We start from the raw sequence: 244,635 nt of genomic DNA, 5'->3' as shown, positions 1-244,635 counted from the left end.
ATAATCTGCTAATACACCTCTGCTGGTTTCAGCACAGTCCTTCTACAAGTGTCTGGTCTTCACTCGTTACTCTGGCTCAGGAGTTTACTCTGTTTCTCTCTGCCATCCACCTCACATCACCTTTCTTCTGTTTGACAGCCATCCATTGGCCACTTTCACTGATGAAATTCCTCTTAATTTCAGGAACTCTCCAGTATGCGACACCCTTAGTGACACAGACATCAACTTCTTCTTCTTCCAGCTTTTATCTCACCCGATCCCTAGCATCCTCTTCTGTCACACCAACTCTCTGCATGTCCTCCTTTCCTACGTTTCATGAACCTCCTTTGTGGTCTTCCTCTTCTCCTCCTTCAGCACCCTTTGTCCAAATATATCCACCATCCCATGAAACTGCACAACCAGAGGTGTTCCTCTGATATATTCATTTCTTGTACCTCACAATGAAAATCTTAATCTGCAGCTCAACCTCCTGTCTTTTTTTTACTGTACTTCAGGTCAATATTATAATCCTTGATGGCAAACATTTGAATACCAAGCTGATGTCATTTTCCGTTTACATCATTTGAGTTTCAAGCTGATGACTGAACTTGTTCCTCCTCTCTCTTGACATTTATGAGACTCCCTTCTTATCCCAGTTCTCCACTGTTTGGCCTGTTTGCGCCCGCATCTCCGTGTTTATGCCCCATGTGCAGTTGCCTAACACAGAACATGAAGCTGAATGTTCCAGGAATGTAACCTCGAGTCTTTGCCAACTTGTTGTAGCCTCTGACGGAGACAATCTTGCTTCTGTGACACTGACAACTAATGACAAGCTCGTACTGTACTGCTGCCTGCCTGGCATATGTTGATGTTTGTGTGATTATTTTACAAGCTCACTGGAAGTGAAGCTCCATGCCGTCCTGTTGTGCTTTAATACGAAATATGAAAAACTTGCTAAATTCTGAGAAAGGAGTGGGAGACATGTACAGAGATAAAATTACCAGAGAATGTCTAATTGATAGGTTTGTAGCTTGAACCCATCCGCTGGAACGTTGAAGACAATATAATTACACTGCAAAGCAAGACACAAGTAGGCAAGCTTCTTCATGTTTCTCGTGCACGGGAGAGAACCGGACAGGCACCGTTCCTTCGCTTGACCCCAGTTGCTCTCGTCCGTTCTCCCGTACCACTGTTCTTGTCATGCGGCGGCTGTGTGAAGGCAAGAGAGGACCCAAATGCACGGCTCTAGACACACGGGGATGAACTCAAAGGCCGGTCTTTATTAACAGGAACATAAGAAGTCATATAAAACTATACTGGGAGCAACTAAAAGCTGAGGCGCTGGGAAGACACGGAAAATGCACACAACCTAGAGGGACGACGCAACACAGAACAAAGGGACACTCTGACATAAATACACAGAAGGTAACGAGGGGAGTGGGAACACACGGGGAACACAGCTGAAGACAATTACTCATGGCCGAGCAGGGAGGACACGAAACTGACGATACTGACACCAAGATGTGGACCTTAAACACAACACAGTACACAGAGATGAGCACGGAGAGAGAGAGGCAGAGAGAGAGGCAGAGAAGAAGGATGAATACGAGGGGATGAGGAGAACACAGAACACATAGGGTGGGAACACGGTACCAGAGCAAACACCACAATAAAAACATGGACACAGAGGGAATCCAAATACCAAACCAAACAATCCAATGGACATAAGAAACAAAATACAAAACTACAGAAAAACTAAGAACACTGGGTCAAAATGACCCAGGACCATGACAGTTCTTTTATTGAGGTTACATGAATATGCATAAGTTCATTAACATATGACGTCTACATACACACAAAGAGTACCTTGCCTGTGTGTGTGTGTGTGTGTGTGTGTGTGTGTGTGTGTGTGTGTGTGTGTGTGTGTGTGGACTGCTGATCAAAGGGTCAAACATCCTTGGTCAGGAAGAGGGTAGCCTCCCCCTCACCCTAGATGGTTCATCCTAGATAACACGGTGAGGAAGTCCTGCAGTTCATCTAAACAAAGAGCACTTAGACTAGAACAGACGCAACTACGTTAATCCTACCATAAAACAATAAGACACGGTATGACCTCTCATGCTCCCAAAGTGCTGTCTAATACACACAAAGTTTGCAGACTATCAAGGATCAAAACCTCTACCAATCTACAACTAATTACAAAACTCTAAGCATATATAAGTAAATATTTCTAAGCATAAATGACAATCAACAATACAAATCTAACACTAATAATGGCCTAAAATAATACTGACAAAGACACCAAATTATCCTGAACCATGAACTCTTTCCTCCGTCTCAAATCCCTGTTGAGACCTGTGAAAGGCTTGTGTTACACTTACAGGAACAAGATCAGATGAACAGATAACAAACATAAGAGAGCTGAGGAGCACTGCTGATGCTGCTGCCCACATTGTTTGCCCCCTGAACTCTTCTCTGCTCCAAACACAATAAAACTCTTCCTTTGGACCAACCTACCCGATCTTGATGGAACAAATATTTGTGCTGCATACGTGTCATTCTGTGAGTCTTGCAATTCGAAAGCTTTTCACCAAAATTTTAGTCCTTGTAAAAGGTATTTTCTGACTTTTTGACAATTTGTAGGGCTACATTTAGTAATCAAGAAACATTACTACTCACAAATTTGTGTTACTTTTTTCCTGCTCCTTGCAGGGTTTATTCTCATAGACTGTTACTTTGTTTCCAAGACTGTCATTAATAAAGCAACAAATCACAGCAACGGTCATTCCAAAGGACTTTGTTTTGTACTCTATAGTATTTTAGAGAAAACCCCAAGAATGAAGTGACCTTGTATGAGCAGGCACTTTGAGACGGTGGGAAGGAAAAACTCTCTTTTAACAGGAAGAAACCTCCGGCAAAACCAGGCTCAGGGATGGACAGCCATGTGCCGCAACCAGTTGGGGTGAGAGAAAAGAAGAAAGACAAGACAAAAAAAAGAGCATAGAAAAGGACAGAACAAAACACTGACTAAGGGAAGAAGAGGAAGAGTTAATGATTGCTACAGTGGTATATAAACATGTGGGGAGTGACAAGAGGTGAGTGGGGACGAGATGCTTGATGCATCGCAATGAATCAGAGGAAGTCCCGCAGCTGTCAGGGTTACCTGATATAGCTCTAACTATAGACTTTATCAGAAACAAAAGTTTTAAAGGTTAATCATAAAAGTAGAGGAAGTGTAAACACACAGAACCAAGGCTGGTAGCAAAGTTTTGGTTAATTCACAGAAAATGTCCTATTTTCTCTTTTTTTCCTGCTTTTTTTCACTGTGGATCCACTAAAATAGAAATTTCTAAAGTAAAAACTATTTGTTTTCTATTTTCCAGTGGGGTGCATTAGAGTCTTTGGTGGGCCCATTCTGGCCCTGGGCCTGTTAGGATAGCCTGTAGCAGCTGGGTTCAAACAGGAGGCTTGAGGCAAAAATGTAGCCCAGTGGTGTTACTTGTTTCCAGCAACAGCCTCTGATGTTAACTGGCGGCCCTTTATAAACTGCTGCTATCTGGCCCTGAAGACATACCACTATCTGGGGTTATATACTGAACTAAACTGCACACATGTTGCTTACCTAATAAACTATATTAATATCAAATCAATATTCCAGACAACCATGATAACATCCATTAAATATTGCCCACTTGGCCCAATGACAACAATCCACAATCTTAGTTTAGTAGTTAGTTTATTGTACAATCAACATTAAACTAATGTAGCTGTTCAATCCCTTCTTCACCATTAAGAGCAAACACAGGTAAGATAATCTTATTCAAAAGGTAAGTGTTAAAGTGCTGGCTTCCACCAACTTAACCAAACTCTTCGTACTAATGGAAATTTTCTTTCCTAGGCAGACATTAAACAGTACTAGCTGGAAGACTGCCCACAAGGAAAACCTATAGCCAAATAAGCAAAAAAACAAAAAAACAAAACAAAAAACCCCACAAACTTTTATATGAGTGCCCTTTTCTTTAATATAAATATTAAAATCACTCATGTTTATCTGACTAAGTAATAAAGACGACCTTCTTTACAGGCCTTATGTTTAACACTGGTGCTGTAGAGGCTCTTGGGTAAATAACAGACAGCATTAAATGGGGTGGGGTGAGTTTTAAAGTGCTTTTCAGTGACAGCTGCCGCTGTAGGTAGGCTTAAGTACCCCTAAACACTTCTTCTTTGCGTGCTTTCAGTTTGGTTTGTGATAATTTGGTTTGTGTGAATTTAAGTGTCAAAGTAAAAATGTATTTTGGGCCGGTGAGTGAAGCTACAAACTGAAGTAATTCAAAGGGGATATTGTTTAAAAGCTGGAATTTTCAAAGAGGTCCAGAGAGCAGCCCTGGGATGTATTCTCCATTAGTAGAGATGACTGCCTTCAGATGGATGAACACAGGGATGGGTGACAGGTATTGAGCGAGGGTCAGTCCCTGTGGAGATGCATAGATGGAATATGGCTGGGGGAGGGTTTGGAGGAGAAGGGTGTATAAAGGTCCACCTGAGGCCTCCCTTTTTCTTTTTAAACACCAAAGATGACATCATCAACAAGGGAAAGGGGTGTGTATTCGAGGGTGCGTTTCCTCTCTACTCACAGCGGACACAGATCTATCCAGCTCCTCCTTCGCTATCCCCTGTTTTTTTCCTTACTTTGGTAGGAAAAAAAATCAGTTTTTATTACATAAGATGTAGCGCTTGCAATACAATGTAACCAATTAATCCATGATATCTGAAAAGCTCCATGAAAACACTTCTCATGCATCAGGACTAATAAAAAGGAAATAAAACGACAAGCCCCTGCATGCAGCCTGCAGTCACCTCCACCTTTTCATGTGGCAAGAAAAATGAAGGAGATTTTTATTTGATTATACAGAAACACCTCGAGGCTACGACTTTGTTCCATAATATGTAACTGTTGGCCCTGAACGCATTTAAAGTGACTGCAGGTCCAGATCTGTCCCATATTTAAGCAGGAAATGTTTGATTCAATAATCTTTTTTTGTTAGCATGTGAACAGTTTCATGATTTTCATGAATCATGATGCATGAGCCACACATTTTCTTGCACTTTGTTCTATAGAAAAGTGATTATCACCGCTGAAATTCTGCTAGACTTGCTTATTCCAGGACATAAAGACATATGCAGTCACTGCTGAATTGTATTAAGCAGAAGTTACTCTGCTGACATTAAAAGAGCTTCTAGATTTTCAGCAGTTTAGTTTTTAGTCTAACTGAATGATTCAGAATCTCTCAATCTCAGTCAGCAATAATCAATATGGAAGTCAGTGTTTTCACAATCAATATGAATCAGAGGTGACAGACATGTGAGGGTAACAGACAGGCTGAACTTTACATCCTTCTGTCGTGCCAGCGGGGGGGTCGCTCCGTTTTTCCTGACTGTGAGTCTGAACAGCTATTTGATTTGATATGATTTGTTTTTTCCAGATATCTGTGGTTCTCCTAATTTGGAGACATTTCTTGGTAGCTATCAGATATATTACCAAGAAATTTAGGACAGTGAACAAATTTTATTGGGAAGTTTCTCATTCCCCTCAGGAGAAATTTTTGAGCTGATTGTAAAACTTATATTTACCTCCATTTGTGGAGAAATTATTCTAATTTTAAAAATCTCTGGAAAGAGCTCCTCAGGTAACTCTTAATATGAGTTTTTTTTAAAGGGCTTCATATTTGAGTCAAATCAATCTAGTAATGGGAACATGAACAATAGTTGCTGTTCATTTAAAGTCAATCGTTTTCACATCCTCTTTCCACAGTTTCCACAGTTAAAAACTTAAATGTCAGTAAATGTCTTCCTTTTTCACCCTTGTTGCTCCAACACCAGCTGACCGTGAGCCAGTGTTTTAGTGCAAATGGAGATATAGATCCCTCCAGATCTGTTTTACACGAGCAGGAATCTGAGACTGAAAGTGACCCGAACCAGTAGAATCATAATCTTCAAGCTCTGTAAGATACGTAGCCACCGAACAAAGATACGTCCAATGCTCCCTGTGCAGCTGCAGAGAAGAACAAACAGTACAGTGAAATTCTTCCAAGCGTCTGTGCTTCTCATCAACACTGACATGTGGGTGATTTTTCCATACACCTACGACTAACTGCCTCAAAAACACCCAGAGACACTGCTGACACACTCTGTACTTCGCTGATGTGTGCTGCCAGCACGCCCATTCTTGTTTACTATCAACCACATGTCCTGCTCCTTCCTGGAACAGGAAATGCTCCAGAGAAATGGAGATGGATACATGTCCACTCCTTCGCAGGGTCAGAAGTGCAGACCTCCACCCCGACACAGTGCAGCTGGTATATCTGGCCTTGCTGCGTAGTGTCATGGGAGGATTATGAGGCAAAGCTCAAGAGGGGGATTGTTCCTCAGGATGAGCATGTGTGCATGCGTCTGTGACTGGCTGCTGTCATGCGCCTGTCAGCTCCAGCATCATTGATTCTTCCTGAAGGTTCTTGTCAGGAAAATACAGAGCAAATCGCTCAAAATGCACGCACAACTCCTTTTTGTGAGTGCGTGTTTGATTGTGTGTGTCAGCATGTGTGCAAACGTGCTGCTTTCCCCTTGACTGCGCGCTCTGACAGCTCCGTGAGTATGTATAGCCTCTATTGTTAACACGTGTGGCCTCAGCCTCCACAGTTCAGTCTATTTTCGGGAAATGACCTCACAAACAGAGGCACTGCTGATCGGTTTAGGGTTGCTTTTTTCTGCTTCTTCCTCTGACAGATTATGTGTCACGGTTAAACATCTAGAGGTCTTCTTAAGGCCTGAGTCACTGCAGTCTGGGTCAGGCCTTTGTGTTAAATGTACACGCGTACACGAGGCTTGCAACACACCACCTACAGATCTTGTGAAATACATTTCCAACAACAACCGTCCAAGATGATTTAGTATCCTCGCCTTCACTGATGAATCACACGCAAGCTTCCTCATCTATTGATGCCTGACTCAGGGGTCTTATTTTCAGGGAGGTCCACACACACACACACACACACACACACACACACACACACACACACACACACCTTCTCTTGGAGATTGCTACAGTCAAGCTTTTGTATGCTACTCTGCAGCTACCAATATGTGTGCAAAACAGCATTCCTTGCATGTTAGCGCCAATGAGTCAGTCATCACTAAAAGGCAAACAGCATGTACAGTAAAGAGGTATGATAATGACTGAGAAGGCGATGACTGTGAAACAGAGGTATACATCGCTCTGAGCACCTTTCTTCAGAAGGTATGAGGTTGTGTAAGAGATGTTATAGCTATAATTACCGAGTTGTCTGGAAAGCAGAAGCAGAACGGCCTCATCTTTGCTCACATCAGTGACAGAAGCCGTCTGAAAGCTTTTCAGATATGATGTGTAATTTAGAGAAGCCGCTTTGAATCTTGGGGATGACTGGCACAGGCTGGACAAAAGACTATGGCGTGCGCATAGACACGCTCCAATCAGGAAGTAAAGGCTGACAAAAATCTCTGAAGTCAGTAAAAAATGTTTTTCAAAGAAACTGTAAAAGCCACGTTTGGCTCACATTCAAAGATGCCCCAAGCTATTTTTCAAAATGCAACATGAATTGCTTTGTTTTAGTGGTGATTAACTTTGTGTTTTATTGCTTTCTAAATTCTTAATTTTTCTTATGACTATAAATGTTAATTTGCCAAGTGAGGTAATCCTACAGCATATTATGTAATAAAGAAAACCATCCCAGTGGGCTTTCTGCTGAGGCTTACCCGGATCATTTTTTTAATTAAATTATTTAAATTAGACAGTAATCACTTTTCTCTACAGTCTAATGTAATAATAATAATAATAATAATAATTTGTTTTAGTAAACCAGTTAATATTTATATTGAGAGAGGATTAGCTTATTTGTCTTATGAAACAGTTATTAAATTATGCTGAAGTTTCCCTTTGGACTGATTATTTGATTAAGTTAACTGTTGCAGCTCAGCAGCTAACCAGTGATGAGTCTAGAGCCCTTTTGGCCATCTAGGCAAAAGTTTACAGTGGCCCCTCGGACCAGCATTCACCACATTTATTTAGTAAGTAACCTGATGCAAACATTACCAAAAACAAGAAGAGTCTTATGAAAAAACATGTAAAAAGTACACTGTAAATGGCAGAGACCATTTATTCTTTATTTTGGTAATAATAATAATAACTTTATTCGTATGGCACTATTAAAAATCATATAGTTACAGTGTTTCACAGTTTGAATAAGACCACAGATTTAACATGTTCCAGCTTGCAGACACACATACAGCCTCACATTCATTCCAACACTCCTCCGTACACGCGAGCGTCTCTCCTCCACAGTAAAGGCTAAACTAGCAGCATTTAGTTATCTAACCTTAAATTTAATCATTATTGTCTCCTTCGCTCGCCTCTGTCTTGCTTTTCTCTCCTCTTCCTCTGTTGACCCTCTTTCTTTCTCACTCCCAGATGGATCACTCCTCTTCATTTTCACTGAATAGCTTTTGTTTTTGTCATTGGGTTTGTGTAAACAGAATCGCACATGCCACTTGCAGCTGGAATGACCTCCTTAGGGAGGTCAGGGCTCTCCTATTGTCACAGAAAACTTTACACATGCCACTGCTGTACTTTTAACTCAAATTTTAAATCATGCTTTTTATTTGTTCTTGTTTCTAATGTCTCTGTAAAGCACTTTGAATCACCTTGTTGTTGAATTGTGCTATACAAATAAACTTGCCTTGCCTTGCCTTTTAATTATATCAGTCCCAAACCCTTCAAAAATGGCCTGGAGCCCTAAGTAGTTACCTGCTTCATCTGGCAGCAAGCAGCGCCTCTGTAGCTAACAGGCATCATCATCATCATCATCATCATCATTATTATATTATATATTATATTAGTAGTTGTTATTTTACTAATAGAAGGTTCTTTGATTTATCTTTTCTTACTTACTTAATAAATGGGAAACGATTGTATGTTTTATGAATATTTTTAAGTAATAAAGCAATGTTTTCATTTGTTTTTCTAAATATTCAATAATAAATGTATGCAAAGCAAAGCATAGCCTTTGTGTGTTCAGTGTTTTCTTTCATTTTCTGGGGAAGCCTCACCCACCCTGTCCAACACCATGTGGTGTCACAGTTATTGATTCAGCTTTTAGCTTATTGATCAGCCCAAAAGTGGTCAGCTGGGTCTTTCTGGGCCACAGCAACACTTCAGTAAAACCTTATTCAGTCTTCTTCTGCAGAAGCATTTATGTCATTTATGTACTTTCATAAACTTAAGGAAAGCGGACTTTCAGCACACTGGTTACCAAATATAGAAGAGGGTTAAACATTTGACAGCTGATATTCTCTGTCATTCGCTCACTGCAGCTGTGTAATGTGTCCTGTTTGTGTTCACTGCTCAGGAAACCACACAATATTAAGATTTAAGAAAATAAAGTCAAACTTTGTGTAGACATGAACTTCATTTGTTTAATAAATCAAATTCCTTCACTGAAATGATTTTGTTTGGAAAGGGGGAGATGTTACACAACAAGAGGCTGATGATACAAACAGATTCATCATCTTACAAAAAAACATCCGCAATATTTCTCACATTCCGACAATGCGTACCAAAACCGCATCTCCAGAGACTCCTCTGTAACTTTCTAGAAGATGGGAGGTTTCTCTCTGGCTCCTCCATAATTTCGTGGCTGATAGGTGGAGCTACTCAACCTGCGGCCGCTAGGGGGCGTGCAATGGCGTCCACCTCAAGTGGATTTGGCCCTGTGTGGGGATTGGGGAAAAGTCGCAGATAAAGAAGGGGGAAGTCATGGCTACTGATAGCGACAGTGGGAAGAAAATATGAGAGAAGCAGTGACGTGAACAGAGAGCCAGTTCACTATACAGGCTCCAGTCTGATAAGAAGAGGAAAAGCACGCAGAGATAGTCAACCTGTGGAAGTCACAGGGAAAGGCGTGCGTGAATGTGAGCTGCTGAGGGAGAGGCAGTGAAGCAGGGGACAAGCCAGAGGCTGGAGGGGGGAGTGGTTACGCTTGCTTGTTGCCTGTATATAGAGAAGACCGAGACTGACAGAGCAGATCCTGTGAGAGAGTTTGGAACAGAGAAAAGGAGCCTGACCTTTTACCTAAACTCTCTCTACCTGTGAGGGACTTCCTGAGCAGCACACCAGCAGTAAATAAGCTGTTTCTTACTGGATTACAAAACCAGGATTTCTCTCTAAACTCAAGGTAACAGCAGTTTCTGTTTCTCTGCACTTTTCAGCAGCAGCTCTCAGGCAGGTGCAGCCTGAGCGTCATAGTCTGGCTTACACTATTATCAAGTTACTTTAAACAGAAGAAGAGGAAACTTTTAAGCTCTCTTTCAGAGGATTGTCATCACCTTCCATGTTTTTAGTCTTTCTCTGTATAATTATTTAGATGTATTGTAGAGCATTGGTTAGTCAAGCCTTTGCTGTTACGACATATGTATCTTAAGGGTGTGTTGGGCACATTAGAGCTACATTAATATCAACGGAAGGCTGTTTTGTCTTTTTTTTTTTAATGGAGGGTTGTTGGGTTCAGGTGGAGTGGCCGCTCCAGACACCAGTAATCTCTTCACTCACCTGCTGAGGTGCAGTCCTCACTGGACACCTGTAAGGTGTTATACATGATCCAACCCACTCCCCCTTAAAAATCGAGCTTAATGTTTTTTAGTTTGAGAGAATAGTCAGGACTGTGTAACACAGGAAAAATGGTGCTGAGAGGGCTTTTATAGAGACGCACTGAAGAATGAATTATCTGCTGGGTGTTGCAACAATGTGTCAAAGTTCAGTCTTGGGAAGGAAAGTGATCAAGTCACGTGTGTAAGCAGCTAAAAGTTTGGTTCACCTTAATTACAGTTCAAGATTTGGCCCTTGTTTTTATGTTTTTGTTGTTGTTGTGGGGTTTTTTTGTGTGGGTTTTTTCTTAAAAAATATTTCTAGCCTTGGATGTTCTTTTGCTTCGCTACTGAAAAGGTTGTATGAGTTACTTTAACCACAAATCACTGGATGATAGGTTTTAATTTCTTGTTCATTAGCAGTGAAGCATAAAAATGAAAAGTACGTTGATGCATTAATGTATTTGTGGTTTATAATGTTCCCATTTAAAAAAAAAAAAAAAAAAAGTGCTGCCGTGCAATGAAATACTGCTCAGATTTATGAACTCACTGTTCATAACTGTGGTCCTGAAGCTGCTGACACTGACTCCGCATGTCTCATCTGCCACTGTGTTATGTGTCCATGCGCTATAGTGTGTGTGTTAGAAAGTGAGCGGGTAACCCTTACTGAGGGTTCATCTGTCCTGTAGCTGAAGTGGAGGATCAGTAGCTTGGCTACAGCTGTCTGGAGCCCTGATGGACCATATGCCATCTGTGACATTACTGAAAGCTTTAAGATCTTTTTCTCAGGATCGTATGATTGAAATATTGGGTGTTAACAGGATATTTTACACAGTAATATGGACTAAATCTATAAATACTGTCTCATTTAAGTAAGCAATTGAGCAAAATACTTTCTTATCGCTTAACAATCTAATCTAATATGTGAAAAGAAGCTACAGATGATAAAGAAGAGCCTCTGAAGACAACTGCATTATGATCTCTGCAGAAGTGGGTTTTTTTAGCTTTAGATTGACCTAAAGACATCACCAGCATGATGAGCACACTGGCTGGTGTTTTATTGCACTGCTGCTCAAAGTCTGACACAACAAAACACTTGTGTAAAGGACAAGACCTGCCCATCCTGTGTGTGTGTGTGTGTGTGTGTGTGTGTGTGTGTGTGTGTGTGTGTGTGTGTGTGTGTGTGTGTGTGTGTGTGTGTGTGTGTGTGTGTGTGTGCACCAAGTAAAGGCACAGTCATGCAGAAAACAGCAGAGCAAAGGCCTTTTCCAGAGCTGTGCTTTATGTGCACAGGGTCCATTGTGCCGAGAGATCTGATTGGATAATTAATGATGCTGTTTATGTAAGCAGCGGGGGCGAGCCCTCCTCTTGGTCCGACCCTGCAGAGACTCCCCTATCCAGTGACCTGAGACCAACACAAACAAAAAAACAATGCGTGGGATTGTTTGACCTTTAATAATCCCGAGACCTTGAGCAGGGACAAACAAACTAAACGTGGGCATTGAGGATATTACATGTGCATATAGACATGTCAGAGAACCTGCCCATCATGCACCGTTCAACATATTTGATAACATAACTTTTGCCACTGAGACGATGTTCTCCATCACGCTGTGTGTATTTTCATATTTAGCTGCTGTTAGTCTTGGCGGTTTAAAAGGAAAGTTGAGGAAATAAATAGACAATCTCCAAGGATCACATGGGTTTCTATTTAAACCATGTGCTGCCAAGTCTGTTTAAACTTATCTGGTGTGTGTGTGTGTGTGTGTGTGTGTGTGTGTGTGTGTGTGTGTGTGTGTGTGTGTGTGTGTGTGTGTGTGTGTGTGTGTGTGTGTGTGTGTGTGTGTGTGTGTGTGTGTGTGTGTGTGTGTGTGTGTGTGTGTGTGTCTCATTGTTTATATGAACTGCTCAGAAGTTGGCAGCAGTAATGCCCAATTCCTCTGCTACACTCTGCTGCTCTTCCCCCTGCAGAGTGGAGCATTTTAAGTGTGTCTTCTTGAGCATCATACAGAGGTATGCCTTGGATAACACTGGCTTTATCCACAACTCTTAAATGTTTAATTTCTGTCGCCTCCCTGTCGCAGGTTTATCATGAAGCTCATCCTGTTGACTGTGACCGTGCTACTCCTGGTGGTGGGAGAAGGCACTGCAGACAGAATCCTTTCCAGAAGGACCAAGAGGGAGCTTGCCAGTCCACTTCATGTTGGCGGCATCAGAGACCCATTCGGCTCCTACTGCCAGAGACGAGGAGGCTGCTGTCCTGGCAGGGACGACCTGTGCACCGTGCCGTACCTGGACACGATCTGCTACTGTGACCTGTTCTGCAACCGCACGGTGTCCGACTGCTGCCCCGACTTCTGGGGTCACTGTCTTGGCGTGCAGCCGCCTTTCATTGGTATGTGAAGGTACAAATGTGTTTTGGGGGGCATCAGAAAGTGTTGCAGCCATGTGTGTGAGCGTGTGGGCATGTCTTTGTTAGTTAAACTCTGTCAGAGAGCTGCAGGAAACCCCACTGACAAGCTCCACGCTGGGCCACGATGGAAAGCAGCGTGACGCCCCTAATATGCTGAAAATGGATTAGAATTGCATACCTGCTTTTAAAAGCTTCAGCTTGTTACTGCATTTATATGAAGTGATCATACCAATGTTTCTTACTTGGACAGAAACCTTTGATCTTTCTAATGTCTCTTTGATTTCTTCTGTGTGATTAATCACAGAGTTACAGGGTAAACGACAGTATTAATATAATGGATTTAATAATAATAATAATAATAATAATAATAGAAAGTCAAACTATATTTCAGCATACATAATGATTATCTGTATGTTCCCTGTCCCTTAAATCATCTACATATAGCATCTGATTGTATTGCAGATTAAACTCCTGTTCGTTCACCTGTGTTACTGGTTGGTTGACTACATTTGGACTCCCTCACAGTTCTAGCACCATCCTCTCTGCCGAAGTGTGAAATGTGCCAGCAAAGGCAAAGGGCTACCTGAGAGCAGCGTAGGGAACAGTAGGCTTCTTATTAACCGAGACGGTGGGAGGAGGGGTGTGTAGAGGGATGAATGGAGGTCAGGAGAAAGAATGTGGGGTATGCGGCCAGACAATGGGTACAGGACTACAAAGTTAGAGAGGTCGATGCAGGTATGTGGGCCGTGCTCGATAAGGTTTGGCACTCAGGAGGTCTGACGTACAAGCATGTGCACGCAAGCATGTTTGATCACACAGTCAGCGGAGGGAAGCCACTGAAAGACAGCTTGTTATGATAGGTCTTTCCTCTTAACTGCTACTGTTTTTTCACTCGGTCTGCGCTGAAGGAATGCTATACAAAAAATGTCACGGTAACCATTGCATATGTTCAGTCTGCACACATTCCTTCTGTATTAATGTGTAACTTGCCACTTGCCGAAGCTCTGCAGTAATTTGAATTACGATAGACCGGGCGAGACAGCTGTGAGAGCATCAGTCATAGATCACACTGTCAGCACGGGGCCTCACACCAGAGGCCGGGAAAACCTGCTCACACTGTAAATTCTCAGCCAGATTATGCCTTAAATTCCACATGGAGTCCCCTCTGACAGCATCTTCCACTTTACGTAAGCTTGTCACCAAAACACCAACGTTTTAACAGTCGAGTAAGATGGGCCACTTTTGGGGTCGTGACAGCGCAGGGTGTGCAACTCACAAATTTTGTAAAATTTTTGATGTTTAATTATAGATGGAAGTGGGGGCTTTCCATGCTATCTCAGTAGAGTTGGTGCAGTGGGGCGTAAGCTGGTTAAAGCATGACGAGAGCCCGGGAAGCCTGGGAAGGCAGGAAAGAAGCTAACGCCACATTCCTACACAGGATTACTGGCTTAGAGCTCCTTAGACCTCACATATTCTGTGTGTTAATACTAAGACTAGTTGCTGTTAACTTTTACTGTGGTTGCAAGTGAAGGAATGTGGTTACTGTGTTATTAATATCAAGTGTGTATGTGTGCTTTTAAGCCTCCGTGTACAGCATGTGTCTCATTTGTGTCTCAGTGATTGAGACTGTGCGTAGCTTTTGTTGAGATTAGCGATAGGATCTTTATTGTTTAGCCACATCAAACCTGCGTATATTAAATTGCCACTCTTTGTCTTTTCTCAGGCACCTGTGAAAGAAATGGAAACACGTTCTTGACGGGGCAAACATACAAAGAAAATTGCAATTTATGGTATGTACACCCCGCCTTTTCCATGCATTCTTTCTGCCTTTTAAATCAAGGGTTTTCCCTTTAATTTCCCCCTGAAGTATCTTTAAGTTCGAACATTTTCAGGTTCCCAGTTTGTTTTTTTTACCTGTGTAAACACTAAGCATTATATAAATATGCATGTAATATTTTTTTATAATTTGGAGGGGAATTTTTTTTTATGGATTTGGCTTTACAAAAGCTGAAAAATCTGTTTTTACCATCAAGTTTCTCTGACTCCCTCTCTGACGTACAGCGCTTGGTATTCCTAAAAGCTGTGGGGATTTGCACAGTTTAAAATGAAGCTGTAGGTTGCAAAATGTGCCTTTGCACAGCATGTGTTTCTAACTATGCTGGTGGCTTTGTGGAGTAATGTTCATTATTCATTTTTATATCCTTGTTTTGAGTGAAAATCTTTCGCTGATCACATGATCCTTACTCACATATGAGCTTTAGTCACCTGCACCTGAAACTCTGTCTGCCTCCTTCTGCCCAGCTCTGCGTGCATAATTTTGTTGAGTTTTTTAAATGCCTGTAAGAAATGTGCAGGTATAGATAAGATAAGATGACAGATAAGCCGTGTTAGTTTGTCCAAATAGGAGAAATGACTTTAGGCCTGAAAAATAAAATATCTCAGCTCATTATGATATTTTGTTTAGAGATCATTTCCACTTTAGGATTCCTTGTAATAACTTCTGGTGATTCTCCATCACACCTCCATCATAAACTGTATATAAAAGATGGCTGTAGCCTCTGGGGCTGAAATGTGAATCTGTGTTTTAATGCTGCATTCTGTCTAATGGCCAGCAGGGGGTGACTGCTCTGGCTGCAAATCCGGTTGTTCAGTGATGACGCGACGAATCCTACTTCCGGGTCTAAAGTAGTCTGCGTTTAATATGGCTTTTGTGTTGTTAACATGTTTAATGTTATGTATTTTCTTCTATTTGATCTCAAAAAGCTCCTAAAACAGTCAGTGATCCCTGTTGACCTCCCTCGGCTTTTATTACCACTAATCATTTATTTAAGCTCAGTTTTTAAAACCTTAGGATGTAACTACAGCCCAGCCCATGCAACAGTATATGAATGACTAACCTCGTATTGTGGATGGATTATCTCAGTTGTTCTCCTGGCTGAAGTTTGGTCCTTTTACAGCATCCTGCCATGTGATTACATTTGTTTCTGACCACCGAGAACACTCACGTTAACTTTTATCCAGTGGAAAAAAGTTAGCTTGTTTATATTATGCTAACATAGCTGTGTCGCTAGCGGTCACGTAGCACATCATTATATACCAGCTAGCCCAACTTCAGTAACCCTACAAGCGTCACTGCTGTTTAGTTTTCTGTCTTCATTTATGCTGGAAGTGATAACAGAGCTGTACGTTTTAATTTGTTTCCAAAACCCCGCAGTCAGGACATGCTATATTGTATTTAGATAGAAGCTAGCGAGCTAACTCCCTGCTAACTTCTAACTCCGTTAAATGTCATAAATTCCGTTTTCATGGATGCCTGGATGTTAAACTCAATTGTTACACCTGGTAGAGCAGAACGCTGATCATTTTATTAAAGATGAAAGACTTTAGACAGTTTTTCAACTCTCAGTAATGCCATAGTGATCGTTTGATATATGGACCTGCAGCGGAGTTTAGACCCAGACACGGCTAGTGACGTCAGACTGAACAACCGGATAGAAGCCCAGTTGTAGAGATGTCTGTCTTGTTGTTCAACTTCAGATTTTACTCTCAATCCCTCGCTTAAAGTGTTACTTGATACCAAAAGCAGTTTATTTTGTAAATTTTGGTCCCATCTGGTGGAAAATAGTAGAAAAAGCAGGGTATTTTTAGGCTACTTGGTCTATTGACACCTCTCAGTCAAACCAAAGGATTTCATGGTGTTCATCTTTTGTATATAGTCTACAAACCACACCTGCTAAGCACTCTGTTACACACTCAGAAATGTATTTATGCCCCAAAATGCTGACTTTAAATAATTTGATAACATGTAAATTTCCCATGTAATTTTGTACGTGAGCACAAAAGATAATTAACTCGATTGCTGTAGCTGAGTGTATACCAAGCATTTTTTCCCTTAATGATTAATTATTTGAATAAATACACCTTTGATTTTATATATTTGAGTTGCATTTTACTCAAAATCATTGCTTTATGTCATGTTTTTGAGGTGTAGATCCTTGTTCTCAAACTTTCTACTGCCTGTCCTCCAAAGGCTTTTCTGTTATTATAAATTATAGGATAGCCTAGTGGTAAGCTTAGACAGCCCTTATGCGAATTATTTTTCTCCCTAGGGAAGAAGAGAGGTTTGCATTTGCCTTTCTACGTGACTTGATAGACTGAATCTGAACTGAAACAGTTTTCCAGTTGAGTTTGAGTCTACTTCAATAGAGATAGAAAACCACTCTGCTTGAATACATTATAATAAGTCTGTACACTGTAATACAGCTCTCTGTAATTGACTCCTTGAGTAAATCTCCTTGGCAGTCCTGCATTATTTTTCCAATTCAGTGTGTTTCTAATTCACTTTACTACCGTGACATGAAGTCAAGAGCTTCTACAAAGAGCATTGTGGATTAACTCTAAGTGACAGGAAAGTATCTCTGTCTCAGTGATTTTCAGCACCCTGAGGGGAACAGAGCCCGTGTGCGACGGCTGCCATTTTTCTGCATGACATAAGCTGCAGTCAAGGAGCTGTGTAGTAGTTCCCAAGAGTCTGGAGGGAGGTTAAGTGAGTGAAAGCAGGAGCAGCGGAAATTGAATTCCGCATCTGTCCTCCACGCTGGTTTCTCACGTCTGTGTCAATTGTTGCTCTTTAAAGTAAGTGTGTGTGTGTGTGTGTGTGTGTGTGTGTGTGTGTGTGTGTGTGTGTGTGTGTGTGTGTGTGTGTGTGTCACTCAGTCTTATCACGGGAGCAATTAAGAAAGGAATACAGTTGATGGAAGTTGATAAAAGGCGGGGGTCCTATTTTTATCTTGAGGAAAGACTTGTGGAGGTTGTTTAAAAATAGCCTCTGGTGTTCCAGTTCCTAAAAACCAACAATAATGTGCTAACTCCCCCGTTCGCTCTGAAAACAAGAGAGTCTCGGTATCACGTGCTCTCACATGTGCTTATCAAACCAATACACACAGGAGTTTGAAAATTTGCGCCACAACTTAGGCTCGGACGGATACACGCGGACATGCTTCTCCTACTCCCACTCCCTCCACTTATTAATTTCCCAAATGCGTGTCCTCCCAGCTCTTTCAGAAATCGGCTCTCGCCCTTTTCCCCCTCCCGAGGCTCTCATTAGCAGCACCCCTGCACTCTCTTATCTGTACCGCCTATGTTTCTTTACTGATTTGAACAGGAAAGGGAAACTGTTCTAATGACTAACTGGTTTAACAGCTGCACTTAATGCACTTTGACATCAGCACCACAATCAGTATAAACGTCATCTGTCTGTGCAGCACAAAATTAATCATCCGCAGATTGGTTTTTAGAACAGACTAAGTGTCGTGTATTCAGCCTACGCTTATATTTACTGTTGTGAGTGTTAACGTGTAATACAGTATGTGTCAGCTTTTTGTCTTGTTAATGGGATTTCTAGCTAATTTGGTTATTTACAGATCTGCTGCCATCCCGATAACATGTTATCTGTCCCGAAAGATCTGAACCTCGGCGACTTCTCCTTTCAAAGATGGTCTCTGGGGTAGCAGTCTGAAGGAACAGTTGATCTCTAATTTGATTTGGCAGCTGCTTTCGTCTGTTGGCTCGTTATGTCAGATGGGACAACAGCCAATGCCAGCATAGACTTTCTAAGTTTATTTATTTGCTCAGATATTGTAGATGCGCCGTATCTTCAGACACACACACACACAAACATGGCTCTGCTCCGACTGATCTGGAAGCATCAATGGCCAGATATGGTGAGATACTACACCTTGTGTTGTCTAGCTGTTATCCATGCTCTCTCAGGCGAGTAGATCTTAAATTGGGACTGTGACGGGGAATGTTAAATATGTCCTCACATCCCTTATATTTTATATTCAGTCCCACTCTGTCCCTCAATCGCCATAAATCAAGCCTATCCCTGTGTGTTTATCGCAGACCTACTGGCACTGTGCTGCTGCATGCCTGTATTCCTGCTGGAGGGTGGAAGAGGTGAAAGGTCACAGTTGCTTTGAACCAATCAAAAGCCATCAGATGGTCCCTGTAGGATGCTGAGCAGAAACACACTGGTGTAACCTTTTAATGTAACATGAACGTGGCACATGTGTCCCAGCAGGAAAGTGAGCCATTTGAGAGGGGAATACCGTCCATGGGTTTCTGTGTGACTGAAGAGGTCAAATTCCTCTTCAGTCACACACATCGCATTTGTTTAGTGATGGTCCTGGGTAGTAAAACATTTCATGCACAATTCATGCTAGCTACATAATTATCTGAGAAACACCCCTGTTATTGTTTGGCTCACATCCTCAACACTGCTGCTGATCATGTGACTGTTAAAAACAAAAATATAGTCACTTTATACACAAACTCATTCTTCTTTCTGTTTCAATTTGACTTTAAGATCACATTGTTTCACTTCTGTTGGCTTTACTTACATCCCTCTGTCTTGTTTCACTGTGTCTTATCACCTAATTACCTGTCTGTCTCATACGCTTCCGCTGTTCCCTGCCAGACTAGCAGTTGAACTTTAGCTGCTTTAGCTTTATGTTCCTGGTTTTGTTTTAATGTATATGTCACCTAGGTTTAAATTAAGTATCTAGATTTTACCGTCTACTCATGTGTGGATCCGTCTGTTTAAAATTGCACAGGCAGTTTATAGTTTTAGCACATTTGATGTATTTTTAAAACTGAGTTTGTCACAAGAACAAAAAAACGAGTAAGCTCAATGTGTTGTATGCTACACAGAGCTATTTATAGCATGTATAAAACAAGGTTTGCACAAAACAGGCAATGGTTCTAAGACATATAAAGTGTGTTTAATATTAATAAGTAGCAATAATACATTTATCATTGAAAATCTGCAATACATTTGAGAATGCGTTTCTTTTTTGTGCTTTTCTATGTTTCATAGGGAAATGTGAAGTTGTTTTCTCCGTTTCATTTATGCAGGATTTGTGCGGGGGTTTTCTGTTTAAAATAATAATCTGAAACATGTCATGTGCATGAAAATATATTAGAAATAACTAAAACACCCACTGGTGCATACTGGATGTACAAGTAAAAAGATAATGCAGAGTGGATCTGTTTAGTGTTATCTCAGCTTTGAGGCAAGTGATTGAAGCGATAACCCAGTGAGAAATACTGCTGACTGAGGTATGATTGGGGTGGAGGGGAGCACACATACAGGAGGGCTACCTGTGCATTGCAAATTGTCAACTATAATACGCGTGATAGCGATGGGGACTGCTTGTGTATATATATGTGTGTTTGTTTTTTTTTGTTTTTTTTAAAGCCTTTCCATTCTGATGTTGTATTACCACACACACAAACACACAAAGGCACTCTTCTCGGCAGTGAGTCATCAGAAAGTAAATCCTCTGTTTCTGAGCATCTCCAAAGTAAACATCTGTGTGTCATCGTTAATATCCTGCTCACTTATTTTCCGTTTTGCCGAATAAAAACGGATCTGCATTCTGCAGCCTTAAAAGGCTGAATAATCTAAGCTTTTTATTTTTAACCATCCCACTCCATAATTTCTCCAGCCTTTTCCGGCTGCTAACATTCTTCTTTCAATTTATGTCTTATTTGGGAAATCCACTCAGCCTCTGCTCACTTGCCTTTGTTTAATAGACTTTAGTGACTGTAGCATAAAAATACACATTTTTTCAGGCACTTGTAGTTTCTTTGAATGTCCCCTACTAACTTTTTTCTCTCTCTCCTGTAGCACATGTGGGACTTCTGGACGTTGGGAGTGTGAGCAGAACGCCTGTCTCATTGAGCCGGACATTATCCAAGCTGTCAACAGAGGAAACTATGGGTAAGAAACAAATAAATATAGACACGTACTTACAATACTCTGTTTGTAGTTAAAAACACATATGATTTCTGCCTCTTTCATATTGTTTTTAGGTGGAGGGCAGCTAACCACAGTGAGTTGTATGGCATGACTTTAAACGAAGGCATCCGCTACCGACTGGGCACACAAAGACCATCAAGAACAGTCATGAACATGAATGAGATTCAGGTACAGGACTCTTCGTTCATTGAATCATCAAATCATCGTTAGAAAATAAATATATGGGTGAACTTTCTAAAGGCTTAGATACAAAACTTCACTGATTGGACTCCTTATTTAAATCTCTCACCTGTAGTCTGGCTCTTGTCCTGCCTCTCTCTGCCCTTTCTTCTTTTTCCTCTCTCCTCCAATTAGTTGCAGCAGATTTCCTGGTTCTGCCAGAGGTTTCTTCCTGTTAAAAGGGAGTTTTTCCTTCCCACTTTCACCAGATGCTTGCTCATAGAAGGTTGTGTGATTGCTAGGATTTCTTTCTAATATTGTAGGATCTTTACTTTGCAATATAAAACACATTGAGCTGTTGGCTGAGTTTTACATAAAATTAAATTAAATTCACTTAGGTGCCCTTGATATATCCATACAGGAAGTGTAAGAATATAACTGTACTGGTCGCCACTAGGTGTAACTTCTTAAACTCTGTTTCCACTTAAAAACGACAAAAGGCATAACATACGGATAACATATCATTCATCTCCTGTTTCCACTAATACTACAACTATGGAGAGAAAACCAAAATGATGTCTTTAGATATTTTCAGAATTGTACGATGGAGTGATTTGATAACCAAGTGGTTGGCGTGCATACTCAGGTTCCCTGAGCAGTGACTCGTTGGATTACCGGTTGGCTGGACCATCATGTCTTTCTTCACTCATGAATAGCAGGAAAAAAGTAACATAGAGATTTACATTCATGGGAAATAATATTCAACAGAAATCATTGGTATTGTATACATCTGCTTTTGCTTATTTTTGTATTTAAATACAGACATTTGAAATATTACATAGAAATAGTTTTTAAAATCAGAGTATATGAAATTTGATCAACGCTGAATTTAAAGAACTATTGTTTCTATTCTGTAGTCACGATAGGAACATATGCTGAATTAGTCACAAACTGTTTCCCACTTGTGTGAGTGTATGACATAAAGAGGAGAGATGTGGGTGGAAGCAGGAAGTTTTACAGACAGGTGAGAATAAAAAGAAAAAGTTACTCATATCTTTACTTTTCAACTTTTCTTTTTTTACAAGCTCTTGCACGCTTGAAACCTATTACAAACAAGTGAGCACTGATCAAAACCTGCTTCACTTAATTATGGTGGCCTGCTGGTATGTAACGGCCTCTCTGTTTGGAGACCTCAGCCTGCTCTGTCTTTGTTTACATTTTTACCCCAGAAAGATTACATAAGACGCAACCAAAACATCACATAGAGAAGACGGAAAGGATGGTGGCGGCTTTGAGAATAAAGACAAGACTTCCTCTTGGGTCTGCGCATCCCCACTTTGCCCTGCGTGCATTCATTCCACCTCGAAATTTTGTAACACCCCCTACTCCTTCCGCCGTCAGCGTGTCCCTGCCTGTGCCACAAATCAGATCACAGCCCATTCACAAAACTCTCAGTCTCTCCCCTTTCCTGTTGTTTCTGCAGACTCGTGTCAAATGCACTTAATGCAACATTTTAGATGCCTTTTGGATCAGGTGCTTTTTTTGCACTTTGACCTGCCAGAGCTCCAAATCTCTGAGCAGCAGCACATTCCTTAGTGATGTATCAGGTGGCCGTCTGTGCTCTGAATGCTTCACTATTAAGCAGTGGAATGCACCGCGGGCAGCCAGAGTCTTTGTCAGAGAGAGAGAGATGAAGCTATCTGTAGTGTATGTTCATCACATAATACCAGGAGATATGAATAGAGTATCCGACAATAGCTGGCGATTAAATGATGGAGCACGTCTGAGTGAAAGCGCTCTATCAGGGAGACAGTTACACTCTATAACAGAAGTTTACCATCATGATGAAACCCTAATATAACCAAAGAGACTTGTTGTTTCACAAAGAGGAGTGGCTTCAGAGGGTCCTGTCTATTCTGCAACGTTAGAAATGGATTCTGGTTCAAATGGTTGTAAAGAAATCCTCTTTTTTTTTTTTTTTCTTTTTTTTAAATGTGGCCTTTGATTAGTAGACTTATGTAATCTGCCCATGATCCAAGCTTGTATTACGAAGCTGCCCACAAGTATTTTAATTGCACCCTTCAGTTTGTGTTCTGCTGTGGCCAAACAGTTGCACTACACTACCTGACACCACATTCAAGCAACCCGTGCTGCTGCACGTAAATGTTAGCCTGTTTTTAAATACCGTTTCCTTTCTTTTCCCTATAAATTCATGTCACACATCTTGGACTGTCAGTTGGTAATAATGACTGTTTTTACTGAGAACTATAAATGTTTTCTTCGTGGGTTGCTGCAAAAGATGGAGTTGAAGCAAGAACGAACAAACTTCTTTCCCTCTTGCAGATGAACATGGATCCTCAGACCGACAATCTGCCGCCCTACTTCAATTCAGCAGAGAAGTGGCCGGGGAAGATTCATGAACCGCTGGATCAGGGCAACTGCGCTGCTTCCTGGGCCTTCTCAACAGCAGGTGCTGTGTTAGGGAAAATGACATCTGTAGGGCTAATGGGGGAACTGTAGGGAAATATCCTTAAAATGTGTCACATGCAAACGTGCATGAACTCTAGGAAATAGAAGTTCTTTAGTTCTCAAGTTTCTTCTTGAAGTGAAGCTTCCACCATGAAATTTTAGTTACGTGTTTATGCGTTTGCTTTGTTGCCACCAGCTGTGGCATCAGACAGAATCTCCATCCAGTCTATGGGCCACATGACTCCTCGGCTGTCTCCCCAAAATCTTATTTCCTGTGACACACGCAACCAGGGAGGCTGTGCCGGAGGACGCATAGATGGAGCCTGGTGGTATCTTCGGCGTAGGGGGTAAGCCCCCCTTCATCTCAGACAAAGTTATTACTGCTCGTGAATGAATGATGGGTGACTTACATCTTCCCATCCCTCCCGACAGAGTTGTGACAGAAGACTGTTACCCATATCAACCTCCGCAGCAAACGCCGGCAGAGGTGGGTCGCTGCATGATGCAGAGCCGCTCGGTTGGACGGGGGAAGAGGCAAGCCACGCAGCGATGTCCCAACACGCAAAACTACCACAACGACATCTACCAGTCCACGCCGCCCTACAGGCTCTCATCCAATGCAAGTGAAAGAAAGCTGCACAAGTGTACACAAAAACGTCCACTCTCGCTCACAAAACTACACTGATCAGCCATGGTGTGCCTGGCTCACCTGGGAATGAGTCTGAGATTGTAGAAGGGCAGTGGGATGTGCTTTTTTTTTTTTGTTTTGTTTTTTACCCACTTGTTTTCCATATCTCAGGAGGTAGGATTCAGGACTGAGGAGTTAGCTTTGTGTATAAAACTAAATTATAAACTATTCTAGTACGATGACTTAGAAAGGCTGTCTTTGAGAAACACCGCAGTGAGTGAATTACACCAATTTAAAGACAACACTCATTGTCTGCTATCATTTCAGGACCAGCGGGTTAATCCGAAATGAGATTTCCTCCTCATATTAGTGTTTCTACTTTCTGCTCAGAGACAGAAGTGAGTTACATAAGCCCTCATCCTTCAATCGAACAATAAAAACCGTAAAATATCTCTATTTTGGTTGCTAATATGGGTGGATGAATCTAAATGACTTCATGGAGACATTATCTCCGCCCTCTCTGCAATCCATGCACTAGTATCATGTAACATTTGCACAAACTGCCTCCCGAAGCGGTGTCTCCACGCTGCTGCATGGATCTTCTGCAAATCAGACAACCGCTGAGCAGCAGCCAACATGTGGTTTCACCAGAAGCTATCCGTCAGGGCTAAGTGACGGCTAATGCTTCTCAAAATCATTACAGCCTGTTGTTCCTGTCTCTTGATAGCCTGTGAAGTCAATAAGCCAGGCATTAAGACCAAGGGGCCCTGCTGAACTCAATCTTGTTATCTGGCTTTTAACTTCCAGGGGGTTGTTTTCATCCTCTCCGTTTCACTGACATGTAACGATCATTCTGTCTGTCTCACTCTCCTTTGCCTATAAATCGTTCTCTCTATCGTCTCACTTAGGAAAAGGAGATTATGAAGGAGATTATGGATAATGGCCCCGTGCAAGGTAACGCAATGCCTTTCTGTGTGTGTATGTCTTCCTTAAATATGCTTGTATTTTATTGTCAACATTGCTCCCACGTGGGTGTGACTTTTCACGAATTAAAACACACACAGCTTGAAGTATCTGACCTAGACTGATGTCATATTTAACCTTTTCATCTGAATGGGTTTTAACCAGAGTTTTAACTCTGACCCCAGTCACCCTGTCAGAAATGAGCGGCCTCCGCGGCTTGCTAGGGTTGATCTAACTTTGCTATATTAGCGCGGCTAGCTGCCTGGAGCCCATCTGGAATGCCTTCAAGTACACTTGAATAAAAGAGTCACATGTCGAAGGATGTGTGCATGTGTGTATGGGAGCGTGTGCCAACTTATTGTTCAACAGTCCAGGGAGGAAGAGTTTTGAGAAAGTCGTGGAGAGCTGCATGAGTGTGTGTGGTCCTTTGTGTGTGTGTCTGCTGAAGAGATTCTAATAAGAGTGAAAGTTTGCATTATATTCTCAACCAGGGAACACTGCATCTAGTGCTGATACAGCTTTAAAAACTTCTTCTATCCATAAACAGCTGCTGGAAAAACAAAGTCACACATAGCTTAGATGTGCAGCTTACACTGACACACGCACACAAACCTGCTCTGATGTTTGGGTGTGTGACTCAGGGGGGAAATCAGAATTTGTTTGGTGAAATTGCTTAATAGTTTTGGGAAATGGCTAATCAAAGTGTGTGTGTGCGTGCGCGTGTACTCATGCAGGTTATTTCCACCTTCTAATTTTCCGTGCTTGTTTGTTCTTGCAGCTATTATGGAGGTCCACGAGGACTTCTTTGTCTATAAGACTGGGATCTACAAACACACAGATGCCAGTTTCACTAAACCACCGCAATACCGTAAACATGGCACACACTCAGTCAGGATCACCGGGTAAGTTACCAGAATACCGAGACAATCCAAAACAGTTCATATTTTTGCCCCCATTTAGTGAACCAACATGCTTTGTCACAACGTGGCTCGGAGACATGCATATACAGACCTGATTGGGCTTAAAATAAACTCACCAGGTTTTAATTTTCTTTAACCCGAGTGTGTCTGGTTTAACTGTTGCTACATGCTTAGCAGTGGCCCTATCTCTTCAGAAGTTGTTTAATAAGGATGAATCAGGGTTTTAATTGAGTCCTTGTTGGTACTGGGTTTGATTCAAAGCTCCACTTGCACGTGTGTTTGCACACAGCCAGCTGTCTGCTTGTGAATAAGCGTTCCCTCCCTTCCAGACTATTGCTCTCGGAGACACACCTTGGCTCCACTCCTTCATCTGCCCCAGACAGTCCCCCCTGCCCCCCCATCTAGTCACTTTAACAACCGCAAATATGCAGGCAGGTAGACGGCTGACGCACCTGGATTGCCTGCCCACACCCACTGCCGTGCGTTTCTCTGGCTCTGTGATGTCTCCATCATCACTCTTCATCTGGCCGTCAGACTGTCCCACTTCCTTTCTTTTACTCCTCTTAACATTTAAGCCAAAATATTCCTCTTATCATTTTAGACTCCAGACAGACTGATACTGTTTTATGGTTTGTTTGTTTTTTTTGTTTTTTTTAAAATATTCTGACCTTTAAGATGAATAAACCGCTCTTTGCTTTTAAATATTTTACAGGCTGTAGTTCATCCAGCTCCCTTTGACATATGTCACTGATATATTTGGCTCAGTTTACATTTTTAAACTGTGACAGTGGTTCTGAGTAATTGGTATTTGGTAACATTTGACTGTCAGAGATGGGTAGTAATTGGAACGTTGTCTGATCGATCCCCGGCTCCTCCAGTTTTTATGTGAGATAATAAAACCCCAATTACCGGCTAATTCATCCAATGACGTGTGGGTTTGTGTCATACTGTAGGTAAACATTTACCTGAGTGTCAAAAAACAGCAAACATGCAAGTCCTGCATTATGACAGAAGCAACTTCTCTGCTTTTATCTGATAAGGATAAAACACAAATCTCTTTATTCGAAGCTTTCACTGTCTGTAGTTTTTCTTTCATGCATAAGCACATGTAGGATAAAAAGCAAACAAACAAACAAAAAAACCCCAAACACTTCTCATCCTCCAACCTGTACTTGGCTTATTTAAATCCTATACAGTTTTCTCAGTTTTCTTCAAGTGCATTCGTGTTTGCTTATCACGCTCGTGTTAGAACCACACCCTCTGGAGTGTAATTACTTCTCTGCAGCTTCATTGTCAGTAAACTGTGGAGGTATGCACAGTGTGAGATGATGGTGAGGATGAAGATGCAGCCTCCTTCTACAACTACTGTGATTTCTGACTGCTTTGGATGTGGTTTGGCTGGATGGAGGCTTTAGCTGCGGTGCAGGTTTAGAGATGGATGGAGGCTGTGAAAGGCACTGTTTTGAGCTCCAAACCTGCCAGCCACAGGCTTCAGTATGTTTACATAGGCTAAATCCCATAGCTGTGTATTCATTTAAGCCCAGGGCCTGGGAAAGTTTGTGGAGATAGCATTGAGGTCCACTGTGGCGGAAAGAGCATTGTCTGGGGTGCTGATCCTGACTGCACTGGACAGAGAGAGGGGGATCAGTGCCCGAGAGGAGAGGTCAGAGCTGGGATGAGGGGCGCTGGGCAAGGGCGGGGGTACATGGGCACAGGGGCATGTCCATCATTGTCCCCAAGTGAGCAAGTGAGTTGATTGGAAGACCGATAAGAGATCAGCAGTGGTCCGATTCTGTCTGCCTGTCTCTATACCAATAAATATGCACACAAGTAAACACGGGGTCACACACTTGTATACAGGTGTGAACAATGCTCACAAACACCAGCCAGGGTCTACTTTAGACGCTGGCTGGGATGTTGTATTTACACAGCTGCTTTTAATGTGTCTGCTCCTGGTCAATGTGACGTTATAATCCACTTGGGAGAGTAGTGGCCTAATAAAGTCACTCGCTGAATGAAGCCTGGCACAGTTTGCCAGTGTTTTGGTGGCAGGCTACTGAGTTGGCAGGGCCTGAGGCCGTCCAGTGTATTTCCCAGCATTCCTTTACTTTATAAAAGATAACAACCGATTGCGGACCGGGAGTCTCTTTGGAAATGAAAGGCCGGGTGTGGAAAAACAGGATGGGAATTGGCTTTAGGTCTGTTTTGATCATGACGAGCAGAAACTGCAGGGGTTGGCAGCAGCTATGCTAAGACCAAAGTGTATGGCATGGTGGGAATTTATGGACCTTTGCCAGGGTTTCCTGAGAACAAAGCCACAGCCAGCAGAGAAGGTAAAGATAAAGTTCAGTGTCCCTGTGGGCTGCTCGTTTTTTGCAGTGTTGGTGCTCTGACGAAGCTGAGGTGCTGTTCCTCTTCCCTGTGACCTACGCCCGATGAAGAGGGGAACTCCGTGTTTCTTTGTATTGGAATGCAAAAGTGCAACAAAATGATGTCCAGCTATAAATACTCAGGATGTTGTTAACAAGGGGAAAGTTGTTTTTTTTTTTTTTTTTTTTTAAACATTTGAACCCTGCATATCTGCTTTTCACTGAGCACATCTGAGGCAAAGTAATGCATTACATGTCTTAAATTATTTTTACAGCTCTAATAAGACGTAGCTATACTTTAATTTTTATGCGCTTTAATTCACTATCATCTCTGATCTGTGCACTAGGTGGGGAGAAGAGAGAAATGTTGATGGAACATCAAGAAAATATTGGGTAAGTTTTCACTTTACACCTTCTTTACCAGTAGTTCAAGGTGGCCTATTATGCTTATTTCCAGTTCCTTATTTTTGTTTTTTAGACTTAAAATAGGGCAGCACGGTGGCACGGTGGTTAGCACTGTTGCCGCACAGCAAGAAGGTCCTGAGTTCAATTCCAACATCAGGCCGGGGTCTTTCTGTGTGGAGTTTGCATGTTCTCCCCGTGCTTGCGTGGGTTCCCTCCGGGTACTCCGGCTTCCTCCCACTGTCCAAAGACATGCAGCTTGTGGGGATAGGTTAATTGGATAATCCAAATTGTCACTAGGTGTGAATGTGCGAATGAATGTGAGTGCGAATGGTTGTCTGTCCCTGTGTGTTGGCCCTGCGACAGACTGGCGACCTGTCCAGGGTGTACCCCGCCTCTCGCCCTATGACAGCTGGGATAGGCTCCAGCGCCCCCCGCGACCCTGAAAAGGACAAGCGGAAGCGAATGGATGGATGGATGGATGGACTTAAAATAAAAATGACTACTTTTAAATCTACTCTCTATCCTCCCACTCTAAAAGGCCGCTGTTTTCTGATTGGCTGCCCCTCTCGTGGCTTCCACAAATTGAGTTCTTATAGTGTTTGCAAGTCCTCATCCCAGCTTGAAATGATCATATAAGGATGTCTGTTTCAGGCTGATGTCAGCTCGACACAAGAGTAGAAAATGAGTTTCAAACTGAGCAGCAGAAAATAAGGAAAAGTGTAATAGGTCCCTTTTAAAAAGATTGACTGAAAAACCCTGCTGCTGTAGCACAGGCAATATGTTTTAACGATTAAACAGTTAAAGCTTCTTTTCAATATGATTAAATTTTAAAAACAGTATCTTAATTACTATAAGTGATTATTCGATATTAAAATAAAAAGTCTGTTGTAAAAAGCTGTTTTTTTCCCCCCCTGATTGGTGAGGTGTAGGGGAAAGTAAATAAAACCTTGTCATCTTTAAGTCTTATTGTATTTTACAGTTAGTGTGATCTTATTTCCCCCAGATTGCTGCCAACTCCTGGGGAAAGAACTGGGGTGAAAACGGCTACTTCCGGATCGCTCGTGGGGAAAACGAGTGTGAGATTGAAACATTTGTGATCGGCGCGTGGGGCAGAATCTCAATGGAAGACATGCACAACCACCATCACCACCATCACCGCAGGCACATTTAAAGACACTGCAGATCTTAAAACCCTATTAAAACCTGTATTATTGTCCAAACTACAGTTGGTCTTTCTATGCAGCTGCGTCGCAGGCCATCGCATCCCCTCTACTGGCCATAAAGTGAGCCCTAGTCCTCTTTTTTTACACTTTAGTTTATTCTGGGGATCGATACAGAACCTTGTTCTCCACCCTCTGTAGCCTTTTAATAGAACGACTGTGTATCTCAAGATTCATGGCACCAAAAACTAAGACAAACTAAGCTAAAGTTCTTTCACTTTGCCTTGCAATCAGGCAACTCAGGTACCTACTGCTCCAAAGACCACACATCCCAGAATCCCCAGTATAATATCTGGTGATCATGTCATATCATGTCTGGCGACGAAGGATGTGATCTTTTTATTCTTCGGTTTTTTTCTAACTCAAAACCTGTATTAACCAGACAGGCTTGGAAAAGAGGGAATCTGAGAGCTAAAATACCAGATGTCAAGACACACCCTTCTAAACCATGTAACTCAATAATATATCACTGATGACCTTACTGATATTTACCTGTCAGCTAAACAGAGGTGTAGCTTGACCCGTTCTCTTGTTTTCAGAGAGGGCACTTGTAAAGAGTTAGTAGCTGGAGGCTGTAGGGTTTCTCACACATTCCAGTAAAAAGGTAGAATCTGACACTGGAAACACAAGGTGACTTAAAAGTGTAAGATTACAAGGAAAGTCACAGTTCCTCCTAAAACTATGAAATCTTTTAAAGAAATATCAATGAAACGGGCACAATCCTGGCTCTTTAGTACGCTACTAGCAAGTGCTTAATTCATCATTTATATATTTTTACTCCTCCTTATTATGTCATTTATAAATACAGATGTGTTAACACCATGCACAGACACTGGTAATAAGCATAATTATACTAATGGTCATATCATATATATCTATTATATTTACTATATAAATGGTGAATCAAGCACTTTCTAATACCTTCTTAATCCTGAATAGTGTAACATTATTAAAAAGCGTGACCAAAATGGCAAGTTTTTGAGTTTTGAGCTACTAAGTCAAACTTTGTGGATAATTTGTCTTTTGGGGTTTTTTTTTTTTTGTGTGGCAGAGATAAAATTAGGTTAAGTCTCTGTGACAGTTATTAAGATTTAAAAAGCCATGCTGCTTTCCCCAGTCCTAATATTTTACTAAATTAAAAACTGATGTCTGCAGAGTTTAAAGATTGTATTACTTAAAAAAAACAAACAAAAAAAAACAAAACAGACACAAAAATAAAACAGAGTTGATCACTGCAGAAGAAAATAGGAAGTATGTATAATGTTCTTAATGTACTCTGTTCTGTGTACACTGTTACAGTTTGAGCTAAAGATGTCTTTATTCTTTTGCGGCAGTTACATTTACATTTTTTAACTACTTGTTTTACAATGTACTGTATGTAGAAATTCTCTTAACCCCCTCATGACTCTGTTGCTTTTCTTCTTCTGCATTCTTGAAACTGAACACGGTGAGTAGCTTGAGCGATGTGCGATAATGCTGCTAAAGGCCAGTCTGCGCTGCGCTGTTTGTGTTTAGCTTCGTGCATCTGATAGGTAATAAACATATGAAGCCACTTCAGAGTAACACTGTAACACGGATTCAAAGCTGTATGACTTTATGTTCTCATTATTTGTTGTGACTTTTTTTTTTTTTTTTTTTTTTTTTTATTGTTTTCTGCTGGAACTGTAAGATCAAACTGAGCTAGCTCCATTTGAAATATGTTTTTCTTTTCAGTTTCATTGTTATCATAGGCTCACTTGAAAAGCAAAGCACAGCGTGTTATTACCGCATGCCTGAAATTACACCCTGGTTTGCTTCAGTAACAATTTCAAAAGGATTTTTCATTTTTTACATCGTCACGTCTTGTGATCTTTAAGGCCTTTCCGTTGATTCCTTCAGGCGTGAACTGGCGGATGAATATAAAAGCAAAGAGAAATGTCTGGATGCTCAAGCAATGTGCAATGTGGTGGAGAGGGTAGAGATTAGCAGTCAATTGCGTGTTCCTCGTTCATTGTAAAAAAACAACAAAACAATCCCCCCACAAAGAATCGTTGCTTTCCAGAAAGGATCAAGAGACATGAGCTGCACAGGAGGTTGACAGTAAATAAAAATACACCAAAAACAGTATGAAACTGGGCTTCTTGTCCTGGGGTGGAAGTGATTATGTCATTAACACAAAGAAGGATCAATCAAGTCTACATTTTTGCTTGTGGACAAATCCTTTACACGGGAGGAAGGATTGATTTAATAAAAGCCGCTAGCTGCTAAATTGTTATATATAGGTGTGTTGTAGTCCTCGCTACCTGTCAGTAACAGGTCTCAGTGTGAAAAGGTGCATATCAGTGGCTTGATTTTAAAAAAAGAAACAAAAAAGCAGAGAGAGCAGTGGAATTTGACCAAAGCTGGATTTTTTTTTTTCTTTTTCTGTTGACCAGAAACCTGTCGTCATGCTCGTTTTCCTGCATTACTTTCACTTAGTGGTTCTTTGGATTAGTTGTTAGCTTTAACCAAAATGCAATAGATGACACTGAATATATAGAAAACATAAAATATTAAAAACCCTCTTATCACATGAAGATGTTCAAAACGTTAACGTTGTGATTTTGTTGATATATTATCAAGGTTCATGTGGGACCAATTACAGTTGCAGAAGGTTCACTGCAAACTCCAAATGTGTGCCACAGAAACTGATCCTACTTTTAACCAAAATGCTTTCTCCAATTACACGAGCAGCAGACTTTCACTCAGAAAATGTGTATTTAGTGTAAAATGAACCATTTCATATTCACTGCTGTGTAGACTTTTATTTATACAAGTTGTTTAAATTATATAGTTTTTTCTTCTTTATTTGCCTGTGAAATGTTTCATTATTTCTTTGTCTCGTGTTGTGTCTGCTAAGTAAAATGCCACATTAGTGTTCACTTACATAATAAAGTCTTTCTAAAACCATGTCCATGTAACTTGCCCCTGAAATATCACAGTGTAATAAAAATAGATGCATTCAGGGACCGAGAAGCGATCAAAAACACGTCTCGTTTCATACTTACTGTGCACGCGTGACTATAAGCTGATGGTGAAAGTAATGAGTGAGCAGCAATAGCAGGAACCTGGCACAGGGTGTTTAGGATGAATCTCCACACGATGTGCCGGGGTGGGACGAGGACAGTTTTTATAAGGTCGCGCTGTGTCAGCGTACTCTTCCATCTCCGAGGGCAATAACTAATCAGTCGGTGGACGACCCGGGCAAAGAGACGTTTGGCTCTTGCTCATATGCTCCATCTTGTTTAATTTGAAGCCAAAATCCACAGAACATTAAAAAAAAAAAATTCAGAATAATATATGACTGTGTATTTTAATGTTTTGGTTTTTTTGTTATCTAAAAAGCTTTTTTGTCAAATGGCCCAATAAAAACCGGAATGTCTGTTTATACTACATTTGTTTCACATGTTAATATAAAGTTTTACTGTTGGTTAGACAATTGCCATCATTAAAGAGACATGACCATTAATGAATCAATGTTTCTGATCCAATAATCTAATGGATAAGATTTTGCATTAAACCTACATACATTTTGGGTACATATAAAGTACATTTTGATCTTGACCTTCATGCTATATATATATTTTTTTAAGTATTATGACTTTTAGTTAAGTGGAGGGTCTGAATACTTCTTTCACCACTTAAAAAAATGATGATTCAGTACAAATAGACATTTCAAGCTCTTGTGTAGCATCACTTTTCATGTAATGTGGCTAGACATTAATTTACAAATGTGCTCACTATTTTGCATGCCACTTTTCTGCACTGCTTTTTTTTAAAATCAAATATTCTGATTACCTGTTGGACCCCCTTGCCTTGTTCTTGATACCTCTTTGTGCCAAAACCAAAAAAAAGTCTTCAAAATCCCCCAACAGACTGACAGCACAAGGATGGCGTGTTTGATGTGAGAAAAATAACACGTCTGCAAAGTCAGATTTACTAGAGATGTTGTCACATAAATCATCAGGTTGTGTCAGTGAAACCTAAAACCTTCCAGGTGCTCTCAGTGACAGCAGCAAACATTTATGAGCAGACCTCTTAGAAGGGCGACCTCCCCTGCATTTTTGTGTTTCCACCGTGTGTAGTTGCCAGTTAATAACCTTTTCATTTGATAATAAACCTCTCTTGATTCTGGTTACAAATCAAAAACAAAACACTAATGTTAACCTTAAATCTTAAATGTGTGTACAGATAGATGAATAAAAATATGTCAGTACCCTTTACTCTGTTACTTTGTTTCACTCTGCTGCTATAAAAATGTCTTATTGCAGGACTGTATTAAGTCCTTAAAATAAAAACAAAATTGAAAAAATTGCCAAGTCATACCACAGACTGTAAACCCAGACTCTGGTGAAAGGTTCACAGAGGGTTATGAAAGAATCTGGAGAAAAGCACACAATATTACAAAGCTTCTCTCTCTACAGCAGCCACGGGTGACCAAGTATGGAAACTTGGACCAAGGGACCTGTCCACCGACTGTTTACATTTCTCCCATTGTTTCTGCGTCATTGAGTAGCCAAGCATTCATTACCTGAACAGCTCCTGCTCTCTTCCTTTCAGCTGATTCGAGAAGTGGATGAGTACCAAGAAAAAGACGGAAGCAGTTAGTAAAGATAAAGGCAGTAAAACAATCGCTTGCTGTGGACCCTGCCCTGATGTGTGCCCCGGTCTGGGAGCTTGGCGTTCCTCTCAAAATCTATTCTGCTGTTTGTAGCCTGTTTGACACACAAACACAAACAATCTCCCTCTAGTTTTCCATGAGCTGTCAAGCCTTAAGGGGATGTCAAAAATCAAAGGCAAAGCTCTGCCTTTAAACAACAGCCCAAAAAAGATCATATATTTTTCTATTACTTTGGGGAAATCTTTGTCAGCTGTATTGAATCTGATAGCTTCAGGGGGAACCCCGAGACAAGAATATTCCCCACAGAGGTTTGATGTGCTGTTCTTTGCTTTGTGGATTAATATTTTTGCATTACATACATTCCTCCAGTAGAGTTTGCTTATTAATAAAAAGTATTTCCATTAGTCTGCGGTGCTGAAAGTTAAAGGAGTGACTGTATAAAAATCTGATCTACAAAAACGACAACCTTACCAGGTATTTAATCCCTGATTTGATGTTTAATATAGTGGCCCTACATTCCTCATCAAATCTGACTAAGATAGGACTTCCGTGGTGTTTTAGTGCTGCCATCTCCTGGTGAGATTTCCACACAAAACTTAAGCCAGTAACAAATTACACTAGTAAAAACAGCATCAGTCATGTTATAGCTTTATTAGTTTCGTTTGTCCTCTATATTGTTACTGTGACTAAAAGAAAGTCTGTACTGCAGTGACTTTTTAAAAACATGCTAAACAGACCATCAAAGACCTCCAGCATCGGTATAAGACATAATCTCTTCAGTAGATCAGTCAAGGCCACCTTTCTGCCTTTCGTGTATTCGAAGAGGCAGCATGTCTTTATTTTCTCAAACAAGCTGCCTGTCTCGCTCTAGCGTGGTCCGGTTCCTCTCCTGCATTCACACATTCTGTAGGCACATATGTAGAAAATACCTGCAACAGGCCGAGATGAGGCTTTGATCATCAAATATATTCAAATGGTCGGATTTTAGGTATTTAATGGTAACTTAAGCAGTTATTGACTTTTGCAACTGGATGTCCTTTCTCACCTGCAAAGAAGGTCATGAGCATCGCCACCCAGCCGAGTATATATGACCAAGAGAAACGCCAGTCACCGAATCGCTTTCCCAGGAAGTTGATTGTCACCCCAGTGTAGATGGCCATCGCCAGGAGAACAAAGAAAGCTGAGAGGGCGATTGGGATGCACATGTCAGTGATTCTAGTGCCATTATTACTGTTTCTGTTGGTGTGTTTTTGCCGACTCAAAAGAAAGACAACTCACTTGAGACAAAAAACATGATTCCTGCGGCAAAGGAGCGGTTGAACCTTTCAAAGGAGGAAAAGTGCGCAAAGGACATGATGCCAGCAATGATGCCTGCAAAGCACGACATCCCTGAAAGGATCATGAAGGCCCTGGTGGCATTCCAGTAAGCTGGGTGAAAACAGACAGAAATGAACAAGGCATGTATGACAGGATTGTTTTGATTGTTGAGCCAAAGAAATTCAATTGATTTTATTTCACAGCCATGTCAATATCCAAAAATGAAAAACAGACATATAAATGTACACACTCCTTTGATTTGTTACAAATACTGTGGTGGTCCAATGGGCTGAAGACACCCTGGATCTCTTACCTATGCTGTCGGTCTGCATGTAGCACTTGTTGGACATGCAGTACCTCCAGAGACCCTGGTGGGCATAATTTCCAGAGAGTCGATACTGCATCCAGTAGTCCGTGGCAGTGGAGACCACTAACAGGATATTACCCACTATGGCACAGAACAGACCCCCTCCCATGAAGCTGTACATTTTGAGCAGAGATAATGGGGCCGCTGTAGAGCACCTGTAAAAACAGAAAACGATAGACATTTTTCTTACACTGTAAAAGCCCGTTTGATCAAAACCTGCAAAGAAAAGGTTAAATATGTCACAGCTGAAACAAACACCTGCAGTGTGTTTCTGCCTTTGCTCTGTGCATATGTGATAGTAGAACATTACCCAACCTAAAATACGTTAAACAGAAAATTAAATGTTCACGATCATTCAAATTATCCCAAAACTACACAAAGGCGACAGGAAAAAAAGGGGAAAGGGAGCTAATTATGAATTTTTTAGCCCAGTTTGAAAACAGCACATAAAGCCAACCAATCCACAACAAGTACACTGGAACAACATGAATCTGATTGAAAATATTACTCTATATACAATCTTAGAACAATCACATTTTTAGCTGTCTTTTACAGAAATCCAGCATTTGATTAGCAGTTAACATTACCTGTTCTTTAGAGGAAACATTACTGTGACTTGAACAAGCAAAATATGTGTAACAGCTACTCTGTGTGATGCCGCAGTTTGTTTCTCATGTTACGCCGGTTCTTCTTCAGCAGTAAGTGACCATGAACGCAAACGTGACACTGGAGGATAAACACTCAAAAATAGCAGTTAAATCTGATCCCTTACCTCGTTTCTGGAAATGCACCTTTCTCTACTGCCCGCCTTCCAGAGGTAGATAGAGTAAATACGAACAGGCAGAGGGGGAGAAGAGAGAGCAGGCTGGAAAGAGAGCGAGAGAGTCAGAGACAATACTACAACTGTAAAGTTGTCCCCTCTGATTTTTTGTTGAGGAAAGCAAAATCTTTTGCTGCCATGAGTCTCGCTCAGTGAGATACACTTGAATGAAACACCACAGGGGCCACGGTGCAAATGACACGCGTGTGTGTGTGTGTTTGTGCGTGTGTGTGTGCGCAGTCTCTGGCATTCGTGTGCCCTTAGAGAAGGGGTGTTCCTTTTGGGGGTTTTTGTTTGTTTGTAAATGGCTTGCTCTAGAACTGGGGATGTGCATAGGTATGCAGGACTGTCAGTGTCAATGCAACATGCTGAAGCAAACACTTTTCTTTCAGCTCTTACCCCCTGTGGCAGCATGTACAGACACATATAGAGGCAGCGCTCTATACAAGCCGTATCTCTGTCACAATTTAAACCTGATACAGTATATGTTCAGATCACGAGCTCTACCCTGCAGACAAGGTTATAAAGGAGATTTTTAACTAGTCTGAAACATTTTAAAAACAACTTATATGGTTCACAAAATGAAATAGGAAAAAACACACCACACACTTGGATGTTTGGTCACTGTGAAAATACTCACTGACGTAGGGAATTTCTGTACTCTCACTATAAACCTTATCACACCCACACACCCTTATCCTAAACCTACCTATGACGAACCTATGATGCTTTTTAGAAAATCTGTCCACTTTTTCTAGATACAGTTACATGTATATTGGAAAAGGGGTACATACATGAAAATCATCTATGCTTAGTCGATTGAGATTCAGATCACTTTATTAATGCCAAAAAAGGACTATTTGTTTGCATCTTACGGACGCAACCTGCTCACACAACCTAGTCCTTAAACACAAACACTGTTGCATGTCAAGGCAGAGATCAACAAAGAATGAGGTCATGGGAAAAGAATTAAAATAAATACATTAAACATAAAATAAATAAACAGGACAAGTATCTAAAAATGAACAATCATAGAAAAAAATAATCTAAATGGACCCTGTCAGTGTTGAGTAATCTAATAGCCGCGGGAGTGAAGGATTTAAAGTATACATTTGATCCACTCTGGGGTACACAGAAATGGTGACCTAGGAGGAACTTCCTGAAATCAGATGAAAAATATGTTAATAATTTTTATTGCCTGCTTCATTATCTGATTTCCCAAAGAGTGAGCACAGATGTCTCTGCTTGGCCCCTGTGACTTTGAAGCAGGTGTTAACAATACTGCTGACAGAGTTCATATCCTTAATAGACAAAACACTAAACCAACAGATAAAGGAAATGTTAAAGGACTTTACCTAAAATAAATAAATAAAAAACACTGCATAAAGGTTCATCACAAGGGTTAATTAATTAACAAAAACCTATAGTACTGTGCAAAAGTATCGATCGTGTCTTTATATTTTGCTTCCAGAGAGCCAGACCTTCCTGTAAATTTATAAGTGGTCTTGAGCAATAATTCTACAGGCTTTCTGGAGGCCTTTCTAACTTATTCTTTGAACGTTGATGGTTTTTTCTCTCATTTTCAGTCCAGCCATAGTGCCTGGCCATTTTTTAAGCCACCTAACACTGACCTATGAATCATTAAAGCTTAAAGAGGCACCTAAACTCACGAGAGTAATCGCTGTTTTGTCTACACTTAATAGATACCTTACATATTATTTTAGGCACAGGCTATCACAAAAACACATGATTGTTTTACATTTCTATAGCTGAATCTGTGAAAAGGGCCAAAGATGACACAATTTGATCGGCATAAGACAGCAGTTTTGCAATAAAAAGTTGATTACCAAAGAGCTAAACTGCTGAAAACACAGCAGATGATGGATGAAAGTCACGTCCTTAAGGGACAGGAAAAAATCCAGTAAAGCCCTGATACAGAACCTGAGAGATGCATCTGGACCTTCACTTGATTTGTTTACTATTACTTTTCCTATTTACAAAGTTTGTTTTTTTCCGTATATATTGTATTTCCATGGACGAATATGGCTCAGCACTGTACTTTTAAAAACAGAACGTTTTGTTTCTACATGCTTTAAGTTTAAATAAATTTTGTTTTGTTTTTGTAAAGTTTGAATAGAGAAAATCGATAAATGTATGAAAGCTTGGGTGGCTTATCTCTCACCTAATACCTAAATAAATAAATAAGAATACGCCGGTCTAAAATAAAGAATGTATGTAAGATACCCGATGTGCTGCCAAAAGCCTGATTATAGTGCAGACATGTTTTAGAAAATCATTTCCGATTTTGTTTATTTGGGGGGTGGGGATGTTAATCACACGTGTGAAACATCCGTTTCCTCTGGTGATACATGTGATGACCAATGATGACCAGGCAGAGACAGCGTACATACGGGAGCTTGTGAAATTCGTTCTGGAAAGAGGTTTTGACCTCTCATGATCCGGAAGCCGACGCCAAGACCCGAGCTGTTCCATCGGCGGAGTAAAGATGGCTGACCAAGGCGCCGCAGATCCTGGTAATAACAACAATAATAAACCTGAAGCCTCCGAGGGAACTATTATAAAGGTCACAGTGAAAACTCCTAAAGACAAAGAAGAAATCGCCATCGCAGAAGATGCCTCTGTTACTCAGGTTGGTTGGGTTTTGCTGGTGGGGAGCTAGCTGCTGCGCCTCTAACGTCATGCCTCTGCCCACAAGTTCAGCTAGGAAGCTAACGAGCTAGCCCTGTTAGCATTTGTCGTCACTCTAGCCGGCAACCAGGGGCTTTGTGAAATTAAAGGGGCTGTGTGTAGCGGAAATGTTGCCGCTTAGGGTAACAAATGTTCGGTGATATTAACGTTGGTGACATCCAATCGAGGAATATGACCACACAATAGATGAAATTGCGAACCGGTTAGCCTGCTAAGTGTTAGCACTTAGCAAGTTAGCCAGCCAACTTGCTAGCAGAGCCATTAGCTAACTATGTAGCCAAACAAGTGTCAGCTGACGCTTTAGTTATGCCACTACCACAAGTAGGAACCGATATAACCGATAGTTGATGTAACCACGACAGGGGTTTCGGATTTACAACATACTTTAATTTTCTGTTTCAGCCCGACGGCTTTAGCGAAAGCTAAACTTTGCTTTCCCTCTAGAACATTCTCAGTGCTGCCCCTGAGTCATTGGGCTTTCTTGGGAATATACAGTTTCTCAGTGTTACTGTTGGCTTGGCGACGTGGGGCACTGAAAGCATAACGCAGTCTTTTTAATCACAATAAAAGGATAATCTCTTCAGATGTGTTTGTTATGGCTGCGTTGCCACTGAATGGTTGTGGTTTCACTGTTCATACATGCTAGCCATGTTCTTTAATCTGTTCATGCACACGGGCCTGTGTTTGTTTGGTGTACATAACATTTAGTGCAATGACCAGGTTACATGTATAAGTATTAAATTGTTTAAGTTGCATTGTATAATCATGCGTATTTACTTGTGTAGATTCTGTGCTGCTTTTACACAGAGGTTGCTAGGCCCCTGTGAACGAAACGATAGTAGTCAACAATTCTGGGCCATTATTAAACCATGGTACTGATTCCTTTTTTAAATTCTTCTTTTACAGAAAGCGGTCTTAAAGCTTTTCATGTTTTATCAAACAGAGTAAAGTTGATGAAAAGTAACAGGTAGACATTGACCATTCTGATTTTCTAAAGGGCTGATTGCAGTCAGGAAGGCCGATTATAGGGTGCTAGTGATTTCTTTTTCCTTTGTCCTTAAAATACTCATCAAAAGTGTACTTTATCAATGTAATTTTCACAAAGTGTTGAAAGACTAGTGGTAATCTGATAGATTTAGAGTGCATGGTCCCAGATAATGGGATATTTAGAAATGGCATCTGTAATGCCAGAGGTTTGCATCAAAACAGAACCAGATAATAGCAGCATGTCACGTGAGTAATCATCTCTTCCTTTATATTGTAATTTTCATTTCCAGTTTCTGTCTCCATCTCTTCTCTTTTTGTAAGACATTTTCTGGTTCACTTCTTATGTTTTTACTTTTTTCTTGTCTTTTAGTTTAAAGAAGAGATCTCGAGGCGATTCAAAGCCAAACAGGACCAGCTGGTTCTGATTTTTGCAGGGAAAATCTTAAAAGATGGCGACAGCCTCAGCCAACATGGCATCAAAGATGGCCTGACAGTGCACTTGGTCATAAAAACAGCACACAAGTAAGTCAACAAACATGCTGATTCAACCAAATGCTTCGTGTCTGTCTTCAAAAAGGATTCATTAGATTTACAGTTCAGTCTTTTTTGTGCATTTGGATTCATGTTTCTCTTCAAAGCACAAGGCGTTCACAGCATTACTAAGTTTGTCTTTTCCCCCCCAAAAAATCATCTCTGTAGGGCGGCAGATGGTGGTAGCACATCAGCCTCTAGCTCAACATCCACCCAAGCAGGCAGTACCTCCACTTCAAATCCAGGCACCAACCCCTCAACCACAACAGGTTCTACTGGCTCAGCCCCACCACCCACACAGACGCCCAACATACTGAGTAAGTGCAACTTTGTGTAATTTTATACAGGCAAACACCTTTCACTGTTTGAGAAATGCGGTGTGTTTAACCAGCACTCTCCAATCTTTCCTCCTTCAGCTGGCTTCGGTGACCTGGGTGGTCTAGCTGGACTGGGCATGGGCTCGGCTAACTTCATGGAGCTGCAGCAGCAGATGCAGAGGCAGCTTATGTCCAATCCAGAGATGCTTTCTCAAATTATGGAGAACCCGCTGGTGCAGAACATGATGTCAAACCCAGACTTGATGAGACAGATGATTATGGCTAATCCTCAGATGCAACAGTTGATGGAACGCAACCCTGAGATCTCCCACATGCTCAACAACCCTGAGCTTATGAGACAGGTAAACAGAACTAAGAAGGGCTGAATGTGTCATTCAGGTAGCACAATATTAGATTCCCACTATATTATCTGCCTTTTTTAAAAGGATTTTACAAGCTCTGTTTAAAATGATACCTTGATTCAGTTGTTTCCTTTCCTGTTCTTATAACACCTCACAGACCATGGAGCTGGCCAGGAACCCAGCCATGATGCAAGAAATGATGCGCAACCAGGACCGGGCTTTGAGCAACTTGGAGAGCATCCCAGGAGGATACAATGCTTTGCGGAGGATGTACACAGACATCCAGGAGCCCATGTTTAGCGCTGCCAGAGAACAGGTATCTGTGAGGAATACTTGCTGACAAATGTTTTGTTTTTGTGCACTGTTGGTGCTTGTTGAACTTCTCACTCATTCTGTAGTATTTGTTGTCTCTTTTTTGTCAGCATTGCATAGCTAGTAGTATTCTGACAGTTGTGTTTCCAAATGTGCCTCCTTGTAGTTTGGTAGCAACCCATTCTCAGCTCTGGGAGGGAGCTCCGAGTCTGGTGCCCAGCCATCACGGACAGAGAACCGAGAGCCCCTACCAAATCCATGGGGGCCACCAACTTCTTCTAACCCTTCTGAAAGTGGAGGGGGCAGCACGGGGAGCAGTAGTACCACCGCAGGCACCACCCCAAGTGTGTCGAACCCTCTGGGCATCAATCCTGGCAGTCTGGGAAATGGTAAGCCAGAGCGAGCCTGAATTCCTTAAATTTAATATTATCTAACTATCAAATTATTTATTTGTAAATAATACTTTGATATAGTGAATTATGTATACATTACTTTTTTTTAATTTCTTGTCTATATTTTCTATTGTTTTATTTTTATTGTAGGCATGTTTAACAGCCCAGGCATGCAGAGTCTACTGCAGCAGATCTCTGAAAACCCTCAGCTGATGCAGAACATGCTGTCTGCTCCCTACATGCGCAGCATGATGCAGTCACTGGCTCAAAACCCAGAGTTGGCCTCCCAGGTAAGCTTAAAGATGGATACACACACACATTTAAACATACATATAATGCACAACCATGCAGAAAACAATTAGATTAAAATATTTTTCTGTTCAGAATGTGCATCAGACAGGTGCACATGTTTATACATAGACAAGTGGATCATAATGAACAACTCGGTTTAAATGTACTGTCAGTATCAGGTTAGCCACTGGCATTAAGACAATACAGAGATTGTCTTTTAAGCTCATATTTAGACCAGAGCAGCTTCATGATAAAGTGCTGCTGAGTGATACTAAAGACATATTGATTAGGTTACAGCATCAGTTTGAAAGCTGTGGTGAGGTGCTAAAATGAATTTACTTAAATCTTTCTATTATTTTAGTGAGTAAGCAGCATAGCCTGATGTGGAATGATCATTTTGCTTGACTGTATTTCCCTTTTTCTCTACCAGGTTTTGATGAATAACCCCTTGTTTGCTGGAAACCAACAACTGCAGGAACAGTTCAGAGCTCAGCTGCCTATCTTTCTGCAGCAGGTACAGCATATTTGTTTAGTTTAGTACCGCAGTTCTAGATTTGCATGTTTTCTATAAAAGACTGTAACAAAGAATGGAGCTGATTAGATCTGCAGGGTGGCATAATGAGCCTCAGTCTATGTATCTGCCGAGGGTACATGATGAATTATATCATTAAATAATATCTATTTAATACCTGATTTAGAAGTTAAAATACATTAAACACATTGAAATATGAGGAAATTACGTGTTTCATTTTTAATTAGAAGTGAATTTGGCAGTAGTATATCAAATGATCACCCAGAAGGGTGGAAGTGACTATCGGTTTCATAGTTAACAGACTCCATCTGGGCAACCAAACCACAAGACAACAGCACACAAACGGCTCCCTCACAGGTGCTGCTGCGCTCACTTAGAGCAGTGCTGGCAAATGTCCCAGGTTCTTTAAATAAAACTGAAATCTGAATATTAGAAGAATCTCCTGAATAGTTGTTATTTGTTAGTTGAGTCGCTTTCCCACTTGAGTCAGTTTTTGGATAATTGCATCAATACAGTTTCTACTGTTCTTCTTTCTCACATGTACCACACAACATGTCACAAATTTACAGCAAAGTGTCAGCTTTCAAACTATTGGCAGTACTTCACAGGGTTCACTTGAGGGAACTACTGGATCTAGCATGCAGGAAATATTTGCTAACAGTAAATGTAGCAGAATATTACCTGTGGTGCTGACACAGCAGCACCATTTGACATAGCATGAACTTTGTACTAGGTAGCTGGAAAATGTTTGATGTAATTGCGTCTGACTTTTAGTCTGTGAAGGTTCTCAGTCATCCAGGTCATCGTAGTCAAAGGGGCTTGCAAAGAAAAGCGTCTGGACTTCTTTAAGTTGCTTGAAGACATTTCACCTGTCATCCGAGAAGCTTCTTCAGTTCTAAGGTCAAATGGTGGGGAGTCCCAGATTTAAACCTAGTGGGAGAATATCCCCCCACAGAGGAACAAAAGGACCCCCTGATGATCCTCTAATCGCCTGAGCTACATCTATGTCCACTGTGAGCGACCATCTTTGAACAGAGGCAGTGGTTTACGACACCAACTGTCTGCCATCTATAATCCAGCTTTGAGTTCCCTCCCCAGACGCCTGAACGCCCACTCACATCCTGGGCCATCTGACCTCTGGAATTCGCATGATAAGGTGGGGCCAGGTTTCACAAAGAGCTCACCCGAAACTCTGGCTGATTGGGACCCACACCCATTTTCACACCTTGGCTCAGGCGATTAGAGGATCATCAGGGGTCCTTTTGTCCCTCTGTGGGGGGTTACTCCCACTGGGTTTAAATCTGGGACTCCCCACCATTTGACCTTAGAACTGAAGAAGCTTCTCGGATGAGAGGTGAAACGTCTTCAAGCAACAAGAAGTCCAGACGCTTTTCTTTGCAAGCTCCTTTGAGTCTGACTTTTAGGTTGTCCAATGCACCTCTGTCAGCTGAACAAACCTGCAGTGCATGTGTGAAAACAGCTGTAACACTCACACAATTTAGACTGCTAATCCTGTGACAATTTCAATGAACTGTTGGGTTGCAGATGCAGAACCCAGAAGCTCTGTCAGTGATGACCAATCCACGGGCCATGCAAGCTCTGATGCAGATCCAGCAGGGCCTACAGACACTGCAGACAGAAGCACCAGGCCTCATGCCCAGGTATGCTAACACACATTTAAACATCGTTCATTTTTGAGGTGGATATACTCTCTGCTGTTAATTTTTCTTTCATCCTAGTTTGATGCCAGGTGGAATTCCTGGAATACCCACAGGAGGGGCCATGCCCACAGAGAACCCTGCATCCTCACCCAGCAGTGCTGGAACAAACACTGCCCAGCAGCAGCTGATGCACCAGATGCTCCAGATGTTTGCTGGAGGAGGAGGTGGAGGCGGAAGCGCAACGGTACACATGCATAGGAATTACAGTACTGTGTCTTGAGCCACATTTCTTTTTATATTTTGGTGGTAAAATAGGACATAGTTCCAGTGTTTTATTGAAACATGGAAAAGTATAAAAACTGAGGTTTTTTTTTCAGTTTTAACAAGGTTTAAAGTCAACATTTGGGTTCACTATCTTTATTCTTCAACATAGTCTGAACTCTCTTAGGCAGCTGTTTTGTCATGTCTTCGGGAATAGATCTCTAGGCTTCTTGAAGGACATTTAAAGCTCTTCTATGGATGTTTGCTGCCTTTTGTTCCATCCTCTGTCAAGATCATCTCACACTGGATTTTGACATACCTCAGCCTTTTCTCACTGTTTGTCCTCCTTATGAAATGGCTTCTTGACAGCCGCCTTCCGTTTAGACCATATATGATGAGACTTCAGTGAGCGATCCACTGAAGGACCAGATGTACCTTGCTGGTCCTGTGTCAGGTCTTTGCTGGAGTTTTTCCTTTGTCTTAAAGGTAAAGTCTGTAAAATATCACTAGATGTCAGTAGATTGCAAATTGCAGTTAACTGAATTCAATTTTTCTTACCCCTCTTAATTCAAGTGTGTAATCATAGGTACAGTGAGCACTGGGGTACACACTACACTTTAAAATATTTGAATAATGTCAACACTTAGAAATGAATAACGAATAAACTTTGTAAAAGGTGTCCACAGCGTGGTGATGAGTCGCTGAAGCGTACTTCTGGCAAATGACAGCAATAGTGTGATGAGTTGAGGATATCCTGAACTTTTTTGTCATCAAGTGCTGCTTTGTTTCACTGGTCTCTAGCTCTCTAGTCACATACATAAACATAACTAGGTGGAACACTTGAGTTAGGTTGTTATCTTTGGGTGGATGATTTATCAGCCTGTGTTAAGTGGTCAAATAACATTCCTGTGAAAATGGTCAGGTAAAAGGACTGGACTGAAATGAGTGGAAAATCAGCCAAAGAAAAACATTGAAAGGCCTTCAAAAAGCCTTCTTGAGGACGCTTTTTAAAAGGACAGAAAAGTGGCTAAGCAAAATATAAAGAAATGGTGGCTCAAGACTCTTGCACAATACTGTACAATTTATGAACATGTGTGCTCTCAGATGAAATGACTGCTTTACAGAAAAAAAGGGGGGGGAATGGACATGGTCACAGTATGGTACTAGTATAATTTGTCTCGCATCTCATTTTGTCGTTGTAGACCCAGACCCCAGAGGTTCGGTTCCAGTCCCAGCTGGACCAGCTTAATGCTATGGGCTTCATCAACCGCGAGGCCAACCTGCAGGCGCTCATAGCTACTGGAGGAGACATCAATGCTGCAATCGAGAGACTTCTGGGCTCACAGCCCTCGTAAAGACATACAGTACCTAGTGATACACAGACATGCGCATACATACCTAACTCACAAAAACACCCAGCATCTACAGAGAACCAAAATAAATTTCAGTGTATTGTCCCCAACTTAACGGAACGAACGTGGGCAGGATCTATAAGACCTTCACTCTACATCTGTTCTCAGATCATGCCCCATTTCCCATACTTTCACTCTTTGCCACCATCCAACCAGATCTCTGTCAAGAGTGCTGCCGTAGAGTTGGACTGAACCACTCTTACCGTAAAGGGTATTCTGGTGCAGAGAATAAGAGTGAAAATCTCTCCTGGAAAGGGATTCCCTACCATTTTCACTATATATTGTTTTCTTCATGTAAAACTGGAGTAGAGTGCTACAGGTTAACATTTTCATGATACAAATTGAACCCACGTGATGTGATTGGCATCTGGCTCTTTTTCCTACATGGCTACTGTGAGGTTTGCTGGTATTTAACTAGCAAATTGATAAATGAAGATTTTCTGATTACAGGTGGCAAACCTGAGTGTTAGCAGGAAGGTAGCTTGTCCACGCAGATGATCCACCTTATTTCCTCCTTTCCTTGTTCTAAAGATTCTACTTAAATGGCTGTCGTTCCCCAACAGCTTTCACTATTTATTGCAAGCTCTTAATAACATGACATAATACGTCATTCAAGATAAAAGTGCCCACTCACAGGTGCAGTGGCTTTTCCCCACTGAGGCACCATTGCTGTGCCTGCTGTCTTCCACTGCCCTATCATCAGTGAATTGCCTCACTCAGTGGGTTATTGAGGACCCTGCCCCAACTAAGAAAATTTCACGCACCATCCAGAACTTTAGCCATAATCAGATATCACATCGCAGTGTCTCTGAAGCAGAGGGCGCAGTTAGAATGAATAAGAATGAAACAAGTTTTCCTTTCGTTTTAATCTTATTCTTCATTTTAATTTCTCTTTCAAGGTGCAGTTAGTACCTAGAGGTGATTTGTCTCATCAAAATAAAATGGAAATCAAATGATTAACGAAAAATGAACGATGGAATGGCTTTACAAACAACTCTGGTACAGTGGCATCATAAATTTCTCAAATCAAGCCTAGGTTGTTTTATTTTATTTTTTTCCTTTTGAAATTCTCAGCAATGTAGTTGTGGTAACCTTGGCAACTGCTGCTATAGCTTTGCTTTGTCTGTTGACCTCAGCTGGAAAAAAAGAAAATCCATCTCCGAATTGAACATGTTGGAACTAACTTTTAACAGTACTGTACTAAAAAAATAAAACATGATTTAAAAACAGCCCACACATGTGTCAGTTGATTATGAAAGTTAATTTGTATGAAGTCATTGAACTTTGTTTCTGTTTTTTTGTTAAATGTGAAATGTTGAAATCTGTAAGATTAAATCTACTTTTGGAGGGTTTTTTTATTTTTTATTTTTTTTGTTTTTAAACACAGTTGGCCATCCTTTAAGGTTTTAGTTTGGTACCACTAATTGGATGATATTTTAAATATTTTAATTTTAAATACCTTGGAAGCTTGCAGAAAAGTACACAGATTACTATTAATGATGCTTAAAAGTTCCAGGAAGTGTTTTCATCTCTGATATTAATTTAGTCAGTTAAAATCAATATTTTCACTATTTGTAAGGAAATGTCTTGTCAAAAATGAACTTACTGTATATTATTTTTATCTTTTCTATTGATTCAAATATTGTATTTCTTACAAAAATACCGTGGTAATTCAGATTTTATACAGTCACAAATAGTCTGTAAGACAAACATGTCACTATAACAATAACACGCTATCTTCTTAGAGTGCTGAGTTATGAATTACTGTGTGAGCCTGAACTGTGTTTCCTGGTTTGTATTCATATAGGATCGATTGTAGCTGTGTTCTGCTAATCACGATAATTAAAATATACTTTAAAAAAACGTAAAGGAACATTTTGAACACATCAGATCTATGAAGAAAAAAAAGGAAATGCTTGATATCTACATTGATATAGACTGGGTAATTGGTTAGGAATGAAAGGATGCCAGATATTTTAAAGGAAATAGTAATTATTAGCCTACAGGTGGCTAAATTTAAAGACACAAGTGAAAAAAAGATGTGGCAGACTAGTCAATTTGACCAAAGCTTCAGTTTATCAGGTATGCATACTGCAAATGCAATGTCAGGGTAGGCTCCTAATGAGACTGGATGGTCTCCTCTCGGATCTAGATCTGGGCATCCATGATCTGGAGAATGAGGTGCAACCTGATGGTGTCAGACGGACTGAAATAATAATAATAATGATGATAATAATGTCCAAGAGGTGTTTTATTGGATTTGGGTCAAGAAAATGTGGGTGGGGTCACTGATACCAGTTCATACATCCCAGAGGCGATTGTGGCTCAAGAGTTGGGAGTTCGCCTTGTAATTGGAAGGTTGCCGGTTCGAGCCCCGGCTCGGTCGTTGTGTCCTTGGGCAAGACTTCACCTACCGCCTACTGGTGTTGGCCAGAAGGGCCGATGGCGCGATATGGCAGCCTCGCTTCTGTCAGTCTGCCCCAGGGCAGCTGTGGCTACAACTGTAGCTGCCTCCATCAGTGTGTGAATGGGTGGATGACTGGGTGTGTAAAGCGCTTTGGGGTCCCTAGGCGGGACTAGTAAAAAGTGCTATACAAATACAGGCCATTTCCCATTTCCTGTGTACTCTCGCCACATGAGGCCAAGTATTGTGCACCAGGAGAAATCCAGGACCCACTGCATCAGTGTAGGGTCAGATGGCAGGTCCAAGGACTTTCTCCTGATACCTAATGGCAGTCAGCCTTTGTCCCTCCATGAATATGCCTCCCTAGAACATCACTGACCCACCACCAAACTGGTCGTGCTAAACATTGTTACAGGAAACAAAGTTTGTCACAGCTTCTCCAGCTGGTCTGTCAGGGTGAACCTGCTCTGATCTGTGATGAGCACAATTCACGAGTGGTGTACTTGGCAATTCTGGTTTTCTACACTAAATGCCAGCTGGGCTCCGGCTCCGCAGTCCATAGAGAACCCTCAGTCACCCTCATGAAGTCTGTTTCTGATCGTTCGGTCAGAGATATTTACACTGTCAAATGCAAAACTAGATGAGGGACAACTGTCACTGTTGCCTCTCTAGTGCATCTGTTGTTAATCTCATCAACACTAAAGCAGCTGAAACTGAATAACAATCCCCGCTGCTACTTAACTGATCAGTTAAATATCCCAGAAGTTTAACTGACTTATTGCTATATGCTTATTAAATTCTGTTTAAGCAGTGTGTTACATAATAGTTAGTACACTATAAAGCACTCTTAACTCCAAGTTTAATGATCAGAAAGGTGGGGAATGATGACGTGTGTTTGCACACAGAAACCACCTTTTAAGTGAGGTCACACCACAAATGATCAGAATCAGTGCGTGAATAGAGCAGCAGAGGGTGGAGACGCTTCATGACTACCTGCCAGTGGTTCTACCTGTTCCACCTGCTCTCCTCCCTCCAGCCCTCCTTTGGGTGTCAGCTGATGAGAGCTCAGGACTGCCTGCCCTCACTCTGAGCAAGCGGCTCAACCAGTTCCCTTTTTTCTTTCCATTCTTTTCTTCACCTTTGCTCTCTCTCCACATCGGAGAGAGAGACTCAGGACTGAGGCTGGATTTTTTTTCTTTCTTTCTGTTTTTCTTTCTTTTTTAAACTCTACTTTGGGAGCTAATATTTAAAGTGCCTTCAGGATATTTACTTAGCAAAGCAGGAACCGTTCGCCTCTGAGTGCAGCATGGGGTCTGATGATTCGTACAATTTTGTCTTTAAAGGTGAGTCATGTTTGCTTAAGCTGTGATTGTGTAGGAAGACATGAATGTCTTTTTCTCTGTGTATTATTGCGTATTTGTAGACAATGAAGCTGGCAGGTACAACTCCGGCTGTAGCTGCCTGCTGCTATTTCCAAGGAAGTGAATAGAGCAGGGAAAGTAGGAAGTGATCGCTCTGTATCCATTCGGCTGTAAACCATTTAACCTTTGACCTATTGTAGAAACATATAATCTACACGTTATAATCTTACAAAGAGCCTCATGAGCATGTGCATGTTCCTTATTAAAATAAACTTCCATCCATTCCAAAGTGAAATCAGCCCCAGGGGAGATGTGCCACGTCTGTGTGGTGTCATAGTGTCTAGTATCTTTTGAGGGTGACAGAAAGTCTGGATATAAAAGAATATGTTTCAGCAAGTTACCATGAGATAGGTTTATCCTTGATTTGTTCTAATACTCAGTGTTATTGGTATCTAGTTTTTTAATCAAATAAAGGATTAAGAGCCATTTCAATACCTGTTGTGTGTGTTTGTTTAGTGGTTTTGATCGGAGAGTCTGGCGTAGGAAAGAGCAACCTTCTGTCTCGCTTCACCAAGAATGAGTTCGCCCATGACAGCCGTACCACCATCGGTGTCGAGTTCAGCACACGGACCGTACAGATTGATAACCTCACCATCAAAGCTCAAATCTGGGACACGGCTGGCCTGGAGCGCTACAGAGCTATCACTTCAGCGTGGGTACACACACATAAGCACACACACCATTTACGAATGAGTAACAGACACAATTGAGGTGGGAATTATGAGATTATCAGTGTTGGCTCACACATGTTTGCCAGTTTAAGTAACACTGATTGCACTGTGTTTAATTAACGGTCACACCTCTTTCATGCACAACACCTACTTAAAGGAATTGTTTCCTGTTTGAATGTAACACCCAGCCCATGTGTGTTCCTCCTCAGGTATTACAGGGGAGCAGTTGGAGCGCTGCTGGTCTATGACATTAGCAAGCACTTGACCTATGAGAGCGCAGAGAGATGGCTGAAGGAGCTGTACGACCACGCAGACCCTCATATTGTGGTCATGCTGGTGGGAAACAAAAGCGATCTGGACACTCTCAGGACTGTACCCACAGATGAGGCCAGAGACTTTGCAGGTAAGTTAAGTAGTGTTGTATAGTTATTTCTTTAATGTTGTTTTGGAATATTTCTAATATATGAGACTGATTTTATTTCTATGTTTTGCAAAAATTCTCATAAATGGTGTTTTCACTGCTAAATACATTTTGCTCTGTATTAATGTTTTTTTGTTTTTCAAACCCCGGTGCGATTCAGAAAAGAAAGGTCTGATGTTCATGGAGACATCAGCGTTGGGCTCCACCAATGTTGAAGCAGCTTTCAGTGAAGTTCTCACAGGTAAAGGTGCCCAGAAAGAGCATTCACACCCTCACTTGGACTTGTGTCTGTGTTGATTGCCAATCTTCTTCGTCTCCGTTTTCTCCAGCGATCCATAAGAAGGTGGCCAGCAGAGAGGTGACCCGTGGCTCCATCAGTGCTGTGACCCTCTCCAGCCCCCTTGGGCCAAGCAGCGAGGCACAGGAGGAGCGCAAAGGCTGCTGCAGGAGCTAATAACAGACTGCGGAACCTCCCCAGAAAGATCTGCTGTGTACATACTGAAGCATCACCATGCTTGACTGTCATTCAAGCGAGGCTTCTGCTTGACACTGAGCTCTCAGTGTTCAGGCGTCTTTAAGTATACCATCTGTACAGTATCTAATTTACTGAATAAGTGTTGCAAATGGTAATTCACTTTCATGTTTTATACATATTTCTTTTGATGGCTGACGGGCAATTTCTGCATTAGATGACATTTTTTCCTTTATGTTTCTAGAAATACTTTGTAATTTTTTATTGCTTTTATAAAGGAATCCAGAGGGAACGTCTTGGAATAAGTTATTTATGCTTCTTCTATTTGCTTGTACTTGCAACAAAAAGTCATGAAACATCTCCATGAGACTCGAGCTATGTGGAAATAGGAGATAAAAGGAGGTGAAATAAATAAAGTTATAGTGTTAACACACTAGCTGAATAAGACTGGTCCAGTTTGAATCAATTCATATGCTGTTAGATAAGTTAATCTTTAAAAAATTGTATTGGTGGAGTTAAATGAGGGATCAGTGAGACCGATGGTATTCCTACATCATCATAGTTAATGCTATTTTAGGACCAATCACATGTGTTGTCAGATATATGACTTTTGGGGGGTGGGACTGAAGTGGGGTAAGTTTGTCTTCACTGCTTTCTGACAAACACTGAAGTAGAAGTAAGGTAATAAAAAGAGCATCAAAATCAATGTAAGGAGCAGGTTGTTCTACTTGAAACCAAAAGTCACTGTTGATTTGTTCAATAAACTGGTGTGAGATGATTAGAGTTTTGTGACATGGTGCATTATCCTGCTGGAGGAAGGCGTCAGACGATGGGTAAGCTGTGGTCATGAAGGGGTGGGCATGGTCAGGAACAGTACTCCTGCAGGCTGTGGTGTTTAAACAATGCTCAGTTGGTGATAAGGGTCTCAAAGTGTGCCAAGAGAATATCCCCCACACCAGAGTTATTAAAGTTTTGTGTTTTCTAAGTAGTTTTATTTAATTTTTTGTTGTTTATTTTAGTTTCAGCTAGGTTACAGAGTGTACTTTCTTGTTTCAGTTTAGATTTTATTGTTGGAAAAGATTTAGTTTTAGTTTAGTTTTCATTAGTTTCAGTGTTAGTTTTAGTCTTTTATGGTTATTATTGTCTGAGGCAAGATATTGGTATTCCAATAACAACACAATGCTTTGAAAGCAGATGACTAACAGTCTTGTAAACATCTCACAAGTCTCAATAAACACATTTATCATGTGTCATCAGGCAGGTTAATAATACATTTTTGCTTAATTAACAGGTACCAAAGGTAAGAACATTTCCTTTCTCTATATATGTGTTATTTTAGTTAGTTAGTTTTCCCAGGTCACAAAATGTTTCAGTTTTTAGCCTATTTTAAATTAACTTTAATAACCTTGCACCACAACATTGCAGGATGGAGCCATGCAAATTTTGATCCTACCATCTGACTGACGCAGCAGAAATCAAGACTTGTCAGATCAGGCAAGGTTTTTCAATTTTCTGTTGTCTAATTTTTGTCTGTGTGAGTTTTAGGCTCAGTTTCCTGTTCTTAGTTGACAGAAGTGGCACCAAGTGTGGTCTTCTGCTGCTGTAGCCCATCTGCTTCAATGTTTTATGCATTTCTGCTTGGTTGTAATGAGTGGTTATTTGAGTTACTATTACATCCTATCAGCTTGAAGCAGTCTGGCCATTCTTCTCTGCCATCAACAAGACATTTGCACCCAGAGACCTGCTGCTCACTGGATATTTTCTCGCTGTAATTCCATTTTCTGTGAATCCTAGAAATGGTTGTGTAGGAAAATCCAGTAGATCAGCATTTTCAGAAATAGACCAGTATGAATTATGTCCATTGATTTTCTAATCATTTCAGGGTGCTCTAGATTATATTAGTTGTCACGAAGCAAGAGGCAGGGTACACCTTGGACAATCTGTCAGCCTGTCCCAGGGTAATGCAGAGATATAGATAAAATAATTCACTCTCACGTTCTATGGTTAATTTAGGACCCCCGGTTAACCTAAACTCATGGATGTCTTTGGACTGCAGGAGGAACCTGGAGTGCTTGGCGAGATTAATATAATATACAAAACTCCAGGTTTGAGGTATAGGTCAAGTAGTAGTTTTTCCCCAAGTGGCAGAGAGATGGTGTCACACCAGCACGATTGGTTTTCAGATCTTGCCCAATGATAGTCCTGAGATGGTCTTTGAAGGTGCTATGTCTCCTCTCAACCTGTAGATGGCACTGCCGATGTTACAAGTTGAAACCACAGCCCGAGGGTACTATAGTGAAATACATTTGTTCCCCCTCTCATTCATTTAGTAACGCCTACATGTCTCATACTCCTGTCTCATCTCTTACTATGCATCACATTTACGTTCATTATATTAAGTTAGCAACCTTTGCTGCCTATGATGTGGGGTATTAATTTACATTTTCCCCAGACTTGGTAATTTTATGTCAATGTGTCCACTCGCAGAAGATCTCCAGACTATGGATGTAATTGTACAAGCTCATATGGCACAACTGAGTGAATATAAATCTACAGCGGTGGTAGTTAATGACATTCTGGACAGATAGTGCTCTATCTCTGGTTCACAGATGTGCATGAGGAGCCTTTGCTGTGGTATGAGCGTGCGTGTGTGCTGCGTGCATGCTGTGTCCCCAAGCAAGACTTCTCTGCCGGAGATGATTTTGCTACAGTGAAATGACCACAAATGCTTTTATTAAGCTTCTCTCGTGAAAATATGATAGGAAGGCTCTGCACCAGGCAGTAAATGTTTAATTATACCTTGTGAATGGGGATATTTTATAGGCTGAGGAAAGACATCTGGTGTAATAATCCACACAGGCTGAGCAAGCTGCACAGGTTGAAAGCCTGGTCACCAAACCTGTAAATTTTGCTTCATCCCATGCCTATAAGGAAGGTTTATACTTACTAAATCTCTTTTAAAAAAGAAATAAAAAAAAAAAAATACAGGTTCCTTTATTTTTTCTGAATGAAGAGGGCTGAACAGTGAAGCAGCATTTCCTTCTGCTGATTGTTCCAATTTTTTCCTAGTGTGTCAGTGTGTTTCTGACCCAACCTTGAAAGTAAGGCTCTCATCATGGTTGGAAAGAAATGGATTTAGCACAAACATGTGGTGGCTATTACTCGCATGCTACTAGACATGTGTAAGTTGTAAAAAGTGTGTCTTAAACCAGGACTCGTATATATGCTAAAGTGATAAGTGCAATGGCACCTCTGACCCCAACATGGATCTGTTTATCTCCGGCTTACGATGCCCCCCTCTCCATCCCTGCAGCACTTTGTTTCGCAGGGAAATCTTGGAGTTTTAAGTCGGAGCATCAAATCTGTACGGTTTGGGTTGTAAACTATGTTTTTCTTATGACCTTTAACTCTCATTTCTGTTGCCTTGCAGTTTCTCTTCTGCTCTCCAAATCCCGCTTTCGCAAATTGTGTCTCTCACTTGGTTTCTGCCTGTCCAGAGCTCATTTTCACTTGTTTATATCCGCTTCCTGTATTTGTTTGTTTATACGCATGATCAGCAGTGATATAAGTCCTACAATCATAACACAATCCCACTCATATTTACATTTCATCTAAAGAGAAAACAAAACAGAACAAAAACCCCCAGCTGTCCTCTGTAGCCATTTTTAAAAATGGATTTTTTTCACTTCCTCACATCTAAAGTACTCCAAACACACACACGCATGCACATGACTTGAAAAATAAATTGTCAGCTTTTGAATCAAGAAAAGCAGCAATGCTTGCAGTAGAGTGACAGCAGTTTTTTTTTTAATGTTTATTCAGCAGGATGTTTAGACTCATTAAGGAAGACTTTTAGTTATCTTTGGGGGGGAGATTCAAATACAGAAATGCATGCTAGTTTGCTGTTGTGCAGGTGGCAGACAAGGTCATGCACTAATCAGAGGTTTAGCCCTTTAGTGCCTCCACATGTACAAGTGCCATTCAGCAAGACTGAACCTGAATGAGCAAAAGAAGAGATAAAGTGGTTTGAATGCATGTCACCCACTTACATGCTTTTCACTGAATAGCAGCATCATGTGGGCATGCTTAAAAACGCATTAAATACATAACTTGCACCTGTTGCAGATTTTTTTTCGCGCCTTACTGTGTGGGTTCACAGCTACAAATGTGCACGACGTGAAAACAACGTCTGGGCGTGAGTGTGTGTGACGGCCTACATTCCTGCATCATCCCGCATCTGTCAGCAAAGAGCACACACTGATATTTCCACATCAGCTGACATCATCGCATAAATAGAATCCAAGTCAATGCCGCTGATTGCCATGGTGATGTTGTTATGGCGACCAATCAAAAAGAGAGGTGAGCTGATGGGTGCCTGTGTGTGCTCTCAAAAAAATATAAAATAAAAAGGCGCAGTGGAGGAAAAGAAAGCTGAAAATGGGCAGAGAGGTGGGTTACTGCCTCGAGTTCATCGCAAGCAAACTGTTAAAGAGTGCTTTCATCGATCTCTGTTGAAGACCGGAGGTGTTTTAGTCTCGGCTCGGCTTATCGTGGAATTAAAATGTCCTATAATTCAGTTCTCTAGATTAGTGTTGGCACATTTGTCTGCCCCCTCGTGCTTGGCTGTATCGCCTCCCCATATACTCGAGTCAATTAACTCCTTTAAAAGCCTCTAATTTCATAACGGAGCCCGTTGTGCTTGGCTGTCTGTGCTCAAGGCCCAGCTGGGGTCACAAGATTCCTTTCCAGCATGCAATTAAACAGGTTGACAGCCACAAACGAGGCTGAAAGCCTCAGCATCGGTCCACTTAACATAATATTACATACCTCAGTTGCCATGACAGCCTCAGTGTTTGTCTGTGAGTCAGTGATGCTAAACAGCTGCAGGTGTAAAGCTATTATTTCTATTATTAATTATTTATCGATCTGCTATTTGTGGGCTGCTTCGAGCTGAGTCCAGAAACAAAGTAAAGTAGGAGTGCCATTAACAGATTAGCTCTGCTGTCACAGGTGAGCTTTCTGCCTGCTCTCAAGTTTGAATTTTTGCTTTAAGTGATGACATCTGGAGAGTGGGAAGCAGGCAAGGCTGTTCTGGCACATTAGCACAATAAAGTCTTCTATCCTCAGTCATAACACCTGACTTTTGTGTAGTTTTGCTGCTCTGACCACAGCTCCACTGATCCATTTTCTTCAAGGTGGCCTGACAAAAGTTTGGCGCCAATATTTCAGAGGTGATTTCTCACCCTGGCACCACTCCTACACTGGAGGAGAAGAAGCCACGTGGCTAAAACTAGAATGTGAAACCACGGGCTTCCAAATGTGTGACACTGAGATGAAGCAAAACTTTTCAGCCATCTCCAGCAAAAGAATGGGACAGGCAATAACAGCTAGCGCACATAGCCCCCTAAAAGCCCTCGGCTCTTTCTCAGGGGAGCACAAAACGCCTGGCAGCGCGGCGAGTGACAAAAGGGGCGTGAAATTGAGTTTATGAGTAGATGTTTCCATGTCTGTATTTTCCTCCTCCTCAGCTTTTGTTCCATGTGGCTCATGAATGGAGGCGCAGTCCACATGAAATGGCTCAGGCTGGAGATACGCCCCGAGTGTAAAGACACCGCATTTATTTGCGAACAAGCACATCACACACTATTTTGTTCCACTGAATAAACACTACTGAATGACTCCGAGTGAGGCCTGTTGCGTGCCACGCTTTTGTATTATTTATGTTCACTTAATGCCTGGTTTGTGTGGCTTCTTTTTGCTTCACTTGTTAATCACACATTTGTGTGTGCCTGTCTGTTTATTACCAATTAAAATAGCCTGTGAGCACACAAAGTCTCTCTCTCTCTCTCTCTCTGTGTGTGTGTGTGTGTGTAGTTTCAGGACAGCACTTGTTGAACTGACAGCCTTCCTGAGATAAGTCTCCCTAGAGTTTTTGGATTGTGGGAAAACACATGTTGTTGTCCACTTTATTGGCACAGGGAGAAAACATGTTTGGGCTCGAGGACAAGAAAGTCAGTCTGCCAAAAGATACAGTACATCTGAGCTCTCCAAGCATTTGCGGGTGCATGCAAGTCAGAAAGACAGACAGGAGCGATCCATGTTCTTTTTAAGGATGAATGATTATAGAATTTGCAAGCTCACATTAAAGTGTGCTTGCACGTATGTGTGGCAGACTGTGATGTTTTCACCTACTGTATGTGTCCGTGTGCAGTTTCCTCTCTATGGAGCGAAAGGATGCATCTAAAAATACCATAGGCCCGAGAGGAAAAGGAGGATGGGAAAGCACTTACCAAAGCAATAAGTGGAACACAGGTCTCTCCTTTCCTTTCCCGTGCGCACCTTTCCCATGCACTTTTATTGTGGATGTGTCAACTAGAAGTTCAAATTAAACCTAAATAATTTCTGTTGTTCCAACGAGTTAAAAATGTGCCTGTTGGTTTGTGGATGCTGGCACTGAGGGTGCAGTGGTGTGTGTGGGGGTTACACAAATCCTGGGTGGTAATGTGTACCAATTAAGGTAATTTCCGGGTATTTGCCAAATTAAAACCAGACTTCTGGGAGATGTAGATACACGGACAGATTTCTACACGGATTGTGTAAAGATGAGGAGGAGGGGTGAGTAGTTGAGGAGGAGGAGGAGGAGGAGGGAATCCAGATGGGAAGGAGCAGCATCGGCGCCGCAGGAAAGAAGGAGAGAGAGGGAGAGAGACTGGAGCAGAAGACACGAAGCCTCATCTCTGCTCGGAGATGAAAGACACTTTTATCACACACTGAACAATCGGATCTCACTTGGTGCCGCAATGTATTTTGGTATGTAAACGAAGCTTTTTATTATTATTGTTGTTGTTTTACATTAGTTTTTTAATAGGCTGGTAATAAGCGGAGTCACCTGTTGCTATGTTGGATTGGACGTGAGCTTCGTGAAGTCAGTCACCTGCACAGCGGTATAGACAGAGGGACTCAGCGCACAGGTTATATCACGGTGTTTTTGACTTTAAAGTCCGTTTACGCAAAAATAAGTATCGAAAATATTAGTCTATGCATAAAAGAGATGCAAAAATATAGTAACAGCATGCTGAGAGAAGACAGAAGCTACTTTACTGCGTTTCTTAGATTTCATAACTTGCATTTTAAACGGGTTTCACGATTGGGCTGTTTGATTGCTTTTGATCGTTGCCTGCAAGTTATTGATTGTCACTCCGCTGCTCTTAACAGACTGCAGTCTGTCACGTGTTTCTCAAAGGCATAATAACTTCTTTAAAGTAATCCATCCCAAAAGCAAATCAGATCAATCGCGCAACGTTGCGTGCGCGCACTCACACGTGCACCCTACAAGACTTTAGTCAGTTAATCAGAGTAATGGCAGAGCGGATGGGTGTGTTATGATTGTGATTGCGATGATTACACACGGTCCTAAATCAAACTGTAATCAAGCTGAGAGAACATGCAAACTATAGAAAATAAGGCTCTATAATCACTCAGCACAACAAACAAGACCCTTATCAGCCATGGCCTCAACATACTCGTGCACTGTTTTTCAGGTTGCATGTGCACTTATGTACGTGCTTGGCATATATTTGAGTTTGTTTTTGATTAGACCCCCCCGTCACCAAAAAGTGTTTTGAAAGGGCTGATTGCTTGCTCGTATGTGTAAAAAAAACCCTCTAAAATGATTTATTTGAGTAAATAATTTTAAAAGCAAAAGAACAAAAAAAAAAAACCAAAAAAAAAAAACAATGACAAAGAAAAATGAAACTGGGAAGGTTGTCAAGAAAATAATAGGCCGCATTTGTACCCAGCATAATTACAGCATACAATGCATCCCCCCAGCAAGAGGTAGAAGAATCCTGCATAGCCTTTATTTAGTCAAAGAAGAAAAGTATGAAAAGTACAGTTTTACTCAAATTCTGCAGTTTTCTCTCTCTCTCTCTTTTTAAATTTCTTTTTGCTACCCAAATTTAAGGCAAGTATCTCAAAATTTTGAATAAGTTAGATAAAGTTAATTTCTCAGTTTTGAGTTCTTTTCTTCAGATGGTTAGTTCTTGAAAATTTGAGCTAAATGAGCTAAATTTTTCACTTATGGATGACAAAAACAAAACATGTACAAGGGTTCAGTATCTTACACAAGGACACTTTGACATCCATTTCAATTCAATCTAGCACTAAATCACAACAACAGTTGCCTCAAAGCACATTTCATTGTCAGGAGCCAACCATAATACAGAGAAAACTCCAGCAATCAGACCACCCTCTGTGAGCAAGCACTTGGTAACAGTGGGAAGGAAAAACTCCCTTTTAACAGGAAGAAACCTCCGGCAGAACCAGGTTCAGGGACGGGTGGCCATCTGCTGTTGCTAGAATGGAGATACTGACCACTGAGCCACTCTAAGAACTTAGGAAGTTGTACTTGATTACAGTTTACAGCAAAGTGGGTGTTTCAAAGCAACATAAGATGATTTATAGCTGTTCAGACAGAAGCTGTGCCTATTTAAGTAATTTCCAGGATCTGTGAGTGAGAGAAGACCACTAGGATCAAATATTGGTATATTTTTTTCCAGTTAGAAAGCCCATGAAAGCAAATTTCATGTTTTGGGCTACAATATAGCTGGACTGATCCCAAATGCACTCAAATTGTCTCAACATCTTATTTGAATTGAAAACATTAACACAAATGATGAAAAGCATTTTATGTAATAAGGTTTAAATTCAAATAAGACAAGACAAAGATGTAAGAAAGCATAAAAAATGTATCAAAACACTGCAACCAGAGAAGTTTTTGAGCACAGAATGGTTCGCTCTGGTCTATTAGCTTTTATCATCATCATCATCATCATCTCAAAGGTACCACCTCATCGCCATCGAGTCATTGCTCCATATGTTTATCTATCTGCCTGTCTCCTTCCTCCTGTGATGTCTCTCAGGTAATGTGTGCCACAGCACTCTGCCGCCGCTGGCTCGTCCCACGCTGGGCAGGACCCAGCCCTCTCCTGACCCGAAAGCCCTCCTCCCCCTCCACCTGCTGCCTGGATTCACTGACGTGAGTACTGTCAGTCATCGTAGCTGTCATGGCAACAAAGCTCTCACCACCTGCACTCTCATGCCTTTTATTATTATTATTATTATTATTATCAAAAGCAAAATTGTTCATTTTACCATACCAATGTTTTGCCTCAAGCGGAGGAGTTAATTTCGTGGAATAGTCTGCCTGCATGAAGTAAAATTTCAATGCACAGATGTATGAGCACGCTGCCTACACCTTTCCAAATATATCATCCCTAATGCAGAGAGCTGTGACATTTCCACACAACCTGGGGGGTGTGGAGCTGAATCCTTGGTATTCCTCCTGCAGAGCTTTTCTTAGAGCTGTCTGCCCCGGTGTTTGTGAAAGGTGAAGGTGGAGAGAACCAAGGCAGGCCAAGTCTAAGCCCAGAGGACTGTAGATGTGTCAGGCTGAGGGTTGATGTATGGTTTACACGGAAATCGTGTGATATCTCTTCGTATAATCCAAGGTGTTAAATGCCTTGGCTGTGTCTATAAGAGTATGCTCATAACTCCATTGAGTCTGACCAAATAACTGCTCGGAAGCAGAGCTGACAATTGTGCTTTTGTTCCTCCCTTGTCTTTACTCTTCTTTCCCATGATATGCTGTCAGATGTTTGGAAGATGTCTCAGAAGAGACACGTGAGGGTTCAAAAAGAGTGTATTTGTCTGCCTTTTGTGGCCTCTCACAGTGTAGCAGTTATTTTGCATGTGTGAGGGATTGTGTGTAGCGTCCGTCTCTTTGTCAAAAAGCCCATCTGCCACCCAGGGAGACACTGCTCTACACTGTAAAAAAAAATCTGTCAAATTTACGGTAAAATACCGGCAGCTGTGGTTGCCAGGAATATACCGTGTAAAAAATGTGGAATCTGTAAAAGACAATACGGTATACTGGTTTTGTAACCCTAATTTTTAAGGTAGACAACGTATTATTTTACCAAAATCATGATAGAAAAAAACAAATATATTTGTCAATTATACAGCAATTTAATGTAAAAAATGCAACTTTCCATAGCTTTTTACGGATATTTGCAGTAAAAAAAAAAGTTATAATATAATAATATTTACCGTAATTTGTTGTTAATTTAACAGTAATAGGATAGACCCTATTATTGTAAATAACTGTAAAAATAACAGAAATATGTTAAACCTTATTAAAACCTTTGACAGTAAAAAACACAGTGAAATTGTATAACAAATTACAGCATTTTATTTTGACCAGATACATTTTACGGTAAATTCCTGGCAACCACAGCTGCCGGTATTTTACCGCTAAAAATACAGTACAATATGAGGAACATAAATGGTTTACCGTACATTTTACATTTGCAACCGCTAAATATAGAAAAATCTAAAGATGCTCATATACAACCAAGGTAGAGAATATTACTGATAAACAATGAGAAAATTTGACATACCATTTGAAAACAGACTAAACATATCATTTTCTCTATTCCTACAAAACAGCATAGATCTTGAGAATACAGCATGTGTCCATATATATGGCTGGTAATCCATGGAGGAATGAATAAACATGAAACAAAATATTACCTGCCCCTGACCTATCAACAGTAATGAGTCACTGGGTCCTGCCTTGGTGAAGGAAAGGACTCGGTGGAGTTTCTAATGCGCATGGCGTTGAAGATACAAGCTCTGCAGGAGTACTTCAATGTCCATCAGGAGTTCACTTTGGAGTGGCAGGATCCCCTCTGCAGCAAAAAAAATGGACAAAGTTTGATCAGTGCTTGAGCAAAATGCACAGAAATGAACAAAACGTGCTGCCAAAAACAGATCTAATGATAAATGATTTCTTAAGTGTAAAATATACAGTTCTTAAAGGATAGCTATTGTCAAAATGCAACCTGGGCTGTTTTTTTCAGTTTTTTTTTTTTTTTACTGTAAACGAGACAAACATATATCTAAAAGCATAATTACGACAAACGAGCCGTTTTTGAGATTGACCGTGATTTTATTTTGTGGTCAATAGCCAGTGAATGGGAATACTAGGGGGCCGGGGCATAAATTTGAGCACATCAAAATCGATACAGTAAAAAAAAAAAAAAAAAAAAAAAAAAAAAAAAAACACACAGCCCAGGTTGCGTTTTGGCAATAGTTATACTTTAAATCTTGAAGTTAATGGCTGAATGCATGGTGATGAGACCTATCATTCAATCTACATTTTATAGCGTATGAAACTGCTCACCTGGACATGAACCTGAGCTCGGCTGATTAAGATTAGTGTCTCCTGTCCATCTTTCTTTAGCAAAACTTGAATAATACCACTGCTTACCTCTCATTGAATCTTTGGGTGCAGACTTAATTGAAGAGCCTCGTATAAACAGGCAGGGTGTGATGTTTAGGGAAACCAAAGAATACAGCCGCCATCATTTCTGCCAGAAGACTCATGGGGTGCAACGAAGCTTTCATTGTGGACTGGCTAGATACCTTCTGCATTCAGAAAGAAAACAAGAAGGGCATACACCATAAACAATAATAACTGACAAAAATAATGAGACAAGAAATTAAAGTAACAAAATAAGTGCAAATCAAGTTTCCCTGTGTTACAGTGTAGCTGAATGTTTTTCAACAATTTGATTTACGGTAAAACAAATACCAAATATTTCCAGCCAAGGTTTGTTTCAATCTTCAGCATTTTTTTCCTGCCATTGTCTTGAAACTGTTTCATCGGTCCCTCTCATTTGATGCCGTTTACAAAAACAAAACAGCAATATTGTAAAGGGGAAAAGGAAAATTAATTTAATGGGAAAAAAAAAAAAAGATTATGACCTGAAATCTCACCATTTCCTGAGAGTCACAGGTCCTTTGAGTATCCTTATGGTTTCTGCTCAAATTCAGTGTCTGAAAAGGGCAGGAACAAAACAAACCTTTTTAATCATAATAAAGACAAAATAAGATTTAGAGACAGACGACAAAGAAATGTGTAAAATATCTTCTTGAATCTGTTTACTTTACTAACCTTGAAAGAGACTCTTGGGTCTTAGCTGTGCCACCACCCTTAAACCTTAAAACAGATGGAGACGATATGCTGGCCTGGCTTGAAATTTCCATATTTGGTGCTGTAAAACAATATCACAAACAATAGATTAATTGTACTTTTTGGACCTTGGCCAAAGCATAATCGAAAAAACAGAAAGCCCTTCATGGCTATTGTGCAATGAAATCATAATACTTACTGGTTTGTTTCTCAGATGTCTCCACTCCTAATGATTGTAGTGCCTCCAGTACAATTTCAAGGATTGAGGCAGACAGGTCCGGCAGCACCTTAGTAATGGAACTCCTTATGCTGTCCCCCATTTCCAAGATGTCTGATAAAAGAATGTGAATAAAGGTCAATTTACACCAAGTGGTACCTTTGGTCTTAAAATATGAAGCTGATCTTGCTTGATACTACACTTTTATACAGTGTTTCGTAAGTACCAAACTAACAGCACCATTATTGTGACAGCACACTGTGTTTCAATGGAACCATTTGGTACCCATACTTCATGTAAGATGTTAATGGATAGAAATCAATTAAGTCAGTGGGTTTTGACCAAAAAAATCATTTTATTTAAAACAGCTTACTATCACTTATGTCACACAGAACATCAGCAGGAGGCTCAGTAGAGGGCTCTTCTGATTTCTGCCACAGATCAGACTCTAGCAGACATCTCAAAGTCTCTCTTAAAGGCACATAATAGGCAAACCTATCTTTTCTGTTTTCATCTCTCCCTAAAAATATTTTCTTTGGTTCCGCATAGTTGAAGGCTTTTTTAAAGATCTGAGCTCTGGAGTGCACTGTCCTCAATGGCCCGGTATGACATGCAGAAAAAAGATCATAGCTTTTGACAGACTCACAGACTTTGTTGATGTCCTCCTCTGATAATGATGTGTCATCTTTTAACAGTGATGCAAGTTTACCCAAACTGTATGTCTGTCCCAACTCATGCATGTTCTGCATTTCCTCTACAATGTTCTGTATGGTTGAAGCAGGCAGTAGAAACTGACCCTGCAATTTTAAGTAGAATAGTGAAACGTTTCTCAGAAAAAGATCACAGAATTCAGGGGGCATTTCCATGTTATCTTCATCTGTAATAGACTGTGCAGCAGGCTCGGAAATCAAGGGTACAAAGTCATCTGATGTGGTTGGAACAGATGATGATTGACATGCAGACTCTCTATATAAATCACCAATGCTGCTGTCTGAAAACTCTGTGTTTACGTGACATGTGAGCAGCAAAAGATGATTTAACTCTAAAGGTATTTGTGCATCCTCTTACTGGACAAGTGACCACGTGTCCTTCCACAATATGGCTCTTCAGATGAGCTATTAACTCTTTAGAGTTCTGACACTGACGTTCACACATCGCCATTGCACATGTAAACGAAGAAACCACCACCACACCAGTGACATGGGTGGGGGCAGAGTGTCTTCGGTAAAAATGAGCCTTAAACGCGCCATACCTGGTGTATGTCTGCTTGCAGCCTGCTTCAATACACCGAAAGAAACAACGTGGCTCATTCCGATGCAGTTTACAATGAAGCACGCAGCCCCTTGATGACTGAACTACCTTACCACAGAAATTACAGGTTAACATAACTCCATGTACTTTGGTAATTCCTCCCTAGCGAATTAAGCACGCCATATACAGAAACTAATCCAGAGCAATGCTTCCCTCGCAACAGTAATGCTAACTCAACTCACAAATGCTAACTAAATTCACAACCTCACTCATAAAAAACGAACTGCTAAAATTATCTATAAACGCTGGGCTGGTGGATTTTTATAACAGAGATAACTTGAAGTTGCATGTACTCACCTCACCTCGAACTAATTGTAAGCTGCCAGGATGTCTACAAATTCCGAAGATGCTGTGGTCCAAGCAGCAATAAATGGCGCTAATATACGAGTTCAAAACTGTGTCCGTTAGCGAAGCCAACTTGAGTCTCCTGCATGAAAAAAAGAGCGGTTGGCACACAGCTCAGCAGCGCGCCACACTATTGGTCATTTTCAGGTGACGTCATCCCGCAATGTAACGTCGCTCTTTGTTTCTTTAGGAGGTTCGAATTTGATCAGAAGTCACGTCTGCAGACCGCTGCAGCCACGTCTTGCCTTGCTTCCCCCTTTTTTGGTGAAATGGTTCGCTCATACTGCACAATGTTGCTACCAGATTTTTTTTCTCTGCAATTCGAACGTAAAACGTCTGTACACACAGTTTACCAGCAGTTTAGCTACCAATCAACAGCGATCACACAAATTCAAAATTTAAGGCCGACCCACTTAAGGTGGTCTGATAATATGGCGTGAAACACAACAACATAAAGTTGTTTTAAAATAATGATTAAAAAAGATTATTGAAATCAATTTTATTCACAACCATAAACTTTATTTTTAACATCTTCTTTTGCTGTTGATTTTTTTATCAGAAGGTTAACAATGATATACTGCAGGCCTAACTTTTAATCTGTATATCAGTATCTGAATTTAAAAAATAAATAAAAATACTATCAGTTTTATTGTCTTTCACTGCTGATATTTGCTTTTTTTTAATGGTATGTACTGGTTGTATTATTACGGTGGACCCTATTTTTTAACATCTTGTTTCTGTAAAAATGAATGTTTTTGTTTGCTTAAAAATCTACAGCTTTATACTGTGAATTCCAATGTGCACAACCCCAAAAGATGTAGTTTTACTCAAATAATACCGTAAAATCTAAGTTTTTCAGACATTTTCAACATTACAATATGTAATTGTAAAATGTATGCATATTTATTTGTTTTCACAGAAAATATTTATAATTTCAACATTTTATTACAGTAAAAAACAAAGTTTTATCCAGTCTCACAATTAACGGTTATTCAATCTATTTAATACAGTAAAAGGAGGTTTTTGGTTTTATGCTCCATTACCGTTGGAATTTGACGGTGTTTTGCTGTATATTTTACTGACTTTTTTTACAGTGTAGGTCTCGGCCCTCTTGCCTCCCATTTCACCTCGCTTTCATCCACCCCTTCCACTTTCTGTGTTGCTTGTGCTCCGACGCCCTCTTCACTTCAGCTCTCTCTTCATATGTATTTTCCACTTTGTCCCCTGCTGTCATCTTTCCTCTCGCTCATCCTCTTGTGCGCTTTTTCTCCCTTTTGCAGCTTTCAGATCCACTTCACCTTCCTTTGAACTCCTCTGTTCACTACTAAATGTAAGGCACATAATAAGAAACTTAATATTACAATATTTGTTGCTATTGCTGGGTGACCTTAATATAGCACGGACAGAAAAATGTTTTTAAATATCTCACTCATACTCTCCCTGCTGTCTTTTCCCTGTTTGTCTCTTTCTGTCATTTCTTTGATTTTACCCCATGTTCAACACATCTCCCAGTTGGCAGCCACAGAAATAGTGTAACACCTGTAAAAAGTGACTGAGCGCTACATTGTTCACTACTCTTAATGCTGAATGAGTAATGTTGGAGATTTAACTCCTTTTTTGGAAAACAAGGTTAGAGAAAGAGTATTGCCTAAAAACTTAAAATCCAGCATATCTCCACACTAAAAGCCCTCTTTGCCACCTCTGTAAACTTGAAATCTGCAATTAGCTACAGGCTATTATCTCAGTTAATTGCTAATCATTATCTCTGTAAAGTTAAAGAAAATAGTGACAGTGTCAAAAACCCACATATAGTAATTTTACTGTCAGAAATGACGAGGAAAGCAGTGAATGCCCTCACTGATGATAAGAGAATTTGATATGTGGTTAAAATATTAGCTTCTCATTACATTTTAGCATTTACATTAGCTAATTAGCTTGCCATTATGTCAACAGTTCAGTCATAACTGGCAGCCAATGTTTTTAATCGCTAATCTATTTAACAGATATTAATAGTGCTTAGTGATGTTTTGACAAAACTCTTGCTTGTTTCTTCGTCCTTGTTTCGCTTATAATTTCAACTGTTTAGCTATTTTTTTAGCTTATAATTGATAACTTTTGATTCATAATGTTAGCTAGCTCCTCAACTGTTTAACTTTTCATTTTGTTTATTCCACTAACAGTTTATTATGTTATGCATTTTTTAATCTATACTGTTAAGTTACTAGAAACATTAAAAGAGAGTAGAAGTTGAGGGACTGTAGTTAGTAGCTAGTAGCTTCAATAGTTCATCCATATTGTGCGCTAACAGTTTCCAGAGTGAGGTCCTTTAAACAAATGTTTTGTTCGTTAGAAATATTTTTCAGACTCATCTATTCTTAATGTAACCATTCACACCGACCATGTAATTTCACTGGATGTTTTGTAGCATTTATTTTTCCAAATCTGACCAATCACTGCATTTGGCAATATGTGCGCTCATAACTCAAATTAATACCAGTACTGAATGTATTTGAGATGGAAATATTAAAATATTCTATTATACCACAGACACACTGCTAGATGCTGCTCCAGGTCAATCATTCTCTGAAATTATTTCTCTCCTTCCTCAAACTCTGCCCCAACTCTGCCAACAAGAGCTCAAATGGCCCCACTGAGATCCTGAAATATGTACGAAAGCAGTCGTGGTAAAGCTTCAACTCCTGGATCAAACCATAAAATTCTCCCTGCTGCTGTCTTTTTGTGAGAATTAGATGAACCCAGAATCTTAGTTTCTTACTTTCCTTGTTTAGAAACATCATGACCAATTCATCATTGCTTGATGGTCACTTCATTTTTTTCACTGTTTTTCGAGGCTGAATTGTGAGTATACGTTACACGGCTTGGATTGGAATTTTGGATTGGAAAATTTTAGCTTTAATTTTAGCTACCTCTACAATCTATTATCATTTGTTATGGAAGCTTGTTTCTGCCACTGGGGAAAAAAATAATTGACATACAGAGATAATTTTAAATTTCTGAATATCTCAAAATTTCAACTTGCTCACTATCTCAAAATGTAACAAAAATCGAGATGTTAAGTTGAAATTCGAAGGTACAAACCTTAAATTTTGACTTTGGACAACAAACTAAAATTTTCTTCAGTGGCAGAAACAAACTAACATAATTTATAAATGAAGTTTGGATATCTTTTTCTAATACTTATGTGTTAATTTTAGTTTTTCTTCTCAAATCTGTTCAGATGTACTTTAAAAAAAAAAATTCAGAGCATTTTAATTTCTCTTTTGTCATTTTAGTTGAACTAATCCTGCTGTACTCCCTTTGGGTTATGCAGACATAATCTCATTTGTGAATCGCTGAACTCTTTCGGTTTTGCTGTCTTTATTAAATAAATTAAACCTCTGAGGTCCCCATATCCTTCAGTTGCTTTTGAGTGTTTGGAATGAGCTGAACGAAAATAAAATATCGTCTAGAACGTATTTTGTCAGAGAATTGTCTTGCTCCTCTGAATCGAACCTGTGGGTGTGAAGTAAGTGGGCACGCAGCTGAACCCTGACGGCCTGTGTTTTCGTCTGAAATGTGTCTCTTTATGTGTGGGTTCTTCGTGTGTGTGTATTTGTGTGTAAGCAGTGCATTCACTTGTGTGCTTTGGCCTCCATTAAACTCTGCACAGGAGTTTGTTTGGTGCCCACATGTGCGTTGTCATGACTACAGGGTTGCAGGCATGTGTGCGGATGCTTGTCGTGATTCAGGGACCTCTGCTTTTAAAACTTGGACTTCAGAAGCTTGGTTGGCTCGCATTCTTTTTATTTCTTTCGTTTTGGAAACAAAAAAACCCAGATATTGTTTCCAAGAATAAAATAATTGAAATGACAAAGAGCCCAAAAGCAGCAGCTCATTCGTCAGAACTCACTCCCTTTAGGTGTTTGACGTCAGACATTCACACATACCTGTCATGCTGGTACACAGTGTAAATCCAGGAGCATTCATCATTATAAAGTTAGAAGTCTGCTTTACTTCACTTGGCCATATGTTTCAGCCATAACTGACTCCCTGGAGCAGAGCATGTCTGACATGCTGACACCCTGTGTGCGAGGAGGTTTCTGGAGGGAATATGCTGGATATAATTGATGCTGTGTGGTGGATGTGATGCCTTTATTTAGTGTACAATCCACTGAATGTACTGCTTTCCTTTCTCTTCATGAGCTCACAGTGGCAGATTTGTTTCTGCATGTGATATATGTATTTGTGCGAGTGTTTGTGCAAAACAAAACTGAAGAGGCAATGAGTAAGAAGGGCAAACTGACTTTGCTGCAGGTGCTAGTCCATCGTAGTGCCGAGTGGGAGTGGAGGGTAAGAGGGTGACTCCACGGGGAGCCGGGAAGGTGACTTTGATCAGACGCAGGCGAAGGGAGAGGGTTCAGAGGTAAGCAGATGGAGGGGTGAAGTGAGGAACGTGTGATGGAAGGTCAGGAGGAGATACAGGAACCTTGGGGCTGTGGAGCAAGGAGGGAGCGAGCGGGCTGTTAGCTGATGTTAAACTGTTCGATCTCATTCACAGAAACATAAAAAAGATGTCAAAAAATACTCTCACATAAAGATGTTTGTCACACGTTACATGACAGATTTAGTCCTTTGCTTTGTTTCTTAAATTTCTACGACTTTTTGCATTTTACACATGATACACGTGATATATGTTTGTTTTTATGTAAGGTTGCTGGAGTTTTCTATAGACAAACAGCTGCAGGGAAACAGGGAGATAAGAGACTTGCGACTGCACAGATACATTCCAGTGTAGCAGCCCAGAGTGATGATCAAAGAAAAGTAGTGAGAACACACACACACAGACACGCACACCCAATGTTGAGTTTTTCACTTTTGAAGAACGTGTTCAGGTTTGGCTCTAAAGAAACAAGGTACATCTCCACTGCAGTGCTATACTGAGGGTTCTCTGGGGTTAGAGGACTAGCTGGCTGACCCATAAGAATGCATAAATTTTTACTTTTACCACTAACCAGATTTCCATAAAACCCCCACTCCACACTCCCCACTCCTCGCCCACTTTGGCTGCTTATATGGCCTCCTACATTTCATCTCAGGTAATAGTCTTGTTTTGCTCCACAAAGGCCAGTTGGGTTTTATTACACTGAGTAGTTTTGCTCATTACAGTTTCCAGCAATGTCCAGCAGTGCACAGTGTTGTGTGGTCAGATAATGGTATTGTGTTCACGCATATATGCAAAGGCATGGACAGGTTTACTGCCTCTCTCTTACACGCATAAATAAAAGTAGTCTGGGGGGGTGAAAAAGTCTGAAACTTCATTAGCTGATCTGCAGTACGAGGCAACACAAACATGATTATGCTGCACGCAATTTAAAGCTATTTAACTTAGTTTTCTTAATATGGTAATGGTTTCTCGCTGTTCAGTTGGAAAGACCATTTGCACGTTTGGTGTTATGAAGTCTTCCTGGAACAGGGCTGTGTGAGTAAAACTCTCACCCCTGCAGGTTTTAAAGGTGCCTGTAAAAGGTTTTGTGTTTTCTCTGTTATGGATAGCAAAGGCTGTGGCACATGGCGTCAAGGTGGTCTGAGTGGACTGCAACAGTGATGTGCAGAAAGAAGGGCAGGGCCATTTTACCACTGTGCAGCATCCCTTTTTATTTTAACAGTCTGTAAATGTCTGGGAACTGAGGAGAGTAGCTGCTGTTCAACAGTCCTCTGTGGGGTTTTTTTGTCCATCCATCCATCCATCCATCCATCCATCCATCCATCCATCCTCCCTCCACTTCAGAAATTGTACAGAGATTTCTTCAGATTCTCTGAATCTTTTGATGATATTGTGCAATGTAGATAATGTGGTATTCAATCCCTTCACAATTTTACGTTGAGTAACACTGTTCTGAAATTACTCCTCAATTTGTAGACACATCTTTCAGCAGGTTGGTGCACCGCAGCCCAGTTTTAGAGATTAGAAACTTTGCATCACTAAGATATCTCATGTTACTGCCTTATTGCCAGTTAACCCAATTACTAGCAAAAAGTTCCTCCAGCTGTTTCATTTTAGCACCACCTACTTTTCCAGCCTTTTCTTGCTCCTGTGCCAACTGTTTTGAGATCTGTTGCTATATTTTTCATGAAATACCAAATGTCTCAGTTTAACATTTGATGTGTTTTCTATATTGTGGTGTGAATAAAATACGTTAAACACAGTGCACTGAATTTTTCAGGATTGGCTTTGCTCTTCAGAGTGCTTATGGCCACAAGGGCAAAAAGCTTTACCACACGTGACCATTTGGAACATGTGGAGAAAACCTGTGGGCAGCAGACAAGTGCGTTATGCTGCAGAGTGGTGTGACAGGTTTCATATAAACATTTTGAATCCTGTTCTATCCCATGAAAACAGTTCAGTGTCAGTGTAATTAATCCCAGCTGAAATGACCAAACAGACAGCACTGTGAAAGCTTTTCTAAGTCACGTTACATCATGTCAGTCAAGATGATATGTTGGTATTTGTCTCGGGCAAGCCGAGGCAGCAGAGAGCACGTGGTTTGCTGTGTTGTTGATTTCACTGATAGATGTGTGAACATCAATATTGTTATGTTTATGGGCACCAACACCCTTAGTAGGTCCTAAAAGATAAAATTACCTGCTGATAGCATGACATTTAAAGAGGAGATCACTTTTTACTACCTAACTCAGTCAAGTCTGTTAGAGCATAATCCAAAACCAGTTCAGACATAACTTTTCACTTTTCCTTGTTGCAGATGGATCATATACATAAAGCTCTGATTGGCCCAGGCTTCGGGCTAACGTCACACTTAATAAGAAAGCCCAGTTCCTGCGGCGTCTGTCGTCTTAGATTCAACTCTGAGGTGGGCGATGCTGTGTGGGAAACACATGCTTTGTCAGTAGTTTTTTGTCTTTCAAGGTGCGCTTGTTTTTCTCACACACACCCTTACATGACAGTTGAACCACAGAGAAGACCTGCCCTTACACATGGCTGTCTTACTGGTTTTGAAGGTTTAAAGCTTTCTTACTTAATTACTGGGTCAAATGTGAACTCCCCTGATATTTGATCTTGGTAGAAAATTCTGTATCATTTTGTATTATTTGTGCCATAGCATGACTCATAAGAAAGCAACTCAACAACTGCAAAGTACTGTCATGTATTGTACGGAAATCTTTGTAAAAATGTGGAAAAAGTGCACATAGTGCTGCACTTATTTACTTTAACGACTTACCACTTGATTACTTACTACACTGGCAAAAGTAAGCAAGTCAGAGAATGATAGCTTTCTGCAGTTTTTCCATTCATATTCAAGTCATGCATTGTTGTGTAAAGTAAAGATAGCCACTTTACTGCATGAAGCAAAATCTTTTTTTTTTCTTTTGCTGTTGGGCATCAAGGCTCAGGCGTCCTCCCATTATACCGGCACGAAGCATGCGAAAAAGCTGTTAGCTCTGGACGCCCCAGATTCAAAGATCAGGACCTGTGAACCGGTCTCCAAGGAAACTGCAGTCCTGTTGTCATCGTGCTCACGGCCCTCCAGCTCTGACACAACATCAGGAGGTGAGTGCATTTCTGCAACCATGCATGCACACATGTGCACAGACATCACGCGCATGACACCGTTAGCCATATGAATGCACGGCTCAGACCTTCTTTTTCTAGTCACGACCTTAACTCTTTGATGTGATAAACCACCTGCTGCTTTGGGTTGCACGGTGAAGTGATTCAAGGTTGGGCATTATCCTCTGCTTCTTCTTCGTGTCTACATTTTCTGACCTCATTCAGTGGTCTCCTGAGATCAAAAGAGCATTGAAAATGCGTTGAATATGATCTGTGGGTAGCTCTCCTCCACTATGTATGAGTGTACGTTTGCTCAAGGGCCTTGGGCACATGTGCGTCTGCAGGCATGCAAGTGTGGCGGCGTGTCAAAGCACAGACTGCTTTCCAGCATTTGTTTATATTTGTGCCAGTGCTGATGTGCTACTTTTGCACATGCGTGGGCGTTTAAGGATTGAAAATAATGCATTTTGCCACAGCTAAAGAAGAAAGAGGTTGAAGAAATATTCTTGACAACGCCGACAGGAGAGTTTGTTTTCGAGAAAGTGAGAGGGTGAATGATCATTTCAAGAGTTTCGAGGAAGTGGATGAGAAGCAGGAGCGCTCTCTGAAGATTACTTTAGTGAGAGAGTGGGGAATCAGTGGTAACAAACAGACACCCACTCAGTGAGGCAGAGCTAATAATCATTGTTATTAACAGAGAGTGAATCCTTAAATCTGCACACGCTCCTCTGTGGGAAAGTGGGCACCACAAAAGATAACAGAGTCAAATCATCTCTATACAAAAGTGTCCGTTTAAGTGCCGCGAGGCAGAAACTCAGGAGAAATCACTGATTATTAGTGTGATTAGAGAGGTTGATGGAGCTCATAATCATGTGTAGCCTGCTGAGCTTTTATCTTTCTCTTATCATAAAGAATTCAGGAATTTCATAGAAGTGGAAAAATCTTCACGTTTGTCTTCCTTAGTGCTCATTCTTGCCAACAGGATTTTCCCTAATGCATTTTTTTTGGGGGGGGCTTTGAAGCTTCAGCAGTAATCAACAGAAAAAATTCAAAGTTTCCCATCTGAATTTAATACCCCAACACTGTCTGACAAAATCACCACACGCGTAAGTTTAAAAGCTTTAAGGTGCTGCTGCGCTGTGCCGCTCTGTGAACAGAGCACAGAGCGAGGGAGAGCGAGCCGTGGAGAGCAAGACCTCGTAGACTGAGATTCTTCACTGGCCATAAAAGTTGATAAATGTGTACTAAATCTAGAAATTATGTTGCTAAGATGGCTACAGTGTCTTAACTAAATCACCACAAATCCATTTATTTCTTCAGTCTACAGAAAAAAAATACACATTCCAGCAAGCACATTCAAATATCACAGTTAAGAACTGAATATCTACCCAGACGATGAATATCCAAACAGTCAAATATTAAAGTATAACCTTACTTTCCCCTCCTTTGTTTTAGAGCCTTCATCGCTGAACCCTACCTCAGAAATGGCACCATCAACCAGTGGCTCCACTGAAACTGTGAAAGCACCTTCTGACCCTTCCTTGTCACCCATTTCAAGGACAACAGAGAAAGAGGCACCAAAAGATGGAGAGGCAGAAGCTCCAGGAGAGGAGACCGAAGAAGCAAAAGCTATTCGTCTTCTGTACTGCTCTCTCTGCAAGGTGGCTGTCAACTCAGCCTCCCAGCTTCAGGCCCACAACAGTGGTGAGAGGCAGTCGCTGCCACGGCCAGACTTTGCCCACATGAAGCGTGTTTCTATACTTTGTTGATCTGACTTTATATCTGCTCAGGCACCAAGCACAAGACCATGCTCGAGGCCAGAAGTGGCGATGGAGCCATCAAATCCTTCCCCAGGATGGGGGTCAAAGGCAAGATGGCTGCACCATCTGAGTCATCGACAGGACTCCAGAATAAAACTTTCCACTGTGAGATCTGCGACGTGCACGTCAACTCTGAGACTCAGCTCAAACAGGTGATCCGTGCAATAAGTTTTTTATTTCATATTTATATCCTGTTCATAGCCTGTACATAGCTTGTACTCACTACAGCCTGTACATACTTATAGTTATAGAATATTCATAACATACTTCATACCGTGTACATTATAACATACCATAATAGACCTATTTCTGTAATATACTTACATATCTATATTATTGCTAATATATATTGTAATATATCTATATCATGGCTAAAGCACTTCTGTGTTTGACATTATATAGAATCTTAAAATGTTTTACCATGAAAGGTGGTTTATAGATTTTTAATACAAACATCAATTAATTACAATTACAACATGATTAATACAAAAAACTTTGTATATATATGTTAATATTCCGCTGCATTTGCTTTTACCTAAAAAAGAAAAAACAGAGATGCTTCATGAAAAACTACTCACATGATGAGAAATATACATGCACTTTGCTAGGTACTCCTTGCTAGTACCAGATTAGACTCGCTTTGTGTTTGGACCTGAATTGAATCTTCATGGCATAGATTCATAAAGCTGCAGGAAGCATTTTGGTCGGGTGCATAGTTGCTGCAGATTTTTCAGCTACACATCCATGATGCTAATTTCCCTTTCTACCACATCCCAAAAGTGTGCTTTTAGATTTTGATCTGGTGACTGTGGAGGTTGTTTGAGTACATTAAACTCTTGTCATGTCCAAGAAACCAGTTTGAGATGATTTGAGCTCCGCATACCTAAATGCACTCAGTTGCTGCCATGCGATTGGCTGATTAGATATTTATCTTAACGCACATTGCAATGCACAAGTGTCTGGTGGTCATTACAGGAATCACATGATATAATGTACAGCAAAACTTCAATTGTATGGTTTGAGGAAGAAAGCAAATTTATTTAATTAGATTTATCCAAGAAGTGATCCCTTGTTTTTCGCAGTCACACCATTTATTGCACACTGATTGCCAGTAGTTGTTTTGTTCCTGCCCTCGGGGAGTGACCAATGGAAGGTAACATAAGAAAACTGACTGTTGCACTAACTTACTGGTTAGTTCCTCTTGTGCATGTAAAGTTATTAAAAGGTCAGCTGTCACACAGATTTGCTATTCAAAGAGTTCAGGAAGTACAAAGCCACCGCGATCCATCGTCACTTTATCCATCATGCATTAAAGACGGGAAACTCAGGGCCATGCAAATTTTATTCTCAATCACAGTGTGAACGGCTCACACCTGTCGCTGCAGGTGAGTTAAAATCACAGATCCCTCAAGATAAAGAGCACAAAGCTACTAAGCCTTTGCTATTTCACTGAGCATTTGAATATGATGTTAGCATCTCTGTTCGTGATGTGAATGCATAGCGTTGGTCTTCACCGCCGACTGTTTAAAAGTTAACTTTGGCCAGGTGCTCATGAATATTTAGCAGCTTGCTGCTGATTGTGTGGCGCGTTGGCCACAGCCATCTGTTTGTGCTTGTCAGTCAAATTTTAAAAGATTTCCTAACCCGCCCCTCATAAATATTTGGAGTCTCAAATTCAGAGTCAACAAAATACAAACAGTCTGCCTGAATTGCCAAAAATAGGAGCTTTGATTCCTGCTTGCCTTTAATTTCTTTTTCACATTATTCAGATTACCAAGCATCATCTTCTTCTTTCACCCATGCCATCTTTCTGCTGCAGCCCGTGTCTGTGTGGGTTTATTTTGCTGCGTGCTTATCTACGTGTCTCTTTCCTCGACTCCAGCACATCAGCAGCAGGAGACACAAGGATAGAGCGGCAGGTAAACCAGCCAAGCCTAAATTCAGCCCCTACACCCTCACCCAGCGTCACCAGAGTTTCCAGGCAGTGAGTACCATGTTATTGCTTGACTTACTTTCACCCCCTCATCATTGTGTTTGTGTACATGAGTTGATCCTCATGGGCTTCTTCCAGGAAGCTCCACTCCCTACTGCCAGTGAAACAAATAGTCAGCAATAGCTCAAGGATAATAAATTTTCTGAATTCTAACCCCTTGACATGATGAGTTGGACAAAAGGGCAGGATTTCACTGGAACAGAGAGTGGATTATTAATAAAAATGCCTGGTGATAAATGGAACAGCTTGTACTTTCCTACTTTAAACTGTTTCATTTCCCAGGAAAAACAATCAACTTGATACTACTTTGTCTGCCTGTCTTTCATCCTCAGATAAGGCTGACTTTACAAAAGAACCAAGATCTGACCAAGCCTCTGGCGTCTTGTGTCCTCCAGCGTCAGCTCTCTGTTGCCGCCGCTGCTGCCATGGCATCTTTGCCCCCATTCCCTCTCCCACCTGCATCAAACTCGAACCCCGCCCTGTTTCACAGTCAATCCCTCCCCCAGGCCCTGCTTCATCCGGCACCCGGACCCATCTGCACAACGCACACATCTGTTCTGTTTTCCCCCTACTGACCCGGCCGATGTCTCTATTGCTTCTGAACTACAGCTAAAAGCAGACATGAGGCCCGAACAAGATGTGATATAAGCCAGTGCCCTTTGTACTTCACATGCCAACAGACACCATGGGTGTCACGGACCAGAGTGGGTCAGATTGAGGTAGCAGATGGGTGAAAACAGAGTATTTTGAAATGTGAGAGAGTGTGTGAATGCTACCGGGTGCGTGGACAGACGTATTCATCACAGAAGTGCAAGTTTTTGCTTTATATTGTAGCACTTTTGCTAATAATCTTTGACGCATTAAAGAAATTCCCTCTCTCGAAATATATATATATATATGTGTGTGTGTATATATATATATATAAAACAAAGATGCAGGATAGCGAACTTCCATGATGAATATATCTGTGTGTGTTTGTACGTGCACACGAATGCTATTCAGAGCATGCTTAATTATTACTTTCCAATTTAATAAAAAATTCCTGGGGACGCTCACATCAATTGCACAATGTTCCTACTTTTCTTTCTGTCTGAGGCTTAATGCATTCTCACGAGGTTATTGTGAAAATGCTCCAAAAATGTGCAATTTATCAAATAAATAAGTGCAATAACGATTCAAGTTCATGTCTTTGTCGGATGGAAATTTTAAGCATCAAAAAGATGAGAGCGTACCCAAGACAAAAAACATTTGACTTTCTCATTTCAACTCCTTGTGTACGTGTCTCCGTGTATGTGCCGGAATTGTTGACGCAGCCAGGTGTCGCCTCCTCTCCAGATCATAAATCTCAGTATCTGACTACGACTTAAGCTCAGTTAATCTCCTTTGATACTTAGCAGCACACAGAAAATTTTTCCTAGGTTTTTTTTTGTTTCAGGTAAAAAGGACACATCCATGGCAGGATGTCTCCGAAGGCCCCTCCACATATCCTCCAGCTTCAATCTCTGAGATAAATCAGTGCAGGAATGTTACCGATGTTATTGTCTGTCTTTCTGATAAGGTTTACTACACTGCAGCTGCAAGCAATGTGGTCAGTTTGGTGCACTTAGTATGGATACAGTGAGTGTGTGTGTGTGTGCTGCAAGAGTACCCCTCGTCATATTTTCTTTCATCAGACACCAAACTGGATTAATTTGTTGGATGTTTTACTTCTGTCTCCTGCAGTTGCTCCAAAGCAAATAACCTTACCGGCCAGTTCGGAGAGTTATCATCCAATATGTCACTGCCTCCTGATTCTTCCCATTGTCACGGCAGTTAATATTATTATAAATTGTCTGGGTGATGACTGTGAACATCTGTGTGGGGGATGCTCAATTCTCCACACGCTATTGGAATTCAGACCTCCACTGGCCCCCTAACTGCCTGGCTCACTCCCTGGCCAGCCTTCACCGCCTTTTCTCCTTCACCTTTTGCCATCTTTCTTTGGTTATCTCACATGTTCACGTCTATGTTCTCCACCAGCTTTCTGGCAGGTGCACGTGCACACATAAACATATGTCAACAGTACAAAAGCCTGACTTGGCATCCAGGGAATTTTTTATTCTGTGCTACCTGGAACGACTACAAAAGTACAATGCAGAGCTATGCATGCCATGTGAAGGCTGCTTGCTGTTCACGTTCATAAAAAGGCTATAATAAGCTCTTGGCGTGTGAACGCAACCTTTTGACACATTTCAACTCAGTTCAAATAAGTAAGAACAAAGGAGGTTGTGTATACAATGAGTATGAGTGACAGGAATCACCATTCAAGCTTAAAATACTTACGTTTTTCTTATTATTGTATTAGACCAGAGTTTGTTGAAAGAAGAGAAGCATACCTTGGTAAATTCACTGATTTGCTTCATAGCCTTTGAATCATAGAAGAAGACCAATCCTACTCTCATCTCTGTATGGAGGTGCCAGTATAGTTGTGTCTCCATCACACAATTCACCATTTTATGGGGTTATCGTGGATGTTTATCAGGACTCTGTGAAGGGAAATGTCTCACTTGGCAACAAAAACACACCTTGCACACAACACCTATTAAACAAAGTGCAGTTTTGACGCTTGAGCTTTTGCAACTCATTAAACAACTGAGACCAACAAATGGGCTAATTGGTGAAGTTTAGAGACACAAGGATTTATTTGTGTAACAAAACCAACCGCACAGTCTACATGAAAGTGGACCTGTTGTTCTCGTTTCTAGCGCCGTATTTCAATTCTTGCATTCAACCAGAGAAACTTTGATCAAAAAAAATAAAAAATAAAAAATCCTGATTTGTGTTGTAAAAGCTCTGGATGCACACACCTCATTCACCTGCTATGTCAAACAAAACTTTTTAAGTTCTTATTACTTTAAGGCCACAGTTTTAATTGATTGGCTGCCCCTCTCAGTCAGAAGATTTAAACAGCAGGTGAGTGTGGTCTCTCTACTCAGAGGGTTAGTTAGCAGCCCTTCTCTATGACATCATGTAGTGCCAAGAGTAAAACAAGAGATTTAGGGGTGTTGCAGGGAATACTTACACACACATTGATCACATTATTTAAAAGACTGACCCTGTAACACTACAGATATGACTGGCCCACTTGAACATGGCATTTTCAGGGATCTGAATTTTCTTTTTTTCACCTATTATAAAAAAAAGAATTACGACAGGCCTGTTCAGAGACCTCATGGTATTTGACCAGGTGGTTAACAGCAATCTGTGGGCTTTAAATCCAGTCAAAGTATTGCACATCTAAAGGCTGGCACTCCTACACCACAAGACCTTTGCAAGCTGCCCTGTGGGAGCAATGTCTCTCCAGCTCGAGTGGGCAGACAAAAGGTGAGCAGGCTGAGAGGGCGCTGCAGCATAAGCACCATCTGTCTGGGTCAGCATACCTCCATGGCAATCTAGTGAGCACAAGTTAAAAGTTCAGATAAAGCCTTCAATTTGGCCTCTTGCTTAAGATGCATCTGTGGCTGTTGCAGCCCCAGACAGGATATGTTAGGTCCCTGCAAGGCTTTCCGGTCCTGTGGAGGCAGTGCAGCAGTATGGCATGGCGCAGCAGATCAGTAAAGGGAACAGATGTTGGCTGTGAAGTTAATGTCTCGGCAGGGTGTTCAAGAGCAGGCTGTAAGGCATAATGGCCAAGGTGCAACCCACTGAGAGCTGATTGTGTGTCTGGGGCCCGGTCCTGCTGTCGTCTGTGTTCAATGGGATGTGAGTGTGAAGGAGTGCTGCTGCAGTTATGTTTGTTAGTAGTGCAGCAGCTGGTTTTGCATCCATAGAAGGAAAACTGCTGGAATCCTTCTGCATTGCTGAAAGAAAGAAAGAAAGAAAGAAAGAAAGAAAGAAAGAAAGAAAGAAAGAAAGAAAGAAAGAAAGAAAGAAAGAAAGAAAGAAAGAGGCCACCTACTCCACCAGTATCGGATCAGTCTGAGGCCTATAAAACAACCTCTACTAAACCTCTACAAAGTTTAATTTTAGGCTTTGATTACACAACCTATGTTATGATTTCATTACCATAAATTGTGATTATGGCACCATAAGCACATTTTCCATATTAAAAAATGGGACTTTGTATTTTTGGCCCCAGTAGAGGCGAGCTCACAGATTAGAGTTAATACTTTTCATCTGGTAGAAAGGCAGATGATGGTTTCATTGGCCAGTCAGGATGTCTGGACACGGATGTAGGAGCTAGAGATCTGAGTGGACAGAGATGAGTTTATGATCTCTTTATAACCGTATTACGTCACAAAAGGTTGACAGACTCCTACTGGCTACTGTTATACTAAAAAAGGCAACCTATTCGTGTGTGTTGATGTCTCGTCTTGCTTTTTATTATCTTTATTGTACCCTAATTTCACAGTCAGCCACAGCACTCACTCTATTTTTATTTTAATCACTTCCTCCTATCCCTTTTCCTCTACCTGTGATAATAAATTTCTCTCCAGGCAGCTGACATGCGGGTAGCGAGGAGCTGCATGAAAAGACTGTGTGATGGATTTGTCCATTAAAGCAAGCTGAGCTAAAACCCGCGGAGTCCCTCTGGCTGTCTATCCGTCTGACTTTATACGTTTCTCTCTCTTTTTCTTTTGCTCTTTAATGCAGTCAGACTCTCTAAAAAAACACACACACGCACAAACACCACTGAGTATTTCCCCTGCTGTGAGGCAACAGCTGTAACATTTGCTTTCTTTTAGCAAGAATAATACACCTTTTAAGTAAACACCAATGAGTCACCACAGGACTGTAAGGCTTACACACACTCACTCAGTTCCACCCCAACACTAAAATGGCATCAGCTACATTCTTTCAAAATAAGTGTAATTTATTTTGTTTGTAATTAAACTTGATTGCTACATGTCCTCATGCAGGTAATGTTGAAATAATCCCGCTTAGAATTCACAAAGAACCAAACATTTGTGAGAAAGGTCAGCTAAACGGAGGACTGTTAATGATCCATGGTCTTGTCCAATATCAGGTGCCTGTTTACAGCTGAGCCAACTTTTCTGAAGTCATTTTTTTTAGTGGGTGACAGTGACAACACCCAAACCTTACCAAACCTTCGCTCTAGTCTCGGTTTGCTTGGCTGGCATCCTCCTCACTTGCAGAAGGTCCAAATGAATTAGCTGCAGTGCAATGCCAGAAAGGTCCAGGTTTCCTCCCCATCCCATGCCAAGCAAGACATCCCCTGTGTGGCTTGGAAAATTAAATCAGCTCATGACTATGTAATACCAAGTAATCCAGTATTTATGGAACATTTATTGAGCAAAACCTGGGTTAATGATGGGTACTTATGGGTGCAGGGTGACTGTGAGAGAGGCAGATCTCTATGTGTGCATGTGTGTGTGAGAGAGAGACAGTGTGCATAAAGGTATGCACTTATTATGGGCCTCATGTCACAGAGAAGAAGACAGGAGTCTATACTGGAAGAGACTGTCAAAAGACCTGCTAGCTCAATAAAAAAAATACATTGATCTAATCATTGACTGTCTTTCTTAGCTGCTGTACAATCGTACACTGAAAAAGCCACCGCAGTTTCAGGAAAAACTCAAAATAATATGACTCAAACACTGCTTGCCAGAGGGTTTAGGATGAACACAGTTATCAGCTCCATCCACATGCAGCTGAGCACTCTACTGAGCTCTGAATGCTCTTATCTTCAGCAGTCAATTAGGCTATAAATGCTCATTTTGGTTGAATGAGCCTGATCCTTAATGGGTCTTAATCTAATTCCTACTTGTGAAAAAAACAGACGTTTACTATGGCTCTATTTCCCAGTTGTGGATGTTTTTTTTCTTTGCTTTGTTTCCAGCTGACAGGGATGATATGGGTGAAAAGGGACAGCTTGAAGCGGCAGGGATTATAATTAGATAATTGTACTTGTGTGCGGTAGTCTCCTGTTTAGTCTCAATGGAGCAGAATATGCAGACGAATAATGAATACTAAATAAATTACGTCTCCTCTGCGAGGAAACGCGGTTTGTTTTCTATTATACATTAGCGCCATCTAGCGGACGGCCGTTTCATGCGGAGGAAGTGACGTCGTCTGAAATTCTTACCAATCAGCAGTCGAAGTTCTCAATTCGAACGGCAACTCTCGGAGGACGGAGGCTGCGATTAAAAAAATTATTATTTTGTTTCCTCATTTTAAGCGCTAAATGTGTTTTTTTGCTCGAGTGGTATCATATAAACGGATTGTGTTGGTGATTTAAATATTTATTCCGGTAGGTTTCATTTGGTGCTGTTTTCGAATACAATGCCAGACTGCAGTTAGTGAAAAGTGCGTTGACAAACGTTAACGGCTAGCTCGCACATTAGCTTCCTCGTTTGTTTTGCTCCGATATACCGTTTTGCTACTGCGTTAAGCTTTTGAACTGCACACTGAACTTCGCCGTAATAACCGATCCCGAGTCATGGTGAGAGAACGGACCCAGAAGAAGTCCTTCCAGCAAAGTCTGGAGGACATCAAGGAGAAAATGAAGGAGAAGAGGAACAAACGTCTGGCCAGTGCCTCAGCCCCCAGCGGGGGCCGGTCAAGGATGATGAACAAAACAAGTGGTAAGTAAATAATCTTTTGTCAATTCTGCCCACCCCCAAATAAAGTTACCTAATAGAATAGAAAAAATTTGTTGTTATTGAAATAACGAGATTGGGAATGCCTCTCCAGTTTGCTGCATCCATGTTAAACCCACATTCTTGCATTTACTAATCCATGAAGTTACTGAAACACACTATAAGATTGTTTAAAAAAAGGTAGTTGGAACATAAAGCTCCTGGGTCAGCTGATTTCCAATCTGCAGGTGAAGATTTCTGGCATGGGGGATAAGTATAATAAATAAACAGAATGTAAATATAAATTAATTGTGGTAATAGAAATAGAATCTGTGAAACCCAAGTTTTTAATGAGTGTCTGCCTGAGGGGCTGCAACTCAAACAGATTGTGGCCAGGCTGAGAGCTGTCGTTTACAGCTGTGTTAATGGCCTTCAGTAGAGCTTTTTTGTCAGCAGCTGAGCAGCCAGCATACCACACTGTGAGACGGTGTGTTAATATTCTGATAATGATGCTGACATTTACTGGATTCCGTTTTTCTTTTCTCAGGAAGTACCTCCACGCACACCATCCTGATGGGTGTGCAGGTGAACAACAAGGCGCTGGCTGTGGCCTTGCAGGCTGAAAAGGAGAAAGTGAGGCAGGCTAATGCAGTGATCCTGCAGCTGAAAAGAGAGCAGCAGGCACTCTTCCTTCACCTGCTTCTGCTCAAGAGAAAGCTGAAAGAACAGGAGGCTCTGCAGGCGAATGCTTCAGAGGTACGCACTGTCAGATTTTTTTTAATTTTATTTTTTAAATTAGGAATGTCCTAAGTTATTAGTAGACCATATGAATTATTTTGAGACACTGCACTTTGAATGTAAAAGAAAATGTATGAATTATTTATTTGCTTCGTTTAGACTAAACCTTCTACTGATGCCAAGCACAACATGCATTCAGTTAGGTAAGGTTTTAAAACTTAATGACTTACATAAAAAATGTTATATGCCTTAAACTGAGTGAAATATTGAGATTTGCTTCCTCTTAAATTACAGAAGAAAGCGGACCAGCCAGAACCTGGACCACATCATCTGTGAATCTTCACCAGTTTGTGCAGGTATGCATAAAAATACTTCAATATCCCAGATTTTTTGTTATGTATTATCCATGACTGTTAACTTATTAACCAAATATATTACTTATTGGAGGTCTTTCTTTTAATATAGTAACTTTGGACATTGTCTCAATCTTATTCTTCTGACATTTGCATCTATCTTAATCCTACAGTCAAGACATTGAAATTATTTAATGTGTGTGTGCGTGTTCGTTTGTTTCTTCATAGACCCTCAGCTCTCTAACAAGAATGGGGATCCTCAGTGTGAAAAACAGGTGACCTTGCCATCTACAGTAGGAGTGCGGCGTCAGCGTACAGATAAAAACAGGAGGAGGTCTGAACGTTTGCAAGAACAGAGGATTCTGGGTGAGGAAGGTCCAGTTCCTGGCTTTGGGTCTTGGATCCCAAGTCCTATTCGCAGTGACAGTGAAAATCTCAGTCAAATGCAAAAATTAGAAGAACAAGAGATGGCAGATCCAGGTTTCGCTGAGGAGTTACAGCACTCTACTCCTGAACCAGTGCCACCCAAAAAAAGCAGACAACAGGTCGCCAGGAAGCAGACACAGCAACAGCAGCTGTCCTCCAAACCAGAACAGGTTTCAAGAAAACCCGAGAGAGGGCGCAAACCAGAGCGTGCCCCATTAAAGAAACCATGGGAGAATACCAAACCCAGAACCAGGTCAAAGAGTCGGGACCGATCAGCCACACGGGCCAAAACGGCACCTCCAGCACAGGGCAATAAACTCAACACTTCACTGGGATTTAATGACACATTTGACTTTGACTGTGAAGAGACCGTCCACATCACGCCATTCAGGGCCAAGGCTGAGGATAATCAGCGAATTACACCCTTGAGTGAGGAGGCTCAAGAAACAGGACAGGCCCAGGCTGAAACTTCACCTGTGATTTCCAAGCACAGTGAATCCAGCTCTTCATCTCCATCTTCTGAATCAGAAGACAGCCTTTATGTTCCTCACAAGACCAGACAGAGACCAGCTTCCCCTAACAAGACCAAGGGCATCACCACTCGAAGAGGCCGGCTCTCCAGCGCAGTCAGAAAGACGGAAAACATCCCTCCGAAACCAGAGATCACTGGTAAGCATTTAGATTTGTTTTTAATCTCAGCTTTTGTTTAATTTTTTATTTGTTGTTGGTCTCTTTTTTTCTTTAACATTTGATAATTGAAGACGTTCTGGTATTTTATTGAATTTTGTTTTTTGTAGTCTTCAGAGATGAAGAGGCAAGTCCCAAGACTACAGGCTCTGAAGAGGCAGCAGGTCGCCTCGATCAGTCACCTGATTTTAGCTATTCTAACAGCCCTGACCCTGTAAAGATAGAACATGATAATTATCAAGGTAGGTGTTTAATTTGTGCCATTAAAAAACGAATTAAACAAAAAACATAATAAACATAAACAAAAAAGTATGAAATGGTAATTAAACTGTGTGTGTGTGTGTGTGTGTTTGTTTGTTTGTTCTGGTGCTTCAGAGGCTCGTGGAGAAGGAATGGAGAATGATTGTTTGCTTCCTGTCAGCCCTCTGATTGAAGCTGAGATGATGAGAATAGACAATGTCCTGTCCAATTTTGGAGATTCCTCCGGTGAAGCTCCACCACTTTTACCCCACCAAACTCCAAAGAGGCTCAAATCATGCAAGAAACGTAAGCTGTTACAGGATTCAATCCAAAACTGCATGTCCAGTTTACACATCACTGTGAAAGTGTTCTCTTTCTGATAAATAACCTTTTGTTGCCAACATCTTTGAGCACAAGGGGCTGGCTGATTCACCTTTTTGTTGTGTTGCACTGGTGTATGCGTGTGAATTTACCCGTTTCCTTTTTCCTCTTTCTCACGGGTCACGTTTTCCTTCACGTTCCTGCAGGTGGGCTTGGTGTAAGGCCAGCAGGGCGGGGCTTGAGTCTGTGTGATGTGACCAATCTGTCCCCTGCAGCCTATCGTAAATTTTCCTGTGGAGGCTCGTCTGATTCTCGATGCTCCACCCCCGTTCCTATCCGCAAGCGGCGCTGCACCATGGCGGTCAACTACAAGGAGCCCTCGTTGCACGCGTAAGCTCACAAACGCTCTCTACTGCACGTGGTTTACTGTGTTTTTATTTTCTTTGTTACTGCAAGAAAACTCAACATTTCTCCTCAATAGGAAACTTCGGCGGGGAGATAAGTTCACAGATGTGCAGTTCCTCCGCTCTCCAATTTTCAAGCAGAAGCCTGGCAGGAGGTCTGTGCAGAATCCAAGGAATTCAAGGAGCGTGCATCAGCCGTTTGAAAAGTACAATGAGTCTTTTGTTGGGTGTCGCTGAAAGTTGTTGCCTGACTTTGAAGTGATTTTTAATTTAGTTTTTTTTTCTTGTATTACTGTCAGTGAGATTTCTTTGTGATAAAGAACAACTGTGATAATTTTTATATATTTCTTTATGTTTATGTCTCTTAAGCTTTCATTTCTGTTATTTGTCTTTAGGTGAATGTAGTATTAGCCTTCTCAGATTTCCTAATTTTGCCATTTCCCAATTTTAAATTGTTTATTATGAATTCTTTAAGAAGTTTGTTTGTAATTCTGCTTATGTTTCTTCTACTGTATGATAATAAACTTCATATAAGCGTTTACACATCATTGTGACAGGTTAATATCTGAACACAACAAATTTGGGCTTAACTCAATGAGGTCTGGACATCAGTTTTAGTGTTGTGTAGTTGCAAAGGAACACTGGCCATGCAAACCATTTATAGTCTGGTTCTCATCAAAGCCCTGTTTCGTTTTTTTGGGCCTGAGAAGCTCAGCTGTGTTTGCAGCTGAACCCAATTAAGGCTAGCAAGGTCTTTGTGTAGGAAAAAGTGCACACACGCAATTAGCCTCACTTCTGTTTTATTCAGTCTATAAAATAGGCTAATGCTATGTCACTGTAGAAAGCATGAAATTATCTCTCCAGACATTACAAAAGGTATTTTTTTTTCTAAAGCTTGAAAAGTACAAACACCTTTTTTACAAAACAGTAAAAGTACATAGTATTGCACAATCTTTTCGTTTATCTCCAAAGTATAAAGTTATCAATCTCCATCTGCCGGACAAAAATAAGAAATAATAAATTAAGAACTTGCCTTAAGTATCATTCTTCTAAATTACAGCACATAAATAAGAATATACTCTAGATAATTAAATTAGTCCTTAGTCAACAGTGTAATTTCTATGTAAAACAAATTCTAAAGGAAAGGAGATGCTCTCATTCATGTTAACTAATACTTGGAAAAATAAAAGTGCATTTTGATAGTCAAATTGCCCTACGTGACACGATAAAAGCAAAAGATTGGGTTTTTTTTGTTGTCCTTTTTCAGTTCTGGGAAAGAAAATATATGTTATATACACATTTAAAATGTACAGTGGGGTATAAGTGCATTAAAATCTGTACAAATTTAAAGTATGTATTCCTCTTTTGGCAGGATGAACTCTTCACAGACAAACTTTGACTTCATTAACGTCATGCGTGCTCACAAGAGTAGAGTTTTACAGACAGGAAAACTTGGACTCTCAGTCCCTTTTCTCACAGGTAACACTAATCTACCGCGCATGCGGCAATTCCTCATGACATCTCTACCTGAGTCAACTGAGAGGAGGAGGCAGACACAGAAAAGGCAGTATGAAAACAAAGATTAAGTAAGATGGGTGGTTAATCTCTGATCAGCTGTCATGATACAGTGCTTTCAGCACACAAACAACACCTGCTCTGCTTAATGTTTTACTACTGCTCTTCTTTTCTTTCCATGGGCCTCTGAGACACATGGTCAAATACAAAAACTACAATGCTTTTGTCTGGAAACGGAAACAGTCTTACAGTTCTTAAATGAGGCCTTCCCCTTGTGACCCATCTTTCAGGGTATTCTAAGCTACTGATTTATGGTCTAGGCCAGCAAGCATCAAACATTACAAAAGTGTTCATCCAAGACCCGTTTGCACCTTTTACATTAAGATATGTTTCTGAAACCTATCTACTCCAGAATCAGTAGTCGTGTCCTTTGCTTTGCTTGTCTTTTGCATTGTCTAAAACAATAGTTCATTGTCCCAGGACACCCTCATCCTTGTGCAGGTGAAGACAAATCTCTTCCTCTGGTTTACTTCTCAATTAGGCCCGCCTCTTTGATCTTAGTGTAGAAGAACTTCTCCAGTAGGTTCGCACACTTGTAGTACTCGCTCTCTGGAGGGTTGTATTCACGACAGTTTGTGAAAATTCGCTGCATGTCGGCCATAAAAAGCTTCCGTGTCGTGTAGTACCGGCTCTTTAGACGCTCGCTCATTGTCTTGAGGTCTGTAAAAATGTGAAATTTCAATTATGATACCTTTCAGTGGTTGGATGAGTATAGCATTTAACAAATAAACCCCACTTAGTTCATGCTTTAATGCCAGCTGAATAACAACAGTAAAAGATGTGGACTTTAATTAGAAATGATCTGCTGTCGTACCGCAAAACAATGTACAACTATGCAATGACTAGTGCAGACAATTAGTAATACACAAACTGTAACTCATCTCCTCCCCTTTAAGACAACTGTGCTTGTTAACACACGTACCCATGGGGAAGCGTATGACTTGGTAGTACCCAGGTGCTTCTGTTTTTTTCACAGGCTCCATAAAAGGCCAGGCATTCTGGTGACTCTAAAACACATAAAGCAGTCCTTTAAGAAAACTGTTTGTCTGTGTATGTGTGTGTCAGATGTAGACCACATTATACGTGTCTATCCCTCACCTTCACATGTTGGAGGATAGTTTTCAGAGTGCTATACAGTTGATCGGGGTCTTTCAGTTCTTTCCTGAAGAGTGAAAAATGGTAGAAAAAACGATATAAAACTGAGGCTAGCGAAGTGCTATTTCCAGATGTGCATGCGTGTTATTATTGCCTGCAAATTTTTGTCATAAATGAAGGCCAGAGACAATGTCTGACTGTATCATTGTTGACAAAAATGATCAAATATATAATGTGAATACATTAGCCAAATCATTAGTGGAGCATCTTACCCTTTGCCCACAGGCTTCCAGCCAGTTTCACCTGTTGATATAAATAAACTAATATTACACTCATACACCAGAATGGAGTCATTCTCTAGTCACTAGAGGAAGAATAGGTCAGCAACTTCCGTGTAACCACAAAAAAATGCTGGCTGGCGAATGATTGTGCAGAATTTTTTTTGGAAGTAGTTGGATGACCAATTAGTTACGCAGAGGTTGAGCGTGTTGCACTCTAAACCTGGCAAAAGTCTGCAACGAATTCCCATTTAATTGGAAAAAAGATAGACTCTAAACAACTTGCAGTCAGTCTTTGCAATAGCAGACATGATGCTGACTCAGTCTTATTGCTGATTTCTCACTGTCCTGACACACCAATGTTTCTATAGAGATGTTAGCTGACTGGAAGTGGTTTACAATCTGGTTCCCTTCTTCAAAGCAACCACTTCAAAGGCAGGCACATAGCGAGCTGAGTGCAATAATTTTGGTTGCCCTGCAGTCTCCAACCACTGTTTTTCTTGTGTGACATTGCAATTACTGCTTGTCTTGTTGCCACAAAACAAATTCAAAAAAATTCATCATAATTCTTGCATTCACGTGCAACCTGCTCTAGTCCTTGGCTGGTAGCCATACATACGGAAAATAACCACCCATCCAGATTTCATAGAGAACAGCCTTTAAATCCGAAAAGTATTTGATTAATTAGCTTTTAGTTCTGCCTAACCTGTCACTCCGAGGAAATTAACAAGGTTGATGGTGATTATAGAGGTAGATGTACGATAAAGCCCATAAAAACCCAGTAGATAATATAACCAATAAGTTGGACAGCTTAATTGCACAGGATGTATGTGGTAAGTGGCCTACTTTCCTCAGCATTAATGCTGTAATGGCAATCATTACTTTTTAATGCCAATAATCTTGTAATGTATCAAGCTACTTTTAAAAGCCAAGGTTACCCAACACTGAAAAAGAATAACATACGTATGCCAGGAATGCTCTCAATGGGAATCTGCCGGACTCCATCCTTAAAACAGGACAGCCCTGGATAGACTTTTCTGATCTGAGCCTGTTTCCTCTCAATCAGCTTCTTGATTATCTGAAGGCAACAAATGAGAAAAAAATCTTAGTTGAGGGGACAGAAAGAAGCATTTAGATCAATAAAATATTAAAGAGTTCATTTAAAAGTCACCCACACACCTCTTTCTGCTTCTTGATGATGACAGAGAACTCTGTGTAGGGGATGCTGGGGTTGAGCTCACAGCCCATGAGTGTGGCTCCTTCATAATCCTTGATGTAGCCCACATACTTGGACTTGGGAACCTTTATGTCTTTTGAGAAACCCTGATAAGGAGGAAGTAATAATTTATCCTGGAGCTGCCACGCACTGCCTCTATTTATTATATTATTGTTACTAATGGCCGTTATTAATGTTACCTGTTTCTTAAAGTACCCAATGGCGTATTCATCAGCGTAAGTGAGAAAATTGAGGATTTCATGCTTTATGTGATATTCTTTCAGGTGGTTCATCAAATGTGTTCCATAACCCTGCAACCACACAGTCAGACCAGGAAAGGGTTAGAGCCGGCCATCCAGATATCACTGAATACCCACCAAGCTGAGAAATAAAGCTGGGCACGCTCTCACCTTGACCTGCTCATTGGAGGTGACGGCACAGAAGACAATCTCTGTGAAGCCTTGCGATGGAAACATCCGGAAACAGATCCCTCCGATCACTCTCCCGTCCTTGATCAGGGACAGCGTTTTGTGTTTCCTACCAGAAAAAAAGATGAATTTTACAGAGGGAATCTGCTTCTCTATAACCCTCTGAACTTAAGGTGGGACGATGAGGCAGAGTTACACTCACGGATCGAACACCAGCCGCGTGATGTACTCCTTGGGCATGCGGGGAAGCTGATGGGAGAACACGTTCTGAAGGCCGACGAGCCACATCAAGATCCTCTTGTTGGGCTTCTGGTTTAGGGAGTTCCCAATGACGTGGAATTCAATCACGCCCCTGCGCTCCTCCAGGCGGGCGGCTTCGTCACGTGCAGAGTGAGCTGATAGCAGGCTAGTCTGCACAGACAGGAAGGTATCAAATAAATCATGGTCCAAAATTTGCTGTGATGTGCAGAGGACTTGAACATTTTGTGCAGGGACAATTAACCTACGACTAAAAAAAATAAATGAAGTGCTATACAGACACATTATGGCAGCTTGGAAGGAGATTAAGACCAATTACCATGAGATCTGACACTGACAGGAAAATGATTAGGCTGGAAGGATGAGAAGATTTACAATTATCTAATGACTTTAATTCTTTTTACTCTTGTTATAAAGTGTCAGCCTGGAAAATCTGATAGAGGCTGTGGGTCTGGATGGTATCTGTGAAGATTACATAACTGCCCTTTGCAAATCTGCAGTGCCTTCTTATTTCTCTTAAAAATCCAAGACTTGAGTCAGATTGAAAAGCATCGCAGGTGATGCCAGTTTCAAAATAAACTAGGAGTAACCCCAAAACAACTGAAGAAGAGAGCACGGGCCATTTCCGTTTATCTTCACTTGATTTACAGATGTGAGACGTCTTGACTGACAGAAAGGTTTCAAGAAAACAGCTGTGTATCAGAAGCTGGAGTGATATGCGCTGGTGTGTCTTCTCACTTTTACTTTTTGTCACATACAGCAACAGTGTAAAAAGGGCCGTTATCTTATCCCACTCATAGATGACACCGCGCCGCAGTGATTGGCTCAGATTTCATATGAAGCTCGCGATTAAGTTTTCGACATGGCAAAGATAACATAACAGGGAGCGTTATACAAGAAGAGGAAGTGGAAATCATCAGGCCTCACAAGCACTCGGATACAGTTTCTGACAAACAGCTTATAAGTGGGCTATAATTATAGAAATGATAGAATTTTAGCCCAAATTACTACTTATCATACTTATCATATGAAGATTAAATTCCCTTCCAACTAATTGGGCTCCATGCTGTGACTAAACAATAATGGGTTACCTCTGGAATGGCAGCAGGATCAGCGATAGTCGCCATGACTTCATTGATGAGGTCCATGGGGATGTCACCAACCACCCTGGGTCTCTTGTTTTCCTCATGGGAAAGGGGCTCAGAAGGTTTACGCTTTTCTCCAGCTGGGGAGTGTACACAGAGGAAAGCTCTCATTACTCAAGGGGCTTTATGTTGTAAGGTAAAAACAATATTAGAGAAAAAACCCCAACAATCAGACGACCCCCTCTGAGCAAGCACTTGGCAACAGTGGGATAGAAAAACTCCCTTTTAGCAGGAAGAAAGCTCCAACAGAACCAGGCTGTGGGAGAGGCAGCCATCTGTTGTTACTGGCGTTAGAGGGAAAAAGAAGAAAGCAGGTGGAGACAGAAATCCTGGAAACTGGTTCTACAGAATGAGATGTTTGAAAGCTGAAGCCTCTGCCTCCCATTCTACTTTTAAATATCCTAGGACCCACAAGTTAATCTGCAGTCTGAGAGCAAAGTGCTCTGTTGGGGTGATGTGGTACTGTTGGTATGGTTGGTAAACAAGTGACGGACATCTGAAGTCTACTATCTTCAGTCTTCATTTTAAACCTATATGTACTTTGTTTGTTAGAAGCAGCTCTGGGGTTTACTTCACCTTCATGTGATGACAGATCTTAGAGGCAGCATTTAAAACAGGGTTACACTAAAAGCATAAAAATCTCCAAAACTAGAAACGATCTTAAAGGACGGCTGACTTGAGTCATTTCGCTGTAAAGTAGAAACCGTTCCACTTTTAAATGTGTAAAACAAGGCTGACTTTACTCAGGTCCACACTTTTTGTTGTTGTACTGTTACGCAATAAGTTGGCTTAACTGAAACCTCGTGAGTAATAACAGGCTTGTCAGCAATACCTGGGTTTGGCTCCAGTACAGAAGCTGCCTTCCTGGCAGGACTGACACTGCCGCAGGTGGACGGGTCCACTGACACGGGACTGGTGCTGTAGTACAGCGGCCTGGCCACTGAAGCAGCACTTATAACTACACAAAAAAAAAAAAAAAAAAAAAACCACAGAGGAAATTGAATTTATTCAGTCATAGGCTTTAACCTTTTCATAAAAAAAACAAGTGTCATCTTGAGAGGCGTTTCGGCGAGGGTGTGTGGGAGGGCGTGTCACCTGTGTGGATAGGAATCTGCCCTCCCGCTGCCCCTGCCAAGAAGTCTTGGCTCCAGATTGGAGAGTTATGACTGTAAACCTCCTCCTCCAGCATTGACAAGAACCTGAGCAGAGAAATCACAACAACTACTTAACTATATTAAAACAAGCAGTCAACTTTACATAAGTGGCTACGGTCTGGTTTCATACTGAGGATGTGAAGCACATCCCAGAGTGTAGCTACTTGAAGGCCTGTGTGGCTAACTGCATGTGAGCCTTCTGTATCTCTTACTTGGGAAAGTGTGTAAGAATGAGTGTGCGTTTCTCAGGAGGGAGCTTGTCCTTCTCCTGTCTGGCCTGCTCCAGCAGCTGTTTCCTCATCACAGTGAAGACAGAACGCAAAAGCGTCCGCCCAAAGATCTGAGTGGTCTCGTAGCGGGGCAGGCTGTCACAGAACTGAGGAACATTGCAGTAGCAGAGCCATCTGGAACAAGCATATCCCATAATTATCTTACAGCTTGTAACTGTACTGGTGCAGGAAAGGCAGGCACAAGATATCTGTCTACTCTGCTACCTAGTGTAGTTGACTTTGTATCCAGCTGCGTCGTCATTGGGCACCCTTTGGCGTCTTTGAGAGGGCGTTTCCAACTGCCAGTAGTTGATCTGGTTGAGAAACATCTTAGCCAGCTCCATAATGGTTTGGCGTTCTTTAGATGGCAGGTGGCTGAATTTGTACTGGACAAAATTGTTCACCCCCTATTTCAGAAACGTGGAGTAAAAGAAAGAACAAATACATCAAAAGTAAGATAAAGATCAGAGGATGAAAGAGTCTGTGCAGTGGAGACTTATTTCTCTACCTGCTCGATGCTGGGCTTTTCAAACGGCGGACTCTCCTGTGCTTCTAACATTGGTTTACCCATCTGTAGGATGGACTTCCTCAGCAGCTGACAATGGAAAAAGATGGCGTTTGTTTAAAGCGAGCGAGATCTGAAAACTCTACCTTGCTTCAAATCGAGTGTAAAGCAATAAAATTACTTTGAAGAGGGAAAAGTAGACTTGTTTAGTGTCAGCATCCTCCTCTTTGTGAATGCACGTGTACAGATACTCCACATCCAGAACAATACCAAGAAGCCTGTTCATTTCCTCCTCTGAAACATTTTCTAGATGGGTCACATGATCACCTGGAAAGAAGAAATAAGCCAATGAAATTCATCTAGCTTACCCTTCTTGGTATTATTTTCTGATGCAGCTTCTCTGGTGGGCATGCCGACTTACCCAAAGTGTGAGAGCAGCTCCGACAGGGCTCCTGGAGGTTGACTGCGTTGGACTGCTGCTCTGTTTGAGGAGGTGTAGGAGGGGGGTTCTGACTTTTCCAGCCATTACACTTACAGGCTCCTTCAGCCTGCGATAAATAGAGGTTAAATGAGTACAAGCAGGCACAAAGACGATATTAAAAGCAGCAAATGAGCAATAAATGGGGGCAGATTACATAGAACAATTAAGGAAAACCATTCAACTTGTTAAGTTTTGCTTTTTTATTACATAAATATCTTAAAAGCTTTTCCAGGCTCTCTCAGGTTAAACGAGAGATGTTATGCCCGACTTTCTACAGTAACAGGGGGCGGGGACATGATCAGCTGAAGGTGCTGTTCTGAGCATGCGCCCTGAAACAACAACAAACTCCGCCCCCGCCAGCAGCTGTCACCCTGTCAAAACAAAGACCCCGTCCCTCTCTGCGGATCATACGCTGCATAAGCCCAATAAACTCCTCTCTGTTTACCCCCCCTGCTATGACGGTCTCGTGCACGACCACACACACGCACACAAACACACACGCGTATCCAGACCTTGTGCACACAGCCAGCTACTCCCAAAACCAGCGTCAAGCCAATGTTTACGTTCACCAACCCCCCACCTTGACAGAAGCAGTAACACTGTAACAGGCTGCAGCTGCAAGGCCCCTGCTGAAAAGTCCAGATGTTAAAAAAGCCCCTCCAAAACACTTAATGTGTCAGGATTTTATTTTTTTAGTATTACCTCTTTAGTAACTGGTTCATGCATGCAAAAGAAAAAACACAAGAAACTCAAGTGCGGCAATGGCTTCCTTTGCTGTGCTTGCATTTTGAAAACTATTGCAACCAAGCCCAGGAAATGCAGCACACTTTAAGTATGAGCCCCGAAAACTACCCCGCTTTAAAGCCCTGCTTTTGCAGATGTGGCATACTTTGCAGGATGAATACACTCCGAGTTTTTCCAGTTTCTTGGGCCGAGGCGAGGAGCGTAGTTGTGCCTTCTTCACGGCGATACGTGCGGATCCTCTAGCGGCGCCTGAGCCCTCCGTGCCTCCGGCTCCAGGAGCGGCCGGAACCAGGCCCGCGGCTCCGATGGCCGGCGAACCTTGCTGAATCCCAGCGCTGTCGGCCATGATTCCCACCGAAACCCGAAGGGACCGCCAGCTCGGGGAATATTCGCTGCGCCGTCCGCTCTATTCCACAAACGGAGGATCAGACATGGCGCTCATCCTTATTTTCAATTTCTCGCTGTAGGCCCATTTTCCTCCGCTAGGGGACCTTCATGGGATAGGCCAACTCCACAACAATTCAAAGAGGAGAGGTCACAAAATGCAACCATTTATAGCAAAATTTCAAGGTCAAACGTGGTGGGAGCGGAAAAAAAAAGCGGATCCATACTTTCAGTCAGGCACAGGTGACTTCCAAGACTATACTGAAAAATTACTGAAATTAATAGCAACACCATTTAGAAATATATTTATAGACCCTTAAAAATATTTTCACATCATATCAGTGAACATGTGGAAATGTCTTAAGTATGCTCACCCAAACAACAACAATAAAAAAAAGGTTAAAGTTCAGGATTGATGATGATTAGAAGCTTTCATCAGTTTCATGATGAGTATGAGGGAAGTAAAAGTGTGGGTCATAACCTCCAGAGGACAAAACAAACATATAGAGTAGTAGACAAAAAGTAAAAAAAATAAAATAAAAAAAGCTATTGAGGCCCAGAGGTAATAAAGGCACGCACACACATGCACACCGCCTGATTACAATAATAAATGATCAAATTTATTTCAGTATTTATTTGGTCATTACATAACAGTACTGTAAAATGCTTGCATTTAAATGTTTCTGGCTGCAAATAAGTGTTCACTGCAAAACAAAAAAAATAAAAAAAAAATTACAATTTGCATCCTTATTATGTGTTAAATCATCTATTCATAAACCGCCATTGTGCCAGCTGATAGTTGTTTTACTGTTCCTACAATTATCGTCACAATGTTAGCGAGATGTAGTAGGACAGACAGAGGAAAGCTCAAAAACTGTGCAGCGTGGTGTCCGACTCCTCTGGAGTTTTACAACCTGTGCCTCTGAAAGCTCACGTCTACTTACAGGGAGGAGTAGGACGAGGAATAGTTCTGGACAAGGCATAGACAAGAAAAAAATGGAGAAGTGTAAAGTAAAGAGATAATCTTAAAAAACAAAAAAACAAAACATGTTTGGATATATTTTTTATGACAGAAATATACAAGACAGATGACTAAATAAATGCAATTTCATTTTTTTGTTGTTGTTAATAAACACTAGATACATTTATAAAGACCACCACTGATTATAATTTAACCATTTATATGTGTAAAAAAAAAAAAAAAAAAGACAAAGAAAAAAAGGAACAGCAACAAAACTCCAAACCCAGATTGTAGCTGTTTTTTTTCCCCTTCCTGCTAACTGTACACTTTTTTATGATTATCTAGACAACTCCCTAGCAAGCATTAGTCCTGTCACTGGTAAATTGAAAAAGGTAGACTACACTGCAACACCTTATTTACAGTATATTATTTATATATTTATATTTATATATTTATATATATATATATATATTTATATATCACACTGGCTGAAATCATGACAAGATATATTCATGAACATCATTAGTGCAAGGCATGAGTAAGACAGACCTGTAAAAAGAGTTATTTACTAAAAGTACTCTGTATGTGTGTGTGCAGGTGTGTGTAACAATTAGGGGGGTTGTGTGTCGGTGGGACAGAGTGTGTGCTTGACAAAGGTGTGGATGATGTGTAACAGACTGTGTGTATGTTCATGTACAGTGATGTTTAGGTCTTACAGGGAATAGGGGAAGGTGGGGAGGGAGACGACAAGTCAGTGGCGTGTGTGTGTTTAATTGTGGAAATGTGTGTTAAAAAAAAAAAGCCAAAAACAACAAAACACACGGATAAATGCGTGTGAATAAGTCGAAGGATGTAATCTGTCACCAGACAGCAAACCCGGGCCGGGCTTTGTACAGAATGACACACCGCCGTGTCTAAAGCACTTTCTAATCAAGAGAAGATGTCAAACATTTATGATTCCGATATTAATTAAGAAGCAACTTTACATATTGCAACTCCCCACTCACTGCTATCACCTTCGATTTACCCCCAGTGCAAACCCAGCAGTCGAGCAACATTGACACAATGGAAAAAGTAACCGCACAAGAATAAATCGTTGAAAAACAGAAACCCAAGAGACCGCAGTATGACAACAAAAGGGTGGTCTACACAAGGTTTATGGACGGACACATCATGAAGTGGGCAGTTGGTGACACTGACGTGTACCGTAGAGGCCTCTGCGCTGTGTTTATAGACACAAGGGGATTTGCTGCGCAGCACTGGTCCTTGCAGACAACTCACAGAGTAAATACTGTGAAACATTGCACAATGCCACGAAGGACAGCTAGGAGCAGGCACGGGCCCAGAATGGAGACAAGGTGGTGTGAGAAGCTATGCACTAGTGCTACGTTGGGTTTAATGGAGGGAGTGGGGTTATAAGGACCAACTATTCTCCCCCCCCTCCCAGCTACGAGATAAAGGGCCCTAGAAACAACAAGAGAGACAGAATCTACAATTTCTCTCTGCCCCCTCCACCTTTCCTCTTTCTGAGATTAACAAGAACACACTCCTCCAACCAACTTTTTCTGCTCTACTGCAGATTGAATGTGTAACTCTTTAACTTTTAGGCCGCCTAAATATGCTAGCATGTGCATCCACAAGTTTGACAAAATTACAGTAAACAATAATCAACAAAGTTATAAAAAAATTGAACAAAAACAGAAGACTGGTATTAGAAATGCAACATTAAAGACTTAAGCTATCCCAGAAAAGAGAAGTGATCACTTCCTCCAGATGAAACTCATGTCTACACGGTGTAAAGATGATGACAACGCAAGGAAGGGTGCTCTAATGTTTCTAATACCTGCGATCACTGATCTATCAATAATACGATAGATGTAACAAGCTCGATGGCAGAAAGTAAGACAAAGTGGTTAGGAGGCTTCCCCGGGTAGCAGCAGAACCATAATGGAGGAAAAGAGGCAGAACCGCAAAGAAAGATCAGTGTGATGGCAATGAATTTGTTAAAAGTGGACGAGTGGGGTGGCGAGTGCAGGGCATATTTTCTTGTTTCAGAGAGTAGGTGACACATTGCATTAGTAACTGCAGTGGCATTTGGGGCATTGACCACATTAGTTACTGCCATACAGGTTGGTAGGGAGGAGGGTGTTCTTCATGTTAGTTACTGCAGCATGGAGCCTTGGCTGGCTGGGCAGCTTCTGTCAGGTCCACTCCCCGGCTGCGCCCAGTGTTTGCTCCTGCAGTCTGAGGCTCATTTTTTGGCAATCTCTTTGCTGGAAGAAATCAAAACAAACAAACAAACAAACAAATAAATAATACAACGATTTTCAGAAAAGAGAAGCTACAAATGATAAAAAAAAAAATCATTAACAAACACATCAATCATGCTAGTTTGACCTTGTCCTCCAGTTAATTTTTAACTTGCATTTTAAGCAGGAACTGAAACCTCTTAGGAATTTGTGATTGTCCAAGCCTAACAGCAGCTTTGTAAACCTTGTGTACTTTTCAGCAGAAGAAAACTGGAGCTACAGTAGAAAGCCCAGGGTAGCAGAGAACATGCAAACTCCACACAGAAGGAGCCCTAAACTGGGCTTCAAGCCATCACCTTCTTGCTATGAGGGAACAGTTCTAACTCCGAATAATAGAAATATGCAGAAAAACAAATATCTACAAATTGAGTCCTAAAAGTTACCCACCAATGGCCATAAATATCTCATTCACATTCATAGACGTCTTGGCCGATGTCTCCATGAAAAGTAAGCTGTTGTCATCTGCGTATGATTGGGCGTCCTGTTGACACAGTGTAAACAAACGAATTTTTAATACATCCTCCAACACGCATTTCTTCAGGCATAAGAGAAACACAATTAGGGGATAATTAAAAACGGAAGTCATGGCTCTAGAATACAGCGTCTGCTAGGAACGTGATCACCCATCCACCTATTTTCCTCCCCTCATCCAACTCAGTTTTGCGGTGGGATTGGAGACGGGTTGCCAACCTGTCGCAGGGCTAACAGAGAGGTACAGACAGCCATTCACACCATAGTCACACCTATGAGAGATTTAGAATCACCAATTAAATAACTGTACTAACTACATGTGCTCGGACTGTGGGAGGAAGCTGGAGTACACGGAGATAAACCACGCAGACACAGGGAGAACATGCAAACTCCACACATAAAGGTCACAGAAAAATTAGATTAAAAAATAATAATAATAATTGTAAAATCATGAAAGCCTAAGACACAGTCTAAGGTTTGTCTAGACTGACCTGGAAGTCCACAGCTCTTTTGTTAGCCAGGTCAGCTTTGTTTCCTGACAGAGCGATGACTATATTAGGGCTAGCTTGTCGTTGTAGCTCCTTCACCCAGTTCTTGGCCCGTGCAAAGGACTCCTGAAATAAAAATGAAGACACGGTACCACTTGTCAACATCTAATGCTACTTTCATGTTTTAACTTGCTCTACAAGTGCTCTGGAAGGCCTGGGTCTTAGTCGAGGATGAACGTGCCTCGTTTGTGATGTCGTAGACCACAATGGCAGCTTGTGCTCCTCTGTAATACATTGGTGCCAAACTGTGGTAACGCTCCTGGCCTGCAGTGTCCCAGATTTCAAATTTCACTGTTGTATCATCAAGACACACTGTTTGGGTTAGGAAGGCCGCTGTGGAGATAGGAAGAGACGAGTCATTTTTGCGTGATCATTAACGACACCAAAACTATATCTTTACGAGGTCATATAAACAGCTGATAAATGTGTCAACACAAAAGCATCAGTATTCTGAATGGGGACTTCTCAGGAAAACAAACTAACAAAACAAACAACAACAACAAAAAAAAAACCAACAGAACTGCCAGGTTGTCAGAAACATCCTGATTTGATGACATGACCTTACCTCCTATTGTGCTTTCCTGGAATTCATGGAACTGGCCCTTGACAAAGCGAAGCACTAAGCTGGACTTCCCCACAGCCGATTCACCCAACAGCACCAGCTTAAACTGACAGATCTTATTCCCTGCATTTGGTCCATTGGGTCTCGTAGCTCCTCCTCGATTGGCCATGACCTAGTCAGATCCCAGGTGTCCTGTGTGCCGAACCTCACTGTCGGGACTTCTGCTGCAGGAAGCACGAGAACAAACATGTTCACAGAGTAAAAACAGATATTAAACTCTAAGAGATTTGTAATTTCTTTTCCCTTCAAATGCAGTTTAACAAGTCATAACAGGAACGGAACAGTTATTTTTGTATAGATTACAGTCTGACATTTAAGACAAATGAGCATTACTCATATATTCAAATCATGCAACAAATTTATAAATATAAGATCAGCTTCCTCTGAAAATCATTATAAAATTACAAATCTTGTGAAAACTAGAATCCGACTAATGAATAGGCTACTAGAAAAAAGTAACTAAATTAGGCAATCTTTTGACATTTTGACTGGGACATAAAGGTCAATGAAAGTTCCTCAGAGCAGACTACATACAAAAAATGATACATCTCTTACTCATACTTGCACACATCAAAGTCAAGCATGCACCCACTGGTATCACTTCAATTTGTTGTGAATTAAGAAGGTTTTCACACACAGAGTGTTTCAAAGAAACAGGTGGTTTTCACACTGCAGTTTAGGCAACATGAAGAAATTTATGTGATCAATAAATTCAAATATAATTCATATACAGTGCATTGAAAATGATAGCCTGTATCAATTAGCTATCTTTTTTATCTGCAAATTATGGCTGTAAATGCAATTTTAGAACGCTAATAACTGAATTATTCTGTGAACATTTCAAGTCAGTAAAAATAACATGCGAGCATTTCAAACACACAAAGGCCTGTTCTGAATGCATGTGCAATTTTTGACAGGGGATGCAGAAATTTCAGACACTTCTTCATGAATGTAACTTACAGTAACACCAGGAAAAGGAAGCCTTGTCATGAACTACAACAGTGATTCATGGCAAACTCGAAAGAGAGCCGGGGAAAGACCCACCCACATTACACAAGTGTGGTACAACTGCGAGAACCATTGCATGCATGCATACCATGCGTGCATGTAGTGCTTACTAACTTATTTGGGAATGAACAGCTCAGAATTTCTAAAAAACACAGACGGCTGTTGTAAGGAGATAATCACGGCTTATGTCTGGCCTCACAGGGTGAATTTAGTGGAATCTTGTGCCTGACCAAAAACTGGCCTTTCGCCTCGCATCAAACTCACATATATGGTGCAGTGCAATAACGCACAAAGCAACCTTTGTTAACCACACAAGTCACACTCTGTTGAGGAGAGGCATTAATCTGTGGTGGCTGTAGCCTCAATGGCAGTTTATGAAGATGTTGTACTGAATTATAGTATACTGTAAGGTAGCAGTACGTAATAGCATACGACACATTTGAGTGTCTGTGGCTGTGGCTTGAAAGGTTGATGGATAGATTCCCCGGCTACTCTAGACTGCATGCTGAAGTATCCTTGGGGAAAGCACTGAACCCTGAGTCGCCTGCAATCCATGCATTGTGAGCTAGAGTGCATGCAAATGATAGAAAAGGCGCTATGGTAAAGAAAAAAAAGCACTTGTATGCATTTATGTGTGATGGGATGAACGAGTAGTAGTAGCTGTGACTGCTCCAAGAAGAAAAGTGCTACTTAATTATATAAGTTAAGAGTTAACATGTGCTTATAATCTGCAAGATAACTAAGAGGATACAGCTATGAATGTACTCTGAACAAAATTGCAAAAATAGGCAAGTCAGTCTATAAAGTAACTGTGCCAGGACTGCTTAAATGCAAATGCAACAGAGCAAATAAAAAAAAATGTCTGCCATTACAAATGTGCGATTCACTTTTTATCTCCATATTTTTGCCTCCAAATCACTGTCATCATCACCCTAACTTCTTCTTTCAGTGTCCCCTTCTTGCCTAAAAACTACAGTCGACTGGGACTTTGTGGTTATTGCCCCTAAGCGCATGGGGACTGGTTCAACAACTGATGATTTTAGATCAGCTCTAATGACATACCTGTTTTAGCTGCTTTTAGTTTAGCCTCAGGTCCGTCAGTGTTTGGTCAAACACACTGTAAATGTTTTGTACTACTGTTTTACTTGACTGTTTAGCATTGGTAGAATGCAGCTGTTTTCTGATTTCTTTTCTTAAATATTATATTTTATTATGTTCCCTGTTTATGTAAGCTCCATGTTTGTAATTGGGTTCTTGAGACGTGGATTACAAAATGAGTGTGCCTGTACTGCACTTATGGTCAACTCCAGTCATTTCAAAATGAGCTCTATAAATAGCATTTACTTTTTTCACACACACTATAAACCTGTGCGTCACTAGCCCACATCTGTGGCAAACCGTTCTTACTTGTGTCGCAACACTAAAGGCTGAAGGCATTCATATAACAGAGTTTATTAAGGTAAAGATAACAGCCACCAGATTTCTGGGTCTATTTCAAATAAAGAGCTTTGGGGAAACGAGTCAATAAATTGACCGGCGAGGTCATGCCAAAACATTTCAACCTTATCTCAATCGACTTATCCTTGAGACGAAGTCTTGAAGACGCGCAGCAAGAAAACAAACAAGCTCCAGGAACTGGAATGAGAACAGTGACTGTATTTACCCACACTCATGACACGATTTGTCAACAAACGCTGCGCATTACATGACTACGACGTGCATATTTGGCTTGAACCCTCGATACTTAGTTGACTATAAACACACTCGCTCTATGTTAGCAGTGGCTATCGGTCTGTTTTGATGTTAGAGGGGGCCGCCATTTTCCCCAAAGTGTTTTTGTTCTCTAGCTTGTTAGCGTTTATGCTGTTAGCAAAGCTTAGCATTCCTAGCTGTCTGGTGTCATTAGTCTCCCGACTGCTGTAAGGACATAAAAACAACACGACAGCTATCTGCATAAAACTAACGCCATTGTTTTTTTCTTTCGAATTGAAACCCTGATTGCCGGTGCTGTTTAGCTAATGTTGATTCAAGGGGAATAGCTGAGCCCCTCAATTAACAAACACTAACGTTAGCTTGCTGTCACTGTTAGCATTACACCCACTGAACCCAGTCCACCTATTAGCAAAGTCACTGTAAGCCTGCCATGCTACCTGCTATACAAGACATTATAAGCTTTTTGCTATTGGTATACAAGAGAACAAGCGGACTCGACAGGACAAAGGCCCGCATTTCTGCATCCCCCATGCCACCAAACACCATCGACATTAGCTGCACTTAGCTAGCGACATAGCTAGCTAACGAAGTCACCGATGACAACTAAACAAACGGCGGCGTCATGTCACCGAGCCAGCTGCAAACCACAACTCGTAGATTCGTGACAAGTACGTTACCCGAGAGCCAGGCGATGTACAACTTTAAATAGCACCGCTGCAGTTCGCACACAGAACCCGGGACACTGTGATGAGCTGGTGTCAGGGGAGGGGGGGGACCGAGAAAACAATTTCAACAATCCTGTCACGTCTCCTCCTTTCTTTCTTCTCGCAACTTCCCCTTAGAACCAAAACACAAACAAGCTCTTCCGCTCCCCGTGCCACGTCACACGACACGCCCGCTAACAGGCAAAATTTGATTGACTGTATATTATGATCAGCTCTCGATATCTGTTTTTAATGAGATACAAATAAAATCAGACATTAATAATAATAAAAATTACAAATAATATTTTCATGCGTATTGGATCATACTGGATAATTTAACAAAAGGAAATCAGACACAGCTGATATTTAGATAGACAGACTCGGTACAATATAGATACCTTTTTCTATGGGTTAAAGATGACCTTGTCACGAGGACAAAGGCATTTAAATAGTCACATACATTTTTTCCCCTTTAATTTGAAATTAATATTTACAGACAAGTATTGTTATACCCTTTTGAAAAGAAGCATGCAATCTATTTTAAACCCACTGGATCTTCTTGGCGTTTCTTCTTCTTTCATCTGCTCCCTTTAGTAGATCATCTGCCTCCATTTCACCCTACTTCTAGCATCCTCCTCTGTCACAAAGGCCCTCTGTATTCACTCCTTCACTGCATCCACAAATGTCCTTTCAGGTCTTCCTCTTCTCCTCCCTCCCGGTAGGTCCACATACCTTGTTCAGTATAACCACAAACCCTCATATTCAAAATATTTGTTTTCTTTCTGTCTCAGAGGGTTATTGTTATTCCCCAGGTTGCAAACCAGTGGTAAAGATCTAAAAACAAGATACGAAGAAAGAGGAAACACTTTTTCCTGTCCACTCTTAGATGAAGATGAGATTAAATGAACACGACGTGTCTAGAAAATATATTTATTTAAAATATATTTAATAAAATGTATTAAAATAAAGAACGTAGTCCCGAGACAGCCTGGAAATGTAGTACACAACATACCGAGAGGTGGCGGTATAGAGACAATCTCGGAGTTTATCTTTGGCGAAGAAGAAGAAGCCCCACCCTCTCTTCCGGATAAGGCCATATCAGCACGTTTTATTTATCGTTCACTGTATTTGTGTGCTTTTATCTTGTGCTAATGATGAGCTACATTTTATAACAAGTCATTAATAACACATATGGTAGTCAGGTTCATGTACCTCGTAAGCACTGTTAGTGGTTGACCTTAACAGCAGCATCCAGTCATGGAGGAGGTGGAGACACCAGAGGAGCTCCTGGCAAAGCAGCACCGCAAGGAGAAGAAGGATCTGCAGGGTAGCTACTTTTAACAGTGCTCTTTTGTTTGGTGGGCTAACATCTCAGCCTTTGCTGGTAGCTGGTTAGCGTGCCCGTGTGTTGTTTATGTGTCGGAGTGTTTAGTCTTACTTTAGCCGCTATTAAGTGACCATCAAGTAAATAAATAATGGTCACCGCAGACGTTTCTGTGGTTACTATTGTGAGGCAACTGCCAGCCTTATCGCGTGGTTTGTTTTGCTTTTAGAGTAATAAACCTCTAATACACAGATCACTGTTGGGAGAAACGTTTAAGGATTTGATGACTTTAGCCCAGGGGGTGTCCAACATAAGGCACGAGGGCCGGATTCGGTCTGACAAACACACCAATCCGGCCCCACCGGCTTTGGAAAATGTGATTTGTATTTTAATAAGCTTTATAGTTTTTCCGAATGAAAAAGATCTTCACCATGGCATTTCATACTACATCCAAGTAATTAGGTAATAGATAAGTAATTAAACAACAGAAAAGAAATAAAAATAGAATTTTGTCAATTAACAAAGCTTTCTGTTTTAAAGGAAAAGTCTTGCAAGTTAGCCACCAGAAATGCTTCTGTAATTTTACACCTTTGTTTCCTACGGTTTAAACCCAAAGAGTCATTTTGAAAGATTTATTTCATTTGCTACTGCAGTATTTCTTTATCATGTAGAAAAACTGAGATATTTTTTGAAATTGCACTTCTTTGTCTTATTTTTAGATGTCTCAAGGATTCAATTTATGGTTTAACTGCTTTACACTGGCTGAAAGAAGGTGTTTCACTGGTCTGGCTCACTTACTATGAAAGTTGGTTGTATGTAGCTCATGATGTAAAATGAGTTGCTGCTTTAGCTGACCACTGATATCAAAACATTTCTTTCACATGCCACATGTTGCAAAATAATTAATAATGTCTGATAATGTAAAATCAGCTGTTTGTGCAGTTGGTGTAGACAGGTGCAGAAACATTTTAATCTTTTTTTTTAGGTGCATTAGTGCTATCTATGACAGTGTATCCTTCACTATGTTGGCAGTTTTGTGCATGTATAACTTTTCTAACCAGTATGCAGCATCATCTGTATTGTTGTGTTGTACTGTTTTGTTTGATGGTCTGCTTTGTGTCATTTTCAGCTAAAGTCCAGGGCATGAAAAATGCAGTCCCCAAAAATGACAAGAAGAGGAGGAAACAGCTGACAGAGGAGATCTCCAAACTTGAGGCTGACCTGAGTCAGAAACATGAGGAGGAATTCAGGCAGCTCAAAGCAACAGCTGACACAAAGGTGACTTATTATGTTTACATGGTCGACAAATCGGGTAGAGTTTGATTAGTAATTAATGTAGAAGCACTCTTTCATAATGGGGTAACAAGTGTAAGATGGAAAGGGAAAGAACACAGCTGTTAAAAGGTTTTTGTATGTGTTCAGTATACATTCAGTATGTAAATGATTCTAGTCTTTGTGCTGTATCAGCTGCAGTTTACAATAGGGCTGGGTATCGTCACTGATTTCTAGGTCAGTGACGATATTGATTCGATCCACGATTCGATTCAATTCGATTTAAATCTGGGAAGTTTTGCCTCAGACAGTTAGAAATATTATAATTCAGATCAGTACATTTACATATTTTTTACATATTTTTGTATCTATATAAAGGAAGCTGACACACGCAAGACTTTATCAAAGGTGTAAACATCACAGCAGATGCCTTTGTGTCAAAGTAGCTGAAGATAAAACACAGAAAAACATGAAGGTGGTTTTGCTGGCCTGGGATTTTATAAAAATATTCTGCAGTACATCAAAAACGAAAGAAAACCATTAATCAACATATGACAGCGGTTTTATTAGAGACACGGCTAAACGTTTTGCATTTTGCACAATTTAAAAAAGTTTACATTTGTTCAGAAGTCTGTTGAACAGCAGAAATGAGGCTTTCTTTTCGGAAGTAAGTAAAAGGAAAAAAAACAGCGGCCAACAGCGCTGTAAACAACGGTAGACTTGTGCGTAACAAGCAAGCGAATAATGCAGAAAACAGATTTTTAGATGGGAAACTGTTCTTGAAGTATACAGAGAGAGTGAGAGTTGTGCATGAAGTGTGATTTTTATCGTGGTGGAAGCAAAACAGCAAAAGTCAGAGGGAATTCATGACGATGTTTATGTGGAGCTTAGTTTGGATCTTCTTTTGCTGCTGGTTCGGTCAATATTGTTTGGAGAGAGATAAAACTAACAGCTTTAGAATCAGCCCAAAAAGGGCGTAAACACAAAGCGTGGACCCGCCGAAACATCGGAATCAGCGAGCTGTCGGCTTTCAGCCCCGACCATGTCCGTGCCGTCGGGTGAGAAAGGCGACATCTCACTGATTCTGATCTGCGGGTCCGCGCTTTGTTTTTACGTCTTTGTGCAGAATCCATGTTCCTGCTCTCATTTACTGTTTTAAATGTTTGGTGGTTGTTGAAATTTTGTGAGGTTTAACCTGAGATTCTGGCGTTTCTGGAAAAAAAAATTAATATAAAAAAATTGATTCAGGATTTTAATGAATCGATATCACGTTATCCAAGCCAGAATCGATTTTAATCGATAAATCGATTATCAAAACCCAACCCTAGTTTACGACATAACCATTTCTCTCTTTACTCAATATTAGAAGGTGGAAGAGGTCATAAATGGAGTGGAGACTGTAAAGGTGGAAGATGGAGAACAAGAGGAGGCGAAACAGCCGCGAGTAACCAAAGCCCAGAAGAGAAGGGTGAGGTGCAACTTTAAAGACTTGTGTGTTGTCGAACCTTTATGCATTTACATTTTAGGTTTTCCTGAAGAAGAACACTTAGAACTCATAGTCAATCGTCCTTGTTTACCACAGTTCACATTCATGATGTCTCTGCTTTAGAGAGGTCTCTGATGATCAGTTCTGCCTGCTAGATATAAGTTGGAGTCTAATAAATCACCCGTATTTACCTGCTTTTGACCTTTAAATGATTTCGTATAGGACAAAAGGGCTGCACAGGAGAAGGAGAGGGAGATCAGGATAGCAGAGGCTGAGGTGCAGAACCTGCAGGGTGTGAGACATCAGGAGGGTTTAAAGCTGGTCCAAAAACTCGCCCAGCAAAAGCTTCAGATCAAGGAGATCTCCTCTGATGGCCACTGCATGTACCGTGCTATTGAAGATCAGCTGACACGGCGATCAAAGGTACATGTTGTTATAGAGGCATCTTCCGCAGCATGTCTTTTGTCCTGTCGTCCTTCTCTCACCCAACTGGTCATGGCAGATGGTCGCCCTTCCTGAGCCCTGGCCCTCTAAAGCCTGGAGGTTTCTTCCTGTTAAAATGGAATTTTTCCTTCCCACTGTCGCCAAAGTGCTTGTTCATAGGGAGTCATATGATTGTTGGGTTCTTCTCTGTATGCGTTATTGTAGGGTCCACCTTACAATATCAATTGTCTTGAGGCGACTGTTGTTGTGATTTGGTGCTGTATAAACAAAATTGAATTGAAATAATAACTGTAGCTGTAGTTTATATACTGAGTCAGGAATTACATAAGAAATTGAGCATTGCTGACAATCTTTGACACCTTCCGTGTTTGGAGTCTGTACAGCTTGTCATACAGAAAATGACTCAATGAGAAACTGTCAAGTTTAGACACACAGAACACATTTTCTACTGCATTCTGTTCTGTTTTAGCTCCAATTACCCACAAGTGTGAAGGAACTGCGATCCCGCACTGCCGAGCACATGAGAGGCCATCCTGACGACTTCCTGCCTTTCCTCACCAACCCAAGCACAGGTGACATGTACACAACAGGTGAGACCATCTGTGTTTTTGGTAATGAAAGTAAAACTTTCACTGCTATATTTGTTAATATTCAATTGACATGTTTGTCTTTTGCTTCCAGATGAGTTTGAGAAATACTGCAGTGATGTGGAGCACACATCAGCTTGGGGTGGACAACTGGAAGTGAGTTCCTCCTTAACTGTCATATACTGTACTATACACAGTGAAGTGTTTTGTTGTACTTTTCAATTCATTTTAATAATGGATTTTTTTTAATTTTTCAAATTTTGCAGCTTCGAGCTTTGACGCAAGTTCTTCATTTGCCGATCGAGGTGATCCAGGCGGACTCTCCTACCATAAAAATTGGGGAGGAATATGACGGCGAACCCATCACACTTGTGTAAGAATGTTTCCAAATATGTTTTTTGCTCAGAGTACAACACTGTCAGTAAAAATGTGCAAATGAATGTAGTTGTAGTAAACATTTAAACATTTTAAATTTGCAATCACAAATTTACAAACACATTTTTCACTACTGCCAGTCTAAATCCAATCTGACTGTTTGGATTTTCGTGTAACTGCATGTCAAAGCTAGGAAACTGATATACTGCGTTATTTTTTCCTCCTATACAATAACCTTTTCTCTGTCTCTTTGCTTGTAGCTATATGCGGCATGCTTATGGTCTAGGAGAGCACTACAATTCTGTGGAACAGCTAAAGGACCCAGTCAATGCTGAGGACAGCTGAGAGAGAGTTAACATAAGGCTGTTGGCGTAATGCAGAGAGTGTTCAAACTTCTAACACAAAGCACCCTAAAATATGACATATTTGAAGGGAGACCCCTGGTCAAGCGAGACATTGCTGAGCTCAACAGAGAATGCTTCTGTTTTCACATCGGTTAAATGTCTGTGTTGAAGTCAGATACGGAGAGTGAAACCTAAATGAATACATAACTTCTAATGTATAAACGATAACATTGTGTTAATCATGATAATGATAATAAAAAAACACAATTGAACAGAATGTGTGAAAAGATTTTACATGGGTCACCCCTGGCTAATCCTAATGATTACAGGGTTACCTTTTAGCTCATTTTCAGAGGCATCGCTGAATCTTTTTTTTTTTTTAAAGAAAAAAAATACAGTTCCACTCATGCAGTTGAGGATTCAGGAGCTGCTTATCATGTGTGACTACCAACCAAATGTGGACAACGAGTGGTTGTTTTCAGTGTTGTTTGGCTGAAATGAGCTGTTAAACGTGTAAATGATACCAAGTTACATAAATGCATACAATACCATGAGTGTGTGTGTGTGTCACAGCTTTATTCTGAATGTTTCTAATGAGCATCCTTGTATTCCTCATAGGCACCACAATTTATATACCATGCATTAAAAATGAAAAACCCTCACTGTCATGGTAAAACTGGCCATTATAATCAATCCACCCATATTTAACAGTTTAATATCCAGCTGTGTCCACCAGAGGTCGCAGCTGCTCCGGATCAGATCTTTGACTTGTCAAAGAGCGTGCTGTTGCCACGGTAACTCCACAGAACGTTACGATAGGCGTAAAGAAATGGCTAAAAGGGAATCGGCGGCTAGAAAGTGGGTGATAAGGGTTTTATATGCCGGAGCAGCCTCTTTAAATTTAAGCTCGACGCACATAAAGGAAGTTCCCAAGTGCGTTTCCAGACTCACAAACCTGTCAGTCCTCCTGTTAAACAACAACTCCATCACAGGCCTTCCCACTGAGCTGCTCTCCTTACATCAAGTGAGTCTTCTCGCTTCGTTTGTTTGCTCGCAGCTTATCTATTTGCTGGAAAATTGCCAAGGTGCCACTTGAAATGTTTTACACATCACGCAGATTTGTGATTAAATACTTTTCCTCCTGCAACGCCCGAAAGCTGGCTGAGCTGAATTTAGGAAATAATGCCTTGAAGGAGTTTCCCGCTGTTCTGGGCCATCTGGAGTCCTTGAAAAAGCGGTACCTGTTCAGAAACCAAATTACTGTAGTGCCACCTGATGTGATAGGTAGGCTCTTACTGGTTTTGTATGATTAATACAAAGCTCCAGTCATCTGTGTGTGTGTGTGTGTGTGTGTCTGTGCAATATTCATGTTTTACAGGTGGCTTCAAGAACCTTGTCCTCAATCTGAACCACAACCAGATTCACAGACAGGGATTAAAAGGTGCGTTATGACTCCCTATATCTGCAATTATAGGTTCTGAAGTCAACAAATCATTTAATGACAGTTTAATTCTGATACACGTGTGCACACATTGTGAAAATGCTGCATGTAAACCCCCCCTCCTCTCAAATTCAAGTCTGACTATGCTTGAACACCTCAGCGTGCTGGACAATAAGCTGGAGGAAGTTCCTGCAAAGCTTGGTCATCTCACTCGCTTGTCTGAGATAAACCTAAACTTCAACAAGCTGTCCTGGCTTCCTCGGCAGCTGTACCAGTGCAAAGAGCTGACAAAGCTGTTTTTGCAGCCAGAAACTACTTGACCAGCCTACCAGAGGAGGGTTCTCATAAAATCCCACACCAGTTACCTGTTGAGTTTTCCATGTTTTTTCTTTTCTTTTCTTTTCTTTTCTTTTCTTTTCTTTTCTTTTCTTGTTTTAGTCAGCCAATCAAGAGTTTTAGGAAAATCAGTAATTTGATTGGCCACTCACACGATCTAAATTTCCCTGAAGTTAATTTTTGACTGAAAATAGTGTTCCTATACTGATAAGGTAGCTTTTAAGATATTTGTGTCAAGCTGTATCTCTGCTTCTACTTTTGTACTGTGAAATAACTTGGCCGTAACGGAACTGCACTGTGAAGGGAACAGGTTTGTGCAGTGTGAGCTCATGACTTCGGTGCAGTATGCTGAAGTACTTATATTAAAGGTAAATGTCAGTCTTTTAAAAAAAATAGATATTTTGCTCCTTTAATGCTGGCTTTGTTTCCATATCACTGTTTCCTTTTGTACCAGTAGGAAGTGGTTGTTAGGTTTGTATTGCGGGAGGACAGAAACAGGTTCTCTCTAATCCATGTGATGCTTCCCCACTATCCAAATCTAAAGACGTCTGCTGGATACCGCCAGTTCTTGTGCGGTCTGCTGCAGCCCCTTCCTCACCACCTGGTTGCATTGTGTGCATTATGTAAATCTAAAGAAGGTGAATCCATTGTTTTTTTCCCTATTCTAGTTGCATAATTTCAACAACATAATTCTGTGACACCTGCTAAAGCAGATATACATTAGTATGCAATACGGCTGAAAAATGCTACATACATAATGACTGAAGTAGGTAAATGAGCTCTGTTGCCTTTGTCTTACAGGACATGAAAATGAGGAGTATGCTCACTATTCTAGTGCGTGCCCTTCTCTGTTCATACAGGTGCTTTAACACAGAAGGACAGGCCTACTTTGGTGTTGCTACAAGATAAATACAAGTTTATTTAAAGATACAGTCTTCTTTTTCATCTCATACATTTTGTTTCATCTCTTAAACTGAAGGCACAAAATGTTTCAATGAATATCAAAGTGATGTGTGTAGGTCTGGAAGCATACATGGATTCATTCCTCAGTGATTTTGTCCTTTAAATTTATTTGACATTTCACTCTGTAGCCACTAGATGGCAGCAAATGAACATTGATGGGACCCTCGTTTCAATGGGGCTCTAAAATGCAGGCTTTATGCCAGCTACAACGATGTAAAATCCTTGAAAACAGATAAAACAACACAATTTAAAAAAAAAAAAACTTTATTTACAAATACTTGAACATAAAACCTTTGTGAGAGAATACCTGTCACACCTGTTTTTCTCAGTAAAGAGATAATTCTGTGGAGTCCTTCACTGGGTTTAACCCGCGCAAAATCTATATGAAGACCCGTTTACATTTAGCAATGGAATATTTTATTTTTCTGTCTGTATCCACCTTGGCACATCCTTTTCCCATCAGCGCTGATCAAACTGCACAGCTATAGCTGCCCCATCTCTATCGGCTTCTACAGAAAGTGGCATCTGTTCCAACCTGCCAGACAAGAGAAAGATAGAGAGAGGGAGGGAGGGCTAGAGAGAACTTCATTTCTAGCAAATTAATTTCCCATCCACGCCTCTAGAGCTTACTAGCTCGTTCGCTAGCTGCTGCGGCCGCTGCTGCGTGTGTCTGCTGAGTCGGAGCCTCATGCATAATGCATCAGGTTTAATTGCAAACCCAGAAACTAATGACTTTGGACTGGTTAACAGCAGGGGAGCCATACATCTCGAGCAAACTGAATGAAAAATCAGCTCAGAGGAGAGAAAAAAAGGAGCCTAGCCCCTAATTGATGAATAATTGAAGCGGCGAGCTACAGGGCATAATTGTGACATTTTGTTTCAATCAATTTCCAAGTGGTGTGGGCGAAAGTGCACTTAAAGGAAAAAAGCAATGACAATGAATGAGAATGAAAGGGAGAGATGGAGAGCGCGGACGGTGATGGAAATGGACGTTGTGTCTTCACTCATTGTTACGAAATTTGCTGGAGCAAAAAGGCAGGACTGGACCAAACGCTTTTATCTCTCTCCCTCTCTCTCTTTATAGGTTTATCTGTCAGACCCCTGCTTTGCTGTAGTTGGGTTGCTTTTAAAAAAATCTCAGCTAATGGATCCGTATTCTTGAGTCATTTTCACGTACCACATCCGTTTTAAAAAGAAAGAAATAAATGTGAAGTTGCTCGAGTGGACATGCTTTTATTTCCTTTTTCAGTCAACCTAATTAGTTTATTGGGAGAGTACGAGGGCCAGGTCACAGAACTGAACACCACGCAAGTCAGTCTTGAACTATCGTGTAAGGCCACAACGCCTCGTGATTTTATTACTACTACTGTGGGTGCTGTGATCTCAGCTACACTTACATGCAAAATGATCACTCAGAGAGAAAGTTAGGTGCAGCACAAGGTCTTTTACCTTTTCTCTCCCACAGCGCACTGCTGCTCTCTGTCGCTCTCTGAAGCCTTACTGGCCGCTCGACCAGTGGGCGCAATAGTCTCCTCTTCCAGGAGACACTGCTACTACACTATGGAGCTAGTATTAGGTTAGGGCTACGAAACTAAAACTATTGACCAGCTTTATATCATTATTTACATCTTCACAATGGACAAAAATCTATGTATATATTTGAGTACTTTATAAGGCCACAACTGATAAATAGGTCATTGCAGCTGGCATCATACTAATGGGTGAAAGGGCAACAGTGTGTGCCTTCTTGCAGGCAGCAGATGTTGGGTCCTGCAGCAGTGCAGCAGCAGCCGCACTCGCTCAGTGGCCTCAGGACTTGTCTGTTAGTGGGTCTGGTGTCTGGTCTCTGGTGTCAAGCTTTATGCGTGTCTTTGCACGTACAAACACACACATACACACACACACACACACACACACACACATCCCTTTAACGCACTACAGAGGAGCAGACACGCTCACTTCACTCGCTCTGCACCGATGGCACATCATCACAATATTTTTTCCCCACATAGCGTTGTTTTCATCATGTTGTTTCACAAAACGCATAGTCACACACACACACCCACCCGTGTGCACATGCATTCCTTTTCCATATCACTGAGCTCTTCCTTATGATTGCCACATACAGAGTGTGCTGCATGTTTCTTAACATCACGCGCAGCATGATTGACGTGTATGGAAATGAGGAGGTTACATCCTCAAAGGAGATACCATACGGATGGGAGCAGCACACTGATGAGAGGCATCTACAAAAGGCGCTTGTAAATTCCTGACATGCCTAACATATGTTAATGAGCCATTCTCTCGCTCTGATATAATTACTGCGAGGGGATATTGCCTTTGGTGAAAATATCCGTCTCGCATGGCATGGCTACCTCATGGGGGTGAAAAAAAAAGTAAAGAATGATAAAGTAGCGGGGGCATAAATTCTCATTTACCATGCTTGGAGGTAAAGAGAGTGATGTTGGCAAATTCACTCAGGATGATATATTGGGGACAAGGCACCTTAGGTTCATTACATACTTCCTTTGTTAAAGCGCCTTCTGTAGTCTTGCATCGTTTGTTTGGAGGTATTTAGTCTGTCTTGTCATTTGGAGCATTTACTTTGGATGTTTGAGCTTACATTGTATCTTGGGGCCAGAAAGACAAGTGATATGTAAACTGAAATATAAGATTAGATACTAATTGTTTATTTGGTGTTAAAGCTCAATACATCACTACTATTATCCCTTCTGTATATGAATCCCCACCTTTTAGTATCTTAAATATATTATGCTTAAACTGGACATATTATGCTTTCGCTTAGTTTCTGTCATATTGTTACAATGGTGGATGCTCATATTAAACATAGCCAATAATAAGTGTTTGTACCAGTAATCAGACTCCTTTAAATGCTCAGTTTCAGATTTGTTTTTTCTTCTCTCGGCTCTCTCTGGCTTCAGAGTTTATATCCTTAATCTTATCTTCTCAGGGATAGAAGCCCCTCCCACCTGCCGTTGAAGCCTTCTGTTTGCTAGGGGCAGCCAATCAGAATAAAGTTGGTTTTAAATGGTGCTAAAGTGTGATGCTTTTTTAATTGAGGGGATGCATCTAGGTCCAATGGAATTTAAACAAGACTTTTAACTGTGAGTCATGCAAAGCTACTTTGACAGTGTCCAACATTCAAAATGTGGAACTGGAAATGACCATAATAGCTCCCTTTAAAGCAAAGGATTTCCAGCTCACTCCAGAAACAAACACCACGATGTGATATGCCCCGTCATTCGGTCATTTTCAGAGATCCAGCAAAGCCAAGATTGTGGTCTTTGCCAGAATTATTTGACAATAGCTCACGTGGATTCCTCATCTTCTCTCCTTGGGGCAGCAGCACAGGGTCTATTGAAATGTGTAGCACTGATTGCTGAAGTAGGGGTCTTGTGAATGGAGAGAGGGGAACAACAGGCATTCGATAGCGAGCGGTGGACCGGTGTCATAGCCAGGGGTGTGCACCACTCCAATCACTAGATTCTATTGTTGTGCATTGCTGCCCATGACAGATCTTGGTATCGAGCCACTGGCAGAGTACCAGAGCATTGTCTGGTTGACAGCTGCCCCAACAATCCTGTTGTGTTACTAATGAGTACGGGCACTAGGGGGCAGTGTGATTCTCTGCTGGCTCTCGACCAGATGGGAGAGAGATGCACTGATGCACACAGCACACTGAGATATGCCTGACGAGTCTAAGAGATAGAGCAGTTAATAAAAGCAAGAACAATGAGCTGTTATTGGAATTCAAAGCTTTATTGGAATCTACGCATCAAATCAAAACATTCAAAGACATGTTTGACTTTTAAATCTTATCAGTGCGACCAAAGATTCCTTGGTGAAAAGGGAGAAAGTTTCATTGCATTCATTGTTGCATAGCAATAGGAAAAAAATGGCAAAGACACCAGATGTACAAGACAATAACTGTATAATCTCTTTATCCAAATCGACACAATGCAACAAAAGAAGTTCCCTTATACAGGCGAGAAAGTAAAAAGTAATAATGTAGACGAGCTAGACTTGAAGTGCACCCGACTGTCAAGAAATGCTGCAAAACAAAGCCATCCAGGCTTCTTACTACTCTTTTGTTTTTTCTCTTCTTTCTCTCACCATAGAATATTGTAAATGAACAGAAGCAAGTAAACTGTCTGTCCTTGGAGGTTACAAGGAAGTGATACCATTACTGAACCGTTCCTCATTAGAGGGGGTGTAAGACAAGAACCCAGCCGTCAGGCCAGCTCCCTGTCTCTGGCAGTTCTGGGTCACCACCAGCCACACTGCAAAAACCCCCAAAAACAACCACCATTACCAGACTGCATTTGCTGCAGAAATCAGACAGAAATGCTGCAGCAACATCAAAAGAAAAAATAAATCTTTAATCTTGAGTGTCTTTGAATCTCTTCAAAAGTTTCCTCGGGTTTGGTAACAGGGAGCGTGGAGAGGGACAAAGATTGTGTGTTTCTGTTTGTTCGGGATGGTGATTGTTTTTATGTTTGGGGAGCAAACAACATGGGAAAATGAGGCTGAAAGAGATGTTGATGCTGCATTGTATCTTTTGATCTTACTTACTCAATAGCTATCAGAAGTAGCATCTATGTGATGTGTTTTTATGTTTATTTTGATGCAATTTTCCAAGATTTAATCACCTTATACTTTCTAATGTATTGTCACTATCGGATTTCATTATTCAAAACAAATGAATTCAGCCTGTCAGATCCACCTTGACGAGCATGCTGAGTCGACCCGAGGACATCTATCAGTTCCAGAGCCGCTCCACTTTGTCACCAGTGTGACTGACAGCGCGCAATCTGAAAACCCGGCTTTGAGGTCATGTGATGGCCACTGAAGCATACCCACAAGAGCGGAGCGGCAAGCGGGTGGGACACCAGGTAGAAGCATCTGCTCTGGGTTTTTCTAGAACACACACTGCCTGTGGCGCTGCAGGCTTGGCTGGCCAAACATCTGTCTGCAGTGTGCAGGCCGGCTGGATGAGCAGACCCACAACCCAGCCAGCCAAATGAACGTCCTGCACACATGAACGTCCTTCAGGAATATGTGGGTTAATGTCTTCGTTATCTCAGCCGTACGTTACTCGTTCCTGTCGGGGTATCACTTTTTCCAAAGCTGCTGTTGGTGTTTGTTTTTCGTTCTGCAGCGATCCCTCAAGATAAAGACCACATCCTCTGAAGTTGCTTGTTTGTTAACGCTTCATTTCTTGTGAAGCAAATTTATTCTCCCAACATCACATGGCTCAGAGTACCGTTGCCGCCAGTGAACTCTATCCGTGCCTATTTAAACCAAATATTTGCCTTTGTTTTAACAGTAAGATGCCATGTATATTCTTAACATTGAAGAATTTTACATAGTCATGAAAATGGTTGCTCAGTTTGTATTTTCTATCCCTCTGAACAATATGTTTTGTATTTCCAGCAAACCTGATGTTGTAAATACGGGTATTACATGAATGAATTTTCTCAGCACAGCGAATAGATGCTGACTCTCTGCGCGAAAAAATTCTGGGGATTGTACTGTGTTGTGCAAAAGCTTTAGGCATCAAAGTAAAGTCCGCATTTTTTCAAAAGACATAGCCCTACCGTTAATAGTTATTCATATATTCATACAAATTGCAGTAAATTCTCAAACTAACTTTAAATAACTCGTGTTTTTAAGATAAGCAGGTTCTATACTATCCTAAACTGAGTCAGTGTTTTTGAGGTCTGGGCTAAATGATTCCTTGAATTTAAACTCTTTGTAATTATGTCTATGCCTGCTTTTAAAATATCCATACAGCACTGAAGATGGCTAAAATTCTGCACGACATCATATTGAACAAGCCTACAGTCCTTCAAGCACATTAGGCACGATGCTGCTTTTGAGCTAAATGCTAGCATCAGAACGCTAATGCTACAGTCACAAAAGGGAAAACAGTTGGGAGACTCAACAAGACCTAAATGACTGTAACTGTGTGCAATGACCTTGAGATCTCATAGCCTTTGAAATGGTCCATTCAGCAATGAGGAACAGGTCTGCAGCCACTCGCAGGAACTTGCCATCTTCAAAGCAACTTTGGTGAGTCGAGATGGTGATAAAACTGCAACAAGGTGGAGTTAGTTTGCTTTCAGTTTGCAGTTGAATGGGGTTAAGATAGCAGTTACTTTTCATCTGTTTTGTTGCCATCTGCGTAGACATAAATTCACATCAGCTACTTACATCCAGAATTCAACCAACCAGTCATTTGCTAATCTCTCTGAGAGTTACTGCAGGCAAGTCTGTTTGCCTTGCAGTCCAAAGAGGTTGCACAGAGCTTTGAGCGTGCAACACTCTCAACCGTCTGCACAAACAACTGGTCATTGCAACTACTCTCCTAGCAAAGCAATTCAACAATTTAACCATGGAATTTCCTAGTCACAGGGAGCCGTCCTATTTTTAGTCCCGTGTGACTTAGTACATGCTCATGATGACAATTAGCATCCTTACATTTGCTTTTTTGTTACTCATTCCATAAACCACAGCTAAAAGGGATGCGATTTCTGATGATTTTATTAAGAATCATAACAAATTACGATTTTGACCTGATGATGCCTCTAAATGGTGAGATAACTGATCATCTGAGTCAGTATAGGATTCCTCTTCCAAGGATCAAAGCTGTAAGAAAAATCATGAAGTCAATCCAGTAGTTATTGATGTACTTTAATATAGACAAAAGTGGACTGAATAGCCTCCAACTGACTGACAAACATCAGCCACCTGTTTTAAATATCAAAATCTTTTTTTTAAATGGTTCGAACTCCACGTTTGTCTTTTATATACAATCTCAATGGGCTTGAAATTCATAGGTTACTGAAGTGTAGAGTTTAGTACTTCTGTGCTCAGAATAGGACCTGCTGTGAAACAAGAGGCAGGCATCGTAACCTTGCCAGGATAATTGAAGAAACTTTGCAGTCACTATCATGTCAATCAAGCATTCATGTGCTGTCTCCCTGTGAAGCGGGCTAAACATTTCCAAGATAATTAGGAGGGAGTACAATTTGACAAAAAAGCAACCATTAAATGTGGTTTTAATGAATCCAAAACATTCTTTACAGGACACTGCTTTTGTGTAATTAGCACGCATGTTGAATTCCTGGAAAAAAAGGTGGTAATGCCCACAAGAGAAGCTCCGGTTACTTTTAAATTTGCAGCATTTGCAGGGGGAATTGTAGTCTATTTAATAATAATAACAAAAATGATAATAATTTAAAAAGTACATTTTTCTGTTGCTGTATTATTTCACTTTCAAACAACAAACGCCATGTGCCGTCACGGCACAACACTTCACACAGCTCAGACCAACAGAAAAGAGCAGCATGATGCACCTCGCCCCCTTGTCCCCTTCTAATCCAGCCTTGCCGACAACAGATGGCCGTCTCTCCCACAATGCCATGCGGTCGCAGATGTCAACAGAAGAGGTGACAAACACTCTGCAGGTGTCTGTCCCTCTGTGTCCGCGGTGCGCGCGCGCGTTTGTTTGTGTGCGTACATCAGGGGACAAAGAGCATCTTTCTTGCTGGGAGAGGAGTGTGTAATTGATAGCAGAGGACAACCTGCAGGAAGGAAGTGCCATCATATGCTAAATGGATGGGTAGGCACAGTCTGGCACGAACTGTTGGGACAGATGTGATAGAAGTAGACATTTGTCATTATGGAATCTTATAGGAGTGTGTGCAGCGTCTTCTAAAATCACTGAGATCTGTGTGGTCGCTGATATTTAACAGCTCACAGAGAGAGACGTATTCTTTATAAATCCTACATTATACATCAAATTGCAAACATATCCAATATTTCATGCTTTAGTGTTGGAGCACTTTTAACTGCACTGTGCAATCTGTTCCCTTTCCGTGTGCGCTGGCCAGACCAGGTGTGGTGGTTGGCAGGGGCTAGCAGAGCCAGGTGAGCAAGCTGCTGGCCAGGTGCCCTCCAGAAGCTCACTAGACTGACCAGATACCAGATGGCTTTGGAGCACCAGCAAGCTGGCAAGTACAACGATACGCACACACACGAGAGCATGCGTAGGCGCTCATGCAAGCGGACCTTCTCGCACATATTTTACATACGCACGCACACAGGCGCTCTGATGTGTGCTATAAAAAGTCGAGCATTAGGAAACACTGCAGCCCTCCAGCGAGTTTGGATGTGAAATGCTTAATGTGCTTTTACTGTAGTTCTCTCCCAGCGGCCAAGGTGGAACTCATGCACAACAAGGCGATATACAAGTCTCTGCACCTCGGAGCTCACATAAATGTCAATCACAAAGTCTAAAGCTGGACTGCATTAGGAAGAATTTTGTGGTGTATAAAGACTTTTTGGCGTGCGACTTGAGCAACTAATGGAAACTTTTGCTGCACTTTAAAGGGGTATCATATTTTCTAAATACGGGTCTGCTAAGCATTCACATGTTTGTATATAGTACGCTACACTATGTGAATAATGATCGAACATGGGTTGAGGTTTGCTTTTTTCCTTTGATCTGCTGTACCCACAAAATTCTTTGCAAAAACGAGTCTTTCCAAGCTTCTTGAGGATTATATTTCCACATTGTACTTTCACTTACATCCTTCTACAGAGCCACTTGATCACTTTAGCTACCACGAGACCTGCCCTTTGATCAAGCGATGGTTCCTAAAGAATTAGAGACACTATGCAGGCATTTGTTGCTTAATTTAAAAGTTAACAATTTCATATTGATTTTTTCCCTTCTGCTTTATTATTTAACCTGATTGACACTGCTTATATTTGTATACTTCATCATATATAACTTTGCTTTGGGTTAAGGGGTTGTTTGACTTCCAGATCCAGCCTTATTTTAATTCCTAATTTCTCCTCTCAAACTGTATTGTTTTAACATTTTATAGATGAATAGAATATTTAGAATGTAACAAGGTTTCTCGTCTTATTTTTCCTTTTTTTTAAACTTTTGATGTTAATACCCAGTGATTTCCTGTTATCTGCCTGCTGAGGTGCAATTCAGAATCTACAGTTAACAAAGGGCTCTTACAAAGGTAATTTTACAACAATTTAAATAGTCAGTCAGGGTTAAAGTGACATGTTATTGCAGTAAAGGTCAAGTTAAAACAGATTTCACACCAGGTTGAGTCAGATCATTTCCAGTGTAGAGTTTTAAAACTTTAATATATTCCATTTACTCTTTCACCTTGCCAGTAGGTCCTCCGTATCTGACAAGACCTGCCAGCTTTTGAAGCTAATAACACAGCAATGCTTCTATAGGTTAATACAGCCTCAAGAACCTGTTTAAACGACAGATTTCATCCTCATAACAGCTTCTACTTGCATGTGTTAACACAGCAGCGCCTGAGACCTGAATACGGCTGGTTTTAAAACATGCATGCATTTTAATGCTCAGCCTCTGAATAGAAACAATGACAGTAGTTTCTTCTGCATAGCTGACGGTTCATAAGCTGCACTTTTGGGCCTGTGCTGGAGAAGACGAATCGGCCATCTGTAAATATTTATTCAGCATCTCTATAATTAAACAGAGCCAATGCATCATGTCAGGCATACATGTCTGATGATACCGGCTCACACACAGTGCTGAATAATACAGTGGGGAACAGCTTGGTCAAACATTTGTTGTAGATCCAAGAGAGAGACAGCGAGACTGAGACGGACGGAGTGATGAAGTGACGAAGAATAGATGCGTCCAGCCTATTAGACTAGTAAATAGTTGATTGATGAATTCAAGATGACATTTGTGGTGTGATAGTGAAAAGGAAATAAACAGATGAAGTCATAGATACAAGACGTTACAGTGGAGAATAGCTGGGTGGTAGCAAGAAAATATGATGTCAGAGGAGGAAGACAGACAGGCAGAGTGGGGAGGTCAAGGAAATAAGCTCACAGTGGTCTGTCAGTAGCTGTTCAAACTATTTGAACCAAAATTTTGGATTCATCACTCCATTAGATCTGTTGCCACTGATTTTAAGCCCAGGACTTGTGTAATTTGGCCTGCTTCAGCCTTTTCTCCCACTTTCCATTCATCAGAAATAGTCTCTTGACAGCCACCCATCCACTGAGACCATTTCTGATGAAGCTTCTGTGAACAGTAGATCAACTGAAGGGTCAGATGCATCTCTCAGATCGTGTGTCAGGTTGTTACTGGATTTTTTCCCTCTTATTTCTTCAAGAGAAGACTTTCAGATACTGTTCACATGCTGGAGATACCTTTTTAGGGCTGCCACATTTTCTTTTCCACTTGTCCAGTTTCCTCACATTTTTTATGGAAACATTGCACACATATACCATGTTTTTGGCTACTACCTCTTTGGGAATCACATTGTTGGTGCAAAAACACTATTTTACATCTGCCAAAGTGTGTTATCTTTGGCATTTTTCACAGATTGGGCTAAAAAAATTGGGATATGTGTGTGTTTTTGTGAAGCCTGCTTGCAACAAAGTGCCTAAAGGTCCAGTATCTGGACCTTATTAAAGTATCTGTTATGTGTAGCACAGCAATGGTTCATCCTTTGACTTAGATGCTTTTTTTTTTTATGCTGGAATGATTTACAGGTGAGTGTTAAGTGGTCTAACAAACAAAAAGACATTCTGCTAAAATGGTCAAGTGAAAGGACTTATATCACCTTTAATGTTTTTAAAGATATTTTTATTTCTTTTTGGTGACTTTTGGTAAAAAGCCCAAATCTTAGCAACAGGCAATGATGATTTTAGACATTAGCAGATCCTTAAATTTAATATTCTCACAGAGACATTTGTATAAAAGCTGTGTCCTCCTCCAAAATGCAAACAGTGCTCAGAACCCAGTGACAGTAAAAGAGGAACTTGTCCTTGGTCACACGAGCAGGAGACAGTCACCTTCAGCTGTGCTTTCAGTAGTGGAAGTACTGGAGGTTGAGGTGAGGGTGCTGCTGGATAGAGCATGCAGGAGGTAGCACACATGCTCCACCACTTAAGCGCTTTTAATTCACCAGACAGCTCTCAGGTATCCTTACATGGGCACAATCAGACATCGCGTCGACTATACCATCACTAAACTACTTAGTGTCTGATTAAATCACACAGACATTTGCATTCTCACACACACCTCTACTGGATGATGTCCAAAGTTTAGGGCTGTAAGGCACGTGTGAAAACAGCTTCAAGTAGCTCATTAAATCCCCTTAACTCGATTTCTCACTGAGCTAAGTATAAAAAAAAAACAGTCTGCAGCTTAACAGACATGGACCTGTTAAGCTGCAAACGCCTTACATTGCTTACTCATTCAACAAAAAAAGAGTGACACAAGCCACAGGAGTCCTTTTGCTTGCTTTCTATCAAATACAAGGCCAGCTCTGGTTTGACTTCACATCTCCTGAGAAAAAAATATGAATAAAGACTCTTTGGTGTACGTAGGAGTGATGTTCCTGTTTTTTTTAAGTGATGTTCTTCATTACTGAGTGTTGCTTGTTGACTCTCAGTACAACTGGAAGTCAACTGATTACAAATTGATATATAAAATAAAGAAACAGTATTTCATATAACATTAAGAAATCATAGGAAGAATACAGTTTAGTATCATTTGCTTTATTCTGTACTACCAACTGCAGACCTATGGGGAATCTGGTGCAAACAGCACACACAGACTAGGGAGCACTGTAAAGCCAGATCTATGAAAATTAGTTTTATAAACAATTTAGTAACATTAATGTAAGATGTAGATTACAGTTTTTGCCCGTTGCCTGAACACATTTTGCAAAACTTTGCTCATTGTGCCAAAACCCTAAACACAAGTAAACATGACACAACACTGGGAAATATACCATTCACATCTGCACCAAATTGAAACTCTACTCTCAAAACCTAAACTCTGCTATCAAAACCTAACATTCCTTTGTCAAAATGTAACTCTGTTGACAAAATGACACATACTTGCATCATATGCAAACACTTACAGAGCAGGAGGAACACACTAGTCTTCTTTATATAAAACACTGCAGTCTTTGATTTCCATTGTTCATTCAGAAGGCATATTTTCAGGAGACACATTTGCAAACAACCAAAAAAGCAAATAGACCTACTCAATATTGTACATTGCAGTACCATGAATTCAGATAAAGCAAAAAAAACCAAAACAAAAAAACCCCCATAATACAGTAATAGAAAAAACACTATACTGTAAACAAAAAATCATGACAATTGTGCATACGTGGGCTCATGGATCCCGCCGTCTGTTGGGGTCTGGCCACAGGACCTCATCAACATCGCAAGCAATGTCCTCTCCCGCTGGGCACCGGGGAAAATATCCTCTTGCATGTCGAAACCATCCATGGATTGCTGTCACCTGAATGTCGCCGCAGGCCTGTTCCATTGCCTGCAGAAGAGGCATGCAGGCATGTAGTTGGCGGTCATATACACGCCATCTCCAAGCCGAAAAAAATTCCTCTATAGGGTTTAAAAATGATGAGTAAGGGGGCAAGCATACCACTTCAAGTTGACTTTGGTTGGAGAACCAGGCCTGGACCAGAGCAGCCCGATGGAAACTGACATTATCCCATATCACCACAAACCTGGGCTGATCTGGTCTGTTCTGTACAACTATATCATGGAGAGCATCTAGAAATGTGAGTATGTGTTGGCTATTGTATGGACCTAGTATTGCATGATGGTGCAGAAGCCCTCGAAGGCATATGGCGGCACATAATGTGATGTTTCCCCCGCGCTGCCCTGGGACGTGCACAATTGCCCTTTGGCCAATTACATTACGACCCCGTCGTCTTGTTTTGCTCAGGTCGAATCCAGCTTCATCAATGAAAATGTATTCATGAGGCTGTGCAGCTCCATCCATGGCCAAGATTCTCTGAAAAAAAGGGGAACATATCACTGTACTACAGTGCTACACATACAGCACCCTCACCCCATCACACAGGTACCTGTGTAGCTCTCAGAATAGATCCATGTGGTACTGATATGGTACATATTCAGCTGCTACTGGACTTCACCAATACTCTATTGTAAATGTAAGGGACAGTTACACGTACCCGTACATATTCAGCTCGAAGTCCTTTGACCCTGTCACTGTTCCTCTCGAATGGGACTCTGTAGAGCTGCTTCATGGTGATGCTGTGTTTACCCAAGATGCGTCTGATGGTGGTGATGCTCACATGGTCTATGTTGCTGAACACTCGCCTGTCTGCAAGTATTTTCCGTCGTAGCTGGTGGAGACGGATGGCATTGTCTGCCCTCACTAGGTCCACAACAGCAAGTTCCTGCCGTTGTGTGAACAGGCGTTGGCGTCCTCCCCCAGAAGGTCTTCGAGTCATTCTAGAGAAATACAACCACATATTGTCATCGGTTTGCTTATTTTTCTTACAGTACTTCACTGTATATACTGTATCATCCACTGTACAACACTGTACTTCAATATAAGTAATCATGGTATGTTTCACAGAAACTACCACTTTGGCTGCAAAAGGAGCATTAGCACCCTGCAATACCCTGTACACTTGATATGGTAACTGTAGAACAGTACTATGAAAACCATCTGAGTAGAGTAGAAGGCAGTGAGATGAAGACAGACCTGTTTTCTAGTCGGAATTTTCTTATTACAGATGCCACTGTGAAGCGGCTTAGATGTGGGTGGACTCTCTGCCCAGCTTCCCTCATAGTCAGGCCGTGGTTGATGACATGGTCCACCAAAGTTGCTCTTATATCATCAGAAATATGGGTCCGTGCATGGCCTCTTTGACCTCCTCCTCCTCTTCCTCTTGCTCTCCCTCCATCCATGCTTGCAAAGTTCTTGAATTGGCTAAACTGAGGGCTTTTTGTGGCTGGCTAATTGGTGTTCAGTTTTGCAAGTAAGTGCCTTCAGGTGTATATTTGAGTGGTTGCAATTACCCGATGTGTTTTGTATTTTGGATACATGTGTTTTCCAAATGGCACCCTGAAATTTCATTTTTGAACGAAGTGTCTTATGTATGAAATAGAGTGTAGTATGCAGGACCATGTGTGTTGCATAAAGGAGTAAGTGTGTTGCATAATTGCAACCAGAGTGCAAAGCAGCACTTTTGTTTAAGGTATGGGTACATGTGTTTGGGGTATGGTAACAAAAGCTTCAAGTTGTGTTACTTTAGTCTAAGCATGGGTTTATAGTGTTCAAGCAACGAGCAAAAACTGTAATAGAGGGGAAATCAAAAGTTGGGTTTTGCTGCACACGGGCTCAGCTTTTAGCTATAGTCTTTCTAGTAGATCCATAGCACATCAAAAGCATGATTTACTGGCATAATAAGATATAACCTCAGTACAGGTATATAAATGGTTTAATTCACAATTTGAAAGAAAAAAATTGGTGTTTTTTTTCCATAAAACTAAATATGCAAATAAGCATAGATTCAAATTGACCATGCCACAAATCTAAGACCCCATTAGAAGATGTTTAGTTTCTTTCAGCCGACTGTGTTTCTCCTCCATTTGTTGCCTGTGCAAGCCTCTAAGTACGTCCCTGCCTGTGTGCAGTTTGTTTATTAGTATGCCAGTTGTGCCTGGATTCAAATCCATATGGGAGCTGCCATTTCTGATCATAGACATTTCACGCAGATATAGAGCAACGTTTCAACCTCTCCGGGTCCCTTGACAACAAACCACGGACAATCTTCATCCATCTTCCTTCCGTCTCAAACCAATCAAATTTGTGTGCCATGGGAGAGCAAAGAAGTCCCATGTACATTTCAACAAAATATCTCAGCCAATCTGCATTGCAAAACTTGGAGGAATGTGACATTTAGAATGAAAAATTGATTTTGCAAACAAGCCGTTCAGGAATAAATTGCTTTTAATTAAGATGTTGGCTTGACATTCCTGCAGTGCCGCTATCACATTTTAATATTTTTATTAATACATGGCATTGGAAATAATTAATTTTGTATTGTCCACAGAGACAGCCTCATTAAGTATTTCACTATTAGTACTCTATTGGCTCTGTTATGGTTTTTCAACTTTTTGTCAACTTTGGAACAATTTTATGATATCCTAAAATCTTAAAAGAGCCTCTGTCAACTTTAAATTGTATTTAATCAACAACATCTTCCTTTTTTAGTTTTCTTTTGGTTCAGGTTTATAACATTCTCCGTTGAGTCACAGCAAAGTCGGCCTGACTGCATTTCAGATGCATTGTTTGATAGCCTGAAGCTTTGCCTTCTCAGTTGTTCTTGGAGAATTATGTGCAATATGTAGCAAACTGTAATGAACAGGTGATTTTTGTGCATTTGCTATAAATAGCTGGGACAAACACTTTTAATTGCGAGGCAGTTGCACAAGTTACCTCACAAGAAGCAACTTGCCTCCAAAAATTGTGGACTCATGTAAACCGACTACAGTCACTCTCCGAAAAAGTAGTCAAGGGTTGCAAATAACTGCTGCCTAATTTATAAACACAGACAAATTGCCAACATGTTACACTCAGAGTCAGTGCGATGATGACTCCAAGTCGTCTGTGATGTATTTGCAATAGGGGTCTCTATTGAACTGGTTGCCAGCTGTTTATATTCCTGCATAAAAGCAGGGTTGCTTAGCACCCATGTCATTCTGCTACCAGGGAAGGCAAGGCAAGGCAAGGCAAGGCAAGGCAAGTTTATTTGTATAGCACAATTCAACAACAAGGTGATTCAAAGTGCTTTACAGAGACATTAGAAACAAAAACAAATAAAAAGCATGATTTAAAATTGATTAAACAAACCTATATTTGAACTTTTTTAACAGTCTATTTAGACTGCTGCTTTGTTTCACTGTGGATCTGAATCAATGCACTCAGCAGACTTGCAGAGGAGGTACTTTGTTTTGTGATGCTTAAAAGTTTCCCAACTGACCTTAAAAAGCGTTTCAATACAGTAAACATTCATAGTTTTCAGACTGAATGTCTTTTGCAACCATTATTGTAGCAACCCGTGTTGCTACAATTCTCGGGCTTATAAACCTTGAGACCTTCACTCGAATTTAAAAGTTCTAGCAGTTCATATTTTTTAAAAACATTTCTTTCATCTGTGGTATCTCAGAGGTTCATACAGATCAATAAATTACATTTCTTCTTTTCCCTAACCTTTGCATGTATGCTGGTTGATGCTAAACCACATCTCACTCTTGGGTTTTATTATTTTTACATCTTACCTCCCGCTTTCAGGCTCGAAATAAATACAGACATTTTTTAATGCAATAACATGGTGTTCTTAAGTTTCCTTTGGTAGACATAGTTGTGATTTTTATTTAGGATTAAATAACACTGATTACAGGGGCAATCGAACAACACAAAACTACATCTCTGTCATTCAGTTTTACCCACAAACCATCGCCCATCATGTCCTTTGGCTTTCTGGAAGTGAACACACACTCACACATGTGTGCACACACCACATGTGCCCCCTTACAGAGATTGATGGCATGCATTGCTGCCTCTCTTCTAGGCTAGCATCCAGGTGCATAACAGCTGTGGAAGCCATGGAGAGTGTGCTGGGAAAGGAGAGTTGGGGACTCAGTAGACCAGGGATGGGTGGATGGAAGTGGGGCCAGGGGATGTAAAGGGTGCTTATGGCTTCTTCCTGTCCATTGCAACAGAACTACTAATCTTCACTGTTGCTGTGGTGGTGAGCTCAATTTCATCACACCCTCTTGGTCACAGCTGCTTCTCCCTCCGAGCGTAAACTTTGCTCTGTGCTCTCTACTGTCTCCGTTGACGGACAAGAGTTGAAAGGAGAAAGCAGCATGGCGATTCGCACAAAAGAAAGACAACAAAAAAGAAGCGGTAAAGCTCAAAAGAAATGTGTTGCATAAGCAGTGCTTCATTTGGGCTTCAGAGAGATACATCGCAGGCACTCAAAGGCACGGTGGCTTACTGTTCAATCGGACCAACTGTCAGTCACTTTCACAACGCGGTAAAAGGCTCAGAACAATGCAACCAATGTTTAACCACAAATTCTCAAGTCTCAAGCCTCAGAAAAAGGTTGATCGCACTTGTTCTAGCAGCAGGCACCTTTCAGATAAATATACTGCCATCACCTTTAAATCACAGTAATGGATACGTCTCCCTACTGCTGTTCGCAATTAAGAAAAAGAAAGTTTAAATACGCTGAATAATGTCAAGAGTTGATGTAACTTGAATAATGTCAAGTTTCTTCAGCTTGAGGTCGCAGACAGCCACGATTGATTAGTTATTATGACATTTGTTGATTATTTTCTAGCCACTTTAAAAAAAATAGTGTTAACCATTTTTATTAATTTGAGGCATTTTAACAAATCTATATATATATATAGATTTGGCGGGGTACATATATGTACCCCGCCTCTCGCCCTATGACAGCTGGGATAGGCTCCAGCGCCCCCCGCGACCCTGAAAAGGATAAGCGGAAGCGAATGGATGGATGGATATATATATATATTTTATCTCTTAGCAACAAAATTCTTTAAATGCCATGTCGATGTCGCTGGGAAAAACAATGTAAGCTATCTTATGGTTTATAATACATTTGATAGATTCAGCCGTCGGACAAAAACATCACAAGCAATGATGAAACTAATAATTAGTAGGGCTACTCTTGTGAGTGTCATTGTCTGTGTATTTTCTTAGATATGCAGGGAACTCTGTCAAGGTCAGGACTCCACACAGAACAATTAATCACTGAGCCAACCTGGAGGATAAAACATGGTTTCCTAGCGCTCCATATGTTGCAGGGTTTATACAAGGCTTCACACTGTGTATATAGGTGAGGTCTGTGGAATTTTTGAATGGGGATGGATTCACTGAGCAGGAAACAGTGGGGTTCGAGATGACTGATGGGCTGTGATGTCCCACTGAGTGTCGCGGTGAACTTTCTGGATGTGATTTGGCTCAGTGGGCTTAGATTATAACCAAATGGGCTGAAGACAAGATACAACATAGCAGAAATGCTCCAGAGGTACCACAAGATTTGTTTTAACTTCCAGATGTGATTTTTTATTTATTTTTTTTGCTGGTTCATGAAACAGTGAAATAAAGGGCATGCGCCCAAGACTACCCGAACTGAAAAAAACAACTTTCGATATCAGTATGCATGTCTGATGCTGACACATCCACTAAGACCACACAAAGAAGCCTTTCCACACACACTTGGAACTGCATCATGTGTATGTGTGGGTACTGTATCCCAGCATGCTATCCATCATGTGGTAAAGCCACAGTAGGCAGTATACTGTGTGTTTGGCCTCGACTCGTCGTTCAGCCCTCATTAGCCATCAATCACCTCCTCTCTACTGGCTGCCTGCATGGGAAGAGACCTCCTGACTTCACATCCTAGCAAGATCTTCAGTTTGGCACTTAAAACACCCGCCCACACACACACAGCCACACGTGCAAACAGTAAAAACACATACTCGCTCATTCTCAAGAAGACAATGTCAAAGAGTTTCAGAGAAATGTTTGCTTACTGAGAGCAGGTGGAAGGTCTGCATGTTCCTAAAGTTAAATAGCTTGTTTGTCCTGTTTATCTTTTGGAAATGTCACGGAAAGTCCATGGATACTATAAAATCTGCAAAAGGTTAAGATCTTTCCTTTTAAAAATTATTTCAAGCTGATTTTGAACATGAAGCCAGTTTGACTACCAAGGCCTCCTTTGACTGCCGCTTTATTCACAAAGCACCCCTATGGCTTCTACTTCCCACAGGAGGTGGAGCTTGTGTGGCTTGTTTGGGCTAAGCCCAGCTAGGTACAATGGGCAGGCTGCCATTTGCTCACCGTTAATCATGTCCTCCATAATCCAGGATCCAGCGTGGGTTTGATGTCCCTGTTCCCAGTGAATTTGCTTGGTTTCTAGAATTTTTCTTCTTTTGAAAATTGTAGTTTGTGGGAAACCTTTGGAATAAAAACCCTAATAATTAAATGATAAGGTTTTTCTTTTTGGTCTGAGGAGCAGTGAGCTCAAGATTGCTCTTGGGTTCAAGTTCAAAGCTTTGACAAAGGGTGGCTTGCCCGCTGGATTAGAGATAAGTTAATGCTTCAATTAGAAAAGCTAGGTTGTTCTTGTTCACATGTGGAGGAAGAGTGAAGAAGAGATCTAGAGCATCTGGGTTTATTCTTGGAGATCAGGTGAAGAGCTTGGTTATTTGGATGGATCTCAAACTTGAGCCAAAGAAGAGCTCATTAAATTGGTTCAGGTATCTGACAGGGATGCTTGGTGGACACCAAATAGGTGATTCTCAGGGCATGTGGAGAATTTAGAACGGGAATCTTGGGTATCTTATTATCACCAGAGCCAGGTGAGATGTGAGGCCATCTCCGGTGTAGTCTGTTGTACAGGAATGTATGTCCAAATTTCATTGTTTACATATCGATTCTCTATATTCCTTAGAAAAAACTTGTTTTTTTTAACTGACCAGAACTTTGTTTTCAGCATTTGTATGACTGAAAATGGGCTAAAAGCAGTTACTATATGTTCACTGTATGATCTGTTCAAGCTGCCTACCTGTGCACTGAATCAGCATGTGTGCATGAACTGAATGTACATCTACATCTGTGTGAAACAACTGTGTTTGTTTGAACCAGAACAACCACATGGTGGATTACAGGATGCTGTCACGGTTAAGGGTGAGATTGCAGGAGGTGGGATGGAGTGTAAAGAAATGAAAAGGAAAGAGTTTTTTTTTTTCATTGACTACTTGTGTTGAGTTTTCACTGTTCCCTGGGGACATAAGAGGCTTTGTGTATTTTTTCTACTTCACCTGCTGGGCAGTGTATGGAGGCCATTACTTAACATTGATAGCTGCAATTGCTTTTGTCCTCCACAGCTGAATACACTGTAGCGTTGAGGAGATGTAAGGCTGTGCGTTCCCTGCGCACAGCAAGATACAGAGTGTCTGTGGAACTGGTGTTTGATTTTGTCTTTTACTGCAAGGACTTTCTCTGTCCCATTCTGCTGGATCACCTAAACATAATGCAGGCTTTGCTTAACCAAAGTGGTTTGCAGCTCACAGTGCTCAACACAATACTCACAGGTTTGGAGTTATTTGCTTTCACTGAGTCATAAATCATTTTGAACTTTTGCGATTTGGGCATTATTACCAAACCCTGCTGATAAAAGGAGAGCATTTCAGCGTCATATCCTTTACCCTTTAGACTTCCCCGCGCTTCCTCGTCCTCTCTCTGCGTCTCTGATTCCTCAACTCCTATCTCTTCCACCAGCTCTGCTCATCTATCTCTGGCCCCTGTCTCTTTTGCGATTTTTCTTTCCCTCTCCGCTGTTTTGCCTTGTGTGTGTGTTTGAGAGCGAGCGAGCGGCAGACAGACACAGAGAGAGACAGACAGAGAGAGCCCTGACACATGGGCCCAGTTCCTTAATAATGTCATTCGTTGTGAACGCTATTAGCAGATTACCCTTGGCCCAGGGCAGCCTAGCCATGTGCAGGAACTAGATAACCTTGTGTTCGGTAATTTAATATCAACACTTCCCCTCTTTTCTTACCACACTTTACAACACACAAATACCCTGCTTGTCCCCTCCGGTCCTATTTCTTGAACAGAGAGGGAGGGAGGGAGGGAGAGAGGTGTGTGTGTGTGTCGGGGGAGGGGAGGGGGGAGATGGGGATTATACGATAGTGACTTCTTGAAGATTCCTTTCCTCCACTGAGAAGTGTGTCAAATCGCCCCTTGTCCATGGGTGTGAGAAAATACATAAACAGGCTTATAGTGAAAATTCCATCAGATTTAATGCAGTGAATTTAGCTCAGCACAGCATCAAAGGAGCCACCCATTTTTTAAAGGCCTCAGATGGGGGTAATGTCACCCCCCTCTCTTAATTTTTCTTCCTCCTGGTCTATCATAGATGTAATATTTACCACATATCAGGCCAATGTGAAAAGCACAGAGGAAATTTCCTGTCGCACAGTTTGATTTTGTGAGGAGTGGGTGAGTTCAGGGACGTACAGGAGGGGAGAGATCTACCACTTAAAGGAACGAGCCGTTCCAGAATCAAATCCCACGCTCCATCCCCCACGAGCTGATTCACAATCCTGCATTAGCGGCTATATCACACTTCGTCCTGCTGCTAGTCTTTCTCCCTCCGCCCGTGAACCAAGCAGGGGCGAGAGGGCCAGGCGGCACAGCCCTATCACTCACCGGCACTCTCTCACACCGGCATTACCACGCCTTTATCTCATCTCCTGCAGCCCGCCACGGCCGGTCGCCTCCCGGTCCTCCAGGCTACTTTACTAATAACCTACTCCTTATCAGTCACTGTGCACCTCTGCCTGTGATCAAAGAGCCAATTAATGGAGCGGGGAAAGGTGAAGCATTCAAATAATGGAGACAGCTGTTTTTCTCTGTTTGAGAAAATCCATTTTGTATTGTTATCGGCTCCAAGCAGCTCCCCCCCCCAACTAGCGCTTAATTCAAGTTGCTGACTGCTTCTGCCTGGCTTGATAAGAGAGAGTGAGAAAAGACAGGGAAAGAGCCAGAGGAAGATGAGGGTGGGTGGTGGGTGGAAGAAGAAAAGAGCTCTGGTCACAATGAACTTTGTGTAGAAGAATGTGTCAGGAATATCACAGCAGTCCAACTCATCCCTGAGCTTTATCAACTCCAAAGTGGTTGAACACAGAGATAAGGATAGGGGACGAGGTCGTAAAAAAGGAAGAGCTTCCAGAGCTGACGAGCTGCTTTGTGGCTTCACTGTCATTTGTTTTGAATGGGACCTGATTCCAGCTCTTTGACGTCCGGCAGTATCGTGCCGTGCAAAAACCTGAGGTTAGCTCAGGGTTAATTGCACTAGTGTTAGAGCAGCACATAACAAAATCTCGACCAAAGGCTCATACGGTAACTTCTTTGTTGTAATGTATATCCTTCTACTTTAGTTTTAACACTTCACTGAGCCCTGTCACTATGTTTGGTGACATTTTAATGCATAGAAGAGGGGGCTGTTACACCAGCTGTTTGATTAGTCTTTCAAGAAGATGAGATGCTCTGTCTCCCACACTGGATAATCACTGCAGCTCGTTTCTTACACTGTATTAATAAACACATAGATATACAGGTCACATATTAATGGGATGATAATCAATGCTTACAAGGCCACAAATTGGCTCCAGCTGGTTTTGATTACTGTTTGTCCTCTTTTAAACATCACAGCGAGCCCCAACACTTGGCCACCCGAGGCTGTGTGGCGCCCTGAAAATTAATCATTTCGTTTTCTTACCTACTTGTGCTCATTTGTCACTTGCAGCAGCTGCTCTTTGTTCTTCCAAGAGTCTGATGCAGGCGGAGATAATATGTTTAATTTAGAGTCAGTAAAATTTTTACCACATGTCTTACTGTCTAAGGGCAGAGTTACTTATTGCACCTGTTTCTGACCAGTTCACATCAGCACCTCAGTCCTCCCATCCATTTTCTTAACTGCTTATTCAACGGGAGTAGCAAGGGAGCTGGAGCCTACGCTAGCAGACGCCGGTCCATCACAGGGCCGACACGGACAGCCCAGCAACCACTCATGTTCACATCCACACCTACGAGTCATCAGTTACCAGCTCCAATAAATCAAACTTGTTGCTTAAAAACACAAAATTGTTGAAGCTTTTTGTGTTTCATACTTGTTAAACAAAGCACAATATGATTTCTCACATCAGTCAGAGTCTGTCATTTAAGATAGGGCTAGAATTACTGCCTTGACTTTATTCTGTTTTGTGTCTTTTTAGACTTTATTCTAAAAATAAAAATACGTTTGTGGTTAAAGTGAGAATCCAAAGGTTTGCTTTTAACATTTTATTGCTTTTCTTGCTCTGGAGCTGAATTGGGAGGAACCCGTGCTGAAAGATATAACACACATTTCTGTTGGCAACAGTGTTAATAAATGAGAGAGGAAGAGTGGAGAAAAAGCAAAATCAGTACCCAGTTATGTTTACACATAACATTTGCCTTCATTAAAGCAAGAATGTTATATTTAGACTAGTGCATGTAGACTGATTTAAAGATTTATTACATTGCAAATGCTTAAGATGTTTTTTTTTTTTTTAGCCTGCAGCTTCTAATAACAAAATCTTTGGCTTTACATACTTATGAAACTAAATTATTGACTGCAGTTTCTACTTTTGCTTTTGGGCTAAGGCCAAGCAAACCAGGAGAACGTTCTTACCAGGATGCCCTGAATCTGCAGGTCAGAATCTTCAGTGTCAGTCCAACTGTAAATATGGTCACAGCCCTATGTGGTGCTTTATAAAATAAATCACTGTGATGTCCTACAAAGTTCACTTTTTGAATATTAAAAGTTTTTCATTTGTATGAATTTTTTCCCATCATAATTGGCCTATAAATTTTTCAGTTATGGCCACGTGAAATCACACTAACCTTGACCTTTTACCACCAAAATTTAATCAGCCCACCTTTAAGTGGACATATCTACCACATTTTAAGACATGTTCTTGAGGTGTTGCTGCCATATCTCATTCATGAATCGGGCTAAAGTCTAAATCATTTTCTTTAAGATCACAACGAACTCTCTGATCATTTCATCCTGAAATCCATGTAAACATTTGTTCCCATTTTCAAGAAATTCCTGAAATATGGTGTTAACGCAAGAATGCAAAGAAGGAATACCCCAAAAACACAATGCCATGAGTCGTGGATGTTATACAGACAGATAATGACATGGACATCACTATCACACACATTATAAGAAAGGTTTTTGATAATATATATTGTATTTATGATCAAGAAGTAAAACAGTATGCTGTTTCAGTATCAACAATCAACATTTACTGTAGAAACTCTTCAGGATGGTTACTCTCCGTTAAAGTAAGAAAAACCCGCAATGGTCACTGAAATAAGTTCCATCTTTTCTAGGAGAACCATCATTTTTTTTCAGGCCATTTTCCTTAGTTTACAAAAAAAAAAAAAGATTCTGTTGGACCACAATTTATAAGAAATGTCTAATTTGCTGTATTTCTCTGTGTAGCATGTTTAGGCTGCGTGATGTCTTTTATTTTGAAAATTGGATAGGTTCTACTTTGCCCGACTTCCTGTTCTCCTCATTTGCACTGTGCAAATTGAGGTTGCGTGTGTGAAAATGAACACTGAAGCTATTTTAAGTGACCACTGACCTTATTTTGGATGCCTCAGAAATGCACTTGAGAGTATGTGGTGGCATTGTCTTGAGTGGGTGCAATCAGCAAAGGGCACCGTTAAGTTGTGACTGTGGCGTCTAGTAAATAAAATGAACCAACGTGTGAAATATTATAATAGCAAGCTACCAAATAAAAGATCATAACAAAAAATATTTACAGACTTATATCATGTCACAATTAAGTAGGAACAAGCTGTTGTTTTCTATGTACATTTTAAAGACACAGTAAAAGAAATGTGCCCCTTATTAACCACCGAAAAGCCATCTGTGTGGAGAAATGAAGAAGTCACTTTTGGGGTTTCGCTACAGAGAACTTAGAAATAACTATTTTTCCACTTTGCACTCCTGGGATTTCCACTTTAAAAACGACAGCTGAACAAATTAAAAGTTAACAAAATAGCAAAATAGGTTTTAAACTGCAATTAATTGCTTATATTTTAATACAAGCCCTGACACTCAAATCTGTTCATGTTTCAGCTTGTCAGGCACTCAAAGATGCAAAACACGCAATAAACTAAGAAAACTCGAGGCACAAGACGTGACTTGGGCAGACTGAATGGGTGAAGTACTGACAGAAGATATACACTGGCAGGTGTATTACTTCTAGACCTCCACTCCACATTTTAGCAGCGTGTAAAGCACACCTTGAGCTAAAGTTGGCTGTGTATGAACTTTAGACGCAATGTTATAATAGGACAGGAACGGCTGCCTTATAGTTCTAATATGACTCAAGATATGCTGAATATGACCCAACGGTATCCTTTTCATCCTTCTCATCTGTTGCAGCAGTGCAGCAGTGTCTTCTCAAAGAGCCAGTCGCCCTCCTAAAGACCCCAGCATACTCGTGCACCGCTCGTATCATCACACAGCCATGTCCAAGCTTTTTTTTCACTAGTCTAATCTTTTCAGACGGGTGCAACATCTCCCTCTGTATAATCGGTGAATCTTTGAACTTCTGTACTCCGACATGATCCTACACTTCTGTCTTCAACCCTGCTGTGGCTAAAAACCCAGCTGGGTTACAAAATCAAGAAGTGCACGACCTGTGGAAACAGCAGTGGACAGGAATTTAATTTGTTGTATGGTGCTGTTTGTTAGGAACTACACAACAGGAATACAATGGATCTAAATGTCTGCTTCTTTCAAATGTCAACGGTCTACTTCTTACTCCAAGATAAGGTCATCATTATGGAGACCAGCTGTTTTAACTAGAGATGGACCGATTCGATATTACGTAACGGTATCGGTCCGATACTGACCTAAATTACTGGATCGGATATCGGAGAAAAATAAAAAATGTAATCCAATCCATTAAATATCACGAAAGCACCTCACAAAACTTGCAACACGCTGTAACTCACCTCAGAACGTTAGCACGTCGGAGCAGTATGCATCACGTGATAGAGCGGCTGTGGCATGCGGGACCTGTCGGTGGTCTGGATAGCATGTGGAGCTTCACTAGCAACCCAGCATTTCATCTCCGACAAAGTTATCCCCGAGAGAAGTAAAGCAAGTGTGTAAGTCCATCTCTGAATGTAAAGCATTCCTGCGTTAAGCTTAACAAGCGACTGCCTCTCCTGCTGCTACTTCAATCATAAAACTGCTTAATGATCAGCTGATCGGCTTTTCTGTTGCGAGTCCGTCTCTTTTGTTTGTTTTTGGCCCACTTTGCACCAGAAAGAGGAAACCAGCGGCTGAACAACAGCAGCACGTTTAAGCTTGATAAGCTGTTGTTAGAATGTATTTAATATTAGTTTCTACTCGAGGATCTTTTTCTACGTAGCTGACGGCTGGTAACTGTGCAGGGGCGGATCTAGCAAAGTTTAGCCAGGGGGGCCGATAGGGCATTAACAGGGAAAGGGGGCACAAAGACATACTTTTCTTTCTTATTCTCATTTAAAATGTCGAGCTTTTAATAAATAATTATCTGACACCCAAAGTTTTAATTTGATGTAAAATGAATAGAAGTCAATTACTGTATATAGTAACTATTAAGTCTAATATATATACCCTAGTAAGCTATAGTACTTTTTCCTTTGGGAAGGTACCATCTGTGCAGTCCGCAATTTTGTTGAAGAAAGATGTTGAATCTATTTAATATTTCTTGAAAAATAATTGATTTCTGTGCATTTTTTTTCACACTGCATCAAATTAAGGTTGATTACGTCGATTAAGCATCATGAGGTGGAGTGTGAGGGGTGGTTCCCTATTTTTTATTTATTTATTTTTGTTGCTGGGAATTGGAACCCTATTAGTTAGGTTGCTTAATATTTACGCTAAGTACTCTTTAAAATACCAGAATAGGGAGGATGGTGTAGGTCTAAGTTTATTAGATTGATCAGTATTGCTGAACTATGAAACATTTTTTTTGCATACAGGTATAACAGAATAGCTTTAGTGTAGTTGTTGTTTTAAACTTGAGTATGAACTTATACAAAATGCAGCAAGATATTTAAAAAAACAGTTTTGTTGATTAAAAAACACTATATCGGATTCATATCGGTATCGGCAGATATCCAAATTTATGATATCGGTATCGGACATTAAAAAGTGGTATCGTGCCATCTCTAGTTTTAACAACAACAAACAATGCTTGTTAAAGCTGGCTTTAAGGAGATGTCCACACAGGACGGCTACAAGGCACAATCCCGCCCTCCGTTTGGCAAATCCGAACACGCCGCCATCTTCGTCATGCCAAAATACAAACAAAGGCTGAAACAGGAAGTTCCGGTTCAGAGGAAGATCGCGCGCTGGACTGATCAATTGGTGGCCGCGTTAAAGGACGCACTCGATGACGCAGACTGGGGCATGTTCAGAAACAGCTCCGATGATGATGTCAATGTGTTTACAGAAGCGGTTGTGGGATTCATCGGGAAACGAGCGGATGATACCGTGGAGACAAAGACTATCACAACGTTTCCCAACCAGAAGCCGTGGGTGGATAAAACCATCCGCGACGCTCTGAGATCCCGCACCGCTGCCTACAACACGGGACTCACGACGGGGGACATGGACCCGTACAAAGCCGCGTCATATAACGTGCGGAGGGCGGTGAAAGAGGCGAAGTAGCGCTACGGGAGGAAACTAGAGTCACAACTCCAACAGAGTGACTCTAGGAGCCTGTGGCGGGGACTAAGGACAATAACGGACTATAAAGCACCAACAACCGGTATGACGAATGCGGCCGTGACTCTGGCAGACGAGCTGAACACTTTCTATGCTCGCTTCGAGGCTGCAGCTAAGGACTCCAACAATGCTAGTGTTAGCGGCGCTAACGGCTGCGGACAGGAAGATACTGCCAGCACCGGAAACGTGCTCGTCATCTCCGAGCATGAAGTAAGGAGAGCCTTTATGAGAGTGAACACCAGGAAAGCAGCAGGACCAGACGGCATCCCAGGTCGTATCCTCAGAGACTGCGCATACCAGCTAGCTCCTGTGTTCACTGAGATATTCAACATCTCTTTATCTCAGTCGGTGATCCCCACATGCTTCAAAGAGTCCATCATTGTTCCTGTCCCGAAGAAACCCCACCCTGCTTCTCTCAATGACTATCGCCTTGTAGCCCTCACCTCAGTAGTGATGAAGTGCTTTGAACGCCTGGTCAGAGACTTCATCATTTCTTCACTACCAGACACACTGGACCCACTACAGTTCGCTTACCGTCCAAATCGTTCCACAGACGATGCCATCTCTCATCTCCTCCACACATCACTCACTCACTTGGACACTAGAAGGGGGAATTATGTTAAAATGCTCTTCATAGACTACAGCTCTGCATTTAACACCATAATTCCCTCCACACTCACCACCAAGCTGGAGCATCTGGGACTCAGCTCATCTATGTGTCAGTGGATCTCCAACTTCCTAACTGGCAGACCACAGGCAGTAAGGATGGGCGGACATGTCTCAGCCTCCACCACTCTCAGCACTGGAGCCCCCCAGGGGTGTGTTCTGAGCCCCCTGCTGTACTCTCTGTACACATATGACTGTGTGGCCACTACCAGCTCCACCACCATCATCAAGTTTGCTGACGACACCGTCGTGGTGGGCCTGATCTCTGATAACAACGAGACGGCCTACCTGAAGGAGATTAGGAATCTGGAGAACTGGTGCCAGAGGAACAACCTCCTTCTAAACGTCAGTAAGACAAAGGAGCTGATAGTGGACTTCAGCACTAAGCAGGAGAGGAACTACCAAACCCCTGTCATCAACGAGTGCCCAGTGGAGAGAGTGGACAGCTTCAAATACCTCGGAGTTCACATCACACAGGACCTGTCATGGTCCTGTCACATCAACACCGTGGTGAAAAAGGCCCGTCAGCGTCTCTACCACCTCAGACGCTTGAGAGACTTCCAACTGCCCTCCAAGGTGCTCAGGAACTTTTACTCGTGCACCATAGAGAGCATCCTGGCGGGAAACATCTTAACCTGGTTCGGGAACAGCACCATGCAGGACAGACGAGCTCTACAGAGGGTTGTGCGATCAGCTGAGCGCACCATCCGTTCCGAGCTCCCTGACCTGCACTCAATCTACAGCAGGCAGTGCTGGACCAAGGCCAGGAAGATCGTGAAGGACCTCAGCCATCCCAACAACAGACTGTTCTCTCTGTTGAGGTCAGGAAAGCGATTCCGCTCCCTAAAGACCAACACAGAGAGACTGAGGAGGAGCTTCTTCCCGCAGGCGATACGGTCTCTCAATCACACCACCACACAGTACTGACCCACACATATAGTTCTTACACACACACTGGACATTCTGGACATTGTTTTCACTTCATCACTTAAATCACTTTAAGCATATTTGCACTGCACAAGACATAATGTGGATTGCACAACACTGGTCACTATATTCTTCATTTCCAGTTAATACTTGTACAGCTGCTGTTATTGTGTGTGTATATATATATATTTATTTATATTTCTTCATACATTCTTATATAGTTCTATACTGCGTATTGTGTATTTTGTTGTACAGTTATTTTATTTTCAACTTTAATTTATATATTTTATCTTATTCTTTCCCAGTTAAATTTACCCTTCATTCTAATTTGTGTTGTACAGTTATTTCATTTTTTATATTTTATATTCTTATATTTTATTCCTTCCTAGCAGTGTTGGTCAAGTTACTTGAGGCAAGTAATCAGTAACTAATTACTGATTACTTCCCCAAAAAGTAATCCCGTTACTTTACTGATTACTTATTTTCAAAAGTAATTAATTACTTAGTTACTTAGTTACTTTTTAAAAACACGATTTACAACCTGAATAGGTGATAAAGCGATAGATCTTTCAGCCCAATTCTACTTTTTCTGCATAATCCATCATACAAAATGTAATCAAATGGAAAAGTCTCTTTTTTTTAACTTGTTTTATCAGTTTTAATCTTTTAACTTTATGCATCAAGCAAAAATTTAATTATATGCAACATTCTGATTTGAATAAATTAGTTTAACATTTAAACCTATTTTCTACACATTCCAGCACATGAAATAAAATATTTTTTGTGTTTACACTCACTCTTTCAAATAGATGCAAGTAAAACACAGCAGAAAATAAATAAAGACTCAGCGGTCCTGTTGCTCTATTTTCACCTGTAAAGCAGGACTGTGGTAGGCGGAGGTTTACTCTGGTGCAGGTGTGCTGCGGTCAGTTGAAGAATCCGCGAGTTTCTCTGTGAGTTTCCCATTACGTGGTAGCGCACTCGGTGCTTGCTTGGAAGTTTAGGGGGTTTTTTTCGTTGTAAAAAGTTTTCCTCCCACGCACAACGGACACTAATGTTTTTGTCAATTTTATGGAGTCAAACTCAAAATAAGGTCAGTACTTTCACGCTTTAAACGCTGCACGCTCATACTCTCTCCCACAATTGATATATGATCCACTGTTGATCTGCACACAGCTGTTGCCACTAACAGCGCACTCGCTTACGTCACTGTCATGAGACATTCTCGCAAAAAAATCACGGTTTTAGTAACGCAGTAACGCAGCGTTCCTACGGGAAAGTAACGGTAATCTAATTACCGATTTTGCAATAGTAATCCCTTACTTTACTCGTTATTTGAAAAAAGTAATCAGATTACAGTAACGCGTTACAAGTAACGCGTTACAAGTAACGCTTCCTAGTTAAATTTACACTTTTTAATTTCCATCCATCCATCCATCTTCATCCGCTTGGTCCGGGGCCGGGTCGCAGGGGCAGCAGCCTAAGCAAAGAGGCCCAGACCTCCCTCTCCCCAGCCACCTCCTCCAGCTTATCCGGGGGAATACCAAGGCGTTCCCAGGCCAGCTGAGAGATATAATCTCTCCAGCGTGTCCTGGGTCTGCCCCGGGGCCTCCTCCCGGTGGGACATGCCTGGAACACCTCACCCAGGAGGCGCCCAGGGGGCATCCTTGTCAGATGCCCGAACCACCTCAGCTGGCTCCTTTCGATGTGGAGCAGCAGCTGCTCTACTCTGAGCCCCTCCCGGATGGCCGAACTTCTTACCCTATCTCTAAGGGAGAGGCCAGCCACCCTTCGGAGGAAGCTCATTTCTGCCGCTTGTATCCGCGATCTCGTTCTTTCGGTCACTACCCACAGCTCGTGGCCATAGGTGAGGGTAGGGACGTAGATCGACCGGTAAATTGAGAGCTTCGCTTTTACACTCAGCTCCCTCTTCACCATGACGGACCGGTGCAGCGTCCGCATTACTGCAGCTGCAGCCCCAATCCGTCTGTCGATCTCTGGCTCCCTTCTCCCATCACTCGCGAACAAGACCCCGAGATACTTGAACTCCTCCACTTGGGGCAGGAACTCATCCCCGACCCGGAGTGGGCACTCCACCCTTTTCCGGCTGAGAACCATGGCCTCGGATTTGGAGGTGCTGATCCTCATTCCCGCTGCTTCACACTCGGCTGCGAACCGTTCCAGTGCGAGCTGGAGGCCCTCACCCGATGAAGCCAACAGAACCACATCATCTGCAAAAATCAGAGATGAGATTCTGAGGCCACCAAAGTGAAAGCCCTCCGCCACTTGGCTGCGCCTAGAAATCCTGTCCATAAAAATTATGAACAGAACCGGAGACAAAGGGCAGCCCTGGCGGAGCCCATCACCCACCAGGAACGAGTCCGACTTATTGCCGGCAATGCGAACCAAGCTCTTGCAACAGTTGTATAGGGATCGAATGGCCCGTAGCAATGGGCCAGACACCCCATATTCCCGCAACACCTCCCACAGGACACCCCGAGGGACACGGTCGAATGCCTTCTCCAAGTCCACAAAACACATGTAGACTGGTTGGGCAAACTCCCATGCACCCTCAAGTATCCTGGAGAGGATAAAGAGCTGGTCCAGTGTTCCGCGACCAGGACGAAAACCGCATTGTTCCTCCTGTATCCGAGGTTCGACTAACGGACGAACTCTCCTTTCCAGCACCCTGGCATAGACTTTCCCAGGGAGGCTGAGGAGTGTGATCCCCCTGTAGTTGGAACACACCCTCCGGTCCCCTTTCTTAAAGATGGGGACCACCACCCCGGTCTGCCAGTCCACAGGTACTGCCCCTGATCTCCACGCAACATTGCAGAGGCGTGTCAACCAGGACAGCCCTACAACGTCCAGAGCCTTCAGGAACTCGGGGCGGACCTCATCAACACCAGGGGCTCTGCCACCAAGGAGTTGTTTAACTGCCTCAGTGACCTCGCCCCCGGAAATTGGCGGGTCATTCCCCTCATCCCCAGACTCTGCTTCCTCCTCGGAAGACGTGTCAGTGGGATTAAGGAGGTCCTCGAAGTATTCCTTCCACCGCCTGACAATTTTCTCAGTCGACGTCAGCAGCGCTCTGCCAGCACTATACACAGTGCAGGTAGAGCACCGCTTTCCCCTCCTGAGACGTCTGACGGTTTGCCAGAATCTCTTCGAGGCAGTCCGAAAGTCTTTTTCCATGGCCTCTCCGAACTCCTCCCACACCCGAGTTTTTGCTTCAGCCACTGCCCGAGCCGCATTCCGCTTGGCCTGTCGATACCTGTCGGCTGCCTCCGGAGTCCCACAGGCTAACCAAGCCCGATAGGACTCCTTCTTCAGCCTGGTGGCTCCCTTCACCTCTGGTGTCCACCATTTGGTTCGGGGATTACCACCACGGCAGGCACCAACCACCTTGCGGCCGCAGCTCAATGCAGCAGCTTCGGCAATGGAGACGCTGAACATGGTCCATTCGGACTCAATGTCCCCAGTCTCCCTCGGAATGCTGTTGAAGCTCTGCCGGAGGTGTGCATTGAAGATCTCGCGGACTGGGGCCTCTGATAGACGTTCCCAGTACACCCTCACTACGCGTTTAGGTGCACCAGGTCTGTCCAGCGTCTTCCCCCGCCACCTGATCCAACTCACCACCAGGTGGTGATCAGTTGACAGCTCAGCCCCTCTCTTTACCCGAGTGTCCAGAACATATGGTCGCAGATCTGCTGATACGATTACAAAATCGATCATCAACCTACGGCCTAGAGCGTCCTGGTGCCACGTGCACTTATGGACACTCTTATGTTCGAACAGGGTGTTCGTTATGGCCAAACTGTGATTAGCACAGAAGTCCAATAACAGAGCACCGCTCGGGTTCAGATCAGGGAGGCCGTTCCTCCCAATCACGCCCCTCCAGGTCTCGCTGTCGTTACCCACGTGAGCATTGAAGTCTCCCAGCAGGACAACAGAGTCTCCAGGTGGAGCACCCTCCAGCACCCCCCCCCCCCCAGGGACTCTAAGAAGGCTGGGTACTCTGAACTGCCACTCGGCGCATAAGCGCAGATGACAGTCAGGACCCGTTCCCCGACCCTAAGGCGCAGGGAACAAACCCTCTCGTCCACCGGGAAAAACCCCAACGTACCGGCAGCAAGCCGAGGGGATATTAGGATACCCACCCCAGCCCGCCGCCTCTCACCAGGGGCAACTCCAGACTGAGACAGAGTCCAGCCCCTCTCCAGGAGACTGGTTCCAGAGCCCAAGCCATGTGTAGAGGTGAGCCCGACTATATCTAGCCGGTACCTCTCAACCTCACGCACTAACTCAGGCTCCTTCCCCACCAGAGAGGTGACATTCCATGTCCCTATTGCCAGTCTTGGCAGCCGGGGGTCAGTCCTCCAGGGCCTCCGCTCCTGGCCGCCACTCGGCACACAATGCACCCGACCCCTATGGCGCCTCCTGCGGGTGGTGGGCCTGCGGGAGGATGGGCCCATGTCTCCTCTTCGGGCTGTGCCCGGCCGGGCCCCATGGACTAAGGCCCGGCCACCAGACGCTCGCCCTCGGGCACCCTCCCCGGGCCTGGCTCCAGGGCGGGGCCCCGGTAACCCTATCCCGGGCAGGGTAAACTGTTCCCTCGGTGTCCTTTTCATAAGGGTCTTATGAATTGCTCTTTGTCTGGTCCCTCACCCAGGGCCAATTTGCCATGGAAGACCCTACCAGGGGGCAAAAGCCCCCAGACAACATAGCCCCTGGGATCCCTGTGACACACAAACCCCTCCACCACGATAAGGTAGCGATTCAAGGATTCAACTTTTTAATTTTTCATATTTATTTCCTATCTTATTCATAGCCCTTTCCTTTTTTTTTTCTTTAGGTCACGAGCAGTTGTCTAAGCATTTCACTACATATCGTACTGTGTATGACTGTGTACGTGACAAAAAAAAATTTGAATTTGAAACGATTTTCTCTTTGTGATGCTGACAATCAGTCACTAATGGATACTCCAGGCTCTGATCGTCTAGGTAACCCTCTGATGGAGTTATCACCGTGCAATGTGTCAAGCAGTGGCATCCTTCACGCTCACTGGCAGCTGCTTCAGAGAAAAGTTTAACTTCACACCGGCAGCTGTGATTTCACCCGTTAAAGTCGCCTAATGTCGTTGACTTTTTGTCTGTGGCCGCCACGCCACTGAAAATATTGCTTCCTGCATGGACGCCCCTTTAGGCTTGCCGCTGTAATGAAATAACACAACTCTGAATTCTCTGGGCAGGAATTAACATATTTATTACACCGTAAAGAACAACAATACCAGAATTATACTGCAAAGTTTCACAGACTGACAGACCATAGTTTACAGCCCAAAAAAAGAAAAGAATTAAAATTAAGAAACAAAAAAAAGAAATAAAATCAACAAGAAACCACAGTTCTGACATAGTAGACTGGAAAGCTCTCTAGAGGACACTGACAGTAAGCGATGGAAAGACCGCTTAGCGTCAGCCTACCACTAACCTGTGGTTTTCATGTCTTAATTAAGTATTGCACAACAACTTCAAATTATTTGAGCTCTGTTTTTTTTCACAATAAATTTTCTCAAGAGAATGGAAAAACCCTCCCACCCCTGAAGTTCAACTCCTTCCCCCCCAAATTAATGCTACGGCCTTGCTGTTTGCTGTCGGCCCCTCCATTTCCCTATTGTTTCATGTTAAGTAGGAAATTTAAATAACGTTTCCCCCCATTGTGAAAAACAGGCATGCCTAAACTCATAGCCTCAATTTTTTTTTCTTTTCCAAGATTGACCTTTTGTATATCCCCCAGCTGACAAATCGACAAGCACTTCTGCATGTCTTAACAACAGAGAAAAAAACAATATAAAAAGAGGAGAAAAGGCGGTGGGGAAACAGGGAAGAAAAAAGAGCAAGAGAAACATTTCTTATCTGTGACCTTAGCTTGTGCCGTCGAGATGGGAATCGACAACACTTTTCTTTAAAATTAGCACAATTTTCTCAAATCTGTTCAAACAATTCAAACTCTTGATGTACTCTAGAAATGCCACAGGCATAAAGGAACATAACAAAAGTTTTTTTTTCTGTTTTTTTTTTCTCATTTCTATTTAGGTTTCATTTATTTATGAGGTCTGCATTGTTACCAAGTAGTGATATGGTTTTGCAGCTGTATGAGCTTCGACTTTGGGTTTTATATTTTCCTGTTCTCTTGTGCCCATTTGGTTTCGACTAGACCAGTATCAGCGCCGTGACTGATGCTCTTATCGTGCTGTAAGAGGTAGAGTGAGACTTGTTTGCCACCGAGGAATTTGTAGCAAAACACACATAGAGGAGGGAAAAAAAATAAAATAAAATAACAATAACGCTTCTCAAAGCATCATTGAATGATCGTGTTTCCTAACTTTTTTTTCTCTTTTTTTTCTTTTTAAACCCAGATTTTGCCCTGAAAATTATGAACACATACATTATTTGTTGTATACCTTTAAATACACTAGTGTTAAAACAGCTTGGCTGTTTCTTCACAGCTTCTGAGAATTCGCTAGTAGGGTGTCAGACACCTTTTTGGATTGTTTAACCCTTTAAAGTCAAGAATGCAAGTGTATGTTGTAGTTAGACAAGGAGGGAGAGATGAGGAAGTACAGAGGGAGCAAACTGCCCCGAAACCTTTGTGGGCCTCCACTTGTTCCTTGAGGTCAGAATTTGTAACGCGCTTCTGTGTAGCACCAAGGTGTTTGGGGTGAGTGTCGGGGTAAGTGCTCTCTTACTGCGATTGAGAGGTTTGTCTGATTTACGCTAAAGGTTTTCGACAAAATTGCGATGGATTAACCCAAATGATATAAATAAATAAATACAGTACAATGGCGTTGGTGTGAAAGCCCAGTCTCACATTTACCTCTGCGAATCAAAAACTTAACTGCTTAAAGCTGAAATGGGCACTGAATCTGACAGTTGTGTAATGAAAAAATGTGTAAAAAAAAAAAAAAGGAAAGAAATCTCGAGAATCGCTTCAAAAATGGTTTCAGAAGTTGCGTTTGTGTCACATTAGCTATTATTGCTGCAGTTAAAGTGTATCTCCGCTCTGCACGCTCATCGGGGTCAATTCACACCTTCTTATTCCACAATGTGAGACGAGTGCTCGTGGTTTCCAGAATACGGTAAAGATAAATGAATCCTTTTTCTTTTTGTTCATGGAAATATGAACAAAAGCTGGAGAAACGAATGCCTGAATGTCTGAGTGGACAAACCTCTTTTCAAAAATCGTTTAAATCAGGATTTTGGTCCTTGGTGTCAGTCTTTGGCTGTTTTTGGTGTTTTTATGTTTAACTCTTGTGTTAATACTGCGTGTTACCTGGTGCTTTGCAGTGTTAAAGCTGTCAATCGGAGTCTACACCTCTGCATTTGGAAAGTTAGTTTGTTAGAATATTTTTTTTGTATTGTTTTTTAAAAATTATTATTATAATTTTTTTGGTTGTTTTTTCAGTTTTTTCTAAAAAATAACAAATATTTAACAAACGTTCAGTAATGTGCATGCACTGTTGTAACTATTTAAACAACAACAACGGAAAAAAAAGACGTAATGGCTGCTCTTCTTAGCACGCAGAGTAAAAAAAAACAAAACTGAAAAAAAGAGAAAAAGAAAAACGGAATGGGTTTGGTGGTTTACGTTTTTCCATCTCCTCCCATCCAGAGAAAGTGAGAATAGAAGATGCTAATACTACATACAAAATGACTTGATGAGTTATGGCTCTATACCGACAACACAAGTATGCTGAAAAGAAGCATGCCGAGATAACCTCTGTGACAGTGCAAATACATTTATGTATGTCCCTTTTACAAAACATTTAGGTTAGCATTCCGCGCAACATGCTAGTTCTCAGAAAAGATCTGGGTCGGACTCAAGTAGCAGCTCTGAGATATAGCTTGTGTCTTTTCTTGAGGACGTAGGGAAGGAAAACTTATAGAACTACAAGGAATCTACCACTTATACACAGAATAGAAAAGAAGCAGCTTGGGGAAGAAAAAAAAGAAAAGATAACACTTCTTTTTTTTTTTTTTTATCTCTTTTTGCACCAGCTAGAGAGAAAGAGTTATGAAGGACTTAGAGTTGTGACTGGTTGAAGTACTATGCATTGTCACAATTGTCCAACACATATACAATAAATAACCATTGGTGACACCACAGGACAGAAGTCTTAAACACCATGACATCTACAGAAAACGAGTAAGAATGTGAAGAAAGATGAAAAATGTTGTCAGAGTCGAGATAGGAGGGGAGGTTGTCTGGGGCGAGTCTATGTTTCCCGAGCCTGCTGTCGAGGTCATTTGACAGTCTTGCCAGTGGGTTGATGACTTCACTTCCTGTTTGAGAGCGTCTGTGACCCACCGAGCGATCGAGTTGTATTTGGTCCGTCCTCCAAGTGTGCAAGGTTTTTGTATCTTATCCAAGAATTCTTCCTTTTACATCAGAGAAATGGATTTGTATTTCCCAGACCACTGACCTGGATATTATTACAAGTGAGAGGGAAATAACATCAGTTGAACAGCTGGCAATCTGCTGCACATCTGCCCGTTTCGTGGCGGTCTGTGGGCCGGAGATTCAGTCCATCCCCTCTCCCCTCTCCAGGCAGCGAACATGCTTATTCATCCTTTTGTGTGTCTTTCAGGATTTTTAAATCTAATATCTCTCTTATCCCAAAGTTTTCTCTGAGACAGTTACATTCCCCGTGATATGCTGTTTGATAAATGTCTGAGGTTGACTAGTCTCGTGTACAGGAAGGAAATAACCACTGACTCCAGGATGAAAAATAAAAACGTTTGAAAAGGGCAGGTCAGATATACTTGTCTTGAGTTCACGGCTATCTCTGATCAGTCTCTTCATATTTACAGGGGAAAATAAGATAAGCTACAATGACGACAACTTTAACAACAACAGGTACAAGGACAAACAGTCAACAAGAATAGCAAGTGTAACAGTAAAAGAATGTCAACTTTTAAATTCATTCATTCAAAACAAAGAATATCTTTGTGTTTCTTTAAAGTCATGGCAAGTCAATATGACCTGATTATGGACTTCCTCCTTCTATGACTACGCTGCAAGATAGAAGTATTGCCGTCTCATTCTAGTATCTAAGCATCTTTGCAGGGCAATGTAGACAGCCACGGTAGTTGTCGGGTTGTGGGCTGGCTGTTACACCTGGGAAGCCTTTGCCTCCTACCTCTGTGTGAGTTTCTTAGCGTGGTGTGCCATCAAGGGCAGAGGAGGACGGGGTGCTAGGGGTGGATGAGCGAGGGGTGGCAGCAGGGGGGGTAGCAGCCGGACTCCCGGTCCCGCTGCTTGGGGTGCAAGCGGAGGAGCTGATGGGAGCGGGGGTCTCTGAACCCGGAACCCCTCCCTGCTGCTGGCTGGCCTGCTGCTGCTGCTGAGCCTGCAGGGTCTGACCGCACACATGGTGATGCTTCTCCCAGTCTTTATGCTGGCAGAAGGAGCCGCAGTAGCGTGCCGTGTTGCAGCCGCTGCATGTCTCACTGGCCTTGCGTCCGCAGTTCCAGCAGCTCTGACGGACAGAAAGAGACAAAGTCAAATAACTCCAAAAAGTAGCAGTCAGACAAAAACCAATTTGTAATGGTTTAATGCTCTTTTCACATGAAAATCTAGTCACACATTGTAACCAAAAGTAAAGAAAATTCCACATTAAACTGGGAACTGGCAAATACAACGTGAAGATTAGCAGCAGAAAGTGGTACACCACACAGGATACCATGAAAGAAGCCTCTACTTCTATGCTTGGCGCTTAAGCCTGACCCAAACCACAGACAGATAAAAAAAAAATCTCTTGTTACACTTAGAGCCACTTATATATCTTGGAAACCGCAAGGAGAGCATGTCAGGGCGCCTGCATAGCCAGAGGAAAGAGGAGAACAAAGTTATAAACAACCTCTGAAAGTTCTCCTCTGGGGCGCTTCTCTGTTACAAACATCGCTCCTGCAATTAATGTCAGATGAACGGCAGAGTTCCCTCTCAGTTAAATGATTAAACTTTCAGGTCTCTAATGGAGATTACCAAATGCTTTTACTTATTTCCTCTCAGCTCAAATGGTAGCACCCTTCCAAGCACTGTAAAGTAGCTACTCGGGGGTAATAGGTGCTTGATTATCCTTGCCTTACTTCATTTTGCTCTTCCATATGCACTAACACATAAGGGGTGGATAATCAGGTTTTACAAAAATGTGCACTATGTAATATTTTTTCTAAAATAGTAATAAAAAACCCACAGCATCTGTATAATCCACCACAGCTTGCATCAAAAGCCAGACACAAAAAGACGATAATGACACTGATGATGAAAGACTGAGAATGTGTACATTCGCTTCTACCTCGCTGGAATCCTCCTGCTGGTTGATTATGGAGAGCGCCTCTTCGGCTGCCTGGCGCTTGGCTTCGGCCACTGTTCGCTCCATCTTGGCCCGCTCGCTGCTGATCATTTCGTGAGCCTTGCGCTCGGCCTCTGACACGGCTTTCTGCAGCTCTGACATGGCCTGCCGCTTCACCTCATTCACAGCCTCTTCTGGAAAGAGTGTGGAGACAGAGGAAGTCAAGCCTCCCGTACCTGCAATGTAGCGCGTGCATTTTTCACTGGACTGTATTTTCAGTACGAGTACACCATCGTTTTTTAAACAGGAATAACATACTCGCTGCTGCTGATTCCAAATTGCTATATGCCATTCTAAACAACCCTTTAGCATATTCACAGTCTCATTGTGCTTGTTTGTGTCTCTGTCAGGTTTTCGTTCTGCTCTCCAGTCGTTCATCCCATCTACTTCAGGAGAGAGCAGTGCTGAGTCTGAAGTTGCTGTCTGCTTCTGGCTAGAAGCTTTTTTTTTTTCCTGTTATGCTTTCAGTCAGATGCTCAGCTTCTGAGGCAGCAAGACAGGCAACTGCAACAGACCCATAAGGGCTGACTCCACAGCAATATCTCAAAATGTGGCAACAGCAGAGACTGCAACTCACTCCCACTTTAACAACCAATGGGAGTCTGCAAAACATCTCAGTAGAAAAGCTCTCTTGCGCTCTCTCCTAGCTAAAGCGCGTTCAATGAGCTGCAGGCTGAGCTCGTCTTGATGTGTGTTTAAGTCCGCAGCGCGTGCTAAACTCAACTGCACACAAATGTTTTCGCTACTCAGCTCTCCTGCTGTCTGTATTTATTTATGGGAGAATCAAACAAAGCAACAAATTACAACAAAAAAAAAATATTTCTCCAACTACAGATGAATTCAATTACTCCATCAGTCCAAACATGCATGTTTTAAATGCACACTATGTCTAAACTTGCATCACTGTTTTAACACATCTAGAAGATGCAAACTAGAAAACAAAATCTGCAATGGATTATTTCACACGGCAAAGAAAACTACTTTAACTATTCATGTTTATTTTATATTTCAAGGCCAACTTTCAGCTTAGAATATTTAATATTAGTATTTTATCATTTATTTAATATCTGACAAGATTTAAGAGCACATCAAGTCTAAATGTTGTAGGCTGACAGGATAACGGGGACACTCGTCAGCTGATTTAATTAAACTATTACGATTTCGTTCAAACACTGATTAATTTCTTTTTAAGAACCTTTTAAATGTCTAAATAGGCATATTTACATCAGTGTGTGACATATTAATGTAAAGTTCAATGTTCCTGGAAGATCTTGATCTTATATATTATAATTTGGAAAAGAATATCCCGAGGATATTCTCACGAGAACACGAGCTGATTAATCGCAGGTAATCACTCACAAAACGTGCTTTTCAGCCGGAGCAATATGTTATTTTATCCTTGTTTTGAGGAATGAATAACCTTCCGCGTGGGTGTTAAGCGGTGGAATTCCTACAGAACGTCAAAGCAAAAGGAGGGCTTTTTTGTTTGCTCCCATCAAGCCTGTAACTTGACTAATTGTGTATGCAAATCAGGCAATTTATATTTAAATTATGCATTTCCATTGTGATCCCAGAGGCCCATGTGGTGAGGGGAAGTGGGAAACCGGTAGGACACCGTGCAAGGTGCTTGAATATTTATCACCAACTGTAAACATTTTGCCCATTTCAAACAGACGTATTCGCCGCTGCACTCCATTGTGTTAAAAATCCTATTTTGCAATCCTCCCCGGGTCACATTTAAATCAGTCTCTCCTAAGCCAGAATATGAATGAAATGGATAACGGAAAATACTGAGGATAAGGCAAATAGAGTGAAAAGTAAGAGGCACCTTTTATCTGACAGACAAAAGATAAAATACAGCTTTATGCCTGACAAATATGCTTCACTTTCTTAGTACATATTACACCGGCGTTAAAAATGTAAAATCTGTTTTCGATATCAGACCGACTGCATGCTTTTATAAAGACAGAAACATTTTCTCTCCACTGTGATTGAGGCGAGTTTTTAAACCAGGGTGCTTTTGTCTTTAACCTACTATGCTGCTTGAAGTCATGGAAATTGCCCCGGTGCCTTGTGATATATGCCTTGTGCATGGAATTGTGATTACACACCAAATGCCTTAGATGGAAGATCGAGCTGGTGAGGGGAAAGAGAGTACTGGAGAGGAGGCAGAGTCCCGATGGTGATACTCAATTCAATTTAAATGCATATTACTTGTTCTGAGTATCTCACACATCATGCTTGGTCAAGCAAGGGGACAATTTCTTTTCTCCAGGGGGTTTAAAAGGCAGATATACTGTATCACTGGTGGAGAATACAAAATCTCAAAGAGTGAACCCTCAGGTTTTCAGAGTGATAACAGTGACACAATGCTGTTTGTATAAGCTATAAAAAATGAATGCAAGTGCTGATTTTACTCGGGTTATTAAAACATTAAGGAGTTTCTAAACTGTTAAGTAGGATAGCTGCAGTGTCTCTCATTAAGGGGATAAAAAAAGTGCCAAAAGCAAATTGAAACCAAATCTTGCCACTTTTGACAGGAGACCACTGGGCCAGCTGTAAAAGCTCCTTATGTCCCTTATTTGACTGCAATAAAATCCTTGTAAGGCCTGACATCATATTCTGAGTGTGCAGTGCGTAGTGATGAAACTTCCTACAGAATCAGATATAGATAACCTGACTTTAATGCAAATCTAGCAAGGTTTTGTGTTGCAGACAATAGACTACACTGGGATGAAAAGGGGAGAGAGCAGGTTTAAAGGAGCCTTTCTCGTTCATCTACCTAAACATGGCCTCGAGTTCCATAAAGCATAAAGCCTTCAGACAGATTAGGGGAAAAATAGAGGAACTGTGTTTACGTGCACTGATCAGAGGCATGGGAGTGCTGCTCACCAGCTTTTTTCCAGATCTCTTCAGGGACGTAGCCAGAGACAGGCCGGTGCAGGAGCTCCCGGTGAATTTCTGGAAAGACACAAACATACAGACGTGGTAACCAGAGATCCATCAATGGCATAGTACACAAAACTGTGTGTGTGTGTGTTAACATTTTGGCTTTTTTTCTATGTTCCAAAGGACTTTTTGAGACCAGTGCAATGAAACTGACTTATTATCAGCCAGTGTACACATATTTAATGTAAAAATAGGGGGCCTAGATTTGAACTCTGGGGGACTCCACACGCAATATTATTAATTCATAAAATACAACAAAGATCTTACAGCTAATAATAATTAATTTTGGACTCATTTTAGATTTGAGCTTCTTTAATAGTGGTTTAAAAACTTCCGAGCCTTAAGCCTCGGATATATTCCATTGCAGACAGGGACAGCTGGAGACCCAACAGTCATTTCTGTTTTACTTCTTTGAAGTCTCCTGGCTGGGCACATGCCTAGTTGGCACATTGTCATATAAATTCTCCACAGATAAGTCTGTGTGGTCACAAAAACAGGCAGGCACATGGAGGTCTGCACAAACCCTCTCAGAAGGTTGCAGAGTATAATCCTTGCTTTAAGAGACCTAACAGACTGCAAGGTAATGCACATCAGCTGACACCTTTAGAGGCTGTATTTAATATAGATACCTTTAAAGAACAATTAAAGTTGCACAGATTACACCAAAAAACTGAAAATCAGTAGTCTTAAAAGATGAACAACAAGCTTAAAACCGGCAGACATGCATATTAATTATAATTTAACAATAATACTTCGGGCATGTAAGTGAATCCATACCTGAAGTTGTGTTTTCTTGTGCTGCAGGGCTCTGCTGCCTTGACTGCCCGCTAACAGCGCCTTTCTTCTGCTCCTCGGCATCGCTGTATCGTCGGATCCAGTAGTTGAGCTCCTCACGGTCAGCCTCCTGGCACCGCCGCAGTACCGTCAGTGAGCGCCTTGTTTTTTCCACCATGTCCATGATGCAGTTGAGCAGCTGGAGGTGACAGGGAGCAGACACAGCGCTGAGTTTACACATAGACAGGATGAATGGGCTGGTTTGAATTCAAAGAAGGTGTCTTTGTCAAGGGTAGGGTTCGTCACATACATGTAATTTCAAACATCGTTTTGACTGAGCTCATAAAGAAACTTAAAAGCATCCAAACTTTAATAAAGACTCGCCACAAGATCTGCTAGATAACAATTTCATACGAACTGATACTCAGAGAACTTACAAAGACAAAACTGTAGAGTATAGTAATAAAATTGTTATTACTTTTCTTACATGGTCAAGGTGCTTCCACTCCTCAGCCCATTCTCTGTCTGTCAGCCTGTGGTCAATCACTTCCTCCTGCCTGGTACCTGCATGCATACCTGCAAGAATGAAAGATAGACAGATAAGCAAACAGCAACTCAGCATGACACAATCAATTACTCCATCAAGCCTTTGCTCCCCTTTTCATTTGAATTCAGTTTGGCACTCTTTCTCTATTCATTTCTTTTCCCTGCTCCCACACTCCCCCTTTTCTCTGCTATCTCCATATCGCTCTCCCACCCCGAGGGCAGGACTCAGATGACTGAGCTTCTCCTCCAGTAAACATCCATCACAAGGTGAGACATGCTAAATGTGTCTCCTATTTTTAAAATAGAGCCCAAGTCATTATCACAGCTTCATCAAGGCCAGCTTTATGCAAAAAGAAAAAAGGATCTAATATGATGATCTCACATCTAAATGTGCGTCTGCGGAGTGTTAATGTATCTCACTTTTTATGACGTCTGTGGCTTCTGAGTCTCACTGATTATAATGATAATCTGATTGATTATTGTAATAGTTATTCATCTCAGTGGACTATAAAGATATGAGAAACCGGTGAAATGTATGTAAAGTGATCTTGTGCTCTGAGATATACAGTCGTGTACACAAATGTAATCCTCAGTATCCTCACCAATGGGCCTTGCTCTCTCCCGGATCTCTCGGTGATTAGACGCCGGGTGTCTGTAGGTGTCGCGGTAGTGATGGGCAATGGCCATGTCGTCTAGCCTGTAGTGCTGTGGAGGGAGTGGGCCTGGGTGAGGCAGACCATTGGGTTGGTAGGAGAGTCCATTGGATGGGCTGAAACGCTGGGCAGGACTTATAGTGCAGGGCCGTTTGCTGGGGTGAACGTCCGGATGCAGAGCGCTGTCTCGTTCAAAGCCGTTCTCTTTGGTTCTGAGTGGAGATGCAGACAAATGAGTAATGTGGCTGTCGTTGTTGCTTAGACTCTTTCAAACAGTGACGTGGGATAATTTCCTTATTTAATAAGGTCGTAATTTTTTTCTTAGTTTCTTTTTTTTTTTAAGTACCGGCAGCATTTTTCACTAGTTTTAATATTTTAGACAGAATACAGGGCCAAAGCTGGCATAAATCTTTGCTGTTATTACCAAGCTCGAACAATTTCTAGTGACAGCTCTGCAGATAACAAAAGGCTTCCTGAGGTGCATTGGATTGGGAAAAAAGGAAATAAAAGAGAGGTGAGCGGACGACACAGGAACAAATCAGTGTGATATTTACATCACACCTATTTTGTAAAAATAAGTGATACAAAATGTGTTTGTTACAGTTATTTCATACAAGAGCCAGACCTGAAGCATATCAGTACAACAACTGGTCCGCCCCCTTGTGCTGTTGGAAATATTTGAGTCCAACCTACCAGACAAAGCACTTGCAATGAAAGGCTACTTTTCCTGGATTCCTTTTGGAATTTTTTTATTGAAAACATGTCTATTCACAGACACACACACAAATAAGCCTGAATGTATGTGCTCGCATGCTTGCATACATACTCACACAAGTAGTTTTCAGGGGATCAGGTGGATTTTTGTTAGCCTGCTTCCAAAGATTAATGTGGCCAGGTGTGTTATTGTGTGAGCACGCTCTCACACGTGTGCTCTGTATGCCTTTGTGTGTGTGTTCTCACTTTTGTCACTTCACAGTTACAACTTGCCAACCTCCCCCGCTATCTGCAGTCCACCAGTTTCCTCTCTCTCTCTCTGTCTGCCTCTCTCCTCTCCGTTCCCATCTCCCTCTCTCTCTCTCTCTCTCTCCGATGAACAGATTGAACTTCTTAATGAGCTGTTTTTATGGGCTCCTAATGCTCATCCACAGCTCTCCATATGCTCTTTCCCTTGCATCCGTCCATCTCTCCGTCTCCCTCGACTCATCCATCCACCCCCACCCCCCCACTCTTTTCTGCCCAGCCTTGCTACTGCAACAATATTTATATCTACAGGCACTAAAGTATACGCCTGTGAACACATTTACAGTCACCTGTGCAATACCCCGGTGTGCACGCCCTGTTAAACGATACACACGTGGTAATTTGCGCGCTTATTTTTGAATACAGTTAAAATTTTCTTTACGGTGATGCGATTAAAAGGCACCAATTTATATTTTTAATATGTTTATTTAACTTTAAATTTGAAACAATGCAGGAATATTATTTACTGACTAGATTTCTTTTGGAAGGAAGAAATAGCCTGTTGTGTATGATTATGCTGTATGCCACAGATGGAATTAATATTCTGGAAATGCACTAAAATGTAATGTGCACAGAGGCATTGCTATTAGAGTACGATCATCAGTAATACTGTACTCTCAGACGATATTTAAATACTGGCTTTTTGAGCATACACAGTATCTAAGGCTATACTCTAATTTTCCTGGTCTGTTTTCTGCAGGCGATGGTATTAATCAGAATGCATTGATAGTGCATTGTTGTCTGTAATTAAGAATTCTCATTCAAATTCCAATATTCTGACACAGGCTCCAATAAGTGCAGAGCAGGGTAAGCAGAAACCAGAGGTGCTTAGCCAGCCATATTGGTGCTGGAGCCTCATCTGTATGTGTTATCAGCCCATCTCCCTAGGCACACACACGCTCACGCAGAGACACACACACACACACACATACACCACACGCACGTACACACAAAGCACGCTCACACGTTCACACTGGATCCAGAATCGTGCACAAACACAGACACACGAATTCACACAAAGACTGCGTTTTCACACTGAATACAGATGCCTACTCCCCCCCCCACCTTCCGCATATTCCCTCTCACATTTATACGCGCACCTTTTCTACTAAGCTCACTCCCCTATGCACCAGACGCCCTGCAAATGTGCAGGTATTACAGAAAAAGTCTGCATAGCCGAGTGTTTGGGGAAAAGAGAGGTGAGAATTATTAATATCACATTCAGCATTTTTGTCCCTCAGCAAATATAAAATGTATATTTCCGTCTCCCCTGCCTGTATTAAAAATTCTGACCCCCGGGGATTTTATTTCACAAAACAATACATACATTGTAGTCTGCAGCTCCCACATCAGATATATGTTCACAAACTCCAGTGCAAAAAAAACCCAGTTCTGTATGGGTCTGTGCATGTCTAATAGACTTTGCTGCAGGCTTGTTAGCCTCTGTTATTCTGATTAGAGAAGAGTGTAAAGCCAAACTCTAGATTTATAGTCTGATCTTATGGTTTGTTCATATCGCAGCTCTATCACCTCAAATTTGTTTTACTGGGGCAGCAAATGAGCTACATTCTTGAACATGCACTTACACACACCATTGGTCTGGATAGATTTTTTCTGTGCCAGACAGAGAGGAAGATAGCTTTTCCCCCCCTTTTTTTACGGCGCTGTGTGTTTCTGGATGGAACGTCTCAGTGCTTGTCCATTAGAGCAAGGAACATTGAGTCATTACCAAAGTCCGTGACAGCAAACGGATGTAATGATTTGGCTGGGGTGGGGGGAGTTGAAGTGATGTGGAGACTCGTACAAACACAGGCACACACTTTGTACTTACACACCCGAGCAAGCGTGGAAATAACTTTATAAGTTTGGAATCAAAAACACACAAATCGGAGGGCTTCATACACATTCAGTGACACATCTATTCATGCTTTTCATTACGGCACAGCTGTCTTCCGTCTTTTTTCCCTGCGTATGTGTGCCTGGGTGTAGCCAGGTCTACTTTTCCCATCTCATGTTCTCCTCAGTTCTGGCCCATTAAGAGCAGAAGCCAGGAGCTGAGCTGTCCAACGGAGCACATCATGAGACCCGGTGGCGCACTGGCAGACGCTTCCCGTACATACATTTGCACATGACACTATTGCCTTGCGTTAGCTCAGCTTGTGTCTGTGGAGTAATGCAGGGGCGCATGGGGATGCAGGCATCCTCAAAGGGATTTATGCATGAGCTCAAACAATAGAGGGTAAAAAAAAGTTTCATCCCAGGAGCTGGTAAATGTATAAGCTCTACCCACAAATTCCAGCTATCCTCTAAGAATTCCAACCCAAATCAAGATTTATTAAACACTTAAAATGATGAAATAGTAATATTTGAGAGTGATGTTCTGGTTTTATGAGTCACCCACCTGTCTGGTGTCCTCCTTTTGCCGTTCTCATTCACATCCAGCAAGAGCTCTGAGGAGTCTACTGGGGAGGTGGTGCTGGTGTCCAGGAGTAGCTGCTCATGCTGGGCCAGGTACTGAGCCGGGTTCTGCTTGGCCAGCCTGGCACAGTGCAGCAGCTCCCTCTGAAGGAGCGGCAGGTTGGCCTGCGGGAGGAAACAACACTTGATTATTACGGGAAATTCACAAGAATGCTGATGACTGTTTCCTGAGAGCTCAAAGGAGGTACAAGAATGTGAGGAATGCGTGCCTTTCAGCCTCACAACATTTATAAAGACATTTTCAGGTAAGTCTCCTTTGGTGAACAATCATTCAGACTGTGAGCTGGTTACTGTTTACTAAAACTTATCTCTGAAACACAATATTGAAACTTTGGAGGTGCAAAAAGTGATAAAAATGTACTAAAAGTAATAAAAGTGGCACTTATGACTTACAGAAACACTATGCTCTGCTCTGAGTGCTTTACGTTGTAACAAAGGTAAATGTAATCATATTAATGCTCAGGAAATGTAGACAACACACAGTCCTACCACCCGACATGTTACCATCCCACACAAAGAACTGAATCACACATAAAAGCCAATGTCTTATAAGATTTTTATTCCAAATACCACTTTATTGTAAGAAGAGATCCATGTCTCCCATACCATCTCACCCCTCTTTGCTCATTATTCCTGAACCACCGCAGCTTTCTGAGACCCAGAGTGCATTAGCGGCCGTAAAGTCTCTCTGTGGCATAAAATTTTAAAAAACACAGCAGCTATTTTCAAACTCTTTGGCATACTGTAACAAGGGGGTCTACTTTCTTGTGTGGAGTTACGGGGCCATGCAGGTATGCGAACATCGACTTCAAAGACATCTGATGGTGTGCATTATGAGGCAAGAAGATGAAAGTGTTGCGTCAAGCAGGCTTAGAATGAGAGTGGGGGCTATTTTGGCGAGGCATATCACAAGAGCCTTTGGAGAGGCCATCTTTGCAAGTTTTAGGTCCGTTAATCTTTGCTTTGTCCTCACTATCATAATCTCTCTCGCAAGTCTCCTGCTTCTTTTGTGGTTCCTTTCCTTTTTGTTTTTATTTGTTGTAATCTTCCTCACAGTCTTCACTCCTTTGTTCTTCTGTTTCCTGCAGCTGCACACAGAAGTAACACTACCTGAACTGGGCCATGTTTTGTTTAGTAGTATTAATGTTGTAATCACATGAAAATCTCTCTCTAGTAATTGGCTGCAGTAAGAGAAATGCCAGCCGCTGGCCTTCGCTTTACCTGCCCGAGTTAATGGTCCGTTAATAGTTTATGATCATAATTACCCTCTGGAAAAAGGAAAAAAAAAAGAGAGAGAGAGCATAAAATAAATTGCTTTGACCCTGGTGAACTCATCTTATATTAATTAGAGGTCATCCTAATTGCCAGAGGAGATGTGGGATACATTAACAAAAAGACTGAGTCAAGAAATGCAGACCACTGAAGAGACTGGATCATTTTTCATATGATAAAGTGCGGCGATTTGCTTCCGCATACTTATGTTAACCAACATCTGCACTTGTACCAAAAAAAAGGGGGGGAAAAGGCACATTTCAAGTAATGTTCAGCAGCCACAGCTAAATTCTACTTGGGGTGATTTATTGTTCAAATACTGCTTTTGTCATTTTGTCAAACGGTGCCAAAAAACAATTCAGAATATGCCACATTTAGGATGTGCTGCACTTCATCAACTTTCTGTTCTCTCTGTATAATTTGCAGTTGGAAGAGAAAGGTGACTTCGTTTTTTGCATGTCTATTTTGCCCTATTTCAATTATTTCCTATCGCAACAGACTCTCTCCTTCTCCTTCGCTCTCATACACACACACACACACACACACACACACACACACACACACACACACACACACAGCTGTATGTGTTTATTCCCCCGTCTCGCAGCACTACTCACACTTGAATCTGACGCAAGAAAAAGAGCGAACTTTAAAAAATGGCACAACTTTAAGTGGAAGGCTGAGACGCATTCATATCTTTTAAGAATCGTGTGGCCCGCATCTCGCCAGCACATCACGTCACAGCCATTGTGTGGTTTATGATTGCCTCCTTCCAGTAAAGAATCCCAACCAATTTGCGGTTTAGCATTAAGAGAAAAGGAAAAAAGAGTTGAGTGAATTCGAGAGGGGGTGGGTAGTTGGTGGGATTGACTCGGTATAACATTAGCGTAATGAAAAACCTTGAGCCCTGACATGCATTGTTGCAGCTGTGCTTCGACGCACCTATAAAAGCTCCCCCACACCTCCAGTTGCTCTCTGCTACCATATGGTAGCTGGCATTAAAGGCCCCGCAGTGGGAAGACACTAAAATTAGACTGGGGAGAAAGAGAGGGGCTGAGAAGGAGCGATGGAGGAAAAAAAAAGAGAGTTGCATCTTTGATTCCGCAGCCATCCCAGTGATACAATAACCATCTGGCGAGGAGAGGAAAAGGGAAGGAGGGACTGGAGGATGGATGGATGGAGAACAGTAGATAAACAGAGAAACGAAAGGGATAAGGACAGAAGGAGGCAGAGGGAGAAAAAAAATCTTTCACAAGAAGCGAAAGAAAATGAAGAAAACTTAAGGGCAAGGGAGTGATGTAGGAAAGAGAGGGGGTGGATACAAAGCTCCTGTTTGTATCGTTAACAAAGAGTAATGGCAGTTCTAGTGGGACCAATTTCTGCTGCCCATAACCACGCTGACCCTTGGTGGATAACATAAACTTGTGAATGTCAGTTGACACATGCACACATCTGCAAATGCAGATGTGAGTGCACCATGTAAAGTGAGAGGCTATTGTGTTGGGAAAAGATGCCGCCTGTGTTTTCAAAAGTAACATTTACCCATCTGTCACTCAGAATCTCTATTAATTCAAGTTTTTTTTTCTTTTTTTAGATATATCTAACCTTTATAAGGCAGAATCTGTAGAGAAATTACCAGATTTTTGGTACCGCAACCTATGGTCTGATGATGATTTAGTTTTTTATTTGCTTTTTAAAAAAAAACTGAATAGAAAAAGCTGATTTGCATTCATAAACAATGCCCAGACGGGAAGTTTTGATCCGGATATCCGCTGGCTACATTGGAAGCACTGAAATATTCACCATTGTCCCCAGAGATTAGTCATGAGACAATAGCGGATGGGTTCCCAGATTGCTCAGTTACAAATAGCAGAGAGTCCATAAGAAAGACTGATGCAAATCAAGAAGAAGACTGGAGAAGAAAACAGGAAAAAAATGGAGCTTTTTACCTTTACAGAGGTGTGCAAAAGAACAAAAAATGAGTGATGCGTTAAATATTACACCCGTCGCTGCTCTCCATCTTTCAGTAGCTCACTGATATTGATCTCCACTTCACCTGGACCCATTACATGGTCTAACCTTCTGCTGCTCAGTATAAACCTCAGTCTCATTTGTCATCCGTGACTATCATAACAAATCACGCTACTGCCCCCAGTCTCAGCCCCTAGTTTAGCCTTCAGAATATGCACCAAAAAGCACTACATGCACCTATCTCACACAAACCACACATTAAATAAACATTATTCCCTTTGTGGATACAAATAGAAATAATTTCATCTCCTTCACTTTTATCTTCCACACTGTGATAGATATGAGAGATATGCTGTTGTGACTGAGGGAAGGGCACAGATGCTTAAGAAAGTGTTCTTTCCTCTAGTAACATACCATGTTAATGGTTGAAATGCAGCTTAGTGGGAATAAGGGAAATAATGACAAAAACAAGCCAAAGACCAATATGAAGATGAGGAGGACATAAATAGATACGTTGTCCTTGGGGATAAAACCACAGTCATTCTGTTTCAGTATATTCACTGTGTTTATCTTTAAAAAACAACAACTTCTTTCCATCCAAACACTCTTATAAGAAAAAATTCTGCCTTGTGTCAGCGTTTTGCACTATATAGACAGACTGAGCAAAAGAAAAGAAGAAAACCCTGAAAGCTTCTCGTCAACAGCAGAGAAAGTGAGTAAGAAGCAAGAAATAAACAAGTGAGGGATGGATGAAAGACGGGATAAAAGTGCAAAAAAGAAGAGAGACTCAAAAAAGAAAGAAAAGAAAAAAAAAGAGCAACAACAGGGATAAATATCGTGAACATAAGTATGCACATCTGGAATCTGTGCCGGCTAAATGCTTTCCAGATTTCATTGATCAAACAAACAGGCGGGCAACCTTCTTGTTGTAAACGTGTACTGAAATGCCTCTACCTTCAGAAAGGGTATGACAAAAGGTCGCAGAGGGAAGTTGGTGGCTTCTTGCAGCTTGGAGTGAAATTCTTCGATGGTCAGAGTGGAATTCTGGAGAAGAGAGAGACACAAAAAACAAACACATGAATCCATGTGGAAGGCATTAAGTGATAATATTACTTATTGGAAGCTAAGCTATATCCTGGCCTGGACTGAGCATTTTGGGTTTTGTAATAGGAAGCATATGGGCAGGCCACAGCGAAAAAGAGCCACAGAAAACAAAGGCACACATCTCCTTCCATCAGAAACAAACGCACATACAGGAGTCACATCATCCAAACACATCCTGCACGAAGGACAAATGCGTCTGATTAAAAAGGCTTTTGTACGAACGCTGATGGAGTTTATCATACGTGAGATACAGGCTCATTTAAAAACAGTTATCTCTGTATTTATTTAATCATTTAAGTATAGTTGCTTGTGGCTTTCCACTCTATTTTCACATTACCACATGTCCGCTCGTGAATTATAATCAGAAGCTGAAACACAATGAGGATTTTCTATATCTGGAAGACATCGGGGACATGGATAATAATGCACTGCATTTAATAATTTATGCTAATCAAACTAATTATGGGGTATTCACACAACTTTTCTGTTGTACATGTGTGCATGGCAAGCATTCTTTTCTGGATCAATGTTTTATGTACAACTCTCTCTCTTTTTTTTACTGATCACAGAGAAGAATAACCAAAATACATTTCAGCAGCAGGAGATTGTGAAGAAAAACAGTGTGTGCATGTGTGTGCACTTTTATTGAGCATGTGTGCTTTTTTTTCCTGTAATAGTGCAAATGTGGAGATGGTTTAAGTGTCTGAAGCAGTGGGGGGGTCGGTCAAAAAGTGGGTTACGCATTGCAACTTGTCAACTTTAGCACCCAAATAAAGTCTAGTTGCTGAAAACTACATCAGTGTCTGACAAGACAGTGTCACTATTTTTAATTTTCAGCATGAGGTATTCCCAGAATACAAAGGAAGAGGTAAAAAAAAGCAGAGATGGAAAAAGGTGTGCTTGCACATGGCAGAGGAATCTTCAATAAAAAAAAAACCCAAAAAATAAATGGGGGGAGGAGAGAAAAATCAAGCAACACAGAGAGCATAAAAAAAAGCTGCAGATATTATTTTTCCTCCCAACACTCTCAGCGTTATTTCCCAGACCTGAATTTTGTTACATTCAGTCTTACATCTGTTCGCCCAGATTGCGTAGGGGCTGTTCTTGACAGCTAGTGAAACCTCCCGAGTCTCCCTCTCTCCCTCTCCCAAGCACACAACCAGCTAATTAACGGTGTCACTCTTTTCAGCGAGGCAGGGGGAGGGACAGAGAGACAGTGAGCGGGAGAGGAAGACGGGGGGTGTATGGCGGGGAGGTATGCAAACCAAAAGGACACAGGAGAGGCATGTGCGTATGCAGACGGTGAGAAAAATAAACATAGTGAAGCCAAAAGGAGGTTATGCTCTATGTGGCTAATTAAAAAAATTCCTCCCTCCTTCTCCTCCGCCTCCTCCTCTTTTCTGCACAACATTCAATCATTATTTCTGTATTCCCCTGCTCATTAAGCTCAAAATTTCTCAGATCACAAAGATGTGTGGTAAATCTCCAGATTTGCACATTGTATTTTACACCAAATCCTTTCCCTGATATATCCTTAGCATAACTGTGTCAACTAAACTGGGAAACACATCTGTCTTATCAAATGTACTCGATGTATATTTTGCAGAAATGCCAATATTAACATTCGTGGTACCAATGTGAATTTCCAGTAAAGAATGTGCTGTACTTAAAACCTTCATATTTTTCAATCTTTTCCTACATTTTTCTCATAATTGACGAACTCAGACAAATTCTGATTTACATGTTGAATATCAAATGCTGTTTTATTCCCTCTATTTGCTGGATCTTAATTAGGGTTAGAAGTGTGATTAGCAGTAATGCTTTAATTTGAGCATCCTCTTAAAGCCACAGTCATCACTTGATTGCAATTACATCTATTCATTAGCTACATAAATAACAGTTTTAATATGCAACTGGGTGAGTTATGTTAGGTTGTCAGACACCTGCACACCCTTAGTGACAACATTAGTTTGATGCTGGAATGGGAAGTCTAATCCATATCGCCGTCGTTTCCACGTTGTTACATTTCAGTTGAAATCACAGCAGTGTAGTTAAATTCATTGTCGATCAGCTGTATAAAGATGGATGCTGCCAGCCTCATGTCACTGCTGTATTTTCTCTGTTTGCCAGGCATTGTGTGATCCTCAAGAATGAGTTTTAACGTCACCGATCGATATCAGTTTTGAAGGCAGAAACTCTACAAAGGTTTTGAGCCAACGCTCATCTGCTGGAGATATTTTTTTTAAGGCCTGCCACTTCTTCTTTTGTTCTTTTACTTGTTCAAAATCTTCCAAGATACACTAATATGCCTCTGAGAGTCATCTTGTTGTTGAAAACATGCTATTTAAACCTGTCAAACTGTGTTATCATTGGCATCAGAAATTCAAGATTTTCTTGAAAGGATGCTAGTAACAAAGTGCCTAAAGATATAATTTAAAATGTGTTCTTCACTAAGTTGTTTACTACTGCCCAAGACCACTTTAAAAAATTACAAGAAAGTCTGACTTCTTGGAATCAAAATATAAGGAAATAAAGATTCACTCAAGATTGTTGCACAATACTGTATTTACACATATTAACACATTTTAACAGCACCAAGCAGTTACTTCCTCTCTAAGAACACTGATCCAGCTCACAGACACCAAAGGTTCTTACCACTAATCCCAGCACCAACGTGCGGACTCTTTCGCCAATTTCAGGTGAGATGTCGTTCCCAAACTGCTGTAGAGTAGTGAGGAAGCGCTTGAGCTTGCTGAGCTGTCGGGCACCACAGGCTGGAGGCAGCTGTTGGTTGGCCAGAGACGATGAGGAGGATGAGCTAGGACCATTGCTGTAACCATTTGGGGGAGATGGAGCGCCGTTGAGCGCCGTTGGGGAGTGGCTACTGCCGTTGGTTACTGTGTGAGATAAGGACATAGAGAATAATGTGAGCAACAGACAGGAAAGCACGGCATTTGCTAATTGCATTTTCTTGACGTCATTTCTTATTATTTTTGTAAATTTTATTTCTGATAAAATCACATTACTGTTAAAGTAACACTGGATTTCCTCCCGCTACGTACAAATCATGGAGGAAACAACAGCTTTGTGATTTCCAGTGATTTCAAACGATGCGCATTCCCCTAAAATCATCCGCAAGCGTCCGCATTTGTTTCCAATTAGTGCGCCTCCTTTGAACCTTCACGGCATCCTCCCATAAAAACATATTTCTGTATTTGGAGACACGTTGCCTCTCTCTACCTCCGTCTCCCTTTTCTGTTCTTCCCGAAGCTCTAAACATGCCGGTGACAGTGAGACCCCCCCCTGTGCTCCACAGCGCGGAAGCTATACGTGTCTGTGTGTGTGTTGGGGGAGTTGCTGTACAAAGAGATACAAGGCAGCATAAAGCTCTCTCTCTAATGAGATTAGGTTGTGACTAGCGATCCACTCACTCCCCCTCTGGCCGCCGTCCAAACCCACCACTGTAAAGAGAGGAGAGAGACGAGATGCTCAAACTGCATCTGGTAACAATTACGTCGGATGGAAATCAAAGCATACTGCTTTGTTAAAACCTTTGGCATGTGTAATGAGAGAGTTGGGCCTTTCCTCCCTCATTGCACGGAAGCCCCAATGTTAATTGTGGTGTGTGAGCGTTTGCAGCAGAGAGAGAGAGCGAAACAGACAGACAGATGCAAAGGGAGAGAGAGAAAGTAAATAACATAAATGAAAAAAGGGGTATGTGATTAAAAATGAACAAAATAATTCAGCCGTTGCAAAGTACCAGCAGTACCAATGCAGACTCAAGTGCTCTGAGCACACAGGGCCTCTGATTCTTTGATTCTAGTGCTCTTCATGCAAGTGGTTAAGTATGCTCTTCTGAGTGAATACTAGGGTGTAATTTGCTCGTCACAAGCTATGTGCGTGTCATGGCATTGCTCCAACAGTTTGTAAGCATGGGTGTTAATGAACTTGTTGGGAAAGAATTGAAAAGGCTCAATGCAACTTGATAAGAGGGTCTCACGAGTCCCACACGTCCACCATGATAACTCGCATGCTGGAACTGCGTTGATATGTATGAGCTTCTGCAAATCTACTGTCAATCACCATTTTTAGAGTGCAATTTTTATATGATTGTTATACCTCCAACCATACACCCAGCCGGGACATGACTGAGCTGTGACATTAGTGTAAAACATTAACTGTGTTAAGATTATTTGCTTTGTTTTTTTCTTTGTGATCTTTGAGCAATGCTGGGAACATTTATAGGAAGGTAATTTTCTGACCTCCTTCCTACTCATCAGCAGGCTGTTGCTGGTTGGCCATTAATAGCAAAAGTAGTCACATTATTTCTCTCACTGTAACACTGGACCATATTTGCAGCATGGTCACGGTCTGCAATAAAAGTAGGTTTTCTTATATCAGCAATCAGCAATAAACACGTCCTCTTTGCTTACTCACATGTAGTTGGTGTGTAGGAGCTGTTACGGGGTGCTCCTTGTGTACTGGGTGGGGGTGGCATGGTAGGGGGGGTCAACCTGGACTGTGTCTTGACGTCCGCAGGTGAGTCGGGCATGATGGAGCGCTTCCCAGTGCGATCTGAGCAAAGACAAAGAAGACAGAAAATATTAAAGCAAAATACCGTGAAGTAGAAACGAGCAGCATTTTTGTCGCCTCGCATTCTGTGCCAGGTGGGATACAGTACGGATACAAGCGGCAAAAGTGGCTTCCTCAGTTGGGTATCTGGGTTCTCTCTCAAAGATAGGATGATGAGTTCAGTTGTTTGGGAGAGGCTCAGAGTAGAACTGCTACTCTGACACATTGAAGAGAGTCACTTGACGTGGCTTGAGCATGTAACTAGGATGCCTCCTGAGCACCTCCTAAATTTGCTTTTCCTGATGTGTGCTATCGAGCAGTCCCTGGGGCAGATCAAGGACACACTGGAGAGATTAAATCTCTCAGCTGGCTTGTGAACGACTTAGTGTCCAACCTCTTCAATCCATGAACAGCTGGTGAAGATGGCAGGAGGGATGGAGATCTGTGTGCCTCTGCTTTGGCTGCTTCTCCCCGTGACAGAAGATAGATGGATCATAAAAGGTATTTATATATAAATGATATAAAGAGAAGAGCCAAAAAAGCCACCAACTTTTCTTTGGCCAAGCTCATTTAATACATTTTTGAGGGCGCCATTAATGCTGAACAGGTTTTTGAAGCAATTTATGCTGCCATCCAGATGGCACTGATGTGATGACATGTCAGGAAGACAATGATAAACCAGATTCTAGCTTTATTACAACAGCATTGGTTTGCCTTGCAGTTCAGTTGTGTCACCAGATAAAAAGATTTGGCGCAATATGGAAAAATACAACAAATTAGCTCTCAAACTTACAAGCAGATGAAATCGCACACCAAGCGAGAACGGGAAAATATTTTGATTTCCAAACTATGGCAGTTCCCGATCGCTTATCGTGTTGTTAAAAGAAGAGGTGATGCAACACGGTCGTAAACAGGAGCCCATCATTTTTTTTTAATATGCGTCTGAGATCAAATATAAAATGAGCATTTATTTTTCCAAATCTTCACAGTTAGAACATATGCTCTTGATAAGCTGTTGCTATTCAAAAAGAGCTGAATTATTCTCGTTGATTAATGGAAATCGTGCAAATGTATGCCTACAAAAACGACACAAATGCACGTACAGTACAAAGGGCAGCAGAATTTATTTTGATGACAAAATGTTTGTGAGGAGCCCCAGAGAGACTCGATGTGGAAAGAGATGGCTCCCCTCATCTTGCGCATTTGGCACACAGTGTCTGACTTTGAAATGAGAAATGAGAGTGAGCAAGCAGAGACACACAGACAGACACCTGAGAGAGAAGCATAAATCTGCAGTGAGTCCGGGTCTCATTCCACCACCATCTGTGCCATCCTGCAGCCCACACCCCTTCCCCGTCCCAGCTAATGACTGCAGTGCTCATTACACTCAAACTAATACACATACTCACTCTCACACTGCCTTAATGCTTGAATCTCTGGATAGTATATTCACATCTGTTTGAGACAGCATCACAGCAGACAACCAGATAGCCTATAAACTAATTAGACATTAAATAAAACAGTCAAACAAAACACAAACTTCTCTCTGCAACAGCAGTAACAAGCCTATCACAAAGTGAACAGACTCTTATCAAATGTATCTGTGGCACAGTGTGAAAAGGAGGAAGGAGGAGCTGCAAGAGAAAGTAAAGTATTATCTATGACATTGGGAACTTTGCTGTAACCAGTGTGAATAGATCTGATTTGACTCCAAAATGCATCACAGTGTGGTAAAAGTGCAAAGATATTGTGCATGTTCCCCCCCCCGGGTGTTTCCCATCATTCATTTGACCAAAATCCCAAAATGTGTTTGTGAGTACGTTTTTAATGCGTATGTTGTTACACCATCTTATATTTTCACTTCTGTTCCTCTGGAAATTTTTAAAGCATTTGTGCATTCAACTAAGTAAAGCATATACTACATACGCCACAGAACACAAATAGTAAACGTTGGCCTTGGTGCTTTCTGATTGCTTGGATCCACAGTGCCATAATGTTACGTTTAGGTAAAAAGAAGGAGAAATACTGCCGTGAGAGAGACAGAGGAGCCTAAGCCTGTTAGCCAGGCCCAAATCTCAAAAGCACTGCAGCCAAAGTGCACTGTGACGAAGTATGTGTGAAGTATTTTAGTCATGCCAGCTTGACTTTAGAAGACAGGCGAGTGAGAGATGGAGATGTCACCAAAATTCTAAAAAGTGCTCCAAATCTCTGCCTGCGATTGAACGTTTAGGGCTTCTTTATTTATTCAACATGTTTGGAAAGTAAGCCGAAGGAATTTCAGGTAGCTCGATAAAAGAATCAATGCTGTAACAAGACATACAACATGTCGGCGTGAATCATCATGACCAGCAGCCTGTTCAAGAACAACGATTAGCTTCTCCAGGCTTTCACATACAAAGAAACAAAGGTTTATTTTAATTTAATTAAGCTGTAGCTGCTAGGGTAATTGTGTGTAATCACAAAGAAATAATCATAAGTCATTTTTGCCCAAGATATTCAAAACTGTAAAGGATTTTCCAGTAATCCCTAAGATTCTTACACTCAGATGATCAAAAAAGAGGAAAGGAGGGATAAAGACAGCACTCCTGCCTTCTAACTGTCCTATCATTGTCAACTGAAGAGTACCTGGGAGGATTGAATACATTTGTCTCACACCACACTGGCACATATTAGAGACCGTGTGACTCTTATGGATGCAGGAAGGCAACTAAAAGCCAGATGACCTTGAGCCTAAAATGCTTTTAGGGTCACATTCAGTTACACCATCAATGCAGAACACAGAGATGTAAGATTACTACTGACTTAGCTTTAACTTGGTGATGGAGAGCTTGATTGGAATTTAGAGGAAAAGGTTGCACATTGCACAGCAGAGCACTATGATTGGATACAAAGTGCATATTAGTGGGAAAAATTTGATTAGCTAAGCAGAGAACAGAGGAAGGGAGGTTAAAGAAAAGTCAATATGAAAAGAAAAGTATAGCGAGCAGAGAGACTATTGAACCCTTTCTACTTACTGTCCTTTACATTGACTCTCCTGCTTCCACTCTCTTTCTACCTCTTTCCTTGCGCACCCACACAAACAACCTTTCCTGCCCAGACTGTGAAAGCTTTACTGCTCCAATTTCACCATAATATGAAAAAATCTGGACTATTTATTTTATAAACTCAAGACATAGCTAGTGGAAACGTATAGTCTTACCTCTGGCTGCCAGCTATCATATCCTCTATACTTTCCTAAAATATGATCTACGAAAATACAAGGTCATTAAAAAAGATGGCTCGGTGACAGGACCCAAGGTAATTCATAATTTTCCAGTCAAACAAAAAGGCCCTGCATGTATATACTTAACAAGCATAAATTAAATAAAGCCGCTATATCACACATGGTTGTGCTTATTCTGTTTCAATGGCTCATGCTTTCCAAAGGTCTGTATGGTGCTTTTTTTTCTATAATTGTGTGATAATTTCTGGCTCAGTTCACTTCATCTATAAGTTCTGTATAGAAAGGCTGCAAATCAGGAAACTTTGTGATTAGTTAGGAAAATGGATACACAAAATGGCTCGCATCAGCACAACGCTATCTGAAATAGACTTTTAGTAACGCCTTATTAAACAAAATCCATATTATAATATTATGATATAACAGGATGCAGTTTTTCCACCAAGTAGAACAACTAGAATTGGAGCATTTTTACAGCTGCAGCACCATGACTTAAAAAAAGATACAATTTTCAACATTACAAGCCTATAACATGTCTATTTGATGCACAATATGTAATACGTAACTTCAAATCCACGCGGACTCCTGCGTGGAACTCTGGGCCCTGCGGTGGTATGAAAAGATGAGTTTGGTTACAGGCTTGTAATTGGAGAATAACACCTGGGTCAATGTCGTGATTGGATGGTAGTCATCAGCTAGAGATGAGGGAAACAAACCCTGAAAGCATTCAAAACTCATCTGCTGTCCCTCAGGTAAAGAAGATGAAGGATGAAGAATGAATTAGTGTGAAACCTTTGCACACACACACACACACACACACACACACACACACACACACACACACACACACACACACACACACACACACACACATGCGTACACACACGTGTATCCAGGCAATAACAGTTTCTTGCACACACAAACCCCCACACAAAGTTACAGGTATGTGACTTACAAACAGCATCGTCTGTCTCTGGTTTGATTGCAAAGTACATAACCAGAATAACATCAATGGCTTCATACTAACCAACAAAGGCGGCATCCAGCTATTCACTCTACAATTGCTATGCCCCTTGAATCAATGGCAATTCTCCCTACACAAGGTAATTTACCCAGTTTTGGGAAAAAAATACAGATACATCTTAAAACTCTAGCACGTTCCTGAAAACAAGTCAAAGCAAACCTTACACCTGTGTGCTATCCATTTTCATGAGCCAATATGTCACGTATACTGTTAAATTAAAAAAAATATGTATCAGAGCTGAAGGACAATCAGACAGGCTCATTTTATTACATAGCTGAACGATAGGAAGTACTCCCTCCCTCATGCATAATTCAATCCAAAAAGCACCCTTAAACAACCTTGAAAAAGTTGGGCTTCTCAAGTGTAATACACCATGTTAGAAGTTAATGGACAGGCACATGCATTGTCCATTTATTAGGCCTGTTAGTGAACCGCCGGTTACATCATGTAGGGATAACATCAGATCTGTGGCCAGACGACGGTACTCCAGGAGTGGACAGGTATTGATGTGCGGAGCTTTAATGGAAAGGGGGGTGATGAGTGCTTGGACTTTGGCTAACTCACTTTACGGCTTCTCAGAAGTGCTGTTGTCTAGGAATTAATGGATTGAAGAGGATGAGAACAGTTGTTGAAGAGGCACCAATTAGCTATGAAGGCACACAAGAGTCTCTCCAATGTGTGCTGTTTCACTAGCACACTTTATGCATGCCGAGGTGCTGAGCTTATCGATCACGCTAGATGACAGTGATTAATGTCTCGCACAACAGCCACTTCCTGCGCAGTTTTATCTAAAGCACCCTAAAGGAGCTCTTAGCGGAAATATTTGGAATATAGGCGGCCTGAATAAAAGAAAGTTAAAAACTGATGGGAATGTGCGCACAAATGCATATTTCTACTGTGGTATTATATTGAAAGTGTCGAAGGTTATTTCACTGATATCTGACTGAATTAGGATTTTGCATAAGGAGTAGCCTTATATTTGCACGGTCTGCTGTGTATTGAGTCAGCTTGTAAGCCACCATTATTCTGCTGGTAGCTCTTTATATCTAAGCACTGCTTACTTGGATTGTCGTTCATTGTCATAAAGGCACACAAAAATTTGAAAAAACAACAACTGCAGACTAAGACAACAGTGACTGAATATGCTGTGTTCTTCAAATCATGCCAAACATCCCTCCCGTTAAAATAACAAAGCAAAGCTCGATCTGCTCTGGTTTGTAACTTTAATCAAACCTAGAAATGAGGCAGAGCCCTGGACAACTACCTGCCACTCACAGGGATGTCTTCACACTTACATCACCCGTTCGCATCGTCCGTGATTACGTGATCCTCAGTGTTTGCAAAAATCGCTCCCTCTTTCTCGCTTTTTTTTTCTTCCTTTCTTCGTCTTTCTCTCCCTCTCGCCCGTACCCTCTTACAGCCGAGCTCAAAGAAAGGAGATTTTATCCCCCCGCTGACTTGTGATACATGCCTTTTCTAAGGTTACACGCAAGTTACATCACTCGCTTAAAACAGGATTGTTGCAATGAACGATATCTAGGAGGAACGTGGTCCCTGAGAAACAGTTCAATATGTTACAGGGAGGACTTTGCTAACCCATAACTCAAGGCAAAAAAAACAATGTGATATCAAAACCTCGCACATTTCATCATCGCACGCAAAGCTGGGAGGTCATTTCGTATTCAAATCACCTTGCGAAATGAGAGCAACATTGCCTAACCTTGATATTTTAGATTATTCATCGAGGCCACAATGACTTCAAAGTCTATCATCGGGCGATAGAGTCAAACAATCTCCATTACACACTTCATAAGCTAGAATTGCCTCCGTGTGTACGCGTGGTTCTGCGAATGTGTATGTGTGCGCGCCAAGAGTACCAGTGGAGACCCAGAAAATGATGTGATAACAGTGGCAGTAATATGCCACTTGAGACTACTTCACACAGGCAAATCCCATTCTTCAAAACGACAATGGATTTCAATCATGCTGGGTGAATTTTCGAGAGTTGGCGGCTGTGGCATAAACAATTTACCGTGCCAGATGAAACGATACTGAGATGGTGTGATAGTGGTGTGCGGTGATTGCTCTGTGTGCTGGGTACAGATGTGGGGAGTAGGGACCAAAGACCGGTAAAAGAGAGAGAGAGAATGAAAGGGCAGATGTGTTAAAGAACAGCGCTGGGCGACAGGTAGGATGATTGAGATTCAGACAGAGTACGCAGAGAAACAAGAGGAATCTTGTCTGTATGCAAGTGGAATATCACGCAGACACAGACACACACACATGCACACACACATACATGCACGCACAGCCAGATGGAGCAGTATGCAGAGCATGTCCCATCAAAGTCCACCCGCTTGTCAAGAAGATGTATGGATGCAACGCCCTACCACAAGCCCACAAAAACACAAATACATACACAGACACACAGCTGCAGGGATGCATGTACACACTGATAGCAAAACAACACAATTCTCAGTCCTTCTCACACAGACACACACACGCACACACACATCTGATCTCCATTGTCTTATTTATTTTCCTCCACAGCAGATGCAGTGGATTCAAATGCAGAGGAAAGCAGCACCACCATCAGCGCATCAGTTTTGACTTTATTTTCACCACCTTGTTCTCGCTCCTCGCCTCCTTTTTTCCCCCTCTTTCCTTCGTTACCTTCGTGCTTTTCTCCCCCCACTTTTCTTCCTGTCTTCAGTCAATCCCTTTGCAAACACTCACTGGTGATCACATATTGTTCCTGAAAGTTCACTGTTGGTTTTTGCTTAACGCTTAATATCAGCAACGTTGTCTTAAATTATGCATGTCCAGTGCACACAATGTAGTTTCTGCTTGTTAAAGTCAGCAAACTGTCAATAGCAATTATGTGTTTAATTGCTTTAAACGATTGCTTTACGTGTTCGTTTAACATTTACCACAAATGAAGAAGGTGATGTTGGTTTCCCTCGTGTTAAACATCCATCATTTATATTTCGGTGTAATCAGAGATGGGGTTGAGACATGGACTGATAGTTGAGTCATTTAACACAGTGAAGAAAAAAAAAGAACTAATAACTTCCAATGTTGTCCTGACCGGCCAGCTGGTGAAGTAGTTTAAGAGTCCATCATCTTACTATTGATGTATGTTACACCTGGGTGTTTGCTTCACTGAAATATGGCTCACTGGTGATTCTGGAAGTTTGGGGGTTAAAGGTTGTGTTTACTTGCAATAGATTTGAATGATGAGAATAGGGGACCTGAACTGAATCATATTTATCATTCCCACCCTTTGTGATTATATTAATGATCAGTTTCTTGTGTGCTTGTGCTGCCTGGAGGGGTTGGTTTGGATATCATTTTATAGATACCGATGCCATATCGATTAGATTATTGCTTGGTCATGTATTATCAATTTCTGGTTAACTTTCTATGTGAAGGAAGTACATTGACAACATTTGTACAGCTGTCTAAAAAAGAAAAACACTGTTTAAAGGAAAAGATAATCTTCCCAGGAAATTGAACAATATGGATTCCCATCCCTAATCTTTCCCCGTTGATGAGTGTAACAGTGAAAATGTGGTACAATACAGCACTAAAACTTTGCAAACAGACTGGCTCTGGATCAATGCTGACAGTCTTTTTCATCTCCCACCATATCTTTATTTTTCTCTCAGTGCAACATACGGAGATTTCTCAACTGCACACAGAGGTCTGAGCACCATCTGTTCCACCACACAAACTTTAACACACACATATACGTGCATATATGCATACAAAAACACGTCGATCTTTCAGACCTACACTCACGTTTGCACACATACACACACAGCGGTCAATAAAACATATGTGGTGTATAGCATCAGAAGCTCTTTTTTTTTCTTTCTTTAAGTCAGATTTATAGTAATGTCTGTTTTACCCATCTGTTGAAAAGAAAAAGTCTCACTTGCACAGAGAGGGGAAGCAAGTGTTAAGGAACAATAAAAATGATTCACAGTGCCCGTTATGCATCCTCTCAAATCGAAAGTACTCCTGCCACATCTTGTTGCCAGGCAAAGCTGAACTACGAGCTCTTTTAAAAGTAAAGATGAGCAATGGATGTGTGTGACAGAAGACTAGGGTCGGCGAGAGGTAAAAGTAAAGACAAGCTGCAGAGTGACAAACAGCGAGTTCAGGAGATTTACCGCCATTATGAGCAGAGTTTACCATTATTAAAGTGCTGATGGAAATAGAAATGTTAATTCCATCTGACATTTTTCCACAGTGGGGCCAAACGGGGCTCAACATATTTAGAATACTCCATCAAAGACATCGTTTATTTATATAAAGCTGGCTTGTCATTTTCATTAACAACATGATGTCTAAATAATGATATAAATGGTGCGTTTTGGGGGGAAAAAATAGAATGATGTAAATCACATGTAAGCCTCGGTGAGCCATGTTTGGTCACTTGATGGAAGCCAGCCTATTGGAAACTGCTTTCTGTATACAGTTTGGTTCATTTCTGATGCCATGCTGACACAGAGCAAAGTGAGCCCAAATGGGTCTGGGCGTTTTCCCAGGCAAGACTCTTCGCCAGCAAAGGACTCACACAAAACTCTCAGCACACATCCTAATGCCGATGACACATGGCTTTATTTTCTAAAGCTTCCCACACAGCCAGTCTGTAACCTCTTTAGTCTACAGTGTAGAGCAGCGAAATTGCTTTTTGAACCTCGATATAGGTTGTGCGTTTTGACATGCATATATGTCAGCGCTACAATAACCGCTATGAACAGGCTGCACATTTATACACAAACCCCTTATGAGAACTGTTCAGGTCTGTAGCTCAAGTACAGCTTAAAATCACTCATATAGCCACTCCATCTCTAAACACAAGCACACTAATTCACAATGATACAGGCTCGCATGCATTATTTCCATTTTATGTTCGCTCAATTGGAGATAATACATCTGAATTTCAGGAGCTGGACCACACCTCGGACACTATAAATAACGCATATTTGCTTTTGTTTCCATGAGCCACTCTTGCGCCCCTTTTTTCTCTGCTTGCCAACCTCCTTTAAAGGTATCAGAGTGAATGAGGCCTTTCCCATATCAAACCCTCTGGCCTCTGGCTTTATTATAAATATATGTGGAGTTCCTTGCTACCAATGTGAAGGAATCATGATGATGTTTTAGGTTGTTGCACAGAGAGAGAGGTTCCAAGCTGGTCACTGCATGGCCTGGGCCAGAGGGTACTGACATCTCACAGTTTGACTGCTGCCATGACCTACGTCTGCTAACCAGCAAACCAACCAACAGTTGCGGCGTTACGTTTGTTTGTATGATGTGTGTCCCAGCTGTTATCGTGACTGCAACATGAAGGAAGTAGCAATACTGGAGCACAGCTGGGCACTGCAGCCCACGATTCAGTTGGTATTATCATCACACAGTCTATATCTAACTTGATGTCCTACCCAGATTTATTAGATCCACAGTGCGGATTTCAATAAAATATATAAGATTGCTGAAAGCTTACAGTGTGTTGGAGCCGTAAGCCAGATGGAACCCAATTTGTATCTGTGTGCGTGTCCATGCTGAAAGGAATATTATATAATATATTCCAGGCCTCAGCAGCAAGATCAATTTTCAACAGACAGTAAAGGCCGTCGTGTTTTACATGACAGTTATCTCTTACCACGTGGAGAGAGACGGAGACACCCAGTTAGAGGAAGGATGGATAAAGGGGGCGCATGAGTCGAGTGATATACAATGGACGCTAAGTGAGAGTACAGTTATTTAGTGTGACATGTAGGAAAACAGACATGGATGAAAGGGTGAGGGTTGAAAACAGATGTGGGAAACAGATCAAGAAAGAGCTGAGAAAAGAGAGGTAAGGATGCTGAAGGGAGAGCCTGTAAACAAGAGATAACATTTAGGGCATATGAGACACAGATGGGAAATCAAATACAGGAGGCAGAGGACAAGAACAGAAAAAAGAGGGCATAGGCTAACAGTAAGAGAGTGGGGGTTCCTGGGGGAGAGGGAACAAGCTTGTCTGCCTGGTGTTTTCAAAATATCACATGACGGCTGCCATGTGTTGGAAATTACTGCCGGTTAACTATCTTCCCCAAAACCACTCTGAAAAAATATGTCTGCAATTTATGAAATGTGTTCCAGGGCTGTGCTAAATACAACCAGATTTGCAAAACAGAGGGAAAAAAACCTTTAGCCCTTACCACCTCTTCTCTGAAAACCACTACTCCTTTGCCTTCTTACTCTCCTTCCCCTTCTACCCCCACTGCTGCCTCCTCTGCCCTGCGGGGGAAGATGTTTAAAAACAGGGTCTTAGTCACATCTGGTGAGCAGGGAGCGGTGGTTGGTGAGACCTTGGATCGGGGCATTTCTAAGCTTACATCGCATGTGTGTGTGTGTGTACCTGTGTTCTTGTGGGTGACACAGTGACTGTGGTTTGCTAATGGCTCTGAGTGGCTGTGAGTAAAGTATGGCTGGAGGCGAAAGTGGCAGAGGGATGGCCTCTGCTTGCGCGCAAACACACACATGCCCAGTGTCACCACAGCCCATTTTAGGTCAGCGATGTGTCTTTGTCTCCTTTCATCTAACTGTTACATCCTTTCTACTGGGCTCTTTCACCTTTCACTGTCTCGCATCCCTGTCAGCACGCAGCCATCTGAGTCCACTGACAGGCGAGAAGAAAGGAGCTAAACATGGCCCACAATACCATTGAAGCATCATTGACAGGACTGTACAGTTCCAGTGTCTACAATCTGCATTTTATTTAAATAATCATGTGTTAATGTGAGATCTTAATCTTTAGTTCAGTAAAAAATAATCATAAACTGGCTATAAATTTTAGGTTTGATACTTTATTTTAAATTTTCCATATACAAATGTGAGATATTATTTGTGACAGTCCATTAGTTTTCTAGCATTTCTGGGTATTAGCATCACATGTTGTCGTCTTTGTTCAGCAGGAGGCGCCTCAGATCGCTATCCTCGCCACATCCATCCCCCGTGTCCATCAAACAGCCTCAGTTTTTCAACCAGCACATCTCTGAACTCTGTCCCCACACCCACGACTGATACTACTAATAGCATCATCAAGACAGTCCCATTGTTTTGCTTTTCTGTGGCAACACAAACACACACACACACACACGCATAGACTCAGACACAGCCTAACCACTCTCCAGTGCTACAGATGGATGCCACCACTCTCTCTGGAGCGTTGCCAGCGCCAGCTAGTGAACAGCTTGCCTGGCACAGTGCTCCACAGTGTGTGTGTGTGTATGTGTGTGTGACAGTGTCTGTGTGTGTATGCCTGCAGAAACAGTAGCGAAATAGCCTAGCACAGATGGGTGGCCAAATTCCCCACCCCTCCCGCATACACACAAGAATACAAACACATGCGCACTGTGACACGCGCACACACATATGCTCCAGAATAGAGACACACATGCGGACGCAAGCACACACACACACACACACACGTGCCTTGGTTCTGCTTTAAGTGTTGTCGACCTGGCGCACACTTGCCGCTCGCACAGCTGCTTCCTCGTTCACACACACGCGCACACACACACAGAGTACACACAGCAGAGGATCACAGTTACACACGCTTCCATACATCTGTACTTACTTTACACGTCCTGTTCATGGCATGCAAAATATAAAATCCACCATCACTCCCGCATCACCCAAGCCCACACACATAGACAGATAAATGTATTCAAACGCATCTGCAACACAGACACACACACGAGCATTCGCACTAACATGGTCTTTTATGTTGGTAGCTATTCAGTGTTGTATGTTTCTGCGTGTTTTCTTCATGCGCACAACGAAAACATCAAGGCGTTCAGCTGGAAAGCCTCCAGTACTGGAAACCTGCCAGCAGAGGCCTATAGATCAGCATGATCATAGCAGTGTGTTAAGACACATCGCTGTTTAGTCAGGGCACAATAAAGTTAAGACATGCAATGAATGAAAGCTCTGCCTGCCACAGCTGACTTTACTAGAATGCAGCAGCGTGCAACTGAAACCATTTAAAATGCCTAAATTGTGACGTGAACTCTTGTGACAGGTTGTCTGATATTGCCTCATGTCTTGACTTTGTGTTTCTGCATTGGCTGCAGCTTCTGTTGTAACATACTCATGAAATGCTGTTCCTGAATGGCGGATTCTAAAAAACCAGGAGGTTTTACATTCATTTAGGGTCAAAGGAACGCTCTCTTGGGATCCAACAAAGCCAGAGAAACTTTACCAATGGAAAAAAGTCAGTAGTTAGACAGCCTGCCAGTCAATGAGCTTAGGCGGCTGGCAGCAGGTACTCTCGCCCCCGGTACATAGGGGAAAGCATGGTGGCGGGCAGTGCCAACTGTGCACTAGGTGGGCGTGCCAGCTCCGCCAGCCTTGCAGTGTCTGTTTGCCAGTGCCATCTGGGAAGAACAGCTCTGCGCACATACAGTACCTCTCCTCAGCTCAGAGGGCACAGACACGCACAGACACACACACATGCATGGATGCACACAAGAAAGCAAGGGCAGACATGCACTCCACATTTATGTAGAATCCACAAATATGCATGGTATGAACAGCGCACACACATATGAAGGTACGCACACACACACACACAGGCACAGCCGGCCGCTGACAGCTCACCATCTGTGCGCTGCCTCTGACTTCTCCCTCTGCTTCGTTCTCTGCCCTTGTTTTTGCTTTCATAAACGCGCGGTCCCTTTCCTCCTTTCCACACTTTCTCTCATCGTTCCCCGTCTTATCAGATGAGTTCTTCAGGCCAGAGATCCCTACGTTATGTCATTGCTACCTGTGCACTGACACTTGACATGTATTTTCTTTGGATTTCTCCCCACGTATAGGATTAGGAAGTGTCATTATTTGGCAGGTTGTTTTCAGGTTGAACTGAGCAAGACAGCGAGTCTACCGAGTCTCTCTGTTTTTTACTTGAGTTGGGCAGTCTGGGCCAATCAGATATATAGATGAGGAACTATAAGATATCCTTAAGTGATTCACTAATACTGAATAAAGTGTGAATGCAGTAAAATCAGGATTAGTCTTTCACTGAGGACACAAACCATCTCTCAGTACACCACATAAGTCATGTAAAATCAAAGAAAGATACTAAAAAAAGTGAGAACAAGAGAAAGAAAATATCAATCTCAGTCTGTTACATAGTGTTCCTCTTCAGAGGAGAGTGAATGAATACGAGAGCAAAAGAGTGAAAACCAATGTAGAGAAAGAAATGAGTAAAAGGGAGAGGAGAGGAAATAAAGAGGAGGAGGAGAACAGAAGTAGGAAGGTAATATGAGCACAGGACTGTGGAATTCACTTCAAAGAGAAGCTAAAGCAGGTCGCTGTCTTTACCAGAGTTTTCCTTGGGTGAACCTCTCTCATATGTTTCTCATTTAAAGCCTCTGAACCACTGTTTGAAAATGAAGGCCAAAGAAAGACACAAGTGCTCTACATGCAGCGCATGTCCTTTTTTTTGTGCCGGAGTATATTCACAAGGGATTTAGACAATTAGCTCATTTGTTGAAAAATAGCTGTAATTTTCCAGATGCCGTTCCATTCATCTTAACATTTCTACATCGCAGTTTAACAGCTTCACATTTGGAATACCACCAAGCTATTCCTTTCCTCCTCTGCAGCACAACAGCTGTAATATTTTCAGTCACAAATCTGCCCTCTCTTTCTATTCCATGTTCCATTTATTTCTTTCCCTCTCACTGGTCACCACTACCTGCAGTAACTGATTGTTTCTCCCACCATCTATCCTTTCCTACCTCCCTTTCTCCCCATTCTCTCCCTCCCCCCACCCTTTGGCAACTGCATAACATCATCAGAAAGATCTATGACCGAACACTATTGCACTCCTATTATTCTTTCTCTCTGCAGCCTCTTTCTCCTTCAGTTGCAATCCCTCCTCCTTGTGCTTCCTACTCCCTGCCCTCTCTTTACAACTTCCAACCATTTTCACCCTCTTACTCCTCTATCTGCTCGCCTTGCTGTCCTTCTTTCCGTCCAACTCCTCCAAAAGCGCCACATGCACTGGAAGAAGTAGCCTCATTACAAACAAGGAAAATCCATTTGGAGCAGGCTTCTCCGACCCCCTCTGAACTCTCTTGAGTAAAAATGGCCCACATCTCTGCTCTTGCCTCCTCTCCGTCGTGGATTCCCCCTCTTTCTCTCTAATTATTTATCCCTGTTTCTCTGCCTTTTCTGTTTCCTAAGCAACTCACTCTCTCGCCACTATGGTCCCTGTGTTCTCACACAACCAGGTAAGGTGTCGACATTGCAATACAGAGTAGAATTTAAATACCGATTCATGTGTAAAATAGATGAAAAATTAGATGAAGTTATTCAGTTTTTAAATTGATTATCAGTTACTAGGACAGGCCATGATAAAGTAATAATCCATTCACACAATCTAGACACCAAATCCTATCTATCTATCTATCTATCTATCTATCTATCTATCTATCTATCTATCTATCTATCTATCTATCTATCTATCTATCTATCTATCTATCTATCTATCTATCTATCTATCTATCTATCTATCTATCTATCTATCTATCTATCTATCTATCTATCTATCTATCTATCTATCTATCTATCTATCTATTATTCCTTATACCTGGATCATGCACACACATTTCAAATGGTGGCATTACTTCAACCAAAACATTGGTTGAAAACTGCTATAAACACAAAGGACAAAATCAGCAGGGTTAGTTGGTGATTAGCAACAGTTGACAGTATTTGAAGAGAACGACGGACCTCCAGCAAATAAATGATATGATAATAGATAGCCATGAACATAACAAAGGACAAACAAAGTTGAAAATGTGTCCAATGAGTCAACTCATGAGTTGCCTTCATGACCCAGGAGTCATCACAGAATACACGAGCTATGCCAAAAACAGCTGTCGGAGCTCCCGACGACGCTCGTGCTTACGGCTGAATCATAACCAGGTGTTAGAGCCCTGTTGTTAGGATGAACAGCGGACACTGGATTCATGAAATCTGAGAACAGACATCAAGCTGGGTAGTGTGCAGAATCTTCTGAATTCAAACAAAATAAAGCAACTGACTCGTGTCAGCGCTGTCAGTTAAATAAGACTCATCCCACCTATAAAACTGAAACTCTGTCTTATCCCCTTTACTTTTAATTTTATCGCTTTGAATTATTGCTTTTGGCAACTGAAGTTATCAGAATTTTATAAAATTTAAAACTGATAAAGTTTTCAGCTCACGGGAGTAGAAACAAACAGTTAGCAGCCTTTCCATGGTGCAAAGGGAAGCTGCATATCTGGAGGCTCACTTGAAGATATAGTTTTTAATACAAAGAAATGATTTCAGCAGCTTTAATAGTGAATGTTCAGCCCTTCATTAAGCTTCATTTGTCTGATCCTTAAGGCAAACAATTAAATGGTGCTCCTGGGTTTAAATTGGGCAGCAATGTCATACTAAAGATCTAAAGAAACAAAAAACACCTCCTTGTGCACTGTGTGTGTTAGTATGTATATCTCATGTGCCTACAGGAAACATTAATCACTTTTTTTTAGTGACCTGAAACTTATTGTGTGGGCCCCTTCAGTTAAACTAATCGATTCTCAGCAGTGGTTTAGCAGTAAGAAAATTAATCACTGCAGCACTTCCTGTCATTTTCTCCAGACTACTCCTGAAATCTTCTCTCCGCATCCTTCTTCTTCAGCTGGCTCTCATTTCTCTCCCCTCTCTCACTCTGTCTTTAAGAGCCTTTCCTTTCTTTTTACCCCTCATTCCTCCCTCCAGTGCTCTTTCTCCCTCTCTCGCTCGCTCCTTCTGCTCTGCCATCATCGCAACATCTGATTAACATATGTCTGGGCTTTCACTCCCTGTCAGCTTGCAGGCATCTGCACACATGCGAACTAACAGAGGCGCTCGCATTCACGCAGCCTCGTAAACCGTGTCTCAGGTTCAAGAGTGTAAAGGACAAAAATGGCAGCAGATTTTCACGATCCTCCTTTTAGCTACATTTATGTCCCACGCCGCCTGAGCGTGAACGTGTGCGTGCCCACAACAGGGAGGATCAGAGACAAAGCGCCTTAATGTTAGTGCAAGACAACAAGCACTAATGTTCCCTCAGTGAGCTGCTAAAAATGCCAGTAAGGGAGGAGAGAAAAAGAATTATATTAGGACAGAGCCAAAGACGAGATGAAAGAGAGAAGATGTGAGTATGGGAGCGTATAAACAAAAGCAATAGCTGCTCCAGCTCTCCGGAGACACGTGGCCCCTAAAAGCACTAGCAAACCCAGTCTCTCTCTCTAAGCTCAAGTTTCATTTCAGAGACAGGAATTGATAGAATGCATTTGAGTTTATTCAATACACTGTTGGGAGCTTAACTTCATATCCCACTTCCAGTTACTGCAACCAGAGAACTCGTACTGATTAGCTTCGGCAGTAGTAACAGGAAGACATCTCATCCTAACTATCACCAGCCCATACCAGTCAGGCTACATGATCAGATTTTTTACCTGATGAGATTTTACCGGCTTAAAGCATCAATGAAATCATCTCATATGTGTTGCAGGATGCTAAAGCCTCTTTTCAAATCATCTGTTCTCCTCTGCCCAAAACTGCCTGGAATCAGGCCCACTTTCACGGCCTCATCTGCAACAAAAGCAGGTAACAACAGCAGCCGACGTAGGCAACCAAACAACTACTTTGTCGAGAGGCTTGCCAAAACGCATAATCCAGCTGACTGCAACAAAAGCTTTGCAAAACCCTGCAGACAGACACTGATGGTTGTTTGCATTGGTCTATGTTTGTAATACCCATAATCTGACCAGTTTGTTATAATGGCATCCCCTGCCATTTGAACACTTTTGTAAAAAAAAAAAAAAACAAATAAAATAAAGACACACATACATCAGTGGCACCAGCACCGCAAACTGGGATACAAACCGTGCTGAGTTAAATTACTCCCTCTGCGTGTGAGTGTGTCTGTGAATGAGCATCAGGGGCTTATTTCATTCAAGAATTAAACAAGTCAATACTGTGGCTTTAAGTAAGCTTGCATATACTGTACTGTATAGCCTTCTTTCTGTGTCCTCCTGCAACCTCCTGACACCTCCCCCACGCAGGCTAATAAGGACTCATTCTCTATATATGGGTTAATATATGTGCTTAAATTCAAAACAGGCAAATAAAAGGCTTTCTTAATACGGGCGCATTAACGCACTGAATAGTCACACAATACTGATGAGGAGAAACCGTTTTGCTAAGGAGATTTCAATGGAGCGTCAAAGCTGTTTTGTGTGGGGTGGAGCCATCCTGTGTATATCATTTTGTGGGTGAAGGGTGTGTGTATGTGTGTGTGATGAGGGGTTCTATTGGAAGGAACTGAAGTGACTTTTTTTGTGGAAGACTTGGTAAACTCAATGGGGCTTTGGAGGGCCAACTCAATGATAAGTCAATGAGGTGCACTTGAATGGCGGAGTTGATGGAGTGAGACACACAGAAAATAATCTCTTTCTCTCACAGACACATACAAAGCAAAGTCCCACGGGACAGCTTCTGGCCACTCAGCGTCAGCATGTTTAATGGCACAGGGTGATATGTGCGTGAGAGAACAGAGTTAGCTAGTCGCAGAGAGCAATGCATGGTTATGTTTGTACACCATCACCAATAAGCTAGACAGTTCTGCCTCCATTCTGCTACACCCTTTTCTGTCTTCCCTGCACACTAACCCCTGCTTGTGTGCTGTCTCCATGTGAGGAGTGCCTGTGTGTGTGTGTGTCTGCACAGGCTACAGAATACACAGAACCTCACACAGTTTACACCCCAGTGGAGACTATTAGTGATCCTCTACCAGACACAGAGGGAACACATAGTCTGAGAGAGACACAGGCAAAGAGTCAAAAGTGTAGAGGAGAGAAGGGGAGAGAGAGGGTGGGGTGGCTGCGGGGGGAGAATCAAGAGGAGAAGGATGAGAGAAAGAGACAGTGACAGACTGGCACACTGATACGCAGACACACACAGATGGGAAGATAAATGAACAGATATTCTGGCAGTGCTACATAATACAGAAAGAAAGGGAAAGGGAACATCAGGGCAAACGTCAGTTCTCTTCCTCTCGCAAACCGACCAAAGATGGCCTCAGCTTTAGTGCAATCTGATGTAACTCGCCAGAAACAGTTTCAATGCTGCACATCAAACATAGTCATACCACAGTCATCAGACTGAAGAGAGAGGATATGTGAAATCTCTCCAAAATGTGTCACACTTTAAGGTGAACACTTAGTGTTATCTAACAAACTCGAGTGTATATCTTTAATTAAGCGTATATCGGCATACACGCGTCACCCCATTTGAGAGGAGAAGAGAAAAGCAGGAATAAAGAGACGCCTGAAGAAAAACAAAGGTCGAATGACAAGGTGGAAGCCAGAAAAATTGATGTAGAGGATGCAGGAGGAGGTGGTTAAAAGAGACAAGAAGGCGGAGAAAAGGAAAGAAGGCGACCAGCTTGTATAGAGGTGCAGTTGGCCACAGCAGGCGCTCCACTGGGCTGCACTCAACTGCTCTCTGCCTCCTGGACACACATTACCTCTGAGAATATTTGATGTGTGCGTCCGCGTGCACGCGCGAGCACGACGGCTGCATCTGAGCAGCAACTCTGGAGGAAGGGAGGTTACATATGGCCTTGGCCTTTGTGTGCCTGTGTGTTGATGGAAGTGAGAAAAAGGCAAGCGAACTGCAAAAAGAGAGCGAGTGAAAGTGAGTGTAGTCGAAAAGGTGCAATCAGCAGAGGGGCGGAAAAAAAAAAGCGAGCAAGAGGCTCCCTGTGTGTGCGGCAGGTCCCCAGCCATCTGGACACTCCCCCCCTCCTCAACCCACCCCGCCCTCCACACCCACCATTCTCCTCCACCCTCCTTTTCCTCCCCTCTCCTCTGCCGACTGGTGTGCTATTCATGGCGGACCCATTTCACCTTTCAGTGTGTTACGCCCGCTCACCACAATACATGCTAATGAGGTAGAACAAATGACTTTTTTTCAGTGGGTGCATGCATGTGTGCGGCCCTGTGTGTGTGTGTGTGTGTGGGTGGATGGGTTGCTGAATTCTTCCAATCTCGACTGCTCGTTTCCAAACCACTTGCTTAACTGTCGAAAGAGTTGTTAATGGTTGTGCACAAACCAATTTTGTTTTCTCACCTGAAGGCACAAAATAGCTCCAGATTACTGACACCTGATCTGATGTTGCTTTGCACCGATGCTTGATTTCTAGAGCACCGCAAACATAGGCTCAGGAATCCGCAGTCTTAATGCATTTACCACTGTGTCTCAAGGACCTATAGCAAACAAACCATATAAACACAATGGCATTTAATTCCAGCTAGGGTAACCTCCACCAGTCCTATATATCCTCACACCCAGCCACCTTCTATTTATCCTCCACTGAGTGACTTGGCCCAGTTCCAATCTGATCTGCTTGGCGATGATAAAGTGGAGAGGAGACAGAGGAGGGGAGAGAGTGCACATTTACAGTTCTCTGTAGCACGGATGACAGGAGATGAATGGAGCACTTGATTTGTCGCAACAGAACACAAGACACCACAACTGACATCGGCAAGAGGAGTGGTGACAGGGAGAAAAAATAAGAAACAAGCAGGCAAGAAAAGGGAGTGCCAGGGTGCTGAAAGATTGAGGAGCAATACAGAAGACGGGAAGGGAAGAGAAGAGGAGAGCAAAGTGAAAAAGGGGACGCTTGAAAAGAATAGATGATAGCGAGAAAACAAGGGGAAAGAAAAATGCATAGCAATACAGACAGAATGACAAACAGTTTGTCAAAACCGAGCCTCCTTCGAGTCTTTCTTCAGCAAGAGCTGCTTTTCATTCGCCCTGTATCACTAGGTGGCGCTAACGATACATCTGTACACCTGCCAACCCTCTCCTCCCCCTCTTCCTCCCCCTTTACGTCTTTCCATAGTGAATCATTGTGACAGCCCGGCTTGGCAGTCATAATTAACCGAGTGCACTAGCTAGTGTAGCACTCCATGCAACACACCACAGTGAGCCAAGCACAGAGAGGACTGCTCATAGTGAGAGCTGCCACTAGGCATGATGGTCATGTTTGTGTGTGCACGCCTCTGTGTGTGTGTGTGATTAATAGTGTGTGTAGTGACAGTGTGCAGTCAACTAAGCCACATACACAGGTGGGGAAAGGAGAAGGACTTTTTGAGGCTTCTTCGAGGATCACTGCCTCTGGTCAGACATTGCTGATTAAATCAGCGTCGGGCCAAAGGTAACAAATTATCCTTTAAAATACAACTCTCTGTGTCTGTTATTGTTGCAAGGAATTCAAATTTTTAAGGCATCGGTTTAGAGGTTTGCTGATTTAATTATGCAAAACAAACAAAATAAATCATAAAGAAATATTTCAAATGTGGTGTCTTTTTAAAAACAAAAAAAATATCTGCCAGCGCGAGATTTATATATCATCGCTGCCTATTTGTGTCTCTCCCACTAAATCCTGCTCAAGAGGAAAACCATCCATTTTGAGGGCTGCATTTTGCACATGTAAAACACAGATTTGTCCTGCAACAGCTGTGGAACAAATTGTGTTATTAAGTCATTTTAACACCCAAGGCATCCAATTAAGCTACCCAATTCCCCTTATCAAAGCCACAGTTCCCCCAAAACGAGGAAAACAACTTGCATGGATGTGACTGTTTCTACAAAAATAGCCCTAAAATCAGCTTCATAGCCGTTATGTGGGACTAATGGAAATGGTGCCACAGTTCCTTTAACTAGTACAGAAACAGGAACCAGGCCATTCCTGGCTCCCCTCCCGGCCTCTGGGGCCCAGAGCCCAGCCCAGCTCGCCACACAATGGGCCAGCAGAATGAGAGGAACCTCCGGCCATCCAGAGATAGCCCTGCTGGTCAGGAACCAGAAGAAACCTGGGAGGGAGAAGAGGAGGTGGTTGTGTGTGTGTGTGTGTGTGTGTGTGTGTGTGTGTGTGTGTGTGTGTGTGTGTGTGTGTGTAAGCCTTAAGGATGCAAACCCAAGCAGCAAGGGAAAGGGTGGGGATGGTTGGTTGGGGTCAGGATGTGTGTAAAGGGGACAATGTTTGTGTCTGTGTGAAAGAAAGTAGAGCTGTTCAGATAAATGCCTTGCTCCCATACAAAAATAACACAAACGCGCGCGCACGCGCGCACACACACACACACACACACACACACACACACACACACTGCTACTCTTCTCTCTAAGGAAGTTAAAGCTTGTTTACAGGTAATTAATGCTGGGACAGCAACAGTGGGATGCAAGGTGCATGGGGGAGTGGTTGATATAAGAGGGAAGCAGGATTGGAGAATGGCGATGGGATCAGTGGCTTTTGGACCTGGCACCCACCCTGGCAAGTGACGTGTCCTATCTGGCTTTCTTAAACTGCCTGGAGCCCCAAACAGTGAGTCAGTCCAGAGGAGCATTGGTCTCTGAACCTAATGATGGGAATTAACCCTGGGGACAAACTGGAAGAAGTAAATTACATAAGAGTGAGAAGCAGGTCGTGATGTGTACCTGCTCCCAGTTCTGTTTTGGGAGGGGGGCTAGAGGTGGTGGGGGTGCTCTTCAATAAAACACAGACACATGCACATGGCGCCCACTGTTTCCATGACAACAAGTGGAGCAGATATGCTCTCTCAACTGTCAAAGGACACGCGCACACACATATATACACGTGCAGTGAAAAGAAAAAGAAAGATTGTACTAAAGTGTTTTTTTAGCATTTCATAGGTGGCTGTCATCACCGGAGTGAAAGAAGACTGAAGAATAAAGAGACAATGGCAGGAACCAAAAAGGAAACAGAGAAAAAAGAAACAGGCCAGAAATGCAGGATAGATACAGCTGCTGCTGAACTTAAAAAATATATGCTGAATATATTTTTGCACAGAAAGCCGACTTTGGCTTTGGAAGTCGTGCTTAGGAGGGGCTGCTTTATTGCCAATGATGATTACAGACACCAAAAGCAATTTTGCTAAAGCTGAATTGAAATTTTTTTTTTTAAATAAGTATGAAATCTTTTTTTTTTTTTTCCTTTGCAACTTGTGAACTAGAGTCACTGGGCTTGGCTGGCAAAATAAAACACTGTGTCCTTGCTGCTTCCTCTTGCACAAGTGTGCCATAACTTCTGTTCTCAGACACTAGAGAGAGATAGAGACAAAGACAGACTGTCCTAAATCTAAACCTCTCAGCGTCATCTGACTGATGGTTTTTAGGGGGTAGAGGGATGTCGACGCCACACGCCGTTACACGAATGTATAACCTACACGTATTTCTGCTTCTAAATCCGTCTGTGCCGCGCATGCATTACCCGTGTGATATGTGGTGAAAGGAAATAGATCGCTTCTGTTTCAGGTCTGTGTGTCACGTATACACCAGTGTATCCTTTCATGGGGAAATTAATACCATATCAATTTTCCTTTAGTACAGGGGCTATTTTATGGTATTGGTGGATTCATGAATTTTCTTACACTGTCATATTCATATTCCAGATTCTGATTTAATTTGCCGCGCGGGAATGAAAGCACACATTTCAAATGAGACGAAGCAATAAATTCAAAATTGCTTTCCTCACGAAGCATACACGCACACACACACAAGAGCAGTTTTGTCTTTGTTCTTGTTATATACAAAAAAACACGCACACACAACCAACTATTCTTTATCGTGAAATAAAGCAGTCTCAGCTAAGTACTCTTAGCTGCAGGGAATGTCACATTTTACAAGCTTCCATCCACATCCACATACCATGCAGTATTTTCGCCTAACCTCACAATCCCCCCTTGTACTATAATTCTCAATTACAGTAGGGCAGATATATATATGTGTGTAGTATATACTGGTGCTCACATGCAGTTGTGGTAAACGCTTGCTGTGTGAACTCCTTGACAGGGGCTGGTTAAATATAGCTTGAATGATTTCATGTGTTATTTTTCCCCAAATGCAGTTTAGCATTACTGGCTGTCTAAAAGAGGAAGAAGAAAAAAACGAGACAGCAGCTCAAGGTCTAAAAGCAGAAGCTTGTATCCGAGCTAAGCAATTTGAAACTCATAAATGTTATTCAACATTGTATATGAGTCATTTCTCTCTGTCCTTTGTCTGTCACTGCCTCCGTCTCTCACGGTTGCTTGACTCTGTGGCTTCTGGCTTTGGCCCTTTAGCAGTTTAAAGTAACTCACGGCTATGTCCTACTAGCTCATCTCTGCTTCCCACTTTCTGTTTTCAGACTCTTGTTCTCGAGCTGGCACAGGCAAACAAGGTGACATCAGATCTGCAAACACAAAAACTTCACTCTCACCATCTAATAATGTGTTCTTTAAAAATCTAAAACACAGCTATTCTATCCCTGATGCCTCAAATCCGATGAAACGTGCCCTAAACAAATGCATTTAGTCTACAATAATTAGCCAAGCCCCTGTGTTTTGAATATTTCATCTCAAATAATTATTTCTTGAATATATCTGTCTCTATGTTAGACAAAAGAGAGCAAAATAGTAGATATTTTTATTCTAGAAAAGACACTTCCACTGTCTGCACCTTACATCCTCAAATGATGGATATCTAATTTTTCCCCTACTGCCTCTCCCCATTTCACCTTGCTGCACTTGTCACCGTTCACCTTTCTCGCACCCCAGTATCTGCCTCTGCTCCCCACCCTTTTTGTAATCACACTCTAATCCTTTGCAATCAATTCCCCATGAAGATACTACCCGACCCAAATAACACACACAAACAGGCAAACACACACACACAAACACACACACACACTCAGTGCGCCAAGCAAACAGATGTCTGCAAGACATAAAAAGCAACCAAAACCAGGATCAAAAATCATTTCAACACACTATTATTATGTTTTGTTACACGTTGGTTGGATCAGACAGACTGTGAACATCTTCGTTCATTCGAATCAAAACCACTTAAATTAACACCATATCAAGTATCAAATACAGAACAGATCGTCAAAGACAGAAAGCAACGAAATAAGTGTTAAGGAGTTGCACTGAATTATTAAAACATGTTGGCTACATTTAGGTAGAAATGTAATCCTTTTTTTATGATGGGATCAGGATGAACGTACATGTGTGCTGCGTGTGTCCCTTACCCTTGATCAGCTGGTGACTTGGGCTTGTCATTGCCCTGCCAGGCAAAAGCCCGGGGCGGTGCACGACTAATGCATTAGCGTCTTTAGCAGTTCGGGGCATCTGTCATGTGTGTGTACATGCTTTTGTGTCGCTGCATCATGTAGCCTGGGGCAAAGTGGCAAATACAAAGAGTCGTGTTTTATCTAAATATAGAAACAGATGCAGATTGTCTCCGGTTCTGCTGCGCGTAGTTTTTAACTCCACTACTTGGTTGCTTGTCTTCATTGTCTACACTCTTTTGTTACATATGGCTGGCAATAACCAAAGCTCTACTTTCTTAACAGTTTGAGACGCCTTTCATTTTGACGAAGTGGTAAAAATGTTGCATGCTGTGGTCTTAAAATGCATTTGATGCCGTATTTTAGTATAAATGTTCACTTCATGAAATTTTATGAGACGGTGTTGTGTTACAAGAACAACACTGATTTAATAGAACATAATTGGCAGTAACAATGAGCTCAGCATGCTTTTGTTAAGTGACTAAATGACGAGAAATAGGACAAGGGTATGTGGTGGGAAAGGATGGTGCGTGTATGTTGTGTTCATTCTGACGAGGAATGGCAGCGAACGAATGTGTTTGTGTGTGTGTGCGTGTCTGGCTGCCTGTTAATATGGCATGCCACATAACGCTAAAAATATCACTCATCACATCAAACGCACACCAAGAAACTTGTAGACCACCTAACAAACACAAAGAGAGCTCTGCATGCCTTCACTTTAGATTGACAACCCTGCCATATGGTGCTGAGCTTTGTCTTTGTTTGCATATTCAGCCACTCACTGTCTGAGTTTATGAGAGACCAATTTAGCAAGCGCACACCTGTGTATTTTTAATTTTTTTTTTTACATATGTGTAGTTCAGTCCTATGTGTGAGATAGCTACATTAGCAAATATAAAGTTGCAGCTGCACTCCAGTACATGATCCCTGCACAGCTGTGAATTATTATGTGGACAATTTAATGCTGCCAAAGAGGAAACAGGAAATTAAGATCGTACTTTTGTTGCACTGCTAAAGTGTCTGGCAAAATGTTTGTGTGCATCCATGCTCAAATAAAATTCCTACAAAGTGAAACGATGCAGTGCATCTCTGATGCTATCACCCTGAGTAGCAGCTTTATGCTCGTCACTCATAAATGCGTAGAAGAGGTGCAGATGGAGACCCAGGGGTGCAACCCAAATGCTTAAGGGGAAGGGGCTTTCCACTCACTAAAGCATCCTCAAACTAACATCTAGGCAGTAATTTGTCCTCCCTCAGGGGAGGCATAAAAAAACCCAGAGCCTCGAATTCTTTGCAGCTATGGAAAAAGTGAAGAGCGAACAAAAAAAAAAAAAAAAGCTAAAATACTTTATCTCCGCCTCTAACTGAAAGTTATTACATTTTCTGAATGGTATGACTTTCTAATGGTTAGCATATGTGAATATGTGTGCACAGAGAGAGAGAGCAGTAGTTGAGGTTAAGTTAATAGCACAAGCAGAGGGGGAACTGGGAACCCTTGGCTTATAAAGGATACTTGTTTCCCTGCCTCACCGAAAACCAGATGTTGATAAAGAGACATAGGGGGAGGAGAGAAGACAGATGGGTAAAAAATTACCAACACTTGAGCCAAACATCTTGAAACATCTGCAAAAAAAAAAAAATAAATAAATAAGGTACCTTACATAAGGAGATGGATTTATGCTCTCTCTCTATCTTGGATTTTCATTGCTCCGTGAGAGCCTTTCTCCCTCCTGTGCTGTGCTGCTCTCAGTGTTACCAGGACTAAAAAGTTTTGCCGCAATCTGGAGCTGTTTAAGTCTTGGAAAAAAAAAAGAAGCTTGGATTCTTCCACAAATGGCTCTATCATGTAGAGAAGGCAAACACGTCTGCATACTGTTGGAGTCATAAAACTTCAGAGAGTGCCGCGGGATGGGGTCCACAATCATGCAGACTAACTCGATATGAAACACTATAAATGTCAAGGTACATTGCAATATAGACGCATGTGTGTACATCCCTGCACATGTGAGGCCCAAAAACATATCATTCATATCCCATTTCTAAAAGCGGAGTTCGGTTACCATGGAGACCCATCGTCTATTGCTAGTATGAAATGCGCAGCTGAGGATGGCACGTCCATATGGTTAGAGTACGACAGAGGGGAGGAACAGATGCCTTGATTAAAGGGCTGTCAATCGCAAATCCATAAGAGCAGCTGGGGTCATGGATGTATATCAGATGACACTACAGACAGCGAGCAAGCCAGACAAAAAGATATATGTTTTTATACTGTAGGCAGATATAAAAACACACACACATTCACATGGACACTTGTGAGGAGAGGGAGCTCTACAGATCTCTATCTGTTCATCGATACACAGCTACAGCCTCACAACTAATCTCCCAGTCTGACTGAACTGCGAGAGCTTTCTCCATTTTCAGAGACTTTTTATCCCTTTTGAGAGAAACAGCAGTGAGGTTGAAGCCTGTAAGTGTAATTCTCAATTTTTGGGTGGACACAACTGCCATTAAATATACTTTTCTTTTTTTAAAGATAAAACCGACTGTGGTTTTGTTCTGTTTCTGTTCAAACAAGCACGGCAGCTAGCAATGAAGCAATGATTCGGGCCATTTAAGGTTAGACTGCAGTGAGCGGTCATGTATAGGGACTGAAATTTTATGGACAGGATGGACGGGACGCACTAGAAGTTAAACAAAATGGGGCTTTTTACTTGGCCCCATTTGGAGAAAATGGACCAGCTCCTTCCATTTTTTTATGTTACCCCCACTGTCCCTTCTGCCACTCTCCCTCTTTCTCTTTGAACCAATTTCTAAAATGGCCCTCCCTTGAAATAATTGACACTCTGCGTTTATCATTTGAGGCACCTGCTGTTGGTTTGACAACAAGACAATCAGATGGAGCGACCGGCCGTCGTCCCATTGTCCCATCTCCCTGTTTGTCTGTGACACTAACTGACAACAGCTGGAAGCCCTCTCTTCCTACAATACCCATCATGCAAGTCAAATTCAAGCACAAAAGAAAAGGGCCTCATTATTTGGCTGTAGTGGTGTGATTTTAACCAGCAAGGGGAGGAAACAATGATTTAGTTGTGTCTGCCCATGGGACATAAAAGGCTGGCAGCGACTGGACGTCCAAAAAACCAGCCGTGCACGTGATTGCTCTGCCGGTGCCGATTCTATTTCATTATGAATATTAAAGAAACACAGTGTAGATTGGTGCTAGCTGTTTGAACCTCCGCTTGTATACAAATACCAGAGTAGACCACCGCAATATACAACGCGCACGCTCCTGTCTGCTAACATGCATTTTTGAACACACAGCCTCCCACATCCCCATCTCTTCTTCTCTCTTCTACTCTCTAGATGTAATTGACTGAGCACGTCAATACTCGGAGGGAAAAAAACAGAGGGTCCACTGTCTGCATCTATTGATCTACACTTCTCTCTTTCTCTCTCTCTCCCTGTCTGCTGATCTTAATTACACTCCTTTTTACCAAGCCAGGGCTCCAATCTAGCGGCTGCCCTTTTCATAAAATGTACTGTCCAAATCCATACATCAAAATTAATGAGAGTGAACCGAGCTGTAAATCAAATATCCAAGCTGATAAGCCGAGGTGGTGATCGTAAATTACATAAGTCCCTTTTCGTAAAACAAAAAAAGAAAAGGAAAAAAGAGAGAATTATTCTCACGGGTTCATTTAGGTCAGCGTTAACAATGTGAAGTTTTTACAGAGGAAGCAACCTCAGTTTAGGTGATAAAAACCGCTAAAGCGTGACAGGGGTGAGATGATGTTTCTCACTCTCTTTGTTATCTACTTCCTCTTTCTTTGTGTCTCTCTTTGTCAATTTGTCTGATTTTCTGCCTGCCTGTTTGTTTGTTTTAAGCGCTGTCTGTCTGGGCCCACTCCACCGCCTCTCTCTCTCTTTTCTCTAATACACACACACACACACACGCACACATACACAAAAAAACGACTTTTATGGTCAGGTTTTATGGACTGGTAGCAAAGCAAACTGGTCCATTCTTCAGCAATTGTCCTCTCGTGAACTGGGGAGAAAAAAGGCTCCTAATCGCACAGCTTCACAGCTCATACTTCCCATCAATCAAACCTCTCTGTGTGTCCTCGGGATTTGTGCGAGCGTTTGTGTGTGTGTGTGTGTGTCTGTTTGTGCTTGTAGACATTCCCACCGAATAGCATCTCAAACCTCTGCTGAATCATGAAGAAAAGCTTAGAGATGGCAGTTCAGACTCTCTTACATACAGTACACTCTGTTCCTTTTCAGATGAATCTTTACAGAAGACATAAACCACCCCCAGCCCACCAGGTCCTCTGTTTAATCTTTAAATGTAAATTGGGCGACAGGTGAATATTGAGAAGGTGAGAGATAAAGGGTAACATCTTCACTTGGTCACTTTATCGCTGCTCCACATCACTAAGAAGCGCCTATTCAATATCATTACCTTTTGCAGAGTGTAGGGGGAAACACAGTCGTGGGTATGTCCTTTTGTATTCATTGGACATACTGTATAGACACCTGCACACACACACTCACATCCAGTTGCTTATCTTTTGAAATAAGAAAAGGGGCTAGTCAGGATGGCACATTGTATGTATGTGTGTTGAGTAAGTGTGTGTGTGTGTGTGTGTGTGTGTGTGTGTGTGTGTGTGTGTGTGTGTGTGTGTGTGTGTGTGTGTGTGTGTGACTGAGAGAGAGAGAGCGAGAGAGAGAAGGGAAGGCAATGTGCATTAGGGCGATTACAATATCAGCCGACTCCAGATGGAGGCAGGAAAATAAACAGTGGAAGAGAAAGAGAGAGAGAGAGCAAGGGAGAGGGAGCGAGAGCAAGGGGACAGACATCATGACAAGAAGCCTAAGAGAGAGGTTCTATATGTGTGCATTTGTTTGTGTGGAGGTCTGTCTGTGAGCGATACAGTTAGAGAAAGTAGAGTTAATTAGCAACTCAATCCGCATCTGTATACAGAGGACTGAGGAAGCGCTCTGCATGTGTGACAGTGTGTGGGTTTATATTGTCCTGGATGTGTCTATTTTGAGTGTGTACTTTAAGCCCCAGAAACCTGAGTGCAATAGATACAGCTAACCATTTACCCTAAACATATGAAAAAACTACATCTCCCATGACACGGCTGCTTTTAGATTTGCTCTGGAACCAATCTATTATCAGTTCTGGCTAAGTGAAAAAGTAAGTTAAAATAATAATAAAAAAAAATGCTAGAAAGGTAAAAATCCTCCATGAAAAATTATGAACTGTGAGGCCCTTCCCTGTCGGCCTCTTCTTCACTTGACCTATAAGTCTTATGTTATCCAGAGTAAAAACACGAACAAGGCCAATAAAATCAGTTTGTGGCGCTCACCGTTCACTTTGACATTAAATCAGACCCTGTAAAGGCCATCTCACAGCTACAATAAAACAAAGACCTCTTGCTTCTGTAAGCACAAGAGAGTGTGGACACACAAGCGCCGCGTATACAATGCAAACGGACACACACGCACACACACACAAACACACCTACCTGCAAGTCCTTTTTATACCACCGCTGCTCTTTCATGGGCGATGAAATTCAATAAGCAGTGAGGAGAACTGCCCTCTCACTTATAACCATCAATGGGGTTATCGATCTCCAAAAGCATTCATGCGTATGTGCATGCCCATGCACGTGCACGCACACTATAATTCACTCTGGGACTTGATAACAGACAGCTCTGAATAATCAGAAGAGATCTATACATCTTAAAGGAGTGCATGCAACACTGATTTTAGTATCTGGTTCGGCAGCTGATAGTTGCCCCCTGACTGCATTGCTTCAGTTCCAATCTGTGTCCAAGGCTCCACCATCTCGATCTTTATACACATTTCTGCAGTAACGGCAGCTGTGGTAAATGTGCACCAAAACCCAGTGAAAAGAATGACGAATACTGTAAAGTTTTTATGTTGTTCGTGGAGTTAGATAAGAACAGACCTTCTAGATTGACACAGCAGTTATGTGAAAATCCCAAGTAGTAGTAGCGCCAGGAAAGCCCACTTATTCTAAGCACTGAATTATACAATAAACAAACAACCAAAAATCTTTGAGAGCATACATAATTTAGAGCATATACTGTAGGCTGTATACAAACGAGGGAGCTTGTGTTAAGTTCTGTATACTAGAATCTGGCTCTGATAGAGCCAATTGAGAATGCCGAAAAAATTACAGGTGATCCGGGTTGCGCTGCTTTTGAAGTGGATTGTATTAAACCTGAGACAGTCAGCATATGAACTGTGTTGAGTCATCATCACTTATTCACCGTATAGCAAACCTGGACTGCATCCAAACGTCTGTGTGACACACTTAAAAGAAGTGCTTTGTAACTACATCGCAGCACTGGAGTCTCAGTGTAACTCTGTGCGAGACATGAAAAAAATCTCTCTCTCTCTCTTTCTAAAAGCAGTACTTCATTGTTTGTTGCTGTGATTTAAATATGCAGTATAAATTGCTAGGAAGCTATTACCAGCGCTTAACATGAAAAAACAGGGGAAACAGTGAAACCAAAGAGTGTGTGTGCATATGTGTGTGTGTGTGTACGATATCTATGCCACATTGTGAAAGTGTGCATGTGACACACACAGCCTTTCTCAGCATCACTTGTTCAATCTGCCAACCAGAGGTACGTCTACGTGTGATTCTCTGGCTGTGTGTGAAGGCGAGAATAAAATGGCTGCCATCATTTTTTGCAAGGCCGTCCATGTGTGTGAGCAGCGGTCTGATGCATTTGACCCTATAGCCCAAGAGCTGGGAGGAGGAGAAGGAGGAGGAGGAAGGAAGGAAGGAGGAGGAGGGAGAACAGGTGTGAGGCAGGCTGGTGGCTGGGCAGATGGCCCCTGGAAGTGCAATGCTGGGGAGCATGGACCGCAGAGACTTAGCAGCTATCGTTAATACAAGCCTGTTTATACAGTGCACACACATGCAGCACGCACTCACACATGTCCAATCACGTGCGCGCACACACAAATGCAGAGATAACCTGCAAACAGCACTTATCATTTACTCTCCCCTCATCAGCAGCTTTGTTTACCTTTCATTTACCCCCCCCCCTCCCCCCCTCTTTATCTCTGTAAACACACACACTCCAGGTAATGGTCTTTTCAGTCAAGTCACTACTTTAATGGAAGTCCCAGTGTTAAAAGGATGGGAAACAAACAACTGATGGCATAATAAATGACAGCCAGAACAACCACATCACCTGGCATCGCCACTGCAGTAAATTATTAGACTAAACAGGGATTTAAAAGAAAGAAAGACAGAATGAAAAATAATCCTGAATCTTCATTTCAATGACTTAAAAGACTCACAGACACAGGATACACCTGCATCATGATATCCCAATAAAATATCTCTTTGAGAGGAGCATTTTTAAACTGCTGCCATACTTTGTTTTCTTGTTGATCAGTATATATCAGTGTCTCTTGCTCATTCTGTACCCGGTCGCCCTTATTTAGCTCATCTAAAGCCACCTCTGCTCTGTTTCATGCCTTTGACAGGACTTAACAAGCGCTCTCTTGGACGTCTACAAATGTGTACGATGCTGTGTGGGGAGCATTTGGTATGCCTAAAAAATGTCCAAAGCCCTATGGTTTTCCAGAAGATATTTTCCTCTCTCTCTAATCTGAGCCGTGAGAACAGTCGGGCATCGACAGCATGTTGTGCCATAGCAGCCTCCCTCCCTAACCCGCATGTCTGTTCTTTTCCCAGTCGGGGGAAAAGATTCCCACTGGAGTAAATATAGCCCAAAGCCTTTAATTTCAACCCTATGCCACTCCATTAAAAAAAAAAAAAAAAAAAGGGGGGGGGGGGGGGGGGGAGGAATCCGTTTTCCGTTTTTGGAGATTTTCGGTTATGTGATGATGACAAAGTCGCAGCGGGTGGAGAAGGAAACTTCACATGGGTTTGAGAAGATGCGTTTGAGAGTTGTGTCAGCGCTCCGGATGATGTTTCCTTTTTTTTCTTTTTTCTTTTTTTTGTACTTCAAATTCAAAGTCTGAAATGCAAAGTCTCTAGAAATGCTTTCTAGGACTCCCAGGCAAAGATTAGAAGAAGCAGCTCTACACTGAACAGAACTGAGAGGCTCAGGCTGAGTTCAAAATCCTCACGCAAAAGTAAAACAAACAACCCCCCCTCCCCCCCCAAAAAACATAAAGTAGTCAGTAGTAGGATTATTGTTGACTACTTGCAGGAAATATTTGTAATATTCGTCTCCGTTTCTGCAGTGAGAATAATAAAAATTGTGACTTTTTATTTTTTAAACTCCCAAGACGTTATGTAATGTCTTTCGAAGATCAACACTTAATGTGAAGATTGCTCCACCTGAAACGAAGGTGATGACGAGACTTGGTCCGTAAACTTAAGTTGCCTGTTGCCCCAGAACAGCTGCGCATCTTGGGCACAAGCTCTTGAACTGGGAGCTGTTTTTTTTTTTTATTAAGACAGCAGCATGCTGGTTAAACAAACTAGAAAGCCAACTGTCTTCATTAATTACATTTCTAGATAATTAGCAGGCAATAGCCGGAGTATTTTCACTTTCTCTAATTTTTTGAGCGATAAATGTAATGTGAGACACATCAGCGCTGATTGCTCGGTCTTTTTCTCCCATTAGAATGAAACACGATTATGCACAAAACAAACGCACCGTTTCTATGTGAAACAGATCTGCACATAATCTCGGGCAATAAAAACATTTCTCTAACAAAAAAGAAATGCACTCCCTGGCGATTATGTATTTATTGTATTATAATTTTTAGGGGGGTTTGGACTGCAGCGCAGTCTGCTTAATTTACATTAATATATAAATATATATCAAAGTAGAAATAAAACAAAATCTCAGTTAGGTGTGTTGAGTATTTTGTGATATATTTCGTAATTCGGGCGCACACGTGTGCATACGAAGTCACAAAACACTCCAATAAGGCGTGAATTGGGAAATATTAACATTATTATTAATAGAGAGAACACTTACACTGAAAAGAGGCAGAAATTCCCACCATGCGGCACGTCGATGTGAGAGGGCTAAATAATTTCCAGTCCTTTTGACTCCGCGCAAGGTCCCCTCGATGATCCGCCTGTATCGGGAAGACGAAAACTACAGTCCAGCCAGCTTTCAGGGGCTCTGGTGGTATACTCCCAGCAGCTCAGAAATGTGGTTCAAACTCCGACAAAAGAAAGAAAAAGGGCACCTCTCGGCTTGCAATAAGTGATCAGTCACTGGGGATATGCAGTGTGGGAGAATCGGGAATCTTGTAAAAAGCGCAGAGGCAAAGGAGGAGAGATGAGAAACAGATGCAGAGGGAGGATGCTGTACTGCGCAGGGGCACCCTGTCTGAGTTCTTCTTCTTCTTCTTTTTTTAAACCCGTCTTCTTACTTTCCTCCGAAATCCCTTAAGCGTCAGTTTCGATTCCGGAAAAAAAATCAGTTTTTATATGTGAGAAAAAAATCATCCACACACCCTCGGACTCGGGCTCCTTGTGTTCTGCTTCTCCGTTGGCGTGGGGAAGAGGAGTAGCGACACTCTGCCTCCAGTCGGCGGTGCGCAGCAGAGCCAGGTGGCGATGGGCGGGACTGAAGCGCTGCTGAGGAGGGGAGCAAGAGGAGGAGGAGGTGGGGGCGACTGGGCAGCAGCCAGCATCTGTGTGCCCTAAACAGGTTGGAAAACGCAGTTTCCGGTCAGAAGTGTTTTCTTTAGTGTCTGTGGCATTAAAGGATTTTCACTTGAAGCGAGGTAGCCCCTAAAACTCCTTTCTAAAGTCCTTTAGTCATTACTGGATAGGTAGGTGATTTTCCAAGTCTGCCGTAATTTACATGCCAGTACATGTATATTCAACAGCATCATTAGCCATTGCAGTCACGATTAGCTTTCATAGTTCAGTTAAAGGGTAAGTCGGTCCAGTGTAGGCTACTCTTTTAAAAATATATCCCTGAGGCGTCATCCAAGTGCTTAAAATTCCGAGTTTTTGTTAGGATACCATGCTGAAAATACTTTGAATTTGTATTTTCAATTTGCATGTAAAATGTTACCCAAGTGAAAATGTCAGAATCTCAAAAAAACCAAAAATCTTGTTATATTGACGTGGAAAATGTTCTCTAATGCTACTAAATATAGTTCCACAGGTCTGACAGGGAAAAGGATTTTTTACTTAAACAGTGACAGAAACTTCCACATTAAAACTCTAGCTATGTTTCGACCAATGAGGAGAGCTCTCATGAATTTATGCACAAAGTAAATACCATATTTTTCTGCATTGTTTTTGCTTGTTGGAGGTTTGGCAGGTGCTCCTTTAACTGAGTCATCACTGAGCCCTCTTCTGCTGAAAGGGCACACAGCGAGGTATCAAAATGCAATTAACAGTAGGGGATAGAAACATGCATTCATTCTTCTTATCTTCTAAATAAATGATCTAGTTTTTTGTTTTTTAGTCTGGGGAGCCCTTTGACCACTGAACCACTTACACACACAGTTGAGTGTCATGGACCAAATCCAGCCAGCTGGGTGCTCGAGGACCTGGTTTACTATTGTGTGGATGTCTGAAGCCAAAAAAAAAAAGTAGAGCTGTGTGAGCCATGTCTCCACTTTATGTACACTCTCTCTCTCTCGTTCTCTCTGTCTCTCTTTCACACACACACACACACACACACACACACACTGCACCTCCATCTTTCTCTCAGCTGAAAAAGGCACAAGCTGGCTGGCCTGCAGTAACCTAAGGCAAACACTTTCCCGGGACCATCTGGAAATCATCTCACCCGCAGAGCCAGCGAAAGTACAGAGCAGAAGCTACGTTTACAACTCGGTGATAACAACCGGGCGACTTGAACTGCACGGTTGAACAAGTCATGCACCATTGCCTGTTCACAACATCTCATAAAGCATTCTGTTGTAATCATTTCCATTGTGTTTTATTTTATTCTGCAGTTTTTGTACACTTGTAGTCCTCTTCTATGCATCACTTAATTGGAGGACAGTGTGCTATGACGTGACAGTGTAATGTTGTGTTGTGTCACATTCTGATTTAGGTTGAAATCATTGGCCATTTTGGATCATCTGGATTTTGGAGCATCATCATAACTTACTACATTTGTCAGTTGTGTGCTGAATGTAAAGCATTTAGCGAATTGTTAATGTGAAGCTTGTGAATTCCTCAATGCAATCACTGTGTGGTAAAAATGATGCCATTAACGGCAATCGTTTGCAATAGTTTTTCTTTGAGTTTTTCTCTTTCTCACTTTTTTCTCTCTTCTTACTCTCATCTCTCACTTCTCATCTGCACCGTCTCAGGAGTGGGTTGTGTTCTCAAAGGCAATATCGACAGATAGTGTCACTAGCACTCGTGCTGTACTTACATTTTTGCATCTAGGTCCTTTTGCAAGCTTCTGACAAAGGCAATGGGCCAAGACGAGTGATAGGATGTGCGAATAGATATGCTGAAGGTGAGGAATGGAAAGGTAAGGAAGTGATATTGAATGATAATGAGACAGGAAAAGAAAATGAGACGTAAGTCACGATGACGGAAGGAGGTTCTGTTGTGAGCGCATAGCTGAATAAGATACACCAAAGGTCAGAATAGGTGCAGAAGAAAGGTGCCCACTCGAGGTGAGCAACCTAATGTGGTCAGAAAAAGTGGCAGAGCTGTGAGGATGCTGTCACTCCTCGCCTATTTGTGTTCTCTAGTTTGCTCCCAGAGAGCAAGTTCTCTCATGACAATCACAGTGAAACATCTTGACAGCCGGAGGCACAAGGATAGGCGTTGAGGAAACCTGCAAGGGAAAAGAGAATAGGGCAATGATCCGTGTATGCGTGTGTGTGTGTGTCCTGTGATAATGGTGTGCGAGAGCAGGAAACACACAGTGCCTGTTTTTGCTGCAGGGGTTCCTGGAAGTCAGCCGCCCAACGTGATCGGCGACATACATAAACACACATGCACGCACACACATACACACACAGGATACCTCGCCTTTGAAAGGGAAAAACATGCTGCGTCTGATACATGTGGACACAGACAAGCAGACTTCCTGCATTTTCCCACCTACTGGGCGGCCACCTGTAACACAGTCACACACACACCCACAAACTCTTACAAACAAACACACTCACACACATATAGGTGGGGACAAAGACAGAATGAAGCAGATATAAGCTGAGAGTTGACAGTAAACAAGTGCTATTCAAATCCCATTTATTAACTGGCATTTGATCAACAACGCCTGAAGCCAAGCAGGCCACCGTCAACATCATTAACATAGCTGCTGACAAAGGCAAGAGGATAAAAGGAAGACAACAAATTAAAAGAAAGTAGCTGACTTATTTAGACTTATTTGGATCATTAAGATAAACAGGGTGAGGGCCTTTTATACCATAAGGTTATATAATGGGATTGCTTGTTAAGGATGTGCTTAAATTATGTGAAAAGCAAGAATTCTCCTGAGAACATGGCTTTGCTTAATAAACACACAAATCGCAAGCACCCCCCCCCCCCCCCCCCCCCCACACACACACACATATATGTAAATATCAATAATACGCACAAAACACAAAACATCCACTCAGGTCCAGGTAAGCAAAGGCTCTGGTAGAGGGGCCCTTTAAAATTCAACAATCTCCCCATCAAGGGCATCTTCACATGCACGTCTGGGTAGTTTCCAGTGGAACTGCTATTCCACAGCATTCTCTGTTTTATTTGATTCTGTTGCGTCATGTTTTGCCTCTATGATGCACCCTGCACAATTCTCTACTGAGTCAGAAACAGTTATCTTTCAGCTTCATTTTCCATTTAAATAACAGGACGAACTCAGTCTGACAGGTGGGGTGAACGGCAAATGGACAGATTCTTATGTAGCGTGCTCTACTCTCCCGGAGTACTCAAAGTGCTCTATACAACATGCCACATTCAATTGGGAAAGGGTGTTGTGCCCGCTGCAGGTTGAGAATGAGTTGCTGCTCCAACTGAGGGAGTTCAAGTATTTTGGGGCTATTTCTTGATGGAGGGAGAACTACAGCGCAGTAGAATGACAAATGGATTGGTATAGCACCTGTACTAGATGGACACATGGGGAATGAGCTTTCTCTGAAGAATATCTGGGCTGTCCCTTAGAGATAGCGTGAGGACCTCCATCATCTGGGAAGCACCTGGAGTAGAGCTGCTACCTCTTCACACTAAAAGCAGTCAGCGGAGGTGGCTTTCTCCTATAGGTGAGATGTTTTGGGCATGTTCAACTAGAAGGATGTCCTGGGGTTAACCAGGAAGCTCAGGAGAGATAATATTAGGTTGGAAATACCTCAGTGTCCCACTAGAAAAGCTGGAGGAGGTGTCCGGGGAGAGTGACTTCTGGGTATCTCTGATTAAATTGCTACCCTCATGATCTGGAGACCTGATAAGGAGCATAAAATGGACAGATATCGGAGGTTTGCTGTCAAGTCAGTCTTGGACTGACAGTGAATCTTGAGATAATCAGCTCAGTATAATGTTGGTCAGTTTTCTTCTCGTGTAGTTTCAGTTAAAATTCATACAGCCTTCCAAAATTTTTACCTAACATTGATCATTGGTTTGACAATAGCAATAATTAGCATTACGACTTGTGTGCATTTAAAAGCTGTAGCCATGGTTTATATAATGTAAACTACAGTCCTTAACTTTAAACCTACAAATCTATGTCAATGTGTTCATCAAATGTAATCCAAAGTAAGTGAAATGATCAATATAGTTTCTTGTGTTGTTAACAACACATGCAAACAGACTCCAGTCCAGTTTTGCACAACACTTGTACTGTAATCACTCACACAACATCGATCAGACTGGGAGACTAAGAGAGATTTAATTTGTGTTCTTTTATGAATAGCAAAATTCCTCTGCAGATTGGATTGTCGTGAACAATTCTTTTACAGGAGAAATAATGGGTTCGCGAGCAAGTAAATTCTGTTGTAGAGTCACGTCCAAGGTAACAGTAACTTTTAGAGTTGTCCTCAAGTGATTCAGCATCGTGTGAATATTTGATGAATTTGTGGCATTGATGGAGGCAGGGAGTGCAAACTTGTCAAGGAAAAAAAGAACATGGCTTTTGTTGAATGCCCTCGCGAGTTTAATTGGTTGGAATGTGCACATTAAAAGAGTCAGGCGTTTTGTTAACTGCCTCAAAATTAATATCTAAAATATTTGGGGATATTTTGCTTAACCTGAAATATTACTGACATATTGCATGACTCCTTCATTCCATCATTTAGATGCTGCTCACATTTTTATCAACACACACAGAGTTATTTTTTCTTTAGCAAAACATTCAAATACTTAGATATGAACCTTAACACATGGCATGCACATTATTTTGCAACTGAAAATGTAACTGGAAAACGCTAAATTAAATTTAACCAACAAACAAAATCTGATCTCTCCTTTGATAGAGATGGAAGTGCATTGTGAGAGGGAGGAATAAAGAGAGAGCTGCATAATGGTATATCAGCTGCAGTGCAGCATCTTATGCAGGTACGCTGTCTAGAGAGGCATCTTACACACTCACTTGGGTATTATGGAATTCTACCCGCCTTCTGGCTCATAGCAAGGAGAAGAATTAAGTAGGCGAAAACTGACAACCCCACTTTCTTTCATGCGACTGTAAATGAGTGCCTCTAACTTCTATGGGAGACTGTTTAAATATCCTGACAGCATGCAGACATTCAAGGCAGTAACTTTCAAATCACACAGCAGATACTGACACATCATTGTGTCATGCTATATTAAAGGACAATCTTTATCTCTAAGGAAGAAATGGATAGTAGCGAAAAGATAAAAAAGCAGGGACGTCTCACACAGTGTGTGACAGTGTATCGGTATATTGTGGCCAGTTGTGGACTGAGCAGAATCATTATTTAAAGACATTTTTGAGTTGTCATGTGCCCTTGGGTTTATTTATGGTGATTGTAAAGGGGCCTCTAGGATGGAGTACAAAGAAACTGCTCCCACAGTACTTTGCAGGAAACATCCTTCAAGCCTTATCTGAGAATCTATGTGAGCCTTGCAGACTTGGTCACAATCTGATGTGATGACTCAGGAGTTAGGGCAGGCAGGACACTAGTCAGCTGTGGTAAAGGCTGGAAATGAGAGATTCTTAAAAACTACTTTACTGCGGTTGACTAGTTTTCTGCCTGGTCTAACTCCTGAGTCATCACATTAGCCAACTACCCGCTAACCAGAACCCCAGATGCCTATAAGTTGCTTGCCACCAGCCTATTAGCCTCCTAGCCCTCAACTCCCTTGGAGTCAACCAAGACAGTGCACATAGACACAATAGATGAGAAGGAAGCATGAAGAGTGCCTCTCCTGCTCCTGTGTCAGTTGATATTTTTTCCCCCTTCTCGAATTTGTTTGATGGTTGACACAGATCACACTGAGTAGGCTGAAGTCTGCTTTGTTCCGAAGTGATAATTGGTTGAAATTTTGTGTATGTGTATGCTCAGTTTTTAAGTCTTAATTGGTGAGTGCCTATTGGACTTTAAATTGCCTTTAGTTATCCTGCTAGCATCACTGTATTGTCTTTGTGTGCATCAGTGCCCAAAATGGCAGATACATACTTCTGCCTGGGCTAACAATCCTTTGAGTTTCTATTGTTTTCCAAGTGCACTTGATCTGAGCATGTGAAAAGATTACATCTCCCTGCTTGTTTGCCACCACACGTTCTCTGTCTTTGCATCTATCTCCTCCTTTTCTTGTCACTTCTGTGTTCCCTCTGGTTGTAGAAAGAAAAAAGAAGACTTGACAACTAAGACTAGAGACAAGATGCGAGAAATGTTCTGTTGCTTTCCTCATCAGTGGGTCTGACAGAATGTCTGCTTTTTTTTTTAAGCGAGCAAAACCTCTGAAAGTTTAGACTGGATTTTACTCTTGGGATGATGGAGTGGATTAATTTGCCAGGACAGGACCGTGTTTTAACAACTGCAAATGCGCTCAATGACAACTTTACAACACATCTCATATGAAAAGTTCTCTTGTATAGCCAAAAAAAACCTAGATACCTATCCTTAAAATTTTATGGGCACCATAACTCAAAAAAATATGCATTAATAGTTAATGGACATGCAGAGCTAAATTATACAAAAGATAACAGCGTACTCATAGTTTTCAGTTACATAAAAGTAATTTCTAAAAATGCTATACATGCATTTTTACATCTCTGAACGCTGACCCCTGTAATTCTTAAGCTGCTTTTATGGTTACCTCATTGGCTGTTGGACACACCAGCAGTTACAACATCACAAATCTGCAGCCATTCAATTTTTTTTTTCTGGAAAAAAAAAAAAAGACTGAAAACCACCTGAAATGTAATACACAACAAAACCATAAAGTCCTTAGAAGAATCAAAGCTGCTGCTAGCAGCAGTGTGGAGGAACAGCATGGAGAACAGCAGCTTCTGTAGAGGAAACGATGGAAGGACCTCTGGAAAACCGTTTTACCACTATAGCTGTTTTCACTGATCTCTATATCATTAATACAGCAACCCACACAGACTTGGTGCATCTGGACATGCAAATCCATTTTGCAGATATCAGTGTGGACAACCGCAAAGATTTTGAGTACAGTCAGAACAGAGCCTAGCAATGATATTTGTGAATAAATATCTTTTTAATGTATTTTTAATCATCATAGAAGATGACTATCCAAGACTGATGCTAAAGCTGAAGCAATAAGGCCTTCATCAGCAGCTGATGTGTCAGTGTCCTCATCACACTTCCTATTCTTGTACTGTCTTACTAAATAACACTTCTGCTGTGCTTACATTCATCAAACTTCTGAAATGTTGACACTGCATGACAGCAGCAGTCAGTGCAATGAAAGGAGAGAAGAAAGAACAAATTTGTACACAATATAAATAGTACTACAGTGCTACTATTCATGCCTGCATGGTCTTAGTATTAAAACTGTTTCATCTACACATGTATGGCTACCAAAGAACACCGTGATTGGCGGTTATGCTCTCAGCCCCATCTATCATCATCACCTGCCTTGCTATACCTCACTTGCAGACTCGACTTCCCAACTTCCCCCAAATCATCAGCCAGATGGCCCTCTCCAATGCTAGCGCACTTTACCCACCTGATATGAAGCTATCCGTCATCTGATAACGACCAAGCTTTGGCGGTCCCCCAGCTGGGGCTTCTGCTGCAGCACTGGGCACTGGCAGGAATCAGGGATGGGTGGTGGAGGGGTGGCGCACAGCCTGACTGCCCCTCTGATGGATTAGTGCCAGGTAGTGAAGCTGGGGAGGGGCTGGGGTGCTGAAGGGTGTCCCCTAATAGGATTCACAGTCATCCAGTGGACCATGGAACAGGTGGAACCAGAGAAAGGGACAACAGAGAGAAATAAAGGTGTGTGTGTGTGCTGTAATAGCAGCACCAGGTGTGGCCTTATAGAACCCCTCCTGCGCCCTTCTTTTAAACCTTAACACTGTCACTTTGTGGCACAGCGCTGTAGCTAAACAAACCTTGTCAGGAAAGATTTTTTTCTTTCAAAATAGTATTTGGTACCAATTTTGGTCCTGCCATTAAGATTATAAATAAAAACAAATTCCTGTATTCTAAGTGCCAGTTATCTTTTGTCCTTGAGTTTACCTTGAGTTTACCTTTAGTTTACGTGAATGTGTTGCACACAGTTGATGGTTTGTATATTTACTGAAACAAATTAAAAATACCATGTGATAGCAGAAAGACTGGCTGGTTTTGGTAATGCTGCCATGGTGAAAATGTTTTACCTACGGTGTAAATAAGGGAAAAATTACCTTTGCTGTACTAAAATAATTGCCATCCACACCTTGCATGAAACATGTCTGACTGTAAATCTTGACTTTTTAAGCAGTTAGATACAAGACTTTACTTGTTAATAATATCTTGGTGTTAGGGTGACTGACAAGAGAAAAATGCCTTAATGGCTTATGCTGAGCCTAATGTAGCAGTGTTTCCGGCTTTACACATGGCAGTGCACAGCGAGGGAGACAGGCACGACGAATATCGTATACACAAATGCACACTTTTGTGCATTTACAGACATACGTTTACATTGCCTCTCACTCTCTCACTCTCTCTCTCGCACACACGCACACACAAACACACACACACACACACACACACACACACACACACACACACACACACACACACACACACACACACACACAAATACTTGCAGACAGGCATTTCTCATTAGTGAAGTGAGTATGCTTTAGGCAGGCAGGGTCCCTGCAGCAGTCTTCGGGAGTCAGAGGAGCCATTTGTCAGTGGAAAACAATTAGCGGGGAATGATCCGTTCCATTGGTTTTAATGAGTACAGCCGGGTCACTCTGCTCACAGCAGCAACACGCAAAGGTCATCAGAGGCTGAAAGCGACACACAACCAACTCAAATTCATTGACACAGATGCAGAAACACACGCAGTCACAAACACAGACATCTTGATTCATTCCTGCCAAAATGCACACTGAAAAGTGGTGAGTGGAGGATTGTATCATATGAAGAAGGGATCGTGCATACAACCAGTACCATGACATGAGGTTATACTTAGTAAATACATATTCAGAATCAAAGTGAGAATCAGTGTTATTGGCCAAGGATGTGTTCACATACAAGGAATTGGGCAGCGAGTTATGTTTTTTCCTCTCAATGTAAACAGAATAGACAAACAGACAGTACGGACAATAGTATCATGACACGCACAATAACAACATGTATGTGCAATTGTGCAGAGTGCTAAGAATAAATTGTTACAATTGATGGATAACTGGTTACTATATTTGAATTTGAACTGAATCTTTATTTTGAACATGTTAGAAAAATGCAACCACATAGAAATAAAAAAGAGACAAACAGTATATAAACAGTATGTGCAGTATATACAGATATACAGTATAGATGAGACTGCCAGTGATGATACACAATACACGACACTCTGACCAAGGAATTAAAGTAATCTGTTGTATAACACTTTTTTGATGTAAAGTAAGAGTAGAGAATCTTGACATTTTGGAATATTAGAGCATGTTAGGAACTCTATTTCTCATTAATTAGGCTGCTTAATGGTTGTTAAGAAATAGCCTTGTGCAAAAATAATGAGCTTTAATCTGTTTATCTTTAGGTCAACTGTGATTGGCCGGCGTTCAGGGGACTCTCTCCATATTCGGGTCAATTACTTAACCTGAAGCACATTAACAATAACAGAGAGATGATTGCCTCTTTTTAATTCAACATGGCATGCACTTATGTTACAGGTAAATGTTACAGGTAATTTCTACACTCTTCTGTACAGTGTAGAAATGAAACAGTCAGTTGCAGAATACATCCAGTTTTATGTTAGTCATGTTATATTTTAAATATATATTTATTTGACACCCACCAAATCACAAAATGGGAATAGTCACAAATGTTGTGGCTTTCACAGAAAAGATAGTGGAGATATTTCCAGATTCTGCATTTTTTTATTTAGTTGTTGAAATGAATGTTGGCCATGCAATGAAAGACAAGCTAAATGAAGACAGGTTAAGCTATTAAGTTAACCAATAAGTCAAGACTAAACAAATGAAAAATTTCTAAATAAGCAAAGCCAGACTGAATTATAAATGTCAATAAAATCTCTGCCGGATCTGTCAAACAGATGTATTATGTTATAAAGATTTAACAGCATGAAAGGTTTCCTGTATCTGTACCAGTCTGTTAGAGAAGGTCCTCCAGTGTCTGTCCTGTGATGCACAGGGTGGTCAGGATTATCCAACAGTGTGTTCAGTGACCTCCTCTCCATTACAGCTTCAAGTTTGCAGCTGTTTACAGAGCCAGCCTTTCTTTATTCAGTCTGTCAGAGTATCACCAGCTCTAATGCTGCTTCCTCCAGCAGACCACAGTAATGCACACTAGGCTCGCCGTAGCTGAGCAACAGAAAACTCCATCATTTTGGTGCATGTGTGAAAGATCTCAACTTTCTTCACTTTATGCACACATCCTCTGTGTTGGTCTATCAGTTCACAACTTGTACTCTTCTACCAAGACAACATCCTGCCCCAGGATAGCCATGCGCCCTGCAGTTGCCCTTCTTCTACTGAAGTCGATCACTACCTCTCTGATCTTATTCACATACAAACCTCTCCACAAAAACATCCACTGCACTTCTCCGCCTGAACATCAATCACAGTTCCAGCTACTGTACAATTGTCAGAGTATTTCTGTTACTTTCTATTATTTCTGTTATCATATTTCTGTTAAATCAACACTGAAGGAAACAACACCCTTTTCCACCTTTCTTTAGGAGAAATGGTGATCCATCACTCCACATTAAAATCACTGTGAAGGCTCAGTGAAACTGTTCAGGCACAATGTAAATGGCTCAACACCTAAAGTACTTTAATTTACGTTAATTTATTTCTTATCTGTGCATATCTGTGTAGGTGCCACAATGTATAAAGTATGCAGGCCACAATTTGTTTTTATTTGATAAACGATCATGCGTGTCTCATTTGTCTCTGCCCTCTACAACATAAACCAACATCAGTTTCCTGTGTAATGGCACTTCAAACACACTGGCAAAAGTGTTGAAGACTTATGTATCACATTGCAGGACTCAGGGTATAATAGGTTTGACTTGAAAGAGAGTAAGAGAAATGGAGACCACCAATGGAAAGACACCAGGGTTCAAATAGTGTTCACACAGGAAAGGGTTGTCCAACAATATCACCACTTCACTTCACATGCCGGCGGCAAGAACTGATTGAACTGCATGCAAAGTTCCCCTCCATGATAATCATAAATTCCTGCATCAACGAACGCCAAGTGTGGAGGTACGGAAATCCAAAGTACATCAAGGAAAACTGCAAACTCAGTCATGAGAAAAGCAGTTCATTCCTTTGGAGGTTTAATCATTGAACATCCCTCCCTGAGATATTATGACGACACCATGTTTGTACCGGATGGAGTTCACCTCAGCAAGAAGGGAAATGAAGTGTTTCTGACCAACATCCACTGTGCCATCAAGAAGGTCCTTCAGAACTCATCTTACAGAAAATAGACTTGAGAAAACACAAACTTTAAATAAATGAAAGCAAAAAACAAAAACAAAAAAAATGCTTGGACTCATCCTTTGCTTACAGATTATGCACAAAGATTAGACACTTCCTATCATGCTGTATGCATGCATGCAAATCTGCCGTCAGTTCAACCACCAGTGAGTTTTTCCTTGAATTATTCAAAATATGATGTCAAATGATATAAAATAATGTAAAAGACTTATTTAAATCTATGCGTTAACCTCTTAATCAAAGGTATCTAAAAGATCAGAATTGATCCTAGTAAAAGTGTATGACATTGAAAGTGAGTTGATCATCCTGTGACCAGTTCTGGAAAAAATAATATAAAATCAGTTTTAAAGTGGAAATGAAACACTACATGTAAAAAGGCTAATTTACACCACAGAGCCCTGCTCTCAAAAATGGACATAGATGTAATACTGTCTGATTAGCTAGATTTAAGTAATAAGTGCTTAAGTGAGCAGCGGCTATTTAGCAGAGAGCCCACCTGGTGAAACTGCACTCCCCCATCCCACTCTGAAACCAGTGGAAAAGACCTCATAATGGTTTGTGAACACAGTGACAAGTAAAATGGGTCTTTGGTAGGAGTTGGGGTGTTTAAAATGGGAAAACCCAGCCAAATATTGAATCAGTGTAGTTACACTGTTATCTTGCACACATTGTGTCATAACTTTTTATGGTGACATTTAACAGGTCTGAATTAGTTGGCGCAGGAATCTCTGATTGCAATAACATGCTTTTGATCATTACAATTCAGTTATTGTGCAAGGTGTAACAGCTTTGCAGCTGTGTGTGAATAAAAAGCTGAGGCAGATTCTCTAATTGTGACCACAGGAGTTAAAAAGTGATCATTCTTTGGAGGTCTGCACGCCTTTGGCTTTGTAAATTTGGCATTGGAAACTACACGTAGGAGCTCAGCTGAAGGCTGGGCACATTTCAGCCACTGGCTGTGCTAAATATGTGCTCTGAATAGATGTTTCATGTTCATGCTTTGTTTCTGCTCTTAAAAAATACGAGTCACAGATGAATTTCTCATGGGTCATTGTCCTTTGGTACACTGCCTGTTAGTTTGCAGAGATGCTCTCAACAAAACCCTTCAATGCTAAGCTAAATAGCAATCAACTAAATCCCACTGTCGCACAATTATATTGTTACAATAAAACAAATACTGTGTATCCATGTGGGTTTTCTAGACATTGCAAGAATAAGAAAAGGGAACATTAAGATCAAATTAGAAATTAACATCTACTACTGTTTATCTGGGAAACAAATGCATTTAGATATATCTCCACCAGCTTATAGACACATTTTAGATATAAACATTAAATTATTATGAAAATATAAATATTTTAATTTTCACACTATATCAAATATAGTCAATGCATTATCATTATTGCTATTTTCAGTTTTTCTTTTGGAAAAACTCCATTGGAAGGTTGGTGGTTGAATCCCAGCCTCCCACAGTCGGCATCTTTGAATTCTTGGGCAAAATACTGAACCCTGAGTTTCTCTCCAGTGTTTAGGCATAAGAACAAGAACTGGTATGAAGTGTTCTATGAGGCTTATATTAAGAAAGTGCTTTAAGTGGAACACTATATAAGTACAGTCCATCCATTTAGTATAAGTGATTGTTACAGTATACCTACTGGCCCCAGCTGCTGTGTGCATAACTTCCCTTTCAATTCATTTACTCTCTGTATCCATCAGAAGGTAGCAAGACACTGATTATGTATACCTTTTGTTTTTTTACATCTAATGGAAATTATATGTGGTACTTCATTGAGAGCATGGCTGCGTTCAGCTGCCAAGTGAATACTGATGCTCAGATGCTTTTTTTGTATATATATATATATATATATATATATATATATATATATGAAATGCAATTTCTTTTATGAATGTATATAGGTGATTCCATTACTACGAATTAATATCAAATCTTTAGCCATTTATCTCGTCCCCTTTTCCGTCTCCCCTATACTGACGAATGAAGCACAAATACCAGGAAACTATATTTAAGCAAAAAGACTCATTTGATGGTTGGAAATGTCTCCAAAAAAAGATTAATTGCTGCTTCTGACAATAATACACAACTGATATTTGCACAAAATTAACCACACAGGCGTACCGCTGCTGTGTTCTCAGTATGTATTTGCTCTCGGTCTTATTCTATGATTTTTTTTGCTTGAAACTTTTTGTGTATTCATCTCCGATGGTTCAGATAAATTGTATTAATATGTTTTAAATGTCAAGGCTTCCAAACAGAATTGTGAGTGCGCAAAAAAGGATTTAAAATATTTCTTCAATGAAGACACGCTGCTGCTTGTCTCTCCCTCTTTTGCCCTTGCTCTTTCACTACTTCTTTCTCGCTCACGCGCACATGAGCTCGCAAAGTGCATCGGCAAATGAAAGGATGTGTCATGGCAATCGGAGCAATGTAATTAGAAGTGCAAGAGAGGTGGAAAGTGCTTTACGGTGATAATGTGGCACAGTAATTAAGAGGAAATATCATGACCCTAGTGCCCACGGCATTTTGAAAAAGAGTCATTTAAGCTCGAGATTACACAGTGATTGTCAAATCAATGGAGAAGAGGGAGGGAGAAGGAATGTGGAAAATGAACCTGTCTTGATGGGGTGCATGAGTGATGAGAGAAGTAGCTTCGGCATGCATCTACAAATGGACTCGCAGATGTGTCGATGCACTGATTATAAATTTGAATCCAATAGCTATAGACTGTCAGGTTTACAGTCTGAGTTTTGAAGTTTTGCTTTTCCAAATATGTTTAGTAAATTTGCACAGTTATCTAAATATGTCTTCTTTGCATGGATCGTACAAAGCTATATAAATATTCTGTATGTGTCATGTGCTGTAAAACTCGCTGATATTTTGACTCTGCCAAGCTACAGTTGCAGAGCAACCTCGACGACCGAGACAAAGGGGAGAAGGGGAAAGAGTTAGACAAAGGGAACAAGCGAAAATAGAAGGGGAGAGATCTTGGTAATGACAAGCACTTCACAGTCAGATCCGACCTCCCTCCACCCACGCACCCCGATGAGATAATTCTTTCTCCAAATTGCAATCAAAGCTCAGAAAAACACTTGAGGAGCAGGAGCTCTTTCAGCCATTAACTCGCCAGGTCCTGGGGTGCTGCTTTTTAAATATTACATTTCTTTGAATATGTTTTTTGCATATTGTTTTTTTCCCCCACTCTTAATTATTAATCCTGTTTCCCCTTGTGCTCAACGCACCATTAGCACTGGTTTTTTGGAATTATTAATATTCAAGCTGAGTAAACGCATTGACAAAAGAATACTAGAAAGTTTATGCACATAATCACCTTTCTTGTTCTTAGACAAAGAATGATATTTACAGGACGACTGCAATTTTGCCCATTTTCTTAGGGCTGTCTCACACCTAGATTTGTGACACTGTGAAAAACAACTAATCTTGTGTGCTCATTAGACTTCAGGAACAAAATGCAACGAGTCCAGACAGCCTGTGTTATTAAGGACAGAGCCAAAGGAACCACTGTAGCTGCATAGACTGGGAAAGTGTATCAAATTAAAGGAAATACGTATTTCTGCCATCGTCTGTATTATTTTGACAGCCTGGTTTCAATTTAGGAGCTCCTAGGAAGATTAAGCATCATATAACTAACATATTTTGACTAGTGTGGTCTCCCGTTTCTTCAGGTCATGTGGGTGCGCTGATGAGGAACTAATAAAGTGGAAAAGTCTTTCCAGAGAACTGAGGCTGAAATGGGGGTGTTTGAAATGTGGTGTGTGGGAAGATGTAATGGCTGATGTAATGTTTTCATGAATGGTTTGGTAAAATGTGAACAACAGGTCAGTGGCCTTAAATCGCTGTATAAATAAACAGTATTCCCTCAGGATGATGTGCCGTCTTGTGACCCGCCCATAGATCCCCACGCAGGACTTGAAAGACGCTGAATGGCAGAGAAAAGAAAGCTCACTCCTCTGCTGTAGATTTGGTGTCAAGTGGCTCTATTTGTCATAATTATGTGGTTGTAAAAGGAAAGTCTAGAAAAGGTCTAATCAATCTGATTTAATTAAGTGCAGTCAGTCATTTGAAATGAGCAGAATAGAATTAATAAGCACATTGTAAATTTGCATTTAAACCCATGTAATTATACCAATTCAGTGGCCTCACAAGCACACTAATTTTTTTTTCTTCAAAAGAGCTGAAAAGAGGCAGAAACAATTTCTCCTTTTTCCTTTTTGATGATGAATCAATGTGCAGCGAGGGGAAAGCGCCTTAAATAGTAAAAATGTATATTGTATAAAACCTGGAACACATCTGCTGTTCAGGTGATGCTTGGTAGGGTTTTATTCATTTGTAGTAGTGAGAATTTTGCACCTTAACGTGTAAGACGATGCAAGTTTGACAGACATCAGTAGTTAATGAAAGAAACTCTTAAGAATCTCAAGCTCAAATAAAGCTAAAACCTATTGAAATTTCAGAAGACAAACTAATTTCACAGAAGAAAAGAGAACAACAACATAAAAATCCTTGATAAACAACAAATCTTGAAATAAGTAGGAGGCGGAGGGAAGAGGTCTTGGCTTGACTCGACCAAGCATTAGTAAGTGAAGGAGACAGTGGATCATTACAGGTCTGTGGAGCTTAGTTGTGGTGAGAGGATAAAGGAAGGTTGGAAGGGAAGATGAGAGAACAATACAAAGATGGATGACTGGGTTGCGGGGTGAATGCAGAACTGGCCTACCGAGTTGATGACCTAGTGTCTGACTGATTGACAAGGTGATTGACAAGATGGCTGTTTATGTGCTGGGTCTCGCATGGGTGATTTTCTTAGATGCACTGAAGCATTTCTCGGCTCGTGGATAACCTCCTTCACTTTGCTTTTGACCTAATTTCACTGGAATATGCCTTTCAGAAAAGGTTTGAAATTCTCAGTCACGAGAGAAACGGATCAGATGTCGAACAGTATTGCACAAATAACATTCGATCTGCTCCACATTTCACCCTAATTCCTCCCGTTTAAACAATCCAGCCATTAAAATCTTTGTGTGATACTGCAATTTTCTCAAAGTGCGACTTTCCTTTGGTGCTGATTCTTTTTTAAACCCCCCTTTTTCATGCATATTTTTGAACTGTGCAAAGCATGTCAAACATAATTTTACATGCTGTGAAGAGAAACATTAGCACACAAATAAACATCAGAGCCTTGCCGACGGAGCTTACCTGCCATGGAAACAGCTGAAATTAACCACCTCCCACAATCCTTTGTTCTATTTATGTTTCAAATTCCGCTTGAGCGACTCCACCTCTACCCCTGAAAACCATATGTGCATGATGCAGGCCCAGGCTCGAAACAAATATTAAAATTTCTCATCAGAATTAGCCTTGCACATCTGTTTTTACTAGGAACAGCTGAAAAGATTGTTTTTTGTTTTTGACAGAAAGTGTGTATTTGTGCATGTGTGAATGAGGAGTGACTGTTGTTGAAAAGATGCCTACGAGGATTTACTGTATCTTAAACATCTATGTTTTTGCTTTCTCCGTGATATCAGATATCCCAAGTGGCGCTGAGCTGTTTCCAAGCGGCTTCCTCCGTCTTGCCGCTAATCAACAAAGTTAATTTGTTTCTTCATTTATTTTTATGAATCCTCAAGCTACCACATTCGGGTTTTCACCATTCTACAATATATTTCTCCAGCTAACTGGCAAAAGCTCTCTTCATTTATCAGATCCACACAGCCGGCTTATTACAAGAGTCCTCTTATCTGTCATATTTCCTTCCAGTAGCGCTGCAGTGGTTACAAATGGGACTTAGTCTATCTGGCTTGGAGCTGATGAGGGGGGAAATGAAATTATTGCGATTAGATCTGACCCATATGCTGGAGTGCTTGGAGTGTGTGTTGGTGCATTTGTGTGTAGTGTTGGCAGAGCTAGCGCTGCTTTATTGTATGTGTGTTTCTACGATGTGGTGGGTGACAGTGGCTAGCAGCATGATTAAGGCATTAGGCAGAGCTTGCACCACTGAAGGTGGGTGATAAAAAGAAGTGGACATTTTCAATTGGTTATATTAGCTGATTTTAAGCTTTTGAATTGTTCTTTTTCACCTGTTCATCTTCTTTTATTCTCTTTTCCTGACTCTGTCATTCATTACTTTTACTTACGCACATGAAACACACACTCCCCCTTTCTTTCTTTCTTTCTTTTGCTCTTTCTGTGAATAATTGAACAGCTAACCCCAGCCAAGGTTTAGCACTATCGTCTAGCGTGTAGTCTGACTGCCAATCAGTTGACTCATCTACTCTTGTGGAGAAAACAAACAGGAGGGCACTGATGCAAGCCAACAGGCAGCACTCCAAATCCTGAACCAACAGAACGAATACTGGGCTGTTATCTGTAGCAATCCAACCACAATGAGAGAGATAAATGGATTCAGTAGATGCAATAAATAGATTCAGCTTTTTCTTAGACATAAACAATTCAAAAGAGATGTTGCGCTTAGGTTTTCAAGTTAAAAGAGATTCTCCGCGGCAAGAAAAATAAATTGCTTCATACTGAGACTCATTTTCTTCAAAGACAAGCTCATGTTCAAGTGTACAAATAGCGATGTTGACAACAGTACTTCTAGACTGATTTTCACCTTCAACCATGCATCTGACCTTCCTCTCACACTGTACAGCAATCTGCATTTATTTGCTTTTAGCATTTAGCCAAAGGCTATAAGGAGCAACTTAACCTGAGAGAAATTTATCATGGATGGTGTTTTTGTGCACCAACTTGAAAGTGAAATGAACTATAGCCGGACTGGTAGTACTTCAGAAACAAAGACAAAACAAAACAATGGTAAGAATAAAACTTATTATACATTTAATGAAAGTTTAAAGAACAAAGGTTGAATGTTAACAATTGCAATATTCTGGTAGCTGTGGTACCAGAAAAGTAACAGAAAATCGTCTAATTAAAACAATAGATTTTTTTTTAATGAATAAAATAAAGCTTGAATGCATTAATCTAAAGTAACCTTTAACTTAAGGGGAAATTTGTCTTGAAAATAGTGTTGCTGACTAAAAATATAAAAAAAACCCAGCATGATAAAAATTTAGTGGAGACATTTGACTATAGTTTTAGCATTAGCTGCTCATTACCCAAAACAATGCTGCAAATACTCAATCATAAGAATAAAATATATGTTTCTGCAGGTCATTAAAGTCCATAATTACAGCATTGTTGAAACAAAATATGTTTCCAGTTTACATTTGTGGATACTGTATTTTACTATTAGTGTTTTAACATATCTTGAGAGAAAATACGTCGAATTTCTGTCCTTTAGCTGGTTTTAGAATAAAGAGGTAGAGATTTTATTGCACATCAGTTATTTAGACATAGTTATATTTTTGCTCTGAAGCATTCCTTCTCGTTCATTTTGTTTCTAGTTAAGTTCTTTTGGACATGCATTTATTTTACTATATGAAATATCAACACATGTATTCTTCCTAAGACCCCCAGAAGTCATTTATTTTTGTTGCCCGTGAAACTGGATAGTTTTGAGGTAAACTAATGTTTAGAGTAATATAAAGCACAGTTTGCTTGATTTATGAGTTTACGGGTCATATGTAATTCAGCCACTGCTTATTTGGTTACTGCCACCACCACACCCTCTACCACATAAGCAATGTTTGACCTTCACACTGCCTCACTAAAAGTGTTAGAGTATGAAAAATTATGATACGTGTTCTTTCTGTTTATCATCGGCGATCAACCTATTCTGTTCTTTAGGTATCTGGATGTATTGCATTATATTGATAGTAAAGTGGGTTTTCTTAAATCTTGCATTGGAGCCCTATCAGGTGTGTTTCTTTGCACGGCAGGGTACAAGGTCTGATGAATGTCTGTAACAGACACACACAGAAAGTCTAATATTGAACCTTCTAATACATGTACAGTTTAATTCCTTCCACTCTGCATCTTCCCACGCTAAGCTGACCCTCTAACATTTTCACCAATATTCACATGCATCCCCACACCGGTCCTCCCCCCTCCATCCATATGCCTCCCTTGACACTCAGTCAGGCTGCCGCCATAAGCAGCCTTCTCCATACTTAATATGGTCCGATCAATACCGATTGGCCGGGAGGACACAAGGACAAATAATGAGCAAACAGTGTGCATGCCACACACACACATGCACGAACATGATGTCAATATGTTGTTTTCTGAATCCACATATAAATGGATGTACTACACACATAGCAGGGAAGGAAACACGGAGAGAAAAATGTGGAGATAGAGAGAGAAAGATGTCCTCTTTTGTTGTTTGGTTTACACAAATGTAGACAGAAAAAAACAACACCATCAATTGTAAAAAAGTCTATAACATTTCCTAAATAATTTTGATGAAGAAAAAAGTTGTAAAAAATCCCCAAACATAGTATTTTGTAATCTCTGAAGCACTAATACTATAATTTCTTTTTTAATTGGAAATTGGATTCCTCTGCCAGGTTGTTCCCATATTTTCTTTCTCTCTAATGGTCTTAATGCAAGCAGGTCAATGCTCGCATTCTCCTCTCATTTCATTAGCATCAAGTCCTTGGACAAGAATAGTCAAGGTCCTTCAAATGCAGCTTGTTTTTACAATAACGGGCTACATGGCATGTAAGTAGTGAACAGAGGAAACATTAATATTTGGAGCTATTTTGAAAACCATTAAGGCTTTTTTGTGCGCGCACACGTGTGCTTCATTCTGGTAAGTACTGAGAGCTTAGTGACTGTTAAGTGAATAAAACAGAGCAGGGAGTTATTGTACCAAAATCATTGATGTACAGGGAGCGCTGTGCCTTTAGGCCTCTTTCTTTGTATGCTGGTCTGCTTTGGAGTTTTACATTGATCTGACATTCGCTTTTCATTTTATTTATTTATTTATTTTCTGTTTGGGTTTAATTTCACAAACACTCCTGTCTGCACGAGTGTATATCTGATTTTCTTCATAAAAATATGGGTCTATGTTAAATCTTTAGGTTCGCTTTGATGCCACTGTGTGTGCATGTGCACGGCAACGCCGATCAGCATTTCTTGGCATCTAAGTGAGAACATCTGCACTGAGGTTTTAACATCTGGATCTCACATTTTCTCCCACCACTGCTGCTCGCACTGAAAATGAGTGCACAGGAGAGAAAATGAGAGAGGGGGCAAGAGAAAAGGAAGCATTTAAACAGAGAAATCATGTGTAATTCTTTAAGGAATACTCTCCAATTTTAAGCCTTCTTTTCTTTGCTTTTTATACATTTATTGTCGTTACCATTAACATCTTTATTTCATATTATGTAAAGTCAAATAGGGGCACGCTATCGTTAGCATTGCATTTTTTGTTAATTGTTTAGTTTCTCGCTCTTGTTTCCCTAGATAAGATAAGATAAGATAAGATAAGATAGAACTTTATTCATCTCACGGGTGGGTTCCTCTGGGAAATTCGGTAACAGATAATAGATAGGGACAAATGCACTCATTAACCCATTGTGACATGGACAGATTTGAATCCTAAGGGTATATAAAAGAATACAAAGAGCACACTCAAAGATACACAAACACACATGCACAGGCGAGTCTAGATGACATATTTTCAGTGGAGCTGACTTATTGGTCACAGAGTCAAGCTGTCTGTGCTTTGGGACAGACAGTTGGTCACAGATCGCATCTAAGGCCCATTTAGCTCTCTCACCCAAAACAGATGTCAGAACACCAGTGATAGATTTCTCCATTTCACACGCACGCACGCACGCACGCACGAACGCACGCACGCACGCACGCACGCACGCACGCACGCACGCACGCACACACACACACACACACTTATTTCTATATGTCTAGATGGAAAAAACTGGGAAATAATTGCAACTACTGAATTATTGAAACATGCAAATATAAAGAGTAATAAATCCCACACTGCTTCAATAAGGTTGAAGTCCGGACTCTGACGAGGCCAATCCATGACTGAGTGTAATAGTATGTGCTTTATTTTTATCCAGGTTTGCTTTTACGGCATTGGCAGTGTGTTTGGGATCATTGTTATGCTTAAAAAAAAATGAAACTTTTGCCAGTCAGACACTTTCCAGATGGTATTGCATGGTGGCTCAACACTTGATGGTACTTTTCTGTGTTAATAATTCAGCGATGACAGCGCCTCCGCTGTGTTTTACATTACAACATTACTGACTGTTTTAACTCTCTTCTGACCTCATGCGAACCAAATAAATTCAAATTTGGATGAACTGCTTGATAAGACCTGCTGCCACTGCTTTTCAGAAAAGTCATTATGTAATACCTCAGCCATACCTCAGCTTTTTTGTTTCCTTTCCTTAAGAATGGCTGCTTGACAGCTTCCCTGCCAGTGAGGCCATTTCTGATGAGGCTTCAGTAAACAGGTGGCTCACCTGAAGGTCCAGTGTGTGGTCTTTGCTGGATGTTTTTTCTATTTCCTCAAGACATGACTTTCAGGTACTGTTCCTCAGTTGCAGATATTTTTTCCAGCTTGCCACTTTTCCTTTTGTCCTTCACATGTCCAGTTTCCTCAGTTTAAGGAGACACTGCACGCCATACTAAGATATGCCAGGCTTTTGCCTAACAGCCATTTGAGAATCACCATGTTGGCACAAAAATACCATTTTATGCCTGTGAAACTGTATTATTTTTGCTGTTTTTGTAGATTCAGTTAAAGAACTGGGGAATTTTGGGGAACAAAGTGCCTAAATATAACACTATGATTTTCTAATTTTTATGCCATATTTTTTTTCAAGCTTGAAAAAATGCAAGTCAGGTATAAACAGTTAGCAATATCTCATAACGTCGAATGTGTTAAAAAAAATAAGAAAGAAAAATCTGGTGGTTTCATTGCCCTTTATTTCCCTTCTGCTTTCCTCCTTTCTTTCATCGTGATACAACTATATTCACTTTAAAAAAAACTCCCCAGGCCTTCTTTCCCCTTCCCTTCTCCTTCTGTTTCACCCCTCCTCCCTCCTGTATTTCTCTCTGGCCTCCATCTAGTAGATGACAAGGGACCGGTTCAGAGTCCATATCAAAGCCCGTCTGTCTTTCTCTGCCTTCCAGTCATCCTCTGGAGTCAATATACATCCATCCATGACCCCCCTGATGCGAGCTGTTCACAGTCCCCTTGACTTAGAAGGGTTTCTGGGACTGTGACAGCCTCAAGGTGGTTTGATGGAGGATAACCTCACTCCATGCTGGTCAGTTTCATTATACGCTGCTAATGGCAATACATTAGGCAATGATGTGGACAAGGGGACTGCTTTATAAAGTTTTTTAATCATAAAACATATATGTCCCCATATTATACTTTTTGTAATGTGATTATGAGTATTACCATGTTATCTTTACCCTTGTCATACAGATGATGGCACGGCTGTATTTCTGCAAATAATTTTACATGAACAAGTGAATCTGATTGCGTTCATGTGAGATATAGGTGTGTGATTATCTATGCACCTGTGATGTCATCTGCCTACTTATTTATGCGGCTTTCTGGACTGTGAATTAACATTAAAATGGATTGTATTATGTATCAGACCTGGCAAATCTCCTCAAACGGGAGAAAGCAGCTGTGAGTCTATGAGGCAGAAAAGCCCAGAATGGCAATGTTATCCATGTGGGAGTACACACACACACACACACACACACACACACACACACACACACACACACACACACACACAGGGAGAGAGATATTTTCTCCATACATGAAAGACTCAGGCGATATCTATATCCATCACATAGACTGTAGTTAGAAGATGGAGGTCCGATCTGAGTCCAAAACCAATCTGGAAATGCTGGATTGTTATCCAGCTGGTGGTGACTCATCTGATTGTTAAAATCTAGTCTGACTGTAAAAAAAAGTCTATGGCACAACAACCTGTCGACACATATGACCTCACATTCAAGCATTTTCTTAAAAATTTTTTTTTAAACATAGTTTTGTTTTTAAAAGTTTAGTTTGGTCATTTGAAGCTTTTATTTGTGAGCACAGACAGGAAAGCAGGGAGTATGTGGTTGGGAATGCCACACAGTAAATGGTGAGCTATTTTAGTTGGGATCTAGTTAATACAATATTACAATGAGGTGATCATAAATTCATAAATTATGGTTGACATCAGAGACATAAAGGAGGATATACTTTAGGAGAGGCCTACTTTCTGACTGATGAGCTGCTACCACATGAGTATGGATTATCCTCAGTGTCCCTGTCAGACCCACCTACTGCTCATCTCTAGTTTCAAAACAACGAGACATTCAAGGTCGAGGCTTTAGGACGTTCTTAAACCGCTGGGTGATTTTCTTGTTTTTCTCTGTGCACGTAATATCGTTCACCAATGATGTATTGACTGAATGACAATAAAGATATTTGAATCTGAATCACAGTGGCTATGTCCATCTTTTATTTACTGCTTATGATTCAATGTACTAGCACCATGCTGTGAGTGAAGCGTTGAGGTTTTGGATTTGTCGTGTTACTGTAAATGTTTTTAGCTGAGCCCTGATCCACAACTGTATTTTGATGAAACAGAACAAAGATTGGGGAACTTAATAACGAGCATCAGCAAGAGCAAGACAATTCAGACACTCTTCTCAACAAAAACTGTCCATAAGGAAATCTGCAGAGGGCACAAAAATACCTGCATCTCTTTAAACATTGGAAATGTACAGCAACAAATATGATTTAGACTAGAAACATCTTACAGTTGTCTTGCAGAAGTAAACAAAAACAAGAATAGTGCATTCATGCATGTGGCACTGATGCAGTAACTTCAATTACAAGCTACTTGGTCAGGATCAGTAAATTATGGTATAAAGTATTTATATATGCATGCTGTGTTCATAAATTTGTGCATTTTTTAGTTCAGCTGCAGATCTTTCACCTCTAACTGGCGCATTTTTACAGTTGCATAAATCTGGCCCTAAATTGTTCAAGTCATTAATTGCAGTGACTACTTCATCGCAGCACCAGCAATACAGAAAACATAGTATCTTTACACTTTCTCTCAGAACTGCAAACCACGTTTAACTGCCTGGTATGACTATCACAGTACCCCTTGTCTTTGTCCCTGAGCTGAGCCACAAATCATACACTTAATAAAATTTTAATTAGATGCGTCTATTAGTGCTGCCAGCCTCAGTGAAATATTGTTGATGGATTTGCAGCTCACACAGTTCGCTCCCTCTGCTTTGGTGCCCACACTCCCACCTGTCAGTATCCCTTCTTTCACCCTCCTACAGCTGTTTAAAGTGCAGCTTCAACTGAGGGTTGGGGTTAAAGACCAATGGCAGGGAGATTGTTCCTATCACACACATTTGAATAATTATGCTCCCAGCAGGTAAATGATAATGTATAATTTTATCATTCATCTTTTGGCCTTTCTTTTATGGTTCTTATATGAAATATATCATACTATTGGTGAAAAGGCACAAAGGGCTTTCTGTGGACAATAAAAAAAAAACAATAAAAAAGCTTAATGTTGCATGAGCTCTTGTTATTTCCAGATACTATAGGCCGTATGCTTTTCCTGTCATATTCATGTCATGGCACTAAGTTCGACAGAATCACCGTTAACTTCATGCTTACACAACATAAACTCACGACCTGTGTCAGCATGGAGAGAAATGCCAAAAGAAGACAGATGGCTGCTTTTGTGGAAATGACACAGCGCAGTTACTTAATCCACATTTCCTTTTAAGGTTCTGGTATCTAGGAGTAGCTCAGCTACATCAAAATTCAGCTGGCTCCACCTCTATTCTAGGTCCCGAGGTTCCTGGCAACATGCTTATTGATGACAAAACCATTCCTAGTTGCAAGTGGTTGATGGAGTGACTGTAAGTGATCACAGACATCTAAGACAAGAATAAGTTAGCTTGCCAAAATAGCTGTAAAAGAGGCAGAAAACTGTGAGTTTAGACTCACCTACCCATAAATCCTAAAGCTTATTCTTCTCTAAACCTGAGCTCTAAATCTAAGTGAACAGTTTCCACCACTGAATCAATGTGCTACTTAAAAGAGAGGCTTTTTGTCGCTCTTAATATGATGAATAGTTTTAGCAACCTTACCATGAACCCCTGGCAGAAATTACTATACATTAAAGGCATACAGTAAAAAAAAAAAAGAAGAAGAAGAATAAAAGGAAAAGTTTAGCAACTGCAAGTTGAAAGGAGGCATGAATTTATCCATCCATTACTTGTCATGGTCCTGGTCTCTGACCCAGTATTTTAAGTTTTACAGTTTTTCTCGATTGCTTAAACACTATAACCAGGCCTCTAAACTAAAATTTCAAAACCGTAACGCTATTGTTCAAAAAGCTCACCCATTTCCCTGAACTATAAACACTATTCCCTGCTTTGACACATGACTCAAATTTGGTGAACTGTTACTGCAAAACTCTACACACAAATCCCTACATTTTACAGTGCTTACACCATGTAGTCATTTAGAAAGCACTAGCATGCAATAATGTTAACTTAAGTCAGCATAGCTTGAGCTCAATTAGCACACAATTAACCAGGTGGAAACACTAGGAGTCAAAATTTAGCACACACCAATCAGAACCTGCGATGGATAGATAAAAGGGCCAAAGTCAGCTCATTCAGGTTTGAAACAATGGATCCAAAGAGATGCAAAGGAAGAGGACGTGGTGGAGAAAGAGGACATGGTGAAAGAGGAGGGTGTGGTGAAGGAGGAGGACGTGGTGGAGGAAGAGGACATGGTGAAAGAGGAGGGTGTGGTGAAAGAGGAGGACGTGGTGGAAGAGGAGGAGGAGGTGGTCTAGGACAACAGGAAGGTGGTGGAGGAGGAGGACGTGGTGAAGGAGGTGGAGGTGGAGAACGACGGCGACAAGGAAAGGGAAGAGCAAGGGCAAGAAGACAGTCAGTCTCGGATGAAATTCGAGCCACTTTAGTTGACCATGTCCTTGTCCATGGGATGACTATGAGGGAGGCTGGGCAACGAGTACAACCAAATTTGAGTCGCTTCACTGTTGCCTCCATCATCAGAACCTTCAGGGAGGAAAACAGGTAGGTGTACTTGCAGTAAGACTGCTTTGTACAGTAACGTTTAAGTTACTGAACTTATGTGTCTTGAGTTTCAGTATGTTTCCATTATTTGCCTGTAAAATGAATGTGTGACAGTTACAGTAATGAGTGCTTCTATTTTTGTAGGACACAGAGATGACCACCTGGTGGAGGCAGGTTAAGGCTTTTGTCGGAGGAGCAAGAGAGGGAACTTGTAAACATGGTAATTGCAAATAATGTAATCCGCCTGCAAGAGATTCAAAGGAGAGTGATTGAGGATGATCATCTTTTTCGAGGCATAAATGCCATCAGCCTCTCCACAATTGACCGCATCCTCCGAAAGTATCAATTCCGGATGAAACAGGCATACCGAGTCCCTTTCGAACGAAACTCTGACAGAGTGAAAAACCAACGTGTGGAATATGTTCAGGTATGAGTTTTGATACTGTATAAAGTATTGTGTACCATCACAGCATGGCAGTTTATGCTGCCATTTCAGCACTCTTGAACTGTGGTTCAGGGTACCGATTGACTCTACTGTGTTATGTGTTTTGCAGAGAATCTTTGAGATTGAAGGACGGCCTGTTCCCCATGAAATAATCTTTGTGGATCAGGCAGGTTTTAACCTGACCAAAAGAAGGAAAAGGGGGAGGAACATAATTGGCCATCGGGCTATTGTAAATGTCCCTGGTCAGCGTGGGGGGAATGTCACTATGTGCGCAGCCATCAGCCAACGAGGGGTACTCCACCGCCATGCCGTACTAGGACCCTATAACACTATGCTTCTCCTTGCTTTTCTTGATGGTTTAAGACAACATATGTTCCAGCTGGACTACAGGGAACCAGCACAGCCAGAGCAGCCTCACTACGTTGTTGTGTGGGATAACGTCAGCTTCCATCGCGCTGCTCTGGTTCGTGACTGGTTTACCCAAGGTTTTCTAATATCTTTCTGCCTGCATACTCTCCCTTTCTAAACCCGATAGAGGAGTTATTTTCGGCATGGCGGTGGAAAGTGTATGACCGAGAACCTTATGTCCGTGTTCACCTCCTTCAGGCCATGGAAGAGGCCTGCCTAGACATATCAGTAGATGCATGACAGGGGTGGATCAGGCATGCAAGAGGATTTTACCCCCGCTGCCTGGCTGGGGCCAATATAGCCTGTGATGTGGATGAGATTCTCTGGCCTGACCCAGACCAAAGACAAGATGCTGAGGTGGGATAATGTTTCTGGTGTGTGTTGTACTGTATAGTACATGAATGACAATGTGCCACTGTACATACATTGGTTGCGTCTTTTGTGTTTATCATGTGACAAGGGTTTTGAAGGGGAGAACCATAAGCAACCTATTTGTTTTGGAACTATTGTTTTGAATTAATTGTACCAGTGTGCAAAACTCTGTTGTAGTGTGTGTGTTTTTGAGGGCTTGTGTTTGATGTCTGAGGGCAAAGTTTGGTTTTTCAGCAGGAGTGAATAGTTTTGGGTGTAGAGCTTCATTTTGACCTGGAAATAGGATGTTTGGGAAATTGAGTGAGATGTTATGGATTTGTGTTTACTGTTGTGAGGATATGAGGCGTAGTTTCAAGAAATGTGTTTTAGCAATCGAGAAAAACTGTAAATGAGTTTGGGATTCCTTTTAGTTTAAAGCATTTTTTATGTTTAAGTTTGGCAGTTAATATATTCTTTGTTCATATAGTAGTCTGTTTATATTCTGGTTCATCTTATTTTGTAATATGCAGTTGTCATCCTGTTTGTCATCCCTCTCTGTCTCCCCCTGCATCTGTGCTTGTTTACCTTTCTGTTTTTATGTCTATGTTTTTGTATTTGTGTGTCTGTCACCTGTTAACTTGCTTTGCTTCCCTCTGTTTTGTTTTCCCTGATTTAGTTCAGCTTGTGTACTTAAGCGTCTCCACATTTAGTTTCCTAGTTAGCAAATTCTTAGTATACCCAGTTAAAGTCCTTTTGTATTTTTGATCCCTGTGAGTCTAGCAATAAAGCTGTATTTTAAGCCCAGTGTCGCTTCCGATTACTCCATATTGGGTCCTAATCTTGCCATTCACACAGCAACATATGACTTCACCTCACTCAAATACTACACGGCTGCAAGAGATCCTAGATAAGCATGCAGCCACTTCTGCAGCATGCTGACAATACAGAATGAAACACGGAAACCTTTGAGTTAAAGAAGAGGAATATGTGGGAGCTACTTGTCAAATCAGGCATGTAGATATGATGCTGATAGGCAGCAAGGTAAAGACACAGGGGAACGTAGACCAGCAATTAGTGTAGGTTGATTTAGGTCGAGAAGCCACCCACGTCTGTCTTGGCAGGAGCGAAGTCGGGCCCAGAGGCTCTGAGAAACACCAGGTTAATTGGTGGTGTGGAGATCTGTTCCAGTGTGTGCACTGTGTACTAATATAAGTCTCCCCTCTGATGCAGAGTGCATTTGACCAGATGTGTGCTAAATCAGACACATTACTATTGCCACCCCCCCTTCAGACCTAAGCCTCTAGGTTCACATACATAAAAAAAGCCCACAGACACATGGATGCAAACAGCTGGCTCAATCGTACACTACCATTGGTCAGTTTAAGGGATAAATGACCTGCATGTAAAGACTCAGACACACCCCTTCAGCCATAGATGTGTGCAAAAAGTCTGCATTTGCTCGTGATTCTGACTCTTTTTCCTCACTGCAGTGCCTGACTGCTCATCCTGGGCAATTAAAAGGTACCAATTGTGGTTGTCATTAATCAGCATGTCTGCATGGCAGTCTCCAATTCATAACTGTCAAATGCAATGGGCAGAAAGTAATAGGTCACCAATTATACATGGGGAGTCTTGTAAGGCTTTGGAGACAGTGGGTTTAAACACGGCACATGCACACACTTGACCGAATAGACACGAACGCACTCTGAGGTGTGTGCATGCACAGGCATTCATGAGCACGCATAAAAGCACACACGGCGTCGAGAAGCCACACACCTTCCATTTCTCCCCCAGCGAGAGGTTTGACAGGACCTGAGGTGAGGAAAAGGCGAGAGAGGGGAGGAGGCTGAATGAGCGGAGAGAAGATGAGAGCGCTAGTGCTCCAAGTCCTCCCAACAACAGTGCGGCTAAAATGAAACAAGATGTTTTCGCTCTCAGAGCCAAAATGGTGTTTTAGTGAAGGTGGGAAGCAGCTGTTGAACTGGAGCCCCCATAAAAAAAGAAGTCACAATAGAAAGTTCAGCATTTTTCTTTTTCTGAAAACCAGCTCGGCTTTGTTAGTTTGGTGACAAAACCCACTGGAAATATTCTTGACTCAGACAAGACGTCCTCAAAGAAACTCCTAAAATACGAAGTTTTAGACTTTGCAACTACCGAGTCAAAATGCTTTTAGCTTTTGTATCATGAGTAAAACTGTGTCGTGAGTCGTGTATAACCCATGAACACACACATACAGTGCTGCACATTCTCCCGCATATGACTTAAATTCAGCGCTTGGATCGGAGAGCTGAATGATATAATTGCCACCAGATGTAACGCGTTGTCGAGCAGCAAGTTCTGGTTTCTAAATAAACAGGCTTTTATGACTCATAGCCTCATAGTGGTGACGGAGCTCCGGTTACCCCTGTTGAAACACAAATAAATAATCAAGAGCACCCCCTCAATGTTCCACCATTACCATTTTGTTCTTGGCGAGCTGTCGTGGGTGAGTGTATGGTTCATATTAGCCTGAAAGGAAGGAGGGAAATGTTCATCCTTTTCAAAATGGGTTTGTGTACTGTTTTCTTTTATTTTTTGGCATAATCTTGGAGACATAGAAACACAGTGATCACAAAAACCACGCAGTCCTACACATATTGACGGGCTGCACACTAACCTCAGCAATTTAAGGTTTCGCCTAGATTATGTTTTTCTTGCGTTTCTTTTCCTTTGGCGCATGTACTTGTGCAACTTCTATCTGCCATTCAAAGGCAAAAGCGCAATAGACTCCTGCTGCTGTTTAAGTTGCTGAGGAAAAATTCAGCTTGGTAAATATATAAAAATGGACTGAAAAGTTAAAATGGCCACACTACTTCAGAGTAGAGAATGATGAACGCAGATTCAAACATATCAATAAACAATAAACTCACATATGCACAAAATCACACAAACTTGAAAAGGTCGGGAAAGTCAGGTAACATATAATCTCTTTCTTAGAGGTCCTGCACTGCAAAGTCCTAAACCTATGCTGTCAGAATATGGGATTTCTAAGCATTTAAATTGTATTTCCAAGTCTTGGCAGTCCAACCTTTTTCCCATCACAAAACAAAACGTACACACTATTTTTCCAAAGGTACTTTTTTTTGTCTCTAAAACACGTGAGCTATGTTTCTTCTCTTTGTGCTTTTAGACCTCATGAATAAACTAGCAAGAGTGACATAAATCTTATCATTCTAGCTTTTTGTGGTTAAAGCCAACAGGTGTCCAGCTCAGCACAAACTTAGCAACGAGCTGACAATTACTTTGCATAAATATCTCATGTTTATGAGATGAGGGGATGAGTGCAGGAGCTGAAGTACCTCTCAGTTTTGTTTGTGAGTATTAGACATATGGAGACTGGCTGGTAGATCAGGGCAGGAATGATAGTGATGCTCGTGGCCATGAGTTGTCAGCAGTGACAAAATAAGATAATTCAAAAATGAACTCCCTCTGAAGGATGTCGGTTCATCCTTGGTGATAGAGTGAAGAGCTTAGTTTTTTGGGAGGAACTCAAAGTAGAGCTGCTGCTCTACTTTGGACAAGACTTATTTGGAAGACCTGTGTATATATATTTGATGTACGTCAGTCGGATTGATGATTTTTGTTTGTTCCCTGATTGCCACAACACGAGGGGAACTGAATGAAAACACAGATGAAACAAGGTGACTGCCAAGGGTTTGAATTAGGTTTGGGGTCATCATTAGTGTAGATTAAGACCTAAAGCTGTTGATTTCAGGTGATTTGGACATTCGATGAGAATGCTTATGGACACCTTGAAGGTGAGGTGATTTGAGAGAAGAAAAGGCAAACCCAGTACATGATCATGTCTGTTGGCTAGTTTGGGAAAGCCTCAGTATTTTTCCTGGAAGAGCTGGAGGCAGTGGCTGGTGAAAGGGAGGCCTGGGCAGCTCTGCTTGGACTGCTACCCCTGTGACTTAGACGTTGATAAGCTTTATGGAAGGAATTCACGGGTGATTATATATCATTGTTTGACCTGTACCAAAAGCAAACTTTTTAAAATGATATGCTGCAGAAACGCTGGGGTGTCACAGCATTTTTCTGTAATGTTAAAGTACTGTATTCCTTTAGGTTTCTGCCCTTCTTTGTGCCTGTAAGTCACTCATAATTAATACTTTTATTACATTCAAAGCACCTAATGGTGGGGGATCTCTTTGATCATGTCAAGCCTTAAGAAAAGAAAGTAATATGCACATGTGCCCATGTCGATGCGTCCTCTATAGGCAAAGACAGTGATGGCTTCTGTAATTTTAGTACTCGTGCCACCTGCAGGTAAAGTGAATATTTATACGGCTCTTATTTCCTTAGACTAGAAAGAACAGCTCTACTATTAGCAAATATAATTTCCCATACATCTATTTTATCAGTAACTTTGCCTTCGTTTAGATATTCAAACTTAATTAAGGTACAAAATGTGTACAGTGTGGATTAAAATGGCTGACTGTACCCATTTACAGTAACACAACTGGTCGCTGTTTTATTGGCCTACGATTACATCATTCGTGCTGTTAAGCAAAAACATTTTGCTTAACAGCAAACACCCTTCCATTTCACCCACCCCTCTCATCACATATACAATTATCCACTCAGTGTGCTAAGCCCAGTGTCAAATCTCCAGTACCCAGGACGTCACATTCACATTAGTCTCTGTGTTAGCAGTCAGTCCTTTCGGTGTCCAGAATGAATGCTCGGGACCTTTCTTTCTCCACGTGCCAGCAGGTAGAATTTTAGCTGCTGACGGCCAAATTATAGATATTCTGCAGAAAGCAGACAGGTTAATAGCCTGAGTAGAAGACCGGAGGAAGTGTGTACTAGAAAAGAACACGCATGCACAGATCAGCATGTGCATGAAATGACAAAGTAACATATTGTAGATGTACATTTGGCAAAAGAAAAAAACATTAAAATAACACATGAGATTTTCTTTTTTTAAAATAAAATGAACTCAGCCAGTTCTTTCCATTTACAGCGAGGCGCGATCCATGAGCTTGCTTACTGAGAGAGGCCGTGTATTAAACTGATGAAGTGTGAGGCGGGGCTCATTTACCATTTGCTCCATGTGCATCTTAAATGGAAAATAAATCCTAATAAAACACTGACACAGAGAAAAAATGAAAACAAATGAAGATGTATTTTAAAAGGAGGCAGTGCTAGTGAGACTTGAGACATGTCCGGGTCTGTCTGTGTGCTTGCATAAATGCCCCCAAAGTAATACAATGTAGCTTGTATGGCTCTGGACTATCAGTCCATCCATTTCCCTGCACTTGTAGAACTTGTGGTTGTTATGAGGCCTATTTTTTCTTTGGCTTTTTAAACAAAACAGAAACTTTTATCCTCCTCCACTATCAAAAATCCTTTATTTGGCCCATCAACAACTGCTCAACAAATTTGTCTCTTTATTTGCTTGAATTTTTTCTCAAGAGTTATTGGAAATAAAACTTTTTTCCCTGCCGTATTGGAATTGGTTAAAAAAATTCTTTCATCTTTGCAGTTTCATTGTTCTTTAAATATAAGCAAAAACACAAACTACACAGACAAATATCGGTCTGCTCTGGGTGGAAATAAAACGATTTCTATGCTTCCCTGAAAAAGATACAAACACACTTTTCTCTGACTACAAAAGGCTGGCATCATTATCGGTATTGACAGATTTCAAAACATGCTAAAAAAATATTCATATCTACTTTCTATGCATTGGGTGCGATCCACAGCATTGCGGCAGCATTTTCTATGCATGGGTAACAGCCAGGAAGCAGTCTTTATTGTGGATGCATGCGCTCGAAGCAAAGAAAATTGCTCAGACTGAGTTGAGACCAAATGACAACATCACGGTCGAGTGTGGAAAATAAGTTTGGACTCCGAGCAGCAACAGCAACTTCAGGTCTGGGGAAACAAACAAACAAAAAACGGAGAACTCGAAACAGACATTATTTCTGGTATTTTCTGACTTGTTGATGCGGCCCAGTTAAAAAGTTGTAACTACAATAAAAACGTGCAAATTGTTGGGTATGCCTTTTTGCATTTTATGGGGGTAATTTGTTCTTTGCAGTAGCTACCCACTCACCCTCGCACCCCCCCTTCCCACACCCTCGACGCAGCTTGAAAATTGCTTCGTTTGAGCCTTTTGACTGAAAAATGCAACATCTCAAATAAATTGCCTCTTCATGTAAAAGGCTTGGTTTTGATTCTGACGCATGCAATCACATTAAGAGTGCACTACTTCCCACCTGTTCGGTCCACATTCAGGCTTGTCAATTTGGCAAATTTCAAAAGCCTGTTGATTTCAGCATTTCCACCTCCACACCTACAGCTGAAAGAAAATTCCATACATACATTTACAAATACATCAGTCAGAGATAATGCTTGTATAAGGGAAATATCCAGTCGTAGGTGTTTAAGGAAATGATAGGTGAAATTTATACAGATTGTGTGTTGATTGATACACTAAAAATAACTATTAACTAATAACAATTTGCTTAGATAAATCACTTTGTCTTCTTGGGGCTGAAGTTTTCAGTAAGTAATAATTACATTTAAAGTCATGGAATTAATGTAGAGTTCAAAGATTTTCTTCTATTGAATCTAAAAGACATTGATGCTTACTGTTTACACTATAGCTTGACTAAACATTTAATGATGATGTTATTTATGGAGAGATGTGCATACACAATGCTCATGCTGAGTTCACCAGTTTTTTTTCTTTCATTATTGAATCAATAGTCAATGCCAATCTGGTGCTTTTTGCCTTGCATTAGTCTAGAGTTGTAAATAAACCATCAAACTACATAATCACTGGACTGGCATTTATATAGCGCTACTCTTACCGAGCACTCTGAATGCTTTTAGGCGTTCATCTATTCACAAACACCTTTCACGCCTTCTGCCTGTCACACACTTACACACCTACATTTTTTTTCTTGCACATGTTTGTGTGAAAGCTCATTACCTGTATGAGCTGCAGTGCACGGTATTAGGTTTCTGGAAGTTTTGGTCAGGTGCATTCATAAAGAGCAGATCAGACTGGAATCCAACAAAGGCAAAGCTGCTGAAACTCTTTTGTTGTCTGGAGGGTCAAACTAGACTTTGACTTAGGTTTCAGCTTGGAAGGCTTTGGTTTGTTCAATTTAAGTAACAAATTCTGATCACAGTAGCTAAATAGTGAAATGCTTATAGGTGTGAATCCATAGATCTGGAAAAGACATCACTCTAAAAATGAAAGAATGCAGAATAGTCTAGGCACATACACGGGTGGAGTGAGGCATGTAACGTGTAGTTTCTCTGCTTATTCTTACCAGTACATCTAACCTATAGGACCATAGTGTCCTTGCTACCTCTTGTGTGATTACTTTAACTCTGCTCTTTCTTCATCACTCTCTAATTCTCCACCTTCAATGGCATCTTATTTCCCTGTCCTCTCTGCCTCCCCTCCTGCGCTCTCTCTGATACACAAATACTACAACAGCTGGAAGTGGAATGCTTCATCCAGACTTGGCCAGCCACCAACTTTCTCCCTCTGCTATTTTAAGCTCCTGCCTCCTTTTCTCTCTGTTTCTCTCTCAATTTAGTGGAAAGTATAACAGACACTGACAGATGTTGAATCCCCGCTTTAGTCCTTATCCCCCTCTCTTTCTTTGACTCTCTTCTTTACCCTTGCTCTCTGTTTTATTGGTGAAAATTTGTGCAACAGCCATTGACACAGATGTTGAATGTTGTTCACAGGACCCAATTGTCGCTCCCCCTTTCACTCACCCTCTTTCTCTCTCTCTCCCTCTCTCAGTCTGCACCTGTGCAGAGTTGGTGCCAAGCTCCTGTTGAGTCTTAATGGGAGGTCCAAACATTCCCAGAGCTTAGCTCATGAAAGCAAATCTTCCATTATTATACACTGTATTATGGGCTGGGGCAGCCCTGTTTGGAGAGTGACCAACAACTAAATGCTAAAGTGCTTGCTCAGAGGGAATCACTGGTTTTTGCTATGTAATGTTGTAATATCTCCAACTTAAATTGTAAAGCGATGACAAATAACTGTTGTAAAAATGATTTTATATAAATATAAGTGGAGTTAAATAAAATGATGCAAAAGCATGCAAATATATACAAAGATGAAAATGGACACACACTTTTGAGCCTGAATTATGCACAGCTTTTTATCTCTCCATATTGCAATGCAAACCATGCAAACGTTTGCACTGATGTAAGTGAAGCTGGTGCTCCTGATACTATCAGCTGTGCGGCTAAAGGTTTGTTAGCAAACACCATCTCAAGCTGATAAGCTACATTTATCGAAGAAAAAGAGTCATGTATAAATCCAAACTCTAGATTTCGGTGCTCCTGAACGTATGTGTATGTATCTCAAGACAACATGATATGGAGCATTTCAGTTGCCAAGTTACACTGACTCTGTTTAAAGAATCGTTTTAATGCTGCCTTGTGTTTTGCAATAGTTGTGTTAAAGCTTACATTGTTGAATATTCTATGTCTTGTGAATTTCACCCCCAATACAGCTTTTTTCCATTTAGTCTAGCAGGAGACTCCTTGTTTCCTGAAGCCACCTCAGACCTTTGCACATGATTTAGAAAATCCGTGGGAATGAGCTGCAAATCTAGCAGGACTGTACAAGTGCAATACAAATCAAGAGCACAGATTTACACCTGCTAAGGGTGCTTGGTAAGGTGTTGGGTGAGTACTTGGCATTCATTCTCTCAAATGTAGTCACTACAATATTATACTAGGAGAACAGATGTTACACTGGAAAACTGTGATGTTTGGTGAAACAGGAGTCCTGAAATGCAGGAGTCCAATAAAAAACATTTCCTGTCAAAATATTGTTATATACAATGAAATTTATAGAAGACACGTTTGTGTTTAAAACATCAATCAGTGATTATTCTATTGATTTAGAATTTACATGTGATCTTTATCTTACTTTTTCTGAACACATCTGAAAATTACCTAACAAATGTATCCCGACAGGCAAATGGTTCAAAGTGTTTATCAGAAGGATTTTAAGGTACTGATGTGCATTTGCTCCTGTTACAGTTAGCTGGAATTTTTCATTTACTTTTCTTCTTCCTTTTTGACCAGTGATTTATTGGCTTTTTTTCCCATCCGAATGCCTAGCGAAGCTTTAAAAAGAAGCAATTATGACATTTCTCAGTGTGACATTTTTTTTAAATCTTTGAGATATAATTATAATAACTTTAATATGAAACGTGATAACTTACTTGTGAAATTCATCTGGTTTAGCAAAGATTTTAAGAAGTTCTATTTAAATCCCCGGAAATTTGGTTTTAACTTCTCAAGTATACCCAGATTTTTTGCAAAATTTTATCATTTTTAAAACCGACTGAATTGTTTACTGACTGCACAGTTCAGCTTTATCAAGACTGAGGTTGGATGACATATAACTATTAAACCCCACCCAATTTATATATGTTTAAACTCAACCAAGAGTATTAACAAAAAAGCAAGTTGTGTCTCTGTGTTTTTGTAAACAAAGATCATCTTTTTGATAAGCCCTAAAACTATAAATCGATGCATTTCACAAGCTCATCTGCTGTTTTTTCATGTTGTGAAATATTTGGTTAGCAGCATTGGAAACACTACAAACTGAATTCCTCCGCGGATGACTCACGATGGCCTTCGTCTTCTACAGGTAATGGCCGTTTGATGTGAGAAACTCTTAAATAACTAACACACGGGCGTAAAAAAGAAGAGACACATAACTATGAAGGAAAAGGCAAGAGAGATGGCACTAGCTTGAGATGAAAATGAGCAAACTGCAATGTGTGTATAGCAAGAGAAGGAGAGATCAGGTGTAAGACGGAGGAAGGGAAGGATGGAGGGGAGCGAGATAACTGAAAATGAGTGTGAAACAGATCGGAGGCTGTGTGCAGAAGCAGCAGATGGACTGGGGAGCAGCAGAGCGAGGCGGAGGAACACAGCCTTTGTTCTCCCTAATGCCGGTCTTTTTTGTCTTACTGTTTCCCTACCTTGCTGTCTGTCTCCCTGCTGGTTGGTTGATTTAGAAATGTTTTAACTCTCACCAGCAATGTTCTTTTACACTCATGTCTTCCCTTCATTCGTTTACTGCTAATTCCAAACTCTGCTTCCTCTCTTCCTGTCTCTTCTTGTTACATTTCCTTTTCCATGTCCTTAGTTCTCATCTCTCTCATCTCATCTGACTATTCTCCTTTTCCTTTTATACCAGTTTTCATTCATTTCCTTTCTTCCTATTAAACTTGTCCTCTCCTGCTTTGACCTCTCAATTACCTTTCTAATTTACTCCTTGTCTTGCTTCATCCTCCTCCTATACCTCCACAGCACTTAAAGTCCCCGGGGAACTTGTATATCGCACATCTCTCCAGCTTTTTCATGTGTTTCTCTCTCCCTTTTCTCTCTGCCAATAGCCCAGATGTTACAGCACATGCCATTACACCTACACACCATTAGTCCTAATATCTCACTGGGGCAAAAGCACGCTCATGGCAAAGCTCTTCTGTGACAGCTCTTTTCAAATGGTAACAGGCACAAGTACACACACACACACACACACACACACACACACACACACACACACACACACACACACACACACACACACACACACACACACACACGTAGAAACACAGAGTGGAAATACTAAGGTGTTGCTTTCACCTTAATGTTTACCAGTCATGACAACATTGCTGGTATCACGTCACCTAGTGATTCTATGTGTCTGTGTTGGTGTGATCCAATCTTCAGCTGGTCGCCACTTTCAAATTCTTAATATCAAGGCAACGTTTTTAAAATTGATGGATATTATTTCTGTTTTTGCAGTGGATCGAGTTATTTTTTGCCATGATTTGTTGATGCTCTGAAGTTGCCTTTTCAAATGAAATTCTCTTGAAAGTTGAAGTCACATTTATAATTTTATATCTGAAGTGTGGTATGTGTGTACGTTTGATTCTGTCTGAGGCACCCTCCAAAGATCACCACAGCTCTCCTCACAGCAGGGTAGCGCAGCCTCATGCTGTGAACAAAGGACTAGGAGAAGACTGTATTTGTGTGTGTGTATGTGTGTGTGTGCACGCGCATGTGTGGGTGTATGTGTGACTGCACACATAACCCTATATCCTCAGGGCTGACTGCTGCCTAGCCTCTACTCTCTCACCATCCATCTCTACCTCTGTGTGTGCGTGAGTGTGTGTACGCGCGTGCGCACTGATGCTATCATCATATTAACATAGATGACAATCTGGCGCGAAGGTGCTGATCAAAGATAAATTTCCCTCCCTGGCTCGCCTCCCGTTAATTACGCCATCTGTGTAGGAACGCAGCGTCCTGAGTGTGGGGGAGGCCGATCCGTCAAATGCTCCAGCTCTCCAGCGCCGACAGGAATTCACCAGAGACTGATTGCCTCCAACTCTCAGATAGGTTACGCACACATGGCCGCGAGGGCACACACATTCTGTGCTCAGTATCCAAAGTGTTTTAGTATTGTAAAACCTCAAACCCATCTCACACATGCAAACACTGATACATGTGTATACAGGCAACCCTTTGCTCACCTCTCACCACCAATCACACTAATTTCAGCACCTCTTGTACAGAATTGAACTCAAATCTCAAATGACAAGTTGCCATTTGGCTACTGTAGAGAGGCTTAGTCAGAAACTGGTGATACAGTACCAACAGCAACAGCTATGCATTTACAATAAAAAAAAAACTTAAAAGGTAATAGAGAAAATAATTTTCAGAAACAGTATGGAGGGTAATATTTTCACCTTGTGAAACTACTTGTATTATCATGGCAAAATGTGGCCCATGACATCTCTTATGGTGTTCCACAAGGCGGTTTTCTGGGCCTGTTACTTTTCTTATTGTACCTGCTGCCCTTTGACAACCTTATCAGACAGTATAACATTCATTCAAAATAGATACGCAGATGATAAGCAGCTATATGTTTCTGTAGAGACAGATGATACTGTGTTTAATTTAAATTAACATATAGATGACTTCAAACATTTTATAAGTTAATGAAAGAAAATAGAAATTCTCTTAATTTAATTCAATTACATTTTTCAGACGAATGTTTAATAATATGTTTTTATGCTTTTGAGGACCTTTGAACCTCTTTATATGATATTGGGCTATACAAATAAAATACAGAACAGTGTGCAAACTGCAAATCATCAAGAAGTAACGTCAATCATTTTTATTGTGACTTTCCTTTTTTCTAATTGCAAAGAATATACTTGTTCCACAGAACTTTACCCGCTGCAGAGAACTATTCTGAAGTCATGGCCAGTGTGCTCGCTCAGGACCATATTGTTAAATGTGTCACCCCACTAGGCTTTTTGCCTCTTTATTCTCCAGTTATTCTGACTGAGATAATGTCTTACTA

The 244,635-nt window shown here is 41.5% G+C and overlaps 11 protein-coding genes and 2 long non-coding RNA genes across 22 annotated transcripts; 7 read left to right on the top strand and 6 right to left on the bottom strand.

Moving 5' to 3' along the window:
• Positions 1-9,896: 9,896 nt before the first annotated feature.
• Positions 9,897-32,946, top strand: tinagl1 (tubulointerstitial nephritis antigen-like 1). Its single transcript, XM_086280143.1, has 12 exons — positions 9,897-10,241; positions 12,735-13,045; positions 14,787-14,853; positions 20,754-20,846; positions 20,939-21,053; positions 23,388-23,514; positions 23,710-23,860; positions 23,946-24,132; positions 25,050-25,095; positions 25,883-26,006; positions 28,741-28,786; positions 29,802-32,946. The coding sequence occupies exons 2-12, from the start codon at positions 12,742-12,744 to the stop codon at positions 29,967-29,969; spliced, it is 1,428 nt and encodes a 475-aa protein (XP_086136269.1). The 5' UTR covers positions 9,897-10,241; positions 12,735-12,741; the 3' UTR covers positions 29,970-32,946.
• A 2,350-nt stretch (positions 32,947-35,296) lies between these two features.
• Positions 35,297-37,304, bottom strand: LOC147304069 (lens fiber membrane intrinsic protein-like). 2 transcript variants are annotated; one of them, XM_086280215.1, is made up of 5 exons: positions 37,114-37,304; positions 36,288-36,496; positions 35,936-36,085; positions 35,703-35,837; positions 35,297-35,586 (listed from the first exon to the last, which is right to left on the bottom strand). In XM_086280215.1, the coding sequence occupies exons 2-5, from the start codon at positions 36,460-36,462 to the stop codon at positions 35,525-35,527; spliced, it is 522 nt and encodes a 173-aa protein (XP_086136341.1). In that variant the 5' UTR covers positions 36,463-36,496; positions 37,114-37,304; the 3' UTR covers positions 35,297-35,524. The 2 variants fall into 2 exon arrangements, with proteins under 2 accessions (XP_086136341.1, XP_086136340.1); XM_086280214.1 differs by lacking the exon at positions 37,114-37,304 and adding an exon at positions 36,929-37,062.
• A 2,241-nt stretch (positions 37,305-39,545) lies between these two features.
• On the top strand, positions 39,546-48,157 carry ubqln4 (ubiquilin 4). The gene is made up of 11 exons (XM_086280213.1): positions 39,546-39,811; positions 41,228-41,379; positions 41,557-41,705; positions 41,805-42,067; positions 42,225-42,383; positions 42,546-42,768; positions 42,922-43,061; positions 43,493-43,576; positions 45,140-45,255; positions 45,334-45,499; positions 46,719-48,157. The coding sequence occupies exons 1-11, from the start codon at positions 39,668-39,670 to the stop codon at positions 46,869-46,871; spliced, it is 1,749 nt and encodes a 582-aa protein (XP_086136339.1). The 5' UTR covers positions 39,546-39,667; the 3' UTR covers positions 46,872-48,157.
• Positions 48,158-50,397: 2,240 nt separating this feature from the next.
• On the top strand, positions 50,398-52,609 carry LOC147304067 (ras-related protein Rab-25-like). Its single transcript, XM_086280317.1, has 5 exons — positions 50,398-50,675; positions 51,210-51,405; positions 51,634-51,827; positions 52,006-52,086; positions 52,175-52,609. Exons 1-5 carry the CDS (start codon positions 50,639-50,641, stop codon positions 52,297-52,299), a joined length of 633 nt encoding a protein of 210 aa, XP_086136443.1. The 5' UTR covers positions 50,398-50,638; the 3' UTR covers positions 52,300-52,609.
• Positions 52,610-58,962: 6,353 nt separating this feature from the next.
• LOC147304065 (zinc finger protein 385D-like) lies at positions 58,963-83,071 on the top strand. The gene is made up of 8 exons (XM_086280719.1): positions 58,963-59,127; positions 61,239-61,354; positions 72,986-73,093; positions 73,629-73,791; positions 75,247-75,495; positions 75,582-75,763; positions 77,494-77,595; positions 77,937-83,071. Exons 1-8 carry the CDS (start codon positions 59,118-59,120, stop codon positions 78,177-78,179), a joined length of 1,173 nt encoding a protein of 390 aa, XP_086136845.1. The 5' UTR covers positions 58,963-59,117; the 3' UTR covers positions 78,180-83,071.
• Positions 62,470-66,360, bottom strand: LOC147304066 (uncharacterized). 2 transcript variants are annotated; one of them, XR_015126990.1, is made up of 6 exons: positions 66,182-66,360; positions 64,551-64,682; positions 64,334-64,433; positions 63,971-64,215; positions 63,647-63,804; positions 62,470-63,065 (listed from the first exon to the last, which is right to left on the bottom strand). It is a non-coding gene; the product is annotated as an uncharacterized LOC147304066 (long non-coding RNA). The 2 variants fall into 2 exon arrangements; XR_015126989.1 differs by having other exon boundaries at positions 66,177-66,358.
• A 614-nt stretch (positions 83,072-83,685) lies between the features above and the next one.
• On the top strand, positions 83,686-87,897 carry sgo1 (shugoshin 1). Its single transcript, XM_086281143.1, has 9 exons — positions 83,686-84,188; positions 84,730-84,938; positions 85,080-85,123; positions 85,215-85,276; positions 85,502-86,368; positions 86,497-86,628; positions 86,762-86,932; positions 87,154-87,337; positions 87,429-87,897. Exons 1-9 carry the CDS (start codon positions 84,044-84,046, stop codon positions 87,586-87,588), a joined length of 1,974 nt encoding a protein of 657 aa, XP_086137269.1. The 5' UTR covers positions 83,686-84,043; the 3' UTR covers positions 87,589-87,897.
• A 237-nt stretch (positions 87,898-88,134) lies between these two features.
• Positions 88,135-97,346, bottom strand: kat2b (K(lysine) acetyltransferase 2B). Its single transcript, XM_086281142.1, has 18 exons — positions 96,645-97,346; positions 95,696-95,822; positions 95,456-95,601; positions 95,278-95,364; positions 94,995-95,176; positions 94,713-94,904; positions 94,442-94,545; positions 94,179-94,304; positions 93,293-93,426; positions 92,146-92,354; positions 91,926-92,052; positions 91,716-91,826; positions 91,479-91,622; positions 91,263-91,377; positions 90,294-90,324; positions 90,025-90,088; positions 89,849-89,933; positions 88,135-89,586 (listed from the first exon to the last, which is right to left on the bottom strand). The coding sequence occupies exons 1-18, from the start codon at positions 96,843-96,845 to the stop codon at positions 89,393-89,395; spliced, it is 2,379 nt and encodes a 792-aa protein (XP_086137268.1). The 5' UTR covers positions 96,846-97,346; the 3' UTR covers positions 88,135-89,392.
• Positions 97,347-97,481: 135 nt separating this feature from the next.
• LOC147304062 (ras-related protein Rab-5A) lies at positions 97,482-105,372 on the bottom strand. Of its 2 annotated transcripts, none has more exons than XM_086281146.1 (6): positions 105,193-105,372; positions 101,738-101,955; positions 101,354-101,505; positions 101,116-101,238; positions 100,541-100,634; positions 97,482-100,117 (listed from the first exon to the last, which is right to left on the bottom strand). In XM_086281146.1, the coding sequence occupies exons 2-6, from the start codon at positions 101,901-101,903 to the stop codon at positions 100,002-100,004; spliced, it is 651 nt and encodes a 216-aa protein (XP_086137272.1). In that variant the 5' UTR covers positions 101,904-101,955; positions 105,193-105,372; the 3' UTR covers positions 97,482-100,001. The 2 variants fall into 2 exon arrangements, with proteins under 2 accessions (XP_086137272.1, XP_086137271.1); XM_086281145.1 differs by having other exon boundaries at positions 101,738-101,958; positions 105,193-105,371.
• An 896-nt stretch (positions 105,373-106,268) lies between these two features.
• Positions 106,269-111,605, top strand: otud6b (OTU deubiquitinase 6B). Its single transcript, XM_086281144.1, has 8 exons — positions 106,269-106,546; positions 107,673-107,821; positions 109,182-109,283; positions 109,524-109,724; positions 110,215-110,335; positions 110,427-110,488; positions 110,599-110,705; positions 110,968-111,605. Exons 1-8 carry the CDS (start codon positions 106,477-106,479, stop codon positions 111,050-111,052), a joined length of 897 nt encoding a protein of 298 aa, XP_086137270.1. The 5' UTR covers positions 106,269-106,476; the 3' UTR covers positions 111,053-111,605.
• A 270-nt stretch (positions 111,606-111,875) lies between these two features.
• On the top strand, positions 111,876-118,187 carry LOC147304060 (uncharacterized). The gene is made up of 3 exons (XR_015127000.1): positions 111,876-112,075; positions 112,430-112,492; positions 117,931-118,187. It is a non-coding gene; the product is annotated as an uncharacterized LOC147304060 (long non-coding RNA).
• A 7,588-nt stretch (positions 118,188-125,775) lies between these two features.
• Positions 125,776-127,976, bottom strand: LOC147304059 (uncharacterized). Of its 2 annotated transcripts, XM_086281023.1 has the most exons (4): positions 127,383-127,976; positions 126,844-127,126; positions 126,288-126,662; positions 125,777-126,176 (listed from the first exon to the last, which is right to left on the bottom strand). In XM_086281023.1, exons 1-4 carry the CDS (start codon positions 127,586-127,588, stop codon positions 126,018-126,020), a joined length of 1,023 nt encoding a protein of 340 aa, XP_086137149.1. In that variant the 5' UTR covers positions 127,589-127,976; the 3' UTR covers positions 125,777-126,017. The 2 variants fall into 2 exon arrangements, with proteins under 2 accessions (XP_086137148.1, XP_086137149.1); XM_086281022.1 differs by having other exon boundaries at positions 125,776-126,662.
• A 19,681-nt stretch (positions 127,977-147,657) lies between these two features.
• runx1t1 (RUNX1 partner transcriptional co-repressor 1) lies at positions 147,658-212,090 on the bottom strand. 6 transcript variants are annotated; one of them, XM_086279916.1, is made up of 11 exons: positions 211,980-212,090; positions 170,266-170,403; positions 168,484-168,725; positions 165,679-165,768; positions 161,405-161,586; positions 157,933-158,195; positions 157,263-157,360; positions 156,788-156,983; positions 155,954-156,022; positions 153,005-153,237; positions 147,658-152,185 (listed from the first exon to the last, which is right to left on the bottom strand). In XM_086279916.1, the coding sequence occupies exons 1-11, from the start codon at positions 211,999-212,001 to the stop codon at positions 151,862-151,864; spliced, it is 1,857 nt and encodes a 618-aa protein (XP_086136042.1). In that variant the 5' UTR covers positions 212,002-212,090; the 3' UTR covers positions 147,658-151,861. The 6 variants fall into 6 exon arrangements, with proteins under 6 accessions (XP_086136042.1, XP_086136039.1, XP_086136044.1 ...); XM_086279913.1 differs by lacking the exon at positions 211,980-212,090 and adding an exon at positions 203,863-204,384; XM_086279918.1 differs by lacking the exon at positions 211,980-212,090 and adding an exon at positions 203,863-204,384 and having other exon boundaries at positions 153,005-153,195.
• Between the last annotated feature and the right edge of the window lie 32,545 nt (positions 212,091-244,635).

The sequence above is a fragment of the Aulonocara sp. 'chitande type north' Nkhata Bay genome, linkage group LG22 (assembly GCF_057382095.1).
Source record: "Aulonocara sp. 'chitande type north' Nkhata Bay isolate Kocher_YH1m ecotype deep benthic linkage group LG22, A_spYH_male_GT1.1, whole genome shotgun sequence".
NCBI lineage: Eukaryota > Metazoa > Chordata > Actinopteri > Cichliformes > Cichlidae > Aulonocara > Aulonocara sp. 'chitande type north' Nkhata Bay.
Note: the sequence above shows the minus strand (reverse complement) of the source record. Positions and strands in the feature narration are given on the sequence as shown.

What these genes read in the sequence shown, in the direction of transcription:
- tinagl1 (XM_086280143.1), top strand. Translation starts at nt 12,742, where the DNA reads ATGAAGCTCATCCTGTTGACTGTGACCGTGCTACTCCTGGTGGTGGGA. An exon ending in GTCAACAGAGGAAACTATGG is followed by an intron (nt 20,847 to 20,938) that starts GTAAGAAACAAA and finishes TATTGTTTTTAG; the next exon opens with GTGGAGGGCAGCTAACCACA. An exon ending in GAACATCAAGAAAATATTGG is followed by an intron (nt 28,787 to 29,801) that starts GTAAGTTTTCAC and finishes TATTTCCCCCAG; the next exon opens with ATTGCTGCCAACTCCTGGGG.
- LOC147304069 (XM_086280214.1), bottom strand. Translation starts at nt 36,948, where the DNA reads ATGTTTCCTCTAAAGAACAG. An exon ending in ATGTTTCCTCTAAAGAACAG is followed by an intron (nt 36,497 to 36,928) that starts GTAATGTTAACT and finishes CTGTTTTTACAG; the next exon opens with GTGCTCTACAGCGGCCCCAT. An exon ending in CATGCAGACCGACAGCATAG is followed by an intron (nt 36,086 to 36,287) that starts GTAAGAGATCCA and finishes GTTTTCACCCAG; the next exon opens with CTTACTGGAATGCCACCAGG.
- ubqln4 (XM_086280213.1), top strand. Translation starts at nt 39,668, where the DNA reads ATGGCTGACCAAGGCGCCGCAGATCCTGGTAATAACAACAATAATAAA. An exon ending in ACCCAGAGTTGGCCTCCCAG is followed by an intron (nt 43,062 to 43,492) that starts GTAAGCTTAAAG and finishes TTTCTCTACCAG; the next exon opens with GTTTTGATGAATAACCCCTT. An exon ending in TGCCTATCTTTCTGCAGCAG is followed by an intron (nt 43,577 to 45,139) that starts GTACAGCATATT and finishes GTTGGGTTGCAG; the next exon opens with ATGCAGAACCCAGAAGCTCT.
- LOC147304067 (XM_086280317.1), top strand. Translation starts at nt 50,639, where the DNA reads ATGGGGTCTGATGATTCGTACAATTTTGTCTTTAAAG. An exon ending in GTACAATTTTGTCTTTAAAG is followed by an intron (nt 50,676 to 51,209) that starts GTGAGTCATGTT and finishes GTGTTTGTTTAG; the next exon opens with TGGTTTTGATCGGAGAGTCT. An exon ending in TACAGAGCTATCACTTCAGC is followed by an intron (nt 51,406 to 51,633) that starts GTGGGTACACAC and finishes GTTCCTCCTCAG; the next exon opens with GTATTACAGGGGAGCAGTTG.
- LOC147304065 (XM_086280719.1), top strand. An exon ending in TGCTGCCTGGATTCACTGAC is followed by an intron (nt 61,355 to 72,985) that starts GTGAGTACTGTC and finishes TCCTTGTTGCAG; the next exon opens with ATGGATCATATACATAAAGC. An exon ending in GTCACCAGAGTTTCCAGGCA is followed by an intron (nt 77,596 to 77,936) that starts GTGAGTACCATG and finishes TTTCATCCTCAG; the next exon opens with ATAAGGCTGACTTTACAAAA.
- sgo1 (XM_086281143.1), top strand. Translation starts at nt 84,044, where the DNA reads ATGGTGAGAGAACGGACCCAGAAGAAGTCCTTCCAGCAAAGTCTGGAG. An exon ending in GATGATGAACAAAACAAGTG is followed by an intron (nt 84,189 to 84,729) that starts GTAAGTAAATAA and finishes TTCTTTTCTCAG; the next exon opens with GAAGTACCTCCACGCACACC. An exon ending in GCTCAAATCATGCAAGAAAC is followed by an intron (nt 86,933 to 87,153) that starts GTAAGCTGTTAC and finishes ACGTTCCTGCAG; the next exon opens with GTGGGCTTGGTGTAAGGCCA.
- kat2b (XM_086281142.1), bottom strand. Translation starts at nt 96,845, where the DNA reads ATGGCCGACAGCGCTGGGATTCAGCAAGGTTCGCCGGCCATCGGAGCC. An exon ending in ATTCTTACACACTTTCCCAA is followed by an intron (nt 94,546 to 94,712) that starts GTAAGAGATACA and finishes TTCTCTGCTCAG; the next exon opens with GTTCTTGTCAATGCTGGAGG. An exon ending in ATCCTGCTGCCATTCCAGAG is followed by an intron (nt 92,355 to 93,292) that starts GTAACCCATTAT and finishes CTGTCTGTGCAG; the next exon opens with ACTAGCCTGCTATCAGCTCA.
- LOC147304062 (XM_086281146.1), bottom strand. Translation starts at nt 101,903, where the DNA reads ATGGCCAATCGAGGAGGAGCTACGAGACCCAATGGACCAAATGCAGGG. An exon ending in TCTACGACATCACAAACGAG is followed by an intron (nt 101,239 to 101,353) that starts GCACGTTCATCC and finishes TTTTTATTTCAG; the next exon opens with GAGTCCTTTGCACGGGCCAA. An exon ending in AAAGAGCTGTGGACTTCCAG is followed by an intron (nt 100,635 to 101,115) that starts GTCAGTCTAGAC and finishes CTGTGTCAACAG; the next exon opens with GACGCCCAATCATACGCAGA.
- otud6b (XM_086281144.1), top strand. Translation starts at nt 106,477, where the DNA reads ATGGAGGAGGTGGAGACACCAGAGGAGCTCCTGGCAAAGCAGCACCGC. An exon ending in CCAAAGCCCAGAAGAGAAGG is followed by an intron (nt 109,284 to 109,523) that starts GTGAGGTGCAAC and finishes GATTTCGTATAG; the next exon opens with GACAAAAGGGCTGCACAGGA. An exon ending in AGCTGACACGGCGATCAAAG is followed by an intron (nt 109,725 to 110,214) that starts GTACATGTTGTT and finishes GTTCTGTTTTAG; the next exon opens with CTCCAATTACCCACAAGTGT.
- LOC147304059 (XM_086281022.1), bottom strand. Translation starts at nt 127,588, where the DNA reads ATGGATGGAGGGAGAGCAAGAGGAAGAGGAGGAGGAGGTCAAAGAGGC. An exon ending in AAATTCCGACTAGAAAACAG is followed by an intron (nt 127,127 to 127,382) that starts GTCTGTCTTCAT and finishes GTATTTCTCTAG; the next exon opens with AATGACTCGAAGACCTTCTG. An exon ending in TTCGAGCTGAATATGTACGG is followed by an intron (nt 126,663 to 126,843) that starts GTACGTGTAACT and finishes CCTTTTTTTCAG; the next exon opens with AGAATCTTGGCCATGGATGG.
- runx1t1 (XM_086279913.1), bottom strand. Translation starts at nt 203,890, where the DNA reads ATGGTGGGAATTTCTGCCTCTTTTCAGT. An exon ending in TTGTCATACCCTTTCTGAAG is followed by an intron (nt 161,587 to 165,678) that starts GTAGAGGCATTT and finishes TTCCTCCCGCAG; the next exon opens with GCCAACCTGCCGCTCCTTCA. An exon ending in ACAAGAAAACACAACTTCAG is followed by an intron (nt 156,023 to 156,787) that starts GTATGGATTCAC and finishes GTGTCTTTCCAG; the next exon opens with AAATTCACCGGGAGCTCCTG.